This window comes from Aphelocoma coerulescens, chromosome 2 (assembly GCF_041296385.1).
Source record: "Aphelocoma coerulescens isolate FSJ_1873_10779 chromosome 2, UR_Acoe_1.0, whole genome shotgun sequence".
Classification (NCBI taxonomy): domain Eukaryota; kingdom Metazoa; phylum Chordata; class Aves; order Passeriformes; family Corvidae; genus Aphelocoma; species Aphelocoma coerulescens.
The window spans coordinates 40,947,195-41,174,384 of NC_091015.1; the positions used below are offsets into that span (position 1 = coordinate 40,947,195).

Below are 227,190 nucleotides of genomic sequence, written 5' to 3' on the forward strand. Positions count from 1 at the left end.
TCAGCGTTCACAAGGAGCTAACTCTTCTTTCCGATCCTTACCTCAAAATTTTGAGTAAGAGATTTCTGTCCCTGAGATTACTGCCCCTGTATTTTCTGCCATCCCTCAAAGATGCTGATTTCTTGGACTTGAAATCTAGTACCTCTAATGTTTGGAAGTTTTTTTCATCACGACATGTTCTTCATGTTTGTTTGTTCTTTGTTGTTGTTCTTAATGGCTTTGTTTACTTACACATAGCAGTGCATGTATGCATATGTATCCCAACGTAAGATGGACATGGAACTGTTGGAGCAAGTCCAGAGGAGGCCATAAAGTTGGTAAGAGGATTGGAGCACATCTCCTATGAAGTCAGGCTGAGAAAGTTGGAGCCGTTCAGTCTGGAGAAGAGAAGGTTACATGGATACCTCTTAGCAACCTTCTGGTACCTGAAGGGGGCTTAGAGGGAAGCTGGAGAGGGATTCTTCATCAGGAACTGTAGTGATAGGACAAAGAATAATGAGGAGAAACTGAAAGAAGGGAAACTTAGGCTAGACATTAGGAATAAATTCATTACTGTGACAGTGGTGAGGTATTGGAACAGGTTTCCCAGGGAAATTGTGGATGCTCCAAGCCCCAACTCTGGCAGTGCTCAAGGCCAGGCTGGATGGGGCTCTGGGCAACCTGATCTAGTGGAACGTGTCAGGACTAGATGATTTCTAAGATCTTTTCAACCCAAGCCATTCTACGGTTCTACGTACACACGAAAGCTGGTTTTCATCAAAAAGGAGGACAGCATCTTATCTCATATAAAATGACATTTAACCCTGAAAGCATTTTAAATTAAAATAAATCTAGAACTTTGTCACACAGCATGCCCCCTTCTTATTGGTAAGGTGACTGCTCCCACCTGCCTTGGTATCATGCTCTGCTCCTGGCTCAAAATTCCTTTTGGAGTGGGTGGCCCTTGCTGCTCCCTCACAAGCTGTCCATCTTGTACTGTAGTCTGAAGTAGTGAAAACTTCATGAAAGAAACTGGCTTTATGGTATGCTGTCCTTTAGGGAGTACAGAGGTTCCCTACATCACAGGTTACCCTCAGTGTCAAATCCCACTGAAACTGCTTGCAGAATTCGAGTATGGCTGACCCCTCACTTGAGCCTGATCTGGATATGGACATCATGTTAGCTGCCTGCCTGTGTTATAGGCAGCTCCCTGGATATCTCCTATACACTGATGCTAATCGTTAGGTCAGTAATTCTGCCCAGCCCAGGCACAGAGCAGTAAATTCTCTGCTTAAAAGCAGCTCCCCAGGGAAAGGAGGGGCAGACCCCTGCTTTTGTATTTCCTCACCACAGCTCGTGTCAGCAAAGGATCCGACCTTGGGAGCAAGAGGCTGAACTCCTTAACCTGGCCAATATTCCAGAACATGCCAGTGCATTTGGGACCAAGCACAGATATTTATCCCCCAGCACAGCTATTTCTGCGTATCCCACGGACAAAGCAGGCATCTTATGATTACCTTCAAGATGAAATTAAAACTCTATAGGTAAATTCTTTATACCATGAAATCTGAAAAAGAAGCACATTGCCAGTTTTCTCATTTTTTTACTGTTACGTGATAAAATCTGGAAAGTCAAGTGATAGCTGTGTCAGTTTTGTTTATTTCAACGAAGCAAAGGTCAAAGGCATTAAAATTCTTACAGCTTCTATTTAGTAATAACTGTTAGATGGTAGAACCACAGGATATCAAAGTCCATCTTTTTAAATCTTACCATATGGGACATGATATCAGGAACAAAGCAGCTTATTCCTTTTATTAATAAAAGAGCCTCATGTTATTTCTGCAGGAATCTCTCCCCCTTCAAGTCATGGCATTAAGCTGTTCAACGCCTTGTTATCCGTGGAATTAAAATTTGGAACATCACACAAAGGCACAAACAGCAAATTCACACTATTGCTTCTGCTGTCACTATCCTATTCAAAAAACGAGGATCAAAGCACCAAATATTTTGGCATTACTTCTGGAGGAGGAGTGGCTGCAGCTGTCAGGACAAAGAGGTTTTCTTCTGGATCACGTTTGTTTCGTTAGCCACCCCACGTGAGACCGGGACACACGTCGCCAAGGCAAGACGAGATCCCTCCAGCGGGAGCCGCAGGAACCATTCCCCCCCAGTTGCTCCCACGCACAGGGCAGAGAAAGCCCCGCCAGCCCCTGGGGCAGGGCAGCCTCAGCCTCCCGGGCAGGGTCCCCAGCAGCCGGGCAGGGTCCCCAGCAGCACCCAGGGCGCTCCCGTCACGGACCGCGGCCGGAGCTCCCGGAGGAGGCCCCGGCCCGAGCGCCGCTGGTGACACAGCGCCCCGCCCCCCACGGGCCGCGCCCCCACGCTGGCGCGTGCTCCCGGGAAACCGCGCCCCCGGGCGGCCGCGCCCGTCGGGCTGCCGCGCACGCGCCCTCCGCGTGACGCCGCCGAGCCCCTCCCCGCTCTTTGTTTACCCCGCGTGGGGCCGCGCGCCGGCCGATGGCGTCAGCGCGCCGGGCCCCGCCCCCAGGCCGCGTCCGCCGCGGCGACAGCGGCGCTCCGGCTGCTGCCGCGTCCCCGCCGGTGTCCGCGTCCCCGCCCCGCCGCCCCGCGCCGAGCGCCGCCAGACGTTGTTCGCCGCCCGGCTGCCGGCGGGCGCATGTTCCCGGTCGCGGTCGGCGTGCCGGCGGTGAGCGCGGGCGAGCATGGCCGCGCCCGGGTCGGAGAAGAGCAGCAAGAAGAAGACGGAGAAGAAGCTCGCCGCCCGCGAGGAGGCGAAGCTGCTCGCCTCCTTCATGGGCGTCATGAACGCCATGCGCAAGCAGGTACGGGAGGCGCTCGCCAGGGCCGGTGGCCGGCGGTGTCCGTGCTGCCCTGAGGGCAGGTCGCGCTCCCGCGCCGACGGTCCCGTGGGTTTCCCGTCTCTTGGGCCCGACTGCGGGGAAAAACCCACCGGACCCGGCACCGCCGGTGCCTCAGGGTCTCCGGAGCCGCACAGCCAGAGTGGCGAGTTCCGATCTCATTGGCGCCGGCGCCTTGTGGGTGCTGGAGGCAGAAGACGCCGTGGATGTGTTTTTCCTTATCTGATAACGCCTTGCGTGTGGTAGGGCAGGAGTGAGGCTGTGATTGATGGATGGCTCAGTGACTCCAGTTAGAGCATTCACGGAGCCCTTCTCGAACCGAAGCCCGAGGGCAGTGGAAAGGCGCTGATGCTGGATTTTTGACCAGAAACTCTTCTCTGAACAAATTGACTGTGTACCCTGTGAACAGTGAAACTGCAGCGGGAGGAGAGGGATGAGTGGAACCATGGTTTGGTTTCACAGGTGGCATTTCTTCTTGAGTACCTGTGGCCATCGTATTTGGAAGCCAGTGGCAGTGTAGGAGTTTGGTGGCTTCATCCGGCCTCAAGTTATGCACTCTTGGGCTGATCAGCTTCCATAGTCAATAGTTCAATGAGTATTAAAGGTGACTCCTCTGTTTACCAATAGAACAAGAGGGGTAACCAAAATTGCAGTCCTACAAGTACATTTCAGTTGAGTTGTCCAAACTGAAATATTCATTTTTAATTTTTTTTTTTAATAAAAAACATTGAATTGATGTTACAAGAGCAGAAGGATGATACATGTAACTCCTTGAATATGAAGAAATCTTTCTTCTCAGACGAGGAGCTAGATTAATTGTGGAACTTTGGTTTGTTTAAAAACAGTGATGTGGAGCCATAGTTAAAGCTGACTCTGGAGCCACACCATGTAGGGGCTCCACACTTGGCTCTGTCATGTGTTGTATCTTCTAGGGTTTAGTTTGTTGTCCTCCAGTGTTAGTCTTGCCAGAGGCTCAGTCCAGCTTTTAATGCTGTCTGCACCAGCAGTCTGGGTCCTGACTTCACAAGTGTTGGTGTTGGTTCTGGTTTTTTCTAGCACTTCTCTTTTCTTCCGTTTTATCTGAACACTATCTGTTCTTCTCTCACTAGTAGACCGTCAGTTATGTTGTCTGCATAAACCATTTCACACAACTAAGCTCTTATGTATGAAAAACGAAATTTTTTTCAGTGACTTCAGGTAGTAGAGTTAAGACTTAAAGCCTGTGATCTATGTTTTTTGTGTAGTCTTTTCTTCTGATCTAAAAGTGTAAACATATTCCAAGGTGTGGCTGAGTTAATAACTTGGTTCCTCAGTGTTTAGTTCATACCTCTGTTTTTGTTTAAAAGGAGATGCCAGATGCTATTATGATTTGTAAGTAGATAAAGGAAATATTGCCCTCCCTTAGATACGTGTACAGTCCCTAGCACAGGGAACTCACAGTACTTTCAGTGTAGTAGTGCCAGCTCTCACGTAGCTATGAGCCACTTCAAACGAGGAGTGAGAGGATCAGCATTAAGTGCTGTGAAATCTGTGTGCACTTCCGATTCAAATTCCAGCATCTGTGATGCCCAGGGAGGTGCAGCTCTGAGTTTTGCCTGGAAACTTCTTATCTGACCTCAGATGGTGGCTTTACATATCCCACGCAGTGCTGACTGGTCCAGAAATTTCTGCATATTTCATGAAACTTATGCTTCTTTGTAACTTATGCTTCTTGTAAGAGGAGCTCAAGTGTTACTGAGGGAGTAGGGGGAGGTGTGATTATACAGGATAAAATTGGGAAGTCAGCAGTAGCCAGAGGAAAATACACAAGTTTCAGCTCGTTAGTTGTGCTAAAGTTGTGAGAGGATTTGTAGTTGTCTCTTTCCTCTTGTACTTTGATAAGTCAAGAACTATGCTGTAGTTACAAAACCTGAATATGAGTTAAAATTTCCTGTGATGGCAATGTCAAGGTGCATGTGCAGCTCCAGATATTTAGCTCATTAGTTTAATCCTGTAGGAATCTGGGCCGATGGGAACATACACCTAATTTTAAGGAGGCTGCTTTTTGTGTGAGCTGGGATCAAGAGGAAGCCTCCACGAGTATCAGATTTTAGAGTAAACTATGTCCTGCACTCAGGACAGGTAAGATGTTGGGACCAAGTGTGTTTAGTGCATGGAGGACTTGTTGCTCGTCTCCAGCATTGATGACCCACATCCTTGTGGGCTTTCCTGAACTTGGATGGTGTGTGCAGAAGTCCTTTGTTGCAATGTTGCAGCTCAGTGGAGGTCAGCCAAGAATGAAGTCATTGGGAATGAAGCTGGGATAGAGCTGCAAGGTGTTGCTGAACCTGTTATTTGGAAGGTGAAGTGCCCTGCAGAAGCTCACGCTTGGGTGTGTCCTTTGGTTAACACCAGTCACCTGTTGCATCGTGGAGGTGACCCAGTGACAACAGTGGGTCCTCCTGGGAAGAAGTTCAGGAATCCTCAGAAGACCATTAGTTGAAATGGAACCGTCACACCCAGAAACATCCCAGGGAAAGAAGTTAAAAGATGGTCTGTTTTGGGTGGCAAATGCACCCAGAGAGGCCTTAGAACATCTGAGGTGTTTCAATTGCTAAGCTGAGGCATTAAATGTATCTTAGAAATGCGGTGTGGAGCTCAAGCAACAGTTGCACATCTTGGCAAAGCTTGGCCGTAGGATTTTATGGTATCTTGTACTGCTAGTTTCCAATGCTTGTTTTGAACCAGAAGTGTTAGAAATTTCAGCTTTTGAAGGATTTCCTCTGAAACTTTTCTGGAATGGTCTCTTTTTTGTTGCTGTTTCAATCCTAAATGGTTTAAAACCACAAAGGGAGCTGTATGTCACCTCCATCTAACTTCCATTTAGATAATATTTTTGAAAGTATTATTTATATTTTGTCCAATATGTGCTTCTGAGTGTCCTGTATAAAAATAAAAACAGGCATGTTTGAAGGAATTGTAAATGTGGAGTATCAGCCCTAGATAATATTGTCTACAAGTGGAAAAATGTCACAGTTCTAAGCAAGTATCTTATTTCCCACAGTAGAAATGTTCTTTTCTGGGGCTGGCCTTGGCATAGGTGTTCATAGGTGTTTTCGAAAGCAGTTCCATGAACTTAAGGTAGTTGCCAAAAATTATTTCCTATTTTTTTGAGGAAGCGGTGCTGCTCAGTTTTTCTTTCTTAATAGGTAGTTATAATTAACTGTAGTATGATATGCATTTATTTCACTCAAAATGTTCTTAGAAAATGTGGCATTTCAGGACCTATTCAAATTGTGTGTTTTTACCCAAATTCCTCCTGACAACTTTTATAAGTTCTGTTGCTTTCCCTTCTCCTTCTAGAGCATGACAGCTCACATATAGGGGAGAAACTGTATGCCTACCTATAAACAGTAAACAAATGAGAAATAAATTATATTTTGTTTGGAAGCTAGTTGCTCATCAGGTATGACCAGTCAAACCCTTCCACGGAAGTCGTATTTTTTGATACATTTTCTTTAAAATGCTCCATTGGATGCTTTGAACTCATTCATCACTTTGGCTCCAGCTGGGAAATAGGATGGCAGTCTTCAGGTAGGAGGTTCCTGTGAATTTTTTTTTTAAATCAGCAGCAGAATAGAGGAGAGCCACTGATAGATGAAAGCAGTGCAATATAAATGCAGCCCCTGCTAGATGCTGCAGAGCCTACATTTTTGTAGGCTGATATAAAAGCTACAGGAAATACTTTAATCAGAGTTCATGTTACTCATGTCCATCCTGTACAAATTCATGGGTAAACTGATGTTTGCTAGTTCTCCAGGCTACTGAACTTTAACTTTTAGAAAATCTTTTTATCACATAATGCTCTTGAGTTGTGTGTGTTACAAAAAGCAGTGAGTTTCCATAAGCTGTTTTTAAGGAAATATTGTGGAAATATTTTCAAAAATGCTGATTTATGTCTTTTTTTTCCCCTCTGATTCAGAAAACTCTGTGTGATGTCATTCTTATGGTTCAAGAAAGAAAGATCCCAGCTCACCGTGTTGTGCTTGCTTCAGCCAGTCATTTTTTTAACTTGATGTTTACTAGTAAGTCTTCTGAAAATTGATTGATTTTAAACTTTCATGATGATGTCCTGTTATAGTTGTCTCTGTCAACCTGTTTATCTTATGAAAGTGATTAATTTGAGGGATAAGTATAGGTGAATATTTCTCATTTTGTGTCCTTTGTTCATTCATCTCTGTTCATCCCTCCCCTCATTTTCCCTTTAACTCTCTCTTGAGCAAGTCAAGTGATACTTGATATATAAGCTCTCTTAATAACTGGGGCCTATACACTGTATTAGAGTTTATCTCCCTTCCTTAACCTGAAAATTGAGAATGTTTTTTGTCCCATTACAGAATTTGTCTGCCCCGTTGTTTCCCACCATCAGGCACTTTTGGATATAAATTGGGCTTTCAGAGGTTAGGGACATGGTTTAGTGGTTGGAGTTGATGATCTCAGAGATCTTTTCCAACCTTAGTGGGATTACCTTAATTCTGTGATTCTCCTTAGAAATTAGGTACCTTTTGTATTTTTTGTATGCCTTACCCATGAATTGTAAAATTACTGTAAAATCAAAGTTGAGTGGAAGTAAAATAACCATTCATTCCAGTGGTCAATGGTGGTAACCATCTGTGGGCAAACCTAGTGCCGTGTCTGGATGTGGGGAGCTCGGAGCTGTCTCCATTGTTGTCAGCTTGAATGTGGAAATAGCTTTTGACAGTGGTAATGCTAACACAGCATTCTGGCTGCAGTCAATGACATCTAGGACATTTTCTACTTAACACACTTTATCATAATTTAGATAATACAAGGATGTACACACACCATTTATCTTGTTTGTTCCACTGACTCCTTTGCTGACTTACATTAGCAATCCTAGGAAAACAGCAATCAACTCTGAGCAGTTTTTTAGCAGGTTACCACTTTGTATAATTGTTTTATTTTCTGCTATTTGCGAAACGTACAATAACTAGAGTGGCTTGTTGATTAAAAGTTTGTATTTAATCTGTTTGCAGCAAATATGATTGAATCAAAGTCCTTTGAAGTGGAGCTAAAAGATGCAGAGCCTGACATTATTGAACAGCTTGTGGAGTTTGCTTATACTGCAAGGTAGTTTTGTTATTTAAAGCTCATGCTTTTTCTAGTAAGCCTGCCAATTTTAAATGATAAAATCTTAAAATAATGCTTTTGTGATTCCTCAGTTTTGTTACCATTTCAACTCTCTCCTTTGTTTAAAGCCTGATGTGACTACACCTTCTATCCTTCTTCCCTCTTCCTTTTTATTTAATCAATAGAAAGCCCCACAGACTAAAGAGAAGGGTATTTGCCTCCGGCAAGCAATTCAAAGCACTTCAAGCTTTTGACTTCAATTTTAGAGTCAAATGATATTTGCCATGGTTCTGTAATTCAGGTCCTTATTGATGTCAGCAGGGTCTCTCTTTGTGGCCATGGTAGCTATGGCACAGAACCATTTCAAGGAGTTATGCCTTCATCTCAAAGCAGGCAGGTTGGATAACTCTTCTGCGAACAGTTTCCTCCCTATATCAGGTAGTCCTTGTATTTGGGAGTTCTTATGATTTTTTTTTTCTTCCACCCCCTGCAGACAGAGCTCTTGCAGATGGCCAGGATTATAAACAGTACTTAATCAGCTTTAATCAGACCTATGGATAGCAGGCCTTTCATCTAATGGGATTAACTCTCATTAGGGAGGCTTTCTCCTTTCTTTTGAGAGGAATCTTCTTGTATAGTCCATCAGTGGCAGGAGACAGTCAGTGTCAACAGCCCACCCCAGCCACCCAGGGTTGCCTGCCCTGATACCCAAACCCTAGACTGTGGCTTCCATAGCTTCTCTTGAAGCACTGCCAAACTGGTTGTTCTGCTTATGCACTCTGGGCAAATCAGCCAGACCGGTCCTGACAGAGTTCAGACAGGTTTTGCTGATGTCTGTTTGGGTGTTGAAAATGGTCATTAAAAAAGGTTCTGGGTTTGGTTTTGTTTTTTTCTTTGGTGAAAGTGGTTAATCACAGAACTCATAGCAATAGTGTAGGACTGCAGAGGACTTGTGTTAAAGGCTTATTCTTCAGATCCCAGCACTGGTTCTTCTTTGCCCTGCCTGGGTAAAGTAGAGCAAACAAAAGCAGTTTGGAAAGATCATGAAGGATGTGTCCTTAGACTGGATGTGAAAGATTCTTGGGTAACTAGCAGGGAAATAATTTTGCCATTTATGTGAGTCTGTGTAAGTTGCTTTTTTTGTTGCAGCAACTTAGGTCATTTCAGTGATGCTAATTTTACACCTTCTGTTTTGCAGAATCTCAGTTAACAGCAATAATGTCCAGTCTTTACTAGACGCAGCAAACCAGTATCAGATTGAACCTGTGAAGAAAATGTGTGTAGACTTTTTAAAAGAACAAGTTGATGCTTCCAATTGTCTTGGTAAGAGAAATAGACTTAAATTTACTGTTTATTTTTTAGCTTGCTGTTCCTGAAAAATAAATAGTATTGTCTATTTACAGATAGACAGTTAATGTTTGGCTAAATCCAGGCACATAAAAATACTTTTTCTCTGAATCTGAACTGTTGCCATTTGCCACAGGGTCTACTTACTGTACAAGGTCTCATCCAACTTGGCAGGACACTGGCGCTTCTTTTTTGTTAGAGAACTGTGTGTGTTTAGTAAGGTGGAGCTTTCAGTTGTTTCTGTACTTGCAGACAGAATTTGACATACTTGTAACTTTTACAAAACTAGCATTTCTTTTACAAGTATAAACAGAATAAGTTTAGGCTACTTTTGGTTTTATTCACTTTTCATTTTGACTGAAAACGATGAATGTCATCTGGGCAGGTTTGATAGCATGTTCTGTAGCTCTAATGTGAACTCAGTGTTACAGAAAAGGTAAACAAGTAGAATTAAATATTTCTTTGTGCTTAGGATTTGGTGCACTTCATATAATCATAAATTTAAGAGAAACTTTTTTTAGTATGTTGGGTAATTCTCCTAGGAACATCTCAATCATATTACAGATGTTTATAGTAGCAACAGAAATGTTTTGCAGAGTATCTGAATTACAGTGACTCAACTGATACTTCAGTGCTGTACAGCTGAGGCTCTGAAATAACTGCTGGAAGAAAGGCATTACCTACTAAGGAAAATGCCACTTAGGCTTGCTTTGAGGCATATTTCTGCCCTGTGGCTTTTGTTAGCTGGAAAATTAATTATGGTCTCTAACACTTGCATACTTTATCTCTCTTTTCACAATAAATTAGAAACAAAGATTAAAACAATTTTTCCTATGGTGTTGTTTTTAAATTGAAACATGTTTTGTGCAGGCTCATAGGCAAGTACACAGTTCATTTAAAGAAAAGTATTTGAAAGAAACCATGGCTTAATTTGAATCTTGAAATTTTGTCAAGAGGTCATGCATGTGGATTTTATCTTTCTAGTTTGCATTTTACTACTCTGAGCAGCTCCAGCTAATCGCACCCCATATGTTAGTGAGTTGTTCCTGCCCCACTTGCCATTTCCTCTGTAAGAAGAGAAGGAAGACTGTGGCATGGTGAGAGGTTGCTGCTGAAAAGCTTTGTGCTTACATGGTTTTTAATGGCAAAGTTGGCAATGGTGCTGCTAAGCTGCTCTTTCTGTTTATACCTTTATGGCAAGCTTCTGTCCTTCCAGCAACATCAACTTGACTTTGTGTTGGTCTGCAGCTGACTATGCTGACTATGTATAGAAAAGTCCCAGTTCACCATGACTCTTGAAGGAAACTGGGCTTGGTTGGTGACTGATGCTGCATGAGCAGGTCAGGAGGGGTTGTAAAATGTGGATCCAGTTTCTCAAGCTGTTCTGGTTAGATGTGGTTATTGTGGCGTGGCTCAGACTTGGTTAAGGTACTGTTGTCTGCTTTGTAATTGGGAAAGAAACAGGGAGGAAATAGTGCTGGAGAGATAGCTAATACAGCAAGTGTTGCAGGCCTGGCTCTCCAATTAGTTCAGTAGGAATAGGGATCAGCAGCTTGTCCCTGTCTTAGTTTGCCTTGAATTGCAGATGAGGTATGATAGCATGTGTTTTAATGGGGGGAAAAAAAAGCATTGTAATAAATATTAAACTGGGGTTGCAAGTATCACTGAAATTACAGTAATTGTATTCTATTTTAATATATTAAAGGTAATTTCAGTTCAAGTTTAGAAGGGTTTTTTTCTTTATTTTCCTTCATAGGCATAAGTGTGCTAGCAGAATGCCTGGACTGCCCAGAACTGAAAGCCACTGCGGATGACTTCATCCATCAGCATTTCACTGAGGTTTACAAGACAGATGAGTTTCTTCAGCTTGATGTTAAGCGTGTGACACATCTCCTGAACCAAGATACATTGACAGTGAGGGCAGAAGATCAGGTGAGATCCCTGTTTTGTCGCAGCTAAAAGCATTGAACTTAAATATCTTCTTTTAATCAAGAACTGGCTTCAAGCATTCAAGTATCTCACTGCTGATGTTCCTAGAGGATATGATGCACATAGTTCTTGCTAAATTGTGGAAAAAAAGTGCATCCTAACTTGGTCAAAACCAAATATTAATAAATATTCACATTTCAAGTGTGGTTTATGTATGTGTTATTTCAGCAAAGTAGGAAGAAAGAAGTCACAGAGGTATTACCGCAGGCCTGGTTCCTACGGTATATCACCGTGTCCCGCAGCCATAGTGAGGAGGAGGAGAGAAGATCCAGCAGGCAGGAATTGTGCAGCAAGATTGATTTATTTAATTATTTTACAAACTCTTTTATAGACTTTTTTCTTCATAGTCTAATTGGACAAAGGACCAGCCACCCCTTGGGGGTGATTGGCTAAAATCCTAAAACATCCATTGTCAAAATATTTTTCTACTATACCATAAACAAGACCTTTCAAGGTTGCAGGTGGCTTGGTTGTTTACATTCCCTGCTACCTCTTCTGTGAGAGAGAAAAGTCTCTCACAGACTTAGAAAATAACAAGAAAATCCTCGCTAGCAGCATTTTTGTACCTACACAGAGGGAGTAAGCAGCACAGTTTCCTTTGGCAAGATAGCTATAGGGCTTCTGATTTGATAGTACATGAGCTAAAGTGTTTGTCTAGAAGTGTTGCTTCTAGATTGGGATTTATGTGCTTTTGGTGAAAGTGGACCACTTCAAAGTGGTGAGCAAACTGCACCTTAATGGATGCACATTTCTACCTGAGTATGGCCTAGCCCATTCCAGAGAGCTGTTTTCTGATGGAAGCATATGCATACACAAGCCTGGGGAATTGAGAGACTTGGAAGTAAGATGAGTAAAACACTGAAAGCTCGATGCTTTGGCAGTGGTGGATTGATGGAAGACCCTTATTTAGGGACTGGACATAAAAAAAGTTTAGGTGGCTGAAAGGAGCCTGGAGTTCCACTCAATTAAAATTTATAACCTGTGGTAGAAATTACGTCTGTATCCGTCCCATTTGGAATGCTTGATTCAGCTTACAGCACAGCCCTGAATGATTGTTTGTCAGCTTGCTCTTCCTACTGCAGGAAAACAGGAAGCATATAGGCTGCACTCCAGCCCAGACAGGTGATTGTAGGCTGATTGTAGCAGTTGAGTGGTACTTGTAGCTGCTGGCTACTTGTAGCTTCTTAGTCAAAGCTGTTGAAAACAAACTGAAGTCTTGCTTTTGTAGATCTGCTGTTCTGGTGCAGAACTAAATTAATTAAATTAGGTAATTTAAGTTTGTTTGGGTATGGCATCGTTCATACCTTTGAAGTGCAACAGAGGGATGTTGTAGCTGATGGTATGTATATCCTCTTGGAAACTGATTTTTCTGACTGTAGTTTTCTGCCTCCAACAGGCAGAATAATTGATTTGAAGCATTAAGGTTTAGTTATTTGTCTTACCATATGGTGATGTAACTTATGAAAATAAGAATTAGTAAGAGTGGGGGATAATATCAGGTGATTGAATATGGTAGTTGGCTTGTTGCAGGTGTAAATGAGTAATGTCTTGCTGAGCGATGGGAAAAGTTCAGATCACAGGGTAACATTCTCAGAGCTGGAAGTGTTGTCTGGCTTGCAGCCAGAATGACATTTTAAGATTTACATTCCTGAAGTTCTGTTGGTAAGGTAGGATGGCATGCTTTAACCTGGCAGCAGTGGTAGAAATGTTATGTATTTGGTGTGGCATCGCTAAAATTCCTTTAGGAAACTGGTAGTGTGCAATATGAAACTGCAGAAGTTTGACAGTTGTTCTTCAGGAATCTTATTTCTCAGGAGTACCTCTAGAAAGTTGACATTATACTCTAACTTTTGTTTTGGTGTGGAGCGTAGTTACATTTAGCAAAAAGGGAAGGTAGCTTTAAGTACTGTCTGTCCTATACAATGCTCCTGTTCCAGTCATTTTGTTGAACTTCCTTAGCCGATGAAATTGAGCCTTTAATCATTGTTTTCTTTGCTCTCCCACATTCCCTGGTAATTTTGCAGGATTCCAGCTGGAGTGGTCTAGTAGTCCTGAATAATTCTTCCATGAAGTGTCTTTCTGTCGTATCTCAGTCACTCACTACCAGTCACTGTGACCAGTTCAGTTACAGGTGTAGGCACTGGTTGTGCTATTGCTTACAGCAAGGCTGTCCTGCCACTTCAGAGCCAGTGCTACTAGATAAGCTTGCTGGGTCTGAGAGCAGCATGGCAGTATCAGAGTACATACATAATCCTGTATTTTTTTTTTCCATTTCTTCCTGACCCAGCAGACAATTATAAATAGAGCAGATTTCTTGATTATTTTCCCTGTTCTGCCTTCCCTGACCCCTAAGAAAACCCATTATCTTTTCCTGTGAGGAGGAAAAAAAGAGGAGAATGTAAATTGACAGTAGTTTGCAGATAAAAACTTTTATATAAATGGTCCCCTAAGACACAACAATAGCAATGTATTTGGATACCCAACATGATGATTTGGCAAGAGAACCAGTTTATCACCTTAGGAGACTATATCAAGTAGAAGTTATTTCATTTCTGTGAAAGCATTGCTGATGTTATGGCATAGAACTTGGAGAGTATTAGATTTAACCTGGTAAGGGAGTTACCCACATAAATGTGAATTGCAGATTCATGCTTTCCATTTGGAGGGAAAAAAGTTAAATAGCAGAAATGTGGGGCTTTTGAAGTTTGTAGATGAGATTTATTCAGTGGTTGTTCATTCTTGTCTGAGCATTGTCTTTTTTGGGGCTTGGTTGACTTTTGTTGTAGGGGGGATTCTGGGGTTTTTTTTGAAAGATAGCAACGGGATCCCCACATACTAAAATGTTAGTGTAGGTTAACCTCCAGCAGGCATTAGAATCAATTTATGGCATTATGGTTCTGTTACTTGTCTTGCTGTGTGGTGATGTACCTTATTCCTTTCTCTCCTTGTCTCTTGTTTAAGGTTTATGATGCAGCAGTCAGATGGCTGAAGTACGATGAGCCAAATCGCCAGCCGTACATGGTTGATATTCTTGCTAAAGTCCGATTTCCTCTAATATCAAAGAACTTCTTAAGTAAAACAGTTCAGGCTGAGCCACTTATTCAGGATAACCCAGAATGCCTTAAAATGGTGATCAGTAAGTTGACCTCTAGATGAAATCTTTATGATGTTCTGTATAATTTTAAAAATGCTTTGTAATTTTTGAAAATTGTTTGCTTTAAAATGCTCTGACATTTTCACATTAAATCTATCTGTGTTCCCTCTAGGATGCTGTGTTTAGTTGAAGTTGGATTAGCAGATTATTATGTAAATAAAATTTAGCTTATGTAACAGTGTGACTTTCATTTGTTTTCTCCTAGCAAGTGACATGAACTCCCTGAGAAGTTACGGAATGGAGATTTTGTCAATGACTCATTAGAGTAATTGAAAGTTAGTCTGACTTTGCGACAGGCTCGTAACTTCAATATCGTTCATGTTCGTATGTGCATTAATAAAAGAAATATGTCAAATTTTTGAATATTTTAAACCTTCCCTAGGCAAATTAGAATGTTAGGTGTATGTTTTACTGTTTTTTTCTCTAATGTATACTGACCATTGATCCTACAATGATTGCTCCTACATTTGCATTCTCAGGGTGCAGATGAAATAGGAAACAAGCTTCCCTTTTGTTTTTAGACATAATTTGTAAAATTCTATCATGTAAGAAAAAAAACCAATTTCAGTAGCAGTTAACTAGTTGGCTTCAATGTAGTGTAGATCTAAAAATCAGTACAGAACTGTTTTCCTTCAGACTCAATGAGCAGGATTCAAATTAACCTATATGTTGGTAAGTATTTGCTGACATTTGACATCACAGTCATACTTCTTGTGTGACACAGAGTTGGGTGCATTGTATAGGAAATAAGGATTTTTGTCTGGCTTTAGTGGTTTGTAATGTCACTGATATCTTTGCACTCTTTGGAATGTTTTCTTGTGGGTTTGCTTCCTTTTTACTGTTTCAATGCAACAATCTTAATTGCTTGTTAATATTGGATAAGTGAGCTGATCGATCCATTGGTACATAACATGAGTCTGTATCTGTCCTGTTTTCACATGGAGCAGCCAGTTTGAAATAGGGTGTAAATCTGGATGTATGCTCCCACCCTCATATGCTGCTGTGTATTTTTCCATTTTGAATCAAAGCTGTATAGGTGTAACGTAGAAACTTGCTTTTCCTCTTTTCCCTCCCTTCCATCTCTTCCCCGTCCCTGCCTCTGAAACATCCCTATCCATGTATGAGCTACACTGGATCTGCAACAGTTGTTGTCTTCCTTGCAGGTGGGATGCGATACCACCTCCTTTCCCCAGAAGACCGAGAAGAGTTAGTGGAAGGTACCCGGCCAAGAAGAAAAAAACATGATTATCGCATTGCTTTGTTTGGAGGCTCTCAGCCCCAGTCCTGCAGATATTTTAATCCCAAGGTAATCGTTACCTCAGAATGCATTAAGATTCACTGTTTGTAATCTTACCTGTTTTCTTTGCTGATGATACTAAGACATCATGATCTACAAAATGGTATTAGGAAGGAAGTATTCCCTCCCTCCTGGGTATGCAATTGGAAGAATATGGTTGACTAAGTATTTTTAAGTCTGTGTACCTAGATGTAATACTTCATTTTGAATAGAATGATTGTGTTTGTTTCTTAGCGATAGTAGATACAGAGTGCTGATCAATCTGAGTTGAGAATTGATTGGTATGTGCATTCCACAGCTGCAAATAAACAAAAGGTCACTAAGACATCAAGCAGTTGGTTAGGAATATATGAAAGTCTGTATGCATGTGCATGCATTTAGGTGTTTAGAGATTAACTCAAAGCAGGTTTTTTTTAGCCCATGTTAAGTTACTGGCTAGTATGTTAGTGTAGAACCCAGGTTTTATAGGGGTTTTTTAGTGCATTTATTATAAATATGCAACCGCTTCTAAATCCCAATGGTTCACAGCTTTGTTTGTTCTTAAGAGTATATGAGGAAAAGAATGGGGAGCCAAGTATTACATAAGTGGGAAAGAGTGAGTTTCTACAACAAAAAGCTTAGAGATGGTCAGTGTAGAGCAAGCAAGTTCTGCCTGAAATTTATTCCCATGTTTCTTGAATAAAATCAAGCCACAGGAATGGTGTATATTTCAGCTATGCAGACTAAATGGTTTAGAAGCATCAACTGCATGCAGAAGGATTACCCATACCCTGTTTTACCTGGCAAACACCTACAGTAATACAGAACAAATTCGCTAGGTAAAAATCAGGTCTCTCTTAAATTATGAGATCCCATGCATGTAATATTTTGTTGAAGAAATTCTGGTTCTAACTCAGCATATTAAATGCTTGTTAAATTTCAAACAGTTTTGTGTGCTGTGTGAACTTTATAGTCAATGTGAGCCCTGTCAAATCTAATTCTGAATGAATGAGCCTTTGGGATATGTTTTGAACTTTTCTTTCACATTTCTTTTGTAAGATAAAATTCAAGCCACCTTCTCTGAGTACCACTCAAGTCTGGGGGGAAAAAAACCCAAACCTACCAGCTTTGCTGACTTAGAGAGACACTTAATATGTATTCCTATTGGGAATTCAAAATTCTTAACTAATGACTGCTTTTTCCTTTATACACATAGCCAAGATAAGCAGCACTTCAGCTGGGGATGAGGAGGTGAGGGGTACAGAGCAGATAACTCTGTCCTTTCCAAGGTCTAAGTTTGGGAAGCCTTTGATCAGGGCATTCATAACTTTTCAAAAAGCTGCATGGTTTTGGCAAAGAAGTCTGTTTTGTAGACAAAACGTAGTATCTGTGAAAGTCTGCATAAAGCATAGGATAAAAGAGCTTTACCTTTCATAGACTACTTGTCCAGGCATAACACCAAAAAATAACTGAATTTGGAAGAAACTTTGCAGAATTGCCTCTTGATCAAGACTTACGGCCTTGCATGTGGAGTAAGGAGTGGGGGAAGAATGGGGCACAGAAGGAAAATTTTAAAAGTGGGTAATTGGAGATCTTTATTCTAACAAGCATGTGTTCCTTCAATGTTTTTCCTCGTGCTTATATGCATTCTTGGGTACTCTTAGCTAGCCTGTCATATGTCTTGTTGAACAGCTTTTACTTAATTTCCAACTCTAAGCTATTTAAAGGTCCTTTTGTGGATGTTTTGCTTGAGTATTTGATTTTAATCTTTAAACTGTGACAATAGCTTATTAAATGCAACAAACCAAGGATCCAGAACCCCTGCTGAATTACCATTTAACTCACTTTAATTGGTCTCGTCAAAAGATGATGGGAGGGTCACAGAACAGAGAATTAAGCTTGTGTATGTACTTTTGCAAGGTTAGGATCTTGGGAGGGAATTGAAATTTTGCTTTTTGTCTGTTGGACTGATTGAATAGTGACCTAGTCCTTCACTTCCAATTTTAATTAAAATCAGTAATTTAATTAAATTCATACATGTCACATAAAGAAACAGTTCAAAACAAAGGTTATGTTTTTCCTGAAAATATTTTCTTGGTTGCAGTATGAGTTTCCGTAGTTCTTATATGATAAAATTAGTGCAAAAAATTTAATGTTCACTGATTCCTTTGCACACAAAATTAGTCTCTAATGCTGATATTCATTTCCTTGTTGTCAAAAGGGTTCTTTAAGTAAGACTGGATTAGATACTGTGTATTGTTTGTTGAGAATGTTAGCAGTATTACTTTAAGACTATATTTGCTATCTTTGTTGCATTGTAACTGGTATTTCTATTGATGCATGTACTTCATCAAGAGAGCAAAATGATGCAACAGGACAGATGCAGACGAGCATAACACTTGTGGAGCAGTCTGGCACTTATCTGAGTAGACATATGTGATTTCAGAATACTACTAGAAATCCTAGATGTTCTATTAACAGTTGTGGGGAGCATTTTCTTGTTGAATTTTCCACAGAATATTTAAAAAAAAATCTTTTTTTTCCCTAGGTTGGGAATAAAATACTTGTTGTTTTGTTTTATGAATTCTCACTACATAATTTATACATGATTGAGATTTTGTGTCACCAATATGGTTATTCCTTTGAAATTGATATCTCCAGTGGCCAGAAATGGTTGGAAGTTTTAAATTCTCAGCAGTGCAAAATTCAACAATGGCAAATAAAAAGTAACAGATGCCTGGCAATGCTGTTTCTTGATGATTAAGGGAACCAGCATACCTTTCATGAGGAGATAGAGCTGTAGTCAATAAGCTGTTAGTGGGGAGGTTGTCCACAGTGGGCATGTCCGCTGGTTTTTATGACAAACTTGGAAGAGGAATCAACTGAAAATGAGAAAAAGTCTTAAATGAAAAAAGGTACTTTTTCCCAGGGCCCATAATTGTGTGTGCCATTCTTGTCACAGGGTCTTGAGGCTCTCAGGAGTTCATGTAGTTTTAATAAATTCAATAAATTGATGAAAGAGAAAAAGGTATAGCTTTTGCCTCTGGTGTCCTGCATTGCAATTTGATGAAAACAGCGATCAGCAGGGAAAGAGTCACCATGTATTTATCTTGGTCCATCTTTCCCTACTCAGTCCCCCAGAATTGAGACTTGCACTGCCCAGGGCTGTGTGGATCTTGACTGTGGTGTAAAGCAACATTTCTGCATAATTCCTAAAAGTGTTAAATTCAAAAATTGAAATCAATTCTGTGTGGTACAGACTAACACCGAAGAGCATTGCAAGAGGATGACCTAAATTGCCTCCTGCTGAAAGAGGAGGATACTGCTGAGTATACTCAAGTTATGGCTTTTCATTTGATAAAGGTATGAATGAAATGGATACATGAACAGGAGCCATAAAAGTGGGTCAGGTCACAGCCCTTTATAACAGTAAAGGAAAACAACAGGATGTTTTGTAAAATTGCCAGAAGTTTAAGCTAGAAAGTATGTTGATCTTACACAATGCACTGAGACATTTTCTTAAGATTTATGCAGCTATTTATTTTGCCATGCTGTAGTATGGCTTTCCTTTCTAGGATGCCCCAGGACCTGTTTCTCACCATAAAGGGCCACATGCAGCTGACAGCTCTTCTTGATATGGGGGATGCTACAAGAAAAGATTGTAAGATGTTCTGGACTATAACATGCTCTGCCTCTCTTTCTTTGAACCCCCATGTAGGAGTCGCTGTTCTTCCTCATTGACCAAGGTGTTTGAAGTATGTCCTTGCTAAGAAAATGTAATGATGTAACGTCTTGTGTGAACCATTACAGTGAAGGTCATTCAGCAGGTTGAGGTAGACCTTCTTGAGGTGGCACAGATAACAGTTAAGGTCCCATACTTTCCTGTTCAGTATAGGATGCAAACTATGCTCATGGAATATGTGAGATGCTATTACTCAAGAAGTGTTTCTTGTGCTGTATGCTATCCTGGTCTGCCATCAGTTGTTGAGTTTGGTGTTTTTAAGGCTTTGGGCATTACTGCTCATATTTGATACTTGTTGATTTTGCCAATCTATGCAAAATCAGTTTCTAGGCAACATGACTGCAGTATTTGTGATGGAGCATTACCCTATTTCTCATGCTATCAACTGTGGATAGCTATAGAACATTTGTGTTTTGTAAATTCTGTAAATAAGCTTCTAGCTGTCATGGTAATAAAGTATGTATCAGAGCTTTTTTACTGAGTTGCTTGTCAATTTGGATATTATCTTCTTTTTCCATTGTCTTTGTTTGGTGCATTCTGTATTTTATTATTTTTTAGAAAGAATCTGTTACTATATGTAAGATGTCTTTTTCCATTGCTATAAAAGAAAATGCAATCCTACTTTATTGATTACATGCATTGTTTCTAACATGATAGCAGCAGGAGGTCAATTCTGTTGGAAAAAAACACCAAAACTGTTTTTCAGGGAAGCTGTACTGGGTGCACGCAGGGAATGAGGAAATAGAAATTCATAATGTCATGGTTCATTGCAGCTAACTATGTCTGTGTCTAAGAGAATTTTTCAAGAGTACGCCTGAGGAGTATTCTACAATAAACAGTGTTCATGTTTGTTTTGAAAAGGAACTTAAAACTGACCATATCTAAATCTCTATGAAAAGCTCTGTTTGAAAAACACTCACTGTGCAGGTAAGTGTTATAATCTATTAGACATTACTTGTTCTTTGTAATGCAGGATTACAGCTGGACAGACATCCGATGTCCCTTTGAAAAGCGCAGGGATGCAGCTTGTGTCTTCTGGGACAACGTAGTTTATATTTTGGGTGGTTCCCAGCTCTTCCCTATAAAGCGAATGGACTGCTACAATGTGGTGAAGGATAGCTGGTATTCCAAGCTAGGACCTCCAACACCTCGAGATAGCCTTGCAGCCTGTGCTGCTGAGGGCAAAATTTATACATCTGGTGGTTCAGAAGTGGGTAAGACACTAAAAATCTTTAAAACAAACAAAAAAGCACAAAGAAAGATAGCTGGAAATTTTTCTGGTTTTTGCATGATTTTGTTGACAAGAAACTGCACGTTGCCATGTTAGACTAATGAGTTTATTTTCCCATATTTAGGATTTTATCCCACCTTGCCCAGTCCAACAACCTATTTCTGTTGTGTTTTGAAAATGGTTTCACTGATTGAAATGAATAATGTTTACGTTAGCTAGAGTAAAAAGTACACTGCAGCTCTTAGAGTTAAATAGGGACAAGATTGGATGGAGCTCTGAGCAACCTGATCTAGTGGAAGGTGTCCCTGCCCATGGCAGAGGGGTTGGAAATAGATGATCTTTAAGGTCCCTTCCAACCCAAACCATTCTATGATGGTGTGATTCAATGAAATGTATTTTGGGAGTCCCACTCTTACCTTTCTTCTAGAAATCCACAGAATTCAGTGTAGTTTAAAATTTTCTGGAATGTGTGACCAGAATAGCTGCATTTAGACGACAGCCTTCCTTTTATACAGCATATATTGGGTGTATATATATAATGAGGTCTTTTAAAGGGAGGGAAAAAGGTGGAAAAGAAATCTTTTACAACTACTGCTTTTGGTGGTGAAATTGTACTTGGTCCTGTAAAGGAATTTGTCCAATTTTTCTGTCAAATGACAGAAGTTATCTTCTGTTATTTTGTTATTCTATTGGTTTATTTCCACAAATGGAGAAATGATACGTCCTTTAGATGTTATTATTCAACATAGTAAAGAAAAAAATAAAAGACAGTTGAGATTTTTTTCTCTCAAAAAAAACCCTGGAAAGTGACTTATGCTGTGGTGTTACAATAACATTTTATTTTGTCTAAACCTGATACATCATCAACAACCCAAAAGTTGGAATGTAAGCATGCTATAGCCATAAAAATAACTACGCTAAAAAAGCTGTGTTCTGGGGAATAAAAATAAATAGAAAAAAAATCCTAGAAGGAAGATCCTTTTGAGGTCTGCCTTGCTGCAGAGGAAGGTGGACAGAGGAAAAAATGGTTATGATCTGTGCTTAATATTGATAAGTCACTTAATGGGAAGTTGTAACATTTAGGCCATGTTATCTGACCTCTAAAATATTTTAAGAGGTCTAGTGTAGCAGCAGAATAAGCAGTTCCCAGCTGCCACCTCGTGTGGTGAATGTGAAATAGCACCTTTCCCATTGAAATATGCTTTAACTAAGGCTACATTAGGAAACTTGGAACACTACAACATCTCATAAATCTTCACAGTTTCCCATGTTTCAGTTCATGGGGAATAACAGTACAAACTTTTGATTGTACAGTACATTTTCTAATGCATGGTAAATAGTTAATACAGCTATACTTGAAATTTTAATTTAGCAATTTTTGTAGAAATACACCCTTACATTACTGCACAGTTTCACTTTGCTTTCCATAAATATTATTCAAGACAGAATAGTAAAAGCTAAACATTAATAATGGAGTTCATTTTGCCTGTACTTTTTCTTCAGAATTCAGTGCACACTAAAAGTTTGGAAAGGTCTATCTCTTCTGAATCTAGTCTAGTTTGAAGCAGGCAATTATGTTGAAAGCATTAATCTGAAAAAATGCTGCAGTGTGTTTAGCTGTAAAGAAATCTAAAAATTGCATGTTTTTTTCCATCAATTGAAGAGGTTGGATTACTGTGTCAGTCCATTACAGAAAACACGGCTCATTTCCCCTTCTTGAATTGATGGGAGTCCTGTTTTATTTGCAATAACTAGCAGAGTTTGGAAGCAGAACATACCAGATTCTTCCACTCTTGTTTTGGTGCAGGAGAAATACTTAATGTTATACTGAAAATGGAAGCTTCTACCTGTTTAAAAAAAAAAAAAAAAAAAAGACAGGTCTGCTGAATTTTCCATGGATGGGAATTTCTACGACTTGAAAGCAATAAGAACGTCTATTTGCATCAAAGAAAATGTCTATTTACATCAAAGAAAAAAAATATCCCACTCTACACAGTTTTTGGTGATATTGAGAATGACAGGGTGTGAACAAATGCACACTTTATAGGAGTCTATTTATAGGAATAATTTTGGGTCTGGAAACAGCATTGTTTTGAAAGTTCAAATCCTCAGCTGGTAGTAAGTGCTGCTGGTGTGACATGCTTAATTTTTAGAAGTAGAGAGCCAAGGTAAAACAGGCACAAGAAAAGGCACCTTTAACTGTTCTAGGTGAATATCTCTTTTGAAACAAAGGGAAGAAGCATCTGGTTCTTTTCTGATAAAGTTGTATTCGGCCTTCTCTGCCTTGGCTATGATTCGGTCACTTACCTGAGCACGAGTTTTGAGCCCCCACTTATCTTCATTAGAAAAATCACTTTTGATTTCAGTAATAGTTTTCTTGGCTTTTGAGGGAAGAGTACACAGACCAGAAAATAAGTATCTGCCAGTCCTCAGGAAGAAAGTAAATGGGGGAGAGATAGCTGCTTCGTGGTTGCTAATAATTCAGGAGTCTGTTTGACAGAAGCTATCAAATTCCTAAGGCAACAAGTTTTCTGGGTGTTGGGCAAGTCACATTGCTTAGAGGTAAAAGACTCATGAACCTGTAGTAAGTTTACAAAGCTGGTTTCATCCTCACATCTGAAAGTTCACTATATTTCAAAGTAGTAAGAGTAGCATGAGCTGATGACAATGGGATGGTTAATTTATATACATCTCTGTTTAGGATTTATTCCCCTCCAAGAAAAAAAATTCCTTATTTTTTTCTTGTTGTTTTTAAACGCAAATGGCAGTTTCATAAACTTCCTTGCCTATTTTGGAACAAAAGGGTCAAAATAATTACAAGTATGTGCTTTCTGAATAATCCCAAGTTTAAATCTGGTTAGTTCTACTTTTGGAGGTGGGAAGGCAGCTTTCCCTTTTCCACTAACAAACAAAGCATCAGTTTGATAATTGCTGTTAGACTCTTCTCTTGAAAGACAGCCATAAAGATTAATGCCACTTTGGTGGGTTTCTATTCTTTTTAAGGCAATTCTGCACTGTATTTATTTGAATGCTATGACACGAGAACAGAGAGCTGGCACACAAAGCCCAGCATGCTGACTCAGCGATGCAGCCATGGAATGGTAGAGGCGAATGGGCTCATTTATGTATGCGGAGGGAGCCTGGGAAACAATGTTTCCGGAAGAGTCCTGAATTCCTGTGAAGTTTATGACCCAGCCACAGAAACGTAAGTGTTGTTTTCACTCAGGTTGTTTTTAGTCACTTGTGTCTTTGCTAGCTCTGTAAATGACTGAAGTACAAGTGACTACAGGAAAAGCTCTGGTCAGGAATTTCTCCTGAGTTAGCAGTAAGAAGTCAGTTATTTGCAGTTCTACTTGAAAGATGTTTTTTCTTAAGCAGCTTTCTTCCATATTTCATTTTCCTAATGATAGGTTTTATTTATATATTTTATACTTATTTTTTACAAATTAGATGGTGATTTGTCCTTTTCTGTTTGGCTTATTTTCCTCAGGTGGACTGAACTGTGTCCAATGATTGAAGCCAGGAAGAATCATGGGCTGGTGTTTGTAAAGGACAAAATATTTGCTGTGGGTGGACAAAATAGTTTAGGTACTTTAATTCTATTTATTCTCTAGCTGGTCACACAAGGTTTCATGGGGCTTTTTTCTCTTTTGGAAGGAATTCATTCTACTCTGCTCAACTGAAAAGCCTCGAGCAGCACCATCAAACATGTCCTGTTGTTGTCACATTGGTGTTGACTTCTTCCTTTCACCTCCCCACTTAACTGTATCTTGTTTTTCAAATTCTTGTACTAATGACAGTACTGTCAAGTTCAGATATGCACCCCTACTGTAGCCCATCTCTGAAGCAGTTTATATGGCTAAATCAGGCATCTGAGAAAAGAGATATTTCTTTTTTTAGTTATTAATGTGTTTTGAGAGATTTTAGCATTCTTTTGAGAGACAGGTAAAGGTGTAGCCACTATTTTAGGAACTTGAGTCTAAAGACTTAAAGCTACTCTGATACTGTAAAATGGTGAAAATGTGAGACCTCTTGACTGCTCTAGCTTTGAAGTATGATTTACTGTCATGGACAGGTCAATTATGATCTGCCTGTCTCCTTGTCTTTAAAACTAGAAGAATAATACTTTACAAGAAGAATTGAATTTTAATTGCACAGGGTTTCTGAAATGCTTTTCAAAATGGAAAATTCTCATCTATGAGGTTTTTTTAATCACTGTTTATGGTAAGTGGAATACTTGACTTCAGATTAATGTTATTGTAGAATATAGCTTGATTTTTAATTGGCTACTGAAACTATTCCATCCTGATTGATCCCTGATGCAAAAATAATACATACATTACTGCACAAACATTTTATCAATTCATAATCTGCCATCTTGCAAAATGGAAGTGTATTCACTGAATGCTCCTCTTAGAAGTGTTAAGAATTGTTCTTACTGGAATAAAATGAGGAAGAGTTATGTCTGGGGTGAAAAACATTTATTAACATGATAGAGAGATTTCTTATCACTCAGATCTAATAATTCAGGACTGGAGGTGAAAACTGAGTTAAATAGGGACAGCAGGATGTTTGTAGCTATTGTCAAGTGTTATTACTGACATATTTCCTGAAGAAGCAAATCTTAGTCACAAAATCTACTCTTCTCTAATAACTTTTGGTTCCTTTGGCCCTTTTCAGAGGGACTTAGGCTTTTATACTTCAATGATTTTAGTATCGTCATGAAGAGAGGTCTCCTCTATCAGTAAATGGCCAGTTTTGGTAAAGGTAGCCATGAGCCCTCTAGAATGAAATGCCCTTGCTGTAGGGAATTTTCAGGTAATTCCTGAGTTTTAGTCACTAGCCCCAAATCCATCAGAAATTCAGCATCAAAAGTTCTTCTGTCCATGAAGTAACATGTTGGAATGTCTAGAAAGCATCTAGTGTGAATTTATTAGAATACATCTTACTATCTTCTTTTTACTTTTCTCTCATTTTGTATTTATACAAGGGTAAACTACTAGTTTAGAAACTGGGCTGTATTTTCAGATTTGCTTTTTTAAATGTAGGGTTTTTGAAACCTTGAAAATAAAGACTTAATTTTGCATGCTCTAGTGCACTCCACACAGTACAACATAATAAGCAGTTATCTATCTCATTGCTTTGTAGGTGGCCTTGATAATGTAGAGTATTACGATATCAAGATGAATGAATGGAAGATGGTGTCTCCAATGCCATGGAAAGGTGTAACAGTGAAGTGTGCTGCGGTGGGATCTGTAGTCTATGTCCTGGCTGGTTTTCAGGGTGTTGGTCGCTTAGGGCACATTCTTGAATATAACACTGAAACAGACAAGTGGATAGCGAACTCCAAAGTCCGTGCTTTCCCAGTGACAAGTTGTTTAATCTGTGTTGTAGACACTTGTGGGGCAAATGAAGAAACTCTAGAGATCTGAAGACCTGTAGGAGATGCCGAGGCATTCTTCAAGGACTTGGGAAAAGATGGTTATTGGTGCTTTGCTTCCATGTTTTACTGAATCATGTTACATTTAATAACAGGGGAAAAAAAATAAGATGCAGTCTTTCAATTTGTATATACAGCATATTGTATAATGTGGATTTTGTCATGCCCATTTTCTTGTCTGTTTTAAAGAGATGGGGATGTGTTTTGAGAATCCACTTAGCTAGGTGGTATTACATGGCATCTTCCTTTAAAAGGACTGTGGGTGTGGCCTTGTCAAACATAGACCCAATCCAAATATTTAGAATGCCTTTAAAGCATTTGATGAAGAAAAGATTTCTGGTTAAATGGCATTTTACCAAGATCAGTTGCAGAGACACTTCATTTAAGAAAGGTGAGTAAATACAGCTTGGCTCATGAGAAAGAGGAACCACAATTTTTTCTCCTTCATACCTACCTGCAGAAATCTTACTAGGATGAAATGAAGATATTTTCTCAGGAAAGACCAAGGACTGCTGTCTAATAAAGATTCCCAATGTTTCTACAGCTCTCTAGATCATGATAGCTCCTCTTCCAGTGAGTTTCTTCCATCATTTGCATGACTGCGTATCAATTTTTTAAGGTTAGAGAGGCCATACTTAGAGATTAGAGAAACACTTTGATGGTCTCTTTGACATTTTGTGGAGCTTTCACAGAAAGACTTTTTGATTTTATTATTTTTTATTACGCTGAGGTAGGGAATGGTGGGGGAAGTCGACAAGAATTGTGCACTATAATTAGCAAGTTGGAAACTTGGAAAGAATTTTCAATCTATCTTCCCAGGCATCAGACTGTACGTACTGTAGATGCCAAACCATTAGCAAAGATGGGAACAGGAATGAGAAAAGCAGAGTCAATACAACAGATACACTGATTTTCTTCTTGAAAATGACTGTTTTTAAAATGGCATGAACCAAGTCATTAAAGATACTTTACAGAAGTCTTCAGAAGTTGCGCATGGTTATTCATCTCTGGTTTAGAAGCACAGAGTTCTGTAAATGCTTCCAGCCCACATGATGGTAAATTTCTTCATCCAGCCTCTCAAGCTCTGGGTGTCATCGGCATCATGTACCTCTTCCCAGTTCTGGAAAACAATACAAATTATGTCTGTCCTGCTCCCATGCTGGTTTATTCATAGCTTCATCATAGTTTTGTCACCTCTCCTCTAACTTGCTGATTTTTTCAGGTCTGTTTCTATGAAACTAGTGAGTTAACTTCAGAAGTTGGTGCTTGCCTGCCTCTACCTCGCTGGTGTTGTGGATGTTTAGTCTGTTTTAGTTCTGAAGTTCCTTCAACTTCTCCTAAGTAGTGTAAATCCTGGTTTTTAAAGTCAGTGCTGCTTTGTAGACTTGCTCCTCGTTTCCTTCCTCACCCTGACAACTCTGCCTGTACAGACAGGACTAGATGCACTCACGGCCTCCATTGTGGTTCCTGCAACTCCGTTCTTTATTCAGCAGTAAGTGAAGGGCGTGCGACTTTTTTTTCTGTTCTCCCTTGCCTTTTCACTTCTAGCCACGAAACGAGTCCTTGATTCCGAACTGCTGGAATCCTGGAGGGAACTGTGTGCTTTTCAGAGTGGGCCGGCTCTTTTATGTTTTGCATCCGCTTTTAAACCCGCGGCGCCCCGTTGTTCTGACGGGTGAATAGTCCCCGGGGCGCCTGGGCGGCGGCAGCGCGGACCGGACGCGCTCGTCCTTCGGCTCCTGCGGGGCTACGGCCGCCCCGGGGCCAGGCGCCGCAAGGGGCATCCCCGCAGCCCCGGTACGCGCACCCCGGGCCCGCGGTGCCCCGAGCGCGGTGGGCGGGCGGCTCCCGGACCTGGCCCGGTGCCCGGCCCGGCCGCTGCCGGCAGGAGCTCCGGAGCAGAGCGGGCCGGGCGGGTCTCGGCCGGGGCTGTCGCCGGCAGCCTCTGGTTCAGCACTTGCAGGGTTGCGCTCGGGCGAAGGGACTGCGGGATGGGCCACGAGGCCGTGGGAAAGCAGCTCGGGGATCTTTGCTGCCAGGAGCAACGTGCGAGCAGCTGAGTGTTGTGGTGCTGAAGGCTGTTTCCATTCTCGCCGGCTTGGGTGTTCGGGAGCTTTGGGAAGGCGAGGGACTAGACGGGAAGCCGAGGGCTGCGGTTACTTGTCTTCATTCCTGCTCAAAGAGAGCCGGCGTTTGCCAATTCATTTGGGGTGTTTACACCTCTGAAGTTCTGTAATGAATCTTTTGCATCTCCGACTGTAACTGTTTTAGGACAATGTACCAAGGTCCGTGTCTTTGTAACTTTGTATCAGAGGGCGGTTGGAAGTATGAATCTATGAATCTGTTCTCTTGGAGGTTTTTGACTATTCCTGTCCTTGCAGGCTTGTCAGATGTCTCTCCAGAAGAACTGCATCTGGAGTACTGTGACAGCAAACAGTATAATTGGGAAATGTGTAAGTGGTTCAAAAATGCTGACTGATGGGGACAGTCTTTGGGATAAGACTTGTTACCAATCTTCAGGTGGCAACTCTTGATTAATTTATCTCCCAACTCTAGGAGATGATCAAAATGCCAAAATATCCTTCAATTTCTGTGCACCAAAGAGAATGCCAAAATGGCAGCTAGTCTATATGGTCTACTGTAAAATCATGATTTTGCCCAAGATCTCTGGCTCAAACTGTCTGATCTTGCTCTTTATGTAAAGACATAAAAAATCCATATAAGGGCAGTAGTAAGAGTATTTAAAGGAATCTTTTATCAATAACAAAAATTTCATCTTTTCACCTTGAAGTGGAAGGAAAGCAAAATTCCTCTGTAGGTTTAGTGAAATGTCTTTTCTAATTCTAAATATCTTCTTTTGGTTCATTTGACAGACTACTCTTCTTTTTTTTTTCTTTTTTTTTAAAGTCCTCCACAATAATAAAAATACACTTTTTTCACTCTCTCATTTCAGATAGATGCTGTCAAACAGTTAGCAGAACAATGGGAAAATTGCCTGATTCAGTGGAAAGCTTTAATTGTAGTAGGAAAAGCAGCCTTGGTAAGTGTTGACGAATGGCAACATGTCTCTGTGCCTGATGTCATTTTTAATGAAGTAATTTACACAGATGTTAATTATGGTTCCAAAGACTTTGGAGATGTGGCAATTGTGTGATGTGCCACCTGGGCATGGTCTCTGGAGTCCTGAAATCAGTGAATTGCCATGGGTATCATAATGTCAGTTAACTGAGGAAAAAAGTGTGTAGGGGTGCTTCCATGTTAGCAAGGCAGCAGCTGGATCCCAGCTTTGGAATACTCTCATTGCAAGCTCCCCCCCAAGCAACCAGAGCTGAAGTTTGGGATCTGGTCGTGTACATGACCAGGAAGAGGCCAATCCCCACCCCACCTTTTTTCCCATGTGCTGATACAGACTCTTCCAAGAGAGAATCAGCAGAGCGGACCAGAATTGCCCTCCAGGCCGCCTTAGGATAAACGGAGCATTTGGCTAATGCCAGAATTGAGAGATAGGTGGGAGAGAAGCCCTTTGGATAACATTTGAAGATAGAAAGAGGCATTGGTCCTGGGAAGGTGACAAACACTTGTGAATGGAGATGTTTTTTCAGAAGCAAATGCTTGAGTTAAAGCCCATAGGAAACAATCAGGGAGACAGAGGAAGTGGCTTTATTTGAGTGCAGTCTGCATGAAGTGCAGTAAAGGTTGAGTAATATGATTCCAGCCCTTGGTCTGTTCTGTGCTGAAGGTGGGCAAGCAGGATTTGGGCTTTACCACAGGAGACGGGATGTGCCGAGGAGAGAGAACAGAGTGGGTCAAAGCTGTGCCCTAAATACAGTCACAGAGCACAAAATGGAAGAGTAAGAGGTGAGAAGGAGAGCTCCCAGGGCTGAGCAGGTCATTGACTGACAGGCAGCCACCGATCAATTGTAACAGATTTGCATTTCTGGAGGGTTTTACAGAGAGGAGTGTGTATGGCCTTAGAGCACTTAAAGCACTGCAAGAGCCTGCAGTTGTGAGGAGTGGTGACCGTCCAGCGTGGTCTGAGTTGGATTCAATAGGACTGGGCAGCTCTATTTTTGTTTCAAATAGTTACTGAGAGAGAGTTCTCTGTTTTGGAATCTACTTTTCATGTATGTCTCTGGAATCTTTGCAGCTCTCTGCTTTCAAGACCACGGGCACTCAAGCAGCACCTGCCTTTGGAATGGGAGGACAGCAAACCTCAAGCTTTGGGCTGTCAAGTAAGTTCCTGTCCTAAGAACCAAAACATTGAAGCATTTTCTGTAGTTTGCTGCTGCTGCTGCTGCATCTTTGAAATGCAGCAGTGGTTTAGTATCCCTGGGGGTACCCATTCTTGTATTTTTCATAAATTCTCTACTTGCAGGCTTTCCTGTGAGCAGCAGCAGTACCAGTGCCAGCAGCTTCTCCTTTAAAACCAGTTCCAGCCTCGTCAGTTCGGCATCATCTGGGAGCAGCCCTGCTGCTGGGAGCTCTTCTGCTGCTGGAAATCCTCCTGCATTTGGGGCGACGTCCTCTCCTAGCGCACCCCAGTCCCTTGGGTTTGGCAGCCCAGCCGCTCCATCTGCAGCCTCCTTCTCCTTTAAAACAGCTGCCACAGCTGGGGGCTTTGGGACTTCTGGCTTTTCAGGCTTTGGCAGCGCTTCTGCTGTGAACTCTGCAAGCACCACTCCGCTCCCAGCCTTTGGAGCCTTTAGTGCTGCCGTAGCCACTTCTGCCTCACCTTCGAGCGCTGCTTTGTTTGGACAGAGTGCCAGTGCCTCTGGACATCCTGTCACCTCAGCCTCTGCTGCAGCCACCAACTCCAGCCCTGCCTCAGAGAAGTTATTCACACCCAAGAGCGAATTATCAGCTGAAGAGTGGCAACAGTTTGAAGCAAAGGAGTTCACAATTGGAAAGATTCCTCTTAAGTCACCACCATTAGAACTTTTAAATGCTTTCAACCTTTTAAATTTATTCTGAAATGCTGTTAATTTTTATTTCCTCTCTCAGTTGTCTTCTGCAGAAATAAATCTGCAAGTATAAACTTTTGAATGTTATTTTGGGATGGACTTTCATCTGAGAGATGAACTGTTGAAACTGAAATGCAACATTTCCTGCTATATGCTGTCCTGTGAAATTCTGTGCAAAAACTGTATGAAAAATACAGTGTCAAAAGAAGGAATGTTTCAGTCAGGTATTTAAAACCTACACTTGGATCAGTTTATCTCTGAATGTACACTCCATGGGTTAAAGGACTGGCCACAAAAGCTTTTTTTCCTCACTGCCCCAACAATTGGTATTGTAACTTTATTGGTGGGCCCTTACAAATAGTTACTACTGAATGTGTGCCTTCACTGTCTATCAAAAATCTGTTGTTTTATTCCCCAGCTTTACTGAAACTAGGTGATCTCTGCACCTACCAATTCCAGAATTCTATTCCTCTTTTTGCACTTACTTGAGTCTCTCTGGAGCATTGCATCTCTGAGTTGCTCGCCACTTGGTACTGAAGAGGATTTGATGGAGCCTGCGATCAGTTGGTCAGTACATGCTGCAGTCCTGTCTCATCCAATTCTCCATTGTCAGAGGAAGCAAGATGATCTTGTCAAGGCTTTTGGACCTGGATCCCCAGAACTCCCAAATGTGGATTCTACTGGGTGCAAGAAGAAGCAGATTCACGCACAGAGTAGAGATGATAGAATATCTGGAGTTGGAAGGGACCCACAAGGATCATCAAAGTCCAGCTCCTGGTCCTGCACAGCACTATCCCCAAGTCACACCATGTGCCTGAGAGCATTGTCCAAACACTGCTTGAGCTCTGTCAGGCTGGTGCTGTGAACACTTCCCTGGGGAGCCTGTTCCAGTGCCCAGCCACCCTCTGGCTGAAGAACCTTTTTCTAATATCCAGCCTAAACTTCCCCTGACACAATGTCAGGCCATTTCCTTACTTCCGTCACTGGTCACCAGTGAGAAGAGATCAGTGTCTGCCCCTCCACTTCCTGTTGAGAGGAAGCTGCAGACTACAACTCAGTCTCATCTGCTCCAGGCTGAACAGACCAAGTGCCCTCAGCTGTTCCTCATACGGCTTCCCCTCAAGGCCCTTCGTGATCTTTGTTGCCCTCCTTTGGATGCTGTCTAACAGCTTTATATCCTTATATGAGAGGTGCTCAAAACTGCCCCCAGCACTCGAGGTGAGGCTGCCCCAGTGCAGAGCAGAGCAGGACAATCCCCTCCCTTGCCCAGCTGGCAATGCTGTGCCTGGTGCACAGAGATCTTTGTTACACGGCTGTAACAAACACTTCAAAGAGCCACAGGTCAACAGCTCCCATATAAACACAACATCTGAAGCTGTACTGTACCTACAGTGACAGGACTAGAGAAAATGGCCTTAACCTGAGACAGAGGAGATTCAGATTAGATATTAGAAAAAAGTTTTTCACTGTTAGGGTGGTCAGGCATTGGAATAGGTTGCCCAGGGAGGTGGTGGAGTCACTGTTGCAATATGTGGAATATGTAAAATTTTCTTAAGAAAGGATGTTGTTTAATGATTTATCTTTAAATACTTTCAAGCCTAATCAACAAGAAGAGAGATTTAATCCCTGAATCAGATAGCAGCTAGCCCGCTCTAAATGACGTTCATGTGTTAGAAAAACAAATTACTTGGAGGTAGAATTGCCTTATTACAGTTCAGAGCTGGACATGTTTCAGTGATCTCAGACCTGGGGGAGGTTAACAGAGCTTGCTTGGGAAGAAGATACTGATAGTGGATACAAAGAATGCAGAATTTACAGGCCACTAGGACATTTGGCACAACTCCGAAGATAAGGAAGAAATTAATAAAGACAACTCGGCAACTGTGCTGAAACCAGCTCCGACTGGGTGAAAGGTAATTCCATCAGGGGGAGAGATCTGCCACCACTGGCTTGTGGATCACCAACCCAAGAAACCCATGGGCCCACAAGAAGAGAAAGACTGAGCATGCAGACTAACTGGCATGAGAAGCAAGAGAATAATTAACTAATAGAAGATAGAATGCTAATTAATATGAGAGCTAAGTAACTTCTAGCCAATGAGCATTAATTCCTTTGTTTGCTAAAATGTATAAACACCAAAAAGTCTTGATAGGTGGTGTGCTCAATTTGTGCAATACCATCTAGCACCCAGGCTTGTGCAACTCTGAAATAAACAATCTTTCAAGTGTGCAATTATTGGCTTGTCACGGGGTAGTGAATCCGATTTTTTCAGACAACATCACCATCCCTAGGGGTGTGTAAGAGGCACCTCGGTCTGGTGCTGGGTGATGTGGTTTAGTGGTTTATGGACTACAGTGGTAGTGATGGGTTGGTGGTTGGACGGGATGATCCTAAAGATCCCTTCCAACCCTGATGATTCTGTAGCTATGGGCTATACATTCCTTAGTCTCCCCCTAAAGATAAAGAACCCAAGTGTTTTACTGCGCAGGCTGTGTGGCGGTGCTGAAGCGAGTAAGGGGCGGTTACAGCCGCGGGGCGGGTGTTTCACCGTGCCAGCGACTGAAGCTTTGCACAGCACAAATCAAAGCCGTATTTGGCTTTATCAGCAGCTTGTTACTGTGTTATCCCCTGGTTTGACTGGATTTTTGTGTCACTGGAGTTACGTCTCGCTTCTCGGTGGCGGACCGTGCTTCCCGCCCGCTCTCCTCGGGGCCCGAGGACCTCACCCGCGGGCCCCGCGGCCCGCCCGGCGCACGCCCGGGACGTCAGAGCCGCGCGACGGCGGGGCGGCCATGGGCGTCTGCCAGTTCTTCCTGCGGGGCTACTGCCGCTTCGGGGACCGCTGCTGGAACGAGCACCCCCGCGGCGGCTCCGGCCGCCCCGGGGCACCCCCGGCCCACGGTACCCACACCGCGCCGGGGCGGGGCGGGCGGGCTGCCCGGACGCGGGGCTGCTCGTCCCGGGCGCTCCGTGCGGCCGCTGCCGGCAGGAGCTCCGGAGCAGAGCGGGCCGGGCGGGTCTCGGCCGGGGCTGTCGGCGGCAGCCTCTGGCTCAGCTCTCGCGGAGTTGAGCTCTGGCAAAGGGTCTGGAGCACAGGTGCTGTGAGGAGCGCCTGGGGGAGCTGGGCGTGTGTAGTCTGGAGAAAAGGAGACTCGAGGGAGGCCTTATCGCTCTCTGCAAGTGCCTAAAAGGAGGCTGTGACCAGGTGGGGCTTGGCCTTTTCTCCCAGGCAGCCAGTGGCAGGAGGAGGAGACACAGCCTTAAGCTGCACCAGGGGAGGTTTGGGTTGGGCATTCACAGAAAGGATGACGAAGCATTGGAACGGACTGCCCAGGGAGGTGATGGAGTCAGTGTCCGTAGGGGTTGTTTAAGGAAAGAGTGGATGTGGCACTTGGCGCCGTGGTCTACTTGACAGGGTGATATTTGGTCATAGTTGAACTGGTGGTCTCAGAGGTCTTTTCCAGCATAATTGATCCTGATTCTGTGACTGCGGGATGTGCCACAAGGCAGTGGGAAAGCGACGCGGAGAACTCTGTTCTCCTGAGCAGCGAGCAGCTGTGTGTTGTACCCAGTGAAGGCTGTTTGCATTCTCATCAGCTCTGGGTGTTTGGGAGCTTTAGGAAGGAAAGGGGCATGACAGGGAGCTGAAGGCTGCAATGATGGCACGGCAGGAGCTCACTGCAGCCGCTTGTCATTATTCCTGCGGGAAGGAGGGTCGGGGTTTGCGTGTAACAACACGCACAGGTGTGTCCAAGGTCTCAAAACGAAAGTCAGGAGCTCCCTGTGCTGGAGCAGAGCCCCTGCTGTAGCTACGGATGCAGGAGCCCCTAACATAAATTTATGATGCATTAAATATAATTTTTTTTCTGCTGGGGTAGTTCATGAAACAAGCTAAGCAAAACTGAGCCGGTGTCTTTCTGCAGTGCCACAAATTGTTGGCACAGTGATCTAGCTAAAAGTGTCTCTCTGCTCATTAAGGCATGGGGGGGGGAGATCGGACTAGATGGCTTTTAAAGGCGCCTTCCAATCCAAACTGTTCCTTTTGAGAAGCTGGACTTGAGAACTACCCTGGGTGACTCACTAGCTTAAGCTGACTAAATAATGAGGTTAACTCATTACGAAAATCTACATTTTCATTTCAAACTTCTTATTGCCACTGTAAGAGTAGTTATACTTACAGGTTTTGTTGATGTTGATTCATATCTCAATGATTAAAAATTTCGGTGGTTTGCTTGTTTGTTTGCTTTTTTTTTTTTAATTGGAAGTTACTAGCGGAAGAGGAGGAGGAGGATGGGGTACCTCTAACCAGAGATACAGCAATGTTATCCAGCCATCTTCCTTCAAGTCTGATACATGGGGTGGCAGCAGAGATCACGGAAGAGGATTCTTTGGCTCCTCTGACTTTGGATCGTCAGGCGGCAGCAGCAGAAATGCAGACTTTTCACAGAACAAGTTCTCTGCATTAGCCAGCAGTCAAAGTGTTGCTGATGGCTCTAAAGATGAAGAGGAGAGACTTCTGTAAGTTATAGTCCTGTCTTACTGAAAGCTTTTGGAACGAGCAGGTTGAAAGCTTACTGACTTCCTAGAGATAATGCAGAGGACAGGATTGTGAGGGGGAAGCTGGGACACAGGAAGAAACATAGAGAACATTACTTCATTTGGTTCTCTGGAATGATGCTGGCATGGGGAGGATGTGATTCTTGTTTGGGACCTGGGCTGGGCAGATAGACAGCTGTGATGTTAAGTAAGATTAGTAACATTAGTAAGATGGTGTGGTATTTAAGTTGTGGGCAGGAGGATAAGGAAGGAAACAGATCTCAGTGCTTGAAAATAAGAAGTCAGAGCCCCTTTAAGAAAATGAATGATTTTACTTGGTTTCTCTGACACTTAAGACAACAAATTTTTCTGCCAACAGCAAAGCTATTGAAACCTAGTTTCACAGAGAGAGGTGTATGTTCAGTCAGTTCAGAGTGACCAGCATCTGCAGCTGCAGGGCAGGTACTGAGAACCAGCAGACAGTGTGATTTCCCAGAGAAGCAAGGTTTTGGAAACACTTTCCATTACTGTTTTTAATATTACATTAAGAAAACACTTGGTTTTCATGGTAGCAGGTTTTTGACTCTGAATTTGGATTCAAACCAGGCAGTTGTTACTGGCGGTTTTGTTTTGACCATGTAATTTCACCTTCATCTGTGATGTTATTTTGTTTGTTAGTGAATGTGTAGTGAAGGACATGGAAATTTGGGAATCTTCTGGACAGTGGATATTTTCATGTTACTCACCAATGAAAGAAAAGCTGAATGTCTCAGGTAGGCAATGTTTTCAGTGTTGTCTATTGCAGCTCTTTAGGATGTTTCTGTGACTTGCCCACACTGTTGTACCTCTGTACAACGCTTTGCAAGATGATGATTTACCTTGTGATACAACAGAAAGGAGTATTAGATGATGGCAAATTCATTTTGGACGTTCACACCTCTGACATTCTGTAATGAATCTACTTTTTTTGTCTCTGACTATAACTCTCTTAAGACAATGTACCAAGGTCCATGTCTTTGTAACTGTAGAGGGCAGTTGGAAGTATGAATCTGTTTTCTTGGAGGTTTTTGACTATTCCTGCCCTTGCAGGCTTTTCAGATGTCTCGCCAGAAGAACTGCGTCTGGAGTATTACGACAGCAGAGCAAACAATATCATTGGGAATTATGTAAGTATTTAAAAAATGTTGGCTGGTGGGGACACTCTTGGGACAGGACTTGTTACTGTTCTTCAGGTGGCAGCTCTTGATTCATTTATCTCCCAACTCTAGGAGATGATCAGAATGCCAAAATATTTTTCAACTGAGGTGCATCCCAATGAATGCAAAAATAGCTGCTGGACACTTCTTGACTTAATCTTGTCCCCACTCCTCTGCGTTATTTGTAGAAGTTACTTGAATCCTGTCTCAACAGTTGAATGCCTCATATGCTATTAGTCAGTTTGATTGGTATAGGTCATTATTTGGTGCTTTAAATAGAAGACTGGGCAAGTTCATTTGACCTTGTTCTTTTACATACCTTTGTTGCAGGGAATAATGATGAAAATAGCAGATACTTCTTTTCTAGAAATAGATAGCGATATGCTCATTTGGAAGTAAGGCATTTGTTTTTATACAAAACATCTTTCAATGTATATGTATCATTCCTTCCTTGTAGTCCTGTGAATATCAAGGAAGTTGCAGAGTTCGATGTTGTGCCAGGAAGGAAATTAGGCTGTTGGATAGATGCAAGTACAAATTAATTGAAACTACACTGCACTCTTCCCTCTTCTTCTTGGTTCTATGTTACAGAAGGAATTGCTCTCGTCACCACTCTTGCTTCATATGTTTAGATTTACCAGAATTGCATTTTTAGAGACAGGAGATACATAATTTTTTTTTAAACTTCAATTAAAATAATAAACCAAAATAATAATAAATAACAAACAATAAACAGTCTGCTATACATGGCTATTAAAATAAATAAATAAACTGTGATCTCATCAAAGCATTAAGTGCAAGTCTGAGAGCAGTAAATGCAAGTTTTCCTCTCAATGTATAGATGATAACTCTATGATACAGTTCTCTTACAAAATGTTAAAGTACAGCATGTCTTTTCGATGTTTCTATTCTTAAACTGGGTCAAAATCTGAATTTTCCAGTTTGTTGTCTAAGAGCAGATACCAAGCAACATGATCTTCCAGCATGTGACTAGGCACAAAAGAATTATTGATGTTTGTAATGTAATACTCTTTTGAAAAACTAAGGGATTTGTCTACAAAAAGATTACTCATTCCATTTTTACAGGCATTTGTGACACTAGGTGTTTTATTTGTTTATGTTTTAAGGAAAATTCAGTTAGGCCAGGCATCAAATTAGATGTGTTGCTAAACTTAAGTGTAAATGTAGGAAATTCAGGTTGGAAATTCCTGAAAGGTTGTTTGAAGACTTTCCAGTTTTTTGCTTAATACTAAATCACAGTTATCAATACAAAGATACTATTTATTGCTGCACTATTCTGTGCAGTTTTCTGATGGATCACACAAAGGGGGTTGATTTAAATTAAGGAAGTTAATTTCATCAAAACTAAATATTTTAGGATGATTCTATTGAACTGTTCAGAATTACAGTGTTTTGAAAGTAGGGTTTTTTTTTTTCTGAAAATGTGGAAGAAGCTGAGGTAAATCTTTGGACTTCAGTTTAGTGACTGAGTGCGTAAGTGGAAAGGCCAGATTGAAGAGACTGTTCTCATATGTTTAAAACTTACATATCTTGTCTTGTGTCATTTTTTTTCCCAAGCATCTAATTCAGAAAAAAAATAGAACTTGGATTTGAGAAGCCCCAGAACTTGTTTTAATATTACCCCTATGTAAAGTAAAAGGATTGATTTAAGGACAATAGTCCTTTAAACTCTCTTGTTTAAAGGAATGCTGCGTTAAAAACTAACATATCAGCCTCTCACGTTGAAGTTTCAGGAAAGAAAATAGCTTAATGGGTCAATGACATTTCTAATTCTAGATATCTTTTTTCCATTCAGTTGTCAGAGACTCTTTTGTTTTTAAGTGTTCAGTAATAAAAGCATGCTTTTCTTTACCCCTTTTCAGATAGATGCTGTCCAAAAGTTAGCACTACAATGGAAAAATCGGCTACTTCAGTTGAAAGCTTTAAATGCATCAACAAAAGCAGCCTTGGTAAGTGCTCACAAATGGCAACATGTCTCTGTGCCTGATGTCATTTTTTAATGAAGTAATTTACACAGATGTTAATGATGGTTCCAAAGACTTTGGAGATGTGGCAATTGTGTGATGTGCCACCTGGGCATGGTCTCTGGAGTCCTGAAATCAGTGAATTGCCATGGGTATCATAAACCCCGTCAGTTAACTGAGGAAAAAAGTGTGTAGGGGTGCTTCCATGTTAGCAAGGCAGCAGCTGGATCCCAGCTTTGGAATATTCTCATTGCAAGCCCCCCCCCAAGCAACCAGAGCTGAAGTTTGGGATCTGGTCGTGTACATGACCAGGAAGAGGCCAATCCCCACCCCACCTTTCTTCCCATGTGCTGATACAGACTCTTCCAAGAGAGAATCAGCAGAGCGGACCAGAATTGCCCTCCAGGCCGCCTTAGGATAAACGGAGCATTTGGCTAATGCCAGAATTGAGAGATAGGTGGGAGAGAAGCCCTTTGGATAACATTTGAAGATAGAAAGAGGCATTGGTCCTGGGAAGGTGACAAACACTTGTGAATGGAGATGTTTTTTCAGAAGCAAATGCTTGAGTTAAAGCCCATAGGAAACAATCAGGGAGACAGAGGAAGTGGCTTTATTTGAGTGCAGTCTGCATGAAGTGCAGTAAAGGTTGAGTAATATGATTCCAGCCCTTGGTCTGTTCTGTGCTGAAGGTGGGCAAGCAGGATTTGGGCTTTACCACAGGAGACAGGATGTGCCGAGGAGAGAGAACAGAGTGGGTCAAAGCTGCGCCCTAAATACAGTCACAGAGCACAAAATGGAAGAGTAAGAGGTGAGAAGGAGAGCTCCCAGGGCTGAGCAGGTCATTGACTGACAGGCAGCCACCGATCAATTGTAACAGATTTGCATTTCTGGAGGGTTTTACAGAGAGGAGTGTGTATGGCCTTAGAGCACTTAAAGCACTGCAAGAACCTGCAGTTGTGAGGAGTGGTGACCGTCCAGCGTGGTCTGAGTTGGATTCAATAGGACTGGGCAGCTCTATTTTTGTTTCAAATAGTTACTGAGAGAGAGTTCTCTGTTTTGGAATCTACTTTTCATGTATGTCTCTGGAATCTTTGCAGCTCTCTGCTTTCAAGACCACGGGCACTCAAGCAGCACCTGCCTTTGGAATGGGAGGACAGCAAACCTCAAGCTTTGGGCTGTCAAGTAAGTTCCTGTCCTAAGAACCAAAACATTGAAGCATTTTCTGTAGTTTGCTGCTGCTGCTGCTGCATCTTTGAAATGCAGCAGTGGTTTAGTATCCCTGGGGGTACCCATTCTTGTATTTTTCATAAATTCTCTACTTGCAGGCTTTCCTGTGAGCAGCAGCAGTACCAGTGCCAGCAGCTTCTCCTTTAAAACCAGTTCCAGCCTCGTCAGTTCAGCATCATCTGGGAGCAGCCCTGCTGCTGGGAGCTCTTCTGCTGCTGGAAATCCTCCTGCATTTGGGGCGACGTCCTCTCCTAGCGCACCCCAGTCCCTTGGGTTTGGCAGCCCAGCCGCTCCATCTGCAGCCTCCTTCTCCTTTAAAACAGCTGCCACAGCTGGGGGCTTTGGGACTTCTGGCTTTTCAGGCTTTGGCAGCGCTTCTGCTGTGAACTCTGCAAGCACCACTCCGCTCCCAGCCTTTGGAGCCTTTAGTGCTGCCGTAGCCACTTCTGCCTCACCTTCGAGCGCTGCTTTGTTTGGACAGAGTGCCAGTGCCTCTGGACATCCTGTCACCTCAGCCTCTGCTGCAGCCACCAACTCCAGCCCTGCCTCAGAGAAGTTATTCACACCCAAGAGCGAATTATCAGCTGAAGAGTGGCAACAGTTTGAAGCAAAGGAGTTCACAATTGGAAAGATTCCTCTTAAGCCACCACCATTAGAACTTTTAAATGCTTTCGACCTTTTAAGTTTATTCAGAAGTAACATGTTTTGAAGTGAAATAAAATGCTTCTTTTAAGTTTTGTTTCATCTCTCAAGTTTCCTGCAGGAATAAATTTACAGGTATAAATATGTGGATATTATATTTTATAATTTCTTGTTTATTTTGGAACAGACTTTTTACATCTGAGCAATGAACTGTTGAAAATAAAACAGAGCATTACCTTCTATATGCTGTCCTGTGAAATTCTGGGGAAACACTGTATATATAAAATGGTTGGGTCAAAAGAAACAGTGCTTCCGTCAAGTATTCACAGCCTACTGTGAATGGAAGCCTAGAAAGATGCAGTACGAGACTGCTTCTTGGACAGCCTTGTCTTCTGCCTCTTTGCAGGGCTGTGCAGCACTGGAGGATTGTGTGTTGAGAGAGAGGGATGGCTCCTGTGTGGTCTGTGCCACACTACACCCTTCTCTCCCCTGGGAGCCAGTGCCAGTTGCCACAATTCAGCTGTTGTTAGTAGTTTTGCCTGAGGTCACCAAACCTGCAGGAATGTCACATCATTGGGAGAGGACAGCCCTGAAAGTGTTCATCCTGCAGAAGGAGCTTGTGGGTTGTTATTTTGATGCCTCCTAGGTGCAACTTTACAAGCAGTAGCAAAACTGCCTTTCTGTGAACTGAAGGCATTTTGTTGTCAGGGTCTCAAAACTTGATGGGTGCATATATTAACATTACCCCTCCTGAAGTCAAGATGTTAAGGTTTCAATTTTGTTGCCAAGAGGCTCTAAAGCAGGAGTCAGGAATCTTCAGAGCATGTCCTAGACTCAGGGAAGGAGAACATTTGCTCTTGACCAGGCCCTCCCCTCAGTAGTCTAAAATTGTCAAACCTCATCTGTAAGAGGAAAGCAAAAGTTTGCTCCAGGATACACATAACTATATCAATGGTTTCTTTAACACTTGCAGACAACATTTCAGTTTTCGTGGTCCTACATAAAGCTTCACTAGTGTCATGTATCCTACCACAGGTCCATCAGATACTGGCTTGCTAAACAGTGGGAATGACTGAACAACATCTAGAATGGTGGGCTGGGGGTAGACACTTGTAGGTACAAAAATGCTGCTAGCAAGGATTTTCTTGCTATTTTCTAAGCCCGTGAGAGACTTTTCTCTCTCACAGAAGAGGTAGCAGAGTTATGTAAACAACCAAACACCTGCAGCCTTGAGAAGTCTTGCTTATCGTATAGTAGGAAAATATTTTGACAATGGAAGTTTTAGGATTCTAGCCAATCACCCCCAAGGGGTGGCTGGTCCTTGTCCAATTAGACTATGAAGGAAAAAGTCTATAAAAGAGTTTGTAAAATAATGAAATAAATCAGTCTTGCTGCACAATTCCTGCCTGCTGGATCTTCTCTCCTCCTCCCTATGGCTGCGGGACATGGTGATATATCCTAGGGCTTAGGGCTGCGGTAACAGACACTGCAGCCTTCTTGGAGATCCAGGTTCCTCAGTGGGTGTGCTCAGTGTAGATGTAGCAGAAACTTGCAGGTGTACAGATCTCAGCAGGCTGTTGCTGCTAAGCTGCTCTAGGAAATTAACAGGCTTAAAAGTGTGCATGTGCTGTTTTAAACGGAAGTATTTTGCTTTAAAAAAAAAAAAAAAGTTGTCAGGCCATAAGAAAATCAGAATATTCTCCTGCACATACCCAAAGAATATTCACTAAATGTTCTCAAACATCCTTCTAACCTATGGAGACCTAGAGGAAGAAGGGAATTTTTAAGTGTTAGATCACCCTGCCATTAAGAAACAGGAAGATTAAGTGAGGTATTCCTAATTCAGATGACAAGAAATAAAAACGTTTATTCAAATGTGGTTTTTTAGATCATCTCCTCACCCTTAAAAGAAAAATTTTTTGGAAATTACTATTACAGAAATACTAGGATTTGGTGTTTTCACAAATGAGCTTCTGAGCATCTGAAAAGATGGCAGGCAGCAGTGTGACATGACTTACCTCGCAAAAGGCAAGCTGTGTGTTTGGCTGCAGGAGGGATAAGGGTAGGATAGAAGAGAAGGGAGCAGTTTTACTCTAGGGGGCTCACTAAACTGCAGAAAATAGGCAACAATTTGTTAGACTGAAGCAATCTATCCCAATATTTGCTCTGTATTTATTTTTTTTCTGTTTGTCCTTTACTGGTTTTGGTATCCTTGGTATCAAAGTTGGTTGCAAGCACAAAGGAGGCTAAATAATACCTTCGATTAGCTACAATTCTTTCATTTTTTTAACTTCTCCTTTTTGCAACTGTTTTTTTGGTATATGGCTGCTCTCCAGTAAGTCATAATATTGTGGTCTGGCATATAAAAACACATATAGGGTGGCAGCAAACTCACAGATGTCACTCACTGTGTCTTGATTTAGAACAGGAAACATCAGGTGAATGTCCAAGCAAAGATGTGTAATGTCCTGATTAGCAGAAAATCTTGGTCTGTGAAACAGGCTGGAACATTCAAGCTCCATGTGCTGTTTTCAAGTACTTCCCTTACTTTGAAATAATAGGATTTATGAGTCACTGAAATTCCTGCAGTGTGGTACAAACAATTAATTTGAAGAATGAAGTTTTGGTTTTCAAGAGATCCTGGATTAATCCCCAGACAGCAGCACTTGAGACTGGCTGTATACAGGAGAGAAGCTCTCCACTGCCCCAGCTGAGGAAGCAACCCAGCATCTAACAAAAGGAATTTTCTCTGCCCTTTTTCCTCCCATAGTAGCAGCACTGGCAGATCTCAAAACATGATTTAGCTGCTGAGAAGGAAAAAAAACCTGTGAACATCAGAAAGCATTACAATTAAGTCTTAAAAATTAAACATCAAAGTAGCCACGTGCTCTGTAGTTTTACAATGTGCATGGTAGCCTTACACTGAATGAGGGAAGATGGACTGCAAATAATCATCTGACTGGATTTAAGCCTCAGAGAACAAGCTGAGGGCATCCACAACAATAAATTAACAATGACCAGAAGGCTAAGGAAAGAAGAGCTTTCATAAATGTGCCTGGGGAGGGAAAGGAATATGAAAAGCCTATTAATACAGGAACACAGAAGTGAGATTGATAACTCTGAGATGGTGGAAATCTATTTTAAAAGGACTTGAAATGAGGGATGGTTGAAAATCAATGAGGATGTAATGCAGTAACTTATGAAAACAAGTAAGAAAATATTTGTGAAATGTGAGCTTACTGCAGCATAGTGGGAATCCAGATAATTTGCTGTATGGGTCAGTAAGGGAATCAGATAATGGACTTGCTACAGTTCTGGTAAGTGATATCACTCACATAAGTGGCAGAACACTAGGGATGTGCTAGCAGACTGAGGAAATAACATACCTCTGTGAGCAAAGGTACTTAATTTGTTGACAGTTACAAATAATTTGAGGAGATTGTAAAGACAAATCAATCAGCTTTTAGAAAAGCATTTGATACAAGCATTTCAGAGGTTTATGTGACCATGATTAGGGTTAGTGGTTAATCAGAAACATCTATGAGTGAATGCTTTTGTTTCTAGTCCACCTCCCAAGTCCTAATGTAGAGGGGAGAGAGAGATATTTACCTGGGCAATAGTGGAGGAAGAAAGCCACAAATTGTATTTAGACAGTTTAAGTAGATACCTAATTATATTTGACCCAACATAAGCCTAATGTAAGCTGAAGGAAAAGTCTGGACTGCTAGTGTCCAGAGAGTGGGAGCAAACTGTAGAGTTGAAAGGTGCTGACAATAAGTGAGATCTGAAGCCATGGTGGTTCAGATGAGTAAAATGTAGTTTGAGCTGTAGGAATCTCCTATGGCTACAGTAATGCTCTGCTTAGCTCTGAGCCTGCAATTGCCAGAGAGCTGTGAGATGAGTAGGAGATTCAGATGGCAAGCAAAGCCATTGGAAATGAGAATTTAGGAGGGAACTTAAGAGCTGAATATTCACTGCTTGGTGAGAGCAGAGGCTGCGACATGGAATGACTGTCTTTTTGAAAGGGTACCCTCTCAGGAAGGAGGAAACAGGACTTTGAAGGCATTCTAGTAGCCACAATGTTGCGCTACTTTCACAGACTTTTAGACAGAAAGTTTCCCACCTGGAAAAGTCCTGTTTTACACCTCTGTTAAGATCTAGCCAAGCCCAAACCAAAACACTAGAACCAAGTCCCTGCTTGTCAGGACTAACAATACATGTCCTCAAGGATGCAGCAGACAGCATAAGCAGATTTGATCCCTTCCCTTTGAACCAAAATACACCACCACTTTTGCAGAGAGTGACAGGATTGCAACACTGAGCATTTGGGGCAGGCAGCTGTATGTGCCTCCTTGGAATGATTCAGGGGGCTGGCCATAAAGAGGGAACCTCTTTCCACTGATTTTAAAGAGGCAGATTAACTCTCTAATCCTGGGACTGAATATGCCTCTTGGTCTTGAAACTTACACTTGCCTAGAAACTCTCCCTTGCAATTGCCTGGTTCTTCTGGTAAGAATAGCTAAGTAAAAAAACAGAGTTGTTCTTAGCAGCTCAGCCTTAGGCAATATGCTTATTTAATCTCCAACACTCTTGCAAATTTTCAGTATCACGCAAGAGGCTCCTTGGTGGGACTTACCCTCCTGCAAAGAAAAAAAGCCAGATCTTAAAATGGAGGGAAGAAGAGCAAGAAAAACAAGATTTAAGTGTCGGTGGGCTGATGAACATTTTTATTCAGGCACATGGATTGCTTTGTCTTTCCTCTACAGCCAGTAGGATTTGTTCTTACCATGTCACATGAGGGACCTAAGAAACAAGTTTGCCTTTCCCTTCCAGCAAGCAGATCTGTTGCATTGCTAATTGCATGGTAGTTATCAGAAATGCAATCTGGTGGTTTTAAAGTACCTGCAGCAATTAGATCCTGTTCCACCTGAATTTCTGTTCTGCTGTGGCAGTGGGTTCTTAGCAAACGAAATGCATTCTGGTCAACATCAAGGAAGGCTTCTGTAAGTCTTCAATGGAGCCTTATCTTTGCAAGTCACATGAAATATTCCCATTGCATATGCCCTATAAACTAACTAGATTAGTTCTACAAAATAAACCAACCTTCCTGTGTGAATCAAGCAAGTAACATTTGCATGTGTGCATGTAAAACCACGTCACATCACATTTAAGAGGAAACTGAGGTACAGTTTTGATCTCTGATAGCTTTTCTATCAGAGAAAAGGCTGCCCAATGCTGTGGTGGTTTTCTGATGAGCATCTGTGCAGCTCTGGCTTGTGATGCACTTCAGTATTAAAACTCTCTTTATAGGCACATGAAATTTTGTTACTGCAGTTTACTTCTGCAAGTAAGGGCTTCCCTTGAAGTATCTGCAATTATGAACTAGAACTAAAATAATATAAAACTGAAATAAAAGTTTATAACCATGGGTTGCATTAAAAAAAAAAAAAGGCTGGTATCACTTACTGTTCCTGTATCATAAATGGACAATAGATGAGGTGGAGAAGAACCTTCTGTATTCAGGATATATGCACTCTTTGGGGCAGAAGACAGCCTTCAGCATTCTCCCATAGCCTTGCTCGGGAGCTCCCATGGGCTGGGGGCCAACAGGCCCTTGCAAAGTGAAGCACTGCTTGAACTTCGCCCCAGGAGCTTGGCAGAGCCTAAAAGAGAGTCCCAGCCTGAAGGCAGATCTGCCTGCCTTGAGATAAGGCCTTTTCAAATTTTACTGCAGATCCTTCTGCCTGGAGTGCGTTTCAGACATCTCTGTCTCTGTCTAACCTACCTGACTTCCCAGCGACTGATTTTTTTACTGCCTGCCCTGTGTGCCTCCCACTCCTCCAAGCTCTTGCAGACAAGGTCCCCTGCGTTTGCATACATGGAGTTGTGACTCCCTCGGCCTCCCCATGCAGGTTTTGCAGAGGGAAATGGCCACCAGGACCCCTCCTCCTCAGAAGTCTCTGCCTCTACCTGAAGCCTGCATGGGAACTCACATGATATCAGGACACAGTATTCATGATTTGAGACACCTCCAGGCCAGCCCGAGCATGCAAGCAGAACTGTACATCACAGTGGGTGCTGATACAGCTCCAGCATGACCTGTCTCTCCAGCTGGTGCTGTTTCAAGGTTCTGTCCCATCCATGCCCATCACTCACATATTCAAACTCCATATCACATGGCATTTCTAGCAAAATGATACCCACTTAACCTTTGACCATGCTCTATAGCCACTGGTCAACTCCTCCTGCCTGTTCCTCCCAGACAGCTGCCTCTGCCTGTCCTGCTCAGGAGTGGCACACCTAGAAACTCAGGCGTACTAAAGCTCCTCCCTGACCCTGACAGAAGTGTGCTTCTATTTCTCCAGGCACCTGTCTGAAACACATCTAAAGGTTTCTTTTCTCCTAAAGAACACTGATACAGCTATGTACCTTCCTGTCTGGCTTGTGATCTAGTCCCCCCCACCTTTAGTGCACTGGGGACCACCAGCATTTTGTCATCCATCAGGTATACAACCCAGGGAAGGAGGAGACACCTCTGGGCCTCCACAGGAATGACTGTAGTCCATCTGCAAACAGTTCCTTAATTGTTTGTGTCCAATAACAGTCAAATTAACTTTCTCCTATTTTGCCTTCTGAGCATTGCTGTACAGAAGATGAGAAAAAGCAGGGGGAAAAAGGGCACAAAATACGCAGGCAAGTTTGCTGAAATCCATGATACTGTCAGGGGAAAAACCCAGACGTCCTAACTTTGGGTGACAAGGCTGAAACACAAACCCATCCTTCTTTTCATAGCACAACTTCAGACCAGCACATATCAAAGAGCACACATTATACAAGTAACACAAGCAATCTGAGTTCGTTCTTGCAGAAGGAAATACGTACAGTTGCCAATAATAGGCCCATACTGAGGTAACCAAGGTATGCTGGACAGCTGGTGACATATAAGGCTGTCCTGTCTGTGTTGAAAAAAACAAGGATTTCTCTCTGACCTTTTCGTATGTATTTACCTACTTCATTTTGGAAAAACACTGGATAACATTAAAGATACTAGCAGAGAGTCTCAATATTACAGACAGTATTGAAGAACAAACAAATAAATGCACACAAGACTCTTCGTGATCACAGCTGAAATAAACTGGTTCTGGCAGCAAACTTTACTTAAGTGGTCACTGGACAGATTTCATCCTTACGATGATCTATTTTGAGAAGGTTTATTCTTCCAACAATAACAGAAACAGTCACGAACAGAGGGAGTCCTATAAAGTAACTAAAGAGTGCATGAGAACAATATGTGATTTTTTGTTGTTGTTGTTTTAAAAAATCTCTTAGAGTGTGTGCGACTGAAATTTATAGTTGTGCGTCTGAAATGATTTACTTAGGAGTTTGTATATATTGCAGTACTTGGCATACAGGAAGAGGAAATAAATTGCATTTTACAGCAGTCCCACCTCTGATGCTGGGCCTGTGATGATTCACGCGGCCCTGGAGGTCAGCCAGGGGACTCAGAAGCCACAAAGCCCCAGTGCACACTTTGCATCTTCCATGCTCTGCTCTGCTCTCCCAGACCCTCAGTGTGGATTCATCTCTAGAGAAGACGCCCCAGGGTTGTGGTGCTGGCTGTCATCCATCTAAAAAATTCCCCATGAAAGCAGGACTCCCAAATACCAATTTTAGTATCTGACATAGTTCACAGGAGCCAGAAAGCTGCTGAGGTCCAATTCATTATGCTTTCTGGTTAATATCCAAATTACTCAATTTTAGCAGGTTTCCTAAAAAAATTACATGGTTTTGATTATACTGTCTGGTCATCTGTCTGTGGTTCCTCCTGCACCAGTCATTTTTTTTTAACCCCATAGCCAATTTTCAGGAAATTCATTTTCAAAGATGACCGTATTCTCATAGCTATAGTAAGAATTGGCAAGGAAGAAAAAGCAGGCTAAACTCAGCTGCTATGAATACTGTTAGCAACTGGCTGGCCGATCAGCACCCATGGAAATCTGGTATCTAGAGTAGTTTACCAGATTTTTGCCTCATTGAAGTATTAAAGAGGACAAAGGGCACCAAACTATAGGAAACTAGGTTTCATACACACATTCTGTGGCTCAAAACCATCTTGTTTCAAGTATTAAAGCAAGATTCTTACATGTTCAAACATGAAGTTAACCTAGGAACAAGGAGCTATGTCAGTTCAGATGTAAAAGAACCAAAGGTTGTAACTCCACCCTGGGAACTGCCAGCTTGCTGTCAGTTTCATACTTAATGGAAATCAGTGAAATTATCCATGATCCAAGAACTTTGCAGATGGACCTCAAGTCTCTGCTCTCAGGATTCCTAGGATCCTGCCATTGTAGAACCTTCCAGCCTCCCAGAACTTACGAGGAAAACAGGATCATTGCAGAAGAGCTTCTACAATGAAACAGAAACCATGAATGATCTTTCTCTTAAATGAAACTGGAAATAACAATCTGATAAAATAAAACAATTGCTACTACTTTTTTTGCCTTCTGACCAGTTTCTAGAAATAATTGTGCACTAACCCACTAGTGTTATCACTAACCTTTTATCCTGTCATATGACACAGTATATTAATTTTCTTTGCTCTTTCATTTGGCAAAGAATGGCATTTCTGCCAAAGTATGTGAAATTTTTCAAGACATTTCACATATCCTGATTATTTTGAAGAAACTGCTGGCTCAGTTCAGCTGAGGAAATTTGCATATTCATTCCTCTTCTAATCTTAAATCTAACAAAACTCACTCCATAAGGTACAGGAGAGTGTGATAGTGACATCAAGTTAGGGGACTTGTGATTACTGTTTAGTGGTGTTTCCTGTGAAAAGCCCATGAGAGCCATCCTCTGGAGTCTGCCTGAGCTTCAGTTTACTGGTGAGTCTAAATATTCTTGCTCAGACTTGGGTCACCTTGAATGTTTTGGATCCTTTTCAGAGGGCTGTGGTTGCCCTGCGGAATAAAGGAGGCTCCGTAGGCTGATGCATGGACAACTCTCTCCAGTTTGAACAGAGGCAGTCAGTGGCTTTTGGGGCTTCTTCAGTCTGCTGTGTGTGAGGGAAAAACATCTCTTACTGTCTGGATTCATTCAGTCACAATGACACTCTGTGTCCTGGATCATCAAAGCATTGCCCTAATCATACAAAAAGAGGTGTAACTGTGCTGCCTGTTCTCATTCTCTGCTGCCACATTCTCCCTCCCCCCCAAGTGTTGTTATTGGAATTGGCCAAATTGAAAGCCACCAAAGAGTACCTGCTGACCCTATGGCTACCTGAAGAGCTTGGGTTAACACGAGAGCACTCTTTGCTTACAATTAATGAATTATATAGGTAATAGGCAAGTACTAAGTCGGGTTGCGTTGTCCAGGGCACCAAAGCTGGCATGGGGGAAGGCTGGCTGAGCCAAGGTCATACTGCAGAACCTGCAGTGCTGGTGCTTGGCTGCCTGGATGGTCATTACATGGTCATGAAATGCTTAGTACAAAGCAGTGATAGCTGATTATGCCTGCTAAACACTGCTGTGGTTCCAACACTAAGTGGTTCTATTAGCAAGTTCGTTTTGCCAGTTCTTAATTGCAGTGAAACTTGGGAAGATAAAAACATCAAAGGAATCCTTTTAGCTAACCAGATAATTTTTGTCCTTATTCCTATGACCTTTTAAAATTTCTCACCCTATTCAATTTGAAAACCTGCTGTGGGCTGTTAGAATTTAAATTAATATATGCTTATTGGGAGACTTTAAAGGTAAATGAAAGGTAACATATCCTGGACAAAACTGCTTCTTTTTAATGGTTTGCAAGTACATAAGAAATAGAACTAAATACCCTTCTGGTTGCCTAAATTGTCCATTATAATCCCCCCAGCCAGTGATTTTTTAACTGAACTTAAAAGCTCTCACTAAAGATTGTGGTATATCTTGAAGATGTATCTGCCTGCTCTCAGCACTATCTCTGTAAATTATTATTAGCCAAAAAATTGTGTCCATCAACCTTCTGTACACAATCTTCTGCAAAAGCATTAAAGGACTGACTTAAACAGCAAAGGAGCTGGGATTCAGAAAGGAACTTAACCAAAGGTCACTAATGGGAAACAGACCCATACAGCCTCTGAAACGGCCCTACACCGAGGCGTGGCAAAAGAACCCACCCAACAAGAATGCAATGACTAGGGATGGACCCTCTTTTAAATTGCCTGCTTTGTTTTAGTCTATATTTGTTCTTATTTAAATAATGAATAGTTCTCATTTACATTCTAACCAGAAGCAGCTCTTAAGAGCCAAAGCCTTTCTTGTGTATCATGGATGCTTGTTTTAACGAAAGTCATCTCAAAGCTCTGGGTGACTTGGTAGAAATCACCTTTCCTCTTTTGTAAATAACCTGAAACTTTTTTTTCCCCCAATTTAAAAATAGTATCCATTGCAAATGCATTGTGAGAGAGAGTTCTGCGGAATTGAAAACACACGCAAAGCATACAAATACCATAGGAATGAAAACTATAAAACATGTTGTAGATCAATAAAAGACAGAGTTTGCACATCCCTCTGCTTTCAGTACAGAGCTGTGATGAAGACTCAGGTTCTGTAATGTGAGCAAAAACTTCAAGGAGATTGTATTTTCTGGAGCTTTGGACTTCTATCTGTATGAACAGACCGTGTTGAAGCTTTCCAACAAATGTCACCTGAAATCCAAAGCATGTCACTATGGAACAGCATAAATGTCCTCCCTGTGCCTTTCAGCACACTCAAATAATGTCCTTAAGCCCTGCTACATTTGACTTCAAAAATTTCATAATGCAGTTTTCTCCTTAATTTCTATTTGAAGTTGCTGTAGTTCTAAAAGCCTTGAAGACCTGGCACACAATTCTTAATTAAACACTGTGATCTTCACACATTTTTCTACAGAATTTAGATAGCCAGAAACATTTTAGCTGCTTAAACAAAGGGGGAGGTGTCAGTGTTATAACAATCCCAGGCAGGGACTGTATTAGCTCCTGGGAAGACCATGCTGGTTTATCCAGAGGGAAGGGGAGCTGGTTTATGATGTTCTGGTGGGCTGCTAAACAAAATGTCACCTTCAGTCACTTTCTTTCAGAATATTCCCATTTCATATGAACTGAGGAAATAAATCGAAGTTGCCTTCAAACGTGTTCCATCACTGCAAGCACATGTCCTTAACAGAGCATTAGGGGTGCTGGGGGAATGGATGGGGTCAGCAATACACTGCCATTCCTCAGCACAGTGGGCAGAGCACTGAGGGTGGTTATTGCTAATTACAGATACAGCTGCATGGTATTTTACATATTGTTATAATTGCAGAGCTCATTTTGCTTAAAGTGTTACTAACCCTCCCTTCACTTGATTTTCCTGCTTCACTTGTAGAATTATTAATAACTTTTTTACCCAAAGACTAGAGTGGTGAAGGAGTCTCCTCATTCATATTCATGCATCTTCTACACAGCTGCAGATGTTTGGAACACTCCACCTCATTGTGCTTTCCCTCTCTGTTTGCATGGCTGAGAAGAAGAAGATGAACAACCATTGTCTGGCAGACTTTGTGCAAAGCAGCCTCAGACAGAAGTGTTGTTTTTAACATTTTTTCTGAAAATTCTCTCCCCCTTCTGTCCTCAGCCACATGGCCCTGAGCATTTACTCTGAAGCTTTCCACCATGCTCCAGGTAGACAGGGAGATTTGCGTTGTAACTCACTCTTGTGCTAAGTGTTAAGACGCAAGCAAAAAATTAAAGCAAACGAACTGATCTCACTGTTCTGATAGTTCAGCTGCAGTTTAACAGGAAAATTTTGAGATGTCTTTTCAGGTAAAGACATCTACCAGAATCCAGAGCTGGATTTCTTCTGAGGTATTGGTGAAAACCATATCCATGCAAAATACTGATCTAAAAGTGGCTGCTGCTGACAGTAGTCCAGCCTGGTGCCTCAGCAATGCTCTTTACTTGCAGAACCATAGATTCAGATGGAAAAGACCTTTAAGATCATTGGGTCCCATTAACCCAGCACTGCCAAGGCCACTTCTCACCCCACTGCCAAGTGACAACACCACCACAGTGACATCCAATGGCTTTCTCACTGTGAAGTTCATTTCCTCATTTTCACTCACTGGTGACCTTCAGCTGAGTTTTACCACTCGGAAGATTATTTATGCCTAAAAATATAAACATTTGTCTGTTCAAAATAAAAGTATAAGGTCCCAGAAGAGGAAGAGAATATAAATGTGTATCTGGGTGAAATCCAGTAATTTGGCTGCCAAAACAGGTAAACAGCTTCCTCATTTGCTCCCGGTTTCAGACTTTTGAATTTCATTCTAGACAAATAAACAGCCTGGAAAGGTACAGAAGCTCTGACCTCCCATTATATTCTAAATAAAACAAATATAGCCATTTGGGTTATATACTACATTTCTTTACTTTCGTCAGTGTCTTGTCTAAATTTCTCGATTTCTTCTTGATTTGAATAAAATTAAAATATATGGAAAGGTATTAGTAATTAATTCATGTTCTCTCAGCACCCATCTGATGTAGTTTTTATTTGTTACTAGAACATCCACAGAAGTTGAACTGATAAAAAAATTGCTCAGTGAAGAATTTATAACTTGAGTTTCCTTGGCCTCTATATCTTAGCAAACACTGATGCTTCTTGTTTTTATTTTTTGTTCTATAACGCATCATTCAATAACTAGATTTTCTTGCCAAAAGTCCTTTTGTATTGTGTAATAATAGAAGAACTAGGTACTCTGAAATGTAACAATTAGTAACTAAGAGATCAAATAATATCTATTTTCATTTCATCATTTTGTTCTTAATTCATAAAAACTTATTTTTTGCCTTCATCCAAATACCTCTCACCACAACTGCAGCATGAAAAATCAATGTGAATTTATAGAGGTCTGAATGTACAATCCATTTTCCTCCTCTTCACTTAGGCTTCTCATTTCTTTACTTTCTTTTCTTCAGGTCCATTCCATTATTTATAATTTGATGCCAGACACAGCACAGCACTAAAGTCAGACTATTCAGATTGGATATAATAGCCTTTACTGAGAAGAAGGGCAACTGCCACACATTGGATCAGAATTTTTTTAATAACTGTTCGGCTTCTTTCCACAAGCAGCAGAACCGAACCATTTGCAGAGTGAACCATTTGCAGTGAAGCCTCTTATGCTGGGCACCAAAGAGCTTTCCCTTCCTCCCAGACCACTGGGTACAGCACTGCTCTGAGCCACCAGCTGCAATTAAGCAGCGTGGCTGAGGAAAGATTTAAGCTATTTTGCTCTTTTTGGGCAAATTAAATTATAAATTTAAATTATATAATAATAAATAAATAAATTATATAATATTTCGTTTAAATTATAGATCTAAGAAGCAGATTTTTCTATTGCATGATGCACACACATTTTCTGTAATGATTCTAATCATGTTATATAGTATTTCCCAAGCTGAGCTCATAGTTCTGGTGATCAGTGCAGTCCACATGCTAGACAGATTTTACCCTCAGTATTTCTCTTAAGCCAGGGATTGCAAGTAGGCTGCTGTATTAAATCAATTTTTTGGTTCTCACACGGTAACATAATAAAGCCGTGTTAGATTTTCCAGTATTGGCAAAGAAAGCTGAAATAAAATAACCATATTCCAACGCAGATTTAAAACAGAATCAGTGCAAATTTACTGCTCCTATCACACAGAATATAAATAAAGGATATTGGTGTTCATTTAAGATGAACTCAGAAGACTAACTCCTATATATTTAACATATTTCCCTGCCCACATATGATCAGAACTTTTAAAGATTATTATGTAAATGCTTTTGGGAACAGAGCATTAAAAACTCACATTTGTCCCAATCAAGCAGCAGCTCTTGTTGAAGTTTATGCAAGCAGGAGCCCCTCCAGCTGTGGGGCAGGGCGGTAACCCACACTGATTTGGGGGCATTACCAGGCTGGATGTCCTCCCCTGCCCTGCCAGCAGAACATCAGGGCCTGACCCTGCCACCTGTTACTCTGCAGCAGCTGAAGACGAGTCAAGGTGGTGATGGATGAGTGGGAATGGGCAAGTAAGTTATGGCACAGGCAGGCTGCTCCTCCTGTGCCTCACTGATTAACCCACGACCCTGGCAAGCCATGACCAAATGCAAATGGCAACGGGCAAACTTGGAAAAACCCAACTCAAACCAAACCCTGTATGATCTTTTTCCTTCTATTTCCCTCCAGACCTCCAAATGAGTCCTCCTCGATGCTTTCAGCCACAGAAGGGGGATCCAAGTGGATTTAAGTCCTAAGGTGACAGCAACATATCACTAGGACCACAACAGCTCCACTTGCTCAGTTTGCCTCCCTTTTGTGCCATAAATGTTAGTATCTAAATGGGGCATTTAGACAGAAGGCTGGTTGCTTTGTAACATATTCATCTTTTTTCTCCTCTCTCTATTGCCTGTATATTCACTGCTGTTCTAGCCTCTAAGGAAGAGGTTACACTCTGAATTACTGCTATGAGTCAGTGGGAACACAGTCCAAAAATGCAGCATTTTGCCCATTTTTTTGATGTTAACACATTAAAGAGTATGTTACGCTAAAGTTCAGCTGCCAGCATTTTCATTAGTTCTGACTCCTATTTCAGGGAAGTGCTGAGGTTATTTCTTAAGCAGTCAAGGCAATTTCACTGGACCATAAAACAACTGAGCTTCTGTGGTGAACTCTTATCCCTCACCCATAGTAAGTGAAACATAACATATACAGGGAGTAAGGTGCAATTGAGTACATTCAGTTTACTTTGTTTCTTAGAAAAGCTTTAAAGGAGCTCTGAGACTACTGTGAGACTGACTGTGAGACTACTTCTCCTTCAGTGTCCTCCCACCAAAGTAACTCCATGGCAGATGTTAAGTGTATTCTCTTTGATAGGTCATTTTTTTGGCTGGAGTTTGCTGGTTTGATTGTTTCTAGATTGCTTCTTTTAAAGAATTTTTTCTCTCCTTCCTAGCCAAAATATCAATTAACGTTTTTAGAGAAAACAGAACTTTTCAGCAAAAATTTGATACCTCTCTTGAGCTGAATGATACAAAATCGATCTTTTAACACTTCTCTGAGCAACAGGGAAGCCTGAATCAATTTCATTAAAATATGATGAAAAATATGGTCTCATGCAGCCATAATCATGCACTTTCACTGCAATTATCTGCTCTCCTGATTGGAAGAGGTCTGTGCCTCGAATCATGGTGACTATAAACCACATCATTAACAATTCATTAAATCAATATGAGAAAAGTAGCAGAGTAAAACCAATGTCCAGATTGCAAGTTAACTCTAGCAGCTCAAAAAATGAAAGTGGGTCAGCTGAGGTGCACAGAGAACAGGCCAGAAGCTTACAGGGATTTTGGAAGACCATGGGCTACCACAGCAGAGCACTGGGAGTGCCAGGGTAGCTACACTTCCTCCTTGCACTGTCATCATAGTTAAAAAAAACCACAACAAACCTACCAGAGATGTTTAATAAACTTACTTTCTTTGCACACCTTTTTTAAAAAAAAAGGTGTGTGGTGCAATCTGGAGGATCAGTACCTGTTATCATGCTTTGTCTTCAACTGCTGCTCATCTGCACAGATCAGCCCTCCCATGGGCAGGGAAGACAAGTCCACCTGTGAGGATGAGTGGGCCAGGGCACTCTATGGGTCTGTATCTCAAGGCTGAGCTCTTGTGAGGATTAGCTGATGTCAAAGTGCTGCAGGTGATTTCTTGGGTTCCGCTACCTTCCCCACAAGCTGCTTTCATGAGGCATTTTGGGGCACTGTCACACACACAGCTATGACTGAGCAGGGAGTTTGGCATTTGTAGGGAGGGACCAAAAAAAGCAGAGAGCTGGCAGGCTCATTCAAGCCTTCCCTCAAAAGCAAATCTTGCCAAAACTTATTTGTATCACAAAAAAAATTCTACATCTTCCATAGTGCAACTTCAGGCCATTTCTTCTTATCCTGTTGGTTTACCTGGAAGAAGAGACTGATCACCCCCTGCTACAACCTCCTTTCAGGTAGTTGTAGACAGAGATAAGGTCACCCCTGGGCCTTATGTCATGCTGTAATCATTCTTTGTTCCTATGCTGTGGTCAAATGCCGAGCTTGGAAAAATTCTTTAGATTGGAAACAATTTTAGATGGGATATTAGGAAAAATTTCTCCACAGAATGGGTTGTCAAGTATTGGAACAGGCTGCCCAGGAAGTGGTGGAGTCACCATCCCTAGAGGTATTTGAAAGATGTGTATATGTGTCTCTTAGGGACATGGTTTAGTGGTGGATTTGGCAGTGCTGGGTTAAGAGTTGGACTCAAGCATCTTAAAGGCCTTTTCCAACCTAAAATATTCTTTGATTCTATGACCAACCCCAACACAGGAATTTGGAGGAATGTATGACTGCAAGGAAACACCTTCCCATAAAAAATAGTAAAATGTATGGCTTTACCTACTACAAAGGCAAAAAATTACTGGAATTACTAAAAGCCTGTTTCATAAGTTGCAAGGGTTAATTCATTTTTCAGTGATAAACTGAGATAACTGAGATAGAGATACTAGAAACTGATCAGGAGCTTTTTTTTCCTTCCCGGTACAAGAACTGCAGACTGCTAAGGCAGCTTCGTTCACATGTTTGGTTCAATCAGCTGATGCCCACTGTCCCATGTGAAGTGAGGCACAGATGATTTCTTCCCAGAAAGAGAATTTGTCATGCCTTAAGCACAGTTCCCTTCAGAGATCACTGGTAATGGCAGACAGCATTTACCTAAATGTACCTGGTTGCCAAACCAAGATCGTCTTGCTTTCCTTTGCTTTCTTGGCCAAAAGCCAAGTTCATACTTCCAATCCTCCCTTTTTTTTCTTCCTTTCCTTTTTTTTTTCCTTTGCACTTTTCTTTTTTTTTTTAAGTTTCTGTCAGCAGCGATAAACAATTCCTGTATTTGTGTTGCATTGATGGCAGTGTGATAGCAGTGTGAGCATGCCAGCTCTGTCAGTCTAGACATGCAGGTACACATGATGTGTTCACACCCTGTCATCTGACAGCCCTTCAGGTAGCAGAGATGTGTATCTCCTCAATGAGATTTAATAACTGAGGTGGTAAAGCTGTGAAGTACCAAGCACTTCCTGCCCACACACTTCTTTGTCAGATGAAGCCCTAAATCTCCCTGAATGTGTGTTTCTTTGCTGGGAGAATGTTTAGGACATATTTCAAACCTTTTCTCCTTTATAACTTCCTGATTCAATTCACTTGTTTAAATTGCAAAGCTGTTTCTCAGAGACCAAAAATAATAATACAAAAGCTATAAAGGTAATTTAAGATCATCAAGGTGATGATCCACCGGTTTCAAGCAACCCTTCAGTGTTTCAGACACTCATTTTCAGACACAGGAAGGTATGGCTAGGACACTTGGAGAAGTCAGCTCAGTTTTCAGATGGTCCCTTCAGTCTTGACTTATCATAATTTCCTTAGCCTTTTATTCTTCTTTTCACTCCCTTTACACTTATCTTCCTCCTAGCTCTTTTTTCCCTTCTCCTCTCCTCTTTTTTTGTGAATGTTGGCCGCAGCCACAGCACAAGTGGACCCAAATATTTTCTTTGTCAGCCCTGCAGGAATGTGTAATCTAAGGCCCAAGAGCAGAGGAGGAAGAACATGAAGGACTGGAGTGTCATAGTAAAGCCACCTTTTAGTTATTACCCCAGCCCTGGTGGGTTTGGATTCCTCTAACCACAGGCCTGATCCTCAGTGCCTCTGAAGTCTATTTACAACATGTTTAATAATTTCTACCAGCTGGTTCTTATTGAGACTGTCACTCAAAATTTATGTAACAATTTCATGTATCAAATAACATGGCAAAAAACTCCATCCTAACCAACTTTATTGTTTTTAGGCTGATAAATTTTTGGTTTTAATTAACAGGCATTTGTTGTCAGCAGTTTTCCTCTGGAGGTTCTCAAAACCCTCTTGGGAACGAGCATTCAAATCTCCTTTCTCCCCAGCAGACTTTGGATCAGGCTCCCAGTGCGGAACCACAGTGTTTGAAGGTCACTTTTCACTTCTAGGATCAACAACCTGGGAACAAAGGAATGAAATTAAAGTTAATGTCCCACATGGTTTAAAAAATAATTGTGAATGCCTTCGAAACCTGACATTTCAACTGGGAATGTCTGATTGAATAACAACAAAAAAAGCATCAGTCACATGAGGACGCTGCAGTCATATGATTTTTTTGCACAGTCAGTCACAGCTTTGACTTCAATTTATGCTCCCACTTCTTTCTGTCAGATAATGAGGGCTTAGTTTAAACAAGCCTGTACCCCTAAGGCTATTGCCTTCACCCTGCTCCTTGGCTGGCAGTAGGAGGGAGGCTGCTCCAGCCAGGAGAATGCTGAGGCATGGAGGCTGCATATGTAAGATCCACAGGACTGGACATCAGAGCCTGCATTACTGAGAGAAATGCTGGCTGGGGTGCTCTGGGTAGTGGTAACAACTTACACAGCTAATAGAAAACACTAGAAAAATAGAAGAAACTACCAAAAAAAAAAAAAAAAAAGTAGTCAGAGCTCTAAAATCCCCTTCCATTGGGCAATCTCTTCATTCTGTTGATAGTGCCTTGGAATTATGGATTTCCACCTACCCTGCCCAAAATAAAAATGGTTTACTGTTGCCCAACTCACTGGTTTCTGGCTAGCCAGTGTCACACTTATGAGTGCTGTTCCTTGGGATCACTGAAACTACTACTGAATTCTCTCTTGAGGACTGTACTTGGCTCTATGCCTTGCCATCTTACCAAAGCTTGTTTTTGCTGTAAACAACAGCAAGAAACTTCACAAGGCTGCCAGGGCATCAGTGACAATCAGCTGCTGCACTGCCTGCAGAAGCACACCTGGGCTGGGGAAGCACACTGAACCTGAATTTGAACCACTAGGTGCAGTGTTTGCCAACCTACGCTGGTCCTCTTGAGCCACTGGTTATACCTCATTATTAGGCTGGGCAGCAAAGTCCATTTATTGTTTATTGCTACAATCCATGAAGTTTATACAATCAAGTACTTGTCTGTGTGTGGGTCACAGCAACTGGGAGCTAGATATTGAATGGCCATCACCACACAGGGGCTGTGATGGCACCTCTAGCCATGGTTGAATATGAAAGGCATGCACTCACTAAATGTTTAAATAACATTTTCCTTAACAATCAACTGTGATGAGGAGCCAAGTCAAGAGATGTGTTTGAATTGGCCATTTTCCATTTAGTTTAGAGTTGTTGCCCAGCATATGGGGCGAGCCATGTGGTTAAGTAGTGATGGGTTCATCAAATGCAGTGAGCTGTTGCAGTAACACTTGCAAATCAGGCTGGGGCAAGAGTTAATTTGGATTTCTGGAAATAAGTGTTCCTAATTTAAAAACAAATTAAGTACAAAAAATTGATCACAGTGCAAAACTAGTATAAAAATGCCTATGAGGTGAATGGTGTGGCTCCAAACAGGTCTCTCAGAAATCCCAGGGAATGCTGAAAGCAAAGGGAGTGAGTCATAAGCACATGAGCTGAAAGAAGCTGAAGACAAAATCATGCATCTCTGCTTAATTCCATCACATGATGAGTCCCGGGGCCCTTGATTTAATCGGAGAGCAGAGCAGCAGAGAAACTTCATTCTCACCTCCCAGTGGGGACCGGAGGAGTTTCTGCGCGCAGTCTCTGGCCACGCTGCTCCTCGGCGGGCGCTGAGCCGGCCCCGGCTCTCGGGAACCATGAGCGGTGTTCGCCACCACCTCGGATTGCTGCTCCTGGCCCAAGCGGTGCTGTGTGCTGCCGCCACACGTGAGTGCTTCCCTCGCCCCAGCATCCCTGCCTCCTGCCTCGGCGCGTTCCACATCCCAAGCCAGCGCAGCAAAAGCGGACGCTCCGTGCACCTGTGGTGGTTGCTGGAGCCGTGCCTGCGACCCAGTAGGCGACAGCCGGTTCCACCTCAGGGTGGCCTGGCTCTGGGTAGAAAAGGTGCCTGAGCTGGGGAGGTGTGCTGAGAGCTGCTCAGTAATCTGTTCCCTGCGCTCCACAGGTACACGGAGCTGACTGGAGCTAAACCTTGGCTCTTGGCAGCAAATTCTTGGCAACACTTCTCCAGTTCAAGCATGGCTAAAACGGCAGATGCAGAATGGGCTTTGAACAGTTTGCTTGGCTCAGCTGTGGCTGGGAGAGGCCAGGTCAGAAACAGTGCTCCCCACTGGGACACTTGGACCTGTGGATTCCTAACCTCAGGGAGCCCAGTCAAGGAATTAGATCTGCAAGCCACAGTGGGGCTGATCTTCTGCTTCTTTCTGGGCTCCCAACTTGACTCAAGTCTTAGAATGACTCCCTGAGCTCAGGGCTGGGAATGTAGAAATGGGATTTTAAGCTCAAATTCCAGAATGTACAGTATAAAAAATTAAAAACCTTAAAAGCTGAAGTTCATCTGAGCATTCATCTAGCCTTGTACCTGCCTCCAATGGAGAATAGTACTGGGTGTATGACTGGGCAGGTCAGGACACCTTCCCAGCTTTCAATGATTTACAGCACCAGAATTGCCTCTGTCTGATGCAGAGTCATTGTATTTAACAGTTTTTATTAGACTTCTTCTATCTGTTCATGCATTTGGGCTTTCATTGCAACACGTGTAAATTTTTGGGACACACTACATTCTGCCAGCAAAAAATTTCACACCTTAATTGTGCCTTACATGAAGAAGTCCCTTTCATGTGCTTAGAACCTGTAACCTGCTGGTTTCATTTGATTCTCCTTAACTTTTGTACTTTCAGCTTCTTCCTCCATGCTGTTCATGATTCTGTTTTTATATTCTGCTCTGTCACCTCTTCTCCAGGCTTCAAGACACAGTCTATTTAGCTGTTCCTCATATGGAAACAATTCTATCCCTTTGTAGCATCCTCGCCACCTCTCTCTGTATTTTTTCAGTTCTTTTATACGGATTGAGCTGCAGAGAACAGAGGATACAGTACTCTCAAGACATGGCATTATACAATGCTGTAATGATGTTCTCATCTTTGTTCTCTATCTAGCCTTTTCCTAGATTTTCAACTACCAGTGAGCACTGCATTCAAAACTACAAAGCTGCAAGATCCCATTTCTGAGTTAGAGCTAGTTTAGAGTCCCTCATTCTCAAAGTAAGGTTACATTTAACTCTGCTGAATTGCATAGTTTTATTCTTGAGGCATTGAGTTTTGTACAGTCCTCCCCTCTATTACTCTAATGCAGTCTTCAGCAGATTAAAGAACTTTGCTGTTTGCCTGTTTTCCAGATTATGGACATTTTAAATTATTTTAACAGTGGAGAAAAATGGGCACTTACTCATAACTTTTTTCATATCCTAACCAATAATTTGTTCATGTGAAATCCTTCATTCTTATCCCACGGTAACTTAATTGCTTTATGTTCCTTTAGCAAGGGACCTCATCAAGTGCTGTCTGGAACTCAGGCAGACTGTAACAAGCAGGTCAGCCTTGTTCCCATGCTCTCTGTCTCCCTCGCAAAACTCAGAATATGTTTGTGAGCAATGCACTCCTTTTATGGCAAATCATATTAATGCACTGTACCTACTTACTCTGTTCTTCACTGCTGTTCCTACCAGCTTCTCCAACTTGAGCCCCAAAGTTTTTTTTATCCTCTAAATCTTCCCTGGAAGTGTTTTTAAAAACTGTCATCACATTTGCCAATTTTCGCTTCTCAGTCACTGAAGCAGTGTTAAGCAAGATGTTACATGCTATGGTTAATAGCTCATTTATTTCACTCTTGAATAACTTCCATACTTGGGCCATCCTATCTAGACAACTTTGTCATTTTGTTGATTTGTTCTATAATTGGGTTTTTTTTGTGCCAACACTTCATTTTGAGAGATACTCTTATCATTGTAAAAAAAATTTCTATCGCAGAAACCTCCTATGTTCTTCCGTTTTGAATGAAAATATAAACCAATTGACCTATTTGACTTTTGTGCTACCCCTTTACCTTCCCTGAATGCTTCTTTTGCATCTACATCATCTTTTGGCCCTAGACTTCCTGGCAGGCTTTCCCACTTAGTTTAAACTGGGGGGGAAAAAAATTAAAAAATTAGTTTTTATGTTTTTGCAAGTTGTTCCTCAAATTCTTTTTTGTCCTGCTTTTTTATGTTTCTATACATAACTTTAGAAAGTTTATGTTACAGTCTGATGCCATTCCATCAGCCTTTTTACTTCTAATACACCTTTATCCTCTTTAGCTGGGTCATCTTTCTATTTCTACTGTCCTAACGCTGGCTCTCATTCTCTCTTTCATGGCTAATACACTTTTGCAGGAAATACTGAACTTGTCTTTGCTACATTTTTCACCAAAATGAAAGCCAGAATGAGAAAGAAGTCAATTGAAGTATAAGATCTTTTCTCCTATGATCACCTCACCAAAACTATTACAGTAATCTGCTCCTTGGAGCATAACATTACTCTATTTTGAACTGAATTGCTCTAATTTTGGTTATGACCAACATCTGGTTTTGAGTGGTTTTCATTGTTAAAAAAGAAATACATTAAGGCTTTTTGTTCCTTTAAATTCACCAACTGAAAATCTTCAGTTCCATGTGTTAGAGAAACTAGTGCAGAAGTCTTTCCTCATCTGAAAAACCATCTTTGTCTTGTCCTGAAGCTTGTGAAATGTTTTGTATTCGATTGAAACAAACAAAGCACATCAGGGAGGCAAAGAAATACCTAAGCAGCTTGTGATTTAGAAGCAGTGACAACAGTTATTACTGGACTAGAAAATGAATTCTGAATTCAAGGATTGTTACTGAAACTCAAAATTAAAAGCATTTATAAAATTAAAAGTGCTCCAGATGTTTTTGATAAATTGAACATTTGGTAAAAAAACAATGACTGAAAAGTTTTCATCTGACAAAATCAAAACATTTTTATTCATTAAATATTTTTTAGATAAAATCAAGGAGAATGGGAAAAAGAAATTACTAAAATTATGTAGCCATTTACTTTTGAATAAAATGACACATTTATTTAGTTATACCTAAAGTGAAATTGAACTTGCTAAGCCTTTGTGAAGTACTTTTATAGTTGCTAATTTGTTTTCTTCCTGAGCAAAGTTTCTGAACGACAACACTACCTAACTCTTCTTCTGACCAAGACTCAAAACAATACAGCATGTGATACAGGTCATTAAGTAAACACCAGTCATAATGTTATGTTTTCTCACATCAAAATATATTAAATCTGAAGGAAAGACTTGATTCAAGTGATTTAAGTGAGACTGCAGGGAGTTCCTGGAGGGAAAAGACTGTGGGAGATTGTGCCTCTGAGTGTAAAATCTGTTCTTTTCCTCCAATCATTCAGTCCTCAAGACTGGAGAGAGAGCTGCCAGCATCAGCTCGGAGTTGAGATGGGACTGGGCAAGGGATGTTCTTCCTGCCCAGCAGAAATCTCACTGGCAATAAAACACAAAGAGAAAGCAGCTCCTGCCTCTTCTTCTGAGCTGTTTCTCTGGTTCTCTCTTGCAGTAAAATTAGGAGTCACCCACCTCTAAAGACTGTGCTTAAACTGGCTACACCTGCTCTGTGTCTTTTCCAAAGCTTGGAGAAATTCCACCACAACCAGTTAGGTTACAGTATACAGAGCAATTCTTGCCCTTCTTACAGGTCTCTGCATTTTCCTTGAAGTCATCCAGAACTTTGTTGCACTTGGGTATAAATCTCAGAAGCATTCTGCATCAGCTGTACCTTTACAATAAAGCCACGGAAAGCAGAAATCCTAACTCCCTTGATGTTGTGACAGAATGGCACACCCAGCAGTTACCTTACCTGATTAACACGGCAGAGCTCTTTGAAGCCTCCAGGCTTTCATGGAACTATGCCCATGAGCCTACTTATTAACATATTTTTATGGCATCCTACAGTGTCCAACATGTTCCTACAGGTTACTTGGATATTTACGTTGCTTTCCACTATGTGTCCTTTGTGACAGAAAGAGGGATCCTAGAAGCCTGGGAAAAGTTTGAGCCCATCATTTGTAGTAATATGAGAAGAAAGAGGTTACTGAAGTTATTTAATATCTGAGCCATTTTTAAATAACAGGCATGAAGCTAATACGTTATTGTTGCTATATTATAAACACATTGAATTTACTATTCAGCTCTAAATTTCCTTTTCTGGAAATACCAGCTTCTGTTATAATTGGCTCCACCCCTCCCACCCAAACCACCAGCCAACTCACCAAAGGAGCTGCACTGGGTCAAAACTAATTCCTGGCATAACTTCCACTAGAGCACAACTCAGACACAGAATGAATTTATCGTGTTAGCCTTTTACTTGTAGGTTTATTACCAGGCAAAGCAGTCAGAAATCAAGCAACCTCTGTGCAAAGAGCCTGACTCTTGCAGGCTTATGTAAATTCTTATAAGCAATTGCTCTGATATGGTCAAAACACAGTAAACATGTTTATTCTTTGTCTGGGAAGTTTGCAATAGTGCAAGGAGAAAAAAATATCAGTCTGACAGTGGTGGAACTGTCTTTATGTTGATTACAGTTGATGTGTTTATAGCCTCAATGATAAAATTCCGTAACTTTCCTACTGGTGAAAAGTTTTCTACCAGTACATGATTAAAGCTCAGCACAAGCGTAATGTTTTTATAGAGTAGTAGGGAAAATTGGATTACACTTACACTGATGTTTGGTTTTCTCTCTAGGGTTTCAAGATGTGTTGAGCCATGGAAGTACTTCTCCTGTCACATCCTATAAGAAGCTACAAGGCTGGTCTAGTGACCAAAATAAATGGAATGAAAAGCTTTATCCTTTTTGGGAAGAGGGAGATCCCAGATGGAAGGACTGCTGGAAAGGTGATCGCATGTACACATTTCAAAGACACTTGCAAAGCTGGCCAGAAAATCCACCACAATGCAGAGAGCAGGTGCTATAGTGCATTTTCATAGGGGCAATATCCACTGCTGCACAGAATGGCGAGTTAGAGATGACTGGGTTTGATACCATTCCCAGTGGATTGTCTGAGGAAGCAGAACAGTGAGGTTTTACATAAAATGCTCTCCCATTATGACTAATCTCAGACATTAATACTTACTAAGAAGTATTAATGGTCGGGGCTCCAGAACAATCCATTACGTGAAACATGCCCTGCAGGACAGGTAGCTTCAACTGCTACCTCAGCAGGGCAAGTGGGCTTCTGACTGACAACTTCAGCAAAGACCATGTTTATTGTCACCTGCTCTGAGCTGAGGGCTAATGACTGTATCATTCCTAGGGAGAAACAAAAATTTTCTCCTTTGGAATATATTGACCCCCCATGGGTAGAAAACTATATTCTTAGCTCTAGGAAGAAAATGAATGGCACACCAGTAAGTGATCTGGGGGGCAATGCTGAGTCCCTCTGATTGTTTGAAGCTGGGGTTTTGATAAGAGTGCAAGTGACTTAAGAGCATGAAACCCCTAAGAAACAGAATAATCAATAAAGCATTTCTAATGTAATTAGAATCAATAAAGCATTTCTAATGCACAGTTGATTGTAGCTTCTGCTCTGATGCACCCTTTGCTGAAGTGGAGACCAATTTTCTTTTCTACAGGTGGAAGGGTGACAGCCAAATTGGACAGTGACAGCCCAGCGCTGGTAGGATCCAACGTGACCTTTGTTGTGACTCTCCAGTTTCCCAAGTGCCAGACAGAAGATAATGATGGCAACATAGTGTACAGGAGAAACTGTACCCGGGGTAGGTGATGCCAATTTCCCTGCACCCCACACACATCTGCCTGGGGCTGGTGTGAGTGTGTCACTGAGCATGGAAAGCATCACAGGCGCACTGGATGAACAGCAGCCGTGTTGGATTTAACTGATAGCTGATAACACTTACCTGTGCATACCCAGCCTGGGCCACACCAGTTTCTTTCCTAAGAAGACCACTGTGGTATTTTCAGTGTTCTGCCCCGCTGTATATACCAGGTAATTTAAGACTGACCATCGTTATAAATTTGCCTTCCCAAAGCAGTCACATAATCCAACTTCCCAACAGAACTATTACTGCTTTTCAGCTCAGGCACAATATTGCACAGTCACACTGCTTTCTTTCAAACTTATAAAGCTGTCAATTTATAAAATTGAGGGTTTTTTTCAGTTATGAATTGTAGAGTTCAGTAACCACATCTGCATCTTGAAAAACCCTCACAAAAGAATAAATCTCACACTTCCACATTTTAGGAATTAAAAACCAAACAAATATTTAAAAATCAAGCAATATTTTCCTCAGAAAATCACCCTTTTTCATCTTATTTACTCCTACATGGAGGAAAAGCCTATCATATATCCACTGTTTTAAGCTGCTAGATCTAGAACAACATGCTGTTGTACCTTTGATCCTTTGAATTCATAAAAGTTCAACAAATTTTTTTACTGATCAAAGTCATTTTCATTTCAAGGCATATCAGCAAGTTTTTTGTCAACCTAAGTTCCAGTTTTTAACTGTCTAATATTTTGTTAGCAGCTGATATCCATACTCTACTTCTGCTGTGCTGTTTGGGGGAGGAAACTTTCTATTTACTATCCAGAAAACTACAGAAATTCATGTCTAAGTTATTTAAAGGTGCCATAGAAAAGTCCTCTGACAAAACAAAGTCACTTCCTTACAGTGCTTTCACAGCCACTCTTTGTACTTAAAATTTTAGATTCTGCTTGCCAAATATTTAGGTAGCCTCATTAGTGAAACAGTAGCATCCTGTGTAGTCAACAGCAAGTTTTTGGGCAAGCACTTTTAAATTGTGTCTGGCCCATGAGACAGTACAGTATTTTTAACTTCTTAATAAAACAGCACCAAGACAGAACAATTTTGTGTTTACATTAAAAACCAAGCAAAACACAACCTCAGAATAAAAGAATGAACGTCAGTCTAAAAATACCCCACTTCACCTGTTGTTTAAATGCAGTAACTGCTATAACCTTGCCTCCTGTTTCTTGACTTTCTGCACATTTCTCAGTTGACCTGAACATGTCCTATTCCTATCCTTAGATCCTCCAGCTTCCATGGATCAGCAAGTCTATGTCTACAACTGGACTGAATGGACTGACAACTGTGGCTGGGAAAACTGCACAAGCAACCACAGCCATAATGTATTCCCAGACGGACGTCCTTTCCCTCATCACTCTGGCTGGAGGAGAAGGAACTTTGTCTATGTGTTTCACACTTCTGGTTAGTACTGCAACACATGCCTTGGTTGGGGTGACCCTGCAAACCTTATATTCCCTTTGTACACAACTCATTTGTCAAGTATGTTTTACCAAAAGCCCTTTGAAAAGGATTCCACAGTCTTGAGTGGAAATACTGAATTAACTCCCCACTTTTCCAGAGATGCCTTCAGGTGTTTAGTCTAGAAATCATGGATTACCAGAAGATTCTCTTTAATCTGCATTCACATTACTATCACTGAAGAAAATTAATTTCCTTTCAGTAGTACTCAAGATCTTTTTCTAGGAAAACAGAGGGTCTGAGCAGGTCAGTCAGACGATTTGTTGACAGCTCACTGCCACTTCAGACTTTTAAATTTAAGAGAGAACACAGTGCTGTGTATCACCAGTTTAACAGTGCAGCACTTCCTGTCTCTAGGGAGGTGAGAACTGCCACTGGCTGTGATGCTGCTCTGGTCACAGATGCTGATTTTTAGTGTTTCCTGCTCCTGAGTATGTAATGATTGGGCTATTCCTGCCATTGGCTATGTACTAAATCTTAGTGCCCTCAGTTCACCTGGATAAATCAGTATTATTGTCAGTATCAGTATGAGTAATAATAATAATAAGATTCCAAATTTTAAGCAGAGGTGATACTATTTACCTACCTCAATCAGCTGTTAAAAAGACAAATAATTGAATATATACAAATGGTTCTAGCAAGAGGTATTATATCTTCTAGCTACACTGAAAGCAAACACAAGATCACTTAAAATGCCTCACACCCTCCACTACATAATCCTAATGACTTAACGTAATGTAATTGCTTTGGAAAGATGTAGATACCTTGGCAAATTTTTATTGGATTAGTGAAATTTGGGACATCCTTTTGACAACTTTGAAAAACCGGAATTTATGTGAGTAAACACAATGTAAAAGTATCCAGTCCTTCGAAACCACCTGCCAGATTATTGGAAGACATTTCTAAACTATTCATTTTGATTTTGACAATCCAAGGTTCTCAGAGACTTTGCCTCTCACAAAACAACTTGCAGTGAGGCTGAGGGGGAAAATATTAAGTTCATGTTCTGTGAGGAATGAGACAACTCTTTGTAGAAATTAAAACAATTTATTAAAACAGAAAAATTTAAAAATTGCAAAAACTAACAAAATATAAAAATTTGGGATCCTAGTGGCTCAGGAGGTATGCCCCAGGAGCTCAGGGATTCAGGAACTTTAGGCTTAAGGCAGCTCTGAACCTCAGGTAGAAAAAAAACTTGCAGTCTAGGCTGGTCAAAAAGAAATCTATTTCTAAAAGCCCCTAAAAAGGGGTAGGTTTCTCCAGCTTTCTCTTGCTGAACTTAGCAAGCTGGAGAGGAAGGGAGAATGAGGAAGGCGTGTCTGTTTTGCTCCCTTTTATAGCTTTTGCTCCGCCCACAGTCTGCCCACAGCCCACCCCTTTGGTTCAAGGTGATTGGTGCTCTCCCTTTGACAGACCATCTCCGTCCACCAATGGCTCCTCCTGGTCAGAGGGGTGATATTAGTTGAGACAAGGGTCAGGTGCCTACAGGGTACGGCCATGGGGGCTGGGCTGTCCGTGGCAACTGGGGTTTTTTTAAAATCTGCCTTGAAACCAAGATACAAGTAAAACATAAAAAAAAATACATCCAACACATCTTAAAACACTTGTAAAAGTATACAGTAAACACAGGAAGACCATAAAAACTTGATTAGTGTACCTGGGCTGATGGGTTAATTTTAACATTCAATTTAAAAATGTTAAGCTCAAAATTAATTAAAGCACTTAATATGCAAAGACCAAGCACAAATAGGGATTTCATGTATGACATTCTGTTTCAGGTCAGTATTACCAAACAACAGGACGATCTTCAGCAAAGTTTTCAGTCAACACAGCAAATATCACTCTTGGCAAACACGGGATGGCAGTGTCCATTTACAGGAGAGGGCACTCGGGATTTGTTCCGATTGCGAGAGCAAAAACCATCTACTCCGTAACAGGTGAGTGTGCTGGAATCATCTGTAATTAAATCCTGGGGGTATTTGTGGCTTAAGTGTTAAAAAAATTCAGCATAAGCATCATCTGGCATGAAAAGAAGACATTGGCCAGAGAAAGGTTTTTGATGTGAAAGTGGAATCTCTGGTAAATTGTCTTGAGTAGCTTAAGTTCCCTTTGTGTCTAACTCAGTAACGACTCCTCTACATTGTAATGAAAAATAATTTATGAGAGATAATACAATCTTCCACAGATGTCTGTGATTCCTCATTTGTTCCCATACTTTTCTGGCTAACTGTTTCCTACTGACATTCACTCCTCAGGTCATAAATTGAATTAAAGTAGAAACCTGTGTTAAAGATACCATGTTTATGTCACATTCTGACTGCTGCTGTTCAGCAACTTTGGAACTGTTTATTGTTTGCAGCCAGATGTCTGCTTTATTTATTTACCTCTTTTTTACCCCTCCAGACAAAATTCCAGTAATTGTGAGTATGTTCCAAAAACATGACCGCAACATCTCAGACTCCATTTTCATCAAAGACTCACCAATTACATTTGATGCGAAGATCCATGATCCCAGCTACTATCTGAATAATTCTGCCATCTCCTACAAGTGGAACTTTGGAGATGGAAGTGGCTTATTTGTAGCCAGTGGTTCTAGTACATCTCACACGTACACTCTGCAAGGAAACTTCACTGTGAATTTAACTGTCCAAGCCATTATACCTGTACCTTGCAAGCCAGTAACACCCACTGCACCACCACCCACCTCAGCAGGTAAGCATTTATCAAACAGCAGCAGCAGCATTTGGAGCTATTCTAAAACTCTGTATTCTAAGTTAATATCTTTAGTAGTTTTACTGTCATAATGAAAGAGCTGCAAGCCTCTGCAAGTCCTCTATAAAATTGGCTTAGAGACAGAATCAATAAGCATAGACTCTTCTATGACTCTATGGTAGGGATCACTTACACATTTAACTACTTATGCATCCAGTTCTACCACCATACTTACAGCATACGAAGATCTTCAAGGGAATATAAATGTAAGTTTGTATTATCTCTGCCACACCTGGTCAGGAGATTTTAGCCTTATCTACTCAGGGTCATCTACTGAGGTAAGAGGTAAATTTCAAGTGAGAAAGAGGAATTTCAGAACATTCTTAGAGCAAGTTCCTTTCTGGATTGCATTAACTTCCATCCAAAATTAAATGAGATTGGATTGAACTAGAAAAACCTAGTCATATTCAAAAATATGGGATTTCCACATGGCATTAACCCAGAACAGCTTTTCCACTTTAAATTTATTGACTAACATATTTCAGAATAACTTTTATTATGTTCAGCATTGGTTTATCATCTCAGAGGGTTTTAAGGTTTGCAGAAAGCCTGCAGTTTCAGCTATAATATTACTACTGTGAAATTGTAAATGTGGCTATATTTTTCCAATTTCATATTTTTAATATGTCCTCTTACCAAAATACTGAGTGAGAATGAAAAATGAAAGGAAAGATATAATTTTCACCACTTCCCCTCTTCATTTTTCCACTAGCGGTAATGTAGAGCAGTGGGAAAATACCAGCTTTTAAAAAAGCATTTTAAATGTTTTATGGGCCTTTGGATTTCTTATATAATTGATTTGGGGATTTTAAAGAAGTATTTAATTGTATTACACCTTGTAGTCTCCCTTTTATTTCACAGAGATGGGTGACTAGCCAGGTGGTTTTTGGAGCGAGGCTCCCCAGGCCACTCCAGGGTTCTGAAGTTGGGCACATGTGTTTTCTTTAGGGATTACTGCCATGAGCTCACACAGATACATACATGACCACACAGCTGCAAACCAAAGTCACTGAGAGCCTATGGAATGAAAGCAGTTGGAACATATGGCTGTGTTCAGAATACCCCTGAGCAGAGCTTGTTCTAACATTGCATATCTATTTCTTCTCCCTCAAACAGTTACGACCGAACCATCTTCTGATTCTGACTCTTCTCCCACTGTTGAGTTAGTGGAGGATAATCCTGATGGAGGTTGCCATATTTACAGAAATGGATACTATGGAAGTAGTATTGCTGTTGTAGGTAAGGATGTGGGTCAAAACCTGAGGAATGGGGTTAACAATGAACAACAATGTATGGTAGAAATAATGGTTATTTCGACACATTTTTATCAATTACATGAGACCCACAAAATGATTGTTCTCAAGGGCATAGCTGAGAGTTTTCAGGATTAATGTACAGACATCTAACTGGCTGACTTTTGTTTCTGCCTGCACTGTGCCAGAGGCTGGTTGCAGAGATTATGACCCCTTGCTTTCAGACGTGAGGCTGGGCCTCAGTCTGATTGCCTGCTGATGGCTGACCCCGTGTGCTGGTGGGGATGTGCATTGTGTCACTCCTTTCCATATGACCAGCTTCTGAACATGCCACAGCAGGAGCACCTGGGCTGGGGAGGGGGTTTACAGAAGGTTGAACTGACCTTTGAATGCAGAGAAATCTCATGTAGCAGGAAGTGATTTAGCAAAATAAGGAAGTAAATAACAATAATGAGGAAAAAAAAGCAGACCAGAAAGAAGCAGCCTCACAGGGAAAGCACTGGAAAATTTCTCAACTTTCAAAGCCCTTAAGAGGAGTGCTAAGGGAGGGAGGAGGTTATGGAAAACAAGACCTGAACTGAGCATCAGCCAAACCCTGGAGGTTCAGTACACATTGACTTCAGAGCTTGTCATGTGTCCTACAGTTGATATGTGTTTCCTCTCCCAGAGGGAATCCTCGAGGTAAATATTATTCAGATGACAAACATCCAGATGACAGAAAGTCAAGCTGAAAACTCACTGGTTGACTTTGTTGTTACCTGCCAAGGGAGGTAAGTGTGTGAATGAAGCTGTCAATCTTCCCTCTTTAGAACTAATTAGGTGCTGGAATGCTGTCTGCACTTAGATGCAGATGTATGAACAAAATTTGGGAACTGCAGTGTTTCTATTTCTTGACTGGAATTAAAGATAATGCAAGTCTCATTTCTAAACTATGCCAACTGAGGCTACTGCCAGGCACTTAGGATTCAGAGCAAATATCCAGTCTCAGTAAAAATAAGGAACTGATTGTGGGAAGAAACAATTTATAGCCTCCTGGCCAAGAAAAGATTTCAGCACTTACAGTAAAATGGGAAGCAGTTTACTGAAATTGTAAGGAAATCCTTTCTTTTTGGCCATGAGTTTTTGACACTTAGAATAAACGGGTGAGTCCAAGCAATTTCTTGGATACAGAAACATTGGACTAATATTCTTAGAAGGTTAGAGTTGAGAGGACTAAGAAGTAAAAGTAATACCGTGGTAATACAACTGGAATACAATTAATCTCTCTTAAGGGAGCCTTTTCTTTTCCAGCACATGATACTACTTATAAGAACCTGCATTCCTTTCTTAATGATGCGTATTAAAGATAATGGACTTTATAAGCTGATTTGATGCAGGTAGCTCCTATGATCACCATAAAATGTTAAATAATAAGCAAAACAAGCAGATAATTATACAGATTGTATAAATGCATTCTATATAAAATCCACACGTACATATATAAATGTATAGGTATGCAAAAAATACATATAGCATGAATAAAACACGCTTAAATCACTATAGTGCCACTGATTTCAATAGGCACCAGAATAAAGCTGGTGCACCAGTGCAATGTGTCTATGAACTGGGCTAACTGGGCTGACAGGACTCCTCAGATGCAATGTGCTCTCTCTTCCCATGCCAGTCTGCCTACAGATGTCTGCACAGTAGTTTCTGACCCCACGTGCCAGGTGTCCAAGAGCATGGTATGCGACCCCATCGTCGTCACAGATGAATGTCTACTCACCATCAGGAGAGCTTTTGAGGAACCTGGGACGTACTGTATAAACATCACCTTGGGTGATGACACAAGCCAAGCCCTTGCCAGTGCCCTGATTTCTGTAAATGGAGGTGAGTCCACAAAGGGCAGACATGGGTTGCTGGTGAAAAGCTTCTCCCTGTGGTCATTTCCCTGCAGGGGGAGAGAGCACAGGAATACATACTGGGGTTCTTATTATGCCTGGAAGCCTCAGCTGAGACTGCACCAGCTTGTGTAAGAGTTCATGCAAAGATAAAATGATTAGTATTTCCCTGGGGGAATTTTAGGTGTTAGACCTTGGTTTGACTTCTGTTTATGATCCAATGAATACAGTAATTATACAAACTATTCAATATCACAGAATATGAACAGTTCTTAAGCCTAATGAAATTTCCCATGGAAAATTGTGTTGGGCAGAAAAGCAGGTGGGGAACATGCCAGCCAGCCCACTCCACACATGAAGAGATAGCAGAAACAGAGGGTAATTCAGCTCACTTGAGACAGAATCAAAGTCTGCAGCAGAGTTGGCTGCCCTGGGCCCTCTTTACTGCCCACTGGCCTTGACATGGTTTCTATTTCTATGTGAGGATAAGATGAATCATGTTCTGGAATGATCTGTGTAACATCCAGTGACTACAGAGTCTGCCCAGGGTAATTGTTTCAGAAGAGGAGCTTTACCTTTGGTTGGATGAGTGTCTAGCTCATAGCTATCAAAGCAGTCTTTGACAGAACCAGCTATTAAACTCAGCCTCAGCTAGAAGTCTAAACAATTGTGCTCCCTGCTCCCACTTCATTGCCCTCCTGACTTCCTATTACAATGTCGTAGCGACTCTTCCAAACTCTCCAATTACTATCAGCCAAGCAACTGACACTTTGCAGTCATTTCCCACAGTATTTTTTGCTGATTTTATTTAATCTAGGCGTAAGTTTATCTGTACTGATATCAGTTCATTATGAATAAGCACAGTGCCTGACCTGTAAGTGCATTCTGTCTCCTAAAGGTGAAAATAAGCATGCAGAAGGGTTTTTCTCAACTGTATTCACAGAGACTAGCTTTAGCCCAATAAGGCTGGTCTGCCTAGGTTTCCTCCAGAGGGCAAAGCTGAGTTGTACTTTGGGGCTTCCATTATAATCAAAGCAGAATTAGGATCTAAGAAAGGTTGCTGCTTTGAGTCCCCTTCTGGATGAGCCCATCTGATTTTGTCAAACAGTTATCTTATAGTCATTTCTGCAGCATAACAAATGGCAAGGATCAAATTAGCTTCACCTCATGGGGTGCCAAGAGGGCCCTTCATTCCCCTCCATGCTGGAAGGGCAGCCATGTGTCTGAGGAGCAGGGCTCATATAAGAAAACTGGCAAAGCCCAGCTCACACTCTCTCACTTGAGAATTACATGGATTAGGATGTGAAAGCACCACCTCCTGCCAGTCAGTAATGCATATTAGAATTACTAACTGTGCTTCAATTTGTACAGCAATAAGTAAAAATGGCATTTTCTTTAGAAACCCTATCTCACTGTAAAATAGAGGCTTTTAATCAATCTACTTTCTGAACTCTAGGAGCATCATCTGGAACAACAGAAGGCGTCTTTATCTTCCTTGGCTTGTTGGCAGTGTTTGCTACCATTGGGGCATTTGTCCTTTACAAGTAAGTTGCTAGTTTCTATGATGAAAAACAGTTCAAAGAACTGTCAAAATATTATTTAAATTAACAAACCAAACAACTTAAATGTGCTTTAGCTACATTTTTGTTTCTTTACTATTGCAGCTCACAAATATTCTGGCAAATATTCAAGAAAATGAGATTCCTGGCTTAGGCCTCAAAATCATTGGAAAATATGCAGATGTTAAGGACTTTCAGAGAAAATTACACTCTGTGCCCATTAGCACAAACAGTAATACTAGAAGGCCTGGGAACTTCATGTAAGCAGAAAGTAAACTCCAACTGCATGATGGGATTTATATATGCAGTGAAACCAAACAAATTCTTCATTAAACAAGTGATGAATAAATTCTTTGGGGGAAAGGTGATGAACATGCAGGACAGCAGTTAACAGAAGCACATGTTGCTGCATTATTAGCTTGGATGTTTCTCATGAGACTTTGAGACTGCACCAAGGCTCCAGACTCAAGTGTGTGCTCACCCTTCCCAGTGAGTGGTGAGAAGCACACACCTCCATGGAGCAATACTCCTTCTCCCTAACCAGGCCCCCATCACCACTACTGACCTATGGCTGCCAGACATTAGATGGGATTGAACAGGGAAGGAGGAGAGAGAATGCATGATGAACACATGATTAGTGCTCTTATGCGCTGGTCACACGCTAAATGTAGACTCTCCTTTAAAAGAGAGTCCTCTTCTCCTTTAAAAGTCTTTCAGCAACTAACTGTGCACATTCCTTGCAGGAGATACAAGCAATACAAGCCTATTGAGAGGAGTGCAGAACAAACAGAGAAGCAGGAGGGATTTACTGCTTACTTCAGCACTTTCAAAGCCATTTTCTTCCCAAAGAGCACTGAGAGAAATCCTCTGCTGAAGACTAAACCAGGCATTGTTTAAACCTTTAGTGTAACACTATTAGATTAAGTACAAGACTCATATCTGAACTGTACTTTAGTGGGGCTTTATTCTTGTTACGAAAAAACCCCAGGGAGTAAGCTGAAAGCACATATAGCTGGGATGGTAACTTTTGGGGCTTGGTGCAATTAGCAGCATTAAAGTAGTCTTTGTAGAAAAACAAGGAGGTAGTTTTAAGCATTTGCTATTCTTGCTTGTGATGTAGGATACACTCTTCTGAATTACTAATACCCCCCACCCCTGCCTTATCTGGCTTTTCTTACTTCTAGGTTAACAACCTGCAAAATTAATCACATCCATAATCTGGAAGGGAAAAAAAAAAGTTTAATTAAAAAAAAAAAGGACAAAAAACGCCAGCCACCAACCAACTTGTAAACACTTAGTTTTTATTGCTGCTTACTGCCTTAGCAGGATTCATGTCTTTGCTGGAAAGAGAGACATGGGGGGCAGGCACGTGTTATGCCTGTGGAATGAAACATGCCATGGCCTATTCCCAGGCATTGGCACTGAACTGCTGCCACTGTTACCCTTTTCAGGAGGTCCTAGCACAGACTTGCCCCAGGCAGGCCAGCTCCCCACCAAGCAAACTGTAGATTCTGGGAACCACCAGAGGCACAGCCCCCCACTGTGAGTTTGGCAGCAGCCACCCTGTTTTTCAGGGTTCAATAGCATGAGTGCAGCTCATTCAATGCCAGCTGGCCTCAGGGCCAGAAAACAGGGCTGGACACACTTAGCTTCCCACTGGACATGGCTACCAGTGCATGAGTCTCTCTATAAACTAGACCACAGACACCCAAGCAACAAGATGAGGCCCATTGGCTTGGCTCTCCCTGTTCAGACTTTGAGTCCCATGTAAAATTCTGAGTTGCAAGTGCTGGTGCTGTCTTTGTCTCCTTTGCTTCCGTTGGTCTTGAGACCCTGGACTGGCACCGCTGCTTCCAAGGGGGCAGACAGGTGGATATGTGCTCCACGTCCAATGAAGGGTCAGCAGAACAAGGGATCTAGCAGGAAGGGGTAACGTTCAACTGCCTTTTCCTCTTCTCTGTTCATTTCTGTCTTTCCTGCTGCAAAGAGACATTAATTTCTGCTTGCTCCTCCATCCCTCTGACCACTAAATCAAATAAATGAAAACCCCAACATCAACAAAACACTATGCTCCAGTTTCTGCTTTTACATGACACATCTTAAAAAATGTAAACTTATGCAAAATCAATGTGCCTTCACTTGTTCACTCTAGCTGCAATTCTGTTAAAAGAACTTTTTCTGAGGCCCTCCACAAGTGATCTGGCCTCATAGCCACACATGCTCATCACTCAGCATCATGGTATTTCACAGTGTGAGATCAGCACAAACTGCTGAAGGCTGGCTCACTGGATGATGAGAAAAGGACAGCATCTTATTTGGTTGCTAAAAAGATTCATTGAGATGAGCAAACAGACCAAAAATTCTTTATAGTTCATGTTTCATAAAACCTCTGCTGTTGTTAGTAAAGGTTATAACCAAAATGGAGGCTGGGCAAATGACCTACACAACCAATTTCTAAACACTGAATTCTTTGAACATCTATATTTCAATATAATTAGCTTATTTACCATGTCTTGAAACATCTCTGATACATACTGTTTTCTGTTCCTGAGGCAATATATAATTATAAACACACTTTCCTACTGTTTTAGCAGATCTTTCAAATGCTTATCATTTGTAATCTGAATCTAGTCTTCACTGCCCCTTCCCAGTGTGCATAGACACCTTTAAATGACTTAAAGATATTTAAAAAAATGCAGATTCCAACATACCTGGGAGATTAGTTCTTTAGTTCTAAAATTCAACAGCCTCTTTTCTTCTTTTGTTTCCAGGTTCTCCCATTATTGTAATTCTTTTGTGGCTATTTCAGTTATATTATTAAAAGCAGTGTACTTGCTATTGTTCCATCTTCCTTATATGTAAGATCCTATTGTCTAAGAACTAGCATCTCAAACTATTTTCTGACTTAAAAAGGAAACACATTTTCTGCAAAAATTACTGTCTAAATGTTATGTCTCTGTTATCAGTCAGGCAGGACTGTAATTTGTATTTGTTGCTCTAGCTTGAGGCAGGACAGGGGTTTAGTGGAAAGCTTAAGATGACCTGTAATGAAGCATGAAAACATTAAATCTGTCACAGCTTAGGATCAGTGAAGATTCAGGCTCCCACCTAGGCTACATGCAGAAAACATCTTGTTTCTGCAAAACACTGCATGTTGGATACTCAGAGACATCTTAAGCTTTTGCATAGAAAATGGCTTTCAGGCATACATTAAGAGCTTTTTTATACTTTAACCTAAGTATTAGGAATATCTTGCACTATCTCCCTTTAAGTATCATGTCAGAGTACAACATTTTTATATTGTGATTTTGTCTTTTCAGCTGTAACTTCTATTTCATACATCTTTACTTTTATACAATGGGATTTAACTGCTGCACTGACAAATAAACCATGTAATGATTTTAAAGAGTTCATTGCTTTGTCTCAGAACGAGAAACTGCGAGATAAGCAACTTGATGAGTTGCCCAATTATTGATCAAAACAGTGCCTACCTCCATAAAACACAGGATTTGCCTTACCCTCAGTTCACACCTGGCTCTACCATTGGTAATCGAGCTGGTTTTGCAGTCTCCCTCCAAGTGTACTCAGAGCAATGGCACCACAAACCTGAGAAGCAAGGAGACTTTCTTAACATCCAGTTGACACAATTTCAGAACAGATCAGGATACAAATGAACTTCATGTCCTTCAAAGGCAAGAACAGCTGACAAACAACAGATTTGTGAATGTCAGCAAATGTTACAAGACAGGTTTCAGGCATTCCCTTTGGAGAAATAACATCAAGAATGACATCAAACATAAATGTACATCATCTTCATAGAAAGAACATCTTTTCAAATATGTCTTCAAGAGAAATGGAAACATCAGTTGGGTAGCAACTGATTAAAAATTACTTTAAAAATTGAGCTGTGAATTCAACCCACTTGTTTTGTTCCTCCCCCTTTTTCTTCTTGAGTATTTTTTATAGCATACATTTAAGGCTCATCAGATGTGGCACTTTTCTTACCAAAGGTATTTTTAAGCTGAAACCAAGGCTGAAAAACACCAGTCTCTGAAGGAACTGTAGAGGAATCAAACAAAACTTTGCCAGAGACATCCAGCCATTGTGGCTTATTAGTACAAGCAATCACCTCCAGCCTCATACAGCGTAGTCAAATCTTCTTTAAAGATACAGCTTTTATCACTGCAAGTCTTTATAATTCACACAGAATTCCATAATCCTAGATTTCTTAGGTTGGAAGGGACCTCTGGAGATGATCTAGTTCAGACCTCCCCCAAGACAGGGTCACCTACAGCAAATTACACAGGAGTGTGTCCAAGTGGCTCTGGAATGTCTCCAAAGAGGGAGACCATGACCTCCCTGGGCAGCCTGTTCCAGTGCTCTGCCACCCTTAAGGTAAAGAAGTTCTTCCTCATGTTGAGGTGAAACTTCTTGGTTTTAGTTTATGGCCACTGCTGCTCGCCCTGTTTCTGGGCACCACCAGAAGGAGTCTGGCACCATCCATGGCTATGTCTTTTAAACATTAATATCATTGTTTGACCACCATACGTGGTGAGAGAGGGAAACACATTCTGAATGGCAATTCTTTTATTTTAGTGACCCTGTAAATGCCAGGATTTCCAGGGGAAGAAGGTAGAGAGAAATACATTTCACCCACGTTAAATACAAATGCTTAAACACACCCAGCCCATAGTTTCTAAACCCTTGACAACTTTCTCCACAGCAAACCAAGCATAGCGAGACTACTACCCTGTGCCCATTAACATTATGTGGGAATTACCGAAATGGAAAACACACTTTTCCTGAGAAAAATGTGTTAGTTTTTTAGGCAAAACTGTAGAGTTTAAAAAGGGGCACAAGGCTTGAGCTGGGATATGCGGTTTGGGTTTATATGGCAGTGCCCATATACTGCATCTGCCCCTTTCCAGCTGCCCAGCAACCCAGCACAGCATAGCAGTGATTACAGAGCAGAAATGATCTTTCAAATCTAGGCACGTCAAACCATCTTTAAAATTGATGCTTGTTTAACTATCCTTTGGCCCATGTTACCAAGCCGTGGTACCAAACTGCTACCTCCAGGATGTTTCCCCAAATTAACCTGCACCTGTTTTCTGGCTCCAGAATCCCAGAGGCTGGATGCAGCTGAAAACCCAACAGATCAATTGCACATGGCAGGGAAGACAAGGGAAACCACAAGGTTGTGGAGCAACAGAACAAGGGGAAACGGCTTCAAATTGAAAGATAATAGGGAAATTTTCTTTACTGTGAGGGTGATGAGGCACTGGAACAGGTTGCTCAAAGAAGTTGTGGATGCCTAATCCCTGGAAGTGCTCAAGCCAGGTTGGATGGGACCCTGAGCAACCGTCTAGGGGAAGGTGTCCCTGCCCATGGCACGCAGGTTGGAACTGGATGACTTTTAAGGTCCTTTCCACCCCAAGCCTTTCCACGGCTCTGTGGCCCTATGAGAGCCCGACCGCTCATCCCCCCTCAGTGCGAGGCCGCTCCCGGGCCAGCAGCCACAGGCCCGCCTGGGGCCGCCCCGGGGGCGGTTCGGGGACAGCCCCGGCAGCGCCGCCACCTCCGGGCAGCGCCGCGCGCGCGCCGCAACCCGAGCGACGGCCGGCTGAGCCAATGAGGGGAGGGGGCGGCCCCGCCCCGGCCAATGGCGGAGGGGCGGCCGGGGAGGGGCGGGCCGAGGGCCGGCATGTGGCGGGCGCTGGCGGGGGCGCGGCGGTTCCTGCGGCCGCTCGGGGCCGCGGCCGGGGGCGTCCCGCGGGCGGAGCCGCCGCCACCCCGGGTCCCGCCGGGTCGGGGCTGCGCGGCGGCGGGAGGCGGAGCCGGGGCCGGGGCGCTGGGGGCGGCGGCGGAGCGGCGGCAGGTGGCAGGTAGGGCCTAACCCGAGGCCGCGCGGCAGCGATGCCCAGCGGGACCCTGAGCGGAATGTGACTCCTCGCGAAGAAGGGGCTGCTCGGCACGCGTGGAATCGCGTCTGCAGCTGCGGAGGATCCTCGCCGTGCCCAGTGCGGTGGGATCGGCCTCACCTCAGGGGTCACGGCGGGCCTCGGGGTCACGGCAGCAGCACTGGGCCGGCATCGCCTCCCCAGCGCTGCTGGAAAGGGAGGGAGGAGTGGGGCTGGTGTGGTGGGAGCCCGTGTGTAGATCCGTGTGCAGGATCACTTGTGTGACGGGGCTGGTGCCGAGCCCGAGGCGTTGCTGTGCCGTGCACTCGCAATCGCCCCGTTAGCTCACGGCCTCCGAAGCGCGAGGGCTATTTACAGGCACAAGCCTTGTGTGCACAGGGCTGGTTTGTGGCTGTCGCTGTTCAGCAAAGCTCCTCTAGCCTACATCTGACCGTGACGATCAGTGCCTGGTGATGTTGAGGCCATCCGTTCTCCAGGCAGGCTCTGGAGGCTTCTCATGTGGCTACCAGGCAAATACTTCACTTCTGCAACCGCTGTGTCTGGAGGAGCTGTGGCCACTGCTAATTTTCTAGATGTGTGACCACAGCAAAAAGTTGAAAGAGTGCCCTGAGCTGAAAGCCTTCCATTTACAGAGATCTGATCCAATTTCATATCCCCATTCATGCATATAATTGTAGCTATTGTTCTTTTGTTTGGCTTTTTCTTTATATTGGGAAATATAAAGCTTGACTTTGTGCTGATGCTCAGTCTGCACTAACGTTCACTTTATAGTGGCAGACTTGCATTGCTGACAGATTCAAATTATGCCTAAAGTGTACAAACAAGTTCCATCTACCTAATTAGGACAAATTAGAAATAAACTGATTTCATGGTGTTAACAGAACATAGTTGCACTGATTTACTGTTTTCTAAGCTGGCTTCCTCAAACTGTTGAAAGACTAAAGCTTTGTGTGCAATATCATAATCCTCTGCAGCAGATCAGGCTAGGGAAAAAGAGAAAAAAAAGTGGCTTTACTCAGTCTGCAGATAAAAAATGTCTTCACACTGCATCGTGTCAGCTCCGTTTTCAAAATACTGTTTTCTTCTACTTAATATTCTAGAACAGTTTCATCACAATGTATTATCACAGATTGTTGAAAAGCATTGTTCTGAAATATTTTCAATTTATTCTGTTGTTTTAATAATGTCTGTTGGAGTACTTAGGTTTAATTCATCTCAATTGACAAGTGTGATGATACTGTTGACTTTTGAATGGCAACAACAAGAAAAAAGTAAGTTAGCAAAAACCAAAGTTTCATTTAGGTAACTGTTGCATCTAGTGATAGTGTTTTTTACTGGAAGATTGCTTAGTTCTCAGCTTTGGTGGTTGTAAAAATGATTTTGAAAGATCTGCATTGTTGCATTGTCAGTATCAAATCAAACTCCACAGTGAGTGACTAGTTTAGGCTATAATTGTTAATTGTTATTTTATGGCTTTAAATGGTTTATTTTTGCAATTAAAAAGAAAATTTGCCACTGTACTATTTTTTCCATGTGTTCCAGATACTGTTCTTCCAAAGTTCAACATTGACTTGGCTGTAGCACTGCTGAGGCAAGAAAATGCTAAGGACATCTGTGTCATCCAGCTATCTCCAGAAATAAAATACTGTGATTATTTTATAATTGTGAGCGGATTTTCAACACGACATCTTCATGCAATGGCAAATTACATGCTGAAAATGGTAAGACAGTTCTTGCTGCCCTCTCTGGGTTTTGGGAATGGTTTTAAATGTTGTGAAAGGAATTTCGCCAGGATTGCATATGTAGGAGTGTACCAGGTAAGATGAAACTGATGACATTATGTAATTTAGTCCTGAATACATCTGGCAAGTACCTGTTTTTCCTTTAGCAGTACTACACAAAATACAGGCAATATGTTTTAGAAACAGACCTCTCTGTATGTAGAACACTGGGGACATTGCAGCTAGGTGGCTAGAACAGAAGTGATGTGAGATAGTGTTGACAACTTGTGTCTGCTTTTATTTTCATCCAGCAAGCACCACTACTTTTCCCAGTCATTCAAAATAGCTTTATCTGACTGTTCTCAAACCCTAATCCTTAAAATTTCCATGTTCTCAGGTATATTGTAAGGCTGGAAAAAATACAGCCTCTTAAGAGGCACAGGATCCCCTCATGAGCTTAAAGCAAACTGGTAGTTAATAGTCACCCTGCTGTGTGTGTGCTGCAGGAGAGGAGAAGCAGCAGCAGCCATCCTTGCACAGAAGTCCTGTGCTGTTTGGCTATGGAAGAAAGGGAACTTTTCAGTACAGAAATAGAGGTCAGAATTAAATTATAGATAGGTCTTAGGGATGAGGGCCAAACTCAGGGAGGGAGAAACTTTATTGCCAGAGAAGAGCCATGCAACTGTTAAAAAGCTCAGCATGTGAAATATGACCAGCCCCCATCTCAGTCAGCTGTCTGTACTCAGCCTGGAGTTTGCCTTCTCACCACCCACTTTTTTTCCCTTCCTGACCGTATTTTTCCTTTCACTCTTGGTTTTACTTTCTTCCTTCCAGTCCCATTGGTTTCAGCTATGAGGCTCATGGGCGGAACCAAGAGCGGGAGAGATGGTTTAGCTTTTCAGGGCCTTTCTGAACAACTATGGGGAGTTTCTTGTGTTCTCTGCAGAAACTGATGCATCTTTGCAAACCAAAATTTTGCCTTAAGCTGGAAGTTGCGTTAATGTGATTTGAGTATTCTAAATTTAAGTGCTTAATATGTACTCTATTGCTTATGTAACTTGCTAGTCTCAGGAGCTTTACATTTCCCCCCAGACCAGGAGAAATCAATGAATATGACCTGCCCTGGAAACACATGGCTGCAGCCTCTGGTGGCTGTAAAAGCAGCAACTTCGCAAGGGCAGAGCCTCTTGGGAGACATGGTGTCCCAAGAGGGCATCCTGAGAAGCTGGGAAGCCTGGGCAAGTACTTGGAAGTGGCTGAGCTCATCTCACACTGGAAGTTTTCTAGGTAAAAGGTAGCTGAAGCTTAAGATGTAAAGCAGAGCAGGTGCTTCCAGAGTGCTGCCAGGCAGCTGTTAAGCTTTAGTACCATTCCTAAACCCTTATGATTTACTCACAGTAAAACACAGAGGTGCTCAGGTGTAGCATGAGATCTTCCTGCTTTGCTTCTAGGAGCTTGTAAATGGCAAAGTCCCACATCCCCATCTGGTTTCATGTTAGAGGAAGAAGCTAATACTTGGCTTTATTGTCGTCTCTTCACCTGACACAGCCTCTAAAGATGAGGCTTGGAAACATGTAACAGGTATCAGCCTTTGCAACCAACTCAGATGATAGCTGATGGCAGTGCACACAGGGCTTTTTAGCATTTTGAGCAGACTGTTGGAGTCTTTTGAAGATATCTCACAAGCCATCTTAAAGAAAAGAAGGTAGAACTGGTTCTGAGTTACCATTTTGAGTTTTCTGTGCCGGTTTGCAAACTAGGGTCATTACCCAGCAGCTAACATTGTGTGGAACAACCAGGAACAGCTGCATTTTGTGATAATTGCATTCCCAGTAAAGTGGGACTCATTTGCCAGTCAGCCATGCTTGTACATGTTATTTTGTGTTCTGTCTTCCATGGCAGAAAGGACTGTTGGAACCATTTCTATGGATACTCCTTGTAGAGGAACAAGTAGATTATGGCCAGGTCTGAAAGTGACCCTACTTCAGCCTCGAGTTGTCAAATTTCTCCAGCTCTGGTGGGTGCTTGGGTTCTTCATGTACTGGCTGGGGAGAGCTGAGTGTCTCAAACCATGTGCTGCATGGGGAACTACCCACTTTCCCTGGCTGACTGCGTGCAGTCCTGCTCTGAGCTGCCCCCTCTCCTCTCCCGCAGCGGTTCCCAGGTGGAAACCTGTGTGCTGGTCGTGCTTCCCCGCAGCGTGCAGCAAGTGTTGGGCACGTGCCCTCAAGAGACAGGAGGCTGGTTTGAGTGCCTTCCTCACGGCAGGGGATGAAACTTCTTTTTGCCCCGCTCCCTTCCATCTGAGAAGAGAATAAGCTCAGCATCTCCATTTCTGCGTCCTCAACCTGTCAGTGTAAACCACTGTTTATTATCGGAAATAAAACCAGTTGGTGGTGGCAGCTGTAGGGATCCAGTAACTGAAAGACTACTGCAAGCACTTGTATTTAGTATTCATCTTGATAAAATATACCTACAAAATTCTTGGACAACTGTATGGGAATCCAGAGCATTAGGATTTCAGATCTGAGAAATCTGTGCCTATTTTCCACTACTGCAAGTGTATATTAAGCTTTTTCTTTTGTGCCGACCCCAGAACCAACATGAAGTAATCTAACCCAGTTAAGCTTTAAAACAACTCGGCAAAGTCAAGCTTCTCTGTTAAGTTTGAGTGCTTTTGAGTAAATGCAAAAGATCTCATTTTCTGCCATTCGTTTTTTTTTTCTCAGTACAAGCATCTCAAAGAAGATGGTGGTCCTCATGCTCAGATTGAAGGAAAAGAGACAGATGACTGGCTGTGCATTGATTTTGGTAAATATTTGTGAATCTGACAAAAACAAAGTTTGCATGAGCTCTTTGTTGACAGAAGTATCTCACCATGAACCCTGGTTGCTGTGGAAAGTTCACAATATTCTGCTGTTCAGGAATTCCCATTGTTGCTTGAACTCATTGAGATACTAAATGATTTTCCACTAAATATCTTTGGCACTAAGAAAAAACAGTAGCCACTCTTCAGTGGCTAAAACAGGTCCTAATAAATTGAAGATAACAATAGTGGGAGAAGAAACAGCTACTTCAGTCAGTTTCCTCACGTTTCTGTAATCCGTGTTTGGGTAAATGGGGGCTCATTGTACACTGCCTTAACAGTGAGCTATTAAACAGACTTTTTCACTGTCCAGATCATACCATGACATGGGGTTAAACCTCAGTCCTAAGAAATTGAGTTTAATTCTTTATTCTACAAGTGTGAAACTCTACACAAATATAAAAGACTGCATTCAAAAAGCTTTTCTCCTTCACTGCTACTTTTAGAATCTCACCTGCTGGCTTGGTGTTTTGACCTAAAAGAGTGCATGGATGAATGAAGAGCACTGCAACCACTGATGTTGAGCCTTGGTTACTTAACTATAATAATTATTGACAGTAGTAACTGAAAATCAATTGGAATTTAAGGGCATAACTACAAAGAAGTGCATTAGACAAACACTGGAGTTAACATTCTCTACTGTTGTTTGCACAGAATTAATGAAACCAGAAAAACTTAACTACATCAAAGTTTGGACCTATTTCATTGTAAAAACCACCTGCAAAGTATGAGCAACACACCTAGGAAAAATTACTTGGCTTTTGCTGAATGTTGTTGGCAATACAAGAAAGCTGAAAATCCATCTGTCACCTTGGGGGACTCTTTCAAGTAAAATTCCTTCTGACTGTCTTCTGTCCCATAGAAGTCATAGTTTCTTTGGTTTGGAGTCTGTGATAGTGTCTTATTTTAAAGTATTGTGCCTCATATTTTGTTACTGTAGTCTTGGAGTCTTTTGACCAGTTCCTAACACTGCTTGAGAGCTGGAAGCAGCAGCTTAGGAAGGGACCTTTACCAGCTGACATGTTGTATCTATCTGGAAAAGGGGTGGAAGTCTTGAACTCCTTGCTCAGCTGAAGGTATAGTAGTTCTTTACTGTTCCCATTAATTTACTGTGAATTTCTGTTCTGTGCAGGTGACATAGTGGTGCATTTCATGCTGCCAGAGACACGAGAAGTTTATGAATTGGAGAAGCTGTGGACTCTTGGTCCCTACGATGACCAGTTAGCACAGATGACTCCACAGTCCCTGCCAAAAGACTTTATATTTGGACTGACTCCTAACAGCAGTGATCATCTTGAGACAAGAACTTAAAGCAGCTACTGCATGGAAAGAGAATGAGTGTGCCTGAGGCATAAGTCTTGGGAACTGACTGAGTAGTCAGTACGATTGATCAGTACAAAACAGTGTTTTTATTGGATGTGCCTAGGTAGAGTTCTGAACAAGCTAAGGTGAGCAGAATAACAGAATCATTAAGATTGGAGAAAGCCCTTAAGGTAAGAGTCCTTAAGATAAGAGTCCAACCATGAAATGTCAAAGAAGGAATCCTATCAGAGCTTCCCAGGGGAGCCACTGTCTTAGTGGAGTTTGCAGTGACAAGAGTGGGGCAAAGACAGGTTCTTAAGCTGGAAATCATGCTCAGCCTCTAGAGTAATTGTTTTTCTAATATTTTTGAAAGACACCCTGTAGTAGCACTGCAAAACAGACTGGAGTGCTGCAAGAAAAAACTGTAAAATAGTACAGTTGAGATGATGCTTCTTGTGTTAAGCCGTTTGCTTCTGGTCACAATAAAGCAAGTCATGGTCTGAAGGGGGACAGAAAACAGACTGCTGTTACTGAGAACATAAAAGCCAAGAGCAGCAGTGACAAATAAATGTGCTTTGAGTTATCAGAGCAGTAAATCAGTTTTCCAGCCAAGGCAAACCTGGTTTTAATAATAATAAACAAGCCCTAAACTGAAGTGCGTCAGTTACTTGTTTTCATGTTAAAGCATTCAGCTCATTCTGCATGTGCAGTTGACTCCTCTCCTAGTTTTTCACTCACCTACTTTCTGAAAAGGGACGCTGACACAACACACTATGGCAGTGAGAACCTTCAACTCTCTGAAGTGGCAAAAAAGAGTGAAGCTCTTGCTCACTGGGCATTATTTGCTGCTAATGGACTGTTCAGCACTTTCAGAAGTCATTGTACAGTATGTTCTTAGCGTGACTGATGCATGGCCTGATAACCAGTTAGAAGAGCTTCAAGGTGGTAACCAACCTCTCTGTGTAAGACAAGATGCTTTTCTCTACTTCAGGGCAGGGGTTTCATCACTGGATTAGGATCTCTTCCTCCTGGAGAAGTTTGCCCTGCCATGTATCAGAAAGCAGAAACAGGAGATCCTGAGGGTAATCACCTTTTTCTCCCCATAGCCCCACAAATTACTGCAAGCCCTGTCTGCATCTCTGCCCTGCACAGCAGCTGCTGTTTGTAATGCTCAACGTGAGCCTGGTTTTTGTGCCTGTAGCTGTGTTCAGGAGGAAGTATGTGTGCTTGTTTAAAAAAACCCAAACAAACCGAAACCCACTTCTCCCTCTATTTCATGCCATGTTGTCTTGCTGTGTCTAACCTCTGTTCTTTCAGGAATGACTGCCTCCAAGTTCACCTGCTCTTTGATACAAGGCAGCGTATAGTTCTGCAGTTAAGCAAAGAGTATTTTTTAAGTGTAGTTAAGCCATGCAGATGAAACATCTTTGCCCACAAAACAAGTATTTTGTTGGGAAATACAACTACAGAGAAAGGTTTTCAAAATGCTTCATGATACTTCTTGAAAGTATCACATGGGAGGAAGATAACCTTGGATGTCTTACAGCCTGATGGGTTCTAAATCAGGCATTTCCTCCTAGGAGGGATGCGTAGGAGTAACTTTGACTCATTCCCTGAAACATTTGCCTTTTACTGCTGCTATGGATAAGTAACGTGATGAATAGAGGTAGGTTCAGCAGTCACTATGCCATTGTATGAGCCCACATTTAGTAACCAGAACCACATACAGTGTCCTATCTGAAAGAGCAGTAACAAAAGGAGTATCTAGAAATAGCAGTAAGAGAGGGAACAGCTGTGTGAGCAGGCTAGGATTCTTAGAGGTGAAAAGGGGTACTAGTCTGTAAGACAAGACAGAAAAAATGAGAACAGAGGAGACAAAAACCAGTAAAATAAACAAGTGTAACTGACAACTGCCAAAGCATATTGTGAAAAGGAGTTCTGTGAACATCCACTGGTTGCTATTAAACAATCAGAACTGCCAGCTCAGGGAAAGAACTTGGTCTTCATCCATTTAACAGAAGCATTTCTAATCTCTGCTGAGCTACTGCAACACCCCAACCACATTACCTGCCAGCCTTGTGAGACTATGGCCTGATACTCCCTAGAAGCTGGGACACAGGAATCAACCCAGACAGCCTGGACAGTCAGTACTGTGCAACACTAGAGCCCTTTTGGAAAGAAAACATTTGGGAGTGATTCCAGTTGAATAGATCAGGTGATTTTTGGGTAAAATAAAAATACCAAGCAACTTATGCAATGGGTCTGTAAATTCAGCATTCAGTCCTCCTGGACAGGTGCACGTAGGTTTGGCTCTGTGAAGGATCCCTTGACGTGAAATTTTTGTCATAATTTCACTGATTCCTGCGCTGCATCTGAGTAACTTTGTTTTCAAGCAGTTTGTGTCCTTCACTTGAGCTAACATCTGTTACAGCCCAGCCTGGCTTTCTCAACAGTTTTCCATGTTTGTTTAAGAATCCTACACCCTAGTGCCATATCAAGCCCAGGCTGTCTTGCACAGCATACATGCTCCAGTTAATGGAAACTGATACAAAGAGCGCATGCCTTGGAAATTGCAGCTTAAGAAGAAAAGCTCTGGAAGGTTAGAAGCAAATAAAAATGTCATGATTAAGCAAATGCTTAAAACGGGTTGAGCTGTCACAAATGCACCAGCAGTACAGAGCAAGGCTTGACTTTTTATGTTGCTCAAATGGCAGGGTGCTTGTTCTGAGAAGAAAGCTCGATACTGACATGGAGAAATGAGCTTACCCTGTGAAATGCAGTACTCTGTGCAGTGCCTTCTACAGACATAATTTCTACAATTCCCTCTTTCTGCTGGTTGGCCCCAGGAAATGAGCTATGAAGACAAGTAGGAGGGTGCACTAGTTCAGAAAACAAGTTGGCTTTTCCAATTCTCTTTAAAAAGATACAGAATTATGTAATTCATGATGCTCCTTCATTCCCCAGCTCCTCCCTCTCACGTGAAAGCATGCACCAGTTAAACATCTGGTCTCATTTCTACTCCAAATAATGTTAATAAGGATCTAAATGGAGGGGTGATACCACCTCACTGGCAAGTGGTGTGTCTGGGTGGTCATGGTTGGGGGTAAGACACAGGTTGCCAGCACTTTTATTGCTAGGGTGACTGGTTCTGCCTGTCCAAGCTTCCAGGGCCACATTCATTACAAAGCTTCATCACTCCAAGACCACCACAGTAAAGACTGGGTAAAAAACTGCCTCCCCTCCCCCCCCACCCCACAAAGAAATGACTGCATTTCTGATCTCCTTCATGTTTGCTGTGACAGTCAGGGCTGTTGAGTCCACATTCCTTCCACAGCAAATCAGCCTAAGCGAATGGTGCAAGGCAAACCATGAACCATAGGTTGTCCTACAGACTGTAGGGCATTGTTAGACAGAAAGGAGAAGATGAATTACAAGCCACAGAAGTCACTGCTTGGTTTAGGAAGTGCAAACATTGTAACCTGGCTGTCCTTGCAGCTATGGAATACCTGTAGGTTACTGTTCATCCTTATCCAGTTATTATGGACAGAAAACCAACTTGATCAAAGCACCGCAAACACTCAGGACAGTCTGTCCCTATGCCTCGTTAATTTAAAAAAACACCACACAACTTTATCTGATGATAGGAGTTAAACTCTTTATTCCATTCAGAGGCATCTGGCAAGTAGAGCTGCATTGGGGGGCACATTACAGATGAAAAATGATCCATACTTTGTGGATATTGAAATCATTTACAGTATTTACTTTCTAGCTATTCCCAAATACTCCAAATTACCAAGTCTCAATTGAAAAGAAAAACATGAGATACCATATTAAGTCTAGAAATTTAAGAGAGATGACAGTATTTAAATCAGCAGATGCAAATGCAGCGCCTATCTGTAAAGTAATTTTTAATGGAAAATAATGAAGTCAAATCCTTCTCAAATGTTAAGAAAGGAACGTCCGACTGACTTAAGCCTCAACAAAAATTAAAATGCTATGTACTTTCCATACTTCAGTAATTTTAAATTCATTGTAAGAAAAAAAAATTATCCTAAAGGCTAGATGAAGGTCACTGTCAAAAAAGGAAAAGAAACTCATTTTTCTTTGCTAAAACTACAACATAAGTTTGTGGTTTTTAAACCAATTAGTAAAGAAGAGATGCAGGAAAAACACTTCAGACCATTTTCAAAATTATCTAATCTGTACAACAATGATCTTTGGGAAAATTATCTAGTCTATGTAGTAATGCCTCTATTTCAACATGAACCTAAGAGGTAGATAACAAAATGATGAAACAAATGTTTTTGCTCGCTGTGCCCCTCAAATCAGTGCAGCATGGTGATTCTGATCATCTCATGCACAAAAAAACATCACAAAAAAAGGTTCAGAGGTAATAGCATGGCTCTGTCGACCACACACACACAGGCGCGCACGCGCACACACACACACACAGCAGTCTTTATGCACCATGTGTTGCCACATTTTTTTTTTCTTAAACTGAGGTAGACTGAAGTTTATTGTAGAAACTTGAATGTGTCACTATTACCACAATCATCATTCAAATTACATTTGGAAATCAAACAATTTGGTAACTTTCCTGTTATCCCTGCCTTTTGACATTTTTTGTTCTCCTCTAATGGTTGGTTGCAGAACGTGCATAAATCCTGCTGCATCTATTATAAGCCAGGCTAGAGAGGTTGCTGTTTTGTTTGTTTTTTTTCTTGTAATCATTTTCAAAACCTTCAAAGTGGCTTAGTGTGGCCCATAACAGCGGCTGGATATGTAAACTTAGCCTTTCATTATCTTTCAATGTGATCAAACACTGTTTGACCTTCCCCCATCGTGGTAACTGAAAGCAGTATGATGTGATCTGCAGACAGCAGAGACCCTCCTGGCCTCAAAAATGCTCCAGCAGATCAAGTGTTCTATCAAACTGAAGATGAAGCTTGCTCTTTGAACAAAATGGCAAAGTCCAAATGGGCTGCAAATGGTTAAATGTAGCATTATTAGGTAGTGATGGTCAAAGGCACAAAGGGTTCATGCATTCAATCAAGTAGCACAAAAAAAAAAATTCAGCCTCTTGCAGCCTTCTAAATTTTTCCCCCAACCCCAGCCTCTTGCCATCACTTCCTTGTCCTGTTCCCAAAAAAGTACCGTCACAAACTTTTTCATCCCATCTTAAAAGAAAACTAAACGGCATTGCTGCTATCAGAATGTTGGCATCATTCACTATCTTTTGAACATTCACTGAATTTTTTTTTTAAACAAATGATGGTGTTGAAGCCCTCAGGAAATCTGAGGCTGTGTTTTTTTTACCCACCTTACTCCCATCAGCCAGCAGCTAGAAGTGCTCTACTATATTTTTCCCCGATAAGTCTGTAGTACTCCTGGCTGGTGGCTGATCAAATTTTAATTTTTTTTAAAAAAATAAAATGCTCAAGAACTATTAGCTTTATAAAGTATACAAAATACCAAAAAAAAAAGCAAAAAAGGAACAATTTCTCATTGAGGTACTAAATGCCTGAGGTAGTTTAGTAAAATGCATATTTATCTTTTTATGCCCTGGCCAACACCATTCAACACTTCCCTTAGGTTATTCATGGCAGTGTTATGTAAAAATGCAACCAAATTCTTTTTAAAAAATGCCACTTGTTTCAACATTGGGACTAACACTTAAACTCTTGTCAATACCCTTGCTCTAACCCTAGCCCACCCGCAATCCCACCCTCCAAATGTGTTTCTTCTTTTACAACTGGACCTATAAGAGCAATGCCTTTTCTTTGTTTTTTTTGTTGGTTTTTTTCTTTTCTTTTTTTTTTTTAACCAGTGAACTCAGAAGAGAAAGCTTCATTAAACCAAGTTCTAAAATTGTTGGGGAATAATAAGAACAATAAAAAAGACTAACGAGTTTATGTTAAATTGTGAGAATAGAACAAAAGGGAAGTGAAGGGGTCCTTATTTTAAAGCTGGGTTTCAAAAGTTTGAGAGAGCCTAAAGAATACATTCTCAGAGACAGCGTTCAACGGTTGCCTGGTCCTCGAACAGGTGATTGGCTTGGTGGATCTTCTGCATAAATCTTCAACAGGTGCTCACCACCCGTCTCTCGTCGCACAGTCTGTCTTTGGTCTGGCATCTGTCTCTGATGGGCCATTTCCTAAACCTTTATTTCCGTCTTGGCTGAGGCTGTCCGCTTTGCAATGTTTTTTGCTGTTGCTGCTGCCTTCTTACCTGAGCCAGTATTTCCTGAATTTTTCTCTGAGCAAGCTGAAGGACACAAAGAAGAAGAAACAACCCATCATGATGCCATGCTGCAGGGACTGCTGTTTACAACCAACAAGAGATGCTACTGGAATTAAGAAAATCTGGAATGACCAAATCCCTAGTACTGACAAACTTACTTGTTAATTAAAGTACACTTAGGATTAATCATGATGTACAACCCAAATTTTAATTTTACTTCCCTTTTCACCTACCACAAGTACTTGCATGGTCAGTTTTCAGATCTGTTATATAGAAAGCGTGAGAATCGGGAGATGACTACCAATGTTGAGATTATTGAAGCTACAGCCTGCATTTTACTCCTCAGGAAATACTAATCTTTTATAAGAACCACTGTTTTAATAAAGAGCGTACAAATTTTTTAAGCACTGGGGTATCCAGAAGGTCAGACTTACAGGACTGCCCACCCACCCCATCTCCTTTCTGAACTACAAGCCACCTGTAGCAAAGTATCAAAAGAAATAAGTCTGAGTTAAGTGAAGGAAGGAATCTTGTTATCATTTTCTTTATGCTATTAAATCAACAGATTGGGCAAGGGGGACAAATTACATATATGGGTGCAGATCTTTCCAGATACTATGGGATGGCTTGTGTCTCTGTTCCTTCTGAATTTCAGCCCAATCACAACTTGGATTTTCTTTTGCTTTGAAAGTTTTAGCAGTGCCAGAGCCTGCATAGATGGACAGAAGAATTTAAGGAGGATGTTTTGCATATGTAAGCATGCAGTATTGTTATAAATCTCTCTCAAAGGCATGAGGAAAGTTAATTGCAGCAATACAACCAGAGGAGCCTGGCAAGCAGTGCTTTCTGTATCCTGAGCAGAAGTCTTCCATCCCTTGACTCCTGCACATTGCTACAAAAGAAAGACCATGGAAACATCAAGGCAATACAGAAAATCACTGCAGTCCTCCTACCTGGCATGCATAGAAGTGACCAGTTATTTTCACAACCACCTGATCATTTTCATCAGGTGTCTGGTCACGAGGGACTACAACTTCTGCACTTGTCAAGTTTTGAAGCTCATTTACCTATAAACAGATAGTACAAGTCAGAAACCTCTAAACTAACAAATGTTATACAACCACCAAGCCGCAAAGATACCAACCACTGAAACATCATCCTCTAAGCTACATTTCTAAAAACCCCTCACTAACAGAAAGCATCTTTATGCAGCAGTGTGCACTCTGCAAGATGAGCCTCTTGTGTCTCTTAACATAAATTAGCACCAAGTCCTCTGGGTTTGTAGAAGTGTTTTAAAGACTAAATACAACACACAGAAAGTGTTAAATACATGACTTAAAAAAAGCAAAGAGATGCCACAGTATTTACAGTTGAGTTTAAAAGTGTAAGGTCAGAAAAATAATATAATAAAGCGAAGAAAAATGTCAGAGTATTTACACACTTTTCCTTCAAAAAACTCCACAAGATGGAGAACTTTAGACTGAACAATGAAAAGTTCTGTTTGTTCAAATTATTTTCAGCAGCTTATCAGGCTTCCATAGTGTTAAGCAGAGGTAATGTTTGAGTCTTTGTCTCATTTACACTAATTTTATTTTAGAAATGCTTATCATTGTGTAATTAATGTTTTAGATGAACAGCTTCTCAGACATGTTTGTCATCAAACCTCTTACTGCTGGAAGTAGTGGAAGAGGCCACACTGCCTCCTGACACTTAACCTACAGACCCTGTTGCACTCAGGATGGACACCCACGACTGAACCATGTCTTTCACATACCATCTAGCTCCTGACTTAGCACCATGTGAAAATACTAGAGCACCAGGACCTCTTGAGGATTGAAAAATCTCAATTATGTTATTTTATACAACCAAATGAGGCTAAGAAATGCCATCAATTTAATTGAAACAAAGATAGATACACTTTTTTTGTAATATTGAGGTCTGAACATGTCTTAAATTCCTACCACTTATTTAGAAATTAAATAAATCATTCTAAGATTGGCTTCAACTCCACAGTAGAAGAAAGGAAAACTTAACAAGTACACCTAAGAAAATAGCTCCTGCTTTAATGTAACATCAAAGAATTAGTTTGGCTAAAAGTTTAAGCTTTATGTATATATGCACACCAGAATATGAAACATAACTGAGCAACACCGTTTTATTTCAGCTACTTACTGTTTTGCCTCCTTTACCAATAACTCTACCAGCAGCATAGGATGGCACTTTTATATGAGCCTCAAGTTTCACTTCTTCTTTAGGTCCAAAGAAATTTTCTTCTTTAAGTTTTCCATAGATTCTCCCTTGAGCCTGCAAAATTGCTTTCAGTTAGAGAATGGTCTTCTTGGAATCCAGTTAACATCAAGAAATTCCACAGAAAGGAGACACAATCCTGACATAGTGTTTTCCCTAATAAATACACTTTTTTCTAAAAGAAGTCTTTGTACCAGACTAGGAAGTACCACTGTCCAACTTTAAAGACTGCTTGACAAACCAGGGAACCACACAGCAATTTAACAGGGATCAATATTATTCTGCTTTTCAGTAGAAATATTGCTTTTGAAAGAGACTATTGCATTTCTGTTAAGAGTGATGGAGACAAGAACAGTCAGGCTGAAGTTTTTTATTACACCCAGAAGCACAAAATGCAATTAATTGACTCAGAAACCCATTCTTTTAAGGATGCTAAACTAAAAAAGCCACAACACCCCCAACAAGTCATGGGATAAAGACTCCAACTGGAGCAAAAAGCTTGCTTTTACAATCCATTACAACATATTGTTTAAAAATACCTAACTTTGCACTTTCTTAATTTCCCAAAGTAAGGAGTCAAACTGCCCAGATCTAAATAGTACCATGGGAAAAGTATTATTCCAACCAGCACACAGTTCCTTTTTCTGGGAAACACACAAGTGCCAGATAGCAAGAAGAATGTCCACTGAGAGTAAGGGGTTTTGTTTGCTGATTTTTAAAATCTGCTGATTTTTAAACACTTTTATTTCCTTATTCACAGCAGTTCATCAGTGAATTAATAAGAAATGGCAACCAGATCTTCTACTCTGTGGCTCCTAGATGCTTCAAAGGAGCTTACATTACCGCCAAATTATAAAGAAAGATGGGATGTGGACTTTTTAAAAAAAAAGATTGTAGATGGTCTTCCAACATCTCAAATCTTTCAGTTCTTGAGAAGGTCTTTAGGAAAGGAAACAACCTAACTAGGCTGCAAGCTCCTTCACAGTTTTAAATGGTGGCTGAAATATGTTGTCTACACTAGATCCCACTTCTGTCTATCCCAGATCCAAGGCAACAGAGTCATGCATGAATAGTGGTGTCACAGGGACGCCTGAACTCTAGGGAGCACTGCAGGAGAGGCTCTGAACAGTGGCATGTTCCCTTCCCATGACCTTGCTAACAACTAATCCTGCACACTGCAACAGCCTCAGGCTGCAGCAGCTGAGGAAGAAAGGGATGCAGCCAGTGCAGCTACCGTGGACATGAATCACAGGCAGCAGAACACAATGGAGTAAGGAAAGGATGCCAAAGTCACACACTCTGGGATAGCACTGCCTCTCCAAGAGCTCATTACTCATTTGAGCAGCAGCTATTCCCTCTTCAAGTTGTTGAGCACCAGCTTACACTCTTGGTGCCCCAACAACCACTGTCCCAAGAGAGGAGACCCTTCTTAGTCAGAGTTTAAGGAGAGCACTAGCACTGTGTGGACCTGGCTGTAAGGCCAGCTTCAGGCTAACAGTGGTGATAAAAGGAAAGACTGAGCTCTGCCCTCTGCCCATCCCAGTCAAGAGGGCATTGCTCAAAGAGCAGCTAAAAGACTACAAAGGTCTGGAGCTGAATGAAGCCCCAAGGGATAATCCCTTTCCTTCATAAGACCAGCATACTCAGGAGCATTGACTGTGCTACTACATTACTGCACCTTTGCAAGCAGAGCCCACGTGTAAAGTGACTGATGGATGTGGTTTTAACCTATGTATGGGTTGCAGAAAAAGGACACTTTCCTCCTTGCATGATCCAGGTTGGAGAGAAGAGCTGCCAGAAGAACTCTGTGGGACCCCCAGTTTATCCTGGGGAGTAAACCTGAGGGCAAGCCTTTGCCTACATGAAAAGTTAGGATAAGGGATGCCCAGATTTCCTTTGGCATGCTACTCCTTGAGGGTAAGTCCACTGATACCTGATGAAAAGGAGTAGCCAGTATCTGACTTTGTGCTTACCCCAGTCCATGAGAGTACCCAATATGTGAAACATCCCATGTGGCCAAGCCCACATGCACACAGAAAATATTGAGGAGACAGAGCTTCAAAGTCATGCTTTGCCTTCAGTAGCATCTCAAATGCATATGGTAACTGAGCAACAATCCCAAATGCATCTAATTTTTTATTACCACTACAAAATACCTGCCCTGATAATTTTCCAAAAATCCTAAAGGCATTATTGAAACTGATACCCTTGAAGTCTGTGCACCTCCTTCTTGCAAGATGCCCTGAAGCAAAAATACAAAGTCAAAAATGAGAACAGGCAAAAAAATTATGCCAGGGTATAAGCTCTCAAGTGACTTTCTACTTGCTCCAGGCCTCATTCTGTGATGATGCCAGGCTGCTGCACTGAGCTGCCTGCATCACTCCTAGCACAGTCAACTCCCTTTGGGGTAACTACATTTATCCCTTGATGTTTCAGGCAGAAGGGCACTCTGGAACTTAATTTGAACACAGAGGGGATAATCAAGTTGATTATCTCCTTGTAGTTGTAGTGGAAAAACAGTTAGAAATCTTGCATTTGTCTTAGAGCTACCCAAAAAGCATTTTCCATTTTGCACAAAACAGCAACCTGGGAAGACTCGATTTCATCTTGTCAGCTTTGTTATTTCAGTTAAGCACACGAAACTGTTGCACATCTTAAGACAGATTAAAAGACTCAACTCAAAGGTACTTGCAGATAGAAATTTAGGAATGTAATATGGCCATATTTTTGTGCTAGACTTGATTCCTTCTTACATGAAGCACCCACCAGTTTTCAGGTGACCAGAATGTGGCCTCTAATAGTACTGTATTGCTCATTCCTATGAGACACCTTTCAGCAAAAGGAAAGCAAAACCCAAGTGTTTACTAAAATTCTGAATAAAGAATGCTTGGAACCAAGAGTTTTGTTTTCAATACTGTCCCTTATGGTCAAAAGGCCACTACATACTGACAAGTTTTTATGTGTTTTACCTTGAACTGAGCTTCTGGAGGTCCAGTGATGATAACCATTCTCAGCTTAGCATCTGGTCCTTCAGCAGGGGCAATCTAGAATGAATAAACATAGCTATTGGTTATGTTTATGTCTTTTGAAGGAATAGTTTAAAGCTACCTCCTCCCCATTTCAGTCTCACATTCTGTTCAGGAGTGAAAAATTATTCGTTACAGGAGTAGCATCACACTTCAGTCATGACAGGTTTGTTCTCTTTAAAGTGCATTAATTAGCTGTAATGAAATACGGAGAAACTGGCTAAACCACCATAAGCAAATTTACTTCTGAAAATTAAAGACACAGCCACATATGGCAGAATCCCACATGGCATTTTCATGTGGCTATGAGTGATGTAAGACATGTAGCCTTCAAAAAGACAAATCTGGTTAATAAACTGAGATTCTCATCCCTACCCACCCCACTAGCTTGAATAGTCTTTCTAACAAGTTTTGCTCATTAGCAAAAGCTTGCATCCCTTCCCCTGAGAACAGAAGATCACTTTACTGTTGTAACTAATCAGATCCAAAACATTCCTCTATACCGGACAATGTGTGACCCAAATAAAAATTAAGCTCCACTAGAGCTGAGACAGAGATGCCTGTAGGGTCTTTAGCAGTTCATGTCACCACAACAGTAAGATTTCTGTGGGTGTTGTTCTCAGACTCCAGTGGCATTGAATAATTCAAAGTAGCCTCTGACATTCCAAATGAATCTTTTGTTTATCACAACTGACATTTCCATTGTTGCATCTAGTATTACATAGCTGCTGTTGAATGAGCAATATATTAAACACTACAGAATTTCATCTCAGCTGTTGGCAAGGGATGTTATTCATATTTAACAGCTGTAGTTTATTTCAGACAAATTACCAGTCACCAGGCATCATTTTCACTAAAGAATTTTGCTAAGGAAAGTTTATAACATTATTCGTATTATACCCTAAGATGAAGAAGGCATTATATACTAGTTGTCTGGTTTGCATATCTATTTTTCATTATTTATGAATTCCAATTGGATATATCTAAAAATACACATAAATTTTACAGCAGTACATTTATATGACACGACGTGGTAAGAACAAACAGACTAAATCCATTCAATTCTTTGGAACAAGTATTTTAGAGGGGCAAAATTTCAGGGCATGTTTAGAGCAGCTGACTGAACAGAGTTCAGCCTGACAATTGTCGTTCATGTCAAGTGGACATTGTGGTTTGTCTCAGTCTCCTCTTGTTTTCTGGATGAACACCAGCACCTTCATTAAAATTTTAGGAAAAATATTTTCCATCAAGCTTTCATTATATCTTATATGTGTCTCAATGTTCTGGGACATATCTTGCTTTGATTTTATCTTGGAATATCCTGTTCTCAGAAGCTGGGGTAAAATATGGCTGAAGGCTGCAAAAGAAACACATACCAGCTAACATTTCAATGTCTGAAGGGGTAAACCAAGAGAATTCTGTGTTAGTTTTATCTGTCTGCCCTTGAAAAAAATAGTTCTAGACGTACAAATAATATACAAGTGGTGAATTTAACTTCTGAGATTCCTACATTCCTAACCAGAAAACAACCAATCTTCCACATGCCAAGCCACAAACGGACAACTTGATACACTCAAACCCCATAAGGTTCATCTTTCATCAGGAAGGGCTGCTCTGGAAAGAGTTTATAACCAAGGAGATGACAATGGTTCAGAACAGGTCCCAGCAGTGTAGCACAGGGTGGGCAACAGGAAACTGAAATCTCTGCCTCTCTCTTTTGCTGAATAATTGAGTCTGCTGGAGTCCCACACTGAGCCTGCATTGCTAAGCAGTGACCCCCAGCACTGGGTCACAACCTGAGCTCAGCAACAGCCACGTGAACCTCTGAGGTGACAGCCTGAACACTGCAGCCTCGTACAGAACCCCAGTGCATCTGCAGGTTGGTCTTACATCATGGCTGATGAGTTTCACCAGATCTACAAAGCTCAGCATGAGCACAGGATGCAGGAGGATGTAAAGTGCTTTCAGCTGTAACAAGCTACAGCACAACTCAAAACAAGCATTATGCACAGACTTATTTCCTCCACAAAGTATGGTTACTGCAGTTTGGCAAGTAAAAAGTTACTCAGGCAGCACTCCCTCCAACTCTCAGCTAAAAGCACAGATTCCTTGATTCACAATTTATTATTTCGCTCCAACATTATGACAGGGGGCAGGTGGTCAACATGAGGGAAGGTTAGAAGTTTTGAATAATTTACCAGTTGCCATATTTAATACTTTCATACAGAAGCATGCCTGTTGCTCCACATTGTTTTGCCATATAACAGGTGATGTTGCATTGTTTTAATAGATAAGTACACATACAGCTTCCCAATTTAGCAAGCATACCCTGTATCTGTACACTTTTGTTAAGATTTAATCTTATTTTCACAAAGTTTCTTTACTTTATTCTTAGTGAAGGAACAAAAGACCAGAGCTCGAGAAAACTTTTATCTGAATTTAAATTAACACAGAAATGTTAAATGCATGGGGTAGAGGGGTGCCAGCCAGTAGAGGAAGCCTGAGGCCACTGTTAGCCAGATGCATGAGAAGCACTGGAAACTCCCTTTCCATTAAACTCTCTTCCAAGGACCAACTGAAGAACTAGTTTGGACGGTTTCTTGAAGGTCCAGGTTGTTTCACATTTCTCTCTCCACCTAGCAGTACCTTCCATACACTGCTTAAATTTTAGATACAAACTGTGGGAATGGAGAGGGGAAGAGGAAATTCATGTGATGCATCACAGCCCCATGCAAGACAGATTTGATAAAGAAATATTGACACCTCTCACTTTCTTCTGTTTCATTTTTCCCCTAAAAATATGATTATTGGTGCTCAACTAATGTAAACCATCTGGGTAGTATAACCACTTAACATTCTGCTCAAAAAGGATGGAGTTGGGCAGGGTGTCATTGGTTGACTGGCCAGTAAACAGATCAGCACTCAGCAAACCACACACAAGACTCATTAATCGGGGTGCCCCAATTATTTTGCTCTGCATACTTAGATGAACACCTTCCAAGCCAAGCTCAGCTTCACCAAGCACAACTCAGCACAGCCAGCTCCTGCCCTGTGCCCCAGACTTGTGGCAGATCCCTGCCATAGCACTCGCTAAACACATCACCCCTCTGAAACAGAAATAAAGAGGGCTGAGAAGAAAACAATTGTTTTATCTATGCAGTAAAATGTCCATCGAACAGCATACTAAAGCTAAACACTGTACTTTAAACTTTTTTCTTTTTTAGTTTAGGCCAAAACATTATCTTTACAGCATAAAACAGCAGAAAATACTATTCGTAAGAAAAAAGTGCTCAAGCTTCTGGAGAGGATACTTGTGGTTACAATAGCATTAGTGACCAAAAGCCAAGGCTTTCCTACGACTGCAACTGGTACTAACCCCTGTAAATAGCCAAGAAAGATTTCACCCAATTGACTTAAACTCAAGCTTCTATTAGAGGTTAGCCTCTGCAAACCATCTTGTTCTCAGCTACACTGAGGTGGTCAATACACAAACAGCTTGGATGTTATACCTGATAACAAGGTAAACATGCTGTTTAAGAACTGACTGGCCTCCAGAGCTTGGAGCAGCACACGGGTGAAGTTACAACACGAACAATTCAGTGTGAAGCCATTTGAGCCTGACAGCCCAGACCAATCCATCTGGAACAGAGCAGGGGCAGCCAAGAAGGCAGGAAACTTCAGCTGTGCTGCTGTATTTAGAAGGGGAATTTACCCCACCAATTTTCACTTTACCTAAAGCAAGGAGAAAGCCTTTAAGCACTGCATCATTAAGGCACAAGTCTGTTTCTAGGACCACCAAAGTCGTTTTCTTTGCAGCTTATATTTCACACCTCAGGAGACGTTTGAAAACATGCTTCTAATTATCTTGTCTCAAGGAAGATTAAAAGATGATTTATAAACAAATGTTCCATTTATCACATCACATTCTAAGCATGGAGTGGGGGAGGATGTTCACAAAAGCACGGCTTGTGCAAACTTGCTGAAAGCGTCACGTAGAATAGGCAGAAAGTTATAGTTGGTGTAATAATACCTTAATAGATGCGCCTGCAAAACGAGAAAGTTGTTTGATGTGCTGTCCCTGCTTGCCAATAATAGCTCCAACTGCCAAGGCTGGGATGAACAGATGAACAGTCTCAGACTCGGGCTGTTGCTGTGGGGAAGAAGGAAAAATGCAGTGAATGTTTTTGAACATTATAAATCAGATTGACAGGAAAATGGGTACGGAACAGGCATGCATGGAAATGAGGGGGAAATCTTATTTCCCCCTGTGATGTCTGAGTATTAAGGTCTGGCTTTTTCTGGGAATCACAAAATCCACAGAACATGAAAACCAGTTTGAGCCAAAAGAGGATTCTTTCATCTTGTATAAAATACTCACAATTTTAATGCTTAGAACTTTAAAAAACAATTGAGGTGTTGCTTCTATGTGAGGCTTTCACTCTTACCTGTCGCTGTCTGGATTCTCTTCCACATGCAAGAGCCTGCAGGTGAGGCTACTACAAGCAAAGGGGCTACAGCCTGAGCAGGCAAACTCTTTCTAGTTTCCTAGTTATATTTTTTATTTTAGATTGTGCTGAGAGCAGTACAAAAAGCCTCAGAGTTACATATATGCTACAATTTCCTTTGTGTGGGAGTGATCTGGAATGATAGCCAGCTTGAAATCTGCCAGTGATTCCTCCTGTGTAACATTATGCAACAGTTGGAGCCCTGGCAGCCGTCCTCACACAGGCTAGTAAATTAAACACCGTGTTTCTTAGAAGTGAGAGGACCCCAGCATTGCACCCACTGGGTATCAGCCATCACTGCATCTTCCTATTGCTTTCAAGCAGAAAGCCCAGCTGGAGAGCATGCCATAATACTCCAGATCCTCCTTACGTGCCGCGCAGCAGTGATCAAACTGCAGGCTCGCGTATGCCACAGTAAGCCACAACTGTTTTAGCAGCCTCAGAAGAGCCTGTCCCAGGTGAGCGGAGCACCATCGAATACCCGCTACGCTGCTGCACCATTGATCCGGCCGCTTCCGTCAGGGTTACCTCTCGAAAGCATTTCACACAAGCCTTTCTTTGAACTAGGAGGTATTTAAGACGCTGCACACCTCTCCTTCTAAAGTTTTTCTTCCTCTGTGTAGCCCTCTTATGTATTTTCAAAATTAGTTTTGCTCATCCTCAATAAGACAAAACACTTTTCGTGTGGAGGTCTTTTGAGACCTCATCCTTGCTTTCTCAGTACCTACCATGCAGACCAGCACAGAGCACCAGCAAGCAGAGCACATGGGACCAAAAATGCTCATTTAGCTTTGCTCAGTAGTATATTTTGTAGGAATACAGACTCACCCAGAGAAGCTCACCAAACCAGCTTTTTCTATGATATTTTCAGAAAGAAAAAACCCACTGCTATATGCAACGCAAAGCAAAAAGCAGATGCAATCCTAAAAACACTATCCCTGCTTATTTTCAAATTTCAGTAACTTCTTTCAAGGTTAAGTCCTTCAAGGCAAAGTCCCCCTGCATTAACCATAAACAAATCAGAATAAAACACTCGTTTCCAAGTTTTATCACCTCATTTTCGGTAAACACAAGTCAACTGTAACCTTAGGGGATACAAATTCCAGGCACAGCTCTATGTACCAGGTGAAGAAACCCAAAAATAGGATATCGGGAACAGATACACTTTGGGTGATTGCCAACAGTTGCACAGTTTACCCTGTGTTTCCACACATACAAGGCATTAGGATTCATAGGCATTTTATGCTGGTGTAAATCCATGTGGATGCAGCCCTCCACACCCAGCCTCCCTGGGTGCCTGGTGTGCTTTGAGGACTGCAGATCCAGCTGATTTTTAAGGCAGGCAGTGAGTCCCTGACCCAAATAACCAGAGCACCACACAAGTGGCCATCTGGGACCAAAAGAGGAAATAACAATTAAGGAATGGGAAAAGGTGGGAGCACCCCTTTTAATCTGCCTACAGATCAGTTTAAAATGATCTCAAAACTACACCCTAAAACTACATATTTGTAATGAAAGATACCAGTCACTTCAGTATGTATGTTAAACCACTTTCCAGAAGATTACTCATATTCTCCTCCCATTATTACAAACATCCTGAGTGCTGTCATAGTAAGTCCTTTTACATGTTCACTGTGAATCCAGCAAGATTTCCAGTAATGTGGAAATGCTACTGTAGGTACTCACTTGATCTTACCACTACAAAAAACTGTTTCTAAATGGCTACAAGTTCATGAAGCATTTGGGATTTCCAGTTATGCTTCAAGGACCCATTGCACTGGGTGTAGAGGCAACCCCTCATTCCAATCCTGACAGCTTAACCACCCCCTTGCTTGCTCCTCTTCTTGACCCCTACATTCAACTGTCCACACATGCTCCAGCTCCTGCAAAAGTCCACTGCTGAAGTTTTCCCTTTCATATACTTCTCCAGCCTAATTTGTATAACACTGCTGCAAATCAAACATTTAACTTGACATGGTTTTCCAGGATTTGAGCAGCTTCTACCTAAACCCACCTCCAGACACATTTCTGTACCATAGAAACAAATCAAACTTCATTATTTTTGTTTGCATATATTTCCTGCCTTCCCTCTGTTGCCCATCTGCCTGCTGAGCAGTTTCCCCCTCTTCTTCCCGCAGCTTTGATTTCAAGCCACTTTCTTGGCTAGAATTAATTCACCACTGAAATTCCTTTTTGCTACCTCACCCTTAAACACAAAACATCAGCAGCAAAGGCAATGGAAGACAGAAGATGTACATGTTCTAACTGTACAGTACACTGTAGCACCTTCCTCCCATCCCTCCTCATAGTTTTGACTTTTTGATACATTCCAGATTTTTTTTCCTAAAGGACTTTTTAAAAATTATTTCTTATGTGACTGAAGTTCTTTAACAATAAACTTGCGTTTTGATGTAATAGTGAGGCATGTTTATTAAGGAACAGTGGAGAATCTGTCAATATTTAACTGCTCATACATTGGAATTTTTAAAATTCTTGTCTGGAGTAGCACATACATGGCATATACATACAGCCAAATTCATCCCCAGTATAACATCACACAGGATTTAGAGAAATTATGTTATGCACGCTGGCTTTTAACCACTCAAAAACCATACTGCTCTTTCTTTTTTTCTTCTGGCAGAAATCAAATCTAACTAAGGCTTTTGAGAGTATCACAACACCAAGTTCAAATTACTATCTGTCCATCTCCTTACCCACAATAATTTTTAAATCCTTTTGTATTTACTGGAAACTTATCCTGCAAAAGAAACACATCAAAACATAATGCAATGACTACACCACCCATCAATCTTACAGATGCTTCTGGGGATCTCAGGATGGAAGAAAATCAGCTATAATTTAATCTTACCCATGCCATGCCACATAAGTCACAGAGCTTTCCAGGAACTCCTAACATGAGTTATATCAGAAATAGATTCCTAGATGTTAAACATATGTTAGGAGCACTAAATTTAGGGAACTGATTTCCCACTCTGTGAAATCTGAGCTTCAACGTTCACTCCCTTAAAGCCAAGTTTGCTTAAACCTATACTTACAATTTAAAAGCCAAAATATATATATGTGTATTTACATTTGACAAGAGTGAGGTCTCCTGGACAATTTTCTCCTCCTCCTCATTCAGTTTATTTTTTTCCCCACATAAGAAAATGTTTTATTCAAAGTCAGCCCAGCCCTGGGAACTGACAGGAATGTGAAAAGAAAATCTTCTAAAGTAGCAGCCTAGGTTCACCAAGATGTGTAGTCCATACAACCACCCTAATTTGCAAGTAACCATCTCCAGCATCTGTGATGCACAGACCACCTCTTTTACCCCAGAAATATTTGCTGTATGGGCTCATGGCTAGTCCACCGTAGTAAGTTTGTCTTGTGTACCTGTGGCACACAGATACCACTGAGATGTTCACTTAGATGGAGAATCTAGGTTGCTTTGGGGTTCTGTGTTTTCTTCGGGGGTTTTGTGTTTTAAGAAAAGAACTCCAGAAACCAAGATTTCTTAGATATAAGAAACAGATTCTTCAAAAGCATGGTGACCAGAAACAATTAATCCAGTCCATAAAAAGCTGTAAATACTTGCTTTGTTTCTGCAAAAATCAGTCTGCTTTAGTTACAAAACAGGCTTGATAAGGAATTTTTGTCTATATCCAGCAGATTTAACTAATGAAAACAATTTTAAATGGTGGTTTCGTTCATTAATTGGATTCCAGTTTCCATCCAAATGTTGCCTGATGAAAATCAGAAGTTAAACTTAAGCAAATAAGAAAAAGCACCATTCATCATTTTTTAACAGAAAATGGGAAAAATACATTACCCAAAGCAAATGGCAAACTGCAGACTTGTATAAATAGAAAAATATATTCACTGTTAGCAAAGGGTAGCTGTGGCAGTACAGACCACTCTAAGGCTTTCAGAAAAGTAACTAAAGTACACATGTAAAATTTGATAAGTCGACTTAAATCAGATTTCCTTCTTGCTCATTTAAATCATGATTGGAAATGGTGATCTAACACAGAGATGGAAATCAATCTGCCCCACTGGGTGACACTAAGCAACTCTTGCAGCACACCATTAGCTCTTTTTATACTAGTACAACTCTTTTTCCTGGAGCAGCTTGGATACACATCCGTCCATACCTCCTGCAAGTCCCTGAGCCCCAGCCATCTGTCCCTAAGCCTAACAGTCCATATCAACCATTTCTTTTCTTTTTTTAATATTTCTCCTTTAAATTCCCACCACCTCCATCCAAGACATAGACTCATCTGTCTGTAAATCCTGTAACCCCTGGCTGTTTCCCCATTACACTGGGCACACCTGGAGCCCCTGCACTGCCGGTAGCATCAGGATTATCCCCTTCACTCCAGCCAGACCCTGCAGCCCTACAGAAGATTTTCCCTTCTGCTGCCAACCCTACCACGTTAACTCTTAGGAAACTGGCTTAGCATAGCCATCGTTTCCCGGTTTCCAGAGCCTCAGCAGGAGGCAGGTTCTTCCCCTCCTTGGGATATTGCCACTTGTCCTTCAGCATGAGGGCTACTGCTTCACACCAGAGCTAGATGCTGAGGACTCCCAGCCAAGAAAATTTGCAAATTCACTCTTCTTTCTACAATCCTTGCTTGCAGGGTTAGAAATATTTGTAGGTACCAACTGCCCTTAGAATAAAGTTGTGATAACTCTTCTCTGCCCATTCCTTGTGTATCAGTCCTGCTGATGAACTGCAGAAAACCACACAGGAGGAGAGCTTTTCCCTTACCTGATAGATTTGTCAGAAAGAAAAGCATTCCTCCTCATCTCATGCTTGGGTAACAGCCATAGCACAACCAGGCAAGAATTAAAGCACAGAAAAAGAAAACTATGATCCTCCAGGTAGAGGGTGGAAGGTAAAAAAGCAGGTCCCAAACCACTAGAGCTGTGGGAGTGGACATTCTATTTGGAGAATGGCATTTAAAATACAAAAACAACACCACAGAACAACAAAAAATACACAGAAAAGTCAACAGAGTTTTGCCTCCTCTGCTCTTCCCCAGGATGACCCCTCCTCTCCGGATTTTGGCTGATGCTGCTGCTAGTTCAGTCCACAGCCCCCTCAGTCTCCCACAGCATGAGTGTGTGGTGTGATCTGACCATGACAGGGCTTGTAAGGGAGCATGTTTGTTATTTATGTCCCTCAAGTTAATTTGAACATTAATCTCAGTCTTTTTCTGCAAGCCTGCCAACAGTACAAAATTTTTTCCAGTCTTGTGCGTAAGTGTCTCCATAGACCCCTTGCTCCATCAAATGCATGTGGTTGGTAAATCTTTGGCAACATTTGGGATAAGGCTGTAAATCTTTAAAAATATTGTACCCACTGAAGTAAATAGGCTTTTAAGCCAGACATGAATGGGAGTAGAATCAAATCTTTGCTGGTTTCTAAGCCTGCTATGTTTCGTGTTGCAAATTAATTACCTTAGCATGAGATATTTATTTTAACTCACAAAGTCATGTTATCCATTTTGAGTCAGCATCAGGTTTCTTAGTTGTGAAGGAAATAATTAAGACCTGTTTTAAGACTGCGTGGAGCTACCACCTAGTCTAGTGGGATACTGGGTTTGGTTAGCTATTTTTTTTACATAGTAAACAAATCCACTTTGCAAAAGTAAATTAATACAGACAGTAGGTGACTGCATTAAAAAGTCCTTTTTTTTGCCATTCTCCCCCCTTCCCAACAACCAAATCTGCCAAGACAAGGCAGATTTACAGACAACTCATTCGGTCTTCAGAATACCCTGAGTTTGTCAGGAAGTGAGGTATCATATTATTCAAACCCTGTACCAGATCCAAAGCCAAAATTTAAACCATGTTTTTGCAATGTACTGTGAAGAATTATCCTGGCCCACAGCTGTAACAAATGCTCTTATTTATTTAGTAATAAAAACTTGCAGCAAGAGGAAATGAACATTAAGCCAAGTATCCTTGAAGACATTCAAGGATTCAATGCATTGATAAGAAATAAACTTGAGATGATGGTGAAAAATCCTAGTGTGTTCATTTTGCAATAGTAGTGCTAAAAGTTTAAGCCTTCTTTGGAAACAAGGGGCTCATTAAGGAAAAAAAAGTTTTAGTAGGTAGGTCTAACATGATCCACAGTTCCACAACATCCTTGCAGATGCTTTGTGTCACCGTCTTGTACAGTCAACTGAGCTGAAGTGGAGCTGCCAGTGCAGATCAACAAACTAACCTGAACTCCCTGCACCCTCCAAGCTTTTTAGGTTTATTTCAAACAGATTTAGGTCCATGCTGCAAGTCTAAAGCTTTCTGCTATATTCACTACCTGAAAAGCCAGGACCACATTCAGAAGAGTTCTGCACTGCTGAATTCAGTCAGTCAAGAGGTAGCAAAACAATTTAAAAGAAGCAATGCATATTTTTAGCTTTGATCTGCACACTAAAGCGTTGCTCATATTACCAGGCATGAACTGTACAGCCACCATTCACCCAGGGTTTCACCTTCCCATGAACCCCAGGTTAACCCAAGATGCTCCCCTTTAGTGTAACTGCTGCGTTATGTGAGAAACACTGGTGTCAGTAGATGAACCAAGGGCATGACCCTTTCTGGGACACACAGCCCATGGCAGGGCCATGCAGCTCTACCTCTTTTCCCCACAGTCAGCCCCAGAAATGACATGTGGGTGCCCTCCATCTACCCAGCTGATCTGGTCCTCTCGTCTTGGTTGAAAAATCTAAGAATGACCCACCCCTGTCTATGTTTCCATTTTGGGGATTGCTGCGCTTCAACACCTGAAACTCAAAGACAGCTGGTTCTTACACAATGGTCAGTACCTTAAGTGAGAGGCTACTAAAATCATTTTGCTTAGTACTACTCATTCCACTTCTTGGCTCTCAAATTTGGTACTTTTCATAACGATCATCTTCTAACTGGGAAGACATGAGAATCTTCTAAGACTGCTAGAAGTCACTAAAAGGACCACACATATCAGAAGTGTTTCCAATATGAGAGCCTAGCTAGGAACAAGGGAGTAGAAATCATGGAAGCAGAGAAAGAACATTTTCTGGCAGGCTGGTTATAAGGCATTCACAAGCAGGAACTGGTTTGACATATTTCTGAACATGGCATGAACTTTTTGTTTTTGCAAAATCTGACTGGCCACAATGCCAAAAAAAGCAATCTGCCACCTTTTATTCAGAACAAACAGCCAAAATCAGAAATCAACATAAGGAACAGATTGTGAAACTATGTAAGCAGGAATTTTGCTGGTCATTCACAAGCAGCAAGCATAGGTATTCAGTGTTGCAACACTGTATGACCACCAAAAAGTATATGTATAGAAACACTTCCACTTCAAAAGTCATAGCTGTGACACTGCAGCCACATGGGTACTCCAAACCCATGGAAGTTGCCCATGAAATCCGTGGCTTTGGAAGATGCAGGTGCTCATCAGCTCTGGTTAACAAAGCACTGCTCTCAGATTCCATGACAGCTGCCAGAAAAACAGGTTGTGTAAACACAAAGATCACTTATTTTTCCATCATGTTTAACTAACAAACAAACCAGAGATGGAGCCAGATACAACAGAATGAGGACTTGACCTACTTTTGTTTCTGGCCTGAAGGAGCTCAATACACTCTAGTAACAAAATATTTGGCACCTTAAGGAATTAAATTTCCCATTTAGTTTAACATTCAGAAGGCGTGGAGCCTGGTACTTAGGGCTTGAGAGTCTGAGATAGTAAAGGGAAATCCGATTAAATCTTCCCATACAAATCTAAGGGCAGGGAACCAAATTCTAACACTCTTGTTCCAAAAAACTACAAATATATCTACAAGTATTCTAACCTGTAGTGAAGAAGAAACCATTTTTATTTTAAAAAACATGGATTACTAGTTAACAAGTGATACTATTTGCATTATGACAACCTCAGAACTGTAAAAGAAGCTATTAAGAATAACTGGAGGCTTCAACACCTCGAAAAACTGCCATTGACTTGCCAGATCTTTGCATCATATGGTGCCAATTGCATTTTTTATTCCCTCACTGAGGGGTTGGTCTGTCTCCAGAGGCAGAATAGTTTGACTGCTCTGGACTTGTGTCCCTGCGAACACAGCATGGCAGAAACAGGAGAGTTTCAACCCAGTGGGAAGACCAACCATTTTCTCCACAGGGCAAAACAATCCCACAATGTTACACACCATGAAGCAAATTCTTTAGTTGTCAAAAAATGCATCATTAATGAATGTAAGAAATTAAGCATCAGTAAAGGTGTATTTCAAGGCACTGAGGTTACAATCTTCAAAAGAAGTCTAATTAGCTGGTAGACTTTTTCAGACAATGCTGTTGTCCTGTAGTGCCCTCCTCAAGATTGTATGTGCTGCACATGTAGGGTTCTAATTTCACCGATAAAAAATAATTTTGTAAAAACACTGGCAAATCCTTCTTCACCCCCCAAAACCACATCCTCTTTTGGCTGCAGGACAGCTTCTCAAAAATCATCTACTGCTTAACAAGCTGGGCAAATTAGGGCAAAGCCACTTGCAACTACGCACATTATAGATGTACAGACATTACTGCCTCTGGGTAGGTCAGACATAACAGCTGCACGAGCCAATCCTATCAAACCCAGACATCCAAAGGAGCCCAACTTCACCAAGTAAGAGTCAAAGTACCTGGAAACAGGACAGTTTATCCTCTTCCTTGTCTTTCTCATCTATGCTCAGGGCATCAAATGAAGGCCCTCAATGAAGCAATTTTTCATTTTAAATTACTTTTCTTTCCTGCCAAAAGCACAATACAGTTATTTCTTCTCTTACTTCTATGCAATATAGAAGAAGTCTTCTTTACTATTATTATTTAAGAAAATGACTGGAGAATAAAGAAGAAATTTTTCTCTTGACCACAACATCTTCTAAGGAGGAAGTTTTCCACTGGCATATTCCTTACCTGCAACAAAAGCTTCAAGAGATGGCAAAAAAGAATAAAGGAAAGCAACCTATCAGCCTAGCTGTACAAGATTTTCTTTGCAATCAGAAAAAGGTGGTTTGATTTCTTGGTTTTTTTTACTGTACAAAACTACTTTTTCTTTGGTTTTGTTGTTTTGTTTTTTTTCCAATCTCCTTTTCCCACCTCCTCTCTTCCTAGAAGGCCGTATGCATATCACATAACCTGAAAATTTACTGTGAGGCTAAAGAACAAGTTAGAAAGAGTGCTTTTTTTGAAGGCAGACGTTCAAGTAGCTACAATGGATGTCCAAAGAGACCAGAAGAGAAAGCAGTCCCACTGCAAGCAGAGGAGTGTCTCTTCACCTTAGCCAACTTTCACAGGGGAGAAGTTCACGTATCTCTTCCATGCCCTTCCAGATGCAGGAGAGCAGCTGGTGTGAACTCCTCTTACAGAGAAAAGCTGTCTGCTTCTCACCTTACTTTAGGTTTATCTGCCATGAGACAGATTTAATTCTACTACCCTGTTTCAGGGCATTCAAGGGCAGGATGAGGTCTCCACAGGTTAGCCCTTTTCTTCCCCCATGCCATTGGGATGCCAAATTTCAGACACAGAGGCTACAAAAGAAATGCAGTTGGATGTAAAATTAAACATGCAAAGTTCCAATTGTAAAAGGAAGGGTGCAACCCATTTAACCCCAGTGGGTGGGCCAGGTGTATTTATTGCATGACTGTACACAGTTGGACTTAAAGATAAGGATTTCTTGTTTGTTTGTAGCTTTAAAACCTTCAGTGTTGCATGAGAACAAACTTCTATTCTTGAGAGACAAGCATGTGCATATTCTCCCCACAGTTCAGAAGACAGAAGCAACAACTCCATCAAAACAGCTTTGAGCAGAACAACACTACATCTGAAGCAGTTTGGCTGGGATACTTGTTAAAACATTTTTTTTTTTTTTAGTGGCAACATATCTTCTAGAAAACATAAGCATGGGTCATATTCTCTTTTGCAGAACCTTACTCCCCCCTCCTCATACAAATCCCAGTCCTTTGTGCAGGTGCTCAGGTCATGGCATTTGTTACAAGTGACAGTGGGCAGATTAACAAAGTTCTCTGCAGTTGTGTCAGAGCTGCAACGCACACAAGCATTTAAATGCACAGCTAAGGAGAAAGATTTAAGGATAAACAGAAAGTGGTGGTTTTTCCAGGCCCAAAAGCATCTGGACAAGACATCAGGTACAAATAGGCACAGAAAGGCTACTGGTCCTTAATATGGTCACACAAGGGCACAGATCAGTCAAAAAAAATAGCATTAATTTGATCATATCACCAGGATCATAAGAGCAAAATCATGCCAATTTGACAGTAAAAAGAATTTTTAGGTCTTAATACTCTTAACTGAGACATTTAAGTCCTACTTTTTCCCTCAAACCTTAAAACATTTCGATGATTCTCACAAGGTCTGGTTTGTTTTTCTTTTAGGAGCCCAGGGAAAAACAAACAGATCTTGGACTTTTGCAAAGAGAGGAAAATTCAAGAACTGAAACACAATATGCAATTCCATTGCATCCCTTTTGAGTGACTGCACAAAGTGAGTGCTTTGAACAGGCAAACAGAGCTTGGACTCCACAAATATACAATTGCAATATCAAGAATTGTTGCTAGCAATAAGTAAAAATACAAAAAGATGGATGGTTAGCCTTCACTGGTTGAGGTGCTCAGACACTGCTAGCCACATGCAATGGACATGTGCCCATGTGTGTGTTTGTATCTGTCACCAGACAAGTACCAAGGACAACCTGTGCCTTCCTGTGGGGGCTCCACTGCCAGGACAAAGAATAAAGCAGCGAGACACAATCTGCATCTCATTAGATTAAATTAGATGAGGCTTTGGTGTTGTACATCAGTGTGAACCACCACGGAATAAGATCTCTGAGTCACATGGAAATCATTCTCCTGAATGTGACACAGTCCAAGGAACTAAATGAAAACTAGTGTTTGATAAGATCACCATCTCTTAAGTTTGTGATACCAGAGTGTACCTGAAGCAGCTGGAGAACAATGTTTATGCTTTGTCAAATGTCTTAAAGGTTTGCATGAAGAGGGATAGGATGAAGCATCACACACATGGTAACACAGCTAAACCTATTCAACTACTCAGTCCCAAGCTCCCGAGTACAGAATGTTTTGGGAGCACGTGGCTCCAGCCGTACATATGAGCATTCAGACCTGTCACTAAGCTCTGGCACCATAACAAAATCCTAGATCTGTCTACTATGCAGATTTTTCCTCTTTATACCCATATAAAAAAAGCAGCAGCAGGAGTGTGGCGCATAATAGTTCCAATAATTAAGATGACACTTCAGGTTCTTTGGGAATAAGTCCTACACAAGGTCACAGTATCACCTTGTCGCTAGAAAGTAGCACATATGAAGTATCAGCTCCCTATGGAAACCCTGCTGCAAATGCCCAAACTCACCCACCTAATTCTTCTGACCCAAGGGAGATCCCCAGTCGAGTCCATCCCCACAACAAGGTGAAGAAAGGGTGCATACAAAGATATTACAACAAGAGCTTCAAACACACCCTCAGACACAGCACAGGGGGGTCCCAAGGTTCACTGTATGGCTTGCAAGCACAGACTTCAATGACACTTTGATGCCAAGAGGCCCGTGTGATGGTGCAGCTGAAACTGCTGAGGAGCACACCTCTGCTCAGTCAAACAAACAGGAGACAGGGAAGAGCCAGCCCTGTGCAGCCCTGAGCAGAAGGCAAAATTTGCACTACACAAAAATAAGCAGGACAGCAGCAGGATACATATCTTTACACCCTGATGCCAGCAGTGTTTTCAGAAAGGATTTCCAGCTGCCTGAAAGGGATATCCTCAGTGTCCACTAATCTGTGCTCCCAAGCATAAAAGGACATGCACTGAAAACAAGGTAAAGGGACTTGGGTTGCCCAAATGCTTTTGTCAAAACAAGGAACTTGGTAACAAATAGCTCATAGGTAAATGGACAAAGTCTCCCCGGGAATTCTTCATTAATTTTTCTTCTGAGACCTTCTTCCCCCAAAGCCTCTTTTAGTTACACAGACTTAATTTTATTTTTTAAATCACTCATGACCTCTCCTAGATGACCTAACCCTGTGGCTACCTTTAGCCTTTCAAATTGTATCCATTTCTCCTTCAAAATACAGCCAGACTTTTTTTCTCTTTCTTCTTCTGCATGCCCCAATAAACTATTTAATCAGTGTCTGAAAAACTGTTCTTACTAGAGGAAAAAAATTAGAGGAGAGGAAAACTCAAAAGTTACAGAAAATTAATTCATATACAAGCAAGATTTAAAAGTCTTTGAAATAGAAACTTTGTTTTCTGAACAACTGCATCCATTAAAAGAACAGACTCATACTTTTTCTTGTTTTCTCTCCTCAGAGAGCAACAAGCACTCCAAGTACCCTGAGGGGCTGACTCACCTGAAGCCCACAGAACCACCTGCTCTTTTCCAAATACCGACACGTCTAGGTATGAACAGGGGAGATAGCTCCACTTGTTCATGTGTTTGCTTTAGAAACCCTTCGTATCTGGCTCAGGGGCTGTATTGGTACCACCCCCAACCTCCACAAAAGCTGTTGGAGTTCACCCTGAGAATCTGAGAGTTTATCCCTTCTTTCTGCATGTTAGCTTGTCACACATCCAGGCTGCATGGAATGGGAGCCAGTTCAGAGGACTGAGCATGAACAAAGCAAGAGAGTTCAGACAGTGGTCCTTCCAGCTGCACAGTTTCTACACTTTTACAAAATGAAATTTGTTTCTTGATGCTTTTTTCCAGATGTTGCCATTATCCTATTTCCAGAAAGCTGGAAACTGCCAGAGATCTTAGCAGGCCAAAAAAGGTGCATTTGGGGGTAAAGGTGCACTAGCAACAGAGGGACAGACAGGAGTAACCACCAAATTCAGCAGTGTTTAGGTGCATATTTAAAGCAAAAGCAAAAAAAAAATAAAACACAACAGGGAAAAAGTGGGAAAGAAATGAAAATAAACCGAGTGATGAACAGAACTGTGGGCTTACAGTATGAATCTCAAGAATAGCAAAGTAGTTTGCAAATCTGGAGTAAAAAGAAAGGAAAAGCCACACTTTTAATAACCAACAAGGAAAGCTCTATACTGTTAGAAAACCACACCTAGTTCCTCTTAAGAAAAGAAAAAAATTGAGGTAATCCATTACCAGAGATAGAATTTTATATAATACAGTGAAGCAGAAACCTGTGTTGTTTAGTTCAGTCTGCCAATCTAAGTAAAGTGCAGAAGGACTGTGAGGGAGAGAATTCATTTGTCATAAATGGAGGTTCTGCTATTGACAGTAAAAGCATAAACATATTTCTATTGTAGCTTTCATTAAAGCACATTTTTCTGATAAAGCCACTATTATACTCAATATAGTTCATAATGCATTCATAACACCAAAGTTGTTCATTCTCACAAACAATGCTACAAGAGTGGAATTTTTCCTGTTCCTTGCAGTGACTCTCTCTTGGCTTCTTCCTCTGGGGAAAAATATTTAGACAACAACTACCCTTTAGTACAATATAGCTTGAGTTATTTGATAAAGTTCAGTGTGTTGTGCTGCATTTTCACTTTTCTAGTTCATGAAAAGTCTCAGACTTAGCTCTCTAGATGTCACTGTTGGGCAAAGAAGGGGACAAAGTCAGACGCATCAGAGTTTGTACAGCTCTGTCATCCACTTCTTAAGAGACTTGTTAGAATTGTTTTGAAAATTCACCTTCCATTGAGTTGCTAACAACCACCACCACCAGAAACAAGGAAGAGATGAAAAATCACCTTCTCTTTATAATGTTGTCGTCGTCTCTTGAACAGCAAAACAACATCTCAGTTCCAGACAGACACTGGAGCTTTCTGATACAATAAATTACCTTCTGCTCCATAGCAAAAGACCTCATTTATGTTTACTAGTCAGCACTGAACTTGAGTAAGGTTCTAGTAAACTTTTTCAGATATTTTTTAGAGAGCAAATTGGCAAGTAAATCGCAGCTTTCTGGAGATTAATCCATGTAATTTTCATCCTATATATTTAGCAGTATTGCCTTTCAACAGGGCAGTTATAAAACTGCTACATTCAAACAAACATTTTAGCTACATATAGATCCCCACTTTATGGCAAGAGATCATTTCTTTTTTTTCCATATCAAAAGGAATAAAATTGCAGACTAGTATTATTAATTGCCAATTCCAGCAATTTTTAAATCCTATTTTGTGTGAGATTTCTTTCTGCAGTAATTCAAATTCTCTGTAAAATAAAATCTAACACTCTTCTACGCAGCACTATTTTCCAGTTTCACTGAGCATGTCACTAGAAAAGCAATTAATGCCTGCTCCCAACTGCAGCCATATGAAATATTTTTCAGTGTGCAAGCAGGAAGACAGACAACACTTAGAAAAGTGACAGAACACAGTTAGCAAAACACCTTTCCCAGATTTTCCAGGTAACTTCACAAATAAAGGCAGCAGTCTTCTTAGTTTTGAACAGCAGCATTGTACAGATTTGCATCACCATCCACTAACCATCCAAAATCAGAGCTTGCCTTACCCCAAATGGTGGATACGAAGCAGCAGCAGCAGCGGAGGCAACACTCACTGCGGGAGGTGGTATTCCTGAAGAAGAAGGTGGGAACAGACCCAAGGCATTCAGATTTAATCCAGGAATTAAATGTGCTTGAAGCTGCAATGGCAGAAGAGTCAAGATTTAGAGTCCTGGTTATTAACTTTAATAAAATCCTAGTTGGCACATGCTATTAAGCTTGTGGGATGTTATTTAAAACAACAACAACCAAAAATTCATCTCAATTACCCGAAGGACTCTCCTTCAAACCTGTTTCCTAGACACATGTACAGACCAATAACATGAAAAACTCATAGTGTGAAAGGCAGATGGGAATCACTTGCTACAGCTTAATCAGCAAAACACATTTCAAATTTCACAGCAAGATATTCAGATAATAGTACTATTTACTTTCAGAGTGAACATATTTATCAGAAAAATAATAGTTTTGGCCTCATACTAAAAAGGCAGCCCTGTAGAAACAGAAAGATCATGCACACACCCCCGCTTTTCTTACACTGGGGCAGTACATATGTGACACTATAACCCCATCCCCACTCCCTTGCAAAAGAGGAAGTGAGATACCTCCAGCAATTGCTGGGAAAGGATCAACTATAAAGTTGTATGTCCCTTGCTTGACCACACCTGAGAAGAGTGACACCATCATGTGGTAGGAAGCATTTGTTGTCTGATGCAAAACTTATCAGTACCCTTTTCCAGATTATTGCTCAAAAGCATGAATATGCTTTAGAACTATCTGTCTGTCCCTCTTTAGCTATCTCAGGCCATTAAGATAAGTCCATCACAAGACACCAAAAAACTTCAAAACTTCACCACCTCAAAAACTACCTTAATAACCACTACAAACTAAACTTGAAATCTATACAGTAACAGAGGTAGTTTTTGACTTTCCATACCTTTGTCAAACAGCAACGCAGTCTCTAACTCACACCATGTCATATGAAACAAAAACTGCTATTGAATTTGGTTTTGACTTTGTTCCTCATGTGTACCTCATGTACTGCAATTTGCTTTGTGTGGGGCAGGCAGGGGGGAAAAGGGGGGAAATATTCTCTCCACTCAGTAGGGCAACCATGAAGAACAGACATTTCTGGAAATTCAGGACTACTGTAAACTGAAAAAATATTTCCATTCTAACTCTAGACCATAAGATTTGGATACACACGCATACACAAAGCTTTTCCTAACTTATCAAAAGTCTCAATCATTTCTCAATATGCATTAGTAACACTCTGGCAAACTAATGAGGTATGTTGTTTTCATTATATAATCACCAATCATCTTCAAATAGCTAAATGCCTTTATCATCTGTATCAAGAAAAAACTTTAATAAAGCCTTCTTAAATTAAATAATTAAAAACAAGAGAGATCCTTCTTCCATACATTATGTTATTTATGTGAAGAGACTGAATCACTACTTTAAAAAACATGCAAGCCAGAGCACATAAGCCACAGCAGCACAAACACACCCTTCTTCAGGTTTTTGCAACAAGAAAAAAGTAAAATACTCATTAATGTCCTCAATCTAAAGTTCTCAGTTCCCCCAGTCAAATATGAACCAGAAAAACCTCCATTAAAATAGCACACAAATAAATAACAAAAATGGTTGCCCACACTCCCACAAATAAATAAAAGACACAACAGAGTGTCTGCAACAGAAAATTCTGATTTGATATTAGGAAAAAAAATTCATTGTGAGAGCAGTGAAACAGAGCACAGGATGTCCAGAGATGCTGGACACTCCATGACCACATTCTATCTGTGGAAATGGACAGACGCTTTCTATCCATGGAAATATTAAGGAGAAGACAAGTCTCTACATAACCTCGTTTAACTTTGAAGTGGGGCCCATATTGAGCAAACCCACTGCTGGGCCAGGTGACCTCCAGGGGTTCCTCACACCCAAAATCCTTCTGTGGTTTTAGTTCCAGAAAGAGCCCACATCCTAAAACTCACATTCATAGCAGCAATATCATTTTCATAGGACTCCCTGATTTTCTTCATAATTTCTTCCTCAGCCTTGGCACAAGTTTCAATACTGCCTTTAACTGTAATGGTCCTTTCCGGATTATAGAGTGTCAAGTCCTGCAATCTGCAAATGAAACAGAAGCACAGTTAATTAGCAAACAAAGAAGATAATCCAGGTTTATCATTTGAGCACGACAACATCCCAGTGTGTTGAGTTTGCCCTCCAAAGAGCGTAGTATCAATTCATAAAAGGGCTCAAACACAGGTTTCAGATAATCTGGGAAAAATCTGTCCTCATAGGAACCACAACAAAGCCCACCACAGCAAGGTTTGGCAAGGAATGGTTGAGACATACTTGGGTGCTGCACGAAATGAAACGACCACGCTGTGCAAGAACACGAGCTGCAGGGCGGTGCAGCAACGTCCCACTTCACACACCACACCAGCACTACCAACAGGGAGATGGCTTCAGACATTCATTTTAGAATCCCAGAAACACCATTAAAAAGACAAAAAGACCCAAAACATTTTCTTTCCTTGAGAACTATAGCATATTCTTTAAGGAAACGGGAGAAAAGCTGGGCCTCAGTGAAACTGCAGGAGAGCCTCCAAGCCCTCAAAATGGGAAAAAAGAAAGGCTGTGTGCAAGTCAACATTTGCTGCAAAACACTAATAACTCCACAGGGAAAATGAAAAGGTGACAGCATTAAACCAGTGCTTTATTCAGCAACAAATGCTAACCTACCGTGGTAACATGGAATAAACATACTGGGAAGCCATGGCATATCTACGTACTGCGAAAAGGTAAAGCGGTGAAGACAAAGTCCAGAGAAAGATGTAGGAGTGAGGAAGCCCATGGCAGGAAGCAGCATACAAGGCTTTGCTTTCCTGCACAGCAGGCAGTGTGGCAAACCTTTGCACATCTCAGTCAAGCAGTGGCAGGCACGAAACACATCCACAAAGCAGGCCTTAAGCTTCCAGTGCATGAGCACTGAAGTACTGCCTCAGTAAGGAAAGTGGTGGAAAACACCCCAAAGAAGAGAGGAAACACTTTCCCAAACGAGCTGTCTTACTTTAAATTTATGGACAAGCTTACCAAAAGGCCTAAATGAAGAGACCATGGGAAAGACTAATTAGATATAGCAAAACCAATGGGCATATATGCTCTCATTTATGTATTGATTACACCAGATGACTTCAGGGGGCTATTTTAGGCATAGTATGACAAATACAATCTTGAGGTCAAGATTTTAATGCAAATAAACCATTAACTCGCTAAATTAAAAAATACTCTGTAGCTGTTTACAGACAATGTGTTATTTATGTCATCATCAATAAAGACAAGTGGATTTCATGGAATGAAGACCATTTTTTCATGTACTCTGTACACATTTTTTCCCCCTTAAAGCAATAGCATTAGTCTGCGTACTGTTTGCAAACTGTTTATGCAAACACATTTAAGAGAGCACACTGGCCTTAGAAAGTCTATTCTTGAAGCACACTTATTTGGGTGCTTTTTTTCTATTTGATTTGTTTCTCTTCCTCAGACTAATTCCATAAACACACATCTTTAAGGAAGGCCTCAGGTACTTTCATCCAAACTTGATTTCCTCTTTTTGAGGAGGCACATTTACTCCCAGCTTCCTTGTCCTCATTTGAGCTATTTTCTGCAGTACTTTTTTTGTCTCCTGCATGTATTCACACCTCTTCACATATCCTCATGTGTCTTCCAAACTTTTTCCCTTTCCTACAGCCTATAAGCTTTATTCTCACCCTTCCTGGCTAAAGCCAAATCCAGGATGCCTTCAAATGCTTGAAAGTTCATGCCAGAGCATTCATTATTCAGAACAGGAGGTTCTCTGAAGATATTACTCCAGGGTAAAACTACTATTGACTGCCAAGCTTCTACAGAGATGTTAATCTAATCAGTGATTTACAGATTTCCAGTAAAGGTGAAAACTCCCTTTTAATCTCAGCTAAATTTGAACAGGTCTCAGTTACCCTCACAAACTCGGGGAAAAAAAGCTATTACTTTGAAGCAGACCAGCCAGTGTATTGCAGTTTGGCTGCTAGTGGTCAAAAGGAACAGAACTGCTACTGAAATACCCTTTTCAGTATCCGTTTGCTCTATTTCTTTCCCTTTAGTCCAAAAATTTAATATATACCAGAAACTAAAACATTGCTAATTTCACTCATTTTCACACATATCTCAGAACTGATCCAGACTTACAGTTTCAAACACTCATCATTACATATGGTATAATATGTTAAAAACAACTGACACTTAAAATATAGTCTAACACAAGCTCCACATAGCCTATGTTATTTTTAGGCTTGCTCTTGACTGAGTTTACAATGAAGACTCACTGTTTACATAAAATTTAACTGAGCTTAAGTAACAGTTTAATCCACATGATGGAAAGGTCTCTGAAGGGCTGTTATCTCAGCCTTCAACACACACATAATATTTTTCTAAGAACTCTGTACCTGAATGTCCCACAGCAGCATTGCTGCCATTTGAGATACCTCACCAAAAGATTAGGCCACCAAAAACTTACGGTGATATCGTGATCTTAGTATCTGTGTCCTGTTCAATTTTCTTCAGGTTTCTTCCTTCTTTGCCAATAAGTCGGCCAACAAAGTTGTTATGTGCCAGTATCTTCAAGGGAATTTCTTCTGTACTGTAATGGAAGTTATACCTAGTGAGACTTTTGGAGACCAGAGCACAAGCTTTTATGCATGTTATGGATGAATTTTATTTTCGTAGAAATATCCACAGCTCCCATTTACAGGTTAACACTGGTTGCAGAGTAAATCCAGGTACAATGGGCTTTTCAAGCTTAATTGCAACATACCTTGAGCTAAATAAAGCTCAGAGTGAAGTAGCAAGAGCTGTTAGGAGGGAAGAAATAGATCATAAAGCTTTTAGTGAGAGCTCACAACTTGTTATGCTCGCTCTGACTAAAAGCTCTCAGTTGTTCAAGAAACTTCCATATTTGCTCCAGTTCACCTCAAAATCACAGCCAGGCAACAACTGAAATCATAGATGCATGCTGGGGCTAATTAAGCAAGTAGACTGTCCTGAAAGGCAAAGTGTCTCAGTTCCTTTACCTACTTAGATATGGATAACAGCAAATATTCACTTGTTAACGGCTTTAAAAACTACTTCTTTAAATTGAGCCAGCGAGAATTCAGAATTTTTAATGCTTCCACGATGAAACGCTTTTTACTCACAATTTAGTATCTTGAGCTTCCTTTTGCATGATCTCCATAATAATTTTACAAGCTGTTGAGCAGCCTTCAGGAGTTGAGTGGATGGTAATTGGTTTCTCAGCAGCACCTGCATTCTCTTTACGATGAATATCAATTCTTGAAAGAAAGAAAAACACTAACTGTAACCACATAGTCGATGGTAAACCTTGTGTATTTCCAACTCTCATAAAACTAATTTATTTTGAGCTAACAGTGACTACATTTTACTGGTTTACTCTTGAAAAGTTTATAACTATTTAAACATATCCTAAATACTAATTTGTGTGTGTTACGAAGAGCCTCTCCTATCCTGATTTTACCAGCTAAACCCCACCTCTGCAGACACTGGGATCTCCTTTTCTCAGTAAACTCCCATCAAGATAGTCAGGGGAGTTGTTAGACAGAAAATGTGGTAAACCCCTGAAGACAACACCTCATCTAGCTCTCCCAGTGCTCCATCTCCAGGCCCACTGCTCCACTTAGAATGACTGTGCAGCTACAGGACAGTCAGGCTCTGTCCCATCTTATCTTTAATTACCTCAGCAGCAGAATTTCCCAGCACTCCTCTGCTAACAAGTAGCATGGCAGTACTTTGCATCCACCCTCAGGATTAGTTTCTTATACTTTTCCAGCCTGATTTTGTCATGATACTACCTTTCCTCTACTCCACCCTCTACCACCCTGAAACTACAAGCCTGTTTTACAACAGGTTTATGTAGTTCTAAGAATTTAACAGAAATTAATTATGACCTGCATAAAGACAATGCCTTGGATATTACTTTTCCTCTGCCAGTAACTGCAGCTCACATATTCTTTCCACCTCTGTTTTTTGTTTTTGTCCCTCTTCTGCATGTAATAGCTGTTTCCTAACTGAAACAACCATTCTGCTTTTCAAGAAGCCCCTTTATTTTTGCAGTTCTTTGAAGTATTGAAAACTCATTTTGTTTCACAATGCAGCATTTTCCAAGAAACCAATGGCAATCCTTGGTGGAACTGAAAGTAGATGAAATTTCTTTATTTTTTTTTAAGCCCAAACCAATGAAAACATCATTCTCAAAGTCACGTATCCGTAAAGTTAGCAACCTGCAATTATTTCTGTTCTACCCACCCTTCTTTTAGATATAAAAGCTTTCCTCATGCAAACCTTCTAGGATTTTTATAGTCCAAGAATTAGATGTTTTATATATATCACCTGAAAAATTGGTTACCCACAGAAAAATTACAACCAAGTCTCGTCAGGACACCACAAATCTCTTAAACCTGTGTTGTTAAACACACTAAATAGTCTCCTGGGTCACATCATGCTAATGAGAGGTTGGAAGGAGCATCATGATAATCTTTGGTTTGGGGAGGTGGGGAAGCCTGTTTGTGGGGGGTTGGGATGTAATTAGAGAGGGGTCCCTTATCCTCACTAACTACTCTCAAAGCTGAGGCTACGACCCACCCTCAATCCCCTCACACACAGCTCATTCCCAGGTCCTGCCTGCTGCAACTGCAGAGCTGGGGGCTCCTACCAGTGTGCTGCTGAAGGCAGCATTTTAATCCTCTGCTTTTAGGGGTATCCTAGAAAAATTCTTGGAATCAGAACCCCACCTTCCTCTGCATCTGTGCTGAGCTCTTCCTTGTGGGTAGGGATTTAACGCACACTGGAAACAATCTCTTCCAGCGTCTCTAGACCCCAGTGCTCTAAGCTCCTTAGGTCACTTAGCAGCTTGCTTTTTGCCTCCCATGCATTTCCTTAATCTGTGTTTTGGTGTGGTCTGCAACTTGATAGCAACAAATGCATTCTCCAGAAACAGAGGGGGGTAAGGTGTAAGAAGCAGTGAGGGAGATAGAAAGGTTCTTCATTTAGGGTTCCCCCCCCCCCCATCTTGAATTGACAACACTTACAAATCCTAAAAATGCCTTAATCAAACTAAAACTAGAATAAACACTTGAAGACTTGGGTATCGTCACACTGAGTGTATTCCCCCCAGAACAACATATAACAGCTCTTTCAGTTTCCCTTTTTGGGTCAGAACCATATATCTGTAAGCAGAAGTCTCCAACAGAGTACCATCCTGCTAGTTTTCCTTTTTTAAAGGGGGAGAAAAAAGTCAGCTAGTGTTTGAACACGTCAAGAACAGAATCCAGTCCTTAAATAATTCTTGCAAAACATTTCCTGTTCTGTCGTCTTCATTTGCTATCTGACCATGCAGATTAGTAATGAAGCTTTAAGAACTCCTCTTTACATGAGCAATGATGACACAATATTAAAGCTATTAATTACAGTTTTGTAAAATAACTTACTTGGACTGTGTCTGCTTTGTAATATTTCTGATTGTTGCTCCTTCTTTCCCGATAATGGCTCCTACAAACTGTGTGGGAACCAGCATCCGCAGAGGAACGTCTGACTGTGGTTTCTGCCTTGTGGTTGCACCGGGTGACCCTTGCCTGGGAGGACCCCTCTGTCCAAATCCACGTCTTCCCTGGGGATGTTGTTGTGGAGGTTGCTGGGCTGCCATCTCATCAGGGATGTATGCAACTTTCAAGGAATAGTTTTCAAGCTGAAACCCATTCAGTTTTTCTATTGCTCTGTTTATTTGCAAAAGAGAGGAGAGAAGAGATTAAAAAAACCCATGATCACATGCAGGGCCTTATGAAATGACAAGTCATTCAGATGTAGACTTCTGTTCTTTCTAAATTGCGTGGTGAAACTAGAAACTCATTCCAAGATGAAAAGTTACATTTGAAATTCTTCAGCCAAGATTTTGATTACACAAAGTCACCATATTAAGAACTACAAGTTAGCTCTTGCTTGTTCTGGGCTTCCATGCACTTTAAAGATTTTGCTGGTCCAACCCTATCAGCAAAACCTCACAGGAGACAGAGCTTATACACTCAAAAGCATTCTTTTGCCTGATTTAATTTAAATCAATTTCCCAAATAGAATTAAAGCTGCACCAGAGGGAAAACTTTTTAGCTGCTATCACAGCACCTTCATTAGGGTTTTTGCCAGCATAGCTATTTGGCTGGAGTTTTCGCAATAACTGATATAGCTGTGACAGGAATGAAAAAAATACATGAAAGAGGAGAGCACCTTCACTTCAGCAGGAAAGGAAGTGCTCAAAGCCAGTCAATGGCATCTGAAATGCCCCTTAGCAGACTGCAACAGCACCTTGCAACTCCCTAACTAGTCATGTTGTCGGTAGGTTTAAAAGTTAACAAGGAAATTAAAGCCCCATATCCACGTTAAACTCTCCATAAAAACAAAGTTGCTAGAGGGCATTTAAAATGCTGTTTCACCGTCTCTTGTTCTTTCAGTTAAGCATCGCAGAGGGATATTGCCCAAATGTACACAACCGCCTCGCACCGTGGGCCCTCACACTGAAAACCTCCTGAACGCGCAGCATTCCCTCTGCTCACTCCCTCTTTGTAACCAAGGACAAGCCTGCAGGCCAGCCTGACCTCCTCTTGGGTCTCCTCTTCGCAGGGGAAACACAAGCCACCTTAAAATTACAGCCTTCCAGAAGGTAGAATACCTTCCACTCACAAACAGGATAGAGTTAATACAACTAAACATCTAGCAAACAGTAGGAATAACTAAGCTACATGAAAAGCACTGGTAAACCAGTGGTATAAAATAAACACATTTGCCCAAGAAAGACATATCAAGTGTTGTTACAACAGGCATTACTACTCAGATTAACAGTAATATACTGATCACTGAAATATACACTGATTTGGGGTAGTTCATAGATGCCAGACTTAGTATCGGACAAAAGATGACTGACAGATTTTCTTTAAAAAAAAAATTTAAATTAAAGGCAGTAGTGGGAGGGAGGGAGTCTTCGTCTTTTATTAAAGAACCCACTAATATTTTCATTAAAAAGCTCCAACAGCCATATGCTCTGGAGCAAGGCCTCTGAATTCAGAAACTTAACCCAGTCCCTCCATTCATGCACATTTGCAGGACATTACTGCCTGTTTACCAAACACTAGCCTCAGCAACACTTTTACTCCTGCCTCTACTACAGAGATAAAAGATGATGATATCCAATTGCCCATATTTTCAAGAGCAGCCAGTAAAAAGTACTATTTGTCTCCTGGGTGTCCCATTTGACAGTCTGGGTCACAAGCAGCTGTTGAAGCCAAGCAAGCAGCTTCTCAGATAAGAAGTGGTATTTAGGTACTGAGGATAACAGGCCCCTCATCTCCCAGGGGCTGAGCCAGAGTCCTCAAAATATTCCAGTCGGACAGCAAAGAGCTTATGAGAAAACAAGTAATTTGTGTACTTGGAACAGTGTTTCATAAGGGCTGATAATAAATAAGGCCAAAGCAATGCCAATGAAGAAAGAAAGCAAAATATTGAATAACTGATCACTGTTCATTAAATACTTCTGTTAGCCAAATGAGACACAGGTCCTTCAGGAACTGGGGAGGAGTATAATTACTCCTGTAACAGAAGAATCCTTTGCAGCAATGAGCTGGATTAAAATTTGGTAAGGTTATTTCAAAGCTGATATTTTTAAACTTTTACTGCATGGACACTGAAAAGCATTTTATTACACAATAAGACATGTTTATAAAACAGTATGAGCAGTGAGCAGACTAGTGAGACTTGTGTTTCTATGGATTTGTCTCAATTTTTTGTTTCTGCAGATTTCCCATGTTGGAAAGGCATTTCACTGAAGTCTCTCTCTCTGAACATCCTATCTGGAAAAGGGATCTGGGACCTTTCCTTTTTATACAACCTGAATATATTAATTTCTTGTTGGTTGCAAATATCCAAGACCTCTATTTCTAGGCTGAGTTTTACTGAAATTGACCAGAAAGCTGAATTGCTACCAGGAAGGGAAATGGCACTGCCAGACCGTCCAGTTGCACAAGCCCTGTTTCTTTTGGAGTTAAACCTCAAGATGTTGGAGAGATGAACACCAACATTTATGCAAATGTGCTGATAGGCTCCAGATTAACGTCTATCCCAACTCATTTCCTTCCAAACATTTATTTGACAAGTTCAGACATTGCTTCTTTCCCAAAATGCATCAGCCTCCTCTGGCTTTAAAGCATCTTTGACCAGAATCCCAGCATTAACACAAAACCTGCCATTAAATCAGTGCATGAGACCTCTCACTCTTCCTTAGAAGTGGTTGGGAAAGAAAAGACTAGGCTTATTGTTTGCAACCAAGCTTCATACCTATCATATTTTCACAACAAACGCTTTACAGCAACAACTATATATACACACACACATATATGCACATATATACACATTTCCTGGAAAGAAGGTTGGAATTTTTCTTCTTAACTTATAAATTGTTAAATGGTTCCATATGTCTATAAGTACCTTAAATTCAAAGCAAACTGAGAAAAGTTCATTTGCCATTGTGGAAAATTAATTGTGTCAGCAGTGAACAATCTCTGGCCACCAAAGCCATATGATGACATGGAAAAATAACACACTAATTCACCCTGTGAGTCACAGAGTTCTCCATATTTTACAGCCTGACTTGTTTTATAATTTGACTTGTTCAAGTGATGAGAAGTCAGAAGAAGTATCAGTAATTAAATGCTGATCTCCCAAGCCTTTTGTGGAACTGATATTTCCTGGGTACGTAGTCCCATATTCTGCACTGATTTGGGTGCACACAGTGGAATGCAAGGATAACTGATTTGCAGTGGATGCTACACATACACAGTTCTAGTGCATTTCTTACAGAGGAAAAAAAAAACCCAGCTTTTGAAAGGTCCTTTTGGCTGTTGATTCTGGCCTTCACATTCCAGTATTTTACAATTTTCACTAGGATTTTAAAGTATTGTTATACACGTTTCTTCAGCTGTTCTGGACTCATTTTTATCAATTTTGTGGCACAAAACATAGGGCTAGAATTAGGCAATGTGATGATTCAGCAGCTCTTCAGCACCATAACAAGCTCAATTTTAGAGGCATCTAGGCACTGCTTTGGGGGCTGGAGAGACAGATGTAGAAGAAAATCCATGAAGAGAGACAAATGATTAAGAACTATCTTCTAGATGGATGCAAAAATCATGTAAAACAGCATCTAGGACAGCACTTGCTATCAGGAGAGTCAGCCCTGCTCACAGGGGAAGTCTGAGCCTCAGCTAAAAGCAAGTGGCTGTTTCTTCACAGCCCTAGGGCCATCTGTTTCAGGCAAAGCTATCATCATTGCTGCAGACCACATGTTACATTGAGCTCCTTCTGTAAAGCACACACTCATTGACTGACCACCTCAAGAACTCCAGAACACAGAAACACCACCTCTGCCTTCCCAAGCCGGTTGGGGGGGGTCTCCTTCCATGACCACAAGTTCATAAAGGCCATGCAGACTACCTCTGTCAGGCAGCCCGGCTGGTACCTACTGAAACAACCCACAAACCATCTTTTAAACAGAGGCTAAAAGCCTGAAGAGTCACTCAGGGAGGACAAAAATGGAGAAAATTCAGTAAACTGCCTCATTAAGAGGTGCCCTCCTCCCTGAAGTCATCCTTTAATATTTATATTTAGTAGAAATGGAAAATATTTCCATTTCACATACTAGCAAGAGCTGGTACACAGAAGTCTCTTAGCATAGTTGAGAAATTTTTAATAAAATGAATTCATTAAGAGACTGCAGCAGCTACTGTCTGTGTACTGATAAGATGGATACCAGCCTGGCTTATGTTCATGTGACACCTGCTCAGAAGCAAGAGTTCCTATGTAAAAATGAAACCTTTAAACAAGTATTTTGTAAATTAGTCACCTGAGTTTTTCCCATCAAAATGGCATCGCACTGCTGTCCTCTCATGAGCTGCCTACAAGAGGATGTTTGCCCAGCCTTCTCCCTTTTGATGCTAGTAGAGGTTAAACGTTTTAGATAAATGATTACAATAAAAGCACCGAGTCTTGTACTGGAAATCATTCTTCCACTGATAGCATGATGACACTAAGCACTAGAAGGAGAACATATTTCACTCCTACATGCAGCTTTTATGTACACCACTTTTCTTTTTTCTTCCCTGAACAGACACAATTGCATATGAGAAGGCAGATGTACATGGTAAATTTTCTTTAGCATAATAAAATTTTTCACATTAAATAAAAATATAGGTTTCATCAGTACTTCTGTAAATGAAACCAAAACAAAATCTAAGCTTATAATTACTTATATCCCACAGAATTTTCAGTATTATCGTATGGCAACATTAGCTCTGACCCACAATGGCATGCAAAAGTATTAGTTATGTGAACCCTTGTTCATTCAAGGACACATATTGTGCACACACACACAGATGTGTGCTCCATTGAAAGGGTAAAAAAAATTTTTTGCAAGTATTCTAACTAAGAGGCGATCACTAGTGGACTTTCAAAATCCTGGGTAGAGCAAAATCTTGTAGCATGTACTAGACTCCTACACACTGCAACCTTTTGGGGAGGGAAAGAGGTGGTGGTATAACTTTTGAAGACAGCAGCCATAATTTTGGTGGCAGCACATCACAAGGACACAGTCAGCATGTCCTGCTGATTGCAGTCAGGGATTGATACTGAGAGAAGAGGGGTTGTCTTTTGGCAAGCATGTCCCAGGCTGCCTCAGCACCTGCATGCAGCTAGTTGGGTTGTGCAGGGTAAACCACAGGCTCCAGGCTCTGTCCCTTCCCTCTTGTCTTTTCCAAATGTTCTACAACCCACCACAATATTCAATAATTGCCTATGCCACAGCAGTGCACATGCTTTGTAAAGCCCTCTCCAGGGTCTGGGAAGGAAAGCAGCAGGGGCTTGCAGGAGAGGAGAGGAGGGATATGGTGTCAGACCTGGGAATGCCAGCCTCCTCTTTGATACCCACACTCCCAGAGAGCAAAGAGGTTTTTCCAAGGCCCACGAATGGCTCTGTGATTGCTGCACATCCCCCTCCACAATGCTCCTGGGCTGCCAGAAAGCACCTGATCTGCTGTGCTGGCTCCCTTGCTCTGGCCACATTGGCCAGAGGCATCATCCTGCTCTTTCTGGCAAGATAAGCTATGCCTCTGCAGATAGGAAAGAGGCATCGCTACAACAGGTCAAAGACACAGACCACTGTCCCATCTAGAAGTCAGGAGCTGTGCACACCTCAGATTTTGGGTGCTTTGTGCTCTAAGACTTCTTTCTCAAAAAGACTGCAGCAATCTTCAATGATTAAATTTTCCAAGTTAATTTTGGATGCAGACTTGTATTGAATGTGCCACAACTGTAGTACCAGCCTAGAGGAAAAGACCTCTGCCACAACTACCTAGATTTACAAGACAGAAGGCAGCTCAGTTTCCCTGCTGGCTGGAACCACATTTTTTGTTCAGAAGTACTGTCCTCCAAGCAATGCATACCACACCTGCTTAGAACTGCTTATCAAAAGTATCTCCAGATTATGTTGCAGCACCTCCACCACACACTGCAAGTACACACTCCAGCAGTCATGGCAATGCCATACAGATATCCAGCAGGGAAGTAGCCAGCTTAGCATGTTCTGTCAGCCAACACTACTGTGAGGATAGCGCATGCATTGCAAAATGTGCAGAAGAGGAGCAACTAGAACTAGGGACCCACTATATGTGGCAGCATAGAAATCTTTGTGTCATGGTGTTTGATCCAAAAGTCATGGCAAAGAGCACTGTTTACCCTAAACAGCTAAATTCCAAACTACAAAGCTTGTTACCAGCTACTGACTCTTGACAACTCTAACCAGCTTTTAATAAAGTCAATTCTTGTTAGTGCATGTCCTTCATAGGATGACCAGCACTGCCTTTATCAGCTATCAGCATTCACACACTGCTCCCTCTCCACTGCCATTGCTGTCCACCACAGCCAGCTCCAAGCAGCAAAGTTGGGTCATGTCTGGGAAAACCATTTCACTGAAACAGCACTGCAGGCACTATGGAAAAGCCACGCACATGCAGGTCCTGTAGTGACCCTTCATTCCAACTCCTCACAGTTTTTTCCTTAAAAATACCTCCATCTAGGCACTTCTCCTAGGTGTTTCTAAACAGTTGCAAGGTCACCTCCCAAACTCAGACACTGAGCTAACATTTTTTGTACATAATATGGACTTACCTGCTTAGAAAACCCTGTGTCCAAATGAAACCATTTACAAATGCAAATCAAGGCTCCTCCACTTGCCCTACATATTCCAAGGAACTAAACTGCCACCATTCAACTTGTATTGCTTCAGCTCCCCTACAACATCCGTGCTGGATGCCAATTCTCCTGCTTCAAATTCAACAGGTTTTCAGTTACTGCCACAATTTGGGGGGTTTTTGCATAAGAAATCATATCTTAGACATTTTTTCATAGTCTTTGCTTATCCCAGCATTTCCTCAGGATTAACCGTAAAATTTAGCCAGTACAATTTGGGGATAAACAGTTGTTTTCAGCTTCAGAAGGGAGTACACAAGTCCAGAAACCCACATCACAGATGACAGACAGCTCAAAAAAGTATATCATGCTTCTTTCCATGGTATTTTTGGTACTTCCTTCTTATATTTTCAAAGGAGGAACTGGCAGATGTAGTATTAATCTGTAACACTGCGCCATAAGTTTCTTCAGAACTAGAAATTCAGCCTTTCTTAATTGCTGTGCAACAGAATCAAAAGCAACAGAAGAACTTGAAGAACTTGTTAGAACAATTCAGCTTTTGAGCAAGTTCAATAGTGATTTCAAGGAAAACATTGTTTTTCCTTCAGCTCCAGCGTACACAGGAGATACCACTGACACAACTTTCCCATCACATTTGTTTATAATACACTTACAAGTAACCTAATGCTTCGAAAGATTAAATACATGTGTTGCATTCAAGTTATGCACAGATCATAATTACTTAATTATATGTACAAATATTATTTCATTTGTAATTTTGAATTAATGCATACCATAAGCACGCTCTGCATCTTAACTGCTGGTTTTAGTTTGCCACAAGGTGGCAGAAATTTCAAAGTTAAAATAAAAAGATCATTGTAGGCTATTCCATGAGTTCGGTTTTGTTTGACCTGCTATGACTAGAAAGAGGGGAAGTATGTTTATGTCACCGGGTTAAAACTTAAAGACCACACAAGCCCTTTTTTTGTGGTAGAGAAGCAAAATTCAACCTTTCACACAGTACATAATACAGATTTTTAAAGGAAAAGTATGTGTGACCACTGATTAAGTAAAACATTATATTTTAAAATTTTAATATGTAGATTAAAAGTTCTCAATTACTGAAGATATAAGGAAGCATAAAATATGTGGCCTAAATTTCAAAAATACCAAATAAATTATTTTAGGTATACAGATTACACCTTTTGTGTGTTTGGAAGCAGCATTAAATTTTCTAATAAAAAAGCCCTGTCTTCTGGTTAGCAGCTGCATTCTTTTATATTTTTTTTCTGTTATTTTGCTGTGATTGTTTGTTAAGAAGCAGACAGAACAATGAATGCTTCAAGAGGGTATCACTAAAAACATGGCTAAAAAAATCATTTAACAGTAACTTCTATCCTCTCACTGGCAAATTAACTTTCTGCTCTCCCCAATATAAAAAAAAAATTCTACAATTTTTGCATTTTTTGAAATTAATTATTTCCTTTTCATCAAAGTGAAAGGAAAGTTGATGATAAAAAAATAGTAAATTAAGGTGAATTACACCAGACTTTCTTAAAAGTCAATGCTTAATTTATTGTTAAAATGGTGACATGATCAGAAGCAAAGTCACATATAAAATCACAACAATGTGAACTCCAAAATGCAAGTTAGATGACAGAAACAACTAAATAAGATACTTACTGTCTAGCCTGGTCCTTATTGCCATATGTTACATTTACAACTGCAGTCTCCGTGTCAGTGTTCACTAGAAAGAAAAATGCAAAGGAAGGAGGGTAAGTTCAGTGTGCACTCACTTCCCACTACAAATTTAAAAGCAAATTGAGAGTAGAAAATGTACCTTGCTCACAGTTCTCCACAGTTCCATACTGAGCTAACAAACTATCCAGCACCTATAAGACGTAAAAGAAATGACAGATTTAAATTTCAAAGCAGATTAACATAACAAAAAACCTCTAAAAGCACCAGAATTTGTAAAAGTATGGTATGAGAACACAGATCATTTAAGACAGCTGCTCCAACAAGGAAGAAATTATTATTCCAGGAAGAACAAAGATACATTGCTTATTTTCTCTCTCACATCAGAAAATCTGCATTTAAAACTTCATTAGTGGGAAAATACAAAGTATAACTCCAAGAAGTCACACTGCACTGTATGTTCCAAACTTTGAAAATAAAACTCCAAGTCACCTGTTCTAAGAGTGGGCTAAAACAGAGGCAGAAAGAATTAGAGAAGAGCAAATCTGAAACAAAACTTTCTCCACTTATTCCAAGAACCTATATCTAACTTTGTCACTTTTTGGAGTTGTTGGAGTTTTTTCCTCCCAACACACTTAGGTTGTACATAAAAATATTATTCTCTCCCTTAGTGGGGAATTGCCTGTGTAGAGAAGGGAACAAGAATAACCAGCACATGAAGAGCTGTTCCACAATGATTTGGACAGATTTCTCAAAGATCTCCTTTCCAGAGGAACCACTCACAACAGTATCTTCACCATAATCTGAAAGTCACAATTTTTCCTTTAGTAGAAAGCTAGGAAGAAACAGGTAAATGCATCTGACAAGTCGAAAAAGAAATCTAAATTAAGTCATTTTATTTTGCATAGTTTGTTTTATTCTAGTCAAATGGAGGATGAAGAAGGGGGAAGAACACAAAATTCTGGGGAAAAATCAAGGTGTCAGAATATTCCAGTAAAAGAATTAACACACCCACAGTTGTACCACTTCTAAAATTCACATGGTATAGAGTTTATTTTCTTCCTGGTGAGAAATAACGTTGCAGAAAATGATGACTGTGGCAGTAACTAGCACAGACACAAGTGCATCATTATGGTGTATTGCATCCTAATGTTTTGTCACAGAAATTAAACTGATGCTGGAAAAGTTCACAATTTATACCAAGAAGTGAAAAAGTAAGCTTGCAATCTCTTCTGTAACCAAAGTGACATTTCTTCAGCTAGTCTCTTAAGGGCAAATGTCAGTGAGAAAGAGAAGAAACCCCTTTGGGAAAGGAAGGAAACACGGAAGCAAAGACAGAAGGAAGGCAGTAGGCATAAAAAAGCATCTGTGCAGCTTCCCGTTGCAGTACACTTCCCTTTGCTATAACCAGCAATTGAGTGTGCACAAAACCCCAGTCCCTAAAAATGTAAAATTCAGTCTACATCCTCATGAGATTAAACTTCCTAAATTATCATCAATCAATGTACCACATACTTTTACTACAATGTAAAAGACATTTCTAAGATAAACTGCAGTTTATGTGCCCAAACCTAAAGACAACTTATATCAGTACAATTTCCACTCTTTACCACCTACTAAAATTTAAACTGCACATAGATGTTTCAAAGGTAACATTTCAAACCACGTATTTAAAAGAAAATGAAGTGCTCGCCAAGTTTGAGCAATGCATAAGTGCTTCTAACTGCAGAACTTCCCCATCCTTCTAGTAGAGACTCTAGTAAGTTTTCTTGGCAAATGTTTTGTTTTCATAGACAAGTTGTTAATTGTCGCCTCATTCTGCAAGTAGAGATTAGCCTAGTCTGAGAGTTTGCCTTTTCAATCCTCTAAAATATAATTTTTCTCAGATCCAACAATTGGAAACTGTGAATGTTTACGCTGAAATTTGTTAAATATTACTGAAGCAGAGATGCTCCGGGGGTTAAAATATATTTAAAATCTGTGGAAGATCTTTTTAAGACAATTAAAACACTGGCAGAGAAGTGGGAGAGTTGTGAGGTCTTGCAGGTCTGCAGCTGTACCTCACACAAGCCAGGAGAGCCACAGCATGCGATTAGAGGAAAACCTTCTTCCACAGACTGCTTAAGGGATCCACTGAAACCAGTGGGTGAACAGAATCTCAGGTGGGGTCAGGGGTTTAAAAGCAAAGCTTTTCCTGGCTTAGAGATCCTTTCTGAGATGTTTAGTTGAAATAGGATACCAAAGAGTTCATTAGTCTGATAAAGCAATTCCTTTGTCCCTACAGTATGCCAACACCTGTGCATTTCTACACAGCAGACTGTGCCGCAATATGAGCCAACCTGTTTAGTTGTTGTTTGAACTGTGCAGACCACCAGCTCATGGCCACTCTGCCCCAAAGCTGCAACAATTCAAAAGAGAATTTCCTTTTCATCCTTACTCATTCAGGGAAAGAGCAATGCTAAACTGCCAGAGGTACCACAACAGTTTGCTGAATAGTAATTAATCAATATTTTGTAAGGTATTTCTATATTAAATTTATATTCTGGGCTAAGCATACCTTTATAATGAGACCCACATATTAAAGTCACCATCTTCACTAGGAAAAGAAATGCTTTAAAGCTGAATCCACACAACTTTTTAAAGATTCATTTTCTCTAAAAACTACTTTCAGCATGTTTCTGATCAGCCATCAGAAATTTCTCAATGCTATCCCTTGCATCTGCTCCCAGAAGCCTAAGAACTCAAAGGCTGCTTTGCTGCTAATGCTGAGGAGCAACCCAGAATGGCATATTCAGCATCACATCCCTCTTCAGCAGGAGTTCTCCACTTATGCTGCTCCTTAATCCTCTTCTGAGCCATTTCAGTCAGAGACAGTGTCCATCTGGGCTTTAATCCAAGTGATTTGAGTTCCCATGTTCTTAAAAGACTTGCTTTACTGAACAGATTTATGAGAAGTTTCCTCAAAGGATTGCAGGTTGCTTTAACCAAAATGAGAAACAATCCTCTTCGGTCAAAGACATTTGCTCTCTACATCACTCTCTTCAGGAGAAGCTTGAATTTTCATCACCATCAGCCTTGTGCAGCAGGATTTTAAGTGTGATCAACACTGCGGAAGTAGCCTTTTAACTAGACTGTACTTAAAATGCACTAGTAAGAAAAGATCAGCAGCAGTCAAGGTATATGTGTGTGTATGTGTGTGTGAGGAGCAGGCTTCATGAGTGAGAACACTTTTAAATGAACCAGCTGATCCAGTTGGGATAAGTCATTGCAGTTATATTCAAAAGCCAGACCCTCTATTGTAACTCACTTTCAAAATGCAGAACTCAATTCCTGCACCTGTTTCTTGCTTCACATGTATTTACTGCAACAGTCATTTTCTATTCACATCTTTCATTTCTTCATATGTCCCTCACTATCTTTTCCCTCTCCCCAAATTTTTCTCTCTAGCCCAAAGCCTCTAGTTCTGCTGCAAAACAAACATGTTTTGTTTGAGCTGCTCTTCCGTAACACTCTTCGTGTACAGCCTTGTTGGGCAATCAGAACAAAATTCAAAGCCAAGCTGGTGGTGCAGCAGCAATTCTGATGAGCAGCTGAAAAGTTTATTTGTACAAATATTTAATCTAAGCTAGAAAAAAAGGTCTTTCCTTTTCTTGAGCTCTCCTTCTAGCAGTTGTCTAAATTGGGTCTCCTGCTCTTGTTATAGCACAGATGTCTCTCTCACAAAAAGCTGCAGTCTTATGCTGTGGACTTTCATTCATCAGGCTCTAAAAGCCAATTCTGACTTCATTATAAACAGCATTACCCTACACCAAGCCCCACAGATCGAGACTGCTTTACATGGAAAAAAGAAAGAAGGAAGCATTACTCTTCAGTGAAACCGAGAGCTTGATGCACACGTTAAAATACCACAGTTCTCAAACAGATTTCACGGGTTTAGAAGTAGCACTTTTGAACAAATCAGAGCAGTTGTTTCCTGCACTTTCAGAGCAGACTATTTCATACACATATCATGTAATTTCGTACACATCTTACAGTGCTGTAGGACTTTTGCCATACACTGTAAGCAAATTAGTCTCAAGACATCTGGTCCGTAAGCACAGTTATCCATATTGTTTCTCTCTCACACAGGCACTTAGCAACAGGATCTTCACAGTGGTGCTGTAAAACCTGGAGTTATTTTCTCCACTCATGTAGACCAAATCCATTAGACCACCACCACCCCCTTGTTTCCATGACTCCTGTGTCATGTTGACAAGGAATTAAAATTAGACAACACAACTGAAATCATAAATAGCAGGGTCTATAAGAGGCAGAAGTATTAGGGTCATTCAGTAAAAAAAAAACCCCACAGAAATATTTGGCTGCAAAGACTTTGAGTACACAATGTGATTTAACAAACAAACAAACAATAGGATTTTGATTTAACAGAGGAGAGGTGGGGGTGGAGGAAAACAAAAGAGCCAGGTAAGGAAAAGAGAATGTGGGTGGGTAAAGAACAGTGCTGATATCACAGATACTAAGCCTGGATGAACCACTATTTCCATCTGCATATTTCAAGTAATTTCTTGATATATTTAAGTCCCCCCCCCAAAAAAAAGCCATAATGCCATTTCCCATTAATTATATTAATTGAACCTAACTACTCTGATGTGGCCCCCACCAGGCCCTGGTGTACTAGAACTTGAAGTGCAGCAGGAGCAGACCTGGCATTTTGTGACTTCAAGGTGTGACATTACCTTGGCAGAGGTGCTGTTCCTCTCACAGCCACACCAGCTGCCAACAACTGACCATGGCAAAAAGGGTCCTCAAACCACCTTCAGTTCAGCATTATTTTTTGGTTGGTAAAAAAAACCAAAACCCCGACATCCCAAACAACGGTTCCAGCTAGCATGGCTTTGCAAGGAAAATTAAACTGAAGAAGACCCTAACAAATCCCTGAGGATGCAGTTATTTTTGAAAGTTGTAATTGGATAACACTGCATTGCCTGAATGGAGACTGCGGTGAACAGGTGAACTCAGCTCCAGGTCACCCAGCACATGTCCCAGCCTGGGCAGCCTCTCTGCATGACTGCCACCCCTCCACAGCTCAAAGACAGCAACTTTACCCATTTTCACCAAAAAGGTCAGAGCATGCTGGTTCCTTGTAAAGGCAAAGCAGCACAGACATGGAATATCCAATTTAGCACATGATCTGCCAGGACACAGTTCTTTTTCCAAAAACTCGTGAAGGCATTTGAATAGGCAAAGCCAGTCTGCAATGGCTCAATGCATTGCAGCATGTGGTGATGGTGTTTTTCATCTTGCAGGCCCTCCAAAACCCAGCTTACTGTCTCATGAAACCATGACCATAGTTTGGAAGAATCAGAAAAATAAGCCTGGAAGCTGCTGAAGTCATTGTTTGCACACACCAGAAAGGCAGCGCCTGAAAACAATAACTCTGGCATATTTACCACATCCCATACAAACCCTGGAGTGAATTCTTCTCCTGGGAACTTACAGTTATATCCAAATGTTCAAAACTAATAATAAGTTTACCCTATAATACAATTCTGTTTAGGTGGCATTACCAGGGTTTTAAGAATGTAATGCTGAACCACAGAGAACAAAGACAAAATTGTCAAAGGAACTACTAATTGAGTGACCAATTTGGACACCAAGGGCTTGATTTTCCATAGTGCTCAGCACGTCTGCATGTTCAAAGGGCAGCTTCAAAGCCACTTTTGGTAGTAAGGAGAACACGGCACTTCTGCAAGAAAGACCTCAGGCTCATCACAAGACAAGCTGAAGACACTGTTAGCAACTAAGAGCAACTTCTGCTTAGGGAAGTTAGCACAGCACCAGAGACCAGAACGTGCAGGATTCAGTTTGCCATGGTAACACTCAATTCCCCTAACCAAAAGGGTTTGTCTTCCTGAAAGTCCTCAACTTGCTAGAAAATTAAGAAAGTGTGTGAATGGTGAATAACTGGGTCACAGCTCTTAGGGACTAGTCATCTCGACTGCACAGGCTTGACTTGTTAGTGACAGCAGAGCCACCCTCTGGCCCCAGCCAGTGTCCCTCCCTACAGTGCTAAGAAGAGCAAACACTAGATCCCTATTTCCCTTGCTGTCATTATGGGACTTTTGAAATGCTCAATTAAAAAAAAAGGAAGTAAGAGACGTTGTGGATTATTTCAATTTTGGTGTTTCAAATTAAGCAAAAGATAGAAAGCAACTGAAAATAGGTCTCAGGTAGAGCATCACGTGCAACTGTGAGTACAACTATTATAACTAGCTCCACATACCACATGTGTTTAAGTATTTCCACTGCTGGACCATTTAAAGTTTTATATATACACACATACCCCTGTGTGTATATATTAAAAAAAAAGGTAACAGAAAGAGGACCAAATGCTTTAAAACCACACTAATATTAAAGAACAACATTTTAAAGGAATGCCTTGAATCTGCTAAGTCAAAAATTGCTTGAAGTATAATTACCATGATTTACCAGTAGAAAAAAGTTGGTTTGTAAAAAAAAAAAAAAAATGGAATCCAACAAGTATAAGCAACATGGTAAATCATTACAGATAACATCAGTATCAAAACTGCCTCTTTCTCCTTTTTTTTTAAAATAACTCATACAATAGAAAAATTCATGGAGAGAATATTCTAATGAAGCTCTGAAAATAGAAGAAATTTCAAAAGAAATTTTTGGGCTATAAAATTAGCCCAGGTACAGAACACAGCACACGGAAAGTTTTCATGTGCTTTCATGTTCCCACATTACACCCTAAGCTGGAAATAGACTCTTTAATGTGTGATAAGGAAGAAAGATTAGTGTGCATTATGCTAAGGATGTATGAGATGGAGAAAGAAAAATCATAGTATCAGGGCTGACAAATGGCATTAAATGGTCTGCAAGGCTAAAAAAAGTACTTGAGAAATGTTTAAGAGAAAAGCAAAAAAAAACCCACTTATTAGATGCATGGGTGGCCTCCTTCACAAAGAGATTAAAGGGAGCAGGATAATTCAGTTTGGAAAGGAGTGAGAGGGAATATGATACAGGTATTATGAAATAACGAATCATGTAGAGATGGCCAAATTGGCAGCTTCTATTCACCCTTCATCTAAATTAAATGAAAACAAGTGTGAAAACACAGGGAATAAGTATTTATGCAGCATTTTCTGAATGCAATTAAGCACCTCACAATATCTGCTACAATACTTCATTAATCTCCCCTCTCTTCATGCTAAAGGTGTAACTTCAAAAGCGGTTTCAGATAACATTGGAGTTTATGAACCAGGTTAGCACTAATGCTCCTGATCCAGTACCCATCCTTATTTCCAGAAAATTAAAAAGCACTGTCACACTGATTGGTCCTTAAAGGCAGGGACTGCTGTTTTATGGAGCTAATCCCCATTCCCAGTATCTCCTTGTGGGCACTGTTGGGGCCCCCTCCTCCTCAGGCAGACGGGCTACCAGGACATTTCTGTGGCTCGGCATGAGGGAAGGATCACATGCCGGGCTGGCAGATGGGTGTTGTGAAACGTAGTAGGATGGAGCAGCAACGCTAGCTCGTGTTCATCTGCCTCCTCTCGAACTGAGGCGGCCAGTTTAAGTGAAAACACTCTTCGCTACTTCTACGATGTCATTTGTAGTTTGCCAAAGGGAAGAAAAAAAAAAGTTATAAAAGCATTACTATCCAGTGAGCACTCATTACCCAACCCTGATTAAATGATAGACTGCACAAAAGCAAGGGAACCAGCAAATTTTAAAAGAATGTTTGGAAAAGACACTGGGATAAAGGATGATTTTTCTTTACTCACAAGACTACCAAGATACAATTGGTGCCTTACTGGCAGTTTTGACACTTTCCTGTGGAGGCATCAAGCACTGGTCTCCACCAGGAAGACTGTGGCTCAGCTTGACTGCAAACTGCAATGTCCTGCTTTGGGCCATGAAAACTAGAGCAGAAGTGTTTATGTTTTCTCTTTCCCCTTCAACCTTTCAGTCCTCTCAATTTTGCTACCTCCATGTCATTACAGAAAATGTGTTCCTTTTAATTGCAAGCTTTATCAGGGAAAATTGTATTTCTCCTATACACTTTACTCTCTTTTGTCTGTGTGTGCAAAAATAGCACTTTTAAAAGCTATTTTCTGTAGCTATTTAAAAGTCTTGATGCCACTTCATTACTGCTCTACAAGGCTGGTGCTAGCCTGATATTTTTAGTTTCAGCACAATAATAGTTTGTGCATTTAAAAAAATGCCTTCTGTAAAGCTGGAATCCTGCAGTTATAACAAATATCTGTCAGACTAAAAAAAAAAAAAAAGAAAATCAATTTTCAAATCATCTTTTGGAACCTATCAACAATTACAAATTCTAAGAAATCTCTCTGCAAGGACACAGGCATGATTTCAAGAAGGGGCCACATGTATGAAAAGCGTTCCCCCGGTACAGATATGGCTGTGCTTTGTAGAAACAGAGCCAAGTCAGAGCTTGATACCAGGGAAATCTTTCTTGGGAAGGTTGTCCCATATTTTAACTTTAAGAATTTCTTCTAAGATCTGCATGTAACTATCCAAAAATGATAGAGGGAATCACAGAGGAAAATCCTGTAAAATGGATTTAGTTCACAGATTAGTGCAGATAAAAGGGAAGTATATTATAACTCAGATGGAGATCACATCTGAGACGTTCCCTCTATTGTGCACAAGATGCAAAATGACAAGCTTTCAGGAAAAAGATAAGTCCTTAACAACCACTTCATGAATATCTTGAATCTCTTTATAACCAGGAAAAATTATAAAAAGATTGAAGCATTTTTCTGGAGTTATAAGATTCCCCTTCTCCCTTTTTAAAATGGGCATCCATAGGATGCATGCCACGCCTTTGGCTTCCCAGCAGTTCTACTCAGGGACAGCACCGCTGTAGACCAGACTTTCCAGGTTTGGCCTCTAAACAGTGAGGCTCTGAAATACAAGAGGCTGCTGAAGGGAGGGAATTTTTATCTGCATTTACAGGGCTTACAGACACAAGGGCTGCACTGCTAGATATCCCCATCCAAAACTTTCCCTAGAGCCATCAGTGTACATCATCGCCTCCCTGGCTATGATGGCCTGACAAAACTCCTGAGTGGATGGTCTCCTGAGTGCAGACCATCAGTAGCTGTCCCATAATTTATGGGGCAGCCCAGTTACACAAGGAGTTGTAACAGCTATACCTGAAATTACACAAGTCAATCCCCACAGCTGGAGAACACTTTTTCTTTTTTTTTTTTTTTAACCCACCCCTCCTGGTTTTTATTGCTATTTCCAGAGACAGGGGAGGAAAGAGGACAACCTTACCTAGTCCCTACTGTGAGGACTGGGCACTGAAAAAAAGTAAGTGGAGAGGAGTTGTAGCGAGACTCAAGAACTGAAGCCTGGGATCAAACAAAAGCAAAAGTTACATGCACTTTATAGCAAGGAGGAGTGATCCTGATAGAACAAGTACACCATCTTCAAGAGCTTGAGTTACTTGAGCTGCGGAACTGAACTGAAATTAAATCCACAGTAAAAGTCTCCACAGCTCTAACACAGAGATGAGAGCTTTGCAAACAACAACAATTACATGCTGTCAAAGCCTTCAGACTTCAAAAACATGAACCTTGGAGCAAAGGGGAAACAGAGGATTTGAGTGCAGAAGATTTATCTAGTAAAACACAATCTATTAGCTACCTAATCACTCAAGATAGCCATAAAAGTGAAGATGTACATATTTTAAGCATTCAAAACAAAGTTACTAAAACCACCCTTAAAGAAATAATATAATGAAATTCTGTTAAACACAAATTTACCAAGATCTGAGATTTTCAAGTCTACCTTAAAGAATCCCAGCATTAAGGCCAACCCATGCATTAATTTGACAGGTAAGGTTTAAGAGGATGTTTACAAATAGCCACAAACTTTTGTATGCAATTATCTAAACTAGAAATTAAGATTTCAAGAGATGCACTGTGTTAATACCATTTGACCTATATATACCAAAACAAAACAATTCAGAGTGTGAATGCTAAGTATCAGCTGACAGCTTATGGCCTATGAACTACTTTTAAGAGTCAGTTTTGAAGGAGAAGTCAAATGAAGAGTAAGATGACTGGAACAATTCAAGGAGAAAGGCCACAGTCAACCAAGTTAATTACACAAAGGGTGTAAGAGTGATCTTTGCTTCCATCTACTTGCATTCAGGGCCTTCTGCAAAGCAGTGAAAGAGTTTTCCATTTGCAGCCTTGCAGAATGTATTCTCAGGCAAGCTCTCAAACTTTGAAGTTTATTGCTCAACCTCGTTATTAATAAAATTAGAATGTTTTCCCTAATTTAAAGGGAAAACAAAAGAAATGCAATCACAAAGCAGGAAAGTTTATACCATTGCACTCACTCTGCAGTAATTATTACTCTTTAGTTGTATAGACCTGAAAAAAAAAAACCTACCCTCATTCCTTACAAGCATTGGGATTCATAGAGGAGAGAGGAAATATTAAATAATGTGGATGATATATGCTTTTGGGGTGTTTACTGTTTCTTTTATTCAGCAGAGCTGTCCTTTGCAAAAGTCATCCTTGTGCAAGCATCTGAGCAGTTTGGTTACCCCAGACTGTTACACTTGGTTTTAAGAAAAATCCTCAACACAAACCTGCTGTTTTCCAGAAGACTGGACACTCAGTTTTGATGCAACCTCTTTCTTATGCTCTGAACATGCACTGCAAATATTTGAATAAGTGACTCAAGTTGTGTTTCACTGTTGTTCCATAAGTAACTGCACAACCTATCCTCTGCAAAAAGTACTATAACTCTCTACAGCAATGTTTCCCTGAACATTAATAAAAACAATCTGTAGCAGTAAAATTTAAGAGTAAAGGTGAAGAATACTGCAGAGCATGAAGAAGTTGTATGCCATTTACCACTTTTGCATTTACTGTACAATAAACTATCTTCCCTTGTCAAAACAACTCCTTCTCCTTAAAAAATCTTAGCATTTAAATTTTTTGACATTTAAAAAGCCAGCACTGTTTAAAATAAGGGAAGTAGGAGTGTAAATCCCAGTATACGCCTGTATGAATGCATACTTCATTCTGATTTTTCACTGATTCATAGCTAAATACTCAACCTAACAGAAGGGGAGCTAGATTTTTAGGTACTGAGGGGAAGAGTACTTCAGTGCTTTGCTATTGACATGGAAAGAAAGAGGAGGCGGTGTAAGAGGAACTAAGAAATCTTGGTTATTTGCCTGTTGAATATTTAGGGAGCCACAGCTCTTGAAATCCTTGCTCATAGCATCTGGATGAGAATGAACATTCTATTCAGAGCTAAGGATAGCAAGAAGATGCAGAGAGCAATAGTAGGAGACTGCTAGAGCAGGGGAAAACATTAGCTCCCCTCTAACATGAGGTCAGGGGCTGGGCATGACAAGCAGCATCAAACCAGGGCAGCCCAGAGAGCCTGCAGCTGTAGGCAAGGGGTGCCTGGACAGCAAAATGAAGATCAGGCAGCCCAGGTGCTGAAGGAAATGTAGCCTAGCTGGGAGGCTGGGGAGAATGGATGGATACAGGGACCAGTGGCCAGCCATTGCCAGGTCTTCTGGGGATGGACGTGAAGAGTGAGGCAGGAGAGGCCAGGAGACATTTTGGAGGGAACTTAGTCTATGCATTGTAGGAAGGGACATTGGTGAAGTCTCCAGATACTGTGGAAGCAATAAGTACAAGAGGTGCTTGCAAAATGAGGGGCATAATGAAAGCCATCAAAAAAAAAAAAATCACTACAAAAGAGTTTAGGGACAAGCTGCATCACAACCAGGTCAGAGAAGGGAGCAAACAGGAAGATCAGAATGCCAGGTCAGCGACCACACAAGAGCAGCTTCTCGGTGCAAGGGAACATAGCATGAACACAAATGAGAAAGATGGAGAAATGCAGTAGCAAAAGCCTTAGAAATCACCTAACACACACTTCCTTATAACCACATATCTTTACACACACCACACCCCCTGATGCCTGGTTTCAGGGAGATGGAAACAGCTCAGCATGCTTAAACGGTCCTATACCAGAAGCCTTGAAGCCAGAAAAACACAAGATAACACTGGCTACATGATTTTCATCACCCAGATACTTGAAAGCAGGGGAGCAGGGTGGAGAATCAAAACCCTCTAGTAAAGCACAGCAGAGCTGTGCTCAGCATTATGGCCTTCAGACATGAGTAAACTGAATAAAGGTGGGCCTGGTTGCACATATTCCACTATAAAGATGGGTTCTTGAATTATGAATAAAGACCACAAGACACAGAGCACAGCACTGCAGAGGAGATGAGAAATATGTAAAATGCCAAGAAAACAAATGCAACAGCCCAAACCACCCTCTTCCTCTGTGAAACTAGAAGCAAACTTCCCAATAAGCAATGTGTCAAAAGCTCTAAATAAAACATGGACACTGAATGTGGAGAACAGGCTTCTGCACCAGCACAGCTCCTGGAAGCACTACAAACAGCACCTTTCTGCTAAGTTACTGCTCCAAACTGCAAGGCAGGAGGAGAAATCGAGGACATCACTTTTTTTTTTACTTTGAAAAGAGAAAATGTTCCACGCATTGGGGACCTTTCACCAACATTTAAGGTCTTTGACTTTAAATGAATCTGAGAGGTTCAGACTAATAGGCTGCCATATTGTCCCCTCCAGGACATCACAACATCCCTGGCAGCAGGGCTGACAACACTAGAGGAGCTGCTGCCAGGCACAGAGGCAAGCTTAGAAACCTGAACACCCTTGGCTAGAATTTAAAGTCTAAACACTCCGTACCACCCCAAAAATATATGCAAGCATTTGGCCATTCTGCCACATAGCAACAGTAAAATCACTTTTCCCCCTCTGCTTACTTGAGAGCATGCTTAACTTTCAAATCAGCACAAATAGTAAGCTCGGTTATGGCAGAAAAAAAAAATTATGGGATGGGGTAACATGGCTGAGTGTGCTGCAGCAGCCTGTGGAAAGCAATACCCCATGAGGTCTGGCAGTAGATCAAGGGCAGTCACTTCAGTTGCTTTTCAGATTACATAGCTTTGTAAAATTTTTTTGGTAATATTCAGCCTTCTAAAAACCTCTCTGGGTAAAGTGGTCTTTTCCAGTCCCTTATTGTTGAGCCCTTACCCACCAGTGCACAATGTGCTACTGTAGTTGTGCTGGCTACCATGCCAGCAGCTCAGTAGTGGTACATGCTGCTGAACCAATGAGACCAGCCCAGAACACAAGGAATGTCTCCCTTTCCAGCCTCCTCTTTAATTTTAGTGCACACACAGCTCTGCTGCCAGGGCAGACCATGCCAGGCCAATATTTGATTTGTAAATAGACACTCCAACACGTTCATCTTAGCTGCGGGCTCCAACTTATCTCCTGTTGTTCCCAACTAGCATGCAGGAAAATTTCTGCATGTAACCTTATCTGCAATAGTGGGCTTTCACAAGAAAAAGACAGGTATTTCAATATATTTTGATGGCCATATTAGTTTCTCCTTGAAGAAGCAGGGAAAAATCCAACCCAGATTTTCCCCTTGTCATTCTCCAACCTGGTTCTGGGGTGTCCAGGAGCAAAAGTGCAATTAAGGCAGACACACTTTGCCTCTGCACAATACAACATGCACAGGGTGTGTCCTCTTTATGGTTAATAAAGGCTCTCATGCTTTCCAATATGATAAAGGAATCACCTCAGGGTTAACGCTCTGCAAATGTGAATAGATGGTGACATGGAAACATGCAAGGTTTATTCCTTGCATTGTCTCCCACCAGGACAATGCAGGGCACCCATTAACCTCTATCAGCAGTGGCTATCACAGAACAGCTCTTAAAGCATACACCAGTCATTATCACAGACAGGCTTAACTTCTAGAAATTACCTTGGACCCTCCTTTTTCTGGCAGCCATTTTGATACACAGTCTTAGATATCCAATCTCAGTCAACCAGAGTCTTCTAGGGTTAAATTTATAAAAGGGTTCGCTTAATGCTCATTTCTTCATGCTCAGAGACAGACAAGACTGATTTCACTTTCAGTTTGCTTGGTATTTTTATCCTTGACCCTTTGAGAAGAATCCTCACAAGTCATAAAAATGTCAGCCACCTATTTCTAGTTGAGAAAGAGACCAGGCCTTCTGGACTGATGGACTAACTGCTTCACTTTCAATCTTTCCCTTGAAGTCATCTCAATACTAACTTATAGAGCTTTTTTCAATGCTTTTTTTTCTTTTTTTACTTCTGTGAGTCTTGCCGAAAACTCAAGGACAAAATTTTCCTTCAGTACATTTATGAAAACAAGGCATCCTATGTAAAGGGATTTAACGTGAGATAACCAAGCAATAAGAAAGCAGCTCAAGAGGTAGCAGTAGGCTTTCCAGTCAGAAATCACTTACTCCTCTTATCCTCCACCTCACCCCTACCCATTTATTAAATAGAAAGGTTACCTCTGTAAGTAATTTTATTCCCAATATCTAGCTAACAAAGAAATTCTAACATGACAGTAATAGAGAACCTAAGTCTCTGAACAACAACAATGCCTGTATGAGATGATGTTCATTACTGTTTTGGCTGCATTAAACTCCTGTTAAAATCTTCAGTGCTTGTGGTATTTTTGTATCTTCAGATGAGAAATAATAGGAAATAATAACTCAAGAGATCTCTGTCCAAATTCTGGGAAAAGGAAGCCCGATTTATCTGCACTCCTGACTACATCTGTGACTACATGTTATTTATATAATTGGTCTAATTTTTTAAAAAGCCAACAAATAAGCATTATCCACTTCCTCTCATCTGTTTCTTGTTATGGTACAGGTAACACCTTCAGCTGGCTTTTCATTAGAGGAAGAATGCTAAAAGCAAGCTTTAACAAGAAAAACATGAAGCTAGTGAAGATACTTGTCATATTAACCATGTTAGTACATTCTCCTGAGTAGGACATATGGAATATTGTTCTCCTAGAAACTTCTTAGGAAAAACATTCAAACTAGTTTTAGCAGTTGACAGATGTAAGTCTTAAGCAAATCCATCCTCAGGGTAACTTAAATTTATTCACAGAAGTGGTCCAGCCCCCCATTTCTCTCCACACTCCTGCATAGGTCTTCACTGGTACTGCTACAGATGTAGATTGCAGCTGCTTGTGCTTGAACACGTGCAGCTGACTATATACTTGTTCTAGAAGTTAAAATAGCTTCCTTCTACTGTGTACAAATGCACATCTACACACACAACATACTATACATATTCATTCATACCCCTCCTACTTGCAGGATAGCAGGACTCAGCATGGAAGAGCAAGCTGACTTGAGAAGCTGCTTCACGCGTAAAAATATAGGTTGTGGGATGTGTTCCCAGCATGCACATCTCAAAGAACTCTGCACAGCATTAGCATAGGATGAATATTGGTCACTTCACTCACAGTTGGTTCATTTAAAAAGTGACATCTCAAAGTCTGGTAGGACATATGGAATATTGTTTACTGAGTTAAACACAGTGCTGTGAGAAGATGCTGATTATGATAAATACAGTTCAAGTTGGCGTCCTAAAAGTATTCATAACTAAATACTCAGGCAAAACAGAAAAAGTATGACTAGAACTCACATCATCAGCTGAGAGCAGGTCTTCCAGGGACAGTTTTATAACACCAAAAATTACTAATTTAGGAAAAGATGTGCAGTAGCCTGACATTACACTGTAGGCTTCGTGTGCATCTTTTTGTAAGACAGAAACCCTGTACTCTGCGACCTGAATCCCATACTTTGGACATGTACACACCCTGTACGTGTGTTCCCTTATCTTAATATTGAGGCACCTGTGGTGTTTTCCCCCCACACACTATTTCGAAGAGGACAATGCCAATGTGGACACACAAAGTTGCATGCAAAGAGCATTGGCCTAAAGTTCAAATGCTTTCACTGGCTTTGAGTATCTGCTGAAGTCCAGTCAATCCAACCACCAGTGTTCATGCCACAGTAGGACTGCAGCTGAAGACCAAATCTATACCTTGCCCCATGACAACTGCAGCTACCTGGTGGCAGAAACAAGACTGGTCTGATGCATAAGACTGAAGTTGGTTTTGACTTTTGGTGAGGCCCCCAAATTCTGCAAACAGCTATATGAAACACCATCGCTAGAGGTGTTCAAGGTCTAAACAACTCATTTCACCCAGCGTAAGGCACAGTCAGCTACACCACAGTGATTTCAAGTCAACCTTTGAATCTGTACAACTGGAGTATGGATGACTTTTAGGCACTGACCACTACAGGTTCCCTTCCCATATCACCACTGATTTTATACTTATTAAGACTTCTACCATTTCACAACAGATGCTAAAACATTTTATGCTCTTGAAGACTTTCATCTTCATGAAAGGCAGTGGAAAGACTTAATGGCCTTAGTTCTTTCTTGGTCAGGTTTTACATCTCCTACTGGAGATACCCTCAGAGTTGTCCACATACTTCTTACAATGGTGCACCAAAAGCAAACCCTGGCCTCCAGAGAGACTCTTGGGTAAAGAGACTAACATGACAGAAGTAGCAGAGAGGAGGATGCTCATCTCAAAGGGGGTGGCAGTGTGAAGTAAAGGGAAATACCTACAGCCATTCCACTCAGCACTGAGGAAAATATCATCTGTTAAAACTCTTGTCTCTACAAATATAATTTGATATATCAGTAACTGGTGTAGAGTAAGCCTACATTCATCAAATCCTCAAATAAATTTCACTTTTAAATCATCCAAGAAAGTGAATGTTTAGATTCTGCACTTCATCACTCTCTATTGCTTTAGAAACAGTACCAAGGTGTTTGCAAGCTCCACAGGTTTGTTCTCAGTTTGAGCCAACTATGAAGTGCAAGTTATGCAGCATTAAAAGAGAAATGGGGTCATAAAGCGAAACATCATTTGTTAATATAAATCTGTACATGAGTGCATAGGCACAAAATATTATCATCCATCTTTTATACAGTTCACATACTGGGGGAACAAATATGTACAGCTGTGTAAACACACTTGCCCTTTAAATACAAAATATGTAAGGAAAAAAGCAGTATTACATGGATTTTTTTTTTCTCCCCTTTAGTTATTCCAAATCTGCTTTCTATTGTGTTCTTAAACTGAAATTAAAAGCATTGTAGAAGTATCAAGTAGGTGTGCAGTGATCTGAAGAAAACAGGAAAACAAAGCTCTAGAGCTGGTGGATGCTAAGGTTACACAGAGTTGATTGCAACTCTAAATAGAAAAAGATAGTGAAGGTTTGGCTTAGGGGTTTGGAGGCTGACATTTTTTTACATATAAAGTTTTTGCCTTTAAAAAAAGCCTCTAAATATGGCAGTGGGAACCAACCATGAGAAGCTTAGCAGTCAGTAGTGCAGGACAGCAAGTGACAGCAGGAGAACTCCTTATCACTTGTGGCAGTGCCATGAACACAACAGGTGACAACCTCAGTTTGTAACAGAGGTGCGTCAAGATGCAATAGCACAAACTACAAAATCTCATCATGCTTAAGCATAATCAGCTTTGAAAAATAAAGTTGTTAATAAATTTCCTTTAAAAAGTTTGAGGAAAAAGTTGCAATTCCAGCTTCAAAGCTACAAAGGGCTTTAACTGTAATATATAAGTACACATCACCAGCACATGACCCCCAAGAAGTGCTATGAGCATACCAGTCAGGAAACTGTGTGCCTGTCCTTCATTTGTTACACCGTGAAGAAAGAGCAGTCATCAGTCACTCTAAACCTTTCAATTAAACACTCATTTTCTAACCATTAGAGAGAAGGCAAACGGTTCAAGTTCTGGAGTTACCAACTGCAAGCTTAACTAGAACCATAATTACAAAATTCCAAGTGGTGAATTATGCATGGAGAGGCTGAAATATTCTGGTTTCTCGTGTAAAATACAATCACCTCTTCGCACTGGCCAACAATAATAAAAACTGAATAAATGCTCCATTGTATGTATCTCTAAAACTACCCCATGCAAGTATAAGTTGTGCTGTAGCAGTGGTTACAAACCACCAATCAGTTCCAAAAAAGCCCACAGTTTTCCAACTTGGATGTCAAAACCGAAATTCCTTAGTCCAGAACAAGTCAGCCAGCACAAGAGCTCAGCACCCCTGCCCTTCCCAGCAGAGACAGCAAATATTCTAGATCCTCAAAAGTTTGTCCAATCTTACTTATTTGGCTTTAGAAAATCAAACCCTCACAAGTATATTGGGGTTTATTTTTTTCCCAGTGTCAGCTGCTAAGTAAAGAAAGCTGCACGGTTTTCTACCAGGCATCACCAAGAAGAATTGTATCTATGCAAACTTTAAATATGCAGGCAACTACATGAACAGCACTCACGCACAGCTCCAAATCTAATAATGAACACGCAGTTGTAAATCTGGTATGAACCAGACCATGTGAGGATACGGCCATCTGTGTAACGACTGCAAGGCACGTTACTGGTGCAGCGTGTAATGTTCTTCCCTCATTAAAAACACCAGCACAAAACCATATATGTGAAGCACATGCCTGTTTACAACAATAACTTCCCCAGAAAAGCTCAGAAGACCGCAAAGCTGGCGACAAGATAGTGCAGTTCAGCCTCACACAGCTGTGTGAAGTGTCATGAAAATGAGCTCATGCCCTGCAACACTCGTCCATGCCGAGGAGGCTGCAGTCCCAGCACACACGAGCAAAACCAGAGCCCATGGCTTCCCACGCAGGAATGCCTGGGAGTGGCTGCAGCAGGCAGAGATTCCCTTTGCCTGTGCACCTCTGAGCAGAGTAGGCACAGGAGGAGCAAGAACAGAGAGGCTGCCTTGTAACCAAGAGAGAAGAGGGAGAAAGCCTAAGGTGGGACCCAGATGTGCACCTGCAGCTTCACCAGCAGCAGCCCACATTCTGCTGCACCACGGCTCCACACTGCAGCTCCAGCGAAGCCAGGGGCACCCGATGCCAAGAGCCATTGCGGATGGTGACAATGGCTGGAGAGAGTGGCTGGCCACAAATCTCACCAAGTGAGCCTAGGTACCATTTACAAAGCTGTGCAGCCACCTCAACGAGGGTGTCAACCTGTTGGGTCCCAACAGAGGAAGCCCTTTCATGCTTAGATTTTTTTTTTTTTTTTTAAGCTGTGTTTCTTCTCCTTTTAGATTGTTGCTTATGAGTTGTGAAAGGCTGCAGTGAATTATATATTTTCATGCATCATGAGTCACGTTCCTCCCCTTTTCTTTGTCCCAGCCATACGCCATTTCTGCGTCTGATTCAAAAATGCAGGGACATGCATTTCTCTTGTACAACAGGGTTTTCAGAATTATTCATGATTTAGAAATGCACAGCTTAATTTGTACTGCTTTACAGCCTGGTCTCTGTCTTTTAATGCCGTGTAACTTGTTCTTTATAGTGGCTCAAGCTGGGAAAGAAACTAAGCGCAGCTTGCAAACTCCTCAGTTCTGCTTCTAAAGCAATAGAGAATGATGAAGTACAGAGACTAAACATTCATTTTCTCAAGGATCTTGGATTATTTTAAAGTGAAAGTCACTCAAGCGTTTCATGGATATAAACGTCAAGGAATTCCATGCAACACTAAGTGTTGGTATAAGGCAGGGTACAGTGCAAGCTTAAGAGCTATTCTGTGTGAAGGGGCAATCATTTTGGCATAAGCCAAATTATATTTGCAGAGCCAAGGCTCCCTGCAAGTGCTGCTTTCCAGTGCCGAACATCTAGGTCCTCTACCTGGCTAGTCCCATCAGGTCTTTCCCCACAGCACTGGTCACTCACCGTGTGCCACCACTTGAACAAACACACTAACTGCTTTGAAGGCATCTGCAGCACAAGAGAGAGAGAGTCCTCCAAAGCCCACAAAACATCACCTCCAAGAAAAGACTGAAAGGCTTGCAGTCATACCAGCTGTAAGAGAAAGGCTGGAGGGAAGTCTTGAGCCTGTGGATTTATATAAGGGGGGCACAGAGAATTCCTCCACCTAGAGCAGTGGATTTGCTGAGTTCTAAGCTGGCTTACAACCACATCAGAAGAACAGGAGGCTGACTAGCAAGGCCATATGAGGAGGCCATAAGATCCACTACTGCTCTCTCATCAGCACCAACAGCACCAAACTAGCAAAGCAAAGCCTTGCCCTACCAAAATTAGTGCTTGCTCCCATCTCTCACACTTTCACAGCCTGGTCCTGGCCTGCGGATGCTGCTTGCTCAGCCAGCCCCGCTCCTCACACACCATGTTTCTGCTGCTGCAGAGTTTTCAGGGCTGCCACACCAACATGTTTCCACTCCCTGGGCTGGGAGATGAACAGAGTCCTCGCTCACAGAGAGACCACCCCAAGTGCTCTCCACTGCTCAGAGCCTGCTTTGCCTGTGCCATCTTCACACACTGCCACACCACACGGCACAGACACGCTGGGAGGACAATCTGGGGCAAACCCACCAATTTCTTTTGGGCAGCAGATATAAAGATGCACAGACTATTGTATGCTCTTACTGTAAAGGTAAAACGGGGGTCAAAGGAAGCATGGAAGGAAGGAAGCAACATTAAGCTTTCAGTTAGTTCAAATAAATCTCTCTTCCCTTCCCCTTCCCCCCAGCCTTACATACCCAGCTCTAAACATCCCCCTTCCCACTTCCAGCACAAAGAGTTTTCTCTCAGGATAAGGCTCCAAATGCAGGCTTTGTGCTTCAACCAGGCTGTGCTCTGAGGCATTGCTTCCTGAATGACCAGTGGGAAACAGCACATGGTGTCACAGCACAGCACACGAGTCCAAAGCACAAGTTTTGTGGAACACATCTGAGGGAAGTACAGCAACATTCACATGGTGCACCCAGCGTCACGCCGGTAAAACAGCATGAAATGCTTTCAGGGGCTTAACTAGTTCAGCTTTTTTGGAAGAAATGTATGACAAAAGCACAGTCAAAAATAGACCAGCTTTGGCTAATGTAACTGATTATTCTTTTAACAAGGTCTCAACCACATCTGAAGTGGTTTCAGTAATGGTGACAACAACCAGGACAAAAGACAGCAATGTAACTTCACAAGTGAAATAAGTGCTTAAAATACACAGTAAAGCACAAATATCATAAAGGGCACAGATGCCTTAAAAAGGCTGAAACCCACCTCTGCTCTCTTTCAGTGACATTATAAAAAGTTACTGAGAGCATTACAGATATGCTGCCTAACTTTGCTCGTACACAGAAGAAATAAATTTGGAAGCTCTATGTATTAGATTAGGGCACAAAAAAATCCAACCCAGAACATCTCTGAGTGAAAACATGCCCATTCAAATGATTGCTTGAATAGGGGAGTGACTCTTTAGACAAGTAGGAAGCCTGCGAGTTTGTAGCAATGTCAAACTGCCCTATTTTTAGCATTGTGTGTCAAGGGCACGTGCCTAGAAAGCGCTTTCACTGCTTCAGCAGTTTACAGGAAAAACAAGGTAGACAAGCACATGCTTATTTACAGACAGATGAGCCCAAATCTTGTATGTGAATAATCACAGGGGACTGCTTCAGTTTTGCAGGGTGACTCACCGGGGCAGCATCAGGGCTCCTGACACAGCCCCGGAGCTCAGTGCTAGCGGAAGGAAATGGCTGCATAGCACTCAAAATCCTGAAGCAGGCCAAGAGGGGCTGGGCAGTAAACTGAAAGCTAGTGGACTACATTAATTTTTTTCAAGTGAAAAGTAAGTATTTCAGATAAGCAAGAATGATAAAGGGGCTGCAAAAAAAAAAAAAAAGTGAACTGTTGTCAAAGGCCTTGCATTCCCCACTGGTTTTCTATTTCAGGTCCTACATATGACTAATTTTCAAGCTTTTTAGTACATCTAGCATCAGCTGTTCAAAAAAAAAAAAAAAAACAGAAGAATGTTTCATCACTGGATGAAAGCCTGTACAGCCATCTAAAGGAAGCAAGAAGCCTTAATCCTGACCACCATTTCTACTGTTATTCAATACTTCCAAAACTCAAACATGGTGCATAATACCATAAAGTCATGCTTTACCTGGTAGCTCTCATTTGTTAATAGAAAAAGTTATCAAATAATGAAGGTTTTACCAACACATATAATGCCTGACCCTCTGCTTTCAATTAATACCTATATACCCTCTATTGTCTCTAGCTACTGTCACAGGCGAGTCTGCTGCATTTTCCACTATCAAGTATCCTTTATTTGAAATATCATCTGAGTAGTTTCAGGCAAAATATTTACTGCGAGGCACTGGCAGACTCACTGAGTATCCTTATACTTAGCTAGTAAGCTTTGCAGTAAGGAAGACAACAAGGACTAAAAGATGCACAATTCCAGAAAATTAATATTAACTCCTTTCTCCACTCTAGTGGCACAGGGGTGCACAAGAGCTGTGCTTAGGACATCTACAGGCAATTAAACAAATCTTTGGTCAGCAGCAAGGTCAGATCTCCAAACCTTCACTGTCTGAGTCAGAAAGCTAGCACAGCCATATGTAAATGAACAGACCTATGAAGCACTGCATTGCCTGAAACACGGCAATAAACAAATAAAATAAGATTTTCATAGGACAAATGTATAAGCAAGACAAGCAGCATTCTACCTAAGATTACAGAAGGCTTTCTGTAGCCAAGAGTTTTAAAGTTATGTCTGTGCCTATCCCACAAAAAAACCTTACAACTTAGTATGTGGTCTGCAGCATCCTCAACAGTTTTGCAAGAAACTAGAATACTAGAGCAGGTACCAATCAACAGCCCATGGTATGCTCTGCTCATTTGGAACACAAGGATGTAGATTTGCTGCCACATGCTCTCCAGAGCCCTAGTGGAAGAAGCCATTCAGCTGTTACAGGACTGAAGTCAGAAATTTGAAGAAAAACAAATACAACCTGTCAGTTAACTTGAATTATCTAATTGCATAGAAAATTCTTCACAACTACTCTGACTTCATCACCCATTTTTCTCTAGTTTGATAAATGACCCCAAGTTTTATATGTGGAAACTTTACACAGAACTTTAAAGAGTATCTTCTTTTCAAACTTTTGTAGATAATGAAATATTTAAGTGCTGTGTGCCGACCAGCATGGTCCACAGACTACAGATACTCTAACAGCAAGTACATATGACAACTACGCATCCAGTGTCATCCATGCAGACATCAGGAAAGAAGACAAGGTCAACTAGCAAAGAGGTTGGAAGGCAAGAGTGGATGGCACAAGATGTGGTCAGACATTGCTCTAAAGGGTTACCAGAATGACTGTTGATTTAACAGCTTCACATGGCCTTGGCTGCTGTGACTCATGTGGAAACTGTGCTGCTCTTAGGACAGTAAATAGGGACAGCACAGGACCACTGTGTAAAATTCCTGTTGCCAGCAAAGCAAGAAAACAAGTACAACTTGGGGTTGGGCAGGGGGGAAAACAGAGTGGAGAGAGATTTGCATCTCTTTTTGGCTGCATTAGTAGATAAGGTGTTGAGAAACATAAATCCCACTAATTTTCCATAGGAACAGATGTTTGCTTAACACTACCTCACTCAGCACTTGCTCATGGAGAATACATCACAAAAAACATGCTGCTAAAAAAATAAGGGAAAACAGAATAAAACAAAAGACAGTTCCAAGTTACTGTGTCTGGATAAGCAAAGTAGGATGTGGACCTAATCCCCAATATTACAGCTTCTTTCCTAAATAAGATCATACTCCCATGCTACTACTCAGGTTGTCTGCATAAACCACAGGTTACATTTTCACAAACTAGCCCAGCATGACTGCTTTGTGAGCATCCACAGAGCTGAAATTTAGAGAGCTCAACTCTAAAGCTTTTTCGATACTCTACTGCTGAAAAATTACCCAGCTAAACCCTACAGCCCAGGGGTGAAGGGTGCAGGTAATCTGCCCTCCAAGCCCAAGCAATAACTAACTGGGTTGCTGCACATTAACCTCAAAACCTTGATCTCAGGTATGGCATGTAGCTACCTTTGCCCTTTCCCCACACTCCCAGTCATGGAAAGCACAAATTGTGTCACCCCAGGCCACACTTAACCCTCAGTTCCAACCTCACAGCAAAGCCTGCCTGCACCACTGGCCCTCCCACTCCGACCCTTGGGACTGCCTCACCCACACAGGGCTTTGCACATGGGATCCAAACTGGTCCGTGCTGCACTCTGTTGGAAAGGGGACCAGGGAGAGCAGGTGAGATTCATGGAAGAGAATCAGCAGCAAAGTGGAAAAGCATCAGGAAAGTAAAAATTAAAAAAAAAAAAAAGTAAGAGGATACTGGTATATAATTGCATAAATCTGAAGGCATCAATGTTATGCTCAGGGTTGTTTTTTTATCACTTTGCCTCAAACTGTTAAGCAATTGAAACCCTTCATTCTGAATTAATTTGCCTAAAATGAAAGCAAGTATTGTTTTAAAAGGACTGTCTTAATACAAAATGCAACAACATTTCATTGGCATCTGTTAAAACTGTGTCACACCAAGTGTCCACCAAGTCAATAGCTTGCTTATAAATCATAGATCAGTGTTTCTAATCTAACAGCAGTAATATACTACAGTGTTATTCAAGGCAAGTGTTTTATTTTAAAACTTCAGTTAATAATTCTAACTCTTCATTGGAAGTGTTCTGAAAGTGTGGTTGCCTTTTTTTTTTTTTCAGATGAGCAGAGGGTGTGAGAGAAAGATCATCCAAAATCATGTACATCTTTTAGATAATGGAAAAGAACTATGGATTTCAAGACCTGATTATACACGCATGAAGAGGCAAGGCTGAGAAAAGCAGACTGGTTTAGAACCTCCCACGAGTCACTGAATTTGGAGTTCCCATTACTTTAAGCCCAGCCTATCTTTAGAATTAAATTCTGCTAATTGGAAGATGTAAAAGCAACAATATTACTAAGAGACACATTGCTCAAGTGCAGAACACACCTCCATTACTTGTTTTTCCTGCAACTCTATGCATAGACAAGTTTTTGTAGTAAAATGGACAGGTAGTGACAGTTCTCCGAAATCTAAATACATTATTTTATCAGTGTAACTTAGTGCTTACATTCATGCACATTTTAGGATGCATGCATACTGTTTTTAAGTCCAATACTCTCAGTAAAGTGCTAAATAAAACACAGTGATTTATATAACTAATCATAAAAAGAAGCCTCATTCTGAAGAGCTAGCATATAAGAAAAGATACAGAGCTTTAAGTCTTTTAAAGCTTAATGACTGCTAAACTTTTTCTTCTTAAGATCACTACCAGTGTTCAAGAAGAAGAATTTTCCTGCATATAATGGAATTGGCCAGCCAAGGATCACTGAGGTGACATACTTAAGAAGTTAGAATTACACTGGGTTTTAATCACAGCTTCAATACAGTAAAAGGATATGATCTGGTACTGTAAAAAGTAACAAAATTTACCATCATTTTAACATCAGCTTCATTGTAGCCCTTCTTTAAAGCTGTACCTTTGCCCATAATTAGCTTTCCTGGCATCAACATTTCCCAGTTTGTTGCCACTGTACTAAAGGCAAAAAGAAAACCAGTGAGGTAATCACCGTTCTGCTGTAGAGAACTGTTAGGGTTCCACTGAAAGTAACTCCCAAAATAACTTAAAAAAAAAACAAAAACACACACACACAAAAATAGCTCTCACACAAACAACCAAGTTTCATTTTTACTATACTTCTTTTAAACCATTAATGAGTCATCACTTAAATCACTAGCTGTGTTTATAAAGAATTATTCACACAGTAAACTAGAATTCATAAAATGAAACCATATGCATTTCCTATACCATCTTTTTTTCTCCTTTAAACTAACTGGAGACACAGGAATTCACTGATTTGCGGGGGGGGGGTGTCAACATTTTTTTTTTTTTTTTTTTTAAGATTAGCATTTTGAAATGTATTTACCACAGAAGTTGTGTTTCACCTCATAGCAAAAGCTCAATGTCTCCTACTTACTTAGCCTACACAAAATTTTCCTCTTTACCAGAAGGGTTTTCCACCAAAAATGAGACCAAGAAAGATTGTGGTGTAGCTGAACAACATAAAATGCAATTAGTGGTAAAGTTTTTGTAGGTTGTGTCATTTCATATTCTTTCCGTGCCTTCATGGGGCAGCAAAGGCTTCATTAGAACATGCTCCAAGCAAAGACTGACTCCTGCAATCACTGCCCACTTTGATTAGTCTTAATCTTAGTGGAAGCACAGCAATTTTCACTGATTGCTTGTTTGAGGGACTCACGATTTGCGCAATGCTTATTTTGGGCCGTCACTGAGGGAGGGGTGTAGCCAAATGGGCAGTCTCCCAATCCAGATCACACAAAATACAGCACTTGCACTCTAGGAACATCTCAGCCTCAGCCAAACCCAGGGAGCCTGCCGGTGTCAAGAAGGGTTGCACTAGGCAAGACCCACCCAGAGGACTCCTGCAAGATGGAAGCTGCATCTCCATGCCCTGGCAAGCCCCACCAACTGAAGCACAGCCCAGAGAAAGCAGGAGAGGGTGGCGTTGGCAAATTTTGTAATGAAGTATCAGTGTACAAAGTGAGGACCACAGATATCCCTTAAGTACTGTAAGAGGAAGCTAGGAAGAACTGTACAACACAAAGTGATCTCATCATGAACAAGAGGGAACACTGGACAACACACTTCAGGAATATTTACAAAAACCTGTATGCCCCACCTAAACCAAACTAGAAAATGTCCAAATGACAAATACCTTTGCTTATGGTGGTCTTCCATCAACACACAAACCCAGATTTCACTAAATCACTGAAATATGCAGGACACACATTAAAGAGCAAGTGCCCTGCTCATCTAAATGTCTCTGATGATCCCAAAACAGACTTTAATGTGGAGCACACCACTTTCAGTGCAAGCTGTATGCATCATGGTACTTGCACCTGACTGGGTAGCCCTGTGGGTGTGTATTTTGGGGGATAGCACATGTTCTCACATTACTCAGTTATCAGTTTGATGAAGTAGCTATTAGAAATAAGAAACAAATTTAACATTCAGATATATTCCAAAGTTACTGTATATCTCCTATGTCACAAGAAAACAAAGGAGGAAGCTATGGCTTTTAGTTTCCCACATTTCCTCTCCGATCTTCAGTCTTCTTACTCCTGGAGTAAAGATCTTCTCACTGATAGATTGTGAAAGGCTGGGCTGATTAACAGATTTAACAGATACACCACAGAGGAGACAACAGCTACAATAGCATGGGACTGCAGGAAAGAGCAAAGACCATGTTAATGACCCCCTTATGGCTGCAGCTGGAGTCAAGCAGCAGGATTTCCTTAGACAGCATTGCTACATCTGGATCTCTCTCCAAGGGAAATGAAAAGCAACGCTTCTGCAAGATATTCTGCCAGATATGCCAAAGCCACAAAAGCATGCAAGAGGCAGTGATATGGATTGAAATAAAAGAGAAGTTAATGCACCCTAGCACAAGTTACCTGTGTTTCAGGTGACCATCATACCTTGGCAAAAAAACCCACAAGCATCACATAACACTGATTACGAGAAATTAGTTACAATCAGATGATAGGTAGTTAAGCAACACAAGCAGTGGGGTGAAAAAAGCAGTTTCATGAACTCAACAAGGTACGGAAGACCTTAAAAAGTGTAAACAAGCAAAGTGTTACTCAGACATTTTTGAACAGAAAATCTGTCTACAGGACTGCAAACTATTACCTCTAAAACTTCTAGTTTCAGAAGCATTCTGCAGAACAACATAATCCACAATCAGTTCTGTATGAAACATATGCTTTGCTGATAATGTTTATTTTATATCTGTCTTTCCCAAATTCAACTAATAGTCTTCTAAAACCCTAGCAGAGTATGACTTGGTAGCAATGGATAGGGAATTAGGAGGTCTAAGATTACTTCTGGACATTTCCTTCCTGTATATTGCATTTGGTAGATTTTTGCATTCTTAATGACTGTGAACAGTTGATAGAAGCTGAGCATTCTAGAGATTATAGCTTAATACACAAGATAGCCACAACATAAAGTCTTAATTTAGGATCTTGTGTGCATCTGATACACATGCTGACATTTATCAAAGGTGCAAAGATTCCTGTTGTGGGTTAGCACAGAATATGAAGGCTTTATATTAAGAATACCTCCTTGACCTAGCACAATATAAAACTTCCTGGCAGTTCTGGTTGTACAGATTTTTTTTTTCATTTAGAAAATTATTTCCAGTTCTCCTTAAAATTAAATAGTAGCAGAGATTTTAGACAATTTATAGAAAACCTCCATAAAGTTGCAAGTGGTGAAGTAGTCTATTAATTCTAAAGTAATGTTTGCCATATCACCTACCAGGTATTTCTTATGCCTGCAAACAACTATAGTGTTTCTACAACTTTAAGTAATTTTCTCACTAGAACAAGAAGAAACAAAGCAATCTGAAAACATACTTATTTTTGTAAAACAAATACTCACAATAATATAGTTCCAACTATTTATTCCTCATACTCCCCAAAGAGAATAGGTTTAAGATTTCCCACCCCTTCACTCTGTGCATCTTCAAGTACTGCTGGAATGCTGACTGCCTCTGTACCCTCCAACTTTTGGCTATCAAATGGTTTGGAAAGAATGACATCTTCAGCACCAGGACTACACAAGAGCTGAAAAAAAATCCATGCACAGAGATTCAAAACTCTTTAGTTGAAGCTCACAAAAGACCTTCTCCATACCAATGTAACCAGACACTGATCCCTGGCAAGGAAAATAAGATGCTCTCTGCCCCCATCCCTGTCCTAATCTTTGATGGAAGCAAAAGGCCCAGGAAAGCTGTGTGTCCTACAAATCCCAGGAGGCCCTCTAGTACACAGGGAATACAGCATAAGGATGTTATCATGCAGCTGCTGTGGTTAGAGCATGGAGGACAGGGAGGTGGGAGTCGAGAAAACAAAAGCATCTTCCTCCAACAGTTAGTAGAAATGAAAAAAAAAAAAAGGCAATAACAGAGCACTCTTGTTTACCAAAAAGGACAGGACCTTGGCTCACAGGCTAGGAGTTTCCTTTTGGGGCAGTAAGTCTCCAGGTATGAAGCCTCACCCAATATTTTGCAAGCCTAGAAAGCAATCAGGTAAACTGCCTGCTGAAAAAACACACCCCAGTGTGCACCAGGACAGCTCACAGCACCTACACTTCTCTGCTAACACCAACATCAGAAAGGTTACCAAGCAGGTAAGATAACAGAAGCTTATTATTTAGCTCACTTTTTGCTCAACTCGGAAAAGGAAACCAAACTGGTGAAAAGCAAATACTTTGCAAGGAGGAAAACAGGGACTCCAAATGAGAGAATAATTCATGGACAACCACAGTGGGGCTTTTTTCAGGTAAGGTTATGAAAATACTTATTAGCAGGCTTAAAGACAAACATAGTAAGGGTTGGGCTTGGGGTTGTTGTTGGATTATTTGGGTGGCAGGGGGATGTCTGGGTTTGTTTTTTAACTTTTCTTCTTTGGAGACAAAAATTGGGATTCAGCTCATGGTAAAATTTTCCTTTGCTGATTTATAGAAATACCCCTAAACTGTTCATCTGGCATCAGACTAACAGTCTGGAAAGATCTATTTAAAAGCATTTTTTAAAGTTTAAGTAACTGTGCATGAGATGTTAGAACTCAGCTAGAGACTTTAATTTTCAATCTTTTTATAATCTACATTTTTCTTTTGCCAAGTTTAGGATGTCAAAAAGAAAAGCAGAACTAATATTCAGTATCTATAATTAACTTCTTAGACACAAATTGAATGTGATGATAACAGTGTCCTGAAACCTAGTATTCAAATGATCCCTCACTTGATTATAAATTTACCATTGCCTGAATGAGAGAAAACTCTTGTGAAAGGAAGGGTGTACCTTTATCTGCTCCAATTAGATGACAAAAGATAAACACTCTTGAGAAGTATTTCTTTTTCCACATTTTCAAAAAAAAAAAAAAAAATCTTCAAACTCTTAACTTTTACAACTAAGAAGCATTTTCCATGACCTAAAGTAGTGACAAGCGAACCAAGCCAACACGCTGCACAAGACAGTAGGGTTTTTTAAGGGGCTGCCCCACACACACAGATCTTTCTGGCAGAAAAAGTCAGCACTGCCCTCTCTTATGCTTTAGACACTATCATTATTCATTGAAAATTTCCCGTTGAGACTGGAGGCAACTTTTTTCTCTTACTTGCAAAATGGAAATTTCTTCTGTCCCAAACCCAATCACATGAACTTGGTTAGATATAAGAAGGCAGAAGAGATCATATTTTCTACCACATACAGAGTAGAAAATAGTCAAAGTTCTGCTAGAAGAGCTGTTGATCATTTCTGGTTGTACTTACTTCCACTAAAACTAGAAATCTAAAGAGAAAAACTGTCAAATGCCACTGCACCATGAAGATTTTTCACTCTACTAGTTGCCGGGCAGTCTACAACCTGCTTGCTCCTCAAATATTACTTTTTTTCTTAGTCAGTACAGAAAACAGCATATTACTTTACTTCCACTCCACCTTTTCACACAACCTGTACCACCTGCTTCTCTGAAAGGGGCAAATTCTGCTGCAAGTCAGAAGCTCTGTGGTCTTTTCACTTAAGTATTTGATCCAGTGGTGCTCATGTTTATTAAAACTACTTTTTAAAGCCTTAAAAATATGTGCACAACACCGCAGAGTTCCATGCCTGTGACTACACTAGCAAGGTAGTGCAAATGCACATGGGGACCCTTCCTGGTGCCAAGCACTGCAAGGAATGGGCTTCAGGAGCAGCAGCAGTGATCTCCAACAGACACTCCTGTGCTCTACAGTCAAAAGCCTGCTGTCCCCTCAGCCCAGCACAAGAACCTCCTGCCTTGTAGAATCCTGGGATCAGCTCCAGGCAGCTTTGCATATGCAGCCTGGCATCACCAGTAACAGATTTTCAAGTTTGTCATCACCCCAACACAGGAAAGGTCATATGACCAGACACACCTCAGGAGTTCCCCTCCTTAATCTCAAGGTTAGAAGGTCTCCCCTGCATTTGTGAAGCTCCCATCAGCTACTAAAACAGCTGGCCTCACTGTACCAAAAATGCAAGCAAAAGACAGCATTGTACCTTCTTTGCCAAGCAGAAAGACATCTTACAAGTTACGTGTAGGAGGGGAATCCTTTAATCCCACAAAGCTCAGAAGATAATACCATGAAGAAGAACAGGGAACAATGCAGAGTAGTCAATGTAATCCGAGGATACTGGAGGCTGCAACTCCAACACCCCTTACACATTGCAGTGTCAATGACCCATTGCTTGCTTCACCTCTGTGAGGCTGCCTTACTTCACTGTATAAATGGTGGAGAAATTAACAGCCACTTCACAACTGAAACGTGAACAATAGAGCACAAGGGTGGCCACAAAACAGGTTAGTTATGGGAAATTAGTTGGAGCTGTTGACATGCACGATCTCAGAAAATCAAGTATTCCTACTGCAAGAACAAAAGAAGTTGTTCCTGTCCTTGCTTTGCAACAGACAGGAACTTTCCAAAAGGATGGAGGAGGTGATTGCCTGCAGACTTTAAACAGGAAGGCGCAAAGGGCACTTGCAAGCACATCGATGCCTTGTGCATCCCAGGGAAGCTGCAAGACCAGATTTTGACAAGCTGAAACAAAGCATTGCATAGCTTACATCTATTTTGGAAACAAATCCACACTTCCATGTTGAAGCAGGTTAAGATATTTCATTAGTCAAGTGAGGACACTGCTTTGAGAGTTCTCCTATTTGCTTTACAAAGACAGAAGTTACTTACAGAATGGCTGCACAAAACAGTCACCAGCATGTGCATTTCTGTAGGGTCCAGAGGCATCACCAGACATCGGCTTAGACTAGAATCGGTCATGTAGCAAAGTGGTGCAAGTCATGGGCACTTGTCTCTAACATTAGGCAGGAACACCTGGGTTTTTTTTTTCCTTCTCCCAGCTGCTGAGCTGGCAAAAGTTTATGTTCTCTTCTGATATATTTCGAAGTCCTTCCACCCTCCTAGATCCCACAATGAATTTCACAGCCAGTGAGCTCAGATACCTGAAGGCTAGTTGTAGTGGGTATACATAGCATAGCTAAAAGAATTTCATATCTTTTATACAGCCATCTGTATATGCTAAAGGTGTTCATAGTCCATCACAATTTACTGAAGATAGATCAGTGATTGGGATTCTCCCAGCTGTGCTATCATGAATCCCCTCTGCACACTCCCACTGCAGTCCCAGACACAAAGCCATGTTTTCAAGTATTCCTACCACTGCACTGTTTGTTCTACTACATGTTTGAAAAAAATGGGATGTCACCAGGAACAGATTACCTCCTGGGTATGAAACCCAAACCTACTGATGGATTACACACATGCTAATTACTGAACATTAGCAAGAGGCTGAAATGAAATGGCAATAAGCAAGTCTATAAGGTTGCAGTCACTAAAGCACTTAAGTCATCCCAGCTTGTGATAGCAATCCAAAGCAGCAACCATTTGGGCTGCAAGAACCAATACCCACAAATCACAAACTTAGGGATAATGAGATGATCCCACGCTACAGGTCCACATGAGTCCCGTACCCAAAAAGAAGAAACAAAACAATTCCTGTAGCTGGGATGCAATACACATCACTTCACTGTAAGCTTGCATGGATGGTTCCTGTAAATTTCCTATAGGTTTGAACAGAAAAGCAGAGATACCAGAAAACAACATTCCAAGAAAAGGAAGCAAGTGCTGAGAAGGTAGGATATAAGATTTGCCCAGACCAAAACTTGGCTGAATCTCCACAACAATACTAGCATGCGCTTAACGGGCAGCAGATTCTTAACTCGGACCGCATCCAAAAGGGCAACAGCTGCTATACGCAGTCGTGAAGACTACAGGTTTAATTATACATCCAATGCAACAAAGGGCTGAGCAACACCTTCCTGGAAGCCACTGGCACATCATCATAACCCTCCACTTCAAAGTACATAGTTGAGGCTGGCCTCCTTGCTGCTGCTCACACTGGGTAACCGTGAGTTGTGTAAGGGAACTGTGTGAGCAAGTAAGTGAAATTGTTGCATGAACAGCTATCTACTACTCACATAACAGCCTGATTTTATTACTAAGAGCAACAAAAAAAACCCAGCACCCAATAAAAGGTGTTGATTTGGATTCATTTCTTACACATGCATTCAATCCCCTATTAGGTTTTATAACAAAGCAGCTGTTTGCAAGGATAGTTTTAATCTGTCTTCCCTTCCCCCTGCAAGTTAATGGTGGGCTACAGTTTTCAGAGTGATTTCCTGTTTGCATTATATTCTAAAAATCCTGCTCATTTGCTTCACTAGAAGTCATGTGCTTGGAAGTGGTTTTGATGGCTTTCAGACACATCCCCCCTTTTTGATTGCCACAACATTCAATGCCTGAAAAGAAGGGAGCTATTTCAAGTTACATTCCCTTCCCTCCCTGCCCACATGTACTTGGCTACCAGTTTAGGACACAGGATAAGAGGGAGCTTTGGGCTTTAGAATAACACAAAATTAGCAGGAACTTCACCTCTCTTCCCCCTGCTCAGCAGATTTGGCTTGGTTGGTGTTCACCTACACCTTAGAGACCTCCTACCTTCATGTCCTAAATTGCTGCTTTTCAAGGCCTCAGCCCAGCAACCAGTACCCAAATCCCCACAGCATCCAGGCTCTTGGAGTGAGCATTAGCTGCTGGATGAAATGGCATCATGCAACTGCAGACTGTGTTGGTATCTCTTGTCTTCCCATAATACTGTGACATTTCCACCTTCTTGATACAACAGCTTCACTGCTTGCCTCAGTTGTATGTCTCCCTTTTTCTGTAGGAGATTCTGCAGCTGAGCTCATTTTCTTCCTCCCCCCCCCCCATCCAAGAAATAACTCAAGATTTTTCTGTGCACTGGATGAAAGCAAGTAGGAGCTGCAAGAAGGGTCGCAGATGGGGCCTCAGTCTTAAATGGTCAAGTTCAAGGCTACAACCAAAACAGTGACTGTGGGAGGGAGCATGGAGGCAATCCAGCAGTGTACTTGTACAAGTAGCAATGAAGTAGAAGGTGTGTGTCAGGAGCAGCCCCACAAGACTTGTTCACTGGAGAGATAGCCCAAGGGCCAGTTTCTACTTGGCCAGCAAACGAGACAAAAATCCCACACGTCTAAGTACAGCTGTGAGCAGAGATGTGCTGACTACCATTATAGCATCAACAGGACTGGAACTAGCCAGACCCTTGGAAATAATCACATTTTGTTTCCCTCCCTCCACAAAAGAGCCAGTTGCATAAAGTTAAGTCAACATGTGGTACGCATGTGATTCAAATGTAACATTTCCTGGCAAGCAGCAGCATGCCCAGAGGATGATCTGCACTGCTGATAATGTTGATTTTTGCCATGGCCATCATAAAAAGGAAAAGTCTGCTAATCTCTTGAGACATAAGAAGCAAGCCCCATTCCACTTATTAGCTTTCCACTGGTTTTACTTCAGTTTTTTTGTTTGCTTGGGTTGGAGGGGGGGGGGGTTTGTGTTGTTGTTTAAAGGAGCAAAGCCCAATACATACACAGAGGTCTCTGACAGCAACTACTTTCATAGAGTGAAACAATCTAAAATGAACAATGCACAGATTTAGTTCCTCAATTCTAAATCAATAAAAGCTTCCAAGAATGGACAAAGATAATCAAAGAATGGGAAACAGCTTCCAAAAACAGCTAAGCAGGCTCTACCTCTTCAGCATGGAAAAGAAAGGCTGAGGAATAGAGGTCATTAAAACAATAAGGAAAATAGAGAGGGAGAAAAAGTTAACAGAGCTATTACTTACTGTTTACTCTTCCTTCCAATACAGGAGCTGGGAGGTAGGTGGAAGTTCAAAGCATGTGAAATGGGATGGTTCTTCCTTCAACATGCCCTAAGACCACGCCACTTCACTGCAGTGTATTGTAGATGTCAGGAGTTTGCATGGTTCAAGAACATGCTTACCAGAAAATCTAGATTAGTTGCCCAAGTACAGACTCACGGGTTTTAGGTCAGTAGACATCAGGGCTGCAAAACACTAAAAGTAGCAGTAGACTGCTCTGGTGGACTATCACTACACCCTTGCCCTTATTCCTGTACCCCTCCCAAGGCACAGCAAAGGTGGGTTACATGACTATACATTAACCTCTCTTCTGACCCACTGTTGCAGATTCCATGTTCTTTATGCACAAACTGAGTAGAGTGGAAGAAGAATCATCAAGGCCACCCGAAGTTAACATTTTTCTATTCCTTTGGCTACTGTGAACAAGAGCTCAAAGTTTCTCCTACTATTGCCTGCGGAACAACTCTTTTTATGCATTTCCTTCAACTCTTTTATCAAATTACACAATAGGTAAGTCTGAATCAACAATCCCTGCTAGTGGCATCTTCTTTCAAGGCAGGTAACTGAAACAGTTCAGAACTTCCCAAGAGCAGGACAGAAGTAACTAGCTTCTTGATCACACTGATTTTACAACATTTGAAAGGCATTTTTGTTTATAAAATCATGTAGCTTTACCAGCGGCTTCACACATGCCAACAGAAAAGGCATAGACGTCTAATTTCTTCAGGAGTTTTTGGGCTGCACTCTCAGCATCTAAACCCAGCACTTTTGCAGAAGACCCAACACCAGTAGGAACTACTGGTTCCTTATTTGACAGAGAGAAACCTAAGTGAGCAAGATTTGGATGTCAGACAACATGAATAATTAATTAGGAGAGAGTAAATATCCATGTGAAAGACAAAGAAAAACTATGTCAATAGCTTTGACAGGGATAAGTACTTTTTTCTTATTAAAAAAGTACATTACTTCATAGACCAAAAACATACTTTGGGACTTTTGCTACAATTTGCTAATCTGAGGATGCAAGTTTCAGAAACTACAGTTTTCACCAAGTAGGCCCTCAGCATTTTGGGGTTTATGCTATTGGAGTACCAGAGGCAAACAAGATCAAACAATTACATGTGAAATGAAGCTCTTCCCAGCAGTGTGGTGGTGCTACTTATTTTGTTTCCGGGCTGTCTCACTTAAGGGTGGTTTGAACAGTGGCTTAATTTATCATTGTGTTTAAGGAAATTTATCCAGCAATGGCATACAACCTCTAAGATCTATCTGCAGATGCAATACCATTCCCAGGCATGTTTCCCCTGCTATATATATGGGTGACACTTGCAGAAGTCCCACATCCACCCTAACTTCCAGTAATGCTGCTATACTGAAAAACATTTGGGCTCAGAGGACAGTACACTATCTGGCCACTTTCTACATGCAGGGCAGAAAAAAGTGTCTGTGACCTGGCAGCAAAGAAAGTCAACAACAACCTGTATTAACAGGAACTTAGAAGCAATGGATGGAGCAAAGCTAATGAATACTGAGTAAAAGGGGGTAACCAATCACATGCAAATACTTAATCCAGTTTTGGGACCTCCAGTACAAGACACCCATTGAAACCTGTAATGAATTCAGTGAAGGGCCACCAAGATGATTGGAGACTGGAACACACCTCCAGTGAGGAAAAGCTGAGGGAAATGGCCATGTTGAGACTGAAAAATTGACAGCTTTGGGGGGAGCATAGCAGCAGCCTGCCCCAGAGGTCACTGAGAAGATAGACCCAAGCTCCTCAGAGGTGGAGGGTGGGAGAACAGGAGACAATGGGCTTGACACAACAGATGTCCTCACCAGGTATAAGGAAAACAATTCTCACCAGTAGGATAATTAATCCTTAGAACTGGTCACCCAGAGAAGTTGCATGAACTGCGTTTCTAGAGATCTCCAAGACCGGACAAAGCCCTAAGCAATGTGGTCAATACAGAGTGCTGATTTGAGCAGAAAGTTGGGCTGTAGACCTCCTGAGATCCCTTCCAACCTGAATGGTTTTGGAATTCTCAGAACAAACATGTTACAATGCTGGATAAAGTGGTTACCTCATGATTAAAGTGACTCCTTGAGTAGAAATTATAGCTAAGGAGTGCAACACCTTGACAACTGAGACCTTGAACAAAGGTCTTCACCAACACCTTTCTAGAACTGCAAATAAAAACTAAGGTTTGCTGGCTGGTTTCCCAAAAAGTTTTGAACCAAGAAAATTTCATGTGTCTGTTAAGTTTCTCAAGTTTTGGAGTCACTGCTAGTGACAGGGTAAACAAGTAACTATTATTCTAGGCTTGTGAGCAACACATTGTTTTAACAGTGCCGGCAACCCTGTGATGACAATGCCAAAATTCTTGCACACTAACAACTGTTGTAGGTATTAGAACATTTCTGAAAAGTTAAGAGATTAAAGGTTGTGATTTCCTTTATCCCAGAAGACCAAAAACCAGTAATGAAAACAGACTTTTTCTCATCTCAGTCACAGGACGATGGAGCAAATTTGGATGGGGGGAGAAATTTTGGTCAAACAGTTGCACTGAAACATTTCTTCTAGTTTTTAAACCCTTCTCTTAGCTATTTCTACCTCTGAATTCTGAAAGGAAAGTAACACACAGGGCTACAAATGCAGTCTCAAAAGGCAAATATTGTGCACGTATTAGCTGGAATGGCCACATTGAACACTTAAAACTCACCAGCTTGCTGTGTTTTGACAGAGCCCATCACAACCAAAAGCAACTCACACACTAATACAGGTATGTAGACAACTCACTGAATCACAAAGCTGTGGGGCTCAGACAAGGCAACAGATCAAACAATCTCAGGTCCAAATGGAAGCTTTCCTCCTCTCCTTGTGTATCCCCTCCACAGCATCTCACAAATCTTGCCCGAGGTCACTGCACCTTACTACTCAGCTTGCTTAAGATCATGGTCAAAAAGCTGAGACACCTCACAGCACCTTATTTAAAAGTTGCTCAGCCAAATTTCCTGCCTCCGCCATACAAGTCCTGTGGCTACCTGAACATCTACCCAACACCACATTTCCTGCAGCACAGCCCAAAATCTTCTACTTTGTCTTCTTTTGGCTTAATCACCTTGGCCACCTGGAGTAAGAGCAGCAACTTTTGCACCTCTGAACTAGGTCAGTCAAACAGCTCTGATCCTGTGAGTTTTTTGATTTCTCTGAAACAGGGTTTTAACACTATGACAGGTTCCTCTGGCTGGAAGACCTTCTGTATCTTCTAGGTGCTTAGCACAACAGAGCCCTGACCTCACCTCTAATTTCTCTACTCATTACTTCAGCTACTACAAGTTTCCTGGAGAAAGCTTTGTGTTAACTAATGCAATGCTACTTTTCTAAGCCTAGAACTATAACAGAAGAACAGCAAAATACCTTTATTAGGGACTTCCAGGATATTAGGTCTTACAGAGGGGCAGATGCTTAATAAAAGCATCACTATCAACTGTTTTTAGTAGGATTCTGACTTAAATGAAAAACTGCTGTAGTGAAAATATCAAAGAAAATTAACTTTGCTCATTAGATTTTTCCCCTTGTTTATAACAATGATATGACAATTATCAGCAGTGCTGTAACCAACACATTTGTATGAATAAATCAATCCAAGTGAGAAATATGCTGATTGCATATTTATCCAAGGACCTTCACTCCCACACCCTGTATTTTAAACACCTGCAAGAGGTGTTTATTACTTCACATATACCTGTAAATATCACCCCCTATAATTAAGCCAGGCAATTAAAATCCCAACATAAGCCAGTATGTCATCTGAAGTGCAAAACTGGGTGGTCTGCCACAGTCACTTTCATATATCAGATTGCCTCACCTGCAGCTAAGCCCAGCCAGATAATGGGCAATATATGCAGCTCAGGAAAAGCAGTTAATTCAGAGTGTGTGTCCCAGGTCAGCTAACAAAGGAAAGACAATCACCCTCTCTTTTCTTGATAAATCTCTCCAGTTTCTCATAATAACAGAATTAATTGGGGGAAGGAGGGGAATCGCCCTTCCAAAGGCTTTTGACACAGTCCCTTACAACAAACTGACAACAGTGACAACAGTACAACAGCAGGTGAGAAGCTGACCTTGGGATCACTGTCAGGTAAGAGTGATTACCAGCCACTGTCAAACTAAAAGGCTCCATTTCACAGGGTTTGCAGGGACTACACCATCTAGTGTCGTATCAGGTTCCTGTTCACTAAATTTGAAGATGGCACAAAGCTGAAATTGAGTGACAATATACCTGGGGACAAGAGCTCAAAGTGATCTTAAACTACAGAAACTACTCTGGAGAAGCCTCATGGGACATTCCCAGGTAAGAGACTTCAGAACAATCAATAGCCTAGCAATAAGAGTCTTGAGAAGAGATTGAAAGAACTTAAACTCCCTCCTTAACCTTCCCAAAGCATCATAGGTCTTCAAATATGTAAAAGACTGCTGCAGAGAGCAGAATAACATGCTCTCCTTTCATCTGCTGAGTAGGACAAGTAGTAATTGGCAAGAAATACAGCTTAGTGCCTGATGGAGCACTCTGTTTTCTGTTTCCTTCTCAAAGATCCCTACCAGAGATTCCCACACCTTGCAGGCAGCAGTGGATTTGTTCATGCCTAGCGTTCTGCTAGCATTTTTATAGCTAAACATTTTTATAGCACTACATTAAGTTAGAATTCTTGGAGAAAGATTGAGGTGAATGACCATATTTCAATATATTTTATACATCTTTACTGTTGATTCACCTTACTTCTAGAATTCTTTCCATTGTAGTTACAGCTCATTCCTGCATCTCCTCTTTACATCTTGGCTTTATGAGAAGTATCTGCTTTGTATAATCCTAACTTATTTTTAATTGCTGTAGTTTCATTGGCTTTCTTTTCCTGAAACCCAAAAGAATCCCACCTGTCCTCTTCATATCCTTGGTATTCTGAAATAGTCTGCATCTTAAGCAGGTACCATTCATCAAGATTAGTTTATACACTGCATCTCTGAAGAACAAATGATCCACCCCACAGAATTTAGCTGCTTCATTCCAAGCAGCAATACAAGCTACAACAGATCCTCAGGGCAGTTATGTGCATTGTAAGATTTCGAAACATTTGCTCAGTGAGAATCAGTCTCTATTCTTTTAATGAAACAAAGTTGTCTTACAAAATACACAGATAGGTGGAGATTGCTCAAATCTTTCTTGTATTGTCAGAAATCTCGATGCAGAACCCACGCTCACTTTGCTGCTCTAGAAATCCTTTTCCATTACTGCTTCTGCTTGGGAAATCTGAAACATTAGAGGTCTCAACATAACTATGAGACTTCATTTTTCATTTCCATGAAAAAGGGAGGAAAAGCAAACCCTGTTTAGTAACATTTTTTTGCCTTCAGAAGAGCTAAATCAGACCTTCCTTCCCACACATTTCTGTCCCCGAAAGCAACCTGCAAGTCTCACAGCAAAGCTAGGAATACACATTGACAGCATTTTTCTTGCTTTCTTTGCTCACTCAACAGGTTCACACTTCACAGGCTCGGCTTTAGTCTACCTTTTTTGTTACCAAGTTCATCAACACTATCTGTTTATCTGCTCCATCCAAACCGATAAGGAAATAAGCCCACAGAAGATAAGTGGGAACTCTTCAACAGCTACCTTCCTGCTGAGCCAGCAAGTGCCATTTCTGGCACCATCTGTGTCCTGAAAGTCTGTTCTCTAGTGTTTTATTCACTAAACATGGAAAAAATATTTGGAAAGAAAATCTCTTGAAGCATCTTCTACATGGTAGATGCTAGTTTTAAAATGTTTTAAAAGAAAGAGAAATAAAAGGGGTTGGCATTGCACAGTTCCTTCTCAGAACTCTACTCAAATTCCCATTGTGTTACATCAGAAACAAACTCTAGGTACTTCTGTTTTTTTCAATTTTAAATCACCTTACCTAGATCTCTTTCCAGAGGATGTATAATTTTGTCTTGCAAATACACCTCCAGTGCTGAATACACACTGGCTAAGTGGGAGAGTACCTGCCATTACAAATTAGGAGTCAAATCAGTACGTTACAGCCTGCAGTTCAGGAAAGAGTAATAAGAAATCTATTTACTTTTCTGCAGCAACCACAGAGTCAGAGTACTTGTTTTCAAAGAGTAAGAGATGAGACTGGTATATGTGGAGAATGGGAAGCAGGGATATTCCAAATTCTTCACTAGTCGTGATTCTTAGCATCAGTCTGGGCTTTGTACTTCAGGAGTAAGTATAGGAAAGGGGAAGAATACTACTACTACATACTACACTACTACTACCCACATACTCAAAGTGATGCACTAACCATTGGAGAGTTTGCTTCACAAAACAGACTTTTCAACGAGATAAAATGATTTATTTAAAAAAAAATCTGATCATGCACAAGTTCTCCAAATTACTAAATGGATACAATAACCTCTACAGGCAAATTATATGTAAGCAGCATGAAAGGAAGATTATGCATGCAGAAGTCGTGATGCTTCTATGGAACAGGTCACTGATCCAGAACCCTCAGAGACAGTCCAGTGAGGGAACAGGCAAGATGCAAGTGAACCCATGGATGAATAGAAAGCATGATCCTGGCTAATCCTCTACCAGTCCAGACTCCAACTGCAGTCTGAGGCACCTTCTACATTTTCTTAGTTCAGACAGAGATGCTGTCTTCCCTCCACACCTCCAGTTTCTCCTAGCTGGGCAAGGAGCACAAGAGTACACAACCCACACATACAGAAACCTGCAGAACCTTGCCAAAAATCTTGTGAAGTTCAAATTAATTACCAGACAAGTTTTGTACAAACTTAACCTTGAATGCCTTGGAATAAATTAGAATTTTATCTTTTACAGCTGCACTTTTCAAGTGAGCTCTTCAGGATAGCAACCTTGCGGTTTTGTTTCAAAGTAGTAACTCAGCAGATTATAGCAGTTCATTATCTGCCTTTTTCTCCACCACTTAGCTCTGAATATGGTCTAAAAGGGTTATCTTACCTTTTTTGCTTATATAATGATGGTCTGATAAGTGCATAGTGAGGTCTTACATTACACAGAGGAAACAACTACAAGCCCAATTGCTACGGCTGGTTTTAAGAGTCAGTATTTTAATCAGTAATGTCAACCTCCGTGAAGGAGAGCACCAGTTGGAATATTTTTGTCAAAAGGGGCAGCTAGAAAAGCAAATAACTTATCTGAATTTCTATACTTGGTTCCTGAAAAGTCTTGCTAATAAATGCTTGTTACTCCGTGGCCATTTATACCCCGTTTCCCTACCTATATGGAATCACTGTGGGCCAAGTGTCCTACCACAAATTTTCAGGACACCCAGTTACTTCCAAGGGGAAGTCAAAACTTCCTTATCACTAAAGTTCAATGTTTTCTCTCTTCTCTTCTACTAAAGGCACTAAATAGATGTGCATGACTGTTAGACAGGTAAGAGGGTACACCAGTGGAACAGTTCCTAGGTTTTGACCAGAAATGGATTTATTCCAGCATTCCATGAATCTCAAAAGCCAGCTTTTACCCACATGGATAACAAAGGACCAATATCAAGAGTTGGGCCCCTTCCTCAGGTGACAGATCTCAAAAAATTCTCAGTTCAAATTAAGCTTCAATATTCCCTGAAAATTTTTCTGCTTTTGGAAACCGGGAGGCAGAATTTCTCTGTGGTGCTCAGGAGTGGGAGCAACTTCCAAACTCTGTTGCAGATGAGCTACATTTGCGAACATTATGGATGCCTTCCTTATTATGAGAGGGCCCGGTGGGTGTTTTGTTATAAGCCAAGGGCCATCTCTGTGCACAGAGATGCTCACTGGGTCCCAGTCCCACGTGGCCCAAGGCATACAGGTGCCACGTGTGACACCCTGGCAACAAGAACAGCTGTGTGAAGCACTGAACTAGAGGCATGCACACTGACTTCTAGGGGCACTCCCACAGGCTTTATAATGAGCTTGTTTTTATAAAGAAAAAAATGAAAACAAGACAGTTACTACAGCTTTTGCAAAGAATGGCACTGTAACCTTCCTAATAGCGGCTATACCAGGGAAAAACAATTCACAAGAACATTTCTGCTGTTCTTTTCACATATCCTATGTCACAGTAAAAGGAAAGGTGTTGAAGAGCACAAAGTGTGGTTTGTGTTTCAATATGGAACATACAGGAGGGCTGGTACAATAACTAACCTAGAGACTTCTTTCATCAGTTTTTTTTTGGTCTGGTTTTAAGGATTTCACACCTATTAGAAGTCAGTCTTGATTCAAGCAATTAACAAAAGGGTGATGAGGCAAGCAAATTGGCACAGAGGGACTATAAGACACAATCTAAGTAAAATCACTCCAGCTGCTACACATGCACCCTCACACACCATCCACTCAGAAAATATTACGCAAGAACATTGCTTCAATATAAATACTTCTCTGTATGTACACATTTCTACTCTCCCCACTAAGAAAGACTTTTTTTAAGAGGGAATCGTCAAAAACTTTCTTACAGAGTTCAAAGGAAGTTTTTTTCAAGGATTTTAACACCAAAAAAAGATATCGAAACACAAGGTAAACTGACATGAGGATTCCCTAATGAATTAAATCACCAGCACCGTTTTAAGGATATACAAAGCTTACCTGCTGAAGTGCAGAGGTGCCAGACCACCAGCACTTACAAAGAAAAACTTTAGGAAGTTAGTGGACAAACTGTACTTGGCAGGCAACCCTGATGTTGCAAGAGAATTTTAAAAAGTATTGTAGAAATTTTGGGGGCCTATAAATTCTGCACTCAAAGGGTCAGGTCTGTTACAGTAACTTGAGGACACCTAGGCAAGGGAGAGATGATGCTAAGAGGGACAATTTTAACTCTTCCTTGGGAACTTTAGGAAGACAAAGTGTTCTTAAAAAGATGGACAGAGAAAACATCTGTCTGAGACCAGATGTCACCACAGAAACTGCAACAATGGAGAAGAGGGATCATTTAAAAGTCAGAAAGCAGATGGGAAACAGGGTAGATACCTGTAACATATGAGCCATATTAACTGCATGTGTAAGGAGTCATGAGCAGGTAGAAGCATTTTTAAGTAGTCTGCTCAACAGTACCTTCTGTTAAACATCTGTGTATTCACATCTGAGTTGTATGCCTCTGCTCTGATGTTTACTATTCCTACAAAAAATCCTCAGAGTAATTTTGTACCAAAAAATAAGTTAATCTTCAAATTAGTCAGCCTCAACCATTTCTATTACTACTCTTCCCAGAAGCCTGACATAAAAAAGCAGTTATGAAATTGAAATAAAAGATATCAAGTGGGTGCTGTTCAGCAGAGGGGTATGCAAGGCTTGGGAAGTACAGAGGAAAAGCTCACATGGACAGCAGGTACCAGAAAGGCAGGCTGGAGCAATGAGAGGTGATGTGTGCTGGTACCTTACAGAGACCTTGTGGTTGACAGCCTTGATTCAACACACCAATGCCTCCATTTTCCTTCAAAGCTAGGAGGCAATCAGGCAGAGCAAACAAAGAAGCAGCTGCAGATGGAAAGTCAGATGACAGCAACAGACCAAACCTGCTGGAGAACAATGCTGCTGGAGCTGTATCCCCAAACCCTCCACCCTCTAACTTCCCTAAGGCAAGAGGATGACTTACAACTAATAAAACATGAAAAAACATTTTATACACATATAAGGTAGAAAAACAGTAAAGAAAACAGATCTATCTGTTCTCACAGTAGTCCACCTACTGCAAAAATTAGAACACTACTTGTGGAGTGTAAACAGCAATTATGTATTATACTGGTGAGAGCCAATAACCAGAATACTGTGAATGACCAATTTGCCATAATTGGGTAAAAGAGTAAGGAAAAACAGACAGACAAAAGCCTCCAAAAAACCCCACGCCCACACCACCCAAAGGACCAGAACTAAATTTCTGCTTCTGTAAAGGTTTTTGACTAAGTATTTAAATATGAACTTTTATCAAGTTTACTGAACTCATACACCAAACACCAGCAAGGGCCAAAATGGACAAGCTTTCAAAAAGAGAGTGACTGCATCAGGAAGTTAGCATTCACCAAAGAATCCATTTCAACATTTTTTATGGTTAACTTGGAGAACAGAAATGAAGGCAGTTATCTGAATTGCTTAGAAGGCTCTATTGTTCCCTCTTCCAAAGGATTTTTCCCTAGAACAGAATGGGTGGTGTGTGCAAAGCAAGTGAAAGGTGGGGGAAGGGGAAAAGTCCTGTGGATAAAGAAAGAAACAGAAACATAGTTTTTAAGCAAAGATATAATTTTTTTTTAAGTAACTTCCTACCTCCCACTGCAAGTGAGGCGGGATATTCCTGATCTGAAGCTTCCGACTCCTGCAGATAAATTAAAGAAAATAGTTTTTAAAAAAACCCAAAGAAAACATTATTGCAAAGATAGACTATACATAGCAGTGTCATACATTTAAGCATCTGTCATACTAAAAGGGGCAAAACCAAATACAGAATTCAAAAAAACCAACAGAACGCTGAGGGGGGAATGTCAGGTCAAAATCATTTCAAGTCCAAAGAACTGTTGCAGAAATACTTGTTACACATTTGACAGCTGTTACATTTCATGAAGCCTCCACTTTTCTTAAGGAGTATTTCTATTTTAGCTTTAAGGCCTTCAGTATCTAATTCTCTGTTATAAATGGGTGTGACAATCCCATGTATATGTGCTGGGCTCTCCTTCACACACTTTTAAGAGTTTGTTGTTATTTTGTTTTTTAAATTCACCACGATGATACTTCAGAATGTTACTTTACTTCAAGGTAAGGAATATAAATTTGAATAAATACATTTGTTCTAATATTAAGCTTTTCATTAATCTAATGATGGACTATTTCCTAATATTTACATGACTAAAATTCTTCATCCCTGGTTACGAGGAGAGGGTAAGAATCAGTAAATTCATTGTATTTTCACCCCAAATTTACATCAGTTTTTACTTATCTAGTAAACAAAACATTCACTTTGAAGTGCTACTGCAAAGCCTGGCAGTGTGCTGGCTGCCTTCACAGCCAAGTCTTTTGTCTCCTCCCTTCCCCCAAAGTGAGAGAACAAATAAATGCCAGAGATGCCACAAAACCCTTGGGATTTACAAGAATGTGTAGATTAACACAGTTTCGGCTAGGCTCAGGTATGTTGAGCTAGTAGGGTCAGCCTGGCCATCCCGGGAAGCTTTGGGGAAGGGAGAGAGGACAAGAGAGCAGTCGAGGCTTAGAACATCTCAACTGCATTTTGGTACACCAAAGCAGCTAAAATAAGTGTCTTGTGTTCAAACACTTAGTTCTGCCTCACATTTTAATTGCTCAATAATGACCTCTCTCAGAAAAAAGTGCTTCACATTTTAAGGACTTTTTATAACAGTTAACTTTATACAAGCCAGTGAAGTCTTGAAGCAAAACAAGTTTTAGAGATGTTCCTGTCTCGCAATAAAATCAAAAGCTTTCCTTTTCGCCCCCAAATCCTTTTAAAATACACTCCTTTCCCTAACACCACCACCTACCCAGGCCTGCAGTGAGTGTTTTACATCTTGAAATGCTCTTCTCAACAGGTTTTGTTCAAGGCACAAGCAGAGGTTACAGCACAAAGCCGCCTTGCCCAAACCACTCCTCATGTGGAGGTGTCACCCCCAACACTACAGCGACTGTGAGATCAAGAAACAAACGTGCTTTGGCCAGAAAATAGAAACAGGTCTTAGTTTTGTAGCATTTCTCAGCTGTTTTCACTCCCTCTCAAGCAAGTAGGAGCATATTTCAGCATTTGATCATATAAATAGGCGAGGAAGGGAGAACGAAAACCCAAACCACACACAACCCAGTTAAGGTTTCATTTTCAATAAAGCAAGGAAAGTCAGGAGCTGCTTCACTAATAGGGAGGGCAGAAAATTTCCTTGAAGTCTGCAAAGTTTTCCTTAGCCTGTCATCTCAGCTAGCAATACTGCTACAAAACAGTTGCCCTAAAATAGTGATATACTGCTCCGAAACATCAAAATAATCTCACACAGCAACCTGAAACTTGAAAGCTGGGTCCTGAAGTAGAACATAAAAGGGGATGCTCATTCAGTATTAAAAATACTGGGAAATTTTAATACAGAAAAACCCCAAACCACAAAATTGGCACCCAATACACTATTCAGTGTGCTTCAAACTGTGTTGTGCCATTACTCTCTCACACTTGTAGATTCAAATTAAAACTCATGAGTTTCATTGCAAGGATCTGAGCCCAACAACCCTGCAACCATACCAACAGCAGGTTTCACTCCAGCTCCATGCCCAAGTTTGGCCACCAATGCTCACACTGAGCAGGGTATATCCACTGATGAGAAGGGGGGAAGCGGGGTAAGTCCTTTCCAGAAACACTTATACAAGTTTCACATTTCGTTTCAGAAGGAATACCTACATATCTTCTCTACTGCTCAACACCTGAAAGATGGACCAAAACAAAGCAATCTGTGCTTTTAGTCATCTAATGCTGAGGACTAGCACAAGGTTTGGCATTGGGTTTTTTTCTTCCCACATGACTTCAAGGGACTGAAAATTTTGATACAATTTTAAATTTTTGCCAGCCAGCACTTGTAGTACAGAAATAACCTGAACATCCTGAAAAGGAGAAGGAAGGGAGACTAGTAAGGAAGAAATGCCACCTTAAAATTACTAGTTCCCCTGCCACATTCACAAACAGCAATAGAAAATGGCAAGCTAAGTACAAAACTAGTTGTGCACCTCAATTTATGGCAATAGTGAGACACCTATTGTACAAAACTCAAAGGTCACTTCAAAAATACGAGCATAGCTATAAACATATCATTGAATTTGGAACTATTTGTACCTTCATCAGTTTCTTGGCTGCAAATAATTTTAACTTGCCACCTAGCGCACAAGTTTGAAATCTGGTGTTTACTGATGCATGTGAAAATTTAATCTTTTTTTTTTTGCATTATTTCTGTATCACAATTAGCAATAGGAAAAAAACATAATTGAATAAATCTTTGCATGGCTAAGAGAGGAATCATACAAAGCCAGCATAAAAGGTCATGGACACATTTGAGATTTTACCGTTTCATTTACTATTAGCCCCTGTCAAAGAAGTCCTAAGAGCTTCTTAAAGAATGCCTAAAAGTACACAAAGCTTGTACCCTCTTTCCCCCTCTTCCCTTCTCTACACACAAGAAGGATAGGCAGAAACGACCTAGCTGTTTTTGTGTTCGCAGGACCAGAACGAGCAGCGAGCAGACAGAGAGCGACCGTCTCCCACGTGCTGCGAGAACTTGCGGATGCAGCTCCCGGCTTGGAGATCGCTCCTCCCGCTCTCCTCCCGCACTTCGGCAGCCCCGTACAGCTCCTCGCTGCAGGGCAGCACCAGTGATTTTGCAGGCACTCTCTCTCTGCTGCCTGCACGTGAGTCCACAGAAAGCCAGCTCTCGAATTCCTCGAGAGAAATCCCAAACCAAACGCAAGAGGATAGCAAAGAGTAAGGGACAAAGCTGGGTCCTGACTGAATCTACCGGAGCAGCAACAGCTTCCACGAGGATGTATTCTGAGTTCAGCAGGCACTCTTTTGCACAGGGTCAAAACTCCACACAATAGATGGAGAAAGGAAAAAGTATGGACCATCTTCCTGGAAATACACTCCCATCTCAGGCACCATCAGCTCTTTCAGGATGTTTTCCATTTTCCTCATGATCCTGTTTTCTTTGGCAAAATATGGCATATGCAAAGATCCTATAGCTATAAATACAAATATCCCAGGCAGCAGAATGCTACAGAGGCTTTGTTATGTTCTGCTTTGAAATAATCTCAAGTTTTGTTACTTTATGACTACTTGCAGTCACACCAACTGGGTAAAACAAGAAATAGTCCTTTCTCATCCCATGAAGGTCTTTTACTACAGTAGTTTCATTTAATATATAGCTCACCTAGTCTTAAATCCTTAGTAAAACCCTGCCAGCATCTCTCATCAATGTCACTCATGTAAGCCTTGTGTATGCACTTTTTCCAGTTTAGGCAGATTTCTTACTTCATTTTTCCCATGCTAAATAGGCATTGCAAATAGATGTCAACTGAAAAAAAATCTGGGCAAATAAGGTTTGTGCTCTGTATCATACTAAGGTTTTGGAAAGCTACTTATGTTCACAGTATGTGAACAGGTATTCCCACTCATTTCTCTTTTTCAAAGATGCCCAATAAAAAGTGTTTTGGGTAAGAAGAAAAGAGACTTCTCTGGTTTCTCTACAACGTCAGTCCATAAGCAATTGTTTGGCAAGAACTTACTTTTCTTAAGAAGAATTGCACACATTCCAATTCTTATTTTCAGGTAACTAGCCAGGTAACAGAATTCAGCTACTTTAAGCCACTGCTGATGACCATATGCCAACATATTTATTCTGGGGATGTTAAGACCTGGAGCCTTGTATTTGGGGGACATGAATATCTCTGCAACACTGAAAGCAAGTAAAACAAGCAGCCATCATGTGCAAGGCAAGCAGCATACTTGTGCTGCATGTGTGTGCAGAGACAAAGGGCAAAGTACCATAAAGATGGCTAATTTACTAAAAACCATCTTAGTGATCTCTGAAGGGGTAAATTTCTCTTATGTGAATACAGAGAACAAACATGCACAGGGACACTCAGTGCTCCCAACCCACAAAAACCCCCTACACATGTGAAACAATACTAAACGTGTCTTAGGAAAAAGATGGGAGAAAGAAAATATTGAAATTGTGGCTTTTCTTCTTTATTTCTTTTACATATATACCCTTTTCTAATCTCTCTGCCCTCAATATACACCAGGTTTTTTTCCTTCAATATATAGAGTTCCCCTTAAGTTAAAAGGGTCTCAAAAATGTCTAGTTTTGCATCCCTGTATAAAATCTCACAGTATACTTTCACTAACACAATCTCACTATATGCTCTATACATACAATGTTTAGCAAAGGCAAATCACATCAGACCCACACCTCCCCTTAAGGGAAAATAATTTTAAATAAGAGAAGATAGACAATTATAAAACAAAGAACAATAAAGTATCATGCTTTTCCTCACAGTCGCAATTTTTTTTTTGTATGTCAAAGATGTGTCAAAATTTTACTATTTCAAAGGGAAACAAACACAAGTATTGAAGTGAGTGCACTTCCACACAGTTGTACCTACACTCTTACCAGACCCTTCTGACCATCCTCCCTCCCCCCCAGAGACATGCTGCCTCCTACTCCTCAATTCCCACTTCTCAACAATAACACCACTTAATAGTCTCTTATTTCAGTAGTCATATGAACTACACACAACATTAATGCCTTAAACCCACAGAGCACAAACTTACTCCTTTTAAACAAGAGACTATGGAAAAAGAGTTAAACACATTTGAAAGGAGATCAAGTGAACATCGACAATGTTAGTCCATTCAACTGTTTGAACTCAATACCTATGGGATAGAAAGCAAATGGTCTACCTTTTCCACTCTTAGGAACATGCAAAGAGCAAATGCTTATTCATTCCATCCGTTCTAGGTCTGTACTGCCGTGCTGGTTACCTGGAAGAAGTCTTGGCACCTCACATCACAGGTGCAGAGTGTGCCAATACCCACCAGCACCGAGTGCTGGTACCCCCCAGTGCTGCGTCCCAGCTCGTGGCCCCCAGCTCTGACAGCTACACATGATGCCACTGCAAACCCACTCACCAAAACAACCGTTTCTCTCCCCGAACTCCAAAGAATGGCATGAAGACAAAAATTGTCATTTCTGAGGCTTACTTCACTGACAACCCAAACTGAACATAGACAGCTGGAGATGAAATGTTAAAAAAACACCACACAGCAAAAAGCCTTCTATGGAGTGTGGGTAACGCCATACGGTAAGAAATGAGTTCTGTATAAAAAGTCCTGACAGGAACAGCCTTAGAAACAAACTTAGCAACTCTTATGGCCAAGTGGAAAACTCCTGGTAATCGACTAAATTATAGGGGAAGGGAAAGAGGTGTCTTATTGTTTACTGTGCAGCCAGCAAAATAAAAACAGGCAAGAAAAAACCCACACAAAAGCTACCCCCACACAGAGTTCATTAGTTTCTCCCCCTCGGGTTGCTTCAAGTAGCTGATGCTTGGGCACAACAGAGTGAATCAGTGTTTTTAATGCTCTTCTAGAGGGAAGAAAGGAAAAAAGAAGCCAAGTTTACAGGATAAAATAAATAATCCTTAACTCTCAATTCAGATCAGCGTGGCTAGGGGGAAAAGCAGTAGTTTCTAGTTACAGGGCGAGAGAGGGGGAGTTCTCATTATTTTCTTTGCAGTAAATGTAGGTAATAACACAGACTGAGCCACTGGAGTGGCTTGTCCTGCAAGAGGTGCTGCAGTCTCTGCCTGCACCCCTCTTCACACTGAAATATCACGGGTTTAAGCAATCTTTTCACTCTAAGTTGTTCATATTTGATTCCTGAAAGTATCTAACAAACAGCAGTAAGTCCATTCTAAGCCATCTTTTTATAGAAAGTTTTAGATGCATATATATTCATGCAATTATATCTCTCAATATGCTTTTCCCTAACAAGTACTTCTGATAAATACAAAACCAAAGGGTCACACTTCCCACCTAAAATGAAGGCATTCTGAATTTCTTTCTAAAACAAACTCAGGTTCAGTTAACTGACAAACAGAGGTGCTTATATCACTTATATTAAAAGGTATTTAATTTCCAGCATCTATTACAAGGCACGCTGATGACACAGTTACTATATTTTATCCAATCAGGCCTTTAGCTTGTGAAACAGACAGATCGTCTTGAACTTACCTAGCAGGAGAAAGGAGAAGGGTTTCAAATACTGACTTGTTAAGAAACATCACCACTTTTTATTTCTACACACTGATCTGGTCAGCACAATACTTGAAGAGGAAATGTTATTGCTCCAATTTCAGACCCAATTCCGCAATTCAAGCAGACAAAGCTTGGCTAAGCCACAGGCAAAGTGCAGCAATACTTCTCTTTGTGTTGACTCATTTAATCCCAGACCCAGATTTAAAAGCAGTCTGTACTACCACTCAGAATAAGGATCTTCCATAAAATTCAGACAAAAAAAAATTTTCTCAAAGCTTATGCAAGACATAATAGTTGGCTCCTAACTACACTTTTCCCCTTTCATCTTGCACATACAACCCACCAAAGCAGCCGCTTTGGAGAGGTGCATTATCTCAGCATTCAGAATGAAAATATGACTCTTGGATTACCTCACAGCTCCCTCTGTGCTGATGATCAAATTTCCTACCACTGCCTGCACACCATGGGATTTGTTTACTACCTCTCCCCAGGACGAGCAGTCAGAAAGCCGAGCGCGGGGCCAGCGCAGCCGCGCAGCTCCACGCCCCAAAGCCACCAGCCCAACCAGTGGGCACCGGGCTGCGCTCTCCTTGCAGGAGTAACCTGAACACTCTGAAAGGATCTGCACCTTTGTGAACGGACTGATAGCTCAAGAAGAACAGCCAGAAATTGATGTTGGCACATCCAAGTCACATCATGTGAAATGGGCAAATCAAGCAGTGTAAGCCCAGCTTACACTGGTAGGTCTCGTGTTTATGTGGATAACCTGGATAGTAGGCTCTCACCTGCTACCATTTGCGTCAGGATTTTAGCCCAACAATTCCTCACATCACTAATTAGACTAAAAGCTTATATTCATTATTTTTAAATTCCCTTGAGTGGAACATAAAGGCATTAAAAAAAAAAAATTCTGAAGTTTCTGCCATTACCATATTAATGCTGAATTTCTCATTTAAAAAAAACATTCGTTTTTCAGGTGTTGTTAATGAGAGAAGGCTGTTAAGATTTTTTTTTTATATATAGAGAATTAAACACTGCTTTAAATCTAATGGGAAGTTTTAGTGTCCTTTAGAAAAATAGGCCCACCTTTGTGGCTTGTGACACTTATGGTTGGGTTGGTTTTGAGATTGGTTCCTCCCCCTCCATTTGGGGTAGGGTGGGGGTATATGTGTGTTTTTCCTAAATGTCACATTTTAACCTTCCCTCCTCCTCTGAGCAGGGGTCTCTATTCCTTAAGCAACTGTGCTATGCAGCTGATTTTGTTGACCAAACTTTTTCAAGCTATGGTCACTTGCCATTTATTCTCTCACCACACCACTAACTTGCAACTAACTGGGATGTGGATAAAAATGAAAATACCCATGAGGTGCATGAAAGACTGAAAATAAACACTTTTAAAAGCAAAAATACTTCTAAGCATACAAAGAAAATTTGTTTACTTTACTTAGTATCCTTAATGGGACACAGTACTCAGCTTTTATCTTTCTTCTCCCCGCCCTTCATTTTCTTCAGCCACCAAAATAGCCAAAGGCTTCTTCTCTCCCATCACCTGTTTTCCTAGTGCCCACAGGGCCTGCTACTTGAAGCAGTCACTATTTTCCATTACAAACTAGCTATGAAAATCTACATCAGCTGTAAGAAGAAGCCACAGACTGAAACTTTCACAGGGTGCCCCTGCAGTATGTGGCCATATTAGGGGCTGGGGAGCAGTAGATTATTAAAAAAAAAAATTCTTTTCTCCTTTTTTCCCCTAATTTCCAATGAATTCATCTCCCTTTAAAGAGCCCAAGGAGCAAAAAGGAATGGCGAAGGATATTTCAGAGTCACTCCTGAAGCAAAAAAAAAGTGCAATAATTAAAAAGCCAACAAGATACTTTGTTCTAAGCAGCTGCTGTATACAGCCTCACAGTGTTTTTATTTTGCATGTCTTCCCTACTACTGTCTCTTACTCAGCAGGAGTTTGCCAACCAGTCAGAAACCCAATGGAAATAAGTGACACAGATATCATGTACTATGTAAAATTTTGGCAACTTTTTTTTGGTATGGGAGGTATGGCACCAGATTAGATCTCATCTAACAATAACTCAGTGATTCACCCTTCTCAGACTGAAATATCTAAATAAAATTAGCAGCACTCATAGACGAATTCGGTAGCCACCATGCTGCTGAGACCAACTGCTCAACCACGAGCCTGTGTGTGCAGAGAACATCGGAAATGCTTTCCAGATTCCTTACACCACAGCGATAGACCGGGAGTCCAACCTATTTTGGTCTCTTTCAGGTCACACTTAAGGGAAACTACAGTTGTTCATACTCAATTTGAGTTCACAGTATGCTCCAGATTAAACAAATTCAGTTCTGGCTGCAGGGGGAGGACTGGAGGGGAAACAAAATAGCAAGAGTTGCTCCTCCTGTACACTTAATAGCATTTAATTGCAAGACCTCTGTTACACAGTCTCAGCATTTGCTCCTTTTTTTTTTTTTTTTTTTTTGCTATCAAATATCAGATTTAAAAGTTCAGGTTGAGAACAAGCTACTTCAGAAGTTCAACTGAGTGTGGCATTAGGGTAGTTCAGGGACTCATCCCACTTCACCACCACCTCGCTGTTTCACACCACACATGCAATTTTTAAAGAAAAGTCTGTTTGCTGCCTCTCTCAGGCTGCTTTACAAAAACTGACACAAATTAATGTCCATTTCCTAAAAGGATCTCAATAAACAAAGATCACTGTGGGGTCTAGGAAAGGGAAGCACAAACACTCGTGCTGCTGAAAACACCATCTAATTTCAAAAAGCTTATATGCTGTAACTAGAACAACTGAAATATCTTCTTAGTCTGGTTTTAAGTGTATGTGTAAACTTCAGCTACCATACTGGCTCCCTGACATTTTCGAGTCTCTTCCACGATATAAAAGGATATCAACAAGGGTAAACTACTCAATTTAGGCAACTGTCTATATAATAATACCTAAAAATATGAATAATAGTCCTAGTGCTTAAAAGAACAAAACAAACTAAAAGTAAAATTAACAAATGCGCAGAGTAAATCAACGCTTTCAAATGTACAGCCACAGGTTTCAGGATCTTTCCAGAGTTTAGAGCCACTCCAAGAATTGAGAGTGTGTGTGCACATGCATGCGTGGCTTTCGCTCTGTGTCCATACTGACTGAAACTTCCATTTTTATTATTGTTTTTCAGAAATAGGTATATTAATCAACCCTGCAAGAGGACAGCTGACATGATAATTGAACATTTGAAAGAGACTATGCTCATCATCTGATGTTCCAGCAAAGCCTAACAATGACTTGCAGTTAATTTGCTCACACGACAAAATTCTTTTTTTTTTTTAATTAAAAAAAAAATGTCTACCTTTCAATCTCAAGATTGAAATCAAGAAAAAATTTTAAAGTACTGGAAAGATAAATTGTTTCTTTTAAATCTTCTAGACCACACTAACAGGAAAAAAGTAGAATACTTCTGCTTTACAGCAGAAATGTCAAGTTTACTGCACATTTCCTATTATCTTTAAAATAAATAAGTTCTTCTGTCTCAATAGCTTCAGTGTAATAAGCCTTATTAACACAAGCCTAAAACAAACTTTCAAAGTATAAATTGATGCACACTGTAGCCAAGACTGCACAGATACCAATGCTCACTTTGATGCTCTAGTCATTATTTCACTAGTACACTTTGTTGAACTGATGGAATACCAGCAAGAAGAGCACTCAAGTGCTGGCCCTTACTAATGGCAATTCCACGTGGCCTTAAACTGATTAAGTGACCTAAATCAGATGAGATATAACACCTTCACCAGAGGAGTGCTAGAATGCATGGGGCTTGCACTATCAGCACCAAATAGCTTCCCTTCCCTTCTCTTGCCCTGTCAAAACCCAAAAGTCATCAAAAGTACCACTCTGCTGTTTGACTTGTAATTTTTATGCTGAATGTCAATAGATGCAGAAATTTCTTTCTTAAATGCCATTGCTTCTCCTATAGTCTTTTTACTTGCAAGAGAAACAAATTTGGTGTATGGTTTTCAAACATTATTTTCACTTTTTAAAGTAATTTTCTCTGAAAAATTGTCCTCCAAAGGTTTAATCCTATTCAATTACACAAAAATTTTGTGTGAGAACAGCAACAAATGATATTAGTTCATAGCTGTACTTTCAGAAAAATGTTACATCTTATTTAGAAGACCTGCATATTCTCCCCCCAAAACATTTTATTCCCTTGAAGTATAGAATGCACCATCCTTCAGCTGGTGCATAGAACTAAAGAGACACACCACGCACACATGCCTAATATTTTTAACATAAAGGTGTGATCTAAAGACTGGTTACCAAAAAAAAAAAATTTAGCTTTTTAGTTGACATGTTTTAAGAAGTTAAATTTATACAGTAATAACAACCATAGAGATTACTCTTTTTTCCTTTCTTTTTTTTTAGCAATAAAGTTTGGTCAGGGTAAGTATATCTACACAAGTAAATCCCCATGCACAGTAAATAATTTGCACTGCCATAGTTAAAGCATCACAGATTGTATGCAATGAGTCCTTTGCAATATTTTATATTTACTTAATAGAAATGCTGTTAATTATATCTTGCATTAAACTTCATTTTTAAGAATTACCAAAACAATCTTCTGTGCTTTTGTCATAGCAGCTTTGATTAGTGCACACGGGCTTACATAGTATAATATATGAAAGCAATCCCTGAGCTTTCATACCAGGGCTTGATTAAAGCCTTAGAGTATCATTTCATTCTGTTCAACTGGAAAAGTCAACAACTAAAATTCAATTGTTCACTGACTTTAAATTATGCAACATTTCAATTCTACAATTTCTTTCAAAGGCAAGTTATGCTGAAAAACTGCTTGTATATAAGAAGTGTAATTGTATTTTCTTTAGTAACCTTTACAGTAAATATATTATAATCTCCCCCATGTTAGTTATACTATTAAAAAATCTGCCCTGACTTTAAGGAGTGGTATATAGAGCAATTATAGGATAAATACTATCACCTTTTAAATAATTTCAGTATTTTTAATTTCTTTTTCACAGAAAACAGAATATAGCACATGTTTTGAGGATGAATATCACAGATAGCACTGATTTTTTCACTGTCATTGTAGATTTGAATACACTGCCATGACCAGAGAACAAAAAATAGTTTACATTTCTGCACTGGAAAGTGCACTCTTTACATAGCATTTAACATTGACATTATTTTAGTTCACTTCATATTAAACTAAACAAAATTATAATTTTGGATTAGTTACTTTTAAAGCAGAGAAAAGCATATGTCATGCCATGGCTAACCAGTTAAATCGTAAGTATAATTTATAAGTGAATCATCATTAACATCAAGATTATTTGCATTTAGTAAGTTGCAGTTTTCAAAGACATGGCATTTTACTGGGTATTTAAATCAAGATTATGAACAAAGTTCACATGAATGAAGATGATAATTTTGACCACATTTAATAAATTATTTAGCAGATAATTAGTTTGAATTTAGTTTGTATACAGATGTGCAAGCTTATTATCACACCAAGAAAGTAATTACTATCTTATTTTTACAGTCACATGGTACTGATTTATAAACAGAGATACCTAAATTAGGTGGTACTTGCCCCCACTAATAGATCAAGTTGCTTTTACCTGAGAGCACCATTTAGTATAGTTTAAATATGCCTTTCAAAGCTTCTAAATTCAGCCATTCCACCTGCATATAGATAAACCAAACAACTGAGGATTTAAAAACATTTATTAAAAGAGCTGGAGAAAGTTAAAATAGCAAATTAAAAAACCGAAAAGGCGTAAGGAAGACTGTGGTGTTGTAAGACATTTAACCACAGGCATAAGTCATCCTTCTTCAGGGGTTACTAACCACTTTTTGCTAACACTACTGCTTTTGTGTCTTCTTTCCTCCCCACGATCATCCCCCAAAAATTCAGCTTATTTCAAACCATGCTGGCACCAGCTTTGTGTCTAGTACTGGACTAGGCAATGAGGCAAGACTACCAGTAACAACCAGAACTGGAGCTACCAAAAGCCTCAAAACAAAGCCATCACTCCCTCCCTCTCCTCCCCCAAACCTCAAAGACATGCTTTAATGCTTCACAACCACATACATGTTATCCACAGAGTGCAAGGGAAGTTCACAGAGATGAATGTTAGAGGGAAAAGAGGTCAGGACGCCTGCTCAGCCCCCCAAACCAGGTCAAGCTCTCCTCATCTTGTCCCAGTCTCAACAGGTAGGTAGGTGATGCACCACAACCACCTCCAGAAAACTATCACTGCTTAAATGTCATTTCTTCCTCTGGAATTTGCAGGCTTTCCTCATGGTAAAACATGAGTAAGTTTTGAACAGACTTTTCCATGCTTTGCTTTTTTTTTTTTCCCTCCCTTTTTCTGCCCTTTTTCCCCAAAGGTACCATCCAAAATGATACATCCAGTGACAAGTGAGAACTATGTCAAAGAGAAGCTTTCTGAAATACAAAATCACATGTGATTTCCACCAGCAGTCTCCAGCTAAAAAAGTTAAGATTAGCTTCAACTTCCATTTGAAAAACCATATTTTGAAGTGCTCCAGCGCAAAATGCAACACCGTTATACAGCGGGAGACTGACATAACCACACGTGTGGTGCTGGATCTGAGCATGCATTCAGAAGTAGCATTTTTATGTTAAGAGGCTGAACTTAGCCTGTGCAAAACCAGTAACAGTCATACCGGGTGGACTGCGTGCATCAGGTGACGTGAGCCCAAGGGCCAGGAAGAAAAGCAACGTACATAAGCTTTTTACTTGCCACAGAGGCAGGCAAAATCCAACCGTGGCTAGTGAATGCAATTCTGTGATTTTAGTAAAGCTATTCAAACACAAATGTAGAGCAATCTTTATAATTTCAAAATTTTAAACTTAGTTAATGACAAGTCTTCAAACTGTTTTCCCAAGACTACTTTCAAGAAAAAATGGGTAGCTTCAACTACAAATAGGTTAAACACATACTACATACCTAAAAACATAATTCTGCTTGTGCTTTGAGTTCAACTGAACAACTGCCATAAAGCCCAGTTGTACAAAGGGTGTGTACACCACTTTTATCTAAAGCTTACCATTTTACGTTAAATGCAGAATTTGGGACATATTTACATGCCAACAACCACTTCTTGTTTCAAAGTAGCCAGAGTAAAAGAAGGGGTAGAAATTACATTACTTATAAAAATTCTCTCTCATGTGCCTAACAGGAAAAAAAAAATGAAAACTTCTAAATAGAGGCATATAATTCACTCCAAAAAAATATAATAAGCAGCAACCCAGAGCAAGGCATCAAATGGAACAGGAACTCACCATCTGCTATTAGGACTCAGACCATCACTGAGGAAAAAACCTTAGAATTTAATAAATAAAGGATCCTCTGCTTTTTGACTATTACAACAATGTGGGGTGTTTGGTTGTTTTGGGGGTGGATTTTTTTTTTAAGTATTTTAGCAGAATAAGCATTCTGATGCATCTTCAGATGAACTAGTGTTAGCAATACAAGAAAAATTTTACACCACTCCTACTGAGTTCCAGAATTAAACTCTGAAAAGAAATTTAATGATGATTACACAGTATTTTAAAAAAAACCCCAACAATAAGAGCTGTCCATTTCTCATTTCTCATCCTATGTTAAAAATTTCTGTGCAGGTGGAAAATTCATACAATCAGGTAGCAAACAAGTACTGAGATACTGCAGCACTACTCTTGGGTCAATAGTAGTGCCTCCTGATTAGCAATGGCAGTTTTTAACATTTTTGGTTTAGCATAACACCAAGTTATACTGCTGCCCACCACCACCACCTAGAACTCACCTAAATAATCTAGCTTCTATTAACACAAACCTCACCGTGTGAGAGCTCTTGCTGCTGATCAGCCCCAGCACCCACTGTCATCAATACCACTAAGAGACGATCAGCATTGAATCCCTCTTGTACAGCCCTGGTAAATAGCTCCCTCTGTACACCAGAGCACTGGTTTTCCATGAAAGAAGAGTGGTTCATTCAGGAATCCCGTTGCCTTGGTAGGAAAGACCCTTGTGCTCTCTACAGCACGGAAGTACATAACTCTAACAAACCGGTACCTCAGTGGCGAGGGGAGCCTGTGCAAGCTGGTGTATTAGCAAAGTCCTCTGAAAAATTATTTCTAAATTAGCAGCAACAGGCCAAGACAGACAAATTATTTTCCCTAGCCATTACCTGCATAAGTTTGCCACCAAACTTTCACCAGAAAATAATTTAAAGCACATATATCAGAATTCATATTAAAAAAGATAAGGTTTACGTTATAAATATAATCTATTGTCATGGATTAAACTACTACCAAAATTCCTCTAGCACCCCACAGATTGTATTTGTCAAGCACTGTTTTAAAGAGACACTTTTTTGAAATTTTTACTCTAGCTGTAGGAGGAACAATTGAACTATTCTTCCGTGATAACCATGAAACCACCATCACAAAGAATTTCCCCAACGTGTATAAACTAAATAACCCAGTCTATCACCAAAAATAAATTTCTGGGTAATCTGTTCTGTAATTGTTTTAAAACCACTGTTTAAAAAGGAAAAACAACCAAACAAACAACTGGTGTCTTTTGCCTTTGCTAGATACAGGCATTCTCCCTATCAAAGCTAGAGATGCTTTGCCAACTCTGCTTCCCAAGAGTCTCCCTGCAGGACACTCAGGATTCAGGATTCCCTTTAATGAGAGGGAGGAAGGGGCAGAGAGTGTGCAGGATCAGGCCCTAGGATGAAAGCTGTGTGGAGCACCCGCACAGCAAAACTCACCCGAGGTAGGGATTTGCCCACCCCCTCCCTTCTCACAGCCAGCCCTCCCTCCCTGATCATTCCCAGAAAATTAGAGCCCCACCTTGATCAATGCATGCCAGATATTTAATGAATAATTCCAAATCCAAGCTCAACAAGCTTTTTACTCCATCTCTGACTGCTCTTTAACATGAAATTTCAGGAAAATAAGTAACTGCAAACCCAACTAATAACTTAAGCTTATTAATTTTTTCCAACAGAAATTTTTGTTCATACACGCTAGAGTTCCCTTTATCGGGAATTCTGATTTCTGCACTACAATTTTTAAGACTCCATTAGGGTGAAGTGAGCTCCATTTTTGAGGGAAAACCTATAGAACCTGTACATTTAACATTTAAAAGTAAAAAACAATTTACTCAAACAATAAAGCACTGCTATTTTCAAAGAGGAAAAATGTATTGTACACATGGTGTAGACTACGTATTTTAAAATAACATTCCTAAAGTTCAGCTGAGCATGAAAGGTAATCTTTCAAAAGTGAACATTCAGCTCCAGTTGTGTTCAAGGGTACTGGTACTGGGAAAAAAAAAATCAAAACAATGAAACCAACAAAACCAAACAAAAAATCTCCCAACCTTACTATTTTTATAAATTCTCCAGATATTTTTAGCTGGTCCTTTCTTGAACTGCAAATTATTTTATGGTAATACAATCTTTTAAAATGCATATGTGGATATATATACACACACAAGAGACACACATATACATACACATTCTCTTTGAAACTACTTATTGGTGAGAAATACTACAGAGGCTACAGTCACAAAATAATCAAGGCATCAAAACATTTAAAATGGAGTAAAGCCCTTCCCAGCTGAAGATCTTCCATTTCAAGACAGTTTCATTTCTGTCCCATACCCACCCAAGACGAGTCAGATCCCTCTTTGACTCATTATCTGTGCTCTTATCCAAATTTTAACTTAATTAAAAGCACAGAACACCTCATTTTGCATGTTAGTGGCAGTTTTCCATTCACTCAGTTTTGCAAAAGGAGAGTTTGAGTGGATGCTGATTCCACTGCACCATGAAGAGGCAGGCTATAGGGGAAACACATGGCTGCTAAGGCTATGTTGAACAGGAGACCTTTCATGCCACAGGTTCCTCTTGTGCCAGCTGTAACAATAATACAAGCCAGCAAAATAACAATTAATATTATAATTTTTCATTTTGAAATCTCAATGAATTTGCAGGAAGAAAAATGGAAAACCACATTTTTTGGCACTACTCTTTTACTGCCATTACATATACAGTATTTTAAGGCTTACTAGGGTCAATATTAGGATAATGCACTTCATTTGCTAAGTATCCCACTGCATATATCAAGATCATCTTCTCTGTTAAATATATGCATCTTTGAAAACACACTCACAAACCAACATTGCAGATCTGGAAAGAAGCGAAACCAGGAGGTAATAACAAAATTGCAATTTTTTGATACTTACCACAAACACACAGGAGCTCTCGCTCCCACACAGAAATTTTCAAAGCCAAATTACATATTCCAGTTGATGACAAGGAACAACTGTCACTGAAGTATCCAGATGGATGGACATGCCCAGAAAGGCTGGGTAGCACCAGTAAGCACTGGGCTAACTGATCTCCCCAGCACGCCCCAAATACAGACAGCCAGGGAGATTTTTGACTGGCACATTCAAGATATTTTCCTCATTTGGACAGCAGCGACAGCAGCAAAGATGCAGTATGAAAAGGCATGCAAGTGCCTACACTTGACATGCCCAGGAAAAAAAAAAAAAAAGGGAAAAGTATGGAAGCCTCAGACTAAAACTATAAAATAATGCTCAAGTATTTCTGATTACATCACTTTTCTAGACATAGTAAGGGAAAGTTATGGTTTTATCTTCGCTTTCAACAGTAATTAGCATATAACTTTACATAATTCTATATTCTGCATCATTAGAGATGGAGAATGGACTGATGCGGAGATAGACATTTTGTACATGAAAATAAAAGTGCATTAAAAGAGAATCATCTTGAAGCACTCTGGAACCACATAAAGCACCTTGATATTGCTAAATGTATCAAACCTATCCAAACTTTCTAAACCATCCCCCTTTATAGATAAAACATGAAGTTATCATCCATATTTAGGTTTTAGAGCATTCAATTTTTGCACATGTTCTCTATCCATTTACTGATTCTGAATAATCCAATTCTAAGAATAAATTTTGCTCTTAATTTACAAGGAAAAAGGTCCTACGTCAATACTGCCCTGTGCCTATCTCACTAGGCTCATGTAAGGATGAAATCACCAGAAGAAAGTGTCTTCAGCTGTGGTCCATGCCACTATATATTTTTTTACCAAAAATCCCAGGATGATAAAATGCTAAGAGATAAGGTGACACTAAGGAGAGGAACAGGTTTAAGGAATGAAGAATTTTTTTGTGAGGCTCCTAGAAGGACTAGCCCTGTCCATGGCTAAGTATTAGGTGTATATTAATGCTGTCTGGGTCACTCTCTCAGAGGCATTATGGGAAGCAACACATTTTCTGTTAGGTAGGTAAATCTTGGGCCATTTAAGAATTTTTCAGGTCAAAACCAAGCATTTGAAGTCCACCCAGTAGCTAGCCAGAAGCCATAAAAGGACTCCAGCACTGTAGAGTCCTATGCTCTGCACTTAAAAGAGCGACTGAAATGAACACAGCCCCATTTTACAAAAATACCACCTTCAAGGTCTCAAAAATGTGGAAAATGTTATTACCCCATGCTTGAAGGGGGAAAAAGGGAGAAATTTAAAAAAAAAATCTTAAACATTTCCTGATCATATTTTTATTACCCTTGAATTACACTTCCAAAATGTTTTTTTTTTTTCCAGCCCTTTAATATTTACCATTTCTATGCACAATTTAAAGTCCACTACAAGTATATTTCTCAGGGTACCTTCTGTAAAGGGGAGTTAGCAAAATGAGAACAGGACCAACCTTTCAGGACACACATTTACAGCTGTGTTTCATGTGTTCCAGCTGATTTTTAAAAACTGCAGCAGAAGGGATTTTTTTTTAATTAATGATCAAACAGTATGAGGAGCTATAAAAATTAAATTCCCCACAATGTAACAGTTAACATGGTTGGTGAAGATTATCTGGTTTTGCCATAATGACTCATTGTCCATATAGGAATAGTCACAACTGGTGTTTCCACTCTAATTGTAAAATTTCAAAGATTAAAACAAACAAAAAATATCTTCTGTTCACATCTGCAAAAACAAATGTGGAAACAGAATAAAAACCTTAAATCACTATGTGAAGTTTTGGCCCTTCACTCTCAAAAACATTCTAAGTTTTCACACAGAAAAGAGAACAATACAGCTAAGAAATGGCATATTTTCTAACATGTCTTCTTACTTTGAGCATATTTCTACCTACTTGATATTTACAGAAGCAAAGCTAAAAATCAATGCCACTAATATATTTTTTTTAATAACTGTGACCATTTCAACCACCATAAATACTTCAGCCTCACAAAACCATTTCCCACCATCTTGTGCACACTAGACACAAACCCTCATTATACTGAAAATTAGCAACACAATCCAATTCCCATCTAATGGTCACCCATGGAACAGAGGTGGCTGCATGAGGGGGACTTGGGGCCTGCTTTCCTCAAATCAGCCTTCAGATACCTCAGCATCAGAGGTGAAGCACAGCTGGCAGGCCATTGCTCTCCCCATAGAGCAGCATTACCCACAGGGTGCACCTTTGCTACCCCCGTCTCCTGCTCCCTTCCCAAACAAATCCCCCGGAAGAGACACAGAGAATTTATTTTTTCAACAAAGAGCCCTCGAGGTGGGGAAAAAAAATAATTAACCTTCCAATTGGAAAAAGACCTCATCATTACCACAACTGAGGTGTTTGTGAGCATTTTAGGTACCTGAGGGCCCCAGGAGCAGGTAGAGTGGATCAGGTCTGGGTGGGAAGCCCACCTGGACATGGAAGCCGGGCCGGGAGGCTGCGCCAGGCACATCCCCAGGTGCCCAGAGTTAGCGCCTGCCCTCCCCCCACATTGCGCACAAGTGACATCAGGGCCATTTGAATAATCAGATTGCAGCCTACATCGCCTTGTGAGATACCAGCTGCTCTTGGATTGCAGCGAGGTAGTACCCAAAGCCTCGCACCACAAGTTCCACGTACGCCATGGGCAGCCACCATCCTCCTCCCGCACGGCCCCTTCATGAGGGCAAAACTCATCTAAGTAGTGGATGTGACTAATGGTGCCCTGCCTTCCCTCACAGAGCGTGACTTGCAGTCAAAATCACTGTGATGCCTCCTCTAACTTTTGCATAAAGTGACCTAAACCCTCAAATATTGCAATAGCCTTCTTCCACACCAAGGGGTCTGAATGCAGAAATGCTGCATTCCTTTGGCATTCTCTTGAGATTTCAGTAGTAAGTCAGGAATCTACTCCTGAGCTTATTAAATACTTCACACCTCCCCCAAAATAATTCCCCACCCTTCCATCAAGGAAACCTTGACCAGGCCACTTTTTTCAACCGCAGCGTATCCCCTTGTCTGTTTTTCAGATGCTTCCAGGGAAGTGGGAGGGAGAAAGCCACACACAGGCTCTCTCCTTACTTCCTTCCACAGCAGGTAGGAAGGCAATTTTGCAAACTTGGGTGTGCCCACTTCAAATCAGAAGATCCAGCAAGGACTGGAATGCAGTGACTACTGGGCCCAAGAATTTCGCCCTGAATAACAAGCCAGGCACATTCCATGTCTTCTAGATTCAGCTCAACTTTATGGCAACCCTAGCTGACACCACCTCTTGACCTTCCTTTATGTGACAAGGATATGGATTACCAAACCCTTACCCTTTCCTCCTGTGCACCTCAGCTGTCTTTGGAGAAGGATATCCACAAACTACCTTTGTGAGTGATAACATACACACTCTGGTTAAAAAAAAAAAATAAAACAACAGAAACCCCCCTGAAAATGATGTTTAAGGAGGCTGTGAGGAGGGGAACCAGGAGCCTCCATGAAGCAGCCTCACAGCAGCAGAGGTCAATACAATGTATTGAGTAATTTCATCGCACTACAAAACAACTTTTGCTCTTATGAAGTAATCATTTAACCAAATTATTAATCACACACTCATGCTGAAAGACAGACTTGACACATCCACTTTTTTTTTAAATGGCGTCACTTCTCTAGCCATATCTCGAACGCTGGAGTGCACAGGGCTCTCTGGAAAGCGCTCCCCAGCCTTACAGCATGCAAACACACTGGGTGGGCCAGGCCAGCAACACCCCCCACCACACCCCAGCTGCTTCTACACCTTTCGCTCGTGCAAAAAGATACAAAGGCTTCAAATAAGTTACTTCGAAACCACCTTAACCACTTTCACCAACAATACTCAACATTTGAAAACTGTGCAATTAACAGCTCTAAATATGAGCCCAGTAAGCAATGTTTAGAAATACAAGGAAAAAAAAATCTCAAACTTTTTGACACCCTTCCCCCCCCCCCCAAAAAAAATTAGACGTCTATAAAAGGAACAAGAGAGTCACTTTTACATATGGAGGTCACTGAATGAATTTTAAGTGGCTCTCTATATTAGATTTCGGGAGAGGGGGAGCGGAAACAAAGGGGAAGGAAGTACAGTTATGAGAAATACAATTTAATTTTCTGTTAAACAGCAGTATAAATCTGAGCTATATCTAATACATTCCAACACGATAATGCACGACAAAACAGTGTTTTAACAAATGAGGGCTTTGGGAGAAGCAATAGGGGTATGCTGATACAATTACATTTGCAGTTTTTTCAATATACCTATATGTAGGCAACACATGCCTAGAAAAGTGCCTTAAGTTCAGAGCAGAATTCTTTTCAACAAGTTACAGGCAGATAAATGTTTCTGATAATTGTTAATTCACAGACAAATAGAACACAGTATCCAGTACAAAGAATGGACTTTTACACCATTTCAGCTGACAGCTGAAAGAGCAGAAAAGCACTTTTAAACACATTAAACAATGATTTTTTTTAAAAAAAAAAAAAAGCTTGGGGAAGCACCAGTGATTCTAAATTTACCTTTATGACTGTAATGAATTTCTTTTCAAAAGCATAAACAGATTGCTCTTTGTGCAAGCTTAACATTAATAAGCATGACAGTAAATTTATTTATTAGACTGATAGGAAATTATCAATTTTTATATGTCTCATGGAATTTTCTTCTTAAATCTAAAAGTATATTCTGTCTACAATAGTATTTTTCTATCTACAACAGTACAAAATATCTGAAATGTAGACTGCTGTAATTCAAAACTGTATACATTGCATATTAAAGGAGAAAGAGCACATACACCACATTAATTTTCAATGGAAAGTATCAAATAAATATATATAAAGATTCACATGCAATTAACTTGTCCAGAGAGGGGTTCCCCTTTCCCTTAACTAGAGCAAAAATCCTCCATACTTCCTCAAGTGAAACTTTCCTCTAACACTAAACAGATGATCAAACTTCTAATTCTCAAAATACCATGATACAATGTCTATCGAGACAGATAAACCATTTTTTCCAAACAACTATCTTAAAAGGACTGCAATTTTCAAAATAATCCTGAAATAGTAGAAGCCCCTTTTAATAAAGTTGCACAGACAGACATACTTCCCAGATTGAATAATGGAGTACAGGAAAAAGCACGTGGAAAGTTTGATCTATTTTTTTTTTTTTACTCTCTAGTGCACGCCAGGTTTTCTATCGTATAAATATTTGTGAAAGAAGCAGGCTGAATTGCTATAGGCAGCATAAAAATACTACTGCTTTATTCCAAATATTGCTTCTTTACATGAGGCCCGATAAAATTACTGCCTTGCAAAAATTAACTGTGTGTTTAGAAATTAAGGATGCATAAATCCTATCCTTCCTGGGAAGGAGTCCTTCTCCTGCTTCTATAGACCAGCTCAAAATAGCGATGATAAAATCCTCTCAAATACAGATGAGACTTCTACTATGTGCCTGTAAAATGCTGCAGACTCCAACATGGCAGGATCAAAAAAATATATCCACCAGTATATTTACAAGGTGCTTTTTGTTGCTGAAGCAGAGCTCACGTGCTTGCCCGTTATACAGTGCACAACACCACATTTTATTTCCTGCTAGCACACAGATTTTACCTCTTCTCACGGAACTTTAAATTTTAAAATCTACACAATCATTTGCCATCAGACCATAATAATTTGCTTCTTCCATAGGAAGGTGCCTTTTTTTTTTTTTTTTTTTGTAATAAATTAAATAGTACCACTGCTGCCTAGCCAAGACACTACATTAGAAATACATGGGGTGATTCTAAAAAACCTCTCGGACAGCACTGAGTGCATGCCTGTGGGTTTAAGAAAGCGGTCCATTTATCTACAGGGAAGAGAAACACAAACCTAAGCATTTTTCAAATTGCTTCTCAGTGGATAACTAAGGGCAAGGGGCGGTGCGGGGGGGCGAGGGGGGGGTAGGGTGTGGATAAAAATAAATTACCTTTGTCTTTTCGGGACCGAATGTTCAACTTCTATGAGTTTCCCATGTAGCTCCACTTTACCTGCCGAGATAAACAGAAAGGGGAAAATATTCGAGCGCGGCTGTGCGTCCCCGTCTCCAGGAGCGGGCTCGCAGGGGTGCGAAGCAGGAAACAGGAGCGCAACACGTTAGCCCATTCATCGGCAGCCCGGGCAGCGGCGGAGCGGGGCCGCGGCGCCCGGGAAGGCGGCACAGCCCGGAGCCGAGCCGCTGCCGCGGGGGAGCCGCGCTGCCCTCGGCGGGGCCCCTTCCCCCGCCCCGCGCTGGAAACAGCCCGCGAAACGTCGTGTGCGGGAGCCGGGCTCGGCCCCGTCTCGGGGAGGGGGAGCGGGGGCTCCACCACCCCCCGCGCCGCCAACTTCGGGCGATTTTCTGCGCGGAAGCGGACGGGAAGGGAGCCGCGAGGAGGCGCGGAGCGCAGCCCGAGCCCATCTCCTCCGAGCAGCCTCTCCCGGCAGACCTGAACCCATCTCCTCCGAGGCAGCCTCTCCCGGCAGACCTCCGCAAAGCCGCTTCACGCTAAAATAGTTTTTTTTTTTTTTTTTTAAGCACACAAAAACAGGATGTCGGGGCCGGGAGCCGGCGCTGCTGGAGGCGGTGATGGGTGCGTGAGAGCAGCGAAGAGAAACCGAAATAAATAGCTGGGCAGCGCGGGGCGGGGGGGGCAGGCAGGGCTCCCCCCTCCCAAGTTTGGAGCAATTCGGCGGCTCGCCCCCCAGCCCCGCGGCCTAAGCCAAGCCGAAGGGAGCCTCAGCCCGCTCCGGAGGGAGGCGGCCCCTGCGAGGGGCTGCGGGGGAGTCCAGCTGTGCCCGGGGTGGGGGAGTGTGTGCAGCCGCTGCCCCGCGCAGGGCTCCGCGCCCGCAGCCCGCCTCCGCCTCACTGCACTCACCGCCCTCCCCCCCCCCCCCCCCCCAATGCAGCGAGGGCCCCCGGCCGGGCAGGGCTGGCCGTGGGGCTTGGAAAAACATGGGAACCGCCGCGCCGCGGGTCCGTGGGCCCAGGCTCCCGCCCCTCCCCGGCCACTCCCGGGGGGCCGCCGCCGCGTAAGCCCCGCGCAAAGGCTCCGCGGGAAGGCCGGGCGGCTCCGGCCGCGCTCGGAAAACAACAGTTTCCACCTCACCTGGGGGCGGAGGGAACAGGGACCCCCCCGGACCCCCTCAGCCCCCCCAGGCCGGCGGCGCGGCCCAGGCCGCCGCTGCAGCCGCTCCGCGGCCGCGGAAGAGCGCGAGCGGCGGGAGCCGTCGGGGCTGCGGGGAGAGGGCGGGGGTGGTGGAAGGGGCCGCACACCTGAAAGTGCCTCGATGGCCTTCATGGCCCAGCTCTCGTCGGGGCAGTCCACGAAGGCGTACCCCGTCTTCACCAGGAACTGGCCCGAGAAGGGTATCTTGGAGTCCTTAAAGAGACTTTCCAGGTCGAGAGGGCTGACGTTCTCGCCGAGGTTGCCGATGTAGAGCTTGTTCATCTTCCTGGCGGCTCGGGGAGGCGCGCACCGCGGGCTGCAACCCTCGTCTTGCGAGAGGAGGTGGGGAGGAAGGGGGAAATAAAACAAAATGCGATGGAGGAAGGAGAGAGCGAGAGAGAGAGGACAGGGAGAGGGAAAAAAAAAAAATCAGATCTGCAGCTTGTGTCCCTCCCTCTCTCTCTCTCAAGGGGTAAAAAAAAAAAAAAAAAAAAAAAAAGGAAAAAAAAAAAAAGCGTGGCCAAACGGGAGCCCTAAGTGCCTGCCGTGCTACCCAGGCGCATGGGGGGCACGGGGGAAACACCCAGCGCCGGGGCCGCGGATGGCGGGCTGAGAAGAGGAAAAGGAGGAGGGGAGGGGAAAAAAAAACTACTTTTTTTGTCTTGCCCCCAAGCCCCTTTGGCAGCAGCAGGCGGACTATGAAAATGTCACACTACGTGCATGCAGGCGCCGCCTCTCCGTATTAAAAAAAAAAAAAAAAAAAAAAAAAAAAAAGGGAGAGGAGAAGGGGAGGGGGGAGGGAAGGACGGAGAGAGAGAAAAAAAATTACTTGAATATTCCGGCTTTTTGAATGAGCCACGTGTTCAAACTACAAATCAACTTCTCACGTGAGGAATCCCAGCTCTTCAATTAGCGAGTGGATGGGGCGCACACACACTCGCGGAGGAGGAGGATGGCTGGGGTGAAGGACGGGGAGAGGGGTGGGGGGAGGCTGGACAGGACAGGACAAGTTTAGAGAGGGCCGGAGGGCGGGGGAAAGGGAAACCGGAGTTGGGTGGGCTCCAGTCTGCGCCGCCTCTGCCCTTCCGCCGGGGGAGTCCGCTCTGTGCGCCCCCTCCGCCCAAAAACGGCTGGGCGGCCGCACCTCCCCCCGTGTGAGCGGGGTGTGATCCCGGGGAGGGAGGGGAAAAGGCACCGCAATGCCCGCCCCCCCGCCCCGCTCCTCCCCCGCCGTGCCAGGCGGTGGGGATTATTCATCGGGGTCGTGCCTGGGCGATCCCGCTCCCCGGCACTATGGGTTGGGGGGAGGAGGAAAAGGGAGAGGAAAAAGAGGGGGTGCGATGGCGGGGGGAGGCGGCCGGGGAGAGAGCGGGATCCGCTCCCGCGCAGCGCCGCCGCAGCTGCGTGCTGGGGGGCTGCGGGGCGGGGGCGGGGGGTCCCTCTAGCCCCGGAGGAGCCCCATATGGTAATGATCCCGCATTACTCGCGGTGCCCCTTGCGCTGAGTCTTACGGAAAGGAGAAAGAGGGGGAGAGGGAAAAGAAAAAAAAAGACAAAGGGGTGGAGGAGAGTTGGGGGATGATGAAGAAGAGAGTCCTGGGGCGAGGGAGCTGCCCGGCCCGGGGAGGGGCGGGGTGGCCGCTCTCCCAGCCCATCTGGGCAATGGTGGACGGCGTGGGGGGAAACGCGAAGGCACCGTTGCCCTCGGCTGGTAACGGCACACAAAGGGATTTGGCGACCCCCCTCTTTTCCTCCCCCCCTCCCCCTGCCCGGTCTAAGGAACCATTCATAATTCTCCACATTCGTACAGATACAATGGTGGGCTTGTGGGGGAGGGGTTTGGGGGTGTGGAGCCTTTCCAGTGCAAACAAAACGTTGCCTGAAGATGAAGAAAGGATACGGAAATGAAAGCCAGCACTGTGTTTAATATAGCGATCTAGTAGGTTTTGTTTAATAATTCAACGCACTTTAGCTGAAGGTTTCATTTATTCCATGGTAGGCTTCTTGTGGTACGTTTTAATAGGTACATCCATGGAAAATGGTTAAATACTTTTATTAGTGAGCAGTGACTGGATTTCCACATGTCCTGTAGTATGTCTGGAAATCTGTAGTAAAGAGGAACGCTTCCTAATTTTGTGCCTAACTTCTAATAAGTATACAATTAAAGAGGGGTGATTTAAATCTCCTTGGAAGCCGTGCTGGGGTCAGGCTTTTGTTACGCACGCTGCGGCCGCCGCAGCTCGGCGATGGTGGTGGTGGTGGTACCCAGCGCTCAGGGGGTGAGTCAGTCGCTGAAGATTTCTGTTGTGGTGGTATGATGATGCAAGGAGACATGGCTCACCATGAGGCTGGAGCCCCAGACCATTGTGAAATTGTCAGGGGCTGGGGGAATGCTGCAGTAAGTTGGAAACACGGCCCTTTTGTTGTGTGCATCCAAGTGGTTGGCTGACCAAAACCCTAATATTTGTAATTTCAACCCATTGTTTAATCTCAGGGTTATTTTAATGAACTTTTAATTGTCAGGTTGTGATTGAGGAAATCGAGTGTTTTGTGTTTCACTAATCAGAATTTAATCACAAGTTCCATTTTGTAGAAAATTAGCAAATAATTATCTTGTGGATAGAGAGAATTTTTTTTTCCTAGAGATTTAACCTGTTTATGACTTTTTGATGTTGGATGTGGAATTCTTTCCTAAATGAATTTGTATTTCATAACCCCACTCTGTTTAGTCTGGTTAAAATAAATAATTTCTTATCTAAGTTAAAAACAGCCCCCTCCAAACAGCTGAATTCTTAGTTAAACTTGTGAAAGGAATTAGTCACTGTTCCTGCAGATTAATTGCATTCTTTATAAATTTGATTTGTACTGCATCTATAAGGCAGTCTGCATGTGCTCATTTCTACATGGTTGGTCTATAGCATTAGCTGGTATTTCCTCTTAAATTGCTAAAGAGGGTGCATATATTTCATTTAATATTCTAGTCTGAAAATCTGGTTTTTAGAAGATTTTTTTAAGAAATGAAGATTGAGTGTTCATGATAACACTATGAACCCATTGTCCAACAACATCATAAACCGTTTTGTAATCAGATGGTTGGGGGGAGAAAAAACCCCTTAATTATTAGCAATGCCCCCCCCCCTTTTTTTAATACTCTAAAAACCTCTTGCTAATAAGATGAAATATTTTCTGTAAACCTAAATAATGTATAGCTTTGTTTGTTAAGAAGTGTGGGTTGGTTAGTGGTTTCAAGAGTAATTCCAAATCTTGAATGCCAAAAAAGGCAATTCAACAACAAAAATTAGTTCATGTTGCCTGACAAATCTCCACTTCCCTGCACAGATGAACATAGTTCAGACCATTTGGGCACTCCCAAATGTTAACGTTATTGAGAATATGGCTTTAAATTTTGAGTTGCAATTTATTTTGGCAGTCACAAATCAAACGCATGAACTCAGAGCATTCTCACATATTAATGTATTTTTCGATTTACCTCTGTAAGAAAAGGCATTATAAAAATTTTAATTTTTTTCTGTGTTTCATTTGTTTGTGTTTTATTGCCCACAGAAGCCAAGAAGTTAAAATACTTAAATAAATATTGCATACAAGGAAGCACAGCCAATCTTTAATTAGCAAGGGCTTTTACGACATTCTGCCGTTTAGAATTAAAACTCAACCATGTGCTTCTCCCCACCTCCGGGTGAGAATCCAAGAGCCTCCGCCGTGTCCGTCCCCCGTCTTGCGCGGCCAGGGGAGGGCAGGGCGCTCCCTCTCTGCCCCCTCCCGAGGCCCGAAGCCCCCCCGCTCCGCTGGGCTCGGCGCATGGTGGGTGGGTAGCACGTCGGACCGCCCGCAGCCCCAATATTCCCCATTAAATGTCTTTTCTTTTGCTTGGTTGGGTTTTGGGTTTGTGGGGTTTTCTTAAGACTACAGCCGCCCACAGAAGGCTCCTGCGTGGGCTCGGGGCTGAGGCGCGATGGGCAGCCGGCGCGGGGCGCGGCGGCGGCGGGCGCTCCCCGCGGGCTCCGGACGGCCACGACGGCGGGGACGCCGCCGCCCCTGCCTCCGCCACGGCGGCGCGGGAGCGGAGCCGCCTGTCCTCGCGGGGCGGACACCCGCGCCGACGGGACGGGACCGGACAACGGCGCTGACCCGCCCGGCTCCCGGCCCGGCGCCGCCGCGCCCCCTGCCTCCCCCATCGATCGGTCCGTCCGTCCGTCCGTCCGTCCCCCCGCCTGCCTGTCTTCCCGCCCGCCCTCTCCTCGTCGCCATCCCTGGGGCGCGCAGCCCCCGCGGGCGGCCATAGCCGCTCGTAGTAAAGCGGCGCGGCGGCGGCGCTTCCCATTGGCTGTGCCCTGCGCCTACCAGCGCCGCCCGCCGCCGCGCCGCGCCCGCCCATTGGCTCCCGCGCCGGCCCCCGGGGCGCGTGGCGCGAAAGCGGCGGCGGGCGCGGGGGCGGCGGGGGCGGGGAGGGGAGACGGGCGGGGGGCGCGGCGCCACCGGCCGCGGCAGGGCAGGGCCGGGATGGGACGGGAGAGCCAGCCCGCTCGCTCCCTCCTTCCCTCCCGGCGGCGGCGGCCCGGGGCTTTGTAAGGTGGTAAGTGGGCGCCACGCCGCAGAGGTGCCGGTTCTGGGGGCCGCCCTGCCGCAGCCGTGCCGGGAGGGGCAGCGAACAAAGGAGCGGTGGCGCGCGGCTTCGCAGGGGAGCGTGGAGCGCGGCCGGCGCCGCGGGCTGCTGGCACCGGGGAGCCGCGGGATGCCCGCACAGGGAGCGGCGCGGTCGCCCAGGCCCGGGGGCGGCGGTGGTCCCTCGCCGCCGGAGCGGTCTGTGCTCCCGGGCGGGGAGCGGGGCTCCCGGGGGGTCCCGCCGCCCTTCCCGCGGCGCGCACTGCCCGGGCAGGTCGTGGAGGCGGCGACTGCTCGGTGCCGGTGGCTGGCTCCGCTGCCGGGAGCGGCTCGGTTCCCCCAACACCGGGGAGGCTGCCGGGGCGGGCCGAGGCTCGGTGCAGCGCCTGCGGGAGCACCGGGGTCTGCCCCGCTCCGCTCCGGCTTGGAAGTTTTGATCACAAAATGCTGCAAAACTCAGTGAATCGGCAACGGAGAGCGCGGCGGTGCCGGCGTGGAATGAAACAAACCGCACTATGCATCGGAAGTTTTAGAGCTTGAGATAAACCAATGTAGCCAGCTCTGTTCGAGTTTCTTTCCAATAAAAAAGAATTACAAAGAAGTTAGCTGTCTGTGCTGCTTTGCTGACCGGAAAGTTGCAGGAGTTCTTGATTTTGTAATGCAATGTGATCACAGTGTTACTGCACTAAAATAATAGAAACAATTTCTAAATAAGTAGTCCGGTATATGAAAGGTGGTGACTGTGGCTTAGAAAGAATCTCTACATGCTGATTTGAAAGTAAGTATTTTTTTTTTCCCATTTTGTCCAGGGATCTCTTTATTCAAATACTGAATGCTCGGTGTGTCTTGCTTTCACCTTTCAAACATTTGCAAACAGATCTTGCAAAACAAAAATCCGATCACCTACATTTTGATTATGTGAGAATAACTTACAGTCTTTTTTAGTATGTATGTATGTATGTATATATATATACATAAACTTTTCATCAGTGTTCAGTTTACTTGGCACAGCTGGATTTAAAATCGGGCTTTCAAAGGAGAACTTAACCATATTTCAGGTTGATATCTGAAATCTGAGATTTTTGCAATTGTGTTGGAAAGAGCACGTAGAAAAAATATAAATATATCATATATATTACAGCCAGACAAAATCAGAAGTTTATTTGATCAAGTGACAGGAATAATTGCCAATATGGCTTCCTCTAGCTAAAGACTATTTTGTGGGGCTTTTACAAGGAGTGAAGAAATGAAAATGAAGGCATTATTTAAGAAGTAAAAGTGTTTCTCACTAGTTAGGTGTGTTTTAACTCATTTCAGATGGGGTTTTGTTCTGGTTTTGTTTTCTTACAATTTATCGATATCTGAATATAATTCTTGTTTGCTCCTTTCATCAAGGAGATCTTTTGCCAAGAGCAAAAAAAATATCAAGTAAGGGAGTAAAATGGGGCAGCAACCCAAGCATAAAATCCCTTTGGCGAGAACAATGAGACCCTCCTCTCCAGAATCTGTTTTGCCTTACTGGTATGATAACGGTGTTTTCAGCTAACAGTATCATAGGTCTATTGTGAATTCAGCCCCAGGACCTTCCATATCTTAAAATTATAGAGAAGGAGTGTTGAATTTGCTTTTTAATACCTGGTATTGGTTAGATTTTGATGTTCAGATTTCCTTCCAAGTGGCCATTATTTATTAATAAGAAAACATCCCCTCCCTTCCTCTAAAAATTCTAGTTTAATGTTGGCCTTTGAAGACACTCTACAACAATTTGGTTTTAATATTTTAAGAAACATTAATTTGGATACAAATTGGTTATTTTGTTGTATTTAGGCAAAATTTAAGATGGTAGCTGCTGGAGTTTCATACTTTACTTTTTTTTGTTTTGTTTTAATTTGTTTGAATATCTTAAAATATATTTATACTGTTGCTGGATCCAGTTCAGGCAATTGTTTGGTCTTTTACAAATTTCATCAGGAATAAGCATTCCAATTTCAATGTAACATTCATGAAAAGAGCTGTTTAAATTGGCCATTAATATGTATATCCTTTGAAGAGTGTGGTCATGAATGTTTGTATTTAAAGTGTGTTTTCCCACTACAATATACATTCTGTCATTTGCTATGTATTATTTTTCTCAGGATCAGAAACCATCCTAATGTTAATTATAGTCATGTTTTTGTTTCTGGTCTGTTTCGTAGGAAGACTGAATAGTTGGGTCTGTGAATTACAGAGTATATGGCAATTTAAAACTACCTGTGAGGCTGAAGGTTGAGCTTGTGGGATTGTTGGCCCTTCCTGCAGACATCAGTGCTTATATAGGAATAATTTCGTTAGGTCATTTCAGTTATTGTTTATCTGGTCTAAAATAAATTAGGGTCAGTCTTTTGTGCTTCTCGTGAAAGCTATACCATATAACTATTTCTTGTGCAACAGATTACCTTAGTATATTGTACATGGTTTTGGTATTAAAATGCTAAGGAACTTTGATTGCAAGAGATCTATTTGGTTAGGTATTGTCAGTATAAAATGGCTGGCACAATCTTTTTATATGAGGAAATCCCTATATTTTCCCCCTCAAGTTATGGTTTTCTGACAGTTAAATAGTCAATGAAGCTTGACGGTACTATTTCTAAAACATTTTGTGTAGAGTCTAGTTATTTCCCAGAGAAAGGTCAAGTAACTAAAAGTTCTACAAAAATAAGTATATAAGTGCAGAAGACAGACCTCTAAAACAAAAATCCCCTGCAACCCCATAAGGCAAAAGCTGTGAAAATAAATAGAAGCCTTAGTCTGATAAAATTAAAGTGCATACATATAGCATTAGTTTCATGCTAATTAATTCCTGTTTTAAAGCTCAATTTACATCTCAATTGAGCAATCCTTGATACAACTGGAGGCACACAAACATATCTTAGTCTAAGTAGTTGTTTCTACAAATTCCAGATTCAAGTTTTTCTTCTAGAAACGTTTTTGGTTTCTTTAAAGTTTTGCAACAGTAAACAGTTTATCTGAGCTTTTAAATGCTCTTAAAATACTACTCAAACCAAAGTTAGAAAATCAAGTAGAAAAACACGAAACAAGTGATATATTTAGGTAAACCTAAGCCTGCAAGGCTAGTTTGAGGCTATTTTTTGCAAGCCTGTTTTGAGTCCATTGTTTGAACGTATAGTCATGCTGTAGGAGTGGGGCTGAGCTCTCAGAATGCACACTAACAAAGTACCGTAATGGGGTCACAGAGGCCAGAGAAAAAATTCAGCTTTCTTGCATCAGACCTGTGATAAAGCCCCAGCCTGTATGTAAACAGTGAAACATTCTCACAGGCAACAGCTAGAGGCAAGGCTAATACCTGCCTTATTTGCCTTAAGTTAACAAAGTAAAAATTATAGTCAAAGCTGCATTACCAAAGAAATGCCAAAATGTGTTTCTTTTCGTCCTTTGGGTGGAAAAAAAATGTCAATTGCATGCTTCAATCTACTTTCTTACATTGAATGATGGCTGCAGGAAAATTCAAAAGTGTTTGTGCCCCTTTGTTTTAATCATGTGTGGATTTCTAATGTTAATACTCAATGCTGAAATGCTAATTTTCAACTGAAATATGGTTCTAGTGAAAATATGATCTTAATTTCTTTCAAAAGAAAACCTCACAAATATCTGTTCTAATATCAATGAAACATAGACACAAAGTAACTTAATTGAATTGAGTGTTCAAGTTGCTTAAGTAAACCTGCAATTTAGACAATTTTAGTTAAATTTCCTGCAGCTTTGGTAAGTTAGTAAAAATAGAGCTCTCTCTCTCTCAGAGTAAAAATAAAAATAATCAAAATAATTAAATAACTGTTTCTAAGAAGAAAACAATAAATGGGGATGTTTCATATCAATCATAAAGTTTAATTATTTGATTGAATATAATTTTTTTATATCCTCACTTTTTAATTTTAATTGCACCTGCCTTAAGCTTTAAGAAGCTAAAACTCACCCAAGAACTGCTAGTTTTGGACATGCATGTTTTTAGCAAGTTGGGGTTATTTACTTAGAGAAAAAGTGTGGGCAGGGGGAGTTAAGCAATGGAAATAACAAGAAAAGAGTGTTTCCTGGCTCCACCAAGTCAAAGGCCAACAGGTGCCCCCTCAGTTCCTTAGGAAATCTCTCCCTGGCCTGGCTAAAGGTTACACTCCTGAGCTCCAAAGGGGATTTTCAGTTGCTGGCTTTTGAAGAAACAGAACAAACCAGATCAGCTTTCTGGATGCAAAAGCTGTCAACCTCATTTATGGTTTTCCCCGTGTCCTGTAAATAACTTGCAGAGGTTCAAAACAAACTTCTAAGTGGTTCATGGGTGTATTCCAATGAGATGCAATGAAATGTCATGTTTCAAAGTTCAGTTGTCTTAATAATTAGAAAAGAGGGAACAACCCTTTATTTTCCCATATAAAAATAAAGTTTACCCCATATATACTTTCAGACAGGTGAGAAACTCTTGAGCAAAAAGAAGAAAAAAAAAACCACAAAACTTGACAAACTGTATCCTGAGGGAATATTTTATCTATAAATTATGACTGAAGAAATGAGTGAAAAAGATAAGAGATTTTTATACCTGAAATCCCTACAAGAACCCTCTTGCACAGACAGCCACTGTTTCCATCTGCTGCAGACAAATTTGCAATTGATTTAGTTTTAGTCTTGTACAAAATGTTGTGTGTTTTATTGTTGGTTTGGGTTTTTTTCCTTTCACATTGGATGTCTTGTTGCAAACCTATAGCATGAGACATATCTGTGCATGCATAGTCTCATCCTAAAGCTTCTGTGGAGCCTGGTGAAAACAAGCCAGTACATGCTTTGCAATTCTGAAGCTGTAGGTCAAGCAGCGGAAAGCTCTGAACACCTTTGAGATCTGGTTATCAAATTACTGTTTCTGGTTGTAAACATCATACTTGAAAAACTCATATTCAATTTGAAAAATATATACAAAATCCAGAATTTGTTTACAATACTGTTGACTTTCTAAGATAATAATCCTATAATTTTCTTTTGTATCTGCATTATACTTCAAAAGTGTATAATTTTTCTTCTGTATTAATATTCTTGCTGAAGTGTTAATTTATAATTTTTTTTAACAAATGCATTTTCTGATAAGCTGGTTTTTAAGATTTTGTAATGCCCAAACCAACTTAATTGATTGTATCTTTTTTATTATTATTTATTTTCTTTTTATACACTTTAGCAATACAAACAATCTTAAGTCCTGAAGAAGTATATCCAAGATTAGGAAATAATCTTAAAAAAAAAAAAAAAAAACTAAATCAAGAAATACCAACAACATATTAAAATAAAAATGATGTTTGGTTGTTTCTGTGTGAGAGGTGAAGACTTCCTTGCAGTTAAATACTGAACACAAGGCTTAGTCTTTCAGTACATCTATCATTTTCCATAACTCTTTTTACATGATCCCTGAAATAAATTGGGAATAAGCTTTAGATATGGCAAAACACTATGCTCCTGACTGCGTCAGAAATCCCCATCAATGACTAACCAAGTAACAGATGAAAACCTTTCCTTGTCTTGGAATGAGGACCTGCATTATGGTTAGTTGCTATTTTAAACTCTGATCTAGATGTAACTAAACTAAACAGAAAACAACACTGAGAGAGAATATTTTAACACAAAATTTATAACTCATTTCAGCTGTGGCCAATATTGTCTCCTAACAGTAAGGAGTTGTCCTAAAATAAGAATGGGCTCCTTTTTAGCAAACTTCTTCTCTGAAGAAGTTCAACAATTCTCAGGGAAAAAACTCAACAGGGTAATGTGGTGAGAAATATCCTGGAGAGAAGTGATGGGGCTGCCTTTGACTGGAGCCACCAAGTCCTAAAGAAAAAATAGAGCAATAGTGGCCAGTGCCACTCATTAGCATCACAAATGAAATGCTGCCTTTTCTTTGACACATCCTAAAACACCTGTATATGGGCACAGAGAACTGTCCTTTGGGAATGGGGGAAATTATCATTTTTCCACTCATCATGCGGTATTTCTTCAAAGAGGACATCCATGCTCCACCAAAGGACTCAAATCTACACTGATGTTGTGGGTAGTAGGTGCCTCCAGATACACCATTTTAATTTCAAAATGTAATTTTTTTGTATTCCTGGTTTACTTTGGAAGTCCCTGATTGGATGCTAGACAGAAACATGCACTACCTGCTGAAACCCAACAGATGTAATGACATTTACAGGATCATAAAATATCTTCTGCAAACATATGGCCAAACAAAGGGATAATGTAAGGACAGTAGTAGAACTTGGATTTACATGGACACTGTCCTCTTACAGCTGAGTGCTTGAATAGAAAACTCTGGGGTGAATTGAGTTCACCTACGTCCAGTTGACTGCAAGGACATTGTCATGTACCCAAAACACGAGTGGGGAGGCATATAAAATTAATAGAAGATGCTCTCCCCTCTCCTTTTTTCCTTTGCAACAGTTGCTGCCCAACGATTAAATAAGGAGCCTGTCAACGTGTGGAGGACAGGCTCATCTGGGAGTCGAGCAGGGAGGACATCTGCCTGGGGAAGGGGCTTGAGCTGGCCAGCCTGGGCTGAGCCAGGGCTGAGGCCGGAAAGAGGCAGGGCTGAGCCTAGCCGGTGCCGGGGCTTGACGCCGCTCTGGACTCCTCGGGAAAGCGGGAGCGGTGGGTGGGCAGCAGCGGAGAGCGGGGCTGTGGGGGCAAAGGCTGCCTGGTGGCTTCGGGGTGTCGGGCACTTCGCGGGCTCACCTCCGGGCTCCCTTCCCTCCGACAGCCGCTTCCGTCGGATGCTTTCTTTGGGTGGGGTTCACGCACTGGAGCAACGCGCGAGGCTCGGCCCGCAGGCGTGGATGCGCGGCAGAGCCGGCGGCGCTGGGGAAGCCCCCGCCGCCCGCAGCCCCGGACCCCGCTCGGCGGCGGAGCGCCGCCCGCCCGCCCGCACACAGCCGGGAGCCCCCGCTGCAGAGCACGGCGCGGCGGCTGCAGGCGGCCGGGGCTGCCTCCGCTCGAGGGGCAGCGGAGGGAGCGCCGGCATCGGGAGCCCCCCGGGAGGCGCCGGCGCGGCCACCGCCGCCCCTCCTTCCTCGCTGCCTGCCGCTGCTCTTCCAGCCCCCCTCGCCCGCCCCGTGTCCCTTCACACCCCACAGAAATCCCTCCCCAGCCCCGCCGCCCCCGCCCCCGGCCCCTGCCCGCGCCGGGGTCGCGGAGTGCCGGCAGATTGCGGCGGGGGGCCCCCGGCTGGAATAGGGCCGGGAGGGCAGCAGCCACTGGAGGACAAGCACACGGTGCCTTCTGGAAGATGCTCCTTTGCAGTAGCCACAAAAGACCAGGGATAAAGACAACAGAGATCCCGGTTTCCAAGCAGTGGGAGAAGAGAAGACACCAATATTTTCCTTTGCACTGACCTCGCGAAAGATGTCCCAACCTCACCGCCAAGGAAAAGCCAAACCGCCCCAAAATGTTTGAGCATGTGCAGGCTTTTACATTAACAATTCACACTTGGCTCTATACATATTTAAATTGGGACGTTATTAAGCTTGTGCCTATTCAGACATATGCCCCTAGCAGGGATGCTGGCTCCTCACATTTTCTTTGACTGTGGTGTTGAAGATAGTGGAGACAGAGGAAGAAGAGTATACATATGTGGTTTCCAAGAAAGTGGATTTCACATCCCTGCATAGATAAAATACACCATTCTTCCCAGGTGCTATAGGTAAATCTGATCTCAGAAAGACCAATGACCTAGGCAATGATTTTCAGAGTGTTTCCTTTCTGCCAGCAAAAGCCAAAGGGAAAAGGGTAGCAAGCTCTAAGCCAGAGAGCAAGTCATCCTGTGGGAGCTGTACTCCACAAAAAGGCTGGATTCAGCACTAGCAGGGTACTGGCACAGTCCCTGCAGACCTGTTCTGAATCTCTTATTTTAATGAAATACAGTCCTATCCTTCCCTATGCCTTCACATTCTCATTTTCAGGGCAGCAGGATCCTTGCTGTTCAACAGAGGCAGCTAGTCGTGAAGTTTGATGTGTATTTACACAGGAAAAGCGTGACAAACCTCTGGTGCTGCTTATTTTCCTACTGAGTCTCTACTCTTCTTTGCCCAACTTGTAGCCATGACTTTTCAGCTTCATCCTGTGTTTCTTTTCTACCCTCTCCTTCCCTTTCCAACTCTTGACTTTAATCTCCCACCCAATATTCTTTCCCCAGATGTTCTTTGTCTACCTGTCTCTCTACCTTCCTCCCTCCCCTCTTCTCCTTATTGAACAGTATTTGCTGCCTCTATCCCTCTGGAAGCCCATTTAGGCAATGAACTATGGGGCGAAGTACTCCTCATGTAGGTTTCCCCATTTGCAGGGTTCCCACTTGCCTCTGAGAACAGATTTGGCCAATGTCAAGCTTCACTGGAGCTTTACTGCTGCTTTAGGGAATCCCTGTGAGTTCAAACTGGGTTTTGGAGGGGGCAGAGAAGAAGCAGCCCCAAGGGGCAGTGAAAGAGTGGTTCAATATAACATGCTTGAGCAGTTCTTTCACGGGGTTGTTCTTGAAAAACGGTGCTCAGATATCTTACAACTGTATTATGATGACTGGTCTCCCATGAGTAGGACTTTAGTGGTGGAAACATCTCACCAGAAGTTTGGGTGGAGCAGCTGTGGGCTTGGGAAGCTGCTGCTGCTGGAAAAGCTGGGGTCAGCATGCTCTGGAGCGCACACAGACACTGGCTACAGCAGAGGCACTTTCTGGCAAGAAATTGGCACTATGATGGAGAAGAAGCAGTGCAGACCCTGAGCTGAGAGGAGGAAGTTAAAAGCAGATGAGATCTTTGTGGGTTTGCAGTAACCGATGTCTGACAGGAAGAGCAAATTCATGCCAGCATAAAGGAAAGCAAAAAAAAGCAGGAGAGTGGTAGTTAAAAATCCATATTGTTCACTCAGTAACGAAAGAGTTGTCTGACTCCAGAAAAAAACAGTATTAGCTGCAAGAAGAAAAATAAAACTCTTTCTGTAGCTTACTCTAAAACTGAAATTTTGCTTCTTTATTAATGACTTTTAGGACTGTAAGCATCACCTTCTCCTCCCTGCAAATCTCTCTGCTGTTTATGTAATTTTACAAGTTCCATGGTTATTGATTCAAATGCTAATAGTTGGTACTCAGCAATATACCATACAAATGGATTCATCACAAATCAACTTTCTGTAATAAGAACCTTCACTGCAGCTGGAAGTGAGGAGGTGACAGAGCCGCAGAGAGATGAGATACAGGGAGGGCTTGGCAGGAGGGAAAGACTTAGCACTGGTTACAGAAAGTGGATCAAGCAGAAAGCATCCACTGTCAGAAGTGACTTCTTGGACAAGCAAAATTTTTTCTTCATTTTCATCTTCTTCTTCTTCTTGCTCAGTCCCACTCTCCTCCACAGGCAGAAATCACAAAATTTCCACAGCCACCTGCTCCTCAGTGTGTTTGTCCCATGGTGTGTCCCAGAATGTCCTCTTTCCACAAACTCTTTCTCTCCAAATTCTTGATTCCAGTATCCTACCCTTCCCTTCCCTTCCCTTCCCTTCCCTTCCCTTCCCTTCCCTTCCCTTCCCTTCCCTTCCCTTCCCTTCCCTTCCCTTCCCTTCCCTTCCCTTCCCTTCCCTTCCCTTCCCTTCCCTTCCCTTCCCTTCCCTTGCAATTTCTGAATTTTCCAGTTTGCACTGCTGTTTTCAGCCTTGCACCTTGTTTTCCCCTCTCCTTGCCCACATTCCAGTGAGGTTTAGCAAAGCAACAGGAAATTCCTTCCTGACACCTCCTTTCTCTCTTCACTTCTGGCGCATTCATTATTCCCATTGCTGAAGCTCACAAATGCCATTTAGCTTTTGCCATACACCCAAATGACTGGCAAATCCTGCCTATCTCTTACACATGACAACTTTCTTCTTCTATCTTCGCCAAGGAGGAACTGCACTTGGATTATAAAGGTGATACTGATTTAGACAACAGTTTCTTTTGTTAGAGGGGAAGACCACCTTCCCAGCAAAGGAAGAGAATCGAAGCAGAGCCTTCCCTGATTAAGCCTGATCTAATGCACCTGGTGAAATTTTGGAAATTCTTGGGTTACCTCCTCAGCATTCTACTCACATTCCTCATGATTAGTAGAAGATTATGGGAAGTTTTAGCATGGATATCACCACCAAGAAAGTAAGCTGGCAGCACGTTTCGATGAGCCGCTGTCGGGCTGATATTTAAGAAGCTAACTCATAAAATTATCACTATAGCCATGGAGGCTCCTCTTTCTTACTCCAAACAAGTTAGAAATCATAGAATCAGAGAATCATAGGATATCCTGAGTTGGAAGGGACCCACAAGGATCATCAAATCCAACTTCTAGAAAGGAGAATATGACAAAAAGACTTTGGTAGTGTTTGGAGCTGTCAGAGTTTTTGGGGCTGCTTCTTCCCTGGGGTTGTTATTCATTAGGGACTCAACATTGGTCTGTGCTGCTTTTCAGCAGCAAGCAGGTCAAACAGCTGCTCAAATACATTTAGTTGCCTGTGACGTGCCTTCAGTAAAAGGCAATGAGACAGCAGAGTGTAGTTGCGGTGGAACTAATGAGCTAAAAGTAGAAAGCAGGAGGAGACAACAGCAGGTGGCTTTAGCAGGCGGGAAAAGGAAGGTTTATATTTCCACATGCCGCAGAGGATGATTTTAGCTATCCGGGTAGGTATTCAAGTGGAAATCCTCTCTGCTGCTCGCCAGGCTCAGCAAGAGCTGAGCAGAGATGCTGCTCTTAGAGCCTGGTTACCTCCCCATATCCATTTCACCAGTCCCGATGGGGTAGGTGTGTGCTGAAGCCCAGAACTGGATACATCGACAGCTGCTCTTGGTTCAACCAGAGACTATAGCAACCCCCTTCTTTGGATTTGCTAAGCTTCCCCATGCAGAGTGCTTCAACAGAAGCAGCAGCTGGGATTACTTTTTCCTTGAGAAGTTGTAGAAGGAGTGAGTTTCATATTTGGGACACAGACTTTGCCAGAGACAGTCATCATTTACCACCTGCAGCCTCAGGATGACAAGCTGGGCTGGCTCACAGGCTCATGCTGGTAGGGAACACAGCTTCTCCCTTGGCACTGTGAGGCTGGACAAGCTGGGAGGGCAGTGGCAGAAGCCAGATGCTCCTCCTGGGGGAGACAGGAATCACTGTGACACACACCGCAGGTGCTGGAGGGTTGTGACTGTAGGTCTGTCCCAGGCAAACAGGAAGCCCATGGGGACCTCGAGCTTTCAGCTGTGCTTCCTGGGATGTTTTCCCTATGCTCTCTCCCTCTGTGTGCTTTACAGGACAAGTGGGGAAGGGGTAAGAAATCAGGTGTTGCAGAAAAATTCATCCAGACCAATCCCCAAAAGAGAGCAAGCTCTTACAAAAGCTGGAGAGGTTTTTTATGGTGTCCCTGTGATAAGCATAGCTTTCCTGTCCATCAAACACCTTAATAACTTGGTGCTCATAAGACATCCCAGTTACACCTCTGGAACCACTGTTCCTATAAGGGTGTGCAGACTAAAGGGAGAATCCTGTGCTCACATCACCTTCAAGCAACAAGAGTTTCCAAACTTCTGAAGGTAACTAGGCCACCTTCACAGCATTCAACAGCTAGAGCAGTCCTGAGGCACTTCTGTACTTCTTCAGCCTTCTGCCAAAAAATCAACATAGGGAATGGTTTTATTAATGTAAAAATACATACCTATCCAAAAAAGTTGTCTTAAATGCTTGGAGTGTTAGAGGTTTTGGTTTACTTCACATACCCAGTGGCTATACTGGTTGCAGAAGCCAAGAGGCAAAACTGTCTCAACTCAGTGCAGAGGTGGGAAGCCATCAGACCTGCTCTGCTTATTCTCTGCTAACCCAGCCCAGCTCGTCCTCAGGGCAACAGAGACCATCTGCATGGAGAGACAGAGTGACACTGCCTCAAAGGGGATATTTGGTAATTTGGGCTGCTTAGTTTAGAGGGTAACACCTGTGACACGTTGGAAGCTTACTGTTTAAAAATGGTATTTAGTGCTTTTTTCAGGGCAGAGGAGGGAAAAGCAGATGAGTGTCTATGAGTGATTAGTCCAGGCAGTGTGGACTTGGAACGAAGCATCATCATTTAGAAAGTCACTATGCTTTATATAAATAAAAACTGTCTGTTGAGGGTGGCCAAACCTCACTAGTTTTGTTTAGAAATAAGAACATAAATAAACACAACACTCTGTTTTGCCACCTTTCCTAATCTATTGCTTTAGCAAGCCAGAAGAAGCTGCAGTTTTCTCCAGGAAACAAGCTGTGGAATGGATACATTCCTGCTCCCTTCCTCCTCTTCCCCATCCTTCTCTTCCTTCTGCTTTCTCATTGTATCACCTCTGTTTCAGTAGACTAACAGTTGTCACAGGAACTTAAGAATCTGCACCTGTTTCAAGACAAAGGGGGTTGCCATTAAAATTTCCTTAAAAAACAGCTATTACCAGAAGTTCTTGTCAAGAAAAAAAGATGAAGATATGTTTCAAAAGATCAGAGAGGTTGGAGCCACACTGGAGCAGATTTTGGTCCTATTCAGACAAGCAAAAGCTGGGGTCTTGCCCCCAGTGACACATGGAGTTGCTACCCCACTCACTTTTGCTGTCTCCTGCCTGGAAGGAGGAGTCCCAATTTCTGTGGACTGTCAGGGGGTTTCTGACCACACCATAGGGGAAAGGAGCCACTCTTTTTCCCCTGGTGCCAAAGTGGAGCAATAAGAAAAAATTTTGAGTGACTTCTATCACTAAGGGCAGGACATGAGAATTCAAGTATCTCCCTCAATAGCCTGCCCCTCATCTCTAGCCTTACTGCAGGAGTCTTCTCCATGGCGTTGTCTGAAGGTCTGCCTGCTTCAGGTCTCTGTGGTGCCTATCTCATTAAACAAAACTTTTCTCTGACAGTGACCTTGTTTCCCTGCTAAGCTCCAAGGCTCATGTTAAAGCTCTCCATCTCCTCAAAGGTACATTTCTGCATAAGAACCCCTGTGTTTTGAGGCAGATTAGTGCAAAACCATCAGCTCTTACACTCTTTCCTCCATGGAGTTTGGGCTCAGGATCCCTTACAGAGGAATAGGTCCATAGTTAGAAAACAAAGGTTTTGCTTTTAGATAAGGTTTGGTTTGCTCATTTTGCTGCAAACTTCAGCAAAGTTTTCATTTGACTCATTCCTCCACACTGCCCCCACTGTGGATACTCCAACCCTATTATCTACTTAATTCTTGCTATATTTGCTTACTTACTCTTCTTATGCATTGGAGATCTCTTGCCCACTTTCTCCTTTCCTACACAGCTTCCAGTACCCCAGACAGTCAGACACTAGTGGCCACAACAAGAATCAGAAAAAGTGAGAACTGTAAAATACTCACTTGTGAAAAAAATTTTTGAGGATACTAGAGGAAGAAATACACAAGGATCTGCCCGCTGTAGGGAGTTAATTTAAAAAACAGGCATATCCTTTATAGGTCTAGCAATTTCCCAGCTATCTGTTTCTGTGAGTTAATTAAACTGATTAATGATATTCTTAGTCAAAGAAGACTTGCAACAGTCACAAAGAAAAAGACAAAGAAGCAGGCAGATGCTACTTTTGCATCCCTTGCTGTGCTGTTCCAGCAGGCGATGAAGATTTCCTCTCTATGAGTAGCTGGGAATCCACTACTGCACAGAGAAGTTTGGGAACTCAGGTAGAATGATTTCATTCAAAGTTTTTCCCAGTTTAACGTTTTGATGCATTCTAGCCAGGTATCAGCCTCCTGGTTTCACTCTTCTTGCCTCTCCCCTCAGGATTTCGTGTGTGCTGTCTCAACAGGGTTTGACCTGGTTGTGTCACCGCACCAGGCTCTGAGTGAAAACCTCTGCTTTTCTGCTTTTGGAGACAGCTGAGACACACACAGGCACGGAGAGCCAGTGGCACCTTGCTCATCTCAAGGTACACATGGAGGTGCCAAACTATCACCTGGTGTTTTACCTGGACACAGCCCAGAGGGGAAGTGCCCAGGTGTGGGGTCCAAGCCCCCATTCTGGCTGACCACTGTGCAGGCTTGCCTGGAGCTGGTGCTGTGCTGTAGCATGGCTGTGCCTCGGATGAAGGCTCCACTGAGTCTTCCTCACAGGTGCAACACAGAAATATCTTTCTCAAACTGAAAAGAAAAGGTCAGAGGCATGGCAAGGCAGGGGTTAAGCACAGAGGAAGGGGGCAGAAGCAGATGTGGATGGCACCAGGGACCCTCCTGGGGAAAAAAACAAACTTTTTGGTTTTTTTCAGAGATGGGCACCAGGGACCCTCCTGGGAAAAAAACCAAACTTCTTTATTTATTCATCTCTGAACTCCTCTGGCCATTTAAAAAGAAATAAAAATCTGTAGCACAAGTAGCTTCTTTCCAAAGTGTTCAAACAAGATGGCCACAATTCAAGCTTTCTAAATACTTCTGTTCCCCACAACCCATACACAATACCAGTTACTTCCAATCCTACCTGCTCAGACGGCCACTGGAGCAGCTGGGCTTGCAGCACTATGTGATTGGTGGATTTGGAAGCTGCCCCACAGCAGGGGATGGAGCTGCTGAGTCTCTGACCAAGCACATTTCTCTCCCCCTTCCCCTAGGACTGGCAGGACAGAGGATGAGGAATCCCCCAAGGCACTCCTGGCTGGCTTTGGTAGGTGCTCAGCTGCAGGAGGTCTTCAAGCTTAGAAATCCTCAACCCTCAGTTTTAGCAGCAGAGAAATGGGAGAATGTTTTGTCTTTCCTAGGGCTGGGGGCGGATAGAGGAGCTCCCAGGTCTTCCCCACAGCAGTTCCCCAGATTTCAAACTGGGGAACAGCTGCAGCTCAGAGACCCTGTTTGACAGTGGGGGGTTGGGGGGTTGTGGCAGGGGAGGGTGAGCCTAAAACCACTTGGGTGACGCTGGTGGGAGGTTTAGACTGTATGGTCAGCCTCTAGACTGGGCTGTACAACTGCTTTTTGATTAAACCAGGGATAACTATTGTCCTGAATGACTCTGATTTCTGCAGTTAAGATCTCAGGTTTCTCTGCCTTTGAAGACCTAAACTAACTGTGTGGTACAATCAAAGATGTGCTAAACTGTGGAAGTTCAAGAGAATATTAAAACTTGGATTCTGTAATATTTTTTGAATGTCTGGGTGTTTGAGCCTGCATTTCCAACAGCTCTGCAATGTGCAGCTTGCAGACACTCCGTGGGTGCTCAGCAAGGAGGGGCCTCCCCACCAGCACTGGGCTGGGGACATCATGGGTGGAGTGGGATAAGCATGGACTGAGACATGGGGCTCAACCCCTTCCTCAAACTGAAGCAAGCTATCTGTTCCTTCATCATCTGAATCCACGTGAGAAAGAAACCTCTTGTATTTTTTAGTTCCAGAGCTGGACCCTCTGAAAACTCATCTTCCCCTGTGATATCTGCTTGGGACCAGATAGAACAGTCCTTAAGGCTATCCCTGTGCACAAGGCCACTCTTACGTGTTCTGCATCTGTCAGTACTAGCTTAGACTTTATGAACTAATTTTTCGATTATATAAAGTTGTTTAATCATCTTTCACAGATCCTCTTGCAAATCTCCCACTATCCTCCAAAGCTGGAACAGATCAAATAAAAAAAACATTATAAGAAGAGCATTTATTAACCTCATCTTCATACCTGGAAACCTGAGAGTAAATATTCTCTCCAAGGTTACCCATGCACCCATCCAGTTCTCCTACATTCCCACCACATCAGGTTACTCGATCCCTGTACGAACTTTCCTTTCCAAGGAATATTTTCAGCCATATCGATATTTAGTCCAGTTGTTAACTTCCATAAGGTTTTGTCTTTTTATACTTTGAAGATCTATTGTTCTTAACTCCCTTCTATGAATTTCGCAGATTAGTTGCTGCATGAGTTCCCTTCTAGCCTCCAGGAGATAGAAATTAAACACACTGTGTATAAAACAATCTGGAAATCTAGACTTCAATAGAATGTGTAATTTTAAAACAATCAAACCCCCAACACTTTATGTTCCACTCTGCGTATGAGACCAGCACCAGATTTTGGGGGTTTTTTAGTGAAGTTTTGCTCTTGCTACCTTTTCTCTCAAGTGCCAGCAGTGGATGTGATGGTATCAAACACTCCCCAGCAGAGCCAGCTGCATTGAAGGGACATTCAGGGCCACCCTGGCTGCACAGTGACAGCCGTGGTTACTTGTGCTACTGTCACTGCTCAAGCAGAGTTGGCATCAGCCATTTTAATTATTACCTATATTTGTTGCAAACGTATGAAGGACATTTCGACACAAGCGAGGAGCTGGTCTTCAGCTTGGCAAATAACCCAGCCTTAGCTGCTCTAAAGAGGAGACAGGTCTGCTAGATGTTCCTTTGGACATGGGCCAGCAGGATGAGGCTGACATCTTCCCTGTTCAGATGTCCACTGATACACAGAGAGGAAAGGCTTTGGAATGTGAAATGCAGGTTAGGACCTGTTATCTCTGCTTTTTTCCCCCTCTCTGCCAAAGAGAACAGGGAATTCAGCACACTTTCCTGTGCTCCACACCTTGCAGTGAGGGGATAAGAGACCCAGTGAAAGCAAGAGGTGCTGAGCAGCAATCCCGTACCTGGCTAGGGGCAGCAGCTGGGGATGTCAGTGTTTAGCTAATGGGAAGCTTGACTACCTGTAATTAACCTTCCTCTAAAGTTAATTAATTGCTCTGAAGGAAGGAAAATGTTCATGCCTCTTGGAACTATATAAATAATTGTCAGACTGAAGTTGTACATGATGCACTGTTAAAATCTTTGGGGCTTGGGGTGGTTTTTTGTTGTGGGAGTGAGGATAATTATTTTAGGGAATTTTGGGGTTTGGGCTTTTTTTGTTTGTGTTTGTGTTTCTTTTTTGTTTGGTTGGGTTTTTTTTGTTGTTGTTGTTTTTTTGGTTTTTTTTTAAGAGACCTGTTCCTAAGCATTTACCACACACATCTGTTAAAGATAAAACATAGAAATTCAAATTAGCAGCTCTGTCTGGAAGAAAGGATCATGAACCAGACAGAATTCAGCTGTAAAGTAACCATGGGATTTTTCAGTGTGAAAGGGATCACCTCTTTGTTCCCTAGATGCTGCTTCTCTCTGCCCAATCCTGCTCTGAATCCAGTGGTACAGAGAAAGGGGAAAACTGACATCTAGATCAAGGAGGAGACAAGAAATAGGAGCACTAGGAAAGCATGTTAGACTGTGAAAGGTGAGAAGCGGGAGACAGCTGCTGGCTGGCAAATTCCGTTGCCATCCTACCACAGTTCAGACCACACCAAAATATCCCAGCAGTGCACGTGAGAGTCATCAACCAGTTGAATGTTCCCTGGTGAAGGCAGTTTGCGTGTTTATTGTGAGATTAGATACTAGACAATATTTGTAACGATGTGTGTTGTTAGTGCAGTGGAATCATGTATCATCAACAGTGATTTAGTAATCAATGCTCCATGGTTCCTCTCTCCTGCACTGCTGTGGGAGTTAGGCGTCTGCTTCCATAGAACCTGTAAAAGACAGTAGAGTTGCTCCAAATTATTAAATCCCAACATCATACAGGGTATAAACATCAGTTACCTTTAGCCATCTATCCATCATGTTTTCTTTATCTCCATGAGTTTTACAGCATTTCTACCATGAGACAAAAAGGGCCATCTTACAATTATTGAGGTGGTACTGCAAATACACCTCTCTCCCATAACCTTGGATCCACAAACCAAACTGGAAAAGACTGGCTACTTATCATGCTGAGAACACGAGCAAAAATGGAGCAGTGAGAAAAAGGGATCTGGGCAAGAGCTGCAAGACTGGACTCCACGCAGAACCGATCCACTACCCTGGTTAGTTTACATGTGAGCAGTTCATAGATTTTATTTATTTAAAGCAAATATAAAGGTCTATGCAAGCCCTTGTGACACACCTGAAAGCTACTTGAGAAGTTCTCTGTACTTTCCTTTGGGGTAAATCTTGAAAGAGAAAGATACTGAAGCATGGTGGAGTGTCACCTTGTGCCTGTGCTGTTTACCACTGCTGCTATAATCCATATATTATGGGACTGGGTCAGCACGAGAAAATTGAGCCTGGAAATTTTGGCAGATCCTAAATTACTGAACTTGAGATGCTGTGCAGAGAGTGCAATCTTGTCCTAATGCAGTACTGGAAGAAGAACGAGGGTGGAATCACAGATCAGACTGGTGGAACAGCTACACCAGTATTGGCTCTTGGGAACCACAGTGTTCGATTCTTGATCCCTAATGTATCAGACACCTTCACAGTCAGAAAGCTCCACCAAAAACAAAAGAAAAAAGAGAAAAAGGGGGAGGGGGGGGCGGCAGAGAAACAACTAAGTTTTAAGCTTAAAAAATAATCTTACACAGGAAGCACCACTAGCATTTGCACAGTGGGAAAATTATTTGCACCATAGCTGCTTGTTAAGAACTGACTTAGAGAAAGGTTTGTAGACCTTTGTTAACAAAGACCTTCTTTCATGTTTTGCCAAAACAATTTAGTTGCTATTTGAATGTGAAAGAGATCTACCATTAGATATCAAAAATGTACCCTCAGTTGCTACCACAAAGATTAAGAAATCATTCTGTGTAAGGTGGTCTCTCACTTCCTCAGGAAATTCAACAGCAGACCCACTGAAGTGGCTCGTAGCCTTTCCAAGGCCCTTAGTGTATCTGCCAGCTTTAACGAATGTTTCAACTTCTGTATCCAAAGCAGTAGAAGTATTAAGGTTTATTTGTTCCAGTTTAATAACAAGTTACCTCAAACTGAGAAACTGTGATGATGGTATTTTTTGTGCTCTCTGGATGTATGGACCTACTTAGGGAAAACTGTTTTCTACCTTAACGTGATCAGTGTTGCATTTATGAATACAAGTGTATGACATACAGAAAAACATTCCTCTGCTGAACCTAACAGTCCCTCCCTGTCCATGTACAGAGGCAGTGCTACCTGAAAGATTTTGTGCAGAAGTAAAATGTCAGCAAAGCACGTAATTATGTCTACAGGTACTGAAGGTGAGGTGGCTTAAGTGCATTTTGCGTTCTTCTTTATGCTACTGTTTAAGGGCATAGGCAAGGGCAGTGACTGTGAGAATGAAGGAAATTCACTCCCATCATTTGCCCAGCCAAAAAAAAAAAAAAATATTGCTTTTGTAGAAAGCAATAGAAAATGTTTAGCTCAGATTGTTTTTCTTCTCTAGTAATTCACATCAGTTCTAGAGGACTGCAGCAGCTAAGCAGAGCAGACTGATAGCAAAGGGTGGCAGTGGTGTTAAGTCTGCCTAAACTGTTGTTACTGTGTGAAGCCCTGCAGCAGAAGGTGCTTTCCCAAAAAGCATGCTCTAGCTGCTTGGGCTTCACCGTTTCCACATCATGCAGCACCACAGTCAAATGCTTTGCCAAGTACTGCAATACGAAGTCTTAATGTC

The 227,190-nt window shown here is 41.5% G+C and overlaps 6 protein-coding genes and 1 long non-coding RNA gene across 9 annotated transcripts; 5 read left to right on the forward strand and 2 right to left on the reverse strand.

The window, feature by feature from the left end:
* Positions 1-2,524: 2,524 nt before the first annotated feature.
* Positions 2,525-27,153, forward strand: KLHL7 (kelch like family member 7). Its single transcript, XM_069007110.1, has 11 exons — positions 2,525-2,822; positions 6,820-6,922; positions 7,895-7,988; positions 9,187-9,311; positions 11,092-11,267; positions 14,286-14,460; positions 15,642-15,784; positions 20,470-20,710; positions 23,731-23,932; positions 24,218-24,315; positions 25,876-27,153. Exons 1-11 carry the CDS (start codon positions 2,703-2,705, stop codon positions 26,157-26,159), a joined length of 1,761 nt encoding a protein of 586 aa, XP_068863211.1. The 5' UTR covers positions 2,525-2,702; the 3' UTR covers positions 26,160-27,153.
* A 93-nt stretch (positions 27,154-27,246) lies between these two features.
* LOC138106475 (nucleoporin NUP42-like) lies at positions 27,247-33,352 on the forward strand. The gene is given in 5 exon segments (XM_069007111.1): positions 27,247-28,594; positions 28,596-28,620; positions 29,121-29,207; positions 30,315-30,399; positions 30,543-33,352. Coding segments are annotated over 5 exon segments (945 nt in total). The 5' UTR covers positions 27,247-28,442; the 3' UTR covers positions 31,139-33,352.
* A 535-nt stretch (positions 33,353-33,887) lies between these two features.
* Positions 33,888-40,956, forward strand: LOC138106476 (nucleoporin NUP42-like). Its single transcript, XM_069007112.1, has 7 exons — positions 33,888-34,029; positions 35,394-35,646; positions 36,343-36,437; positions 36,754-36,830; positions 38,744-38,830; positions 39,943-40,027; positions 40,171-40,956. Exons 1-7 carry the CDS (start codon positions 33,921-33,923, stop codon positions 40,779-40,781), a joined length of 1,317 nt encoding a protein of 438 aa, XP_068863213.1. The 5' UTR covers positions 33,888-33,920; the 3' UTR covers positions 40,782-40,956.
* Positions 40,957-47,726: 6,770 nt separating this feature from the next.
* LOC138105696 (uncharacterized) lies at positions 47,727-54,744 on the reverse strand. 2 transcript variants are annotated; one of them, XR_011148620.1, is made up of 3 exons: positions 54,564-54,744; positions 49,528-49,769; positions 47,727-49,120 (listed from the first exon to the last, which is right to left on the reverse strand). It is a non-coding gene; the product is annotated as an uncharacterized lncRNA (long non-coding RNA). The 2 variants fall into 2 exon arrangements; XR_011148621.1 differs by lacking the exon at positions 54,564-54,744 and adding an exon at positions 52,120-52,206.
* A 5,728-nt stretch (positions 54,745-60,472) lies between these two features.
* Positions 60,473-78,825, forward strand: GPNMB (glycoprotein nmb). Its single transcript, XM_069005808.1, has 11 exons — positions 60,473-60,543; positions 65,434-65,583; positions 66,322-66,465; positions 67,756-67,935; positions 69,771-69,929; positions 70,396-70,704; positions 71,881-72,003; positions 72,685-72,787; positions 73,681-73,886; positions 75,354-75,441; positions 76,200-78,825. Exons 1-11 carry the CDS (start codon positions 60,474-60,476, stop codon positions 76,351-76,353), a joined length of 1,686 nt encoding a protein of 561 aa, XP_068861909.1. The 5' UTR covers position 60,473; the 3' UTR covers positions 76,354-78,825.
* A 2,335-nt stretch (positions 78,826-81,160) lies between these two features.
* On the forward strand, positions 81,161-87,921 carry MALSU1 (mitochondrial assembly of ribosomal large subunit 1). Of its 2 annotated transcripts, none has more exons than XM_069007114.1 (4): positions 81,161-81,341; positions 82,920-83,098; positions 85,828-85,909; positions 87,097-87,921. In XM_069007114.1, the coding sequence occupies exons 1-4, from the start codon at positions 81,161-81,163 to the stop codon at positions 87,273-87,275; spliced, it is 621 nt and encodes a 206-aa protein (XP_068863215.1). In that variant the 3' UTR covers positions 87,276-87,921. The 2 variants fall into 2 exon arrangements, with proteins under 2 accessions (XP_068863215.1, XP_068863214.1); XM_069007113.1 differs by lacking the exon at positions 81,161-81,341 and adding an exon at positions 81,562-82,648.
* Positions 87,922-90,906: 2,985 nt separating this feature from the next.
* On the reverse strand, positions 90,907-204,230 carry IGF2BP3 (insulin like growth factor 2 mRNA binding protein 3). Its single transcript, XM_069007115.1, has 16 exons — positions 203,922-204,230; positions 203,200-203,421; positions 201,874-201,934; positions 178,996-179,044; positions 134,008-134,059; positions 133,851-133,914; positions 125,375-125,659; positions 123,068-123,202; positions 122,392-122,514; positions 119,822-119,957; positions 117,833-117,964; positions 102,810-102,929; positions 98,723-98,797; positions 95,679-95,810; positions 94,460-94,573; positions 90,907-93,530 (listed from the first exon to the last, which is right to left on the reverse strand). The coding sequence occupies exons 2-16, from the start codon at positions 203,372-203,374 to the stop codon at positions 93,429-93,431; spliced, it is 1,755 nt and encodes a 584-aa protein (XP_068863216.1). The 5' UTR covers positions 203,375-203,421; positions 203,922-204,230; the 3' UTR covers positions 90,907-93,428.
* Positions 204,231-227,190: the final 22,960 nt, after the last annotated feature.

Bases quoted from the DNA above. Each gene is read 5' to 3' on its own strand.
- MALSU1 (XM_069007113.1), top strand. From the start codon at position 82,411: ATGTCTTCACACTGCATCGTGTCAGCTCCGTTTTCAAAATACTGTTTT. The intron at 82,649-82,919 runs GTAAGTTAGCAA...CATGTGTTCCAG, and splicing joins ATGGCAACAACAAGAAAAAA to ATACTGTTCTTCCAAAGTTC. The intron at 83,099-85,827 runs GTAAGACAGTTC...TTTTTTTCTCAG, and splicing joins CAAATTACATGCTGAAAATG to TACAAGCATCTCAAAGAAGA.
- GPNMB (XM_069005808.1), top strand. From the start codon at position 60,474: ATGAGCGGTGTTCGCCACCACCTCGGATTGCTGCTCCTGGCCCAAGCG. The intron at 70,705-71,880 runs GTAAGCATTTAT...TCCCTCAAACAG, and splicing joins ACCACCACCCACCTCAGCAG to TTACGACCGAACCATCTTCT. The intron at 75,442-76,199 runs GTAAGTTGCTAG...CATTCCTTGCAG, and splicing joins GGGGCATTTGTCCTTTACAA to GAGATACAAGCAATACAAGC.
- KLHL7 (XM_069007110.1), top strand. From the start codon at position 2,703: ATGGCCGCGCCCGGGTCGGAGAAGAGCAGCAAGAAGAAGACGGAGAAG. The intron at 11,268-14,285 runs GTGAGATCCCTG...CTCTTGTTTAAG, and splicing joins CAGTGAGGGCAGAAGATCAG to GTTTATGATGCAGCAGTCAG. The intron at 23,933-24,217 runs GTAAGTGTTGTT...TATTTTCCTCAG, and splicing joins TATGACCCAGCCACAGAAAC to GTGGACTGAACTGTGTCCAA.
- IGF2BP3 (XM_069007115.1), bottom strand. From the start codon at position 203,374: ATGAACAAGCTCTACATCGGCAACCTCGGCGAGAACGTCAGCCCTCTC. The intron at 119,958-122,391 runs GTAAGTTTTTGG...TTTCATTTGCAG, and splicing joins ACTAAGATCACGATATCACC to ATTGCAGGACTTGACACTCT. The intron at 93,531-94,459 runs GTAGGAGGACTG...TGTGTCCTTCAG, and splicing joins GTCACTTCTATGCATGCCAG to CTTGCTCAGAGAAAAATTCA.
- LOC138106476 (XM_069007112.1), top strand. From the start codon at position 33,921: ATGGGCGTCTGCCAGTTCTTCCTGCGGGGCTACTGCCGCTTCGGGGAC. The intron at 35,647-36,342 runs GTAAGTTATAGT...TTTGTTTGTTAG, and splicing joins GATGAAGAGGAGAGACTTCT to TGAATGTGTAGTGAAGGACA. The intron at 36,831-38,743 runs GTAAGTATTTAA...ACCCCTTTTCAG, and splicing joins ACAATATCATTGGGAATTAT to ATAGATGCTGTCCAAAAGTT.